We start from the raw sequence: 258,365 nt of genomic DNA, 5'->3' as shown, positions 1-258,365 counted from the left end.
ATGTAGCCAACAGAATAATTGCAGTGACATAAAAACTAATTACACAACTCCACAATTAGGCCTCCCTCCTAGTGCTGTGATTGTCTTTAAGTATACTGATGAAAAATTATTCCCAGTCCCAAATTACTCTCTCACACCCATCTTCTCCAATACCTTTGGAAAAAGCTCTCCATCCCATCAGATGAAACAGGGGAACTCAAGATGCAGAAGGTAATACATGCAGATTGTGTTTTCTTATGTCTTTGATGTGGGAGTGGTTTCAGATGTGGCATTAGGCTGGGATTGCCCAGGGATGCAGCAGTGCTCCTCTCTGGATGGACTGAGTGCCTCCGTGAGGCTTCCCAAACTGTCTGATGGCTGCTAGCACCCAAAACAACGAGGGAGAAAATGCTCTTCCCCATGCACTAGCTGACATTTGACTTCTGGGCTGTTAGCAGAGGCCAGTCCTGCCCAGCTGCCAACCTTGGTCTTGGTGTGTGGAGGGGTTTTATTGCTGTGCCTGAAAGAGGGGGATCACCAGGCTTCAGGAGATGGAGGATCATCCCCTTAGTGCTGTTCCGCCTGGCAGAAAGAAAGGGAGGAGCTGCCCTGCTCCTGCCCTGCTGGAGAGACAACAGCAGGGTTTGGGCAGAGACAGTGCCATGTCCTGAGCTGTGGCAATGCTGCCAGGAGCAGAGAGGACCCAGAGCCCAAAAACAGGAAAAGGAAGAGGCTGGAGTATGGCAACTTTTACCCATCCAAAGGCCAGGAGTTACACCCAGCCAGCAATCACGTAGCTGCCTAAGAAACCATAAACTCCAACAAAAATCATAAACATCAATCAAGCTGTGGTGCACTCCTGACGGGCTTTGAGGGATTTGAGTCTAGATTATGTTTTTGAGATGTTTACAACCAACCTGGAAAGACTGAAAATATTCAATTACTGGCAAGGAGAGCTGAGATTTGCTTACAGTCAGTCTCCTGCCTCCAGGATCTCTGTGGGTGCCAGCAGTGAAGCACAGAGCATGAGTGAGCAGAGCTGTGGGGACAGTGGCCTAGGGACAGGTCGCCCTGCTGTCACCGAGCATCTTTCACTGGATAATTAATCATTGCAGATTTAATTTAGGGGCTGGCAGGGTGGTTTTGGCTCCTGTGGGGTGGATCCCATGGCCTGTTTCTCAGTCACAGCCCAGCAGTTGCCAGGGAGGGTTGCACAGCTCATGGCTGTGGATTTTCCATCATTTCTGCAATGCCATCAGTCAGTCACAGCTGGGAGAGGGGTGGGAAATGCTTTGGCATGATTTTAATCAGCACAGTGCTTTGAGTGAACGAGGTGAAGGGCCAGTGGGCTCACACCTCTGGCAACCCGGCATTCCCTGGGCCTTCTCTGACTTTCTCACCTCATTCCAGCGTGAGCCAGGGGTGCCAAGGCTGTGAATTTACACCCTTCTATTTACCTGAAACCTCACTACCTTCCTCAAAACCTGTGAAAAATAAAGGGGGTGGTGAAGTAGCCTGCGGCAGAGACGATGCGATGTGTCAGGCCAACATCTCCTGATCCTCGTGAATATTCCCTCCTGACCCCCAGCACCCATCCCAAATATCCTCGCCTTGCTTCCCAGCACCCAACCCGAATATCCCTCCTGTCGTGCAGCACCGGGGCTGGGGTAGCTCGGGACTCCCTGGCACAGGGGGTTGAAGCCCCCCGGGCCCGGACATCCCTCCCGGGGCACTCCCGGCGCTGGGCTCCCGGGCTGCCCTGCCCTGCCGTTTCGCTGCTGGAGCCCATCGATCCGCGGTGCTCCGTGTCTGCCCCCGACACCCCTACGGCAGCAGGCGTACCCAGCCAAACCTCTTCTTTTTCCCTAACGCAGAATCCCAGAAACGTTTAGTTTGGAAGAGACCTCCAGTGCCATCCAGTCCAACCTGTGCCTGATGCGCACCTTGTCACCAGCCCGGAGCACCGAGTGCCACCTCCAGGCGTTTCCTGGACACCTGCAGAGATGGGGACTCCACACCTCCCTGAGCAGCCCCTTCCATTGTCTGACCCTCCCTTCCACGGAGAAATTCCCCCTGATGTCCAACCTAACACGGTGCAGAAAGGCGCTCCCAGCCAGCCAGTCCCGTCAGTCCCTTCCGGAGGGACAGATATCCTCACGGCGGGGCTGCTGCCGCTCCCACAGCCATGGAGGCTCCTGCCCGCCCAGCAGGTCAGGGGCTTCCGGGGCCCGACCCGGGACATGGCTCAGCCCGGCTCAGCCAGCCCCGGACACGGCTCAGCTCGGCTCAGCCCGGCCCGGCACACTGGACACGGCTCAGCCCGGCCCGAGACACTGCACACGGCTCAGTCCAACCCCGGACACGGCTCAGCTCAGCTCGGCCCGGCCCGGCCCGGCACACCGCGGCCCGGAGCAGCACCGCAGCCTCACGGGGCACGTGCGGAGCCACGGGGCGGCACTACGGCAGGAGGCGGGGCCAAGGGCAGCGGTGCCAGGCGGGAGGGGCCAGGGGGCGGGGCCAGGGGGCGGGGCCAAGGGCAGGGGCGGTGTTGATTGGGTGGGGCGGGATTAAGGGCGGGGTCAAGGGCAGGAGCAGGGCCAAGGACGGTTCTGATTGGGTGGGGCGGGCCCGGGGGCGGAGCGGGCGGGGCGGGGCGGAGCATGCGCAGTGCGGAGCGGTGAGTGGTGGGGGGGTCGGGGCGGGAGGCACTGCCGGGGCCGTGTGAGGGCTGTGGCTGCGGGTCGGGGAGCGGGGAGCTGGGATCTAGCCCTGATCCTGATCCCGGCCCCGCGGGCACGGGCCGCCGCCTCCCCTGCGCTGCCCTCGTTGGAGCGGGGCCGGCGGTGAGGCCTTGCCGGGGTGGTGGCTGCCCGCCGCCCCTCTTGCCCTCAGAGTGGCCGTGCCCGGGCCGTGAGGGACGGCGCCTGCGTGACTGCGGGGACTCGGACAGAGCTGGCAGGGCAGGCAGCTGCTGCGGCTGGAGTGTTACAGCAGTGACCTAAAAGGCGGGTCCCGTGACTGCACTTAGGCACGGAGTGAGGGCAGGAGAGGGATCCCTTACCCGGAGGGGTTTTAAACACAAATATTTACACAGAAGTTTCTCCCAGCGGGCACAGTTTGGATGCTGCCCGGAGCAGGAGGCCGGGCTGGGTCACCTCCGGGCCCCTGTGTGCCCAGGCAGGTGTGGAATAAAAACGTGCTGGAACCACTGGAGTAGCTCTGGGATATTAGAATGAAGGGTGTGTGCTCCGTAACACGAGGCCTGAATCTTAAGGCTCTTTTAATTATTTTGGTACAAAGCTGCATATGGCTGGAGAACTGGTAAAATGACACGTTGCACAAGGCCAGTGACCGAACGCTGAGCAAATGGGATTTTGTATATAAACACTATTTGGAATGTTGCCTCAAAATGTTTAAGTTCAGTGGTTGATTAACACTTGCATTAGGAGTATTAGGAGTGATCTTTGACAGAGCACTTACGCTGCTCGCCTTCAGGAGGGTCTGGGTTTACACCAACATGTTCTGTAGACACAATTTCTTAGGGCCAAGTTATTTATTCTGCAGTGTTTTTCTGCTAGAACTAGCCCAGTCCAAGTGTGGCGCAGAGGCAGAGCTGACTGCACTGGTACTGTTCAGTTTGCCTGCCAAAGGAGGATAATCTGCAGAGGCATTTCTGTGGTGGAGCTGTCTGCGGAAGAGGCTGCTCCGTGCTCAGCCCCGGCAGGAACCTTTTAAGTGCAGATAAGTCTCTGGAGGACGTTAGAAGACGATGGCACACCCTGTCATTTACTGAACGTGCTGCCGCAGTGTTCCTGCTCCCTGTGATCTTTTGAATTCATTTGTTCTCTGGGGGTAGCATTGTTGAGGGATGGACTTATATTTTCCTCTGTTCTCTTTCCCTCATCCCTGCCTTAAAATGACCCAGTTTGGTCCATGTTTTTCAGCAGCCTTTAGGGCATTTCTGTGGTGGAAGTATCCAAAATACTGTCCGAGAAACTTCAGGAGTGCAGCTAACAGGTGAGAGCAGTGCCACAAGTTCCTGGAGGCTGCTCTCTGTGTGACCACATGTTTACTCAATTTGAAGGGATACAGATATGATCCTTTGGAAGAAATCAGCTGGAAACAATTCCTAATGGGTTGTCAGAACAGCCCTTGAGCCTGCAGCACCGCCTCTGCCTCCTGAAGCAGCACAAGAGCAGTGCTGGTGCTACTGCCACCACCTCCTCTCTATTTACAGTGGAGAATTTCTTTCGCTTGAGCAACAAAACACCTGGAAAAGTCTCCAGCACTCCCAAACCTCTCTCTGTCTGCTCCTGCTCGGGAGCAGGTGTGGTTGAAAGGATGGCAGCCATACCTTGACAATTTGCAAGGCAGTGGATTATTGGGATAAATTTAGGGATAATAGTCAGCCTTTCTATGTGCTAATCCTCTCTGCTATTGACTCTCTCCGTGGCTTTTATAACCCACCTCAGCTCTTACCACTCAGCATTCTCCTCTGAGAAATAACGCTCAACTTGGGCTCGTGAGGGAGGTGAATCAGCTTTAATTAAGATTTGTCGAGTGCTTTGTTGATAAGTTCTCAATAGCTGGTTGCTATTTTCTATGCAGATATTCTTAGCACCTGAAGTGAGAAGTGACACAACACTGGGGATCTCTGGAAAGCAGCTCTGTGGAGGGAAACGGCGCCTGCTCACCAAAGCTTTGTCAAATCCATTCTGGCTGCGGTTCATGAGGCAGCTCAGCAAAAACCAAAATCCCTCTGAGTCTTTTGGATTCTGAAATGTTCCTGAGAGTTAAGCCCTGCTTTTGCGTGAGATTTGTAGCTCTTGCCCCCTTGCTGGATTTCTCTGGAGCTGCTCTGGTTGGGTTTGGTGCAGCTGTATACTTGTGGCATCAGCTGCCGTCACCTGCTTTGGAGCACCTTGTGGCAGTGACTTCCCCTCAAATTAAGGTGTCTGGGGTAGGGGCAGCTGGGTGATGGCCCTCATGGGCTCCAGGCAGTCACAGAGGTCAGTGAGGCTGTGTGAGGTGAGAAGGGAGGAGGGAGGCTGTGGCCTTCCTCAGGGCAGCATTCTGTTTCCTGCTGGCTTCTCCACTGCAGCAGCGAGGTGGCAAATGAAGCTTGAAGAGCTTCATTTGTGAAAGAGAACAAAGGCATGAATGGAAATGGTTGCAGTGGTGCTCAGTCTGTGCTGTGTGTGGGTGCCCCTCGGCAGGATGAGGAGCTCTATTGTATTTTGGGGAAGAGGAGGCTGCTCATTTGGCTCTGTCACTGCTGTAGGAGTAGCCAGATGGAGGATGCTAAAATGAACTAGAGGGCTGGAACATCTTGTCAATGGCGCTGTCCTGAAGCAGGTGAGAGATGCTCGGCACCAGCCTGGACAGTGGTGGATGGTAGTGCAGACCTGAAGAGGGTCCAGTTCCCTGTGAGCCTTGATGAAATCCCACTCTCAGAGAGCCTGGCAGCTCATCTAACTTGCCCTTGCAGCAAACTGAGCAGCCAGTTTGTCCCTTGCCTTCACAGAATGGGGAGCCCTGTGGCTGCCTGTCCTTGCAAATAAGCCCTGTTAAAAAGTGAGAGCTGGTACTGGCCCTGGAGGGAGCAGGGATAAAGAAGCCCCTCCACAACTGGTATGGGGCAGTGTGTTTTACACTGCTGACTGCTCTGCTGGTTGCCCAGACTCTCTGGTTTGTCTGTGACTCAGAGGTGATACCCAGCACGGAGCCCAGAACTGGGTATTTTATGTTCCTAGATCACAGAGTGATGTTTAGCTCTTTGGAGCTGTGGTGTTACAGCACTGGCATATTTAGTCTGGTCCCCAGTTTTCCTCAGTGTTCTGTCTGTCTGGAGAGCTTTCCCCTGGACTCTGTTTGTGTGCTTGATCTCTGTGCTGTTTCCAAGTGTGGTTCTTTGCATTGTTCTCCTTGCTTTTCTTTCTATTGATTTGTGGGTGTTTTGGGAACTTTTCTTCAGTTTATCAATTCCGATCATGACCTCCAGAGTGCTTCCAGCTCTTAACTCCTGGGCATCCTTTCAGGTTTTATAAAAGTGCTTTCTCTTTCGTTGTTCAGGTCATTAATGGAAAGGATGAACAGAAGCAGACCTGGGCTGAGCTCCCAGGGCCTATACACAAGGATTTCTCCTGTGGTGACAGGAAATTGCTGATAGCTACCCCTCAAGTGTGTGGGGTTGAGTTGCTTTGGTTGGTCTTTTTTTCTTGGTTAGTAATGAGCACCAGGCCTCATTAAGGTGAGCTCGCCCAGGCCCGGCTCCTCTGGCTTTTGAAAGCATCAGATGGATAGAGTGAAAAGCCTGCTTTGTGCTGGTCAGAGGTGTGATGGGCACGTCTCTGTAGTGGGGGATTTGTGCTCTCTTCCTGAAGGCTTAGGTGATTTTTAGGAGCTTTTATGAAATCCATTTACCTGGGGCTTCTTGCCAGCACTTGCTGGGACTGGCACGGTTCTGAGGCAAGCCTCAGCCTTGCTTTCCACTCAGAGCTCTGCGAGCAGTGCGGTGTGCATGGGGGAAGTTGTGTCCAGCATGTCCTGCTCCCCTTTGTTTCTCTGTAGGTCTCTGCTCAGTGAGGATTGGGCTTGTCTGTATGTGACTAAGGTAGCAAAAATACATCTTTCTCGTCAAGCAGTTCCAAGTTCTTTGTGTGGTTGCTCTTCTCTGGAAAAAATAAAATTACTTGCTCTGAAGAAATTAATGACACTCATTTTTATCCCTAAATAGTGTGTCACCGTGGGAGTGGTTGCAGGATACCTCATTGCACCAGGGCTCTGCTGTCACCTCAGTGCCAACTACCTTTCAGGAAGAAGAGTTACTTGAGCTGAAATAGATTTCACTGGAGCAAACATCACCGCCCAAGCAGGACCAGCTGTACCCACCCTGAGTTCTATGAGTACTGAGCTGCTGGGTTCAGCTGTCTCAATTTTAAGAATTGGTCCTTGTCATGGTTTGACACTGGTGAAATGCCAGGCACCCATGACAGCTGCTCACTTGCTCTCCCCTGCCCCAGCTGGGCAGAGGAGAAAAAGAATTTAACCAAGGGGTCATGAGTCAAGATAAGGTCTGGGAGATAACACTCCAAGGCCAAAACAGGCTCAGCTTAGGAATATAAAGTGAATTTATTGCCAAGAGAGTCAGAGGAGGATAAGAAGTTAACTAAGCTGTTAAAGACACATTTTTTTCCCCCCAACCCCTCCCTCCTTCCTGCTGGCAGTGCAGGGAGACAGGGTATGGGGGTTTTGGTCAGTTCATCACCCAAGATCTGCTGCTCAGGGAGAGAAGTCCTTCCCCTCCTGTGCCATGGGGTCCCTTCCCATGGCAGACAGTTCTCTGTGAACCTCTTTGATGTGGGTCCACTCTCACAAGCAGCAGTTGTCCTAAAATTGCTTCAACATGAGTTCCTCCCATGGGCAGACAGTCCTCCCCAAACTGCTGCAATGTGAATTCTCCCCATGGGCAGACAGTTCTCCCCGGACTGCTGTAGTGTGGGTCACTCTTCCACAGGGTGCAATCCTCCAAGGCCAGGCTGCTCCAGCCTGGCAGCAGGGCCCCCCCCCTCTCCACTGGGTCTCGCACTGGATCACAGCCTCCTCCAGGCATCCCCCTACTCCGGTGTGAGCACCTCCCCACAGGCTGTGAGTGGATCTCTGCATCCCCCATGGACCCCATGGGCTGCAGGGGGACAGCTGCCTCACCATGGTCCTCACCATGGCCTGCAGAGGAATCCTGCCTCTGGTGCCTGTGGTACCTCCTCCCCCTCCTTCCCCACTGACCTTGGTGTCTGCATGTTTCCCTCACATGTTCTCACCTACTCCTCTTCTCTGGCTAGAAAAAAACTGTGTCTCCTTTGTTTTGGTTTTCTTCATAAATATGTTATCACAGAGGCATTACCGGCATCTCTAATTGGCCCAGGCTTGGCCAGCAGCATGTCCATCTTCAGAGCCATCAGGGATTGGCTCTGTTGGACATGGTGGAAGCTTCCAGCAGCTTCTCACAGAAGCCACCTCTGTGCCCACCTGCTACCAAAAGCCAGGCCAAGCAAAACCAACACAGTCCTTTTCTGAAGTGCTCTTCCACTTGCCATTCCATCTTTCTTTGCACATTGGTGTAACTGTGGGTTGAAATTTGGGCCCCACTGAATTTAAGCGCAACACAGGATTCCTCTGTGGCATTCATCTCTTCCTCCCCTCCAGGATGGTAACTTGAAGTACCCAGCTGTTCACTCCAGCTGTGCTTCAGGGATACCATCAACAGGAGGGAGGTACTGTGCTCTCTTTGTTCTCCTGTATTGGTCCATGGCTGATGGCAGAGTCATAGAATCTTGGAATATTCTGAGTTGGAAGGCACCCATAAGCATCACTGAGTCCAATTTGGTGGGTGCCCTGACCAAATTTCAGTTCCAGGGAGAAAATTCAGTCTCCCTAAAACATTCCTGTGGCTTCTGTTGCATTCTTCCTTACTTTTCTCCAGGGGTCTGTGTGCTGTAGTTAAATATGGATAGAAAGGTTGTGTTCCACTCTGGATTACCACTGAATCTCAGTGGTGGATAAATTGCATCCCAGGTCTAGTTTGCAAAGCCCTTTGGGCTTCATGGGCTGCAAGAAGCTGTATTTTATTCTAGATGTGTGTTTGCAGATAATTCTATAGGATTTGCAGACAGCAGGTTGTAAGAGCCCTGATTATACTGGTTCCCTGTGCAGTCAGACTCTGCCCAAATAATTCAAATGCCTACTGCAGAGAGAGGGAGAGGAAGATGGAAGGATGATTTAGAAATCTCTGGAGTAGATGGGAAGAAGATGCATATGTTGATCTGAAGGAGATACAAAGCCACATATATGCCTTTAAACATCTAAATAAAAGCCAGGACTTTTTTAATGGTTGCCTGCTTTAAACCCAAATAATTCCTTTAACGAGAGGTTTTAAAGCTTTAACTTAATTTTAGAATTTTTATTTCAAGCGTACTTCCATAAAATTAACTTTTTTAATGCAGAATGCTTTAATGTCTTCCGTGTTGGTGCTCATTTGCAAGAAATCTGCACAGTTATTTCTTATGTACCAGTTAAATCTATCAGCCAACAGATGTCAAGTGTAGCAAAAATGCTATAATAATATTATGGTCTAATAATAGTTATAATGATTCTAATTACCTGGTGCAGCTTTAGAGAGAGGCAGATTCAGGAATTAGTGCAAAGGAGGTGTTTAACCTTGAACTGCAGAAGCAGGGCACTTCCAGAGGTGCTTGTGCTGCACCCCCTCCTCCCTATCGGACTATCCCAGCAAACTGGGAGCAGCAGTCTGGTCTGTTTAAATGGGCAGACCTCATTCTGGGTGTGTTTAGAAGAGCAGAGGAGTGCTGGTGAGCTGAGGATGAGCATGTTTCCTGGAATGCCTGGCAGTGTGAAGCCTGCTCGTTTTTAACCCCTGTCTGCCCTGGTTTTGGCACACTCCCACTGCCTGATGATCGTGGCACTCACGGGTTGCTCCCACCTCAGGAAGGCTGCGGAGCCTCAGCAATCTCCACCCTTTATGCAAGCTGGCTGTGCTGTTTTTAAGTGTCAGGGGAGGCTTTGCCACAGCCTGGGAAGCACAAAGCCAGGCTGAATCTCCTGATGGGAGAGCTTTTGGGGGTGTGCAGGTGAGTGGCTGTGAGTCATTGGTCCCGATGGAGGATTTGGTGTGGGGGTGAGGCAAGCACTGGGCTGGTGCATGACTGCTGTGCTTGACTTGCCTTTGAGAGTCTGGCCCCACAGAGCCCTGTCAGAGTCTCCTTCCCCAGCTGCTCCATGTGCCAGCTCTGTTGCATCACTCCCAATGCCCCTTTACCACCATGTTTTTCCTTTAGGAAGGATCCTGGACTGCATTTCTGTATTGCTGTGGATTTGCCTGATGCTGCTGTGTGTTGTTAGTGCCTTGGGGTCCCAGTGCTTGTTGATGCTGCAGGACCGATAGGGCAATGTGTAGTGGATCCCCTCTTGCCACAGCTGCTCGTTCTAATCTTGTGCCATGCAGGGGTGAGGAGTCCTGGTTCACAGAGCAGGAGCCTTTCCACAGAGGAAGCTCTGTGTAGGCTGGAAGTTGACAGCTTTCAATGATTGTATGCTGAACCTTCTTTCTCTGAATAATAGATTCACAGGCTAATGAGAACTACAGGAGCTTGTCTCTCAGTCGCTGGTCCCTGGCATGGGGAGCAGCTGGGAATCTTCTATTGCTTTCCTGTAAAATGGATCCAGAGGTGCCCTTGCAAGGTTTTCTTCATTTCCAGCCTGCTCACAGGCTGACATGCTCTACTTCTCTGGAAAGCCCTGCCTGCCAACACCTGCAGCACACCTTGTCCAAGGGCTTGTGCTGATGAGAGCTCTGCCACCTTCATTCTTTCCTTTGGGAAGGTTCAGCCTTTCCTTTGGGGAGATTCAGCCTTTCCTCTGGGGAGGTTTACCTTCTTGCTGGAGTCAGTGTGTGTTGGTGTGTCACCATGGAGATGAGGCCATAGAAGTTGCAGAGCACAGCCTTTTCCAGGCTCACGTGAAGAAATATGCGGTAATGGGCTCTGCTTATTTAGGGAAGATGATTTCTTGGAGTAAATAAATCGTCAAAGAACACTTGGCATCACCCCAGGTGCTATTAAGGAAAAGATCTCTTGAAGCCAGAGCTGTGAGGCTCATGCAATATTCACTTGCTTTGAACACGTTGCTTTGCTGTGTTCCACATCAGGCGTTGCTGCTGTGCCCAACGCTGACTCACTGACCCACTTGTGCTTTACTTACCCTGAGATAACAAAGCTCCCGTTGCTTTTCTCATCCCTGTGTATATACTTCTCATCCTGCTGCAAAAGGATCCTGCATCCCTTTCCTTGGCCATTGAGTGTCCAGGCTTTCACTGCTTTGAGTGGTTACAAGGCTTCACTTCCCATGACTGGTGCTGCTCTGGCCAGAATTCCAAAGGACATGGAGGGTGTGTGGCTGCTCTCCTCTGTGGGTTGGCAGCTTGTGCCAGCACATCCCAAAATCTTGTCTGTTCATGCTGACATTCTGGGGGGTTTGGGGACACCAACCTTTCCATGTGCCTGGCCCTAGCACACTCTGTCCTTACCTAGTTTCTGCTTCATGGAGAACCCTCCCAACAAGGTCTAGAAGAGCCCTGTGACACTTCTCTGCCTCATTGCCTCCACGTCTCATTCCAGACTTCATCTCTAAACATCTCTTTGCCCTTGCAAAAAACACTGTGTCTCTTAATTTCTCTCTGCAAGAGTATGATTTAATTTGTAACAGTTTTAGGACGTTATTTGAAAAATCCGATATGAAGCTGTATTTCATTTACTGTAATGATCCACTAATGCAGGCATATTTCAAAGGCAGACGATGCAGTACTGTGGGGTTTAATTAAATTTTGTTTTTCAAGTAAGCATCAATAGACAGACAATAACAAATGGTGGACAATATGCATACAGAACAAAGTCTCTCAATTCTCCTTTTCAAGACTGTGGAAGTGAAAATGTATAGCCCTTAAAATGGACTTGGCCTGCTCACAACTGCTGCTTTAGTGTAGTTAACTCACTTTAGGAGGAGTTTTTTCTTCTTACTCTGCTTTAATAAATTTTCTTGCTCTCTTCCTGCCCGCAAAATAAACTGTTACACTGTGGAAAATTTCCAGAAGGAGCCGTGGGTCATCTAAGTGCTTCTGCAAATTCTGGACTTAGTTTGGAATACTGTGTTGTTACCTAGTATGTGATGGCTCCTTCAGATGGGCCCTCCTCAGGGGGACAGAACCAAAGGGCTGGGTGTGAGGTTCCTGTCGCTGGGAACTGGACATGGCATGTGCCAGCCTTGGAAAGGGAGGGAAAAATGGTGTTTCTGCATGCAGCATTGTTCTACTCAAATCAGGAATCAGCAAGTGGCTCTGGAGTGCATTTTGTTCCTTTTCTCCCAGTGAGCATGGGGTAATCAAGTACACAGTGTATGTGGAGAGGCTTGGGAAGTGTGTTCCATGTCAGCAGGAGGCTTCTGGGAATCATCCCAGTACTCACAGCATGGCACTGGGACATGTGTTGTTGGGGTGAAGAAATTCATCACTGCTGCTGTAAATGGGCTCCTTTGTTCAGATTTGAGGAGCAGGGTGAGATGGGATGGCTGAGGTGGATTTGGTTCTCTCCAAGTGTCTGGAGAATTTGCTGTTGTTTAGGAAGAGAACTAGAATTTGCTGAGGAACTTGGAGTGGTTCACATAGCACTCCAACCCTTTGATTCTCTCTGAAATCTCTCAAAGTCAGAGAGCTGAAAAAAGCATGAATTTTTCAGAGGAAGAGTCTCCATTTAGACATGTGAGTTCAAGCCATGTCTTGGGTTGATGCCTAAAACTTTGCCTGCTTAATCTGCCTTCAAAGGCTGGGGGCAAGGGCTGTGCCTGGAGCTGACAGTGCTCTCTGCTGCTGAGCCCGGCTGGGTCACAGTCCAGAGAGGTGTTGGCTGGAAATTGGAGTATGTAAAGCCTGGGAATCTGTGGGAACCTGCCTCCTGATGTCTGTGCAGCTGTAAGTGCCTGAAAAGCGTTGCTGTAAATGACAGACTTGTGTCTGTAACCTCCTCCTCCTCCACGGGATCTCGGTGTAACACTTCCCGCGTTCCAGGAACAGCCTGTGTTTTGCTCCTTGCTGGAAGCAGTGCCGCGAGTCCTTTACAGCTCTCCTGGTGCCTGGGCCAGCTGAGTGTTGTGTTCTGAGCTGGGTGAGAGGCTTCTGGGAGCAATAATCCTGGCCAAGGCTGGCAGGATGGGGTCCTGTGTTCCATGCCAGTCCCTCTGGCAGGAGAGGAGTCCTGGTACAGATAAAAGGGTGTCTAAATATAACTTGTCACCAGGCATCGGATGCTCTTTAAATTAACTGGAAAAACCCCACACAGCTGAGGTTTGTACTGGCCCTGTTAATGCTACGGGGAATGTCCTGTGCTTGATTCCTTGTTCTTCCCTTGTTCCTTGCTTTAGGCTGCCAGATTTCCCATTTTCTCACTTCTTTTTGTTGAAATGCAGTGTCGAGGTTCTGTTGCTGGGGTTTGGGGCAGGCAGTTGCTTTTTGGTGACTTGAAGCAACATCTCTATCTTCTTTTGTCCTTCTTTTGGATACCTTTCTCTCTATGGCTGCTCTTGCTTTGCCATAAACTAACCTCCTTCCAGCCAGGAACTTCAGGCCTCTTGCAGACTCATTTTCATGGGCCATTATCCATCTCTAGAGAAGGAATGGCTTTCCTGGCTGTGGCATGGCTCAGGTGGCTGCTCCCAGATGGAGCCCACTGGAACATCTGGAGCCAGTGGCTGAGCCCTGGGCTGGGGGATGTGCCCTCTGTGCATACCAGGGAGTGCTTGAGCCTGGTCTTTGCAGGAGCAGGTGAGTGATTTGAGATCCTCACAGTACTGCTGGCTCAATTAATTCTTGCAGATGTGCCCAGAGCAGTTTTAGGGATTTGTTCTGCCCAGCAGGATCACAGAGAAGGACATGCCCAGGCCTTGTGCTTTAGTGGCTCTTGCAGCACTGTGCAGCAAACAGGACCTGTGAGGGGCCTCCACACAAGGTCTGGAAGGGCACAAGCCCAGAGCATGGGAAACTGCAATGGTGCTTGGGAATAAACAAAAAAAAAAAAAGGCTCTAGCACTATTTAAAAGGAAAACTAGTAGTCTGTAATTCAGATTTGAGGGAGAGCATGTGCTAGCTGGGAGGGGGGAAGTGCTGGTTCAGACAAGTGATAATCCATTGCAGCACATTACAGACACTTGACAGATATTAGCCTTCCTCAGGCATCCGTGGGATGAGCGAGGTGCTGTGCCACTGGATGAGCAATGTGGAGTTTCTGGGCTATGCAGCGCTTCAACCCAGAGTGATAATTTAAACCCCAAATCCTTGTTAATAATGGGTACTGCTGGCAGCTGCCTGGTGTGGGGGAGCTGCACGGGAGCCTGTGCTGATGTTTCACCATGAGAAGTGTGCTGGGCTCCACAAGCACTCGGGGCTGACACCGGCCAGCTCTCTTTCTTGGATTTCTCCTTTGGAGTTTGGCAGCCGTCTGCTTCAGGGAGCACAGTGGCCTCATAAGAGTTTATTTGATCTGACACATGACAAATTGTTTCTGCTGGCGGCTACCTGAGGCGCAGTCTGTTCGCTGGCAGCCGTGGCTCTGCGGGCACTGGGAAGTGGAGGAAGGCAGGTCTGCCTCCTCCTCTTAGGAAACATCAGCTCAGGGAGTGTTGCTTAACCCCCCTGCCATCCCACCCTCCCTTTTGCTGGTTGATAATTGTGCTGTTGGCATGGATTATTAATGATGTTTGTGTGCTGGGTGTGTCTGCAGGTGCTGGTTGTGGTTCCCGTGGTGTGTTGGCTGCGGAGCAGAGGAGAGCCTGTGTTCTGGAACCAGGCACACTTGCCATTAAAAACGCTTTGTTAAGTTGCCTTTTTTAGGACACCCTTTTAGCTCTGCAATGAGGAGCAGAATATTACATTCCTCAGCAGAATAAAAAGTACATGTCCCCTGTGAGATGGTGTAAATACATTTTATCTGTTCTATTACCTGCAGTTTTGAGAATATGTCCCCTAAGCATTTTAATCTTGTTTTCCAGAGTTGTCTCAGAGTGAGGAATCGCTCCTATTTGCAACTTTGGGAATGATTACTTGTTCATTAATTTCTTCCCTTTCCTGCTGTCCATCTATTATTGCTTCCAAGAGAAAAAACCTCTCCGTAAATCTCCCCCGAAACAGGGCTGAGTGCCTGATTAGACAGAGAGTTATGAGTGCTGGGATTGTGTTCCTGAGAGATCATCCTGGAGCTGTGGATTGAGCTCCGGGTGTGCGCTGGTTCCTCCGGTGCCGTTCCAGTGCCCTTGGGCACGCAGAGCCTGCCAGGGCTGGCTCCCTGCGCCTTGCCCTGGGATGAACGAGCCCAGCAGGCCCGGGGCACACCCGGAGCACAGTGCTGAGGCAGGAGGCTGGAGGTCAGGGCAGCTCCAGCATCTGAGCAGCGCTTTGCTCCTGACGTGCTTTGCCTGCAGTGCCAGGCTGCTGTTACGAAACGGGAACGAGACGGGACAATGCGGAGCAGTTCCTGCTGCCACGCTTTTGTCCAGCAGCTAAAAGCCAGTTCAGAGGGTTTTGTGGAAATGTTGTTTGCTTTGGTCTTTTTTTGCTCTTTCTTTAAGTACAGACTTAAAAGAGCTGGAGACTGGAGGCCACTGTAATTATTATTTCTTCCTGAATGGCACAATAAATGTGCCATTTGTTCTATAAATGACAAGGTCCTTGCCTCGGAAAACATATGCGTCCTGTTCCCACTGCTGTTCCCTTTGACATGTGAGTAACTGCCCCTGCCTGCCTCTGGGTGCATGGAGATTTCTCACTCCCTCATTGGGGTCAGTGCCAAAACTTGTCTTGACATGTCACATGTGTGGTCACTGGAAGTCACTGTGGAGGCTGTCACTGAAACAGCCTGGATTCACAGAGCAGCTTTATTTAGATGGCAGCTGATGGAGGAGCTCTGCAGAATAGTTTGGGATAAAAATCTGTGTGCAGGAGGGGACAGCTGAAGTCTGTGGTCATCGTGGGAGAAGCTCAGACATGTACAGACATGGTCTGGCAGTTCTGTGGTGGATGTGCCATGTCCCCATCTGCTGTGGCACCACCAGGATGCAGAGGCAGCTGCTCTGGATGTTCTGGGGTCTCACAGCAGAGAGGAAGGTGCTGCAGGTGCATCTTTGATCAGAGCTGAGGGTGTGCATGGTAACAGCCTGCTGCTTGCTCTGGCAGCGGGTTTGGAGCTCTTGGCTCTGCCAATCACCTTACAGCAAGCACCACAACATGGAAAGTGAAAATCCCTGTGTCCCTTGGCTGCTGCTTGGGTGTTTGCCGAGCCAGCAGATGCAGTGACAGCCAGGACTGCCAAGGGAAGAACCCTTTGTGGACTTGTGCTGCTCAACTACTGAGATATGCCAGTCCATGAAATGGACTCTTTATAGAGTGTCTCACCAAAAGGATGTTCCTTTTGAATGTCTGGATCTCTTACTGTTGGTCTGAGCTCCAGATGAGAAACAGTGCAGAGAAACTGACTGGAAGGTACTGAGGTTACAAACACAGTCATTGTCCCTTGGAAGAGAAAATTGTGGAGGAAACCCACTAAGTTCTGGTCACATCTCTGTTCTCCTCCTTCCTCAGTGCAGGTTTTGAACTGCTGTGGCTGCGAGACAACGAGATGGAGCTAAAGTACAGCTCCTGAGTGAACCCCACAGCTCTGAGGAGCAGGGAGCATGGTCATGGAGCCTCCCTCAGGAGGCACCTGTGGACTGGAAGCTTTACTACCTCTTTAGTTCTCTCTCTGTAACCCATCAGTTCAAATACCCATGGGGAAGCAGAGCCTTCCCTGCAGAGAGGAGCCCAGCATGGTGGCTGCTGTGATTCCAGCAGCACACATGGGGTCCCATGGCGGCACAAGCATTCCCAGGAATGCTGTTTCATAACCTCTGCTGGGATTCATGAGATGTTCAGAGGCAGGTTCTCCACTTAGTCAACGTTTTATAAGGATTTAAGGCTGAGGAGTTCTTTGAAGCACCGACACAGCTTGTTCTGCCATGACAAGGTGGAGATGAACGCTGGCGTGACTTCTATTCCCCAAGGAAAATGCTCTTTTGCACGCATCACAAGCTGTGGCTCTGCTGCTGTTTGAAGAGACCAGAGGAATCTCAGAGCCAGGCGCTCTGTGCCACATCAAAGCCTTCCGTCTGAAGCTGAGGTTCTGGGGAGCTCCAGTTCCATGTCCTTCATGTTTGGGTAGCAAAAGGAAAGAAGGTCCCTGAACCAGGAGTCACTTAAAGGTCTGCTTAGCAGAGGCTGATGGGGCAAAAAGCAGGATGGCAGCAGGAAGGACACAAACCTTGAGGAAGATCTGGGCCATCTGATAACAGACCTCCAGAGGGGCCTGTGAGACCTCCTCTGCTGGAGGAGTGGGGCCAGCATCTCCCCCCGAGGAGGCAGACCTGCAGTGTCCTGGGCTTGACTGGAGCCATTCTGTTGTGCCTGAGGGATTGTTTAATTAAAAAGAATGCTGCACTATCACATTTCAACTGTTTTTTCCATACATTGCTGCAAGTAACACCTAAAATAGCTCTAAAAGGCAACAAACCATTCCCCAAAGCAGGGGTGGCAGATGAAGAACAGGAGAGGGAAGGAATTATGTTCTCTTTCAGCTTTCTGTGTCTGTTCATTTGCTTCTGCATTTCCAACCCTTGGGGCTCTTTTAATTTTAAATTTCCTTAGGAAAAACCCTGCTGAAGGAATGCTGCCTGCTGTGGTTGGCTCTTCTGCTTTGGCTTTGGCCTGGGGAAGCTTTGATGGGGAGTAAGACTTGCTTTTCAGTCTTGGTGGGAAATGACTGGATAGAGGAATGGCAGCCACCACGAGAGTCACTTCTAGATGATGGGACTGGCAGTCTCTCAGCTCTCACTTCATGCTCATTCCTGTCCCAGGGCTTATTTAATTGCTTAACAAAGGCATCCTCTGAGACCACTGTGAAAGCACTAGTGCAGAGAGAAAAAAAGCAAACTTGGATAAAGCCTTTTATCCAAGCACAGGAAGATACTGCTGCCAGCCTCAGTGGAAGGAGCCTTGGTTATAATCATGGTGTCCGTCTTAGGAATGGAGCAGCTGAGCCCAGTGTGGGATTAACTTGTCTGGATTGATGCAGGGATTCAGGACAAAGCCAGGAGTGCTCCTGAGGAAACCTGCTTGGCAGTAGGTTATGTTCATCCCCAGGGATGTCCTTATTCCCCTTCAGGAGAGGGTTTGAGATTGGCTTGTTAGGGCTTATTCCAGGTTTTGGTGCCAGTCTGGCAGCTGCTGAGTGGGTTTGACCAACGAGGTGGATCCCAATGCCCTTTGCCTTTTCAGCTGGGAGCTTGCCACAAAACTGGAAGCATGTGGGACCCAAGCCAGGGCTGGACTTCCAACCAGGCATCCCATGCAATTAATCCACAGGCTGCTATGTCGTGTTATTCCTGGCCACATATGTGGAGCGTGCAGTGGGTGAGCCCCACATTTGCTGCCTGCATGCCATCCTGCTCCCTGCTGCTCCCCGTCCCTTGGGTTGTCACGGGGAGTCAGAGCTGTCACCACTGCCTGGCGCGCTGTGGAGAGGTGAGAAAATGCATTTTTCATAGACCTCACAGCTCACCGTTCGTGGCAGATCGATAGGGCAGCTGGAGGAGTCCTTTGCATGCCCGCTGTCAGGGCACCTCAGTGCTGGGTGCTCTGCAGGGAGCAGCACGGGGGTCCTTGGCTTGGCAATCCTGGTGGGAAACCACCAGGCTGAGCTGGGACTGGCAGGGAGGGTTTTGGCTGGGACAGGCTGAGCTCCACCATGGGGAGGGATGGTTGTACTGGGCAGGTGGTGTGGTGCTGGTGCTGCTGTGGGAGTTGTGTGCCTGATCCATCACTGCTGGGTTTCTATTACACTGAGCAGGAATTTTGCATGGTTTCTTAACCTCTTAATTGAGTCTCTTTATAGGGAAGCCGGCATCTGACAGGGGAAGGAGGTTGTTATTCCCTGTGAGAGCCACGAGTGAACAGCAGGAACTTGGAAAATACAAAAAGCTGTTTCCAGAGAGGCTGGGAATAAGCCAGTTAAATTTTTGGCAATTTGTGGGCCAGCTGCAGTGGGACATCAGGGTTCTCTGGGACATGGTTAGTGTAGCATGTGCTTGCTTTCCTGCTGGATCCTCCAAACTTGGGAAAGCAGAGGTGGTAAAAAAATATGCTGAATGCTGGCAGACTCTTGGGTTACTGTGAGCCAAGGTGTCACCTTGCACATAGGAGCTGATGGAAAAGGTAGATCTGAGTGGGAGAAAAAACATCACTTGTTGTATGTGCTGTGCATGGGAAATTGCAGCAAGGAGCAGGAGAAGGGAACAGGTATGGGCAGGAGGAGAGGTGTTTTCAGCTGGGGTTTGGGGTGATGGGGAGGTGAGGAGGAAGGGGAAGGCTGTTTCACATGGTTGAGATCAGGCAGCATGACAGCTTTTAGAAAGATGTTTGTCCTGAAGGTCCCTGTGCATCTCTCATCTCCAGGTAAGTCCTAAACTCCTAAATTGGTGCAAATCAGCACCAGTGCTCTGGTGTGGACTCAAGGGTCCCTGCCAACCCCAGAGCTCTGCAGAGTGAGTGTCATGTGGTGTGCAGGCAGTTGCAGAGCCCTGCGAGAGCAGCTGCCAGAAAGTCAGATAGATGCACAGCTTATAAATAATAAATGATAAATTCAGTCCTCTGATCTCCGAGGCTCCTGCTGCTGTACATTCCATGCTGGCAGAAATGATCCCCATCCTGGACTCAGCAGTCTCTCTCTGGCGTGGAGGGTCTGAGGGGTGCTGGGGATGCACCGGCTGCAGCTCCTGGCACTGGGGTTGTGCTGAGGCACACTGGACTGTGACCCCTTGTGCCACCAACACTAATGAGTGTAGCCTCTTCTGCCACGGTGGCTAACGAGGGGGTGGGGAGGGCGAGGGCAGCCTTGCTAAGGCTTCAAATCACCAGTTACAGAGCTGTGCTCCTGCCCTCTGGAGAGCAGTGTTTTGTGTGAATGCCGCATGCTGAACAAATTAATTAAGTCAATTTAAATGATAGACTAAGCGACGTTTAGTGTTAAACTGTGCCTGTTGTGTAAACAGCAGGGTCAGGGTTGCTGTGGTCGGGCAGAAGGGGTGATCCTGGCATTATCCAAGTGATGCACAACCCTCTCCCCTGCTCCCGGGGGGAGCTGTGGCAGTGATGGTGAAGCTGCCGGTGCCAAGAGCTGCCCCTGCTGTGCCCGGGCACTGCTGTGCTGTGTCCTGCTGCTGGATACATCCCTGTCCTGCTCCTGCTCCTGCTTGCACCAGCACCTGGCAGTGCTGGCGGAGCTGTGCTGGCTGGTGTTGTGGCCAAGCTGCTGCTTGAGGGGCTGATGTGAGCTGATGGCTGCACAGGTAGCCTGGAGGGGTTATTAATATTTATTGTTATTATTTGTTAGCAGCAGCTACAAAGGTTGCATGATTGCTCAGTAAATGCCAAGCTCTGTAAACATTTGTTTGTGCCATGGTTATCCTGCTCCTCCCATGTCACAGTTCCCTCCAGTGTGCTGCTCCCAGTTTGGAGTTGGGCTTCTGCTGCAGATGGGAGCAGGACCTGCTGCCTGTGCTCAGGCTGGGCCCAACCAGCACAGCTCGAGCCACAATTTATTCCTGTAAACCTCAAAGCGTGACCTCCTTGCTGTGTAGGTTCTCTGTAGGCAGCAAGGAGATGTTCCCACAACTTTTCCCTTGTGTAGGAGTGTTTTTAACATGCCAGAGCAGAGTCCTAGTAGGAGTAAATGATGAGGAGCAAGCAAGAAGAATAAATTTTTCTTTAAGCAATTTCATAAGCTACATGAATGGAATGGTCTGTATGGCACCTACACCATCTCCACTGAGATCGTGGAGGTGTGAGGGTGCTTGCAAACAAGTGCTGCTCCCTGGGTTCTTTTTGGTCTGTCTGGGGCTTCGTGCCCAGGTGGAACCTCTGGCAGGGCTCGGGGGCTCTCTCTGTACTGTGCTCCTTTGTGGGGCTGGGGACACTCGCTGGAGGCACAGAGGTGCTTTCCTGGGGATGCCTGGAGGAGCAGAGCAGAGCTTCACCAGGCATTGACCTCAGGTGAAGCTGTGTGGAGTCTGTGCCAGCCCAGAGCAGAGGGTCTGTACCCAGAGAATCTCAGAATCCGAGAAAGGGTTGGGTTAGAAGGGAACTGAAAGCTCATCTTGTTCCACCTCCCACCAGGGCAGGGACACCTTTCACGGTCCCAGGTTGCTCCATGCCCTGTCCAGCCTGGCCTTGGACACTGCCAGGGATCCAGGGGCAGCCACAGCTTCTCTGGGCACCCTGTGCCAGGGCCTGCCCACCCTCACAGGGAACAATTCCTTCCCAATATCCCATCTCTCCCTGCCCTCTGGCAGTGGGAAGCCATTCCCTGTGTCCTGTCCCTCCATCCCTTGTCCCGAGTCCCTCTCCAGCTCTCCTGGAGCTCCTTTAGGCACTGGAAGGGGCTCTGAGGTCTCCCTGGATCCTTCTCCTCTCCAAGTGAACATCCCCAGCTCTCCCAGCCTGGCTCCAGAGCAGAGGAGCTCCAGCCCTTGGAGCATTATTGTAGCCTTTCTGGACTCTCTCCAGCAGTTCCACATCCTTCTGATGTTGGGGTCCCCAGAGCTGCAGGTGGGGTCTCACCAGAGTGGAGTGGAGGGGACAAGAATAAAGTAGAGGGAAAGGACTCTATTTCTGCCTGGTTTGTTCTGGGAAAATTGAAAACGAATTGGGGCTCCATCAGGAATGTCCTTTGGGTCCCTGAAAGAAGCTCTATTTTGGGCTTTCCATTCAGGGCTCTTTTCTGGCTTTGCACAAGGTGATAAGTTCATTATTATTATTTTATTCTGTTTTTATTATCAATTTTTATTCAGATCCAGTACTGTGATCAGTCAAGTGTATTGAGGTCTCTTCCAGGATCTTTGTAGTTTTAATACTCGCTTTAATGAAGGGGAAAATTCCCTCTTGCCTCTTTTTGGAGATGTTGCTGACCAGAACCTGTCCGTGGCAGGAGGGAGCTCAGACAGATGCATGGAGCAGGAGGTCCCTGGAGCAGCCCCAGTGCCTGTCCCTCAGCCATGCAGGGCTGCAGCACCAAACCTGGGCACTGTACTGGGGCACGTGCAGGTAGTGACTAGGCCTTATCTCAGGGAAGAAAAAGCGTGAAAAAAAGATGAAGATGGATTTTAAGAGGAGGAGAAATATCAGGGACTCAGAAGTTCTGTTCTTAGTGAAGACAGATGTTCCTGTTGTGTGAGGTTGGTAGCTCATTGTGGTTCTTGCAGCATCTTGCATGTTGGTTTGGATCTTCTTCTGCATCCTCCATGTTAAAATGTGCTACAGCTAACCATGTTTGGATCAACATGCTTCCTTAAGAGATCTATTGGGGTTTTAACGTGGGCGAGTTGCCTTTTCATGGCTCCAGTTTCCAAAGGAAATCCAAGAAATCCTGTGTCTCATGGTGCAGTGTCCAGCTAGAGGAAGAACTGAGGCAGGTCTTCAGGGGTGAGACCTGCTAAGCAGGCACATGGGCATCTGGGCTTGTGCCTCTCAGTCCAAGAGTCTTTCCAGTCTGGCTGCTCATATCTTGGGTTGTGTATACCAGGAGCCTTTGTGTCTGTGCCCCTGGTGAGGAGGGGATGAGGGTGTGTGCAGGTTGGTCCTGCTTGAAAGCACAGGATTGTGCAGACCCAGCTAGTGACTGGGGAAGGGCATTAGTCTGTAGCCTCCCAATAATCCTCTCTTTGCCCAGCAACTGTTTCCTCTCTTAGGCACAGGCTGAATTTCAACTCCAAACCTCCTCTTCCTCCTGTCAGTTTAGCTGTACAGTCATTGAGCAGGAGGGACAGCTGGCCACAGGGTGCTCCCAAGGTGTCTGCAGCAAAAAAGAGTACTCCTCACAGACCTGGGGACCCTCTTGCTCAGAGGAGGAAAATTTCAGGTCAGGTCAGCTAAATTCTCTTCTCTTTCTCTGTGGGACTGCACATCACTTAACCTGTCACACTGGGCTTGACCGTGGATGCCACCCATTAAAAGGACACTGTGTGTGAAGGGGGTCTTGGCTTGCTGTGACTGCACTCTGTTCTGAGAGCCCCTCTCCAATCCCACAGCCTGCCTGGCCGGCTGGAGAACATTCCCTGAACTGCTGTTGCCCAGGCAACTTTGCCTTCAGCGGCAGAGGAGGTCATTGTGCCATGGTTCAGCTGGAGGGTGATTGGGCTGTGTTCCTCGAGGGCTTCCATCCTTGGGTGGCTCTGCCATGCACTCAGTGAGGAACCTCTGTCCATGATTTGTGCTCATAGTGCTCCTGTTACCACTGACCATCTTGGCAAGGGGTGGCTGGATGGAAACCTGGCCTGAACTGGTTAATCTGCAGACAGTTTGGCAAGACTGTAATACCCATCCTGCTCCCTCAATTGATCACTAGATGAGAACAAGGATTAGTTTATTGTTATTGCTTATTCTTAGAGATTATTGTTATTTTTGTATCAGCACTGGTGTGGCAGCAGGACCAGGGCAGTGCTTGTCCTCTGTGCTGGCACTGCTGGGGGATTTCCAGTCTTGTGTCCAGTCCTGAGCCCTCATTGCAGGAAAAACATTGAGGGGCTGGAGTGGGTCTGGGGAAGGGACTGGAGACTCAGTGCTATGAGAAGCAGCTCGGGGAGCTCAGCCTGGAGAAAAGGAGGCTCAGTGGGGACCTTCTCCAGGATGGTGGAGCCAGGTTGGAGTTGGGCTCTGCTGCCAGGGGACAAGGGACAGGATGAAAGGAAACGGCCTCAAGGTTTGCCAGGGGAGGCTCAGCTTGGACAGCAGCAGGAATTTCTCCATGGAAAGAGTGGTCAGGCCATGGCAGGAGCTGCCCAGGGAGGTTTAGAGTCACCATCCCTGGAGGTGTCCAAGGAAGGGCTGGAGGTGGCACTGAGTGCTCTGGGCTGGGGACAAGGTGGGGATTTGGCACAGGTTGAACTCGATGGTCTTGGAAGTCTCTTCCAGTGCAAATGATTCAGTCATTCTGCTTCCAGTTGGCTGGAAAGCCAGAGCCTGATGACAGGGCTGAGGAGCTCCGGGATGTCTGTGTGCTCTTCTGGAGCAGCAGATCAGAATTCAGATGAGGCTTCAGGCGGATTTGTTGGAGTGGCACAGGACAGGCAGCGTGGGCTCTGCGCCGGGACATGAAAGCACGGAGCGTTGCCAGCAGCAGGAGGCATTAATGAAATATGCTCCTCTCACTGCCTTCCTTTGAGCTGTCACCTGTGACGACAGGAGCTGAGTTCCCGGGGCTCTGCAGGCTCCCTGGTGCACAGCTCGTGCAATCAGTGGAAATGTCCCTGCTAATGGGGAGCACAACTCCAGGCTGTTGTTTCCACCGCTGCTGGTGCAGACAGGGATTTCTGGAGCTGTGGAGCAGAACCTCCCAGCCAACAACATCTCCTCCTCTGACAGGAGGATTACTGCCAGGAATGGAGACTTCTCTGAGTCTGACCCTTTGCTCTTTCACTAGTACCTGATTTTCTTTGAAAAAGAGGATTATTGGGAAAAAAACAGCCCACCCCACTCTGCACAAGGGGAATTTGTGGCCTTCCTGGTGCAGTTTTGGTGCTGCCCAGCTGCTGTACATGGATGCTGCTGGATCCCCAAATGATGCCCTCAAATCCAAGCAAACATTCCCTATGCAGGTGGGGTCAGCACAACCACCCTTTCTTGCTTTGCAGGCTGCAAGGGTTGTTTCTAAAAAGGCACTGTGTCCACAGAGCATGCCGTGTGGAAATTCTCTCATGCCCTCTGCATGTGTGTGTCTGTAATGAGATGTCAGCCTGTGCAGGCTTCTCTCCAGAAGCTTTCGAGCCCCGCGTTGCACATGTTGGCTCCTCCTGCCTACCTGGGACCGAAGCAAACTGCTAATTGTTGTGCAGATGTCATCTGCCAGGCAGGCAGGAGGCTGGAGGCTTGAAAGAGGCTGTGCTGTCGTTTGCTACCAGCCTTCTCGGTACACGTGAGCTCTATTTTTATTGGGAGTGTGCGTTTGCTTTCAGCCACTGCTTTGTTGAATTTCTTTTTCTTTTTTTCTTTTTATTTCCAGGCTTGCAGATAAAGTTTGAGGGATACATCTATTTTTCATTATTCCAGTTTTGCTGCTTGTTTTATAACAAAAAAAAAAACCAACCCAACCAAACCCAAGCCCCTGTTTCCTGTGTAAAAAGCAGCAGTTTGTTCTGAGTTGAGGGGGAGCTATGTGTTGTGGTCACCCTGAGACTGAGGTCATGACTGTGGCACTGTCCAGAAGGGCATGGAGATCAAGCTCTCCAGGGAGCAGAGGGAGTTGGAGCCTGTGCATTCTGCTCTGGCTGTTCCAGCTGAGGAGCCTGGGTGTTTGGCTTGGCCATGTCCAAGGAGAGTGGTGGAGGCTCTGGCCACAGAGGCTCTGGCCACAGGTTGTCTGTGCCTGTCTTATGAAAATACGGAGCTTTTCTTCTACTCCAGCTGCAGTTGAATAGGGGCTTGTGGGTCCTTGAGGTGTTTTCTTTGGCCCTTTAGAAAAGAGAAGACACTGAAGGAGGAAATGGGAAGTTAAGCTTTCCTGCATTGTGTGAATTAAGCAGGGGAGCTCATTGCTCAGGGGTGTTGTGGGTGTCAGAAATCCAGATCTGCTCCAAAACCAATTAATGGGAAAAATCCAGTTGATGTGGTAGAAGTGGCTCAAAGGCAGAGGCTGCTGCTCAGGAAGACCCTGGCTCAGGAGTTTTTGGAAGATGCAGAAGTACATCAGATGTACTGTTTTCTCTGCTCCCTGCTCTGTCCCTCTCCTGTCCACCACTGACCAGTGCGATGTGGTGGGTTGCCTTTCCTTTTCCTGGCAATACCAAGCAGGAAGAGGAAGAAGTACTATAATGGAGAGACAAGGTACCAATGAAGGGGTGGAAGGAGAGGAGCCTTCCCTCCATGACCCTGAAAGCTTCTGAAGGCAAAGGCTCTTTGGTAGCAGGAGCTGGTGTTGGGTGCTCCTGTGAGCTTTGTGGAACAGAAAGTGGTTGCTTCAAGGAGGCAAGAATCTGTGGTGTGGTGTGCCACCCTGATGGACAGCAGAGAGAAAGCAAGATATTTCGGACTGTGTGTATGGGAGGAACTTCTTTAAAACCTGGATAGGAGTAGGAGCAGACTTGATGGAGGGATGAGTAATGAAAGAGTGTTTGAACGGAACTAATCAGTCCCATCTTCTTTCAAAAGACCTCATTTAGTTTAATTTAGCAGCGTGTAAATTTAGAGCCAATCAAAGGAAATACTTGTGCAGCCTGTGTGCTGGCAGGCTGCTCCACTCCCTACCCCAGCAGCGAGCTGAAGGCTGTAGGTGGATCCAGAGCCTCGTGTGGTGAGGCAGTGGGGGCACACGTGTGCGTGGTTACACACGTAGGGTGGGCACACGAACTCCGTGCCCGAGGAGCTCCCACAATAGCAGAACCCTGCATTTTCCCCCCTCTCTTGTTCACCAGGAGCTCTGTGGTTGATCAGGGTGGCTCTGTGTCGTGGCACTGCTCCCTGGGCCCCTGTGAGTGGGGTCAGAGCCAGCTCCTGGGCCCATAGCTTGGGTGAGCCGGTGCTCTGAGCAGCAGGGAAAGCCTTGTGCTGTAGGAACCACCAAGTAAACCTTGTTGACCTCTGCAAAATGTTGTTTTCCTCAAGAAAAACCTACATATGGATTAGATAAACCCCTGATCCTTGGACAGCTGGTCGTTTTGTTTAATTTGAATTAACACAGCTACTTCTGTGCTTAAAATGAGGCACAGGCATAAAAAGCCTTCGCAGGATTGCACTGCTTTTTATTTTCCCCTGTAGTTGTCATCCATGGCACTAACACAATGATTTTAAACAAGTCTTGCAGGTCTCCTCATATTTTCCAGGAGAGATATTCTCCCCTGCGGGGTCAGTATAAGGTAGTTGGCATTACCTGTCACAAACCCCATTAGCAGTGAGACCAGCTGCCCCCCACAAGCCCCATGTGCTCACACCTCGAGGTGTTGTGCTTCCTGTGGTGTCACACCCCTGATCCATGCTGTGTTGCAAAGTGTTGTGTAAAGAGTCCTGAAACCTGTGAAAATGGAAAAAAATATTGTTTGGTTTGTTTTGCTTTGCATTTCAGGTTGGTGGCACGATGTCTTGCTGGGCCAGTCTCCTCTCCACTGCTGCCAGATTCAACCTGCTGCTGTTGCTGGTGTCTGTGCTGTTCTCCTGGTCAAGCTTGAGCGACAGAGTTCCTGTAAGTTTTGGCTGCTCCAGCTGTGAGCCCCTTTCACAAAGGGCTGTCCAGTCACTGGGGTCTCTGGTGGGGTGACAGCCTTTCCTCATCCCTCTCCAGAGCCAAGGAGGGTGCTGGGGAGTCACCTCTTCTCAACAGTAGCACTTGATAACAGCATTTCAGAAGGGCTTCTTAGGGCTGTTTGCCTCACCCCAAGAAATCAAAAATATGCACAATCCAGAGGGTTTCCAACAGGAACAGTGACACTGGGGCAGCTCTCTTGCTTAGATGTTTTATTTGGAGTTGTCACACATGCTGTCCCGGCAAGAGGCAAAGCTCAGTATGTGCTCTTGTGGCAAGCAGAGGGGAAGGGTGGCTGTGCATCTGTTGAGTCACCACAGGTGAGTCAGGCTTAGGAGAGCATCCTGTTGGATCCTTGGGTCATCCAAGTAGCATGGATTTTGCTACTTGCAGTGTTCTTTGGCAGCTGCAGTTGAGGTGAGTGGGGTCTCTCTGCCCCCCCACAGGTACAGGTGTGCAGAACTCCCCGGGTGGATCCTGCTGCTGAGTCCTCAGTGCCAGGCCCACGGGAAACTTCCTCGAGGAATGTTAAGCAGTAGAGAGTGGTGGTTTTTTGGTTTAATAAAGGGATCACAGCCACACCAGCATAGGGGGACAGCAGACTCCATGTCCCTGGACACTTGCTCCTGCCTTTGCACTGCAGCTTGCTGGGCTGTTTGTTTAGGATGCTATCAGGGGCCTGCCCTGTCACACAGAGCAAATCCAAGGGACAGATCACAGTACAAGCACTGTAAGGTCAGTGCCTTGGGGCCACCTGGAGTCATGTAATGACTTTTGGATCAGCACTGGTGTGGCAGCAGGAGCAGCCTGTCCCCTGTGCTGGCCCTGCTGAGGCACCTCGAGTGCTGTGTCCAGTTCTCTCATGGTCCGAGAGACACTGAGGGGCTGGAGTGTGTCCAGGGAAGGGAATGGAGCTGGGAAGGGTCTGGAGCACCAGGAGAGGCTGAGGGAGCTGGGAAAGGAGCTCAGCCTGGAGCAAAGGAGGCTCAGGGGGACCTTGTGGCTCTGCACAGCTCCTGACAGGAGGGGACAGCCAGGGGGTCAGGCTGTGCTCCAGGGAACAGGGACAGGAGGAGAGGGAACAGCCTCAGGCTGGGCCAGGGGAGGCTCAGCTTGGACAGCAGCAGGAATTTCTCCATGGAAAGGGTGCTCAGGCCTTGGCAGGAGCTGCCCAGGAAGGTTTGGAGTGCTCATCCCTGGAGGTGTCCAAGGAAGGGCTGGAGGTGGCACTGAGTGCTCTGGGCTGGGGACAAGGTGGGCATTGGGCACAGCTTGGATTTGACGGTCTTGGAGGGCTTTTCCAATCTCTGATTCTGTGAATGATGAGATAATACTTTATTTCAGAGAGGGAGGGGAGGAGGCTGGAGCTAGAGTCTAGTCATCCCAGCTGGAGGGTGGGCACTGGGACAGATGTGGGAATGGGCAGCAGCCTGATATAAGGTTCAGGCAGGATTCATGGGGTTACTCTCCCATCACCTTTTCCTTCAGTCCCTTCCAAAGGCTCCACAGCAGTCACATCCCTCCTTTAGGAAAAGCAGGCTGCAAAGTGTCCAGCCCCTCCCTGCTCAGGCTTTTCACCTTCCTGCCCTTGATTCCAGACTGACAAAACAAGGATGCTTTTTGTCTTTAAGGAAATGCCCATTGTTCTTTAGGATACATCTTTCTCCTACTTGAATTATGAGAACAACACAGAAAGTATTCTACTGATATCTGTGTAAATGAAGACTTGCTTGTGTGGTGCTGCCCATTTTTGCTAGAAATGCTAATGAAAATGGGGTATTGCAAAGCAACTGTGGCCAGGAAGTGACAGTAACGCTTAAATTAACCAAGTCACATCCTTTTATCCTTTCTGAGCATTTAAACCTCGGCACTTTTCCTAAGCAGAGCCAGTAAACATCAGCTGTCTCCATTATGTGTTTGAACAGATCCAGCACTGGGAGGCCTGTTGGTAAATTTACAATAGCCTGTATCACTAACTCCCTCTTGGATAATCACAGAGCCGTGGAAATAAGCTAAGTAATAACTGCTCCACTCACTCCTTTTTAGTCCCGTTGAGTCTTGGCTCAGAAAATGTTAACATTGATTTTCATCTGCAGAACCTGGGTTTTTATGGCTGTGATTGTTCCTGAGCTTTAACCATTTGTTATAATTTGAACAATTCCGAGCCCCTGATGCACTCAGCAAGAGCAGCAGTGAAGATCTGGTTTCTCATGCGTTTCTGAAATTGCAATCCCTTTCGACGGCTAAAAGAAAAACATTCTATGTGTTTGTCAGCCATCTTGTGTGTTACCACAATCATGGAATCATGGAATTGTTTAGGCTGGGAAGAGAGACCTTTGTGATCATTGAATATAACCATTAACCCAGCACTGCCAAGGCCACCACCACTAACCCATGTCTCCACGTGCCGCATCCACACTGTCATTGCTAATGTACATGTTCTGCTCAGGCTGACATTTCTCTTTCTCAGAAAAGACTCTTTTAGGCTGGAAATGGATATTTATATGCAGAGCATCCAAATTCTGACAGAAAATGTGCATGCATTTTTTCCTAAAGAGTGGAAGAACTGAAGGCAGAACGTGTCCCAGAATTTCCAGTTAACCTCTGAATTTACTTATATTTTTCCCTGTGAAAACATTCTAAGGATTAATATCCAAACACTTCATGAAGTGAGCTGTAACTCTGTTCTAATTGCCAACAATTAGGACTAATCTTTCCCTGTAGGGTGGTTATCTCAAATTCTTCAGTGGTGACTGAATTGGTGATCTCAGAAGCTGAAAATACTCCCTTCAGCAGACACAGCAGAGCTGTCGGGATGATGAGCCTGGACCAGTTCATCTGTTCCTGTTCCAACCAGAACAGCACAGACCCAGGAGTCAGTGCCTGGTGTGAGAGTACAGGTCGTTACTATGCACTCTCCGTGGTTTTTTGTGGTTCCCACCAGCTCCCTAGGGAGGCTTTCCATTGAACAGCAAGGTTTCCCTCACAGCAAGGGTTTTTTCCCTGCTGTTCATGCCTGTTCTTCCCTTGGTGTAACGTCGAACCACTCGTGCTGGCTGCTCTCCCACACCTCTGCCATCCTCGTGCTGCACTTGCCATGGAGGTGGTGATTAAATCCCTGCCTCATTGTTTTAAAAGACTGAGAACACTGGGAGCGGGTGGAGAAGAGGATCCTCACATTTGTATCATGTGGGCAACTCGGTGTGTTTTTTCCCGTGTCCTATTTTGGAAATAGCTGAACTATTTTAGCTGAAATCTTCTCCAAGCCTGAAATAAGTGCATTTAAGAAAAAAAAAAAAAAAAACCAAAAACACAAAAAAACCAAACCAACCAACAAGCCTTGAGGCGTTCCACTCGTGTGGAAAATTTCAGCTGAAAAAGTTAAAAGTTTGACATATTTTTAGGCAAGGGAAAATGGGGTCTTACAACGTTACACAACCCTAATAATAGCCAGGGCTCCTGCCTCCGACTGAAATACAGGTGAGGCTCTGTGAAAGCTGGTTTGAAACCTGCAACCTGCTCTGGAATAGGAAATAAGCTGCATTGCTTTGTTCAGCACAAATGTCATGCCAGTTATGCATGTTTAACCTTTAATATACTTTAAATCTAAATTTAACCATGTGGAAAGAATCTCGGATGTCAAAAAAAAAAATCTGCTGGCGAGGGAAAAAATTTTGTATTCTCAGCCAGCACTAAATTACCCAGATGCAATTGCTAATGAGCTGAATCTCTTCTCTCCAAAAGGAGTTTGCCCTTACAAAAATAGAAGAGAGCGACATAAAAGATGACAGTGGGAACGAGCCGGTGACAGAGGATGACGCTGATCCTGAAGACCTGGAAGTGTTTTACCCCACAGATCAGTGGCAAACCCTGCGTCCAGGTAACTGGTGCTGGCTAATTATAGCATCCCTCTGGAACCCCACCTGTCAGCACTGACAGCAACCTTGCAGACACTCCAATACCTGTTTGTTCCCATGACAATGAGTGCTTTTGCTGATGTTCAGATAAAGAGAGAAGGACTCGGTGACCCAGTGCAGGGACTGGTGGCCAAGGACAAAGCATCCAACAAGGGGAGTGGTTGCTCAAGTGCTTTCAGGTCACTGGAGCAGGAGGAGTGGGCTGCCAGCCCCCTTGTGGGTGGGGGGCTGTCTCTGTCACTGGCTCCACAGCCCTTTCTCTCCTCATTCGTCAAGGGACAGGTTTTATAACATTTGTTGGCACGTGGATTCCCAGGTCTGCTGTGCTCCAGTGTGGAGCTGCTCAGTGGCAAGCTGATTAGGAGCTGTCACTGGAGCACTGCACAGCTTTTTAACAATGGGTTTTCTGTTCCTTAGCTGTTTGAAATCCAGCTTTTATTCCTATCCGTGCAAACCACAAAAAAATCTCTTCCCTTTCTTTGGTTGGTGTCTTTCATTAGACATGCCTGGGACTCTATGGTGAGAGGAGCCCAGCGGAGCAGCTTGGCCTCTGTGTGCTGGGAAGGCTCTGGAGGGGCCAAACCCATTCAAACACACCAGGTGCAAGTGTGCATGCATATTTCAACAATTAGCCTGCCTCTGGGGGTCCTGGACGAGCTTTAGTTTAATCCACTTGTGCTTGGGTTGTCCTCATGTATATGCAGGTGTAATACCTTCCCACCACACAAGGGTGAACTAAGTAGTAATTAATTTTTATAAAGTGCTCTGAATTTAAGAGCTTTATCCTGTGCTCAGTATTATCACTGAATGAATAAGTATGGGTTCCATTTGTCTTGAAATTTCTGCCAGATATAGCAGAATGACTTTTCCAAATGTAAATCTTTGTATAACACAAGTGGCTACAAAAGCCCCTATGTTCCACAAAGCCGCAGTATATACTTATATTTCATTTCTATACCATTATGTATGGAAGGCGTGTGGTGTCCCTGCTCATTATTCAGCCTGGCAGATCCCCACCAGCTTTGTTGGAGCAGAACATGTACATACTTGCAATCATTATAAACCTCATTGCAGGGTTTGTTCACCAGCACCTTCTCCACTGCTGGGGTGCCTTATTTTGCTTCATTTTTGTAGTGATTCCATGTTGGGCACATGCAGTGAAGGGCTTGTGGAAGTGGGGAACTTGTCAGTATTCACAGGGGAGAGTCATTTTTATTGCTGTTGTAAAGACTTAAATAGTGTCCTACCTCGTGCTCTAGCTGCTATGGATCCCCACGTTGGGGACATGTCCCAGAGGAGTCTGCCTTGGTCTCCAGCTGCCAGCCGGGGTTTCTGTCCCCTGAGGGTTCCTCTCTGTGGACTGGCATGCACACCTTTAGCACGTGTGTTACCCGAGGCTGGGCACCCTGCTGCCAGCACCAGCCCCTCCCTGCAGCCTCTGGCCTCCAGGCTTTCCCAGGGTGAGCACAGCTCTGTGCTGGACAGCGAGCTGACCATGGCATGAGGGATGTGGCTGCACAAGGATGCACCTTTTGGTCTTCAGCACAGCTACACACCTTGGCAATGTGTCTAATCCACTGGTTCTGCATCTTCACATGTTTTCTGCAGTTCTACTCACTGGCAGCTGAGCAGAACCTGGCTGGGCTGGCTGGGCTGTGCTCAGGAGTTGCCCATCTCTCCAGGATACCCCCACTCCCTTTCCTCTTGTATCCCTGTGGCAAACTGGGCTAGTCTCTCTTGGGGAAGCAAATGTTTTAATTTAGAATCTGGATCTCCAGTTCTGAACACTGGGAGGGAGCTTGGAGTTGTGTTTGCCCCGTTTCACTCCTGTTTCAACTTGTTCCTGTTCTGAGCTCACGCACGATTTTTGTGCTTCTCTACACAATGGTGCAGCAGCTCATCTTTTATAGATGTATTCCCAGCTTTCCTCTGCTGAGTTTCTAGTTCCCTGTTGCTAATTGCATCAATCCACATTTCCACTGAGACTGCAGCAGTGTCATCAACCTGTAACCTGTCAATTCCCCCCCCCCAAATTCGATTGTTATTGTATCTGTAACGCTTTGGGCGCTTGTTCCTCGCTGTCTACAGTGTGAGCTGGATTTTGATCAAGTGCTTTCTTGCACTTTGAGCACACTTCAAGCTGCTGGAGGTAGCTGGATACAAACACAGAGAGACAGTTGCCCTAAGAGCTCTGCCGCCTGTAATCTGGAAGCAAGATCAGTTGTCTCTTCTGCCAGGCAGCCGGAGCTGACGGCTCTGGGAAGGTTGGTGAAACTTCACAAAGTCCTTTAACACTTTGTTAGGCTTTGCTCCTTTCTCACTTGGCACTAAATAATGCACCAGGTGCAGCGGGCTCAGACTGAGAGGAGACGTGCTTTCAGAACGTCATGTTTCTGGAAACCTCAGAAAGGCTTCCAGAATCTCTGGTATTATACTTTTTGGTATCAATTGTGGGACTTTTCCTTCTGTCCATGGTTGGAGTCCCCAGGAACCTGCAGGTTTTTGGGTTTTGGTGAGTGGGATTGCAGCATCCTCTGAATGAAGCTTCACACCCCTGCTCAGACTCCTCGTGGTCAAGTAACTGTTCCACCCCAGACACAGCATTTGTTTGAAGTTGGAAGAAAAGCTTCCTCTGCTTTTTCCTTTTACAATACACTTTCTCCAGGTGATAGGACCCTTGGGAGTTGGAACCTCTCTGGAGAAACCTGGGAGAGGTGACTTGTTTTTGTTGCTGTGTATATTAAAGCTCTGCCAGGCTTGTGGAGGTGAGTCTGAGCACACAGAAGCACCTGCTGCCTTTCCAGGTCATCCTGCCTGATGATTATGACAGCCAGAGGCTGATCCTGAGTCCTTGGGATGGCACAGATGAAGTGTTGAAAAGATGTGTAGATGTGGTGCTTAGGAACATGGTTTTGTGGTGGCCCTGGCAGTGCTGGGTTAATGGTTGGACCTGATCTAAGAGGTCTTTTCTAACCTTCGATGATTCTGTGATTTTTTTTCCATCAATTTTACAGTTTTCTTGGAGGTTCTGTATATAAAAGCATTTTCTTCACATTTCTGGTGACCTCAAATCTGCCAGGCAGCATCCCCGAGCACACAAATGCTTTGTTTCCTGGGAATTACCTACTTTTGTTATTTGGGCACCAGATTTCCCACTGTTTTGTTTAGCATTCCTGATGATGATTGAAAGTTGGAATGTTCTGACCATCTACTCACATCACTGAGCAACAGATTTTCCACCCAGCATTAGGGTCAGCGGTGGCTCCTCTGGGAAGGCTTTGCTGTGAAGATTGAGAAAAAGCATTTAAGAGGCAAGGGTTTAATTGAGAAAGGCAAAAGGAGTCAATCACTCCCACAGCAGTGATGGGTGGGGAGCTGGGGCTGCACAGAGCCTCTGCAGGTGGGCTCTGCTCACCCCCATGGCAGCAGCACTTTCCTCCTCTCTGATGCAGCAGAAACCCACTGGCAGGTTTTCCAGCTGACAGTTGGGAGTTAATGAGTCCAGTTTCCAATCCAGATGGACAAATGAGAACCTTCTCTGCCCAAAATACAAAAATATTTACAGTCTGCTCTGCAGAAAGCCAACAGTGGGGCACAGAGAGGCTGCCATTGCTCCAGAGCAGCTCCCTGCAGACCAGAGAGATGGAGCAAAGCCTGGCATTGGTGGTTGGAATGTTGCAGCATGGATCTCTCTGGGGTTTGGATGGAATGTCTCAGGGCAGAGCAGGGAGCTTGGCTTGCCTGAACTTCAGCCATGGTTAAAGCTCTGCCTTGCAGAGCTGAACCTGCAGTGACTCCCCACCGTTTGTGCTGCCCAGAGTCATTTTCTGAAGTGCCTGATTATATCACAGTTAAAAACCAAGGAGCCATAGCTGCTGCTGTTGATCAGGCTGCCAGAGTGAAGTTGATGTGAACATGCTGTTGTTGCTGCTTCTGCAAAGATGAAACCATCTTATGTTCAGTGGGGAGCTGATGATACATTGCTTGGTGTTTAAATATCCATGGCTGCAGCTTCCAAGGATCCTCAGGCTATCTTTGCTGTTCCTACTCTGCTGTTCCTACTGTCACAGGTCTTCTCCTGTCTCATTTGCTGCACAAACAAGGTTTTACACCCACAGAAAAACAGTTCTCAAGGCATCCACACTGGGGAGGTATTTTCAGAAGCTGCTTTGAAGGACATGCTCTGCTTTTGGAAAGAACAGGACTCAGGCTGGGGAATAACTTGGTCCAGTTTCATTGCCAGTCTCTGTCTTTCAGGATATTTTGGTGGCCAAATGAGCCAGCACTGCTTTAAGCTGAGAAAAGGTTTTTAAAGCTGAGAGAGGAAGGAGCCAGGAGGGATGCCTTTGGCTCAGGAGTTCTGTGCCAGCTCTGTCCCACAGCCTGTGGTGGTGACATGGTGGCTGCTGAGGGTCCCCTTTTACCTTGTCTGTGGCTGTCTTGCTCCTGCTGCTCACTGGGATGTCCTGAGCTGCAGCAGCTCTTGCTAATTGCTTTGCTGAATTAATGACTGTCCAAACCGATGGCTTCTTGGTGACTTGGACCTAACTCAGACAGTGGTGGGCAGGTCTCTGAAATATTTATGGCAGTACAGTCAGGAGAGGGCTGTGAAATACAGAGTGAAACCACCAGGGTATGCTCGTTTTTGCAAAGTTTGACATGTCTAATCCAGGAAATAGGAGCCTCATCAGATCACCACAGATTTGCGTGTAGAGGGAAGGCAAATGGAATTTTAAAAACCTCATCTATACTAGATGAAATGCTTCTTCTCTGGGTTTGTATTTTTTTTTTATTAAAATGCCTTGTTACTGATGTGCAGAGGGGGGAGATCTTGACTGTAGAGTTGCTAGAATCTAGCCAGCGACAGGAGAGCTGCAGGGTGATTCCAGCAGGTAGGACAGACCAGGCTGGCTTGACAGCAAATGTTCAGTGCTTGGAAGCTGAATTATGGCCACTGGTAGCTCTCCCTCTGCTTGTTTTCAACCTGACCTCTTGCATATGAGGCTTTTCATCTCTTAAATGTATCTTGTGCCGGTCCTTTTCACTGCCATCTGCCTTCATAGGCTCCTCTCTCAGCTTCCTCACCCCTGTGGGTTTTCCTTTGCCTCTTGCCTTCACATCACAGGATGCACAGTGTCCCTGACAGTGGCTTGTGCCTAATTCCAAGTCTGGCAGAAGTGCCAGGGGAGCTGCTCCTGCCTCAGGTGTGAGCAGATGTGTCACACCAAGCACATCCTCCAGGCCTTGGTCCTGGTCTGAGTAAGAAGGATAGCAGTGTTGTCCTGCCTGGTGTTAGTAAAAGGACAGGACTGGGGCTTGGGAGATGCCCAGAGAGTGAACAGGCAAGTGCTTCCCAGCCCTCTGCTCAAGCAGGGAGTGTTTGAAGGATGCTGTGGACATGGAGATACTGCATGAGTGTCCTTCCTTGTGGCTGGGATGAGAGCAGTGCTGTTCCCTGTCTCAGCCTTGCTCTGCATTAGCTGTTTGGATTTTCTCTACCTGCGGGTTCCCTGAGCTGGGAGGTCGGAGGGCTCCCACTGGGAATGCACACATGGTCCCTGTCAGGCTGTCCCTTCAGTGTGCTGGGGTGGGCAGACAGGGGCATGGGGAGCTGCCATGACTGCCATTCAGCCAGGGAAGTGTTGGGAGTGTTGTGGCCTCAGACCTGGGTAGGTGAACCACTCGGGAAACCTCCTGAGTGTCAATGAGCAGAGTCCTCAGGCACACAGCTGACCCCTTCAGGAGAGTTCATTGACATTCAGACTAGGACATGGGAACCACAGCAAATAACAGAATTTATAGGCCACTCACTGAATATGCACATTAAAATTAAAACAAAAAAGGCTCCCACTTTATAAAACCACCTCTGCTTCTCTAATTGAACAAGGCTGGTAATGGTCCTTTGAAGGCATATTTCGTAGCATAGTATAAATGCAATGTATTTTATATATGTATATATTAAATGCAGTATATTATATATATAATATATTTTTATATATGTATATAGAAAGGCTGAGAGAATTGGGATTGTTCAGCCTGGAGAAATGACCTAATTGCCCCTTTCAGTGCCTGAAGGAGCTGACAAGAAAGGTGGAGAGAGACTCTTTACAAGGGCCTGGAGTGGGAGGACAAGGGAAATGCTTCCCACTGCCAGAGAGCAGGGGTAGATGAGCTATTGGGAAGGAATTCTTCCCTATGAGGGTGGGCAGGCCCTGGCACAGGGTGCCCAGAGAAGCTGTGGCTGCCCCTGGATCCCTGGAAATGTCCAAGGCCAGGTTGGAGGGGGTTTGGAGCAGCCTGGGCTTGTGGAAGGTGTCCCTGCCCATGGCAGGGGTGGAATGGGATGGGCTTTGTGGTCCCTTCCAAGCCAGGCCCTTCTATGATTATATGATGCTGTGTTTAAATTTTAATGATGTGAGGCCTCAGAACTGCATAGCTCCTGGTCCCTAACTTTCTGGGAGCTGGGCAGCAATGTGCTGGTTTTTGTAAGTGCACTCAGCCTGCAGATGTTAATTAGCAGAACTGCAGGGCTTGGTGGTTGTGCCCAGTGCCGGGGCAGCACCACTCACTGCAGTGGGAGGGACACCAAGCTGCCATTCTCTGGGACACCTTCAGCATGGCCAGGTGCAGCCCCACACACAGGCTTGTTCCCTGTATTTTCTGTCTGCTTTTCCTTCACCTGGTGGGTTTCCCAGCACATCCATGAGGGTATTGGGTTCAGCATTTCTGTAATGAACTGGCAGCCAGTTTTTTCCCCCGAATGCAGGTAAAATTTGTCTTCTGTCATTTCCAGAAGTGACAGTGTCCTGACAGCACTGGTGTGGTGAGAAAAAGCCCTACATTTACTGCTTGGATTGCTCAGGTTAAAGAACAAAGTGGGGCTGGAGTGGGTTTTTGGTGTGTCAGGTCAGTCCTGTCCCTTACTGGCTGTGATGTTTCTGGTTTCATTAGACAAACTGGTTACAAAAGTCTTTAGTGATGCTCATTCTGCCAAAAACTAATTGTGCTTATGAGCAGCCAAAATAAAAGTCAGCAGCTTCTTCATCTATGGGCTAGGATGTGGGGCATTGCCAAAACAAGGGTGCAGTGCTGTGTTTTCATGAGCTGAGCCATGACTCCTATTAGTGAGTTGTGGAATTCTGAGCTCTGCAGGGTATTCCAGGTGATCTGGAGTGGTCATAAACCAGGGATGAGGTGCTGAGAGTCAAGCAGTGGTTTTACTGCAACAGGAGGGGGTTAAGCTGCAGCTTTCAGAATAATTTCAAACTTAGCTTTAATGATGCTCAGGCTGGTGGTGGTATAATAGCATTAGACATCAGCAGTGGGAATCATTCCCCTGGTTAAATTTACATTGTTTGGTGGGGGGAAAGTGCTTTGAAAGAAGAGAGACTGTTTCCCAGAGAAGACATCTCTCATTCCTCTCTTTTATCTCCTTCCTGCCAAGCTGAGGATGCTGTGAGTGTGTGAGCTGCTGAGAGGTGCTTAAATGTGTGCTGGGTGATGAGGAATATCTTGCTACGGTTTTTATGTGCAAGCAGGCTGTATTTTCTGCAATAACTCTAATAACCTTCGCGTGGCTGTTTAGAAGGATGAACCTCATTAAAGAAGAGGTATTTAATAACAGGCCTATTTTTATCTCTGTCTTTATCTAACAGTCTGCACATTTATTTCAAGCTTGTAACAGTGCTTTGGAAGAAAAATGTTTTTCCTCCTCTGAAATGTTTTGGCAGTGCCTCCAGCCTTGGTTATCTTGAATTTCCAATTTGGCTATCATCCCTCCTCCTCCCAGAGCCAGCAAGCCACACCAGGACCTTGGCTCCAACATCTTCCTTGAGTGTTACGGGAATGTGGTTTCAAAACATGGGACTTGGGTCCCAGGGTCACTGAAATGGTTCTGAAGGTTTGAAAAATAATCACAGCAACTACCTCGGGCTTCAAATGTGTGGTCTTGTGTGGGACAAGCATTCCAGGCATTGCAGTGTTTCCTGCAGGATTGGATTGACCACGCTCTCTGGGGGAGGCTGGCAGCTCTGGGGGTCAGGTATTCCTGCAGAAGTTATTTATTTTTTTTCCTAAATTTGCAATTTTATTCTGTGATTTCATAAATTAAACCCTGATCTATAAATATCTTGCAGACATTGTGTTTTCAGCCCTCTCTCCTGTATTTGCTCATTTGCTGGAGGTGATGGAGGCAGCTGCCCCAGCCTGAGGGTATGCATCATCCTTCCAGTTCCTTCCACATCCATCCCTTTGGCATTGCTGGCTCTGTATTCAGACTCCCTGCCCTGACTGAAGGTTTCCTGGAGCAGAAGTGCCATTTAGCACTGTGCAGCCTGTGGCCAGGATGACCATTTCTGCCCCTTTTCCCAGGATACATGTGGCCATATGCTCCAGGAGCTGCTGGATTTGGTCCTTGGGATGTGTGTGGCAGCTGTGACAAAAGCACCTGGCTCTAGAAGCTAATCCTTGTTTTTTCCTTGCTGTTCAGTCTGGATCATGTACATCCCTAAACCAGAGTTTTGCCATGTTATCTTTTTCCCTCATTAGGAAGTTAGTATTTTCCATAGTCTTACTCAGGCTGTTCCTCCCTTTGGTCTTCCCCACGGGTTAAGGCCTCGCCTACTGAAATTTCAGTGAAACTGTTCTAGGTGGGCAAGGACAAAGTGAGAGGGTTTTCAGGCAGTCAGCACAGTCAGATGGCTCCTGTGAGGAATATTTCACCTGGTCCTTCACAGTTCATGCCTGCAAATTGTGTTCTTACTCAGATGGGGCTCCATCTTTTTTTCCTTTTTCTTTCCTAAGTTACTTAGTTTTCAATACATTTATTTATAGGGTCACACAAGCAACAGGTCTGCTTTTTCCACAGAGCCTTTCGGAGCCATGTGCTGTGCCTGCTCCATTCTGGCATAAAAACACCTTGCTCCTCTGAGGAAAACTCAGAATATCCATCCAGCTGTCTTGATTGAGTGAGACATTTTTTCTGAACCCTGCCCTCTGTTCATTTTAGAATCTGCAGGGAATTTGGGACATAAATTAAAAAGCTATTTGATGTTCCTTGAGGTCTAGAAGCTGGTTTTGCATTTGTTCTTACTTGAATGCACACTGAGACAAATGGCTCTGCTTTACTGAAGCTGCTTCCTTTAGCATCCTGAGGAAGCTTCTGAGTTAAAAAATAAATATGGCTCTGTTTTTCCAGCCCTGCTTTACCAGCAAAAGCTTGGGGAAGAAATGTAATCTCCTTGGGTCTGTCCTGACGTTTGGTAGAAATAATTCCCATTTATTGGAAGACCTCCTAAATGCTAGATTCACGTTTAATTTTTTATTATGTGTTTGCATTTTGGAAGGAGTAAGGGTGGTGGTGTTGGAAATTCTAATGAGGGATAACATTTCCGATTCAAAATATCTTTCTTCAGTCCAGAGATTCTTTTTCCTCTCTCCTGAGTTTTCTGCCTGCTCCTTAAGACTGCAGGAAGTTTTGCTTGGGTCATTCACTTGCAACAGGATGTTATCTGAATGCAGAATTAATGTATGCAGCCTGTCACTTGGAATTGCTGCTGCTCTGCTGCTGGAGAGCTCCCAGGGTTGCAAAGTCCTTGCAAGCGGCAATAACAGGAATGTGCCTGTGATCCTGCAAAGGGAGAGAAGGAACATGGAGCTGCAAGTCTCTCCCAGCACTGCGGGGTGTGAATAAATAGATCTAATCAACAATTTACATGTTAGCCCCAGACCAGGTTTTATTTTTAGGATGTGTCATTCAGCCCAAGTGAAACCTCTGCATTTTGGGCTGGTGGTGTTTCTAAAAGCAGCTCTAAGTGATCACCAAGGCTGTATTTTAAGCTGCATTTACATTTTGATAGAATCTGCTGCTTTTCTTATCTGAAACAAAGCCCACCTGATCTTCATTAATTACACTATCATTTCACCTGCTAACCGGGGTGCTACTAATTACAGTTATCTCCCTGTTCTCCACCAGATAATACACAAAAAATTGTTATTCCTGGCTCTATCTGGGTTAGCTGGAGCTGTAAGGAGGTGGCACATGGTGATGGGTTTTACAGGTGTAGTGAAGGTATTTATAGACTGTCTGAGGTAAAGCTGGAGGAGTGGCTGCTGTCCCGTTGGCTGTGCTGCCCTTCTGAGGCAGCTCTCCAGCAAAACATACAGAAAACACTGTATAAACATGGAAAAATCTGGTTACTGCAGGGTGGCTGGAGCAGGCCAGCTCCAAAAGAGAGGTGGTGGAGTCGTGGGACATTCCAAACCCTGGTGGAGTCCTGGGACATTCCAAACCCTGGTGGAGTCCTGGGACATTCCAAGCCCTCCTGAACACAGACCTGGGGCTGGAGGTGACACAGCTTGGGCAGGGGCTGGAGCAGATGATCCCAGAGGTGTTTCCAGCCTCAGCTGCTCTGGCAGTGCCTCTTTTAAGACAGAAGGGATGGTGTCTTCACAGAGAGCTGCAAACCCTGGTGGTGGTGCTGACTGTTCCCCCTGCTAACATCAGCTACAGTCTGACTGGGGCAAGCACACAAGAGTCTTCTTTGAAAAGAGGCAGCAGGAAGAGATGTCTGAGCTGCTGGGGAGCTGTGGGTCCAGAGGGCTGGAGCCCTGAGCAAGGCTGCAGGGAGGGCACCCCATGGGAGCAGAGCCTTTGCTGGAAGAGAGGTCAAGAGGCTTTTCACTTGACTCCTGTTTTGTCATCTTTCCACACACTGATCTCTTCAGATGCTCTCTGAACCTTTGGGTTACCCTCTGAAGGCAGAAGGACTTGTCCTGGAGGAGGAGCAGAGCGAGGCTGCCGAGGAGAGCTTGTACCTGTCAGCTGGCAGGAGAGGAGGGAGAGCTGAGGCTCCTCCAGACCAGGCTGTGGTCAGAGGTGTGAACACTGTCTGAGGAGGAGATGTACATGCTCTCCTCCATCCACTGTGAGTGTCCTTGGGTCAAACCACCTGCACTGCCTGTTTGTACTGTTTTTTCTGTGCTATACTTGAAAAAGTGATATATTTATTGCCTTTTTTTTTTTCTGTGAAGAGGACTAGAGATTATTCACATTTCTTTTGTGTCCTCTGCAGTGCAGGTGGTGCAGACATGGATGGGACAATGGCACCTGTATACTTGTCAGGTCTCCATCCACACCCAAGGTGCTGCCCAGGCCCAGCCTGACCTCCAATGTGATTTTATTGCAGGCTTAGGACTAGTACACCAACAGGTAGAACAAGAAGCTCAATGAAAACCATGCTCCATAAAGATTGTATCCATAGTATCAAAACTAAATATGGAGCCATGAAAGGGCACATTGCAGGGGTAGTGGAGCTCTGAATGGTGAGGTTGCCTGCAGTTCTGGCATGAGGAACCAGAGGAACTCTGGTTCTCCGTGGTCGTCCTCCATGAGAACCTCTGGTTCTCTGTGTTCTTCACAAGGATGTCCTGATGGCTTGCACAGAGCCTGCTGTGACAAGAAGGTCTCTGTGCATGAAGATACCATCCTACCATCCTACAACAGCTGTTCCTCGTCTGCATCGCTTCCAGGGATAAAAGTCCTGTCCTGCTGCATCTCAGGGAGCCCTGCAGAAGCAGCACAGAGGGGACAGGCTGGGTAGCACCTGGGCAGCACTGTTTTAATCATGTATCCTGGTTCCTGCCACCAGAGCTGTGTGCAGGGTGGAGATGTGTGTGTTTGGGGGAGGGTTGGCCCGACCATTAGCTTGTCAGGGTTTGCAACACTGGCAGCTGGGGAGAAAACTGTTATTAAGTGTAACGTGGCACCTTGGATACAGAAGCATGGGGTGACAATAAATACAGCCTTCCATAATGCCATTTTATAGTGTCACTCTTCAGAATTTATTACGACTTAGTTGCAGCCATGCCTGCAGGTTCTTGTGCTTGAATCAGTAAATTGTGTTCATTATCTCCAGCATTTGCTTTGACCTACTGTGTTTTCCAAGGCAGGAGATACTGGAGGCGTGGGGACACCCTGGCTGCTTTCTTTGGCAGCCGTTTCCTTGGTGCAAATCCAGCTTTTCTGGGGTTTGCTGTGACACCCCAGGCAGTGCTCAGCTGCGTGGGTGGACCCCAAGCGTGATGTGGTGGTTGATGAGAGCACTGAGGGACTTGGGCACTGAGGACCTGCCAAAATCACCACAGTTCCACGGGGAACAAGGAAGGAGCTGGGCAAGGAGAGATGCCATTGGGATCTTGGAGCAAGTTGGCACATTTGTCATCCCACTGTGGGACCACTCCAACATCTGGGCAGTCTTGGATGTGCTGAGGATGCTGGAGGTGGCAAAGGGTTCACAAGAGCTTCCTAAACTGCTGGCAGGGAGTTGCTACACCCCTGTTTGGTGTCCCCTTGCTGTTGACTGTCCCCATGGGTTGGCTCTCAGGAGCTTGCTGCTGAGAATGGCACCAGTGTTTTCAAGGGATCCTCAGTCCACAAATGAAACTGTGCCACTTCCTCCCATTTTTTGTCAGGACAAATCCCAGCAGCAGCATGTTTGTGTACCCTTATCCCCATCTTCAGCATTTAGGTCTAGCATGGAGGGAAATGAGTTCAAGCCCAACCTTCTGGTAATTTATTATGTTCCTTGTGCTTAAGGGCAAAATTTAAGTTGCCAAAAGCAGATGTTTGCATGCTCTTTTTTTAGCTCTCAAAGTACTTTCTGTGTGCTTGATTGATGGACGTCCCTGTTACATTAATAGCTGGGCTTTGCAGAAAGCTGTTATTACCAGGAGAATCTGGTGTGGGTTTCAGTTTTTCTTCTTGCATTGAAAATCCATTATTAATGTCTTTTTGAGGAAAAAAAAGGCTTCAATTCAGGCTTTTTGCTTTGCTTTCTCAGGCTTCTTCTCAACTCTCTTCACTGAGGTGCTTTAAAAATCAATAGTACAAGTGTTCTTTATATTTTGCAGGGTGGTGGATGGTTTCTGCGTCTTGCCATTGATTTCTGATTGTGTTGCAGGACGTTTGGGTGCACACAGGTTGCTCTGTGATGGATAATTTCATGTGTGTCTTCCTAATCATACTGAGTTGGCTTTTTGCGTGTTCCCTCTATCTGGATGCTGCTGCTGAGCCTGGAAGGCACCTGGAGAGCTCTGAGTTCAATTCTGAGACACCAAACTTGTGACTATTCATTTAATTTGGATTTGATTTTCAATCAGACACAGGGGTCATGTGAGGCTTGTGAGGTCTCCTCTTTTGTGTGTCTTTGCAGAGTTTTTCTGCCCTGACTTCTCAAGCAGCTTCGTGTTGTGCATCGTAGGAGCATAACAGGTTGTCCTGGCTTTGTGTGCAAAGGTCATAATGCACCTTCAGCTTCAAGCACTGACCTTGCCCTTTGGGTCAGCTCTGCTGGCAGATCTCAGCATTTCAGAAGTGCAGAGTCATTGGATCCCAGAATGGTTTGTTTTGAAAGGGATGTCAAAACACATCCAATTCCAATCCTCTGCAATGAGCTGGGAAACTTCCCACTATCCCAGGGTGCTCCCAGCCCTCTCCAGCCTGGCCTTGGACACTGCCAGGGATCCAGGGCAGTGACAGCTTCTCTGGACAATGTGTGCCAGGGTCTCTTCAGCCTCATAGGGAAGAATTTCTTCCCAATATCTCATCTATCATTCCTTCTGACAGTGGGAAGCCATGCTTCCCACCTGCTGCTTCCCTTCCTGCTGCTCCATGCCCTTTTAAAAGTCCAGGTGTCAATGAAATAATACAGAGCACAGACTGCATTTGTAGCTGCTGTAAAGTTGGGTTTACAGACAGAGGCTCTTGGAGCACATCAGTATTGATGGCACATGAGCACACCTGTGTGAGAGCTTGTTGGCACCAAAGGATCCTGTGAGGAGTGACATGACTGTGGCCAGCACGGGTGTTGCAAAATGCTTCCATGGCTCCAGGTGGGCTGGAACAGGGGAACAGGGGAAGAGCTCTGTGTGTGTATGTGTGTGTGTGTGCACTCCTTCCCAGCCCTCCATGCACTGGCACAGGCTCCATGTCTGCCAGGGGCTTTGGCTGTACCAGCAGGCAATGTGGAGTGGCCTGGGTGTACACAAATCTCTGCTGGCTGGATTGGGCTGTTTGGTCATCAGGCTTATCCTGAACAGGGTCCTAGACCTTCAAACCTGGGTGCTGCACTTGGCTTCTCAGGAGTTTGTTGTTGCCGTTTATCCGTGCAGGGGACAAGAACACACAGCTGGCAGAGGAGCTGCTCCTGTGCCCCTGGGAGCAGGAGGGCTTGGCTGCATGGGAGCTGCTGGCAGGGGACACGGCAGCCCCAGCCCTCCCTGGCCCGGCAGTGCCGCTGTTTGCCGTGCCGGGGAAGGGACAGGGCTGGCATGCATAACAATGGGCAGGCTCTGACCTTGCCGCTGGAACTCACTTAGCAATTCTGTTGATGTTCTGGAAACGAAAATATAATTCAGGCCACCTTCTCCTCCAAGCTGACCCTGAGAATCTGGGAGAAGAGCTATTGAATAATTAGGGGCCTTTTTTTTTTTATCCTTTTTGCTAGAGTTACTGCTCAGTGTTGAACTGTGCTCTAAAGTGTCATTAGTTCCCTTGAACTTATTGGTCCTAGTGTACTTTGCATTAATACAATTACGTAAATTGCAGTCTCATTAATCACTGGGGGCTGTGGTGCATCCCTGTCGTGCTGGTTTTTGGGTGGCTTGGCTGGTGGGACCCCCGTGGTGAGGGGTGGAGGCTGTGGCTGGAGCACTCCCCCTCTGCTCCTGCACCTGGTTTAGTTGTGCTTTTTGTGTCTCACCCTGTAGGATGTGGAGCATTTGCCAGCACTGCCATGATTTCAGAGAGCAGCCTCACTGCTGCAGAGGAGAAAAGGGAAAGGTGGGTTTGTCCTGAGGGAGTTTTGCTGGACCACATCCATGCTGCTGTCACTCTGATTTGGGTCTGTGGAGGTCCCAAAATGCAGAGCCCAGACTCGTGGCTTTGCAGTGAATACCCAGAGCCCGAGCTCTTGCGCAGGGTCTGCTGCAGGGCTATTTGATGATGCTGTGACTCTGTCTCCGTGGCAGAACTCTCAGCCTTCCTGGCAATGTAAATTCTCCTGGCTGCATGCTAAAATTACACTGAGTTATTGATTTATCTTTGAGAGGATTTCCTTCCCGAGGGACATTTCTGGCTGTTGTAGTGATTTAGCTCTTCTGCAAGTGCAGAATCCGTGGCAGGGCAGAGCCACCCTCCTGCCCTCAAGTCTGCAGCTCAGGGTCGTGCTCCCTCAGGCTTCCTCTGCAAGCTGATTTCTGTTCCAAGGCTGGGACAAGGTGACACAGCTGTTATTTCCCTGTAACAACTGCAAATAAAAGGGCATTTTCAACTTTCCACTGCAGAAGCTGCAAGTCTGGGACAAGCTTTTGTGTCGTGGCACCAGTGTTATCTTGGGAATGCTGCAGACACAGCTCCAAGGCTGGCATGTGGGACGTGTGAAGCCATGCCAGCGTTAACGCACCCGAGCTCCTGGGAATGCTTTAGTTCCTTAAAGTGGGGCATGGTGGGAGCAGGATGAGGCTAACACTTCCTTCCTAAAGCTGCAGGGTACAGCCTCTCTTTTCTTTGCTTTCTACTGAGTCACCATGGACCATCTCTAAAAATCAGGCCAGGCAAGTTCCTGCTGGTAATCCTGAGAAGGCAAACCCAGTTCTCTTCTTCTACCACCAGTTTTCTCCCCTTGGCCCTAAAATCACAGCTTGCTAGTTGTGGCTCAGCTGGTGAGCACCATCTGTAGAAGAACCTGACCCTTCAGGACATGGCCAAATATTTCACCTATTCTGTGACTGGCAAACGCCCAGCTCTGTTTCCTTGGGTGCCCATTTGAAGCACATCTTGTGGGTTCCTGTGTCTAACCCCACAGTGGATTTGGCACCAATCTCAGCTGCACACTGATAAAATATGAGGCTGCTCATGCATGTGGTGTTATAAAACAGCATCCACCAATTAGGCCCAGGGAGAACGTCAATTTATTTTCCTGTGAACCAAGTGTGGCACAGCTCCTTCCTTTCTCAGTGATCTATCTGTGAGATAAAACACGTCCTTAGTGTCTATCTTAAATACTGCAGTGTTGACAAGTTCTCTTGACAGAAATTAGGCTAATGTCCCTTACGACTGCGTTAGCTGTAGAAACAAGGCTTTAAATTGAAGCTTCGCAAAGCACTATTCCAACGCGCTCTCCAAGGCATCTTCTTATTCCAGCTTTTATTATCCAAATTTGTTCTCACTCTTGCTTGGCAGCAGGGCTGGCAGGCAGCTCTTTCCGATACATTCTGCTCGTCTCGCAGCCAGGCGGGTCGGATCAGGCACCTCCCAGTGCTGAGCTAGGGAATGTTGGCCAAACGTCGGCAGACCTGGGTGCCCTTGGCTCTGGGGGATGCTCTGGGCTTGGGGAGATGTCGGTGCTGGGATGTGGCTGTGGCCATGGGGGAGAGGAGCCAGCTGACACACATCGAGCAGAGATGGGATCCAAGTCAATAAACTGCACGCCCTGCCAGCAGCAGTGTGTCCTGAAATGCTCCCAGTGGGAGCTGGAGCTGGGAGAAGGGAGTTTGTGTTATACGTGTCTTACCTTTCCAGTTTCAGCATCAACTGAGTTACAGACTCAGAAGCTGAGGACAGGAGCAGAGAATGCTGAGGCCTGGTCATGAACAGCTCTTGAGCTTCCCAGCTTTCCCCTGGAAAATGGTTTCCTTTTTTGCTCCTTTACCCTCCTCAAGTTGCACACTCTTAGCCTTCAGCTCCTTGTTTCCAACCACAGATTAACCATGCCAGTCTAGACCTCCTGATTCTCACACTGGTGCTGGTCCTGTAGGATTATCCCTCCCCAGAAAGCCGTTGTGTCCTTTCTGTGCCTCCACGTTGCCAGGCTCTTTTGTGGCCATCTCAGCAGCCCCTGAGAGAGGAGGAGAGGCTCTCTCTGAGAGTGACAGATGTGGGAGACACAATGGTTGATGATGTTCTGGAGCTGCTAATCTCCATCATAGTAAAGAAGCTGCTGGTGCCTCTCTCAAAAAGGCATTAGATGCCTAAAATTCCACAAAATTAATACCATCCTCAATTCCTTTTGTCTGGTTCTCAATTCTCCTGGTCACCTGCCTTGTTCTTCTCTGCCTACGTCCTGCATTGATCTTCTCTGAATGTAGCCAAGCCTTCAGATGGGCATTCTGGAGTAACAAACAGACCTGAGGGTTGACAAGTACTGAATGGGTTATGGCCTTGGACTGGGGATAAATAATGTAGTGAGTTGGAGAGGGATTAAAACTGGCTTTTGTAAATAAGCTTCTCATGGATGTTGACTTGGGGACATGGTGAGACAAAGGTCACTGCAGTGTCTGTGTATCCTGGTGTGTCATTTGAGAGATGAAATATCAGTGTGGCTGGATACCTTTGTGTCTGTTCCTTCTGCTCAGACCTTTGTGGGATTAAACTCTCTAAACTGCTGCAGTTCACAGACCAGTATCAGAAGAAAAAATAAATCAAGCGCCTCATATTGAATCCTGAGCTTATGGCTCCTGCTGTACCTGGGGCTGTGGTAACGCACTGCAATGCCTGGCTTGAGGATGGGGAGAAGGGTTTGCTGAGAAAGTGAAAGCATGTTGTGCCCACTTTACAAAAGGGCTACCCTTCCTCTTCCTTCCATTTGATTCTTTTTTTCATGGTGTGTTTTCTGCTGTTGTACTGCAAAGGAGAGCAGCCCTTTCAGGAGGGAGGTGGGAGGGCAGAGCACTTGTTACAATGAGCTCTTTGCCACAGAAAGCATTTCCCTATTGGAGCAGCAGCAGCAGCAGCTACATCCACGGATGCTGCAGCAGTGCCTCTGTCAGCAGCACTGTATTTCCCACTTGAGCCCTCCTGCCACCCCATCCTTCCCTGGGATCCTTCCTCCCCATCATCTCGCTGCCATCTGCCTTCACTTCCATCACTTTGGGACTTCCCAGGAGGCCACAGGCACCTCGTGGGAGGGACACACTCTGCCCTGTGTGTGCCAGCCTTCCCTCCTGTCCTCGTGGTTCCCCTGCCCATGGGAGGGGCGAGGTTTGGTGTGTGTTCAGCAGGCAGCTGGCCTGGCTGTGGGCACGAGGCTGGGCTACGTGTGCCACCATCATCGCCTTGGCCGCCGGTGAGGGTGGGCGGGAGTCACATGGACCCGCTCTGGCACTGCCAGCCAAGCTCCTGCCTGTCCCCATGGTCCTGCCTGTCACCAGGGACTCGCCTGCCTCTCCTTCCCTCCCTCCCGCTGTCCTGCTGCAGGAGCTGTAGGCGAAGCCAAGTGGATTTGGCAGGCGGTGTGAGGAGTGAGCCCAGCCCTGCCAGGGTGCCACTGGTTTGAATAACAGCGTTCACAGCACTCAGCACCAGCCGATCAGTTGGGAGAACATCAATCCCACTGCCACGGGAGAGCCCTGGCTCAGGGAAAAGTGACAGTTGTGAACACTGTCAAACCCAATGTCCAAATGGAAAGGTGCTTTCACATCTCTAATCAAGTGTTACTTAGTGGAGAGCCCCTTCCTTGTAAGGCTCTGCTCTCCGCTAGCTGTGGATTGAATCATGGGAGGAGGGATTAGAGTCTGGCATCGTTTTTAAAATGTATTCATTCTGTTTGCTGAGGGGAACAAATTACAGAGAAGACCTCTCAGCACTGGGACAAAAGAGTGGCTCTAAAAACCTTTTCAGCCAAACAAATGCTTGAGCTAGAGGCCTGATGGATGATGCTTAAAGACATGGTTATTGCAGCAAGGTTGGCATTAAAAATCACAGGGTGCAAGAAAGTTCTCCCCAGGGTTACTGTGGGTGTGTGTCTCCCTGTAATCCTGGTTGTGCAGAGTCCTTAACACCCTGAGTGCCCTCAGTGACCTCTGTGGCATCAGCCTTAGGAGAGCAGTAGCACAGCAAGCACCAGTAGGTCACTTCTCTCTTGCTAAATAAGAAACTGGAATGGAATCAGCCCTTTCAGAGTGGCATCACTGCTCGTGCCAGGGGGCTTGCAACTGGATGATCTTTAAGGTCTGTTCCAACCCAAACCATTCCATAACTCTTTCCCAGCTCAAGCGGGGTTCAAGTCCAGCAGAAAGCAGTGTTGCTGCCTTGGGACCTGTGAGGAGCCTGGGCAGGAGCACACTTGGTGTTGGGTTGTATCAGAACAGGGCAACTTTGGGGTTTTCCCAGGAATGGCTTTGCTGCCAGCAGCAGTGCTGGGTGTTGAACTGGGGACAGATTCACTCTTGGCAAGCTTGAAAGCATTTCAGATGACTTCTGTCCCTGCTCCACTGCAGCATGGAACAAAATCAGTGTTAGAGAAGATGTTGTACTTAGACATTACTGTTTTGACAGGTCAGTTTCTATGATATTTATTAACATAGCTTGGAATGTCACAGAAAGGTTTGTCAGATGAACTAACCAACTGAAGTGTCTTACATGAGACTTCCTCAAGCACCTTGTTGAGGTGCTTTTAACTTTCATTCAATGTCTCAAAAATTCATCCCATCCAGGCCTTTCTGGAACACCCTCTGTGAGCTGCTGACACAAAACGGAATGTCTGGCTTGGGGATCAAGCCTTGCCTGCTCCGTGTGTGTCTGGGTGCTCTGGGAGGCAGAAGGAAGCAGCAGTGTGTTATTTGCTCATTCTGTAAGGATAAAACAGTTTTCTTATGGTCCCCTCTGCAATCCCAGGAAGAGAAGGACATCTCTTTGTCCTTGTCAGCCCTCTGCACAGCAGGATCTTTGTCCTTATCGGGGGACAATGATCAGACAAAAGAGTGGCGATAAACCACGCTGACACTGCCAGGACTGTTCCCTTGCAGGCAGAGGCAGCACAGCTCCTTCAGCCTGAGCTGTGCAGCACCTGGGAGAGGTGGCACGATGGGACCAGGCATGGTGGGTCAGCCCAGGCGTTCATCCTGCATCCCATCCCCTGCAGCTCATGTTTAAGGGACAGTTTATGACCATGGACAGCATACAGTGATTTTATAAGAGTTTCCTCTATAATTAATTGCAGTAGGTAACCAGAGCCCCTGCTGTCACTGGTGACCTAAGAAATCAAGAGGCAGTGACCAGGCTGATGCTTCTCTGAGGAGGTGCTGGGCTCAGCAGGCAGCTGTGGCTTCCCAGCAGAAGTACAGTGGGAAGAAGAGCTGCACACACACTGGATTTGTAAAACATTTCTTCCAGCGTCACAGGAGTTTGTGCTTGGAATGTGGACACAGGTGTCTGAGCTTCCTCACTGCCTGAGGTGGAGAATGCTGGGGATGCTGAGACAACTGCTGGGGGAGCTTCCAGGCCTGGTGCTGTGAAACCTCTGCACCAGCTATCGGGAAGAGGTGACATAAAGCATATTAATGACATTTTCCAGTGGCACTTAATTGGGAGGAGCAGTGAGTGCCAGACAGTGAACTAATACAAAAGCTGTAGCTGAGTGAAAAAGGGACAGAAAGAAATAAAATGAGATTCAGGCTCTGGGCCTCTTCTTCCCATCAGTAATCCATCTCTTCCTTACCTGTGTCTGCTACGCATCTTCCTTTTGTGTGTAAAAATGTTCTGTTTTGAAGTAACAACCAATCCAGAGAGTGGTAGGACTTGCCTTTGTAGGAAAGAAAGGGAAAAAAAGGAGGCAGGCTTCGCTGCTTCCTTGCTCAGCAGCTCTACCAGAGTCTGGGGTCAGGGCATGAGCTGAGCCCCCAGACTAGGCTTGGTTCCTCTGTTTTCCTCGGAACACCCTGGTGCAGCCAGCATGCTCTGCTGTGGGACATCCCATCCGCCCAGGCAGAGCTGGAGTCAGCCACAGTGTCCCCTGTGTGCCACCTGCACGTGGTGCCCCAGCCTCAGCCTGTCCCCCACCCCTGGCACTGGTGGCTCCTGGAGCTGGTGGTGCAGCCCTGGGGAGCTCTGCTGCTCCCTGGGATTTGTCTCCTTGTAGTTTTTAATCATTATTTTATTAACGGAGAAGGTGCGGTGCCATCAGATAACTTATTGTGGATGCTCTGTCAGTGTGATTATTTCAATACTGCAGCACTGCCGTGTGTTTTGCTGGAACATTCACATATTGATTCCAGATTCCTTTGTTGCCTGTACTAGAAAGAAAGTCCCTTTCCTCTCACTCCCTATGCAGAGAGAAACAAAGAGTAAAGGAAAGTAGATTTTATCTGAGGCTTGCTCACATACCGAGGTAATTTCTGAGAGCTGCAGAGCCACTTACTGACTCATAACTGGGGCTTGTTTTCAAACCCTTAATAGGTTTTTGAATTCTCTTACAATGGCAAACAAGGATGCTCACTTGGGCACAAGCCAGGGATCTGTCACAGTGAGCTGGATCACCTTTGTTCTGCTTTCACCAGCCTTCCCAGGGGACATTCCTCTGCCACAGGGGACAGAGTGCTGCAGGGGGAGAGTCTTGTGTCCCTCTTGGGCTCCTCTTGCCGGGCAGTCAATGGCAGCCTGGGGGGCCCAAGGGGTGGGGATGATGGGATGGGATGGGATGGGATTGGGATGGGATTGGGAAGCCAGTGCCAGGAGGTCAGTGAGTTACTGCACAATCTTGCTGGGAGCTTTGCAGGTCAGTGTATGATGTACAACTTCCCTGGTTATGTTTCATGCCTGCCTGTTGCTGTGCAGTGAGTTGGGGCTCAGCCTTGTCCCCGTGCTGAAACACAAAACCACTTGTGGCCAGCACCACATGGAATGATGTGCTGGGAAGGAGCTGGGCAGGATGAGACCTTTCTCCTTAAGTGAGGAAACACAGTTGGTAATTTGGTTGGTCTAGAAAACGAGATGGGGTTCTTTGGCTATCACTACATGCTGGATATTCCACACAACACCCTCTGCTTTTAGTAATGTGGTGTACAACATGCCTGATCCTCCCTCAGTTGTGAGCCTGGTAGAAGCATATCCTGTTTTCCATTTGTTTATTTATTTATCATCTTGTTTTCAGCCTCTGCAAGGCTTGATATAGGTATAGAGCCTGGGAAACGTACACAGAGCAGAGTAACAGATAGTTGTGATTTGGTTACAAGGCAATAATTTAAGTGGACAGGTTTAGCTGATAACATAAAGCACATGAGAGAAATCGCTTCGGTTTATAAATGTCAGCAGAGCCCCTGCGAGTGAGCTGCTGCCTGGTGCTGCTGCTCCATCTAATATATTATGAGGAGATATAAACAGATGTCTGAAAAAATCTGGCTGACCAAGATTAAAAGAATGGGGCTATAAATTAAAGCCTTCCTCGGCGTCTCTTTAAGCAACTTTATGGACAGAGCACATCCAAATAAAACGAGTGCTAATGCACGGAGGGAGCTGCAGGCGGTTTGGGCTGCAGAGGCTCGGGGGTGTGGCAGCACCCAGGGGTGGGGATGGTTTGTGGGGACAGCAGTGTAAGCCAGAGCCAGCATGGGAGACCACAGCCTGTCCTGGTGCTTCTGCAGCTGATAAAGGGATTAAATCGAGAACAGGAATAACACCATCCCAGCAGCGTTGCCACAGGATCAGTGTCTCCTGCTTGGAAAAGAAATGCTGTCGCTCTGCTTTGACATTTATTCCCAATAAAGACCTTGTCATTTGTGCAGTGACAAGGGTTTTATCTTCTGGGAGTACTTTACCTTTTGGACACTGTCTTTTTGGCTGTGAGGCAGCTGAGTGATTGAGGGACAGAGGTGGGTGACAAGTCCCCATCAGGGGCACTGGGTGCTCTGCTCAAACCCTGTGGCTTTCTCTAAGATCCATCATCCCAAGGCTATGCAATAACACATATTTAAACTGAAGGAGAGCATGTGCAGGTTGGATATTGGGAAGGAATTCTTCCTTGTGAGGATGCCGAAGCCCTGGCACAGATTGTCCAGAGAAGCTGTGGCTGCCCCTGGATCCCTGGAAATGTCCAAAGCTGGACAGGGTTTGGAGCAGCCTGGGATAGTGGAAGGTACTTCAGCCTATGGCAGGCGATAGAAATGAATGGGCTTTAAGATCCTTTCCAACCTAAACCATTCTGGGATTCCATGATTCTGTGATTTTATTTTAAATTTATTTTAATTTATTTTAGTTGTGGTTAAAAAAATCCCAAGAGTGGGATATTTTTTAAGTGGTAGGGAGTACAAACCAGTTGTGGGGGCAGGAGTTTCCTGCTTCCCCCTTCACAGCTGTAGCCCTTCTGTCAGGTTTGTGAAGGGGCTTTCACAGCTATTTCTACTCACTGGGTAGTTGATTTAGAGGTGGGAAATTAATTAGAATGGAAATTCTTCTTTCCCTTTATGAGGAGCAAGGGATGAGGTCTAGCAGCTGCAGGATTTGCAGCTCTCAGGGAAGTGGAACCATTCCGTAACACATCTATGCAGTGCCTACCTGTGGATACACATTTTTTATTTGTCTAAGGTGTCAAGGAGAAAATATGTAACAAAATGGCTTAAATATAAATGTGTTTTTATATTTTTTAATTGAGTTTAATTTCCCAAATGCAACTTAATGCAAACAATGAGTAAAAAATTAATTTCTCTCGGGAAAAAGCTATTAACGGAATGATTCTGTTTTAGCAGCATGTGAAGCTCTGTAATTGCTTACATATGTATTGCTCCAGTGTGTGCTCCCAGTTGTTGAATAGTATCAAATTATAGGAATCAAAGAGAATCAACTATTTTTAAGGGAAATGTCTAGAAGCTACATATTGAAACATGATTAAAATTCAGGATTTCTAGCTTGCTCGTCTAAATCAGCAATTTTAATCACATTATTCAAGTCAACCCACCCTCAAACACACTTTCTACTTCAAAATACACCAAACTAAATAAGGCAGAAGAGCTTCCTTGAACAGCTGTAATATTTTTAAGTGACAATGTCAATCTTTTTGTTGAAAACAGAGATGTTTTTCATGGTTTATTTATTAAAGCAGCGTGTTTGTCCTGCTGTGCCATGAACCTGGGCTGCTGTGCAGGATGGCGAGGAGAAATCCCTGGAGCACCGAGAGCTGCTTAAATGCATCAAGGCTGGGATATTTGCTGTGGGGTTGGGATGCTCTTGGTCAAATCTCGTTTAGTGTGCAAAGCAGGAGCAGGAATGGTTTGTGTCTTCGCTGACGGCAGCCTCTTTGGCTGCGCTGGGTGTGCAGCTTGTGCACACCAGCTTTGGGTTTGGTTTTATTTACTGCTCACTGAGAGCAGAAGCAGGAGGGCTGGGCTCCCCAGCCACCCGGGCCTTGTGGAGCCTGCTCCCCTGCTTTGCCTTTGCATGATTCTTTCAAGCAAAGCCCATCCGCCTCCCTCCTCTCCCCTGGCAACCGGGAGGCTGCCGTGGCCGGATGCAGTGGGAGCACGGCAGCCGGACTGGGGCTGTTCCTGGCTGTGCCGACAGCCCAGAGCTGCTTCAGCCACTGCTGGGGCTGTCACCCGCTGGTGACACGGCCAGGGGAGCCACTGGCTTTGGGAGGGGAAGGACCCAGCTCGCCCCTCGCTTTGCCCCCTGAGCATGTTTGTGTCTGCGGAGGAGGAGATGTCCTCCTGTGTCTGTGTGCTCAGCACGCGATGACATTTGATCCTAGAATGGCTTGGGTTGGAAAGGACCTTAAAGCTCATCTCGTTCCACCTCCCTGCCCTGGGCAGGGACATCTCCCACTAGACCAGGCTATCATTTGCTGTGTTTTCCTTGCTGGCAGAGCCCTGTCTCAGTGTGTCCTGAACCAGGGACAGGAGATGTGGTGTTGCCCTTTTCATGGAGATCCTACTGACCCCTTTCTGACCAGCACATCCCAGCTCCTCCACCAGTGAGGGGCACAGCTCAGAGATGGCACTGGATTCCTGCAGAACTCAACTTCTCAGCGTGGGAGGATACTCCCATAGATGAAAGGTCCTGTGTTTCACAAGTTTAAGGAGCAGGAGGAGGTCGGTCCATGGAAAGTATTCCAAGTGTGGAGGAGGCATATCTAGCCTGTCCTCCCATGGTTTTAAGATGGGAAGATAATCACATCTGTCCTCTCACGTATCCAACCAATGCAACTTCTAATAGACAGGATGTGATGCAGAGAAGGAGGGTCTGTCAGAAATGCAAACTTTTTTTTTAATAGGAAATCCTCCAAGATGGATTTTCCTGGTTTTTCTAAATGCATTTATACCTTCTAGATGGCTCCAGGCTTTGAAATGTTTCCGTCTGAATTGTGACAAACATCCCAGTGTTATGTAGGAAGCACCAGGTCCTTTGATCAGGGAAATATCTTTTTGGTCTTGAACAGGGAGGGATCAATCTGGTTGTTCCTGAGACTAGAGCTTTTTGTCTTTGAGTACATGTATTTATTTTACAAAATAATTAGCCTTGTCTTCACTTCCCTTTGGTAGGAGATTCTGCCTGTCTCCTGCAAGCTGTTATTCTATCCTAGGTATCTTTTTAGGTAAAAGGAGAGTGAGGAAGGAAAGGCTGAATAGGGAATCCTCCTCAAGAGGGAGGAAGGTGAGCAGCTGTGTGTCTGTCTGTCCATCTGTGAGCAGTTCTGTAGCTGTTCAGCTATAGCCTGACTGTCCTAAGCAGCCAGATTTCCTGCATTAAGAGAAAAAGAAGTGTCATCAAGAAGTAGCAACCAAATATTGCCTCCTCTCCAACCCAGTGCTGGACTGGCCATATTGAGATGTGTTTGTGGTGAACTGTGACCAAGAAAAACACTCTGAATTTCCTATCTTTTCTGCATTTAAACCCAAAGCTTAATGTATTCTGTGTATTTTTGTTGTCAGATAGTAGTGATCATAAATTCCTTTTAATACAGTATTTCCACCCCAACACAGCCTTGATGTGCAGTGTACCTGGCTGTACTCTGCGGGATGCTTTGATTTCCCTTTGGCAGCTGCATTTTATTCTGTCTGCCCCAATCAGCAACCAGTTCCCCTTTCTCCATGCAGCCTCCAAATCCACTCCTGATGTGGAGTTTTAGTGCTCTCCTAGGACCTGGGCTGGAAGGGAGGAAGGAACCAGTGTCTGCTGGGCTCAGGGTTTCACCTCCACAGTGGGTCAGAGCCAGTCTGGCAGCAAACGATCAGGGTGACATTTCTGGGAGGGTAAAGCAGCACTTTAGGGGTGCTGCTGGAGGGGAGGGGAGTCAGTGGTGAATATCCCACTTCTCACTGTGTGGGATGAAGCTTTTCTCTCCTTCTCTCAGGGAGGAGCATGTGCCTTCAGCTCCCAGTTCCTCCCAGAGCTGGAGCAGTGTATGTGCTCTGCAATAATATAACCTTTGTTTGTAGGTCAGGCTGTTCCTGCAGGGTCACACGTGCGGCTGAACCTGCAGACAGGAGAGAGAGAAGCCAAGCTCCCAGACAGCAAAAATGGGGAAAGTGTCACGAGAGAAGAGAGAAGAAGGAAAAGGTACAGACATGCAAGGCATTGGGGTGGGTGGGCTGTGGGATTCATGTCTTTTATTAGAGGCCAGGTTCCCTGGTGCACTCAATTACTATCCCTTGCTGAGACTTAATTGCTGGGTAAGGAGCTCAGCAGTGCTGAAAGCAGAACCCTGTCCTTTGTGATCTCTTTGGGATGGCAGTGTAAGTGCCCTGAGTGCTCATTCAGAGACACCTTCGTAGCTTCTCATGCCACGACACCGAAACTAAATTGGCAGCGTGGCTTCTTTGAATGACATTTAGTCCTTTGAAATATCTGCAGCAACTGGTCTGACACTGCTTTCTGAGCCCAACCCCTGGGAACAGCTGTGAGGCCTGAGCCAAGAGCTGTGTTCCAGCTGGGAGAAGCCTTGCAGCCTCACCTGCACACCCAGCACTGCCACAGTCCCTGGAGATCACACCACCTTCCCTGCACCCACCTACTTAAATGTGATTTAAATGTCACCTGGTGCTGACTTTCCCCTTAGAACCCTCCTAACAAAGACTGGTTTAGTTACTACGGGGAATTTCTTTCTTGAAGCGTGTGGGATTTCCCACTGCCACGTGAGATGGGGATGCTCAGGGAGTGCAGGGCTTTGGGGGGCAGCTGCCTGGCAGGGCTGATCTTGGGCACCTGTAGGACCACAGGCTGGATGCAGAGTGGGCTTTTGTCTCTTGAATGGTGCAGGGCAATGCAATGCAAGGGGGAAACAACGCCTGGAGTGTTAGGAGGCTCCAAGCCTTAAACATCAGCCCCTGAAACACCCCAGTACAGGTCCCACAATTCCCCAGGCTGTCATGGCCTGCAGAACATGAATTGGGATTTTGCATGCCTGTGGCCTGATGCTGGCTCTGGGCCCAGGAGTCCTTTTGGCTCCAGCAGGAAGGGTGGCAGGAGGTTTCCTGGCTGCTTTGGTGGCTTCATGTAGGGGGCACTCATGTCCAACCCCTCTCTGCTAGTGACAGCTTTGCTCTTGGGGACCCTGCTCTGCCCCAGCCCAGTAACATGAGCAGTGCCCAGGGCTGGGAGAGGTGGCAGTGGGACCTCCTGTGCACAGGGACCCCCAGCCCCGGGGTGGCTGTGCCAGCAACCCAGGGAGCTCCAGTCCAGGAACCTGGAGCAAGTGGAAGCCACAGCAATTCTCAAAGGCTGCCAGTGCCCAAAAGAATTGCAAAGAGAAGTGGGTTTTTTAAAATAAGCAGTATTTATTTACAGAAGATCAGCAAAACATATGACTTACAGAATATCTTTCATTATAGGAATCTTAATAACAACAATCTACAGAACAAATTAACATGGGAGCCTATAGAGTAACAATCTTCAGAACATCTTTACAGAAGAGCCTATAGACTAACAATTTTCAAAACATACTCACAGAAAACCTGTAATGAGTTGAACATATATACATAGGGGTCATGCTCATGGCCAGTGTGTCTGTCAGTCCTGGCAGAGAAGGAAGTGGCACAGGCAGTCCAGTGCACCCCTAAGAGCTGTTCCTGAGCCCCCAGGCTGGCACAGGCTGGCACAGAGGGACTCTGCCACCAGCCCTGAGCCTGGCTGGGGCTGGGAGCTGTGCTGAGGCACTGGGACAGTTTGATCAGTTTGATCAGTTTGATCCCATTACTCCTTGTACTGTCCCTACAGTTCCTGAGGAAGAGTCACTCTCCTGCTTCTCTGGAGCTCCTTCACAGACTGGAAAGGTGCTCTGAGTTCTCCACAGAACCTTCCTTTCTCTTGGCTCATCAGCCCTAACTTTGTCAGCCTTTCCCTGTAGGGGAGGTGCCCCAGTGCCCTCAGCAACTTCATGGCCTCCTGTGGCACTCAGCAGCTTCCCTGGGAACACCAGGGGACATCAGCCATGGGGGTGTCCAACAAACATCCCATGGAAGGCACTGGCCTTGGGAATTGCCAAAGACCTGGGAGCTCTGCAGTTCCCAGAGTGATGGAGAGAGGAGGAAAAAAGGAACAGGAGCAGTGCAGAGAGCCTGAACTGTAGAGGGAAAGCTGATGATGCTGGGTGTGTGTGCAGTGTTTGTGGAGGGTTTAATTATGCCCCTGGAATGTCTTCCAGGGCTGTGGGGATATTTCTGGTGCTGCAAGTCCAGAGGAACATTTCTGATCAGCGATGTGTAGAAAGGATCTTTGGTAGAGGTAGAGGTTGAATTTTCTTGGAATGGCAAAGGAAGGAGATGGTTCAGTTTCTGGCAAGGGAAGGCGAGCTAAGTGCTGCCAGATCTTGGTGTTTCTGGGGTTGCTGGCACAGCCACCCCGGGGCTGGGGGTCCCTGTGCACAGAGGGATCCCACTGCCACCTCTCCCAGCCCTGGGCACTGCTCATGTTCCTGGGCTGGGGCAGAGCAGTGTCCCCAAGAGCAAAGCTGTCACCAGCAGAGAGGGGTTGGACATGAGTGACCCCCGCAGTGATGCCACCAAAGCCTGCTCAGTGACTCCTGCTCTGGGCATGGAATTGTTCTTTAGCTTCACAGTGCCTCAGAATATGGATTTCCTTTTTTTTCTTTGCAAGAGTGGTTGTTACCCAGATAAACTCTCCTTGAACCATCAAGAAAGGTATAAATACCAACACAACATGGGTTTTAGGATTTCTGTGTAATTTCTTTGTGGATTTACCCCTGCCCTGACTGTACGATGCTCATCAGAGTTTCAGCTGAAATCTCCAGGTTAAAGCTTGCAAGCCCTTATCAATGATTTAGTGGCACAGGGATGCTTTCTGTATTGCAACATGAAATTCCGAAGTTTAAACTTATCAGCTGTTTTTATTGCATTAGGACTTGTTATTTTGGGTCACCAGGCTGATTGCAGAGCCCTTGATTGTCAGGGTGAGGTGTCTGCAAGCCCCTCACAGAATATAGCACTCAGTAAATCTTTCCTTGAGCATGGTGGGTTTTTTCATTCCTTTCCTCCTGCCCTGAGCCATTGCTAGAGTGTCACAGTGAAAATAGAAAAAGGCAGTTGTTCACTCATAACATGTTCTGGTTTGTTTTGTTTCTTCTGCAAGGCTGGGCAAGGTTGATGTCGATGCAAATTCATTCACATCCCAGGAGCTCAAAAAGGCCTTGGCTAAAATGAAGGAAAATGAGAAGGCAGAAAGGAAGGTGAGTTTCCCGTTTCTAAAGCAATGCACAGTGCAGGGATTTGAACACACCCTGTTACACATTGCAGAAATACAATACTTAAAGTGATTGCTTGGAAAACACTGTGCAAACTAATCTTGTGGTGAATATGGACCTAAAATACCTTTTCTAACCTGTTAGTGATATTGTTCCCTGGCTCTTCTGTATGATTCTGTGATTCTGTGAATGGTTGGGGTTGGAAAGGACCTTAAAGCTCATCTCATTCCACTCCCTGCCATGGGCAGGGACACTTTCCACTATCCCAGGTTGCTCCAAGCCCTGTCCAGCCTGGCCTTGGACACTGCCAGGGATCCAGGGGCAGCCACAGCTTCTCTGGACAACACAATTTATCTGTTCCACTACTGCTTCATTCACAAAAATGTCTGCAGACCCCAAAGGGCCTGGATTGCAGCAGATGGTATTCACAAAGGGATTTATTCTCCCTTTCACCACCCTCCTTGCTTTCTGTTTCCAGCCTCATACCCTGGATAGCAAAACCCAGATGGCCATGGCAAAGCATGGGCTGAAGTTTCCCTACACAAGCTCCAAGTTGTCCATTTAGTTACAAACAATCCACAACCCAAAGTAAATAGGTAGGATGATGTGTGACTCATAGGTAGATCACAGCCTCTTTCCCCTCTCCCCCTCAACAACATTTCCTCACTTCTCCTGCTGCCTTGGTGTTGGCTCAGTCAAAGAAAAACTAAAAGAGGAGTCAAGGCTCTAAAGTCTTGGTGTCACAGAAAGGCTTTTCCTTCCCTTATGTGGCAGCAGAGCATGATTTAGTCTGCTGTGAGATTATTTCCATAGCAGCATTGCTGATTGATTGCAGGGCTGCTGGAAAGGGCTGCTGGAAATGAGGATCATTGAAATGCAAAAATTAGTGATACTCTATTAGGTGAAAATAAGCCATATTTTAAAATCCCCTGTTAGAATAGCTTTTGTCCCAGCAACTGGGCTAAAAGCAGCTACATCTAATGGACCTAAAGTATTCCATTTACAGTCACTCCTGTGGAGAGCAAATCCATCCTTGAAGGAGCTGTGTCAGAGGAAATTGAGTTACCCAGAGCGTGTGCCCCTCTGTGCTTGGCAAAGGCAGATGGGAGTGCTTGGGGTGGGGCTGGTGTTGGGTGTGCTACCTGGGGTAATTAATCATTAAACTGACAGAGCTTTCATTGCCATTGCTCACTTGGTTTTCCCCTGAAGCCCTTGGCTTCTGTTCCCCCACGGGGAGCAGGACACATGCAAACCCTCCAGGCAGGGGTCACTCTGAATACAAACATATGTATTTGTGTTTGTGACAAATCCCTTTCAAAAGGAGTGTTCTGCCTTCCTCCTGTCCTTGGGGCAGCCCAGCTCCAGCCTGGCCTCTCTGCTTCTTATGTCCCTGCAGCAGCAGACTCTGTCCCCAGTGCCACCAGTGCTGATGTTCCTGTGCCTCTGGGTCTCTCTCAGATCTCTGACAGATCCTTTCCTCCTCACCACATGTTTTTTGTCAGCTCTCTTGGTTCACGGCAGCCCTTGGGGTGCTGTTACTGCAAGGGAGATGAGCTGTGCTCAGGACAGGCTGTCTCCTGGCCAGGCCCCATGGCACAGCAGTTCAGCTGCCCCCAGCTAATCACTGCTCCTCCTGCTTCCCTTTCTGACAGCTTCTGTCCCCACACCTTTCCCTGGGAGACAGAGCCATCCTGGAATGTGTTCAGTGCTTGGGATTGTCAAGAAAATTAATCCACAATGCCAGAGGTTCATGTCCAAAAGGGAGACAGAGGAGTCTTGTAACTTTATTTGAATAAAGGGAAAGACCATGGGCATTTCCCATGGGGTCTCTCAAATTGTTGGGGGATGCAGCCCCCTTTTTATCCTACGTTCCTGGCCGCATCACCCTCTTCCTTTTCCCCACTGGCTGAGCTTCCCGAATCGCCTGCTCTACACCCCTCTCCAATGCACCCCCTTTTGTTGTATAAAAAAAGAAAAAGAAAACTGTTCATAATTGTATTAAGTCTCTGCTCTTTTTCTCTAGGTTCAGAAATTTAACACAGCCTTGACTGAGACCCAATCCATGTTGATTAGTAACATTTTCTAGAACTAAGAGTTTCTTCTGTTACTTCCCTGTCTCTAAGTTCCTGGCCCTATCTAGAAGCATATTCACACAGTCTGTAAAGTCACATTCATCTTACTCCTTTCAGGACTGCAAAAGCATCTTCATTCATGTCCAGCATCTCCTTGATGCCACTGGCATGGAGTCACTGGGCACTTTGGGCTGGATGGGACCTCTGGAGCTCTCCAGCCTCATGTCCAGTTCTGGAGAGGTTCAGCTGTGGGATCAGGAAGGTGGCTCAGGGCTTTTTGCAGTCAGGTTTTGAGAACATCTGCTTGAGGCAGAGAACAGCAGTGTTGCTGCCTCTGGGCTTGATGGATGGATGTGGAAGGTAGAAATGGTGCACAAATGGTGTACAGATGTAGAAGTGGTGTACAAAGCCCTACTGCTCACTCATACCATAGGTATCTCACAGATAACTGGGTTCCTGGGCTTCTCAGGGCCCTCCAGCTCTGCCCCTGCATCTCTGATGCACAAGCCAGCCAGGTTCCTCTGGTAAATTTGGGGCTGGCATTCCTTTCTGTGTCTGTCTCGTCTCTCTTCACCTCCTATCTTCATATCCTTCTCTTTTCAAGGCCCAAGAGGAAGAGGTGAGGAAGAAGTTCCGGCCCATAGAGCAGCTGAAGGAGGAGTTTGAAAAGATGAACATGAAGATGGAAACAGATTATGAAATTATGGTTAAATTAATCAGCAAATTCAACAGCTCTGCCTCCACGCTGGATGAAAAAGTAGCAGCACTTTATGATCTCGAATATTATGTTCACCAGGTAACAAGAATGCATCAGTAACTACCATGTAAAATCCAGGGGATACGGTGTCATAAACGGGGTTTTATTTTTCTTATCGGTATCAGGTAATACAAATTGCTTAATTACCATAATCCTGGGACAATAACAGACAGCAGAGGGCTAGTGCAGGCTTATTTTATATCCAGGCTTGAATTAATCATTACTCGTGCCAGGAGCCAGCAGTGTCCTAGGGGTTGCCTGATTTGTTGTCTGTTCTCAGGCTGGTTTTCTTATCCTCTCTTTTGCCTCTTTTATCTGCTTAATGTTACAAAATGGGGCTTTAGCTGCTGTTTTTGGGTAAGTAGAATGGTGGCTGCTAAGAAAATAATTATTTTCTCACTGCTTCCATGGAAAGCTGCTGTGGTTGAGGGTAGGTGCCCTTACATCAGTTCACAGAGAATGTCTTTGTGCCAGGGAAGGCGACAGCCACCCCAACCTCCCTGTTTTCTCTTGGTGTGAGTAAGCAGTGGCGTGTAGAGCCTCACCGTGCTAATTAGCTCTGTGTGAGGGTGAACATATTTCCTGGCATCTCGTTTCCCTGGGGTTGTGCTCACACTTTCCCCCCCTCCCTCTGATCTCTCTTGCTCTGCTTTCAGCTCACACATTCCTACCTCCCCTTGGATGCAGCTGCAGGCACAGAGCTCTCCTCCCCTGGGCTTGGTGCCTTCCTTGGTGCCACCCATGGGAGGGTGTTTGGGCATCGAGGCTCTGCTCTGCCTTGTGGGAAAGGACTCAGCTGCTCCCTCCCCAGTGACTGGGAGAGTCTGGAGTGCACTGGGAGATTTTCCAGTGTCACTTTGTCATTTCAGAGGGCGAATGGGTCAACTCTTGGGAGGTGCCAGTGCAAGCCCTTGCACTGGAATGGCACTTGTTAAACCAAATGGGCTATTTTGGGGGCAGGTAGCTGAAGTGTTCTGCTGAGAGGGAGTCCATGTGCCAGCTGATAAAGAGTTATTTCTAGGGCTCTTTGTCTTGGATTTCCACACTAAATCTCTGTCGTGGGCATGCAGAGGCTTCCTTGCTGCTTGTTCTCCCTGCTTTTGTGTCACTGACGACATCTGTGTGACTCAGTAAGTGTGAACAATGGGCGCCCAAAGAGCTTCATATTTATACTCAGGGCTAATCTTGCCTGATTAAGATGCCAGAGCATCAGGCCAGCTGCTAAAAAGCAACCCCCAAACACCCTGGGATGCTTTGGATTCCAGCATAACAGGGCTGGACTATTCCAGCAGAAAATCCTTGCAGCACAGGATGGGGCAAACAATTTCAGAATGGCAAGAGGAGCAGGGGCTGGAGCATCAAAGGGAAGCACATCCAGCATCAAAGGGGTCAGAGAGGGGGAATGGCAGGGAGGCTGGCGGGAGCACAGAGGCTCCTTTGTGCGCCGATCACAGCGCTGCTCTGTGCCCGCGCTGTCGGGGCAGATGGCTGGGCAGCACCTTCTCGTCAGGCAGGAAGCTGATAAGAAATATGACTTGTCTCTAAGCCAGCATGGCTTTTCCTCCTCTTTCTTCTTCCAGTCAGTTGAATGCGTCCAGAGCATTATCTCTGCTTGGGATTGACTTTAGCAGCACTGGCTTAATGTAATTACTGAACAGCAGCCAAAGGACGCTTGTGCCGCATAACCCTGGAAGGGCTGAACTGTCAGGGCTCCTCTGCAGCGAGTCCCAGCCGTGCTGTGGGAGCACGGGGATCCTTGCAGGTGTGGGTGGCCCAGGCCACGTGTGGGACCACTTTGCTGGTCCGGCCTTCCCCAGCCTCCATCAGAGTGGTACCACGCCGTGGCTTTTTGTTCAGCTCCCGGCCATCCTGCTGCTGCCTCCAGGGCACAGAATGCCCTGTCGAGTGGAAAATGCCATGCCCTGGAGGGTGTGCAAGGAAAGGCTGCTCCCTGCTCTGGGGTGGTCATGAGCACCCCGGAGCAGTGGGGTGTGAAGCAGCTCGTGCCTGGAGCGCGCTGCGGGGAGTGGAGCTGGAGCTGTGGCTGGTGCCGAGCCCGGGGAGAGAGGCTTTCTCCTGCTTTTGAAGAGTCAGCCCAAGGGCTCTGCGTTTGCTCAGCTTTTGGTTGCCAGCTCTGGTTTGCTTCTCCTCAGTCACGATTCAGCTTGGCATGTTTGGGAGCCCGTCTTGGAGAAGGAGCAGGAGGGTTTGGCTAGCTAGGTTATCTGTAACGCATAAAACCCAAATGCAAATGTGAAGAGGGCAGAGCGTAACTCATAAACAGCATTCACGGTGCTTGCACAGCAGTGTGTGGAGCCAAGACCCATTCTCAGGCATTGCAGGCTCTTTCTCTCAATTATTTACTCTCCTTATCTTCCTCTCTCCTCTCCTCTGACATGCTACACCATCTCTCACCCCTTCTCTTGTTTTCTAACGTTTTCCCTCTCACCTTCCCTCCCTATTTTCTTCCTCCTCCAATTCAAACTTGCTCCCTGAATAACTGCTGTCATATTTGCTCTTCTCCCAGCCCTCTCCTCTCCCGCTTTGCCTGTGTACTTTACTCAAGAGCTCTTTTGATCTTTGTTTTTTTTTCTGTGCCGATTTCAGTGGACTGAAGCGAGGTAGGAGCTGCTGCCTCACAGCATTCACTGCTCCCCAGAGAGGTTAATACCTTCAAGTTGTTAAATTTGGGGATTTTGCTGGTTTTAAAACGGTGAGTGAGGGAAGGAGCTCTCACAACAGACTCTGGTTAAAAAAGATAAACACATCTTCAGAATAAGCTTTACAGCACAATTTATATTCTGCAGTTGAGGTGCCTCACTGACGCTGGGGTGGCACCAAGGACTCTGGTGCTACTGAGGTCACAGCAATGGCTGGTTTTACCACACCAGGTGCTAGATGCAAATTCTTGCCTGCCCATACATTGACGTTTGTGCAGAAGTCAATGTCCAATTCCAGCACTAAAACAGTTTTTACAGAGGCTGAATAATAAAAGGACCCACTGGCAGCTGAAATTGAGTTGCATAGATTTCTTTGTAGACAAAGATGGGTCTGCAGAAAAGGGAGATATCTGGCAGGCCTGGTTTATAGGGACAGTTAAAAGAACAGCATCTGAAAGGATACAAAAGCTGCTGCAGATCCTGAATCAGCCCCGCAGACGTACAGAGAGCAGCTTTGCAGAGGGACAGCAAGTGGTGGGTATTGTCCCATTGGGGAGCAGAGATGAGCTGGAGCTCCCCAGGTCCTGCTTTGGTTGGTAACGACAAACCCGTAGGACACAAAGCTTCTTCCTTCTCTTGGGTACCTAAAATACCTGACTTAGTGCCAATTTTGATGAAGGTACATGGTTGAGATAAATATAACACTGAGCATGAAGTCATTGACTAGGGGAGTGTCTCACATACCCTGCATGGCTTGTGGTGTTTGTCCTGTCCCACTCCATCAGGGGGTCAGTTTGCCCTGCTGATAACTCATTTTTATATTCTGTTTCCATCTGCCAACGATTTCTGTTGTCTCCCTATCTTTCAGGGAGGAGAAATGTCGAATTTCTAAACCTGATTTTTCTGTGCAGGCAGCTCTGACTGTTCATCAGATCCCCTTTTAAACTGAAAAAAAAAAATCATTGAATACCAAAATGCATCGATTTGACTTTGGACTGAATTTTGTACTTGAAGTACTTTGTGCTGTTTCTCTAAATGTTGTCTGTGAGCACTCAGAGCCTTTTCTGATCTCTCCAAGAGCAGATGCCCGCTGGGACTGTGCCTGACTAGCCCCTGAGCCAGAGGCTGATGAATCCCCACCGATGTGTAAACTTTTCCCCAGTGGCTGTTAATCCATTATTGTTTGCTTAGAAAAGGCCTTGTGGGGCTGCTCCATGGGGAAGCTCCTGGCTGACCCCTCCAAGCAGAGACTGGCTTTTTCTTTCCTTGTCTGTGTGAAGTTGTTGATGGAACTCACGGAGAACTCCCAGAACTGCCCATACTCCTCACTCTGATGCCACCTGTGTGCCCTGTTGGTGTTGACAGGTTCCTAAACATCCCTGACTCCTGGTGCTACAATTACAGCATCAATTAATTAATTGCATTTGCAAAACATGCAATTCCCTTGGTCCCCAGCAAAGGCCTGCTCAGGTGAGAGCAAAGAGCTGGAGTTGTTTGACATCAGCAGATGTACCGAGTTTTTGACGCCACCTGAGTTACTGAAATACATGTCAAGAGCAGTTTTGATACCTGTAATCAAAGTATTTGAGTTCCCAGCGATGCCTTCTGTGTGTGACAATATCCTCCCACGAGGACACTGTGCCTGCTGGAGCCACGACATCGCTGCTCGTGGGCAGGACTGCGCGGAACTCAGCCACAGCCATTCCCCCTGAATTTTTAATTCCTTTTCAAACTCTGCTGGTGAAAGCAGGAGGGCAGGGATGCTGTGCTGTGTGAAGGGAGGTGCTGTCCAAGGCTGGGGGTTGGTGCTGACAGGAGCTGCTCTCTCCCAGGTGGACAATGCGAAGGATTTCCTGTCCATGGGTGGGCTGCGGCTGGTGATCGAGGGGCTGAACAGCAGCGAGGCTGTGCTGAAGGAACACGCTGCCTTCGTCCTGGGAGCTGCCCTGTCCAGGTGAGACCTGCTCTCAGCAAGGCTCTGTGCCTCTCTTCACCTCTCTTGGTTTATTTCTGATAGCAGAAGGCTTCTCTTGTCCTGTGACACACCACAAAGCCCTCTCCCCCAAAGTTGTCTTGTCCCCTGCCCAGCCCTTGGAATGCTCCTTACCCTGAACTTCTCCTCAGTCCATCCTCATCCTGCTCATTAGACTTAGCCAGAAGTAATTTGGTGTCAAACCTATGATTGTTTCTTTGATTTCCCTGGGCTTCTTGTTTGTACAAAGTCCAAGGGGGGAATAGTTCTGCCTCTCTCCCCTTGGCAGCCCTCTGGGGGAAGATTGGAGGAGAGTGCAGTTATGAGCACCCCAGGGTGCACCTTTGTCCCTCTTCCTTGCTCCTGGGCTGCTTTAGGATGGCCAGATGCTGATTTGAGCAGCTCCCATGGTCTTTGGAGTGGGGTTTGAGCCCCGTGGACATGTGCCTCTGACACCAAAGGGGTGTCAGTTAGACATAGGGTCAGGAATAGGGTCAGCAGCCAGAATCCAGAGGAGACTGGCCTGCAGGGTGTTGGAAGTTCACAGGAAGGAGCCCAGTCTGCCTCATGCTGGGGCATCATGTGTAGTGCTGCAGGAGGTACCCTGTGGGCTCCATGGGTTTTCTTGGTGCCTCCTTTTGATTTATGGGTTTTGGGGTTTTACACGGGGTGTGTTGCATATCCAGAGGTGCAGAGGCTTTAGAAATGCATTGGATGGACTCAGACTTCAGGATCAGGAGTACAGAGTGAAAATTGAAGGTCAGGACTGTTTTATCTGCATATTTTTACACCTAAAAATACAGTCACCGTCTCCAGCATCATAAATTATTTATGGCTTAGTCTAACACATGGTCCACAGACCTGCATTTATTTGGCAATCTTGTACACAATGGAGTTGGCCCTCAGCATGTGTGAAGTGATAGGGCCTGGTGGACAGGAGTACCCAGATTTACACCAGGAAAGGATCTAGTCTGAAACAGAGTCTGACAGGAAGGGCAGCAAGGTCATGACAGGAAGATACATCAGAAACATCTTCATATTCTGGTGTACCTTAATCTTTGAAACTATACTGGAATGGTTTCCTCAGGTTCTTCAGTACCATGTGGACTCTTAATTATATCTCTCATACAGAGAAGATCATGCAGAGGGTCTGGAAACATTTGCAGATAACTTGTGAAATTACAGGGGCTGTTAAAGACTTCTCCACATGTAGCTGACATCTCATGGTCAAGACTCCAAAAATTTATTGTCTCATGGTACATGACAGTGAAGCAGTGGCCACAAGAGTCGTGCTTTTGTGTAGTATTCCTCACTCAAGTGCAAAAGCCTTCTTTGGACAGAACCTCTCATCTGAAATGACAACATTAAACTGCTGCTTTGGGAACTTTTAGACCTTTTGTCTTTGAAGAACATTCTGGCAGATGGTAATTTGGAGTGGTTTGGATGATACATTGTCTGAGAGCTCTGTTCCAAAATACGAGGGATATTATGCCTGGGTTTGGGTTTGCTTTTTTTCCCCTTGCTGTGCTGAAGCTTTCTCAGTAGACACCTACATGCCAACTTGTCTGCTGTGTGCTCTCTGCCTGATTCGTTTGTTCATACATTTTCTCAGCTTACTCCATGCTCTAGTTAAACTGTTGGGGGCATTTCAGGTACTTCACGCAGCATTTTGTGTTTTTCTGAGGGCTTGTTGTTTATTTCCTTCACTCCTGGTTGTTCCTAGGAGCCTCGGCTAGGTGGTAGGACTTTCCAGTAAATTCCCAGAGGTGTCACAGCTCACTGGGCTGTAGGGACATGATCTGCTCTGTGCTTGTGTGCCTGGGGCTGGTGTCAGATCCTGTGCTGGATGCTGATCCTGGGAAGAGGCAATGCTCTGCTGCTCTCCAAATGGGTCTGTGGCCACCTCCCAGGTCCCTTCAGCCAGGCTGGCTCAGGCCAGTGGTTTCAAGCCAGGCAAACATTCCCAGAGGGAAAGCAGGGCATGATGATAGCAGCTCCAGAGCCTGGTGTGGGAGGTCAGTAAGTCCTGGCACAGCTCAGTCTGGAAGAGGGAGTTTGGCATTGTCTGTAGATGAGTGTTTAACACAGGAGGAAACCACTGGACACAGAGTGATTTCAGATGTGCTTGAGTCACATCCAGAACTTTTCAACTCTCAAAAATACCCAGATCTTCTCCAGATTTGCATTGTCCTTAACTCCCTTCAGGTAGTGAGGAGGTAAGGGATGGAGCAAGCAGCTGTGCAGCACCCAGGTCCTGCCTGCACGTGGTCCTGCCAGGACCTGGCTCAGAGCTCTGGCTGTGCTGAAAGCCCATTGGAATAAAAGGGTTTTCCAGGGGATCAGCAACTTGAGCCAACAGGCCAGGTGGCTGGCCAAGACTTGGATCAGCAAAGGCAGGAGGAGGAGAAGGCACAGCAGGGCCAGCTCAGGATTTCTCCTTCCTGATATTGCTCCTGTTTATTTGGCTCAAAGCAGACTTGAAAAGCAGCCACAGCACAGCAGGATTTGGACCTCAGGGCACAGGGTCCTGGGGTCCAGCTGCCAGGATCTGACCTCCTGGCATCCATCTGCTTCTGAGAGCCTCTGCCACAGGAGAGGCAGATTTCTTCACCTGACAGGGAGGAAATCAAGGTTTCATCTCATGTTTCTCTTGTATGTCCTTCACTTCAGGCATTTGGGTTTTAATCGCTGAGTCTGTGACCAAATCAAACATCGTTCCATCTGGTAGAGTTCTCTGAGCAGTGCCCTTATTGCAAGTCTAAAACCTCATCACAGTCTTACTGTTTTTAAGCCTTTAACAAAATGTTTTCCATTCAGCAGTTTGCAAAAGTAAACTTCATTTGAACAATCCTCAAGTGCTCTGATTGCAAATAAAAGTTAAATGCACTAACAAAAATAATTGCTAGGCATGTGGGGTTGTACATTTAGGTATCCATAATTCACTAACAGTATATGCCAATACACAGCATTATCTGGATTTCCAGTGATTGCATTAGCATAAAAGCATGTTAGCATTTATCCTGTGGTACTAACATTTAAATATATATAAGTATGAAATATTAAGATCCAGCATTTTGGAGGCAAGTGAAACTACTGTCTGTAAAATGTTCTTGCATATTTTGAAGGTACACTCCAGTATCTTCGGATGACAATCAGCATTCGCACCATTGGGTCCAAACATTACAAAAATGTTAATGTTTTATGCAAAGAGGAGCTATATTAAGCTAAAAAAGATTGCTGATGAGAGAAGTGTCTTCTGATGTCCTCTGAGCTATTTACAGGCAGCATCTCCCTTTGTTCATGGCACAGCCAGGCCTCTGTGCAATCTGTATCTCCATGTTTCACAAGACTGGAAATGTTAGCCAGAAAGGATTATGCTTGTGATTAAAACCTCCATTTTTGAAAACTTCACCTACAGAAAACATTTTTCCACACCAATAATTTGAACATTTTAGTATTTTGTAATAAAAGGATTTTTGTAATCCGTTTAGAAAGGGAATAATAATTTCTGTTGAATGCCTGCTTGAAGCTTTATCCCAAATGCTTCCCATGCACTTAGGGGTGAGTTGGAGGTGAGGATGGAGAGAAGTTAAGCTGTGGGACCTTCAAGGCAGTTTGTATTTCCTGGGGAGAAGGCAGAAGGCTCAGAAGGCGAGATTTTGGCTTGACCAAAGTGGGAAATTGGGAGGGCAGCCACTTGTGCAGCTGCAGGGAGAGACTTGTGGCATTTTGGCCAGACCTTTAAAAACCCATCCAATGGGGTGGCCAGGGACAAGCATGTTCCACTGATGGTCCAAGCTGACATTTGCTGTGTGTGCCAGAGGGGCATGGGACAATCCCAGCACAGCCTCTGTCCACAAGCCCAGCACTGCTGGGATCTCACTGTTCCCTTTTGGCCCTGAGTGCTAAAATCAATGTCAGAGGACTTGGTGAAGGCTTGGGAGTAAACTCATCACAGGTGATAACTGAAGTATCATCCTGTAGCAGCTCACAAGAGATTTTTATGGATTGTCTTAAACATTTCCCAGAGATGAAACCCTGTAAAGAATGACCATGTGCATCTGAACATCCCATTCACCATTATTTGTGTCACCCAGCTCTGAGGCTCATTCAGAGCTTGCCCCACCTTGGTAAAGCCAAGAAAGGCATAAAATATGCGTTGGCTTCTCAAGAGAAGCCTCAAAAAGCTCCCTGAGCAATAGCTCTGTTCCCTCCTGGGCTGCTGGGGTGTCCAGCAGAGCTCAGCATCGTGGAGTCCACCTGGTCTTGGTTCTGCTTTCCCATCATCTTTTCTGAGGGAAGGGGGATGTGGGAATGCTGTCTCCTTGCTCTGTCCATCAGTACCTTAGTGGTGTCCATCCTCTCAAGGTGCACAACTTCCCTGCTCTGTTGGAGAAGCAGCAGCTCCTTCAGGATGCTTCTGTCAAGAGGAAAGAGCTTCCACCAGATTTAAGGGGTTTGAGTCAGGTCCAGCTGTGCACTGATACTGCTTGGTGCTCACTGGTGTTAAATGACACTAAGGCCCAAGCAATAAACCCAGAAAAAGTAAAATTAAAGACCTTGCTTCGATGCTGTCTTGTAAGGACATAAGAATTTCTGTGCAGAGAAATAAATCTGGTTAGCTTAACAAGCACTGTCCCTACCCATTTATTTCCAATCCATCTTCATCCCTTCCTTCTCCAGCTTCTACTTTTACATCCTGCAGTATTTGCCCATCTCTTTATCCACTTTTCCTGAGTTTTTCAGTGCCCCTGTTTGCCCACACCATGTGTTTGCCCACACCATGTGTTTGCCATCTCCCAGTTGCAATATTTCCAGCTCCACTGCTTATAAATTTCTTGCTTTGTAGATTGTCTCCTCTATTTTTATTTTCGAACTCCTGACTTGTGTGGAGTTATCAGCCTCACTGCACTTAATTTCAAATTAATTTGATTGGGTCACCTCAATTTTTTTCCTGTAATGATAATGAACTCAACCTATTTAGCCTTTCCCTATTATGAATAACCTTAACAAAAACTGCAGTGCAGTATAAATGGGTGTTTCATCATTGTGGTTAATTACACAGAAGAATAAATCCCTAAACATTTTTCAGCCTCTGAAATCTAACAAGGAAGTGTAATTAACAATTAAAGAGTAAACTGCCATCCTTGTACCCTCAGGAAGTCAGGGAAAGAAAAGTCTAGAATCCAAGGTTTCCTCCTGGGTTTTTTGGGAGAAATTTTTGGGGAAATGCTGATGGCTGGAAGTGGCAGAGGGTGGGGTCAAGTCCTTGTCTTTTGCCAGGTATGTTTTCCCCAGGTACCAGCAACTGCTGGAGAGTGGAAAAGGTGGGATTGACATCTTGGCCTCACCAAAGAACTGGCTTTAGGCTGAGGATGTTGTAGTTTTTCTACAACATGGGAATGCTGGAGTGAGTTCTCTGGGTTGGGCCGGTGGTGTGAGAGAGAAGCACACAGAGGTCACACAGGGAGCTTGCAGGGCTGAAGTGGGTGTGTTTGGCCTCCCATCACCCCTGGGCAGTGAGCAGACCCAGACAGCTCCTCCAGCACTGGGATCCACAGGGTTCTCCCAGTCCTCCTGGGGCTCAGGCAGGTGGTCTTGTCCTCCTGTGTCCTTCACACAGCCATGGGTGTCCCCAGAGCCTGCAGGGTCTCATCACTGCACAGCTGCTGTTGTTCACAAGACCTATGGGAAGTGGCTGCCCTGCAGGCACAGCCCCACAGAACAGCCAGTGCTGCTCAGGGCCATGACAGGGGTGGGGAGCATCAGGGAGCTGCTCCAGCAGAGCTTTAGTAGGGAGGGACAGACTCATCACAGCCAGGTCATGTATTATATAAAACATGTTGTTTCTGTCTCATCGTGTTTAGTAAATGCTCTCTGCTAAAGCCTTTGAGTTATTGCAGTGGTTTCCATTTAAAATACATGTTCAGGCTGGTTACCTAATCACTTTCTGCCAAAAAAACCAGCCCAAATTTGCTGTTTCTCAGTGCAGACCTGATTCTGTAGCTGGACACAACATGTATTCCTCTGTCTCTTCACCCACTATTTATTCATCTTTCTTGCTCTCTACAACTGCCTGGTAGGAGGGTGGAGCCAGGCAGGGGTTTTTCTCTTCTCTCAAGTAACAAGCAGTAGGATGGGAGGAAACAGCCTCTAGTTGTGCCAGGGGAGGTTTAGATTAGGGAAAATTTTTTCACTGAAAGGGTTGTGAAACACTGGAGCAACCCTGGAGGGCTGAGAAGTTGTGCAGATGTGGCACTTAGGGACATGGTTTAGCTGTGAACATGGTGGTGTGAGATTAATGGTTGGACTTGAAGATCTTGAATGTCTTTTCCAACCAAAATGATTCTGTGATTCTATGTTTTCTGTTTTTCCTTTTAACTACAGCCTGTGCACTCAGCTAATGGCTTCACAACCTTCAAAGATTTTCCTCCCTAACCACCTACGTTATTTTCCTGACCTGCTGTGGCTTTCCCACGTCTTGGCGTGTTCTCTGCATTCCTTCCAAGCAATAGGTGCAAAACACTCACAAAGAGGAGGCATCTGCATCTGCTTCTTCATCAGGATATGCAGGAGGCTGTGGCAGCCCATTTGCTGTGTGTTTCAGATGTAGGTTGACAAAGTGCATTGAATAGAACAAAGAAAGGAAGATTGGGAGATTGGGAGATGAACAATGGAAGTGGGAAATGCAGGATCCAGCCTCAGCGAGGAGCTGCTCCCAGCAGGGTTTGGGGTGGGCAGCACTGACCCATTACAATTACAGCCATTGTCTGAGCCCCATGGGAGGATGCAGATCCATCTCTTCCTCCGTAGGTCCTGCTGTGTGCAGCCTCTGCCCCTTCCTGATTGCGGCGTTTGTTGGATTTAATTGCCAGCAGGCTCTACACAGCGAGCATGCAAAGCCAGCTTTGGGAGCTGCAGGGCAGAGCTGGGCTGTCAGAGGGGTGTTGGGGGGCTGCCCTTGCCTCTGGTGGGTTCTCTTCTGGATTTAGCTATATTTGTTTCCTCACTCTTCCCCTTGTACCAAGGAGAGGCCGACAGCTTTCATAGGAGGCAAAATAACAAGCCAGGAACCACAGGCTTCCATGGCATCCAGGAATGGCCCCTGGCTGTCCTGACTGAAGAGGGATCAAGCCCCAGCAGGGACCTTGTTTCCAGGCTGGCATCTTGCAGCCTACCTGTTCTCTTGATACAGTGCTTTGATAAGTTTTCTCTCATCTGTCTATTCATGTGCTTAAAGATTCATTGAAACAGGTGATTATTCATCCATGAAGACAGTTCCTCAGGCCTTCCACCAGATTGCTGCCAACCTCAGCTGCTTCGAGGCTCTCCAGGTGTTTGAACGGGATGATGAGAGAAAACAACAGCTTACTGGAAATTATCTCTTTCTGAAGAAACTCATCATCACTGTTAACTACTTGCTCTTCCCTCCGGTGCTGACATTCTGTGTCTTCTTGTGCTCTGGGTTTTGATGTCCCTTTATTTCAGAGAATCTTTTTTCTGCTTGAAAGGAGATGTCCATCAGAGGCCCTGGGAAAGGCCTGGCATGTTTGGGAAGGGGATGACTCACAGGCTTGGCTGCCTGAGCAGCTGTGCAGCCCTCTGAGCCCTGATGCTTGGGACAACTGTCTGTGACCACCTGACATCCCCAGGGAGCTGGGCTGGTGGCAGCCCCTCTCGAGGGGCAGCTCAGAGTCCCCACACGAGCAGGAGAAACGCTGTTGCAGCCACTTCCCACCGAGCCTTGGCCCCTTGATGCCACTGCGGGAGCCCTGAATAGATTTGAAAACTAATTTGCTGCTCAGAGCATCAATAGATGTACGTCACTTGTCCTTTCTGCTGCATTTAATGAGTTTCCAAGGTACTGCAGCCAGTTCCAGAAGGCTGCCATCAAAGGATCTTCGCTTCCATCAGAAGCCTCGTGCCCCTCAGCGCTCTGCTCTTCTCATGTCTCGCATGTCTCTTATGAATTCAACGTGGAGCGCATCGTATAATTTCTTGCCACCATCCTTTCCAGACAGCCTCTCCTATCTTTTTATGAATGCCTTGAAAACAGAGGATGGGGGAGAGGAAGGGCTCTTCCTGCAGTGAGGTGGTGTTAGCTGGAGCCCAGCTGAATGTGGGTCATGCTAAATGTCCTGTCGCTGCTGCTCTCCACAGTCATGACTCCCTCAGTTTTCCCTCACGGTGCTCAGCTGTACCTGTTCCCTTCTGTTAATCATCCTGGAGCTGGCTCTGGGCATCTCTGCTGTGTCAGCCTTGGCTGTCACAGTGTGGGACAGCATGTCCATATGGGTGAGGAGGGAGGGGACGCACTGGTGCTGCTAGACTGACAACCAGGGGATGATGGGCACAGCCCTGCAGTGGCAGTTCTAAGGGACAGGTCATTAATCCTCAGCTAACTCTGCTGAGATCAATAATTAGGGCTGTTGCTTTGTATAAACCACCAGATCAACACAGGAATTGCCTTATTGAAGTGGACGTGCAGGCCTGGCTGGCTGGAAAGGCCCCTGGCTGGATTGCAGAGGGAGGAACACAAAACCCAGGTGCTAACAGTGCAGGGATATGTAAATGAGGTTTCCCTAGGCCTTGAGCAGCTCAAACCTGCCATACACGATGAACCACAAGGGTTTTTGGGTTTTATCTATTTCTGTCAGTGCAACAGGGAGGGCTGAAGAGGGTTTCTGGATTCTGGTCCATGCCTGGTGCAGCAGGGTGGCTGCTGCCAGCATCCCTCTGCTCTGTGGCTGCACATGGAGCCTGTGTGAGCTCCTCTGCCTGTTCCTCCTCTCCTTGTGGAAGCAGGTTGTGTTGCATTTCTCTACACACTGTGTCATAAAATGCCCTAAATATGATTTTAGTTTGTTTGCATGTCTTGAAACAAGGAGGAACTCACCAGAGCTGTTTTCCAAATTAATACCCCCCTGCTTTTACTTAACAAGGTCTTTTTCCAAGATGAGAACAGTAATGACTCTGAGATCTTCTTTTAAAAAACGCATTTTCTTCTCAGGTACTTCATATTGAAATCTGTCTTAATTTCAGTTCAGCTAGTGTGTGAAAACACACGGTGAGGCATTATTAGTCCCTGAAGGAATAAAGACAGATGGAGCCCAAAATGGAATTGGCTTTATGATTAATTGAAACCTTCAAGAGTGCAGTAGAGTCAGGGCTTGGTCCTACCCTGGCAGCACCTGGGGATCAATTCAGCTGGCATGAAGAGCTCAGGGGAGACATGCAGATGTCACCTGGCAGAGCCAGCCCCGGGCTGTCCCCTCCCGGTGGGACCTGTGGCTGGAGGAGGGTGGGGTGAGGGTGGTGAGGGTCAGGGTGACAGGAGGGGACAGTGGCATGTCGGGGTCCTTGTGTGGGATGACGTGCTTGGGTAATGAGCTGCTATTTCTGCCTCGAGCCTCCCGCAGCTGTGCACGATGGCTCTCGTGTCACTGCACAGGGAGCTGAGCTGGGAGGGAGGAGAGGAACGTTTTGAGGTGTGCTCCAAAAAACTTGGGAATGGGAATGTGGAGGTGTGGAAGTGGCATGGGGTTTGGGCACTGCTCTGGGTTCCTGTTCCACGTGGGATCTGCACAATTTCCTCAGGCTTCCCATCCTTGCCTGTGAGAGGGAAGGGAGTAGAGGAGAAATACCAGGTGGTGGTATGTGTGGTGGCTTCAGCATTAGTGGATGTTTCTGGGGTCTGTAGCCACAGACGTTTACAGCATTTTCTGCTGGAAAGGAGGAAGAAAAGGTGTTGCAGAAAGGAGAGTTCTCCATCAAATTTTGGGAGCAAGTCTGGCTTTAGAGCTCATGGCAATGCATTCATAGACAACAAGTTCTGAGCAGCTCTGGAGCTGGGGAGATGCAGCAAGCAAAGGTAAATTTGCTTTGCAAAGTCAAATTGAGCTCAGTTATGGAGCTATGTGAGCACATCTGTTTGGAGAGGGCATGAAGGGGATGGCTAAGGGCAGTGCTGGCAGCCCCAGGAGATGCCCAGTTTCCCACCCATTGCTCACCTCTGTGCACAGGTTGTGCTGCCATGGGGCACTTGCAAAAAAGAGGGCCTCCCCTGAGGCAGCTGAATGAGGCTGAGTGGTCGAGAATAATTTAAGGAAGGATTTGGTGTGGAAACTTGAATTTGCCTGTGGACATCATGGTTTGAGGTATGGATGTGGATGGGGCCCATGACTATGTGTGCTCAGCAGGCTTGTGTACACTGAACTGGTCTTGCTGGGCCAAACTGGATAGCAAGAGGCATCCATGGGTCCCTCAGCTGGGAAGAAGGTACAGGAGACACATCTCCCAGTGCAGCCAGACAGTCTTTTCACAGACACAGACAGTCTTTTCACAGAAACCCCTTCCTGTGGTGCAGTAGCAGCACTCCCTGTTAAGAATGAGACTGGGGCCTTGCTAGTTGTCCTGATGAGTGGGAGCACTGCTGGAAATGAGCTGATCCTGCAGATCTGTGGGGAGCTGAGCAAACTCCTGAAATGTCATGCCCAGCACCTCACCAAACATCCAGTGTTCATTCTGACTAGTGCAGTTTGAGTTTTGTTATCCCTGAGCTGCCCTAGGATGGCAGCAAGTTTGCTGAGGTGTGTTTTGTACAGGGAGAAAGGCACTGTATCTGAGCTCTTTCTGCAGGACCTGGCCAGGAAGTCATGGAGAGATACTAAAAGGCTGCTGTGGATTTTCTTTTCTTTCCCTAGGGACTCTGGGGATTGCAGATCAGGGGATTGTGGATTAGTGGATCAGGAATTAGAAATGCATTTTTCATTCTTATGTTACACACTAATGAACTGACAAATTTAATTTCTTTAAATCCAGCTATTTCAGCTGGAAGTGGTGAAGTTGTCTTCTGTCTCTTCAGGTACCTTGAGAACAGCTAAATCCTGATCTCTCTGGGGTCACATCATCCACATTCACTTCTTTGTCTTTAGCCTGTGCCTGTTCCAGAAGTGCAGTGTGCTCTCAAGAAAGAGCCCATCTCCCGCGGGTGGATGCCAGGAGGAGCAGGGTGTGTGTTCTGAGTGCTGCCAGGGGTTTGCTGCAGCCACATCTGCCTGTGCCAGTGCAAGGAGGTGACCTCAGCCCTGGGGAGCAGGGCTGGCACCAGCCTGGGGGCTCTAGTTTGGGTGTCTGAGTCCACTAATAGCAACTCAGGTGTCTCCACCCGGGCAGACATCCTGTTAAACCCAGTGCTGTGGCTCTGCCAAGTGTCTCCATGGCACAGCACAGAGTGTTTGCCCAGCTCTAGGTGTAAGATATGCTTGGCTTACATCTAGAATCAGAATATGCTGAGTTTAAGGGACTCAGCAGGATCTTCCAGTCCAACCCCTGGCCCTGCACAGACATCCCAACAATCCCACCCTGTGCATCCCTGGCAGTGCTGTCCAAGTGCTCCTGGAGCTCTGGCAGCCTCAGGCTGTGCCCATTCCCTGGGCAGCCTGGGCAGTGCCAGCACCCTCTGGGGGAAGAACCTTTCCTGCTCTCCAGCCTGAGCTGCCCTGGCCCAGCTCCAGCCGTTCCCTGGTGCTGTCCCTGTGGCAGGAGCAGAGCTGGGAGCTGTCCCTGTGCTGCCCCTCGGCAGGAGCTGCAGCCCCGGGGAGCTCTGCCCTCTGCTCTGTGCTGTGCTGAACCAGCCCAGGGCCCTCAGCCGCTCCTCGGGTGGCCCCTTCACCATCCTCTGGGCACTGTCAAACTGCTTTAGATCTTTCTGAAGTTGTGTCCCAAAACTGTCTAAGAACTCGAGATGAGGCTGCTCCAGTGCAGAACGATCCCCTCCCTTGTCTGGCTGGTGATGCTGGGCCTGATTATTTTTTTGCCCTTGTGCTCATTCCTGTGAATGAAGCTGAGATCTTTCTCTGCTCTTTTGGATCCCTCTGTGGGGAGGTCCTGGTGCCTTGGGCAGCCCCCTTGGCTGTCACAGGCTGGGATTTGGGTGACGCTGGTGCTGATGGCTGCACAGGCTGCAGTGGGCTCCATGTGCCTCTCCTCCAGCTGCACTGTTCTCCAGGTCTGAGACAGCACCTCCCTACCCAACACCTGTGCCAGGGACAGCAGAGAGCAGAAAAAGGCATTTCTGTCGTTGAAAGCCTAACGGCCTGCGCTGTGGGACCCCATTGGTGGGGGGAAAGCAGCTCCATCATTACCCAGTCACTCTTCAGAGCTTTCAATGAGAGCTAAACAAACGGCCCTGGCTTTCCAAAGCAGGCTTTATTCCTGCACTCTGTGATGCTGAAAGTGGGTCTGAAAGGCAGCCTCCTCTCGCCACGAGCCCCAGCAGAGCTGTGGGTTGGCCCCTGCCGGCAGAGCTGCTCCTGCTGCCGGGGCAGGAGCACAGCCCAGGACATCCGTCACTCCCCGTGACTGATGAACGCCTTTGGGGCTGTGCCTGTAATACCTTGATTAACAATTAACGTGATGGAACTGGGAAATACATCTCACTGCTCGCCCCAAGCCGACAGGTGAGGATGGATATATGTTGCCCGGTTGATTGCTGTGCCTTATTAGAGCCTATTTAGGGTTGATTGAAAAGCAGAGGCTTTGTGTGAGGAGAGACCTTTAATCTCCTGGCAGAGCCAAGTGCGTTTCCCATCAGGAAGCGTTCCTTCTCTGCTGCTTATCTCTAACCCTGCTTTAAACCTGAGCCTGATGGAGACCAAAAGAAAGGCAGGATCAAAACAAAAATAATTGGGATCGCTGGCTTCCGTGGGCAGGCTGAACCCGTTATTCCTACTTATCAGCTAGTTATTCCTACATAACTCTTGCAAGAGACAATTCAGCAGTTGCAGCATCTCCTTGATGAAAAGCACTCCAATGTAATAACCATGGCAACAGTTGCTGAGGGCCGGCGTGGTGAGGGACGGAGATGTGCTCTCCAAAGGACCCAGCTTCCCTAACAAATGGCACTGCTGAGCACCAAGGAGGTGCTGTGCAGAGAGCTCCATGTGCTGGCTCTTGTCCTCGTGGGGTCCCATGCACACATGCTGTGCCCCAGTGGAGCCAGGTACAGGTCATACTTCATTAGTGGTGGGCATCTTCCCCTCTAGATGGAAGGGGAACTTCTGATCTGAAGGCTGATGGGGGTGTCAGGAAAATGAATCCACAAACACCAGAGGTTTATGTCCAAAAAGGAGACGGAGGAGTCCTGTAACTTTATTCACGAATAAAGGGAGAGGTCACTGGCACTTCCTATGGGGTCTCTCTCAAATTGATAGAGGACACAGCCTCTTTTTATCCTAATTTCCCAGCTGCAGGTTCCCTCTCTCTTTCCCCATTGGCTGAGGTACTCGAGAGGTACAGATTTCCCTGAATGCTTAATTAATATACATCCCCCCTAATACAGACACACCCAATACACATTACCCTTCTTCTTCTTGTGTCTCTGTTCTTGTAGTTTATTAACACAGTCTTGAGTAAGTCAAATTAGGGAAATTCCTATGGAAATCCTACCCATTGTTTCTTTTATCTCTCAGTATCAAAGTTATCTTACCAGCAGACTCAGGTCTTATCTTCATCAGTCATTTATTTGTAAAGACACCCCCTTTCAGGGGGAAAAGCCAATAGGGGAACATCGGGTGGGACACCACCTCTGATCCCAAAGTCATAGAGGATTTCCCAGGGTTTGGATGCTCTGGGAAAGGCTGTGTCTCTCTGCTGTTGACCTTCACCCAGCCTGGATGGTGCCAGAGACTGGTATGGATAAGAAACACCTGACATGTCTAATTTCAGAGTTGCTTCTTTTTAAACAACTCTAAGGCTGTGTTTGAAGCTCTACAGGAGGGGTGACAGAGGCCATGTGGTGTTGCAGGTGGAAGAGTTTGGGCATTTGCCACTCAGAGTTGGCCCTCTGTGCGTGGCAGGAGCCAGCAGAGCCTGGACTGAGCCTGGACTGAGCCTGGAGAGGTTGTGGCGAGGGTCCTTCATCCTGCTTCATGCTCTCCCCTTGCCCAAGGGTCTTTTAAGTGCTCACACTTAGGACTACCCATGTCATAATGCTCTCCAAATTATGGCTGGGGAGAAGCTTAGTTTATGGGATGAAGGACTCTCAAGTAGCTTTGTGGGCATGGTGGTATTTCTGCTAGGTACTAATGTCTCACTGTTGTCTTATTTAATTGGACGTTTATAAGCCTGAAAAGTGAAAGAAGGAAACTCTAACGTTCACCAGAAGAAAAGAGGAGCCTGCTGAAAAGCAGCATTTGTACAGATTTCTGAGAAAAAGGCAGTAAATACTCCACCTCTGCTTAATAATAATAATAGGCAAGCTAAGTATCTCTAAAAATATAAAATAACGTGGGCCTATTTGGAATCGTCAACATCCTTATCAGCCTGCTGCCATCTCTGCAAACAAGTTTCGCTAGAGATTCTGGGCATGATTTTCAATGGCTCAGAGCAGCTGTAGCTTCTTTGACTTCAGTGAAAAGTCTGAGTGCTTGGCACGGCGGCAAACCAAGCCTCTTCCTTTCTGCTTCAAATTGGGGCTTGATTCTAAGTGAGATGAATTTTCTCCTCCTGATAATTCTGTGCATCTGAAGTGATTACAGCTCCGCGTGAGTGCTCTTTTAGGAGATTTGAATGCAGCGTTTTCTTCCGTCTTAAAAAGGTTCCTTCAAGCCTTATGATGCTGGAGAAAGGGGGGGAAAAATGAATCCTGGTGGAAGCCGCTACATCTTCCTATGCAGATGAGAGATTAAAACTTGTATTTTTATAAAACACACACGGGGGCTAAATCGGAAAACTTCTGTTGAGGCGAACGGGTTTTGGCTGGTGGGAACGTGCTGCTAAATTCTTATCTGGCGGTGGGGAGGCAGAGCAGGGAGTGGTATTATTTGGAGTTCTTAGAGAGTGAGCTTTAATGTTTGCTTAACTCCACTAAAAATAGACGCCACCCTCTTTTCCTAATAGGCGGCATTTGTCACACTTGATTCATTTCCTCTCCCAAACTGAGTTCCTTCATGAATATTCATCTCCACTCCCCAGGAATCTGCCTGTCCTCAGAAGTTGTACTCGCGGCGACCGTGCCGTAACAATGGGAGTCAACCTTGCGGGGCTCCGCAATACCTGGCCCGATCCAGCCAAATGCGCTGCTATCAACAGCTCTCATTGATTCCTGCCTTCTCTCTGAGCCCTGATTGCTCGTTATCCCTCTCGATGAGACCCTTAACGAGTCTCCCGTTCCTGTTGTCATAGCAGCACCGCATCGCCCGGTGCAGCACAGTCTCTGTCGCTGCTAATTGTGTGATGGGAGGATCAGTTTGGCAGTTTTTCTAGTGGGGATTAGGCCAAAAGGTCCCTTCTGAACTGTGATGAATGCGCCTTCCTTCAGAAGACACTCAGACTTGGTAGTTAGAGATTTCCAAAGAGGGAAGCTTCCCATAGCAGAGGGAGAGCAGTCCTTACAGAACTCTGCCATTCATGCTCTGCCGCTGCTTAAAGCAGGAGGAAGGAAGCCAACCAGAAATGCCAAAGGAGAATGTAAAATGGTTGATTCGCAGTTAAGGAAGTCTCTCAGCGCCTCAGACCTTCTAAACTCGGAGGTCCAGAGGATGTGGAAGCTCCCTGTTACTGTCATTTGCTGCTGGAATGGGAGGAATCTGCTGCCTGGTGAGTAGTGAGGAAGCAGAGGTGACGGTGCTGAAGGAGTGTGAGGCCAGCAGAGCTGCTGAACCGCTGGCTCTGAAGCCCTTGGCCAAAGGTGCACGAGAAGGTGTGTGTGTGGAAGGGCTTCTGTAGGATCTGTGATAAGTGTGTTTCACTCAAGGACCAAGGAGAAGACTTGAGGTGTTGGTTTTCAGGGCACTGGTGTGGGTGACAGGGCAGTTTGCTGTGTGAAGGGTGCTGGCAGTCACCCATCCTGCATGGTGGGGCTGCAGGTTTGCTCCCTGCCAGTCACTCTGTCCTCACTGCTTTGCTCACTGTGTCAGCATCTTTCAAACTTGCTAATTACTAAATCAGGGACTAAAACTGATGGAATCTCAGCAGGGTGCTGTCTGCCAGGCCTCTGAGGACCACTGTGCAGGCAGACTTCTATTGCCAGGGGGATCTTAGCCATCAAAGAATCCCAGAATCCCAGACTGGGTCAGGCTGGAAGGGACCATAGAGGTCATCTGGTGCCACCTCCCTGCTCCAGCAGGGCCATCCCAGAGCACAGGGCACAGCAGGGTGACCACACAGCTCTGCAATATCCCCAGCAGGGACACTGCACAGCCTCTCTGCACAATCTCTGCAGGGCTGGCACTGCCCAGGGAAGAAGTTGTGCCTCCTGTGCAGGGGAACTCCCTGGGCTCAGTCCCTGCCCTTCCTCTGGTGCCACTGCTCAACACCACCAAGGAGATTTTCAGCCATGTGCTGGAAGAGTTTTATAGGTGCTGGTGTTGTGGGTGAGAAATGTGCACAGCAGAAGGAATGATCTCTTCACGCCTTTCACACTGCAAGCCCAGGAGTGGCTAAAGAGGGCAGAGGGATGTTTGGTGCTCGACCCTGAGGAGTGATTTATCAGCCAGGATGCTGTTGTTGACTGGTAGGAGCTGTGCAAGGCTCAGCATCCCTTTCCTGCATGGAGCAGCAGCAGGGGGTTTGCCCAGAGCAGGAGGGCCAGTGGCTGTGCCATCCCCAGGGGAGGTGGCTCATCTGCAGGCTCATTGCTGGCTCAGCACAGAGGCAGGAAGGGCTGGCTGCAAACAGTTGACTGTTGCCACATGCCAAGGGATGGGGATCAGCTGTGCCTGTTCCCAGAGCCCTACTCTTGGAGTACACAGGGCAGATTTGTCCCCCGTGCCTCTCACTGGGTTTATTCCACAGTGCCGAAATGTAGTCGGAACAATCCGTGACCTAAAGGTAGGCATGAGTGGTGTTTTTAGAGAATGAAAAGAGAAAAAATAAATCCTCACCCACCTCAATCTCTCCCCCAAAATTAAAAACTCCCCTGGCCAAGCCCTGCAAATGAGTTTTTGTTGTTTGTGCAGTGAGGAGCCAGATTTTTAAAGGCTGGCTTTCAATTTTACAGCCGTTTATTATAGGCATGAATAATTGCTGGCACGGTGCTACCACTGCTGTTGTTTGCTCTTAAGGTTGGGCCAATTACATATGTAAGCCCTTGATTTACAAGCAAAAGCAGAACTAAAGTAGCTTTGTGGCCTACATTTCAAGAATGACTGATGTGTCCACAGTCAGCTGTAGGTTCCCCAATTTCTGCTTTGAAGCACAGAGGTCCATTGCCATAAATGTATGGGCCCAGATTGTCCAAGGCATTGTGTGACACGCACTGTCCCAGCACAGCGTGAAGGACATAAACAGGGAGCAGCGTTTGAGGCCTGGGAACCTGCCCAGATTCATCCCATGGCAGGAATGCTGAAAGACTGGGCTGCATTTTGAGAATTCACAGTGAACACACACAAAAGAGAGAGAATTTGAACGGAACATAACGGTTCTGCAAGATGAACTTAAACAAAGCCTGTCCAAGTCCTATTTTCCAACATTGGTCTGTCTCCAGCTCCTGCTGTCCAGTCAGCCCTCCTGGGAGAGGGGAATCACAGACTCCCAGAATGGCTTGGGTTGGAAGGGACCTTAAAGCTCATCCAGTTCCACCCCCTGCCATGGGCAGGGACACCTTCCACTATCCCAGGTTGCTCCATCCAGCCTGGCCTTGGACACTTCCAGGGCTGAGGCAGCCACAGGTTCTCTGGGCACCCTGTGCGAGGGTCCCATGTTCTTCCCAGTATCCCATCTAACCCTGCCTTCTGTCAGTGTGGAGCTATTTCCCCTTGTCCTGTCACTCCAGGTCATTATTCACAGTCCCTTTCCTGTTCTTCTGAAGCCCTTTTAGGCACTGGAAGGGGCTGTAAGGTCTCAGAGCATTCCATTCTCCACCCCACCTCTTTCAGCCTGTCTCCAGAGCAGAGGTGAATCCATGGAATAGCTGCTATCCATTGCTGAATTTCAAAATGATCAGTTGAGATCAAACTGAGGATTTTTTTCTTGCTTTTTCACAATAGGCAGAGGAGGGGAAGGAGATAGGTCAGTGTGATGTCTGTTCTCTGTGGGGTGGTAGTTTCCAGACAGGTTGTCGGTGGGTCACCTCACCCACAGTTGCTGTGACCTGGACTCTGCATTGCCCAGCGTGGGGAAGGTGTCACCCTGCTGTGCTGGTGCCACTCCTTGCCATCAGCTGTGGGGTGAGGTGGGAGGCAGCCCAGTGTGAGGGAGGATGAGGAGCTGTGCTCGTCCTCCCTGGACTGGTGGCAGGCTGGTGTCCTTGCTGCTGGGGCAGCAGGAAGGGAAGGATGTGAGTAAGGGCAGGAGCAGGCAGGATGTTTGTGGACACTGATGTCATTGTCACAAATCAGCGGTGGATGTTGTCAGCGGGAGGCAGCGGCAGCTCTGCTTGGGAAGAGGCCAGCGTGTCACACCCTGGCCAGGGGAGAATGATGCACTCCTGTCCTTCGTCATCAGCACAGCGGGTGGCTTCTCATCCCCCCTCCTGCAGGGTCTGTGTGCTCAGCTAGAGGCCATGGACACCTCCCTGGTGTGAATCAGGAATCCCTGGGATCAGTCTGATTCCAGCTGATGGAGCTTGGCATGGAGATGCTCTGCACCAGCCCAGCCCAGGCTGCTCCCACGTGGATTCACAGATCCATCTGGGCAGGAGGCATTGGTGTAGGACCACTGGTTTCTGAGGTGATTTCCTTAAGCTTCTGAAGGCAGAGGCAGCACCCCATGTCCCTGGGGCTGGCAGACCCAGTGGTGTGCCCTGTGCCTGCAGCAGAGCCAGTGGGCAGCAGAGCCATGGGGAGGCAGAGCCAGGTTTGTGTATGAGGCTGCAGTCGGCCAGGCTTTTACATCCCAGCAATTCCTGGCAAGCCTCGTCTCCTCCTGCGCCTTCGCAGCACATGTGTGAACTCCTGGTTGTGTCACCTTCCCGTCCTCTCCTAGCGGAGTCTAGCAGTGGGAAGTGATCATCACAACTCACATTTGCCTGGCGTATGTCTTTCCACAGTTGCAGAGCGTGGAATAAATTGAACCCGCTTCCTCCTTCACCTTCACATCCAAGCTGTTCCTGAATCCAGGCAGCTCAGCTTCCACAACCACGCTCAGCTCTCGGAGCTTTCTTCTGCCCTGCCAATGAAGCCCTCCTCTCCTGCCTCACAGAACCTGCCTGCATGCTCCCCTTGCAGAGATGTTGTTCATCTCATGACCTTTTGGGCTTCTGCCAACCCTTTCATTGCCAGGCTGAAGCTCTCTGTCCACTCTCTCCTCCACTGTGGCTGAGGAGGGCTTTTTCTCTTTGCCTTCCAGGTCATTAAATCTTAATTAGCACGGTAGCTTTCTTTGTCAAGGTATCTGCTCTCTCCATCCATCAGTGATGTAGGGCACACTGCTGACATTCTCTTCTTCCTGCATAATTATCTTATTCCACTGCATCTTTTATGCAGAATCTTCTCTTCTGAAAGTGTTCCTCTGCCTGCTCCCATTCTTCCTGAGCACCCAGTTCAGCTCTGGTACCTGCCATGGTGTTGCTTCTTATACCTGCATATGAATTCTTTGCATTATTCCCATATTTTATTGACTACCTTGATCATTTTGGCTCTTTGAGAGATTGATCCAGGCATTTGTAGGTGTTTCCTTCACCCTCTCTCTGAAAATGGGATCCGTGTCACCCAACTTCAGTCTTCCTACATGAGTGTCCACCCGAGCTGGCTATCCAAGGCTCCCTCTCCAGCCAGGGAGAGGGAATTCTCCAACTGGCAAATCATTCCAGCTAAGGCAGGAGTCAGAGGCAGCCAATCTCCCATGAGACAAATCATTGTTTCTCCTCGCTGGTACTGACCTTGAATTCTTCAGATGCTTTTCAGAACAAATGCAGCCTCCTTTAGAGTGACCCTAAATCTCTGGGCAGTGGACTTACCTTTCTGGGTCAGCCAGGGCAAGTCCCATGGAAAAACAGAAACAGGGATTGGGGTCTCCAGGGATGTGCAGAGCACAGGTCAGAATGTGTTACTGAGGGAGCCCAGGCAGTTTTATGGGCTGGATGTCTTAATTGTAGCTGTCTAATGTTAACAGAGATGAATCTGACACTTGGAAAGGTTTGGGGAAATGTTTTCGTCTTAATTTGTATTTGGAAAATGTAAAGGTATATAGTGAATGTTTTAAAACCAACAGTAACAGTAATAACTGTAATTATAGGTGGGCACAATTTTCTTTTATCTTTTAACTGAAGTTGCTAGAAAAATTACTGCTGTGCTGATACTTGGCAGGGACACTGATGTGAGTACCCACTTGTTTCTGAAAAACGCTGTGGGATTTTTAATGACCATCAGCAGCACAACCTTGATTTTTAAATGTCATCCTAAATGTAGCAGTTACAGCCTCCTCTGCCGTGGCATGTGGGTGGGTGAGTAGGGATGAATCAGAAAGCAGAAAGAATTGCTGGTGCTTTCTGTGACTCCCAAGTTTTCCTCGAGGGCTTCCCACCCAGGAACTGGCTGGAATTGTCCGTGGGTTGTGTTGCAGTCCCTGGTCCTGTGGCATCTCCTGCTGTTGCTCTCCCCTCTATTAATGCATGATTAAGTCGCTTGATGCAGAATGAGTTCATCAGGTTTCTTCAGGAACTGGTATTCCACAGGTCATCCTGTTTGTTTATCAAAGCCAGATAAATAAAAAAAGGTTTCCCAGCTTTTGCAGATGCAGCTTTTCCATTCCCTGGCTGGAAACACTCCCCAGGCCTCGCTTTTAGAGCTGAAATCTGTGCTTGGCATTTGCAAGATGGTGATTTGCTTTTGTAAATGGAGCAAAGTCTTGGTTTTGAGTCATGACTCAGTGAAACAAACCTACTTTTATCGACTAAAACGTTTCTAATAGCACCATTAAACCCGGTGGGACTGCGCAGAGCCAGAGTGACACCGCAGCGGAGGGGAGTCTCCCTGTGATCCAGCATTTCCCTGGCCTGCCGAGGAGTGGGATGGGCTGGGATGAGGCTCGGTGTTTGAGGAGCAGCAGCTCCCGCCGTGGCAGCGGGGCTGCTCGGGGCAGCAGGCGGGTGGGAGCTGATGGAGGCTGTGCTCCGAGCAGCGCTCTGCCTCGCCGGCTGCGGGAGGAGCGCGGAGCTGCGAGCAGATGGCAGGGTTAAAATAGGACAGCGCTGCGCCGAGCTGCTGCTGCAAGGGAGAGGAGTGAAATGCCTGTTCTCACACTTCGCTTTGTGTCTCGGCGAAGAGCTGCACGGTGCCTGCGCTCTGCTGGCATTCCCAACAGGAACGCGCCAGGCAAAGGCTTCCTTGGGGTTTTGATATTATTAGCACTTGTCTTAAAGGAAAATCAGCTCAAATGAGCAAGCAAACAAATAAAGCGAATAACAATGGAAGGGGCTCAGCCTCGGGCCCGCTTTAGCATCTCTCAGGATGATTAGTGGGATGTGTCACATCGGCACCGGAGAGGCTGAGCTGGAGCGTTCCGAGCCGAGGCTCTCTTCTTGTGGTGCTTTCAGACAGCTTTTTGCAGTGTTTTCATCTCACCTAAGGCGTGTGAATGGGTTTTGTTGAAATAGCTGAGTGACTTTGCATGCCTGGACTGATGCCCAGAGCAGTTCAGCAGACTCGTGGGGAGGATTCTGGGCAAAGCTGCCCCACTGCTGCACAGGGGGCTTGTTGGGGTCCTGCAGCAGCAGCAGCACAGAGCTGGGAAGGACCTTGGCTGTTCTGCCACCATCCTGGACCACCTCAGATCTGGAGGCAGGAAGTTGGAGGCGTGCAGGGAACAGGAATGTGAAGAAGAGGAGGAGCAGGGAGGCAGGAGGCAGCGCTCACACTCACACCCTGACGCTGCTGCCGACGCTCCTGGGAGCACTTCAGTCTCCCTGTCTATAAATCAGGGGGTGCTTTGAAGGCTCTGTGATGAACAACACGGGATGAGCTCAAGGCTGTGGCATTAATCCTGCACTATTGTTCTTGTTTCTTGCTGTGTTGGGATTTTTTTTAAAAGAAATCAACACAATTTTTGAGGGCTCTGGCTAAAATGGCACAGAAATAAATGTGTTCTGCTCACAGTCAGAGAGCATCTCCTCATTTTTATTAATGTAGCCTCTGATGAAACACAGCCCATCCCTCGGCACCAATCCACGTCTGGCCTACAGTAAATACCAGGCTTTCAGGAATCCATGGGGAGTGTTTTGTAAGTGTGGCACATCGAGCCATAAGGTTGATTTACCCTCCAAAACAAAGCATCAGTTTGGGTGATGGAGCACTGGGGGGATTTCCTAGGATGCCGTTCTGCATGTGCTGTGGAGCACTTGTCTGTACCTACCTGGAAGGATCAGTCATTCACCACACTGTGCTGGAAGAGAGCTCACACTGTTCCCATGAGCACTGCAGGTGGGACACGAGTCACCCAGTCCAGCCCTTCTGTCACAGAGGGGTGACAAACCCTCAGAGTGGCCTGCATGGCTCATCCTTCACCACCAGAATGGAGAAATTAGGCTGACCTTGATGGTGCTGACAGGGGAGTGGCAATCGCCCCAAAAATCCCAAACCCATTGCTTTTTAATAATAAAATAGTTTGTGGGTTGTTCATTAAGCCCACAGAAGCTGAGCTGTCAGCTGAGGCTCTTGGAGCTGCATCCCCCTCTTGCCCTGGTGTCTGTGGGAGCTCCAGGTGCAAAGCCCCTCCAGAGCAGCCCAGTGAGGGCTCAGTGACAGTGCTGGCATTCATGGAGCCAGGGGCTCCTGCTGGCACTGAAATACAGCTCAGAGCTGGCCAAGCCAAGGCTCAGGAGAAGAGAGGGGCTCTGGGGATGTCCTCAGGGGCCTCACTCATGCTAGGGCAGTGGGATTCCTGCCTGGGCTCACTCTGGGACTGTGTGTGATCTCCTGCCTGTTTTTGTGGGACCATTTTTTCCTCTGGCTATAAATAGAGCCAGTCAGTTTGTTGTTTGTGTGTTCCACAGAACAATCTGGTGTGGTTGGGTTTGTTCTGGCACCTGAGATTTTACTGCCAGAGTTGGTATTCACTCTACTCTGCTCTTTAGAGAGCTGAGGAAGAGGAGGGGACTCAACTCAGTCCCTGTGTTCCCACAGCTCCTCTCTGAGTTGCTTTGGGCAACTCCTTGATTTTGTTGCCTCACACAAGTGCCCCAGCTCCTGCTCCTTGCCATCCCACACCTGGAATGCTGGATCCCAGCTGCAGGGGCTTTCTGCAGCCCTGCGAGGTGTCTTGCTGCAGCAGATTTGTTATTCTGTATTTTTATTTAATTACTTGCTTTTACAGCTCTTTGTATAAATTTAATTATCCATCTGTTATGCTGCATTAGGGGCACCACTGCTGTTCAGATTTTTCCTGTTCCTAAACACCACCCTTGCCCTGCTGGGCTCAGGTGAGCTGTGTCTCCTCCCTGCAGGGCTCCCAGTGGCTCCTGACCACACCACACTCTGCACTTCCAGCTCAGTGTTGTGACTGCAGAGAGCCAGGAGCTTGCACGAGGTAATTCCTCCTTCCATGGTGTGGCTGAGAGCAGAGTTTTCCCAGTTAAATCCAATGTCACTGTGTTCCCAGGGAGCCTGGGGCTTGTCTGTAATGGGATGTTACAGCCCTCCTGCTTTCAGAGGGGATGCTGGAGGGCTCATAAGAAGCTCAACTCTCTCTTGCCTGGGACACAGAGACATGGTTGAAAGCCAAGCCAAGGTTCCCCCAGCTTTTCCCAGGTGCCCTTCCATGCTATTCCTGCATCTCTGGGATGATTCATGCTCCCTCGGTTTGAGTATCACATCAGCCCATCAAAATCACACAGTCACGTACTCAGCTCCAATTTATTCTCTGCAGTTCTATTCTCCTCTTAGCAACAAATACTCCATAACCTAATTGCTCATTAAAGGCCGTGCTGTGTCCCTGTAATCCAGGATGTCACAGGCAGACGTGTTGCTCTCCCAGGGACGCTGCTGCTCCCCTGCTATGGTGCCGAGCGCCTGGCTTGGTAGAAAGTGAGAAGGCAGCATTGCATTGAAGTGGAGATTTTCATCTTCTTGGGGATTTTTTTATATCTCTCCTATATTCTGGGCTTTTGAACATCTAACATCTCTTTTATGCTTCACATCTTTCATATGAAATTGTTGTATTGTGTTGCCTATTGAAACCTAGTTTTCCTTTTGTCAGGTTTTCCCCCCTCACCCCTGCTTTCTTCTCCACTGTATTTTGATCGGTGTAACTACTTAGGGCTCCATTTTTCTGGGTGGTGTTTAATCTCCTTAAGTCGTAGCTCTGAAGGCCTTTGTATGTGATAAACTCAGGTCTGAGCTGGTGCTTGGAGAAGAGGATTTTTAGGCCAGTTCTGCTGCATGCAGCCCTTGGGGGGGGCTTTGGGGGTGACTGTGCCTCATCCCTCCTCCTTCTCACTTCAGATAGTCACAGGCAGCCTTGCTGGGTTTGGGGTTATTTTATTATTATCCTGTACATATCACAATGTCCTTTTCCAAAGCTTGGGACTGTGCAGTGTGGAAAGTCTGTTAAATATGTATTTTATAAGGGACTCACTTTTGCTGGCAGGGCCAGGGAGTCATTTCAGAGGGTGAGGGGGCTGCAGGGCTGTTGACATTGAGTTGTCCCAGTTATCCTCCTCTTAAAAAGGAAGACAGGAAGTTTGGAAGGAGATGTAGATACCTGGGAAGTCATGGATTCGGAGCCATCTGGCTCACTGCAGCTGCTCCATGGTCATTTCCCACAGGGATAGTTTGTAGCCAGAGTTTGGAGTGCAGGAGGAAAGTGTGCTTTCCTTATGTGTCGCTTCTCACTTGAACTGTTTTAATGCTTTTATTTTTTTTTATTCTTAAACCTGCAATCTGAAATTCAGTCGTGCAACTATTAATAAGCTGCTGATCCCCCTGCCTCTCTTTTCTGCCCTTGTTCAGAGTCTCAGATTTACAGCTCTAGTTCAGGCTGGAATTACTGACATTGTAATGATCTGTTTTATCTCTCTGTCTATTATTTGTCAAATAATTTTAACATGACTGTGCTTACAAGAGCTGTCAGAAATCCTCCAAACACAGAGAAGGATGAAGAAGTCATTGGCCTTTTCAAGTGTGACCCTGGTTGTGTTGCTTTGCTTCCAGGACTCACAAAAATGACCTTTTCCATTGCCTGTCAAATTGTGACCCAGGTGTGAGGGTTTGAGAGCCCCAGGAGCCAAACAAGGCACATTTCAGTCCCGTTGGTTTGCTCTTGTTTTCTTCATTTACAGATTTTGGACTGAAAACTGGGGAGGGGAAGGGAAAGAGGGGGAGGGCAAGGTAAGCAATGCTGCCTCGCTGCCTGTTTCTGATCCTCAGGTTATAGCACAAGCTAAATAGACTACACTAAATTTTTTAGGCTGTTTCACTGACTTACAGACTTTGATCCCTGGCTTTGATTTCCCATGAGGCACCGCAGAGCACAGGTTCTGAGCAGAGAAGAGACCCATTAAGCCTCGTCTAGCCCGGTGATTATCATGCCTTTGCACCATCAGCCGGGCTTTCATCAAAGCACAGCTCTGCAGCCTCCCTGGTGCCTGGGGAGGTGCCAGGGCAGGAGGGCTGTGCCAGCCCGGGCAGGGGCAGCTCCTCCATCCCACTGCCCTGCCACACCTCTGCTCGGTCTTTCCCCACCTGGCTCCAGCAGGATGCCCAGGAGAGCAGGTGACCCTTTCTTTCCTAAGGTCTCTTGCCGTTTCTGCAGCAAGCAGGCCATGAAATAAATATTCTCTGTGTGTCCTTGTCAGAGCAGTAGAGACGAGGGCATTTGCCTGCCTGCCCTGCTCTGTGCTTCCAAGTCCCTGGGTCCCTCCACACCACTTGGCTTGCTTTCTTTTTTTTTTTTTTTTAATTTAAATCTAATTTTGCTGCCTTATTGTAAGTTCCCACCTAACTCCAGAGCTGCTGTCGCCTCAGGGCTGTGTTGCTGCTTTTCAGTCTTCCCACACCCATCGCGTGTGCAGTCTGCAAAAACTTTGAAAAGTCTCTCCTAAATTTGTGCACTTGGGGTCGTCCTAGGAGGAGTAGAATAAGGGTATCTCTCAACAGAGAAAAAAATTCCCTTCATCTGCAAAGTGGGAGCTGCTTCCATGCCATGAGTTTGCCGATGAAAATGGCAGAGAAGCCCATGCTGGATTTTCAGGAGCAGCAGCTGCTGTACCAGTTCTGCTCCTCAGCATTCCCAAACCAACATCCAGGGATGAAGGGCAGCCATCCCATGAGCAGATCCCTACCAGCCAGGTGTTGGGGCAGCGTGGGGCATGCAGAGGCTGTTTGGAGGGCTCTGATCCCAGCTTGGGAGACCAGCTCTCCTCCAGGACACCTCCATCGTGCTGGGGGTTCTCTGGCTGGTCATCCACATCCCGAGGCCCTGCTGTTTCTACAAAGAGCTATAATGGAAGAAAAAAAGGGAGAAGGGCACAAACATCCCGACCTGGCAGCTTGGGGAAGGTGTTGGGTCCCATCTTTGCCTTTGCCCCCTGCCCAAGGCAGGAGCTGCTGCTGACCAGACTCTGCATCAGCTTCATTTTGGTTTCACTCCAAAAGCTGATCACAGTTTCATTTCCTCTGCTCCCCTCTCCCTGAGCTGTTGGGGCTCAGGTTGCTCTGGCAAAGCAGCTGTGACTGTCAGGATGTCCAGCCCCTCGTGGGAAGGTGTGATTCCAGCACAGGGAGATGTGAAGGGCAGACAAGGTTCCCTCCAGCCCCTGTGCACAGGCAGGTTTGGGAGGAGGTTTGCTGGTGGCTTTGCCTCCTCTGTTTTTGTTTTCCCCTCTCCAGCGAAGGTCACCCTCCCCAGCCACCGAGAGGGAAGTGCTGGGCTGATGAAAGGGCACAGTAAATTTGTGCTTGCAAAGTCACAGCCCCAGGAGCCAGGGAATGGGAGTCAGGGAAAGGGAGTCTCCATCTCCAGAATCCATACTGAGAGGGGCTGGTGGCCTGTGCCTGAAGCTGCCCAGAGGGTCTCTCCCACTCTGGGACGGGTGGCACATGTCTCAGGAAGTTCAGGAACTCCCACCACAGGACAGATCCCACCTCTCAGGGGACAGAGCTTCCTCAGGAGCTGCTCAGATTGGTGGCACCTGTGGGCAGTGGTGAATCCTGCTGGTCTTCCCAAGCTCCTCAGCCTTGCTCCACACCTCTTGGCCAGCCTGAGCACAGTGTGTGCCCCTTAACCCAGCCTGTCCCAGTGCCTGGGCAGTTTCTTGCATGGATCAGTCCCAGTGAGCCTCTACCCATCCTTGTTTGCTACTCTTCAGCCACAGAGAGAGGTGGATGTGATGGATGTGGGCAGCATGGCTGGGAGGCACAAGGACCTCGGATGTGCAATGAGGGCCACATCTGGAGGGGATGTGCTGTGATCCCACAGCCAGGCTGGGTCCTCCCAGGGCAATCTGGGGCTGTTTAGCACATGGGGTCTCTTTTGGGGAATGGCTTGAACCCAAGCTGGTGCCTGTGTTGAGTCTCTGTAGCCTGTGGCTGTTCCTCACCTGGGATAGGGGCTGGTTCATCCCATCAGTTGAGCTCACCCAAATCTGTGCCATCACTGCAGCAGTGTGGGATGTCATCACAGGCTGGCCCAGCCCTGGCCCAGCCTCACACTCCCATTTCAGTGAATTTTGTTGCAGGTGCCCCCATCCTGTCTCCATTAGCAGATTAGCACAGTTGAATTTCCCATGCGAGCACTCCACAGTCTGTCTCATTGTGTTTATTTTGTTCAGGCTGCTTTTCCCTGGGCTTGACAGTGTAATTTGTACAGATCTGTGCTGAGTTTTCCAAACCTTCAAACGAGCTTTTTTGTTAGCTTGAAGCCAGGACTATTGATAGCAGAGACAGGAGCAACAGGAGCACTGAGAAGCGAGCGGCACACCTACCAGCCAGGAAGGCTCCCTCACCTCCAGAGCTGCTCCTTGGCAAAAGCTCCATGGTTCAGAGATTTTAATTAGATCAAATCCTCCAGGTGACCAGCCAAGCATTAAAGGCATACCAATTTCTCGGTTGTGTCTCTTGCTGTGTAAGAGTTTTTATTATTTATTTTAGAGACATGTGACAAAAGAGCTTGGATATCCCACCTGTACTGTTTTCCTTGAGTGGCACTAAGAGGTCTCTAGCCCAGGGGATTGTCCTTTCAGTGCACTTCTACTCAGCAAAGTGCCTTCCTGCAAGCTGCTTCTGCACTTGCTCTGGTCTGCATTGCCCAGAGGCAATCTGATCAGATTTTTGGACCATGTGCTGTCGGGGCCATGGCTGTGTCTGTGTCTGCAGGTGTGGCTGGAGGTGAATGAGAGCCCCAGTTGAGAACTGGAGGAAATGGCCTTGGGCCCAGGATGGCCTGGGGAGAGCTGAAGTTTCAGGGCTGGTGCTGTTTGCCTTTGTTGACTCCTGACTCCCCAAATCAGTGGCCAGCCCAGGCCATTCGGAGATGCCATGGATGGGTCGTGGCACAACATACTGGGGTGGAAGATCACATCTTGTTTTTGCAGAGGAGACTCTCCTGCACCTCCTGGCATGGGGAGGTTTGGCATGGACACATCATGGTAGGTGTGTCAGGTGCCACCTGGACCCAGGCACTGCAGAAGCTGGTTTGCTCCCAGGGATGCTGCAGGGCTGGCACATGGGGGTCTGAGAATTGTGCTGTGAAAATCTCTTCTGCAGGAGGATCCTGGAGCTCTGGGGTTTGTTCTTTCTCCCTCCTGCCCTGTCTGGGCAGGTCACAGATGCCCCACCTTGGCAGGGTGTCTGTGCCATGGCTCTGCCTGGATGTTGCTGCAGCAAGTGGGCAAGGAAGGAGAAATCAAAGGTGGCTTTCAACAACCCCCTTTTCCTGTCCTGAGGTCAGCCTGGTAATGCCAGTTGGGAAGTCCCAAACCAGATCTGCCCCCTCTGAGCCACGGATGGCTCCTTGTGCAAGAAGCAGAGTCTGGATGGAGCAGGGAGGGCACGTTGGCTGACAGAGATGAGTGTGGTGCTTTGCTGTGTCTCTGGGAGCCATGGGTTTAACTCCAAGCTGCTCCCTGCCCAGCTCCATTTGTCTCTGGTTTTGTTTCTTTCTGACCCTGTCTGCCTCTGTCTCTCTCCCTTCACAGAGGGGGTTTAGCAATGGCTGCAGCAGCTCCCTGGAGCAGTGAGAGCTGTGGCTGTTGTGCTGCAGCAGGGGCAGAGACCTTGGTCTGGCACAGTGCAGTTGCTGCTTCACAGTGGAGCAAAGCTGAAGTGCTGGAGCTGTTCTGGAGTGTGAAAGACCTGGGATCAGGGCTGTAGACAGCTGGTGCACTGTGCTCTGACTCTGAAAGCCCTGCCAAGGAGGGAGCCTGGAGCAGCTGACATCTCCACCACCTTCCAAGATGCATTAGAAGTGGGTTTGCAGTGTGTCAGCATGGATGGTAGGAATGGTCTGTCTGCCTGTCTGTCTGCCTGTCTGTCTGTCCCTGGGCAGATGCTGACATCTGAACCTGAGGTTTCAGCCTGGCCTTGCAGGCAGAAGGATGGATTTAGCCTCTGAAGTCCTTGGAGAGGAGCTCTCGCTGTGAGAGGTGTGTGGGTGATCAGCACGTTCACAGCAAGCGAGGAGAGGGGGAAGCAGGAACTGAAATATAAAGGCTGTTCAGGAGTAGATGTGATGTGAAGTGAGAGGATTCAGGGAGCGAGGGAGCCACAGGGGAAGCCAGGTGGGATGGGGGGTTTGATGGGGAGGCCCAGGTGACCCAGTGTGCCCTTTCATTTCAGGTGTGTTTGTGGTGGCTGCAGAGGTGTGGACCTTCTCCACAACCTTGAGCCAGGGTTGGTGGGAGCTGGAGGATTTTGTTTTGGGATCAGGCTGGATTGGCCCTTGTTCATGTGCACTGTGGGGTGGAAATAGAATAGAATAGAATAGAATAGAACAGAATAGAATAGAATCATTGAAGTTGGAAAAGACCTCCAGGACCATCAAATCCAAGCTGTGCCCAATCCCCACCTTGTCCCCAGCCCAGAGCACTCAGTGCCACCTCCAGCCCTTCCTTGGACACCTCCAGGGATGAGCACTCCAAACCTCCCTGGGCAGCTCCTGCCATGGCCTGAGCACCCTTTCCATGGAGAAATTCCTGCTGCTGTCCAAGCTGAGCCTCCCCTGGCCCAGCCTGAGGCTGTTCCCTCTCCTCCTGTCCCTCTTCCCTGCAGCACAGCCTGACCCCCTGGCTGTCCCCTCCTGTCAGGAGCTGTGCAGAGCCACAAGGTCCCCCTGAGCCTCCTTTGCTCCAGGCTGAGCTCCTTTCTCAGCTCCCTCAGCTGCTCCTGGTGCTCCAGCCCCTTCCCAGCTCCATTCCCTTCCCTGGACATGCTTGCCAGGAGGGCCCAGAACTGGACACAGCCCTCAAGGTCCCTCAGCAGTGCCCAGCAGAGGAGACAGTCCCTGCCCTGGTCCTGGTGTCACATCAGTGCTGGTTCAAGCCAGACCAGGGTCCCTCCCATGCTGCCATGCCCCACTCTGTTGGTGACCTGCCTTTTGCTTTTGTCCCTGCAGCAACCCCAAAGTGCAGATCGAAGCCATCGAAGGAGGTGCCCTGCAGAAGCTCCTGGTTATTCTAGCCACAGAACAGCCCCTGGCTGTCAGGAAGAAGGTGAGGAGTGGGGCTGCACCTCTGGGCAAAGCTGGTTTTGTGCTGAGCTCCATGTAAACACCCCTCAGAACATCTCTGACATCCGGAAAGTGTGGGATTCTTGCTGCTCCCCATGCTGGGTGGGCTTCACTCCCAGGGGTGCAGGAAGGTGGCCCTGGGTGCCAGTCCCTGCCAGCAGCACAGGCTGGTGCCTGCAGTCCCTGGCTCTGTAGGTCTCCCCCAGTGCCAGCAGTGGCTCTGCCAGCCCGCGGGGACAGGGCACGGTGCCACAGCTCCTCGGGCACAGCTGAGGGTCCCCATGGCAGCACAGCCATCACCGGCTGACAGACACGGGAGCTGACGTTTGGAGGGAGCTAATTGCTGCAGCCAGCCCTGTGTCCTGCCTTTGGCAGAGTCTTTGGAGCAAGGAGCAGCACCAGAGCCCCCAGCCAAATGTGCAGCACTGTCCATCGGGCTGGGGGCTTCCTCGCCCCCTCCTCCCTCTCCCCCTCCCTCCCTCCCTGCTGTATTCCCTGGAGCATGAGATCCCATTACTCTTGCTTTAGCTTGTGATGCCACCTCTGTAACACCACCTGGCTGCTCCCAAACCCCCAGCCCTGTTTACCACAGGGGCCTCCTGCATGAGGGGCTCCAGCAGGGCAGGGAACCACTGGCTCTTCCACTCACCTGTAACGAGCTCCCTAAAATGTGTTCCCCTTTAGTCCCTGGTAGGAGTCCTCCAGTGAGTGAAAGGCACAGGACAGGCTGTGGAACCCCATTGCATTTGGTCATGGATGTGAGGAGATCCCATCTAGAGCACACCATGGGATGCTCCATGCTCAGAAACTTCTCCCAGGAGTGCCTGTGGCTCAACCCAGAGCTCCTTTTGGGGTGGGGAGGGATGGCTGGGCATGCAGGGGCTCTCACCAGCATTGCTGTGACCCCCTGTGTGCTGGGCCCAGAATAATTCTTTCCAGTGAGCCTGAGTGCATCCCCCTGGCAGTCCCTGGAGAAGTGAGAGGGTGTCCCGGGTTAATGATAAGACTCTCTCTCCTCCGAGAGCGAAGGGCCCCGACACCCCCTCCCCCACCCACAACAGAACCTCTTAGATGAAAGTGAAGAAAAAACTATTTATTTAACAAAACCACGCAGAGTGCCCTACAAGGCACAGGGGAAGGGGAAAAACAAGGTGAAAGGCAGTTATTCAACCTGATTAAAAAGTCCTTTTCTCAGACGCAGTCCCTCTCCTCCTTGCCCCCCACCCGGGGCCGGGTGGAGCTCCCTGGAGAGCTCTGCTGTCCTCTGGCCCTCCTGGGTCTCCGGGTGGCAAAGCAGATCGAAGAGAAGGGGTCCAAACGAGGAAAAAGAAGAAGAATGGAAAAAACGGGAACAGAGCTCACTCCGACCCCCGTCCAGCACGCAGTCTCTGCCGGGCGACGAATCCTCTCCCCAGAGCGAGGCTTGGGGAAAATGTTTTCAAAACAACCCGCGTTTCTCTCTGCGGCTGGGTGCAGTTAAAGAGACAGGACCACACATTTTTTTCTTTCTTGGGCATATAAGCCAACAATAGGGGATAAAGGATTATCATATCATCAATCCAAGACAGAGGGATGGGCTCAGTATTGTCCACATTCACATGTAACCCTCCGAGAGTTAAACCCCCTTTTCCAGGAGGACAGAGGCTTTTAATTTTCAGTTCCCATGCTGTGTAGAGTGTCCTGTGTGTCCAGCCTGGATCCCAAGGACAGGCTGGTGCCCCAGCCCTTCCTGCACAGGGCAGCAGCCCTGGGCTCCCGCTCCGCTGGTTTTTCCGCCCTGCTGCTCACAGCCGTGCACAGCAGCGAGGCCAAAAGTGCATTTCTTCCCTCTGCCGTCCTCTGGCCCGGGATTAAAAGGGAGACAGCAGCATCTCAAATGCACCAGCGGCAACTCGGAAAATGGAAAATAGAAGCAAATGGGAGCGGGGAAGACATGGCTGTCAGCTCGGATCTGTCGGCGCAGAGCGGGACGCAGGTCCAGCCCCGTGTGCGCCCAGCCTCGGCTCTGGCAGGAGCCCAGATGAGCAGTGTGCCCTGCCCCGGGCGGGCACAGCCATCCCCGTGCCACCTCGGCTGTCAGAGCCAGACAGCGGGGCTGGGGTGGCCCCTAATTGCCTCCTCGGCTCCGAGCCAAGGCCTGGGGGCACAGGTGGGTGCTGGGCTCTGGCTGTTGCTGTGTGGTGCTTCACCTGGACGGGCTCTGGGCCAGGGAGCATTGTGGCCTTGTCCTCCAAGTGTAGGGACATCAGCCCAGGCATCCAAACCACCTGGCAGGGATTGGGCTGTGCTGAGCAATGCTCGACCCCCTCACCCCATCCCATGGCCAGGCTCTGTGCCCGTGTGGGGGTGAGCAGTGAGCAGTGAGAAGTGCTGGCTTTGGGTCTGTCAGGGGCTGGCCATGGGCCTCTCAGTGACAGCATGGGTTGGGGTTTGGATGGAAATAGCCAACTTTGGGCAGCCTCACAGTGTTGGAGAGGAGTGGGATCAGGAGCAAGGGGGACTGTTGGAGATGCTCCTCACAAAGAGAGGGTGGGATGCATTTTCCAGAGAGCTCAACACAGATGGGCTGGAGCGTGTTTCTCCTGCCGCCGTGGGGTGCCATGAAGAGGGGCTGTGCCACATGTGGTGACCATGGCCATTGTGCTGATGGCCCTCTCTCTCTCCACCAGGCTCTCTTTGCCCTGTCCTCCATGCTGAGGCACTTTCCCTATGCCCAGCAGCAGTTCCTCAAGCTGGGAGGCCTCCAGGTGCTCAGGAGCCTCTTCCGGCAGAAGGGGATGGAGACTCTCCATGTCCGTGTGGTGACACTGCTCTACGACCTCATCATGGAGAAGGTGAGCAGCTGGGGTGGGACCTGGCCGGGCACTCCCCACCTTCATTCCCAAACACAGGCAGGGCTGAATATCCTCACAGGACAGGGATGAGGAGGAGCCAACCCAGCATCACAGGGGAAGAGTCTCCTCCAGCCCCTTGGCCATCACCACATGGGTGCCTGGGGGAGCCCAGAGGAGCTGGAAGCTTTGTTTGCCTTCAAGCCACCATTTCCTCCCGAGGGTGTTTAAACAGCAGAACACCAAGGACATGAGCAGGGAATGCAGGCCTGGGCTGTGGTGTCCAGCCAAGTGCCAGGGGACAGGCCAGCACCTCGTGTCCCTGCCTGCCAGAGAGCCTCTGCCTGCTGCACGTCCCTCGCTGGAGCCCAGCCCGCCACGTTCCATGTTTTATTTTCAAATACCCTGGATTACTGCTGTAAATGTCAGTTTAAAGCCTGTCTTTCCTCGCCATGGCTTGTTGTTCAGTCTGTGCGTTTCCCTGACTCCAGAGAATGGGAATTAAATCCACTCTGGCTCAGTTTATGGCCAATTTGCCCTGCGGATTATGGCTGCTCTAATACCTGGGTTGCAGGCACGGCAGAGCAGCACCTCTCTGTTAAATCACTTATTTTCCAGGAGACTTTGTAAAGGTGCAAATTATTTTAGCAGGCCTGAAATCATATCAGGTGCTGACTCTAACATGATCCTGTCAGCTCCATGGGGAAGGAGCAGATATGGGCATTTTGACTCAAACCATTGCCATTTGATCCTGCTGCCCATTTTCCAGCTGCCCCCTCTGGCAGCCAGCTCTGTTTCCAGCTCTGAGGGTCTGGGGCAGGCACAGCCTAGCAGATTCTGGGCTTTATGGTAAAAAAGTGATTTTTAGCAGTTCTTTGGATTGGAAATGCTGTACCCTGGGTGCTGGGGGGCTGCTCTGAGCTGGGGTGGCAGGTTTGGAATGGGCTGGGTGACTGTCAGATGGGTTAGTTTGGAATCACAAACCACCTTGGCAGCTCTCAGTGCAAAACACGAGTCCATGGGGCTCTGAATGGCTGCTCTTGAACATTCCTTCCTTTTCACCCCAAATCCTAGCTGCAGTCCAGCAGGAGAGGGGATGTCTCCTTGGTGTTGTCCTTCCATGTCCCCACTGTGTCATTCCTGTCAATCCTTGTGACCAGGCTCTCACAGGGCCTGGCAGAGCCCATTGTCACTGGTGACCAGGGAACATGATACTGACCACCTCAGGACTGTCCCAAGGCTTCTCCTGGCAGCTCCTGTGCCTGCTGGCTGCCCCAGGGCTGGATTTCTGCCCAGCAGTCCCACAGAACCCTCACCTTCCCCTGGCAGCCCATGGCACAGAGCCCTGCCTTACAGACACTGGAATTATCACAGGGGTCAGCACCAAGGCAGGAGGAGCCCTCAGGGAATGCAGCCCGTTTGGGAATTTCATTCTATCAACAACCTCTCCACCACCTGAGCCCCAAAGGGTGTGGGGGTGATGTGTTTTGGGGGTTCCCTTCCTCCCCCTGGCCCAGGTGCTGCTCTGGGTTGGTCTCTCTTGCTGTAAGGAATGCAGCTCCTGCAGAATTTCAGCACTGGGGTTTTCTGGACCAGGCTGGGAGGGGAAGGTCTGGCTGTGGCTGGAGGAGACTGAGATCTCCATCTCTGGTATGATGTTCAGTAGGTGCTGCAGGCACCTGTCCAGCAGCAAAAAGCACCAGACCAGAGACTTTACAAGTCCTGCTGAGCTTCCTGCCCCTTGAATCCCCTCCCAGGCTGTGTGACACAGAATCCCCAATCACTGGGAATTTTCCAGGGTGGACAACTAGCCCCTGTGGCCAGGGAGCCAGGACACAACCACAGTCTGGTCTTCCATGGCAAGTCCCCATCCAAGACAGGTGGCAGGGGATGTGCATCCTCCTCTAGTGTGTCACCTCCTGGGAGTTCCTCTCTGACAGGGGTATTCATCTGTGTTCCACCACTTCCCACAGATGCTGCTTGAGGGCTCACAGCATGGAGAGCAGATGGAGGAGAAAATCCAGCAGTACCAGCAGGTCAGGCTGGTGCCAGCAGTGGTGGAGCAGGACTGGTGTGCTGTGGTGCCCAATCTGCTGGCCATGCCCGAGCACGACACCCGTGAGAAGGTCCTCAAGCTGGTGGGGGTGCTGATGGCCTTCTGCAGGGAGCACTACCGGGGGGACCCTGCCCTGGGCAGCACCCTCAGCCTCCTGCGCAGCGAGTACGAGGAGCTGGCGGCCGAGGAGCAGAGGGAAGGGGACAAGGATGGCTACTTCAGGGAGCTCCTGGGCTCTATAAACACCATCATCCAGGAACTGAGGTGAAACTGCAGGTTCAGACCAGTTCCAGGGAATTCAGGGTGACAGTGTGAGTTTGGATGGCACCAGTGTAGGTGCATTTTGGAATAAACTGCTGGACTAAACGAGATCCCAGCACTGTGTGCCAGCAACTTCGTTATTAGAATACCTTGGGGCAGGGGACATGTCTTGTTTGCATGGATACTGCTGGAGAAATGGAGGTGTGCACTGTGGGGGGAACAAGGCCTCCACTGACACTGCCCCAGCCATGGCACCTGCTGTGTCCTCCGTTGGTTCCAGGATGGTTTGGGTGGCAAGGGCTCCAGATGTCCCCATGAGAGGTGGCTGTGCTGGTTGGAGGAACTCTCTGGAGGGCTCTGACCCAGCCTTGGCTCGCAGCAGGACCATCCCCTGGCCATGACCACCCCAAAAGTGAGCCCTTCATGCTCAAAGATTTGTGGCTCCCATGTACAGCATGTCACTTGTCACTGTTAAGTAGCAGGACTAATTATAACTATTGATTCTTTTTTTATCTTTCTCTTTTTGGGGTTTGTTCAGGCTGTTTTGCTGGCATTCAATTTTTTTTTCTATTTTTATGTGTAATGCATTTCCCACCCAGCCCTGCCAGAGCTTTGCTTTGAAGGTTTAAAAAAAAAATACATATATCTGATGGCAACAGCCAGGACAAGCACAGGAAGGGGCCTTTCTGCTGGAAAGCTGAGCCTCTGGAGTGATGCCAGGCAGAGCAGGGATCCAGCAGAAGTGGAGGGGATCAGCACAGGGGCCCTGCCTGGCCTTGTCACTGTCTCACAGGTGGATTTAATGAGGTGGGGATTGTCTAACACCTCTTCAAGGGCTGAGCTAGGGAGAAAACCACCAGCAGCCCCCCCTGTCCAACCCTCAAAGCCAAAACTCCACTCACTCTTCCTAAAAGTCTTAAACCTGACAAGTTTTTGAGCAGGGGCTTGCTGGGGATGCCTGTGCTGGCCCTGGGGATGGAGAGGTGCCCGTGGGCCTCCAGGGCAGCTCAGGAGGGAGCAGGTGGTGGCTGCTGGTCAGTGACACTGTGCCCAGCCCTGGGATGGATGGCCCCTGTGGCCTGGGATGGCAGCAGGAAGTGCCTGTGCCCTCAGGAGGGTCCTGGTGACACCCCTGGAGCAGCTGATGTGCCTTAATGGATTTTTCCTTTTCTCACCCATTTGTTGGGGTTTGGAACACACTCGCCCCTCCCCACCCTCTCTGCTCTCTCCTCGAATTGTCTATTTGAGGTTTGGCTGCCGTGGAGTGTTTTGGACCCAGCAGGTGTGTTGGAAAACACAGCCTGGGGTGCCCCCTGCCCCTCTCCTGTCCCACCCCCGTGCCCCCCATGTCCCCCGTGTCCCCCGTGTCCCCCGTGCCCCCCATGTCCCCCGTGTCCCCGTGTCCCCCATATCCCCCGTGTCCCCCGTGTCCCCCTGCCCGCCGCTGCTCTCTGACACATCCCAAAGGCGCTGGGAGCGCGGGGAGAGCTCGGAGTGGGAAAGGCATTCATTAATGGGCATTAAATCGTGGCATGGAAACTTCACACACAATTAAAGTGGCATAAATTCAACGTGGCTCCATTCACCGCGGAATTGAATTAAGAGCACTTGAAATGTGGAATAAGGCTATCTCCTGAGGATTTAATGTGGTTTCACTAATACACTTTAGAAGATAATGTGGGTTCATCTTCCGGAGATCCCTGCACAGCCAGGTCTGCTGGGCTTTGGCACAGCCAGGTCTGCCGGGCTTTGGCACAGCCTCAGCAGAGCTGCTGTCCCAACGCACTGCAAAAAACCCCCAAATCTCTTAAAATCACTGCCAAAACCCACCCCCCCAACCTCTCCAGCAAGTACTCTGCTGTGTTTCAGGCAGTGCCTGGGGAGCTGGCGGGCAGGGAAATCCTACAGCCCTTCCCGGCCCAAAGCCACGGTGGGTCCCCCATGCCCTGTCCACGGAGGGTTGGGAATTGGGAACTGGGGTTTGGCTCACGATCGGGGGCAGGCGGCTGAAGCTCCCCGCGTTCACTCCCTCCCGAGCCGAACATCGTCCTCCAGCAGCCGCAGCGGGAGCGACTGCACGAGCCCTTCCCCAGCGCTTAATTACATGGAGCAGTAATTACTGTAATTCTCTTCAATTGGCTCCCTAATAAAGTCACAGCTTCGCTGGCGGCCGGACCCCCTCGCTGAGCCGCTGCCCCAGCGCCGCTGCCGCTGTCACACGCAGGGCTGGAATTCCCTGGCGCAGCGGGATAGGTGCTCTTGGGTTTTGGGACTCCTGACCCACCTGGGGCTTGGGGTGGTGCTGAGCAACCCTCAGGCGCCGCTTGGCCACCGCGAGCAAGGGCTGGAGCGGCGCTGCTCCGCGGAGCTCCGGGGCTGGGTTAGCTTTGGGATGAGGAGCTGCCCTTCCTTCCCTGCCCTGCTCCAGCCCCGTTTCAGAGCTCCCCAGCCCTGCTCCAGCCCCGGCTCGGAGCTCCCCTGCCCGGTTCCAGCCCAAGGACCCGCCGCTCCCAGCCCCGCTCCCAGAGCATTGCCCATCCCGCAGTTCCCGGCGGTGTCTCCGCAGCCGCTCCCCGTCCGCGGCCCTTCGGCACCGAGGGGCTGCAGAGTGTGCTTGTGTCACCACCGCGTCCCCAGCTACTCAAACTGGGGGTTAATGACACTAATCCCCCTCTGCTGTGGGGAGAGGCGTTTGCTCCCCGCCAGCCGCTGCTGCTGCACTCCTAACAGAGCAATTAAGTGACACCAATAATGATTCACCTCGATGCCCTTCTCCTCTCCAAACCCAAGCACAATTCCCGGAGGAGCAGTTCTTGGGTACAAAAGAAATGTGAGTTGAGGTTTTTTGGCCTCCTGTCCCCATCCTGTTCCTGCTGCTCCTGCACCCCCTGGGCTTGTACCTCTCACCAGGGGAAATACATTGTAATGTCTTGCAGACTTGATGCTCAGTGTTTGTAGTATAAATTAAATTAACGTATTTAAAAGCTAAATACATTTAAATTTGTCTGTACATCATTAATAGATTGTATGGGGGGGGGATGGACAGATGCACTGGATGTACTCCCTGAACAGCCCAGGGAAAGTCACCTTTAAGACTTTCACGTTTAAGACTTTCACACCAGGAGAACAAAACCCCATATTGTATAAAATCAGTTAATAATTATATGTAAACGAAGATCTACAGCCTCTCTGTTCTGTTAACCCCCAAATGTCAATGGAGGAGCAGAGCTCCCCCTCCCAGCCTGTTTACATGTTAAGGGTGTATGAAAATAGCCTATAATTCCACTGTTTAATAGCTATACTCAAGAGGCTAAAATGCTTGAAAACATAATACATTTGGCAAAAATATCCCAAAAACTATTTAGCTTAATTCCAATCAACATTACAGTAACATGACAGCAATAACCTTAATATATTAGAAGCTGATTGAGATAAATAAAATTATAACATTTCAGTGCCAAGGCTGAGCTCTAAAATGGAGCTGCAGTTTAGGCACTGAGCACAGCCCAGGCTTTCCCAGTTCAGGGGAGCTCTACAGGAACAGGCACCCTGTGCAGGCCCTGCTTCCCCAGCACCCGACTCGACTGGGATGTGTGGAACACACAGAAATTCACTAAATTTAAATAAGACAGCGAAATTATACCTTGTAGCTATAGTTATCACAAATAATGTACAGTCTAAATTGCAGCCTGAGCAAACACGATTTCCTGGGTACCTCTGGAAGCCCAAGGCGGGATGCAGAGCAATTATGAGGAATGAGCACAAAGCTGATTTGCATCTGAATGGCGAGGGGGGGCCGAGGGGCGGGCTGGGCTCGCTCCATTCACAGCACCACAATGCACCATCTGGGAAAAGCAACTTTATTAGTGTCCCGCAGCAAAATACATTAGTAATTTGTAACCAGGCATTAAAATTCCCGTCCGTGTCACACAGGAGAGCTCGGCCGCCCACACCAGGGGATGTTTCCGCAGGGATTGGCCCGGGAGCTCCCCTGGCAGAGAAACCCCTCGGGAAGGAGAAGTGCCCCAGTGCCAGGAGCACATGGCAACCACCCAGAGGGCTCCGGGCAGCCCAGGGAAAGCAGCATCACAGCCCCAAGGCACCACAAGCCCAGCTCCACACAGGATCCTTAGCACAGCTCAGCCCAGGCACAGGTGTATCGATTTTCCAGCTGTTTTCCAGCTGTGGTCACACAGCCACTGCCTGCTGCATTTTCAAACTCCTCTGAGCTTGCTCCCTCTCCACCCCCACAGCAGAGATACACTAACACATACAGTAATTCCATTAATTACTTTTTTTGAGTAAAAAATCTAATTTTTCTCTCTTGGTCACCATGATAAACTTGAGTCTCTGAGTAGCATGATTAGTGTTAACCGTTAGTGTTACTGTAAAATCCTCTTTGGTTATAGAATATTTCATTTAAAGCAAGATTATAAAAAACAGTTTCCAGCTAGAAATCCACCCCTGTAATCTAAAAGCCATCTAAATTACCACACTTCTGCAGGCTGAAGATATACTGATAGGACTTAGAAATTTGAGTATCTCCCCATGTAATCTAAACAAAGTTATCAAAATTATATTAAGTAAATACATTTGGAGGAATAGTAATTTTTTGAAAAATCCTCAGGATATTAAAAGTAGAGTTCTGGAAGTAGCAGTAGTGGTCTAGAGAAGAACACCCCGAGCCAAAGCCCTCCTCTAGATACTCTCCATGGCCTTGAACTCGCTGAGAGCCTGCACAGGGTTCACGTGCTTCTTCTGGGATGCCCTCTTGATTTTAGTCTGGGTCTCGTCCTGTTTCTCCCTCTTGACCAGGGGTTTCTTCTCTGGAGCCTTCATCTTCCAGGAGACAGCTGGCAGGTTGAGGGAAGCCATGCCCTGGGACTTCTGGTACTTGGTGGAGGCAACGTAGGACGCCTTGACCGTCTGCACCACGGCGTTCATCAGGTTCTTGGCTGCCTGGATCAGGGACATGGCACTGTCCACCTGCCAGAGGGACACACAGTTACACACCTTGGAACCTCCAAACACACCATTCCACTGCAAACACCACAGCCCTGGGGGGCAAAACCACTTGAAAATTGGTTTATGGAACTGATTTTTGTTTTTCCTTTGAAACCTGAGGCTCCCGGTTTGAGGCAGGATTTTCCTCTGGACACTCAGTGGTTACAAACCTGACTTGTGCCACCAACACAAAAGCAGAGTTTGCCCCCCTGTCTGCATTTTCCATATTAATGGCAATGGGAATAATTTGTATTCTGCCTTTTGCTTTTGTGATTAAACTTTTAACAGTAGATTATTCTCTAATGAAATTAATAAAGCTGTAGTAATATCTTAATCGCTGATAATAAATATTTAAATTGCCCTAGAATACTAAGTTGTATTGGGAAGGAAGAAACACAACTGCATCACCAGCCAGGCCTGGAGCCCTTTCCCAGCTGGTTCCTGATTTACAAGAGCATCAAAACAAGGAAAAACATGAATTTGTCAAAGCTGTAGGGAACAGATGGGACAAAGAGCTTAGGCTAGGGCTGGGTGGAAGAGAGAGGGGAGGAGCACTGTGGTGACCTCAGCTGGGACCTCATTCTTCAGGGGCCAGAGTCCTGCTCTGGGTGGGACCTCTCACTTGTGAAGGCCTAATGGTCTGGGGCAGGGCTTGGCCTGGGGGAGGGTTTGGTCTGGGGCAGGGTTTGGCCTGGGGCAGGGTTTGGCCCGGAACAGGGTTTGGCCCAGGGCAGGGGTTCAGCACCTCTGCTGAGCTTCCACAAGAACTCAGCTGCCTCTACAAACTTACACCCTGCTGTAGAGACCTCTGAGGAAGGCTCTGGGGGAAAAGCTTGCAGCCATGGCTTGTCCAGCAGCAAACCCAGCCAGGCAGGGCCTGGTGGCTTTTCTGGGACACTGTCCCCTCCTTTCCCCCCCTGCTGTGCCCCGAGTGCCACCACAGCACCTCAGATCCTCTGTCAAACCCTGTGCTCTGCCCTCCTCTCCAGTCAGCAGCCTGGAAACCACTGCCACTGCCCTGGGCCGTTTCCATGAATGCTCACAGCAGGAAAAACCATTAATGCCAGGAGAGCAGGGAGATGCTTTTCTGAATGAAGTCAGGCTGAAGGTGCCAGCTCTGCCTGCCCAGGCTGTGGCTCTGCTCTCACAGCACTCTGCTCCACAGGCAGGGTGTTAGCACTGGACAGAATCTTCCTTTCAGGCAGGTGATGTCTCTGGACTGGCTGAGGTCTTCATCTGATTATCCCATGGAGCTCAACACTGCTGCTGGCAACACTCAGCCCCAGTGGCCAGGCTCGAGGAGAAGGGATAAAACCAGGAGATCAGACTACAGATGCCAGGCTGTTCTCTAACTAATTTATGGCAGGGGGGATGTAAATGCTGGAGACACTGAGTAACTGCAGTGAAACCCTGGAGTATGTATTGCTACATAATAACACATCTCCTGCTTTGACAGCACGATGCCTTCAGCCTCCCAGCTCCCAGGACATGGAGCAGCAGCACACAGCAGCATATTCCACCACAGCCCCTGGAGCAGCTCTGGGGGGCTGGAAATGGAGCAGGAGGGGCTGGAAAGGCAGCAGGGGGGGGTGGAAAGGCAGAAGGGGGGCTGGCAGCAGCAGGAAGGGCAGCACAGCCCCATCAGCCCCAGATGGGCTCAGCTTGTGCAGGGTGTCTATTGCTGACCTGCTGCTGATGACCCAAAGCTCTCCTTCCACAGCTCTCCCTGGTTTTTGGGAGGGAATCTGTGCTAGTAAGTTTAAGCAATTGAAATATCAAACAGGACAGCACTGGAAAATATCACTGGCACAGAGTGCCCAGAGAAGCTGTGGCTGCCCCTGGATCCCTGGCAGTGTCCAAGGTCAGGCTGACAGGGCTTAGAGCAGCCTGGGACAGTGGAAGATGTTCCTGCCCATGGCTGGGGGTGGCACTGGATGGGCTTTAAGGTCCCTTCCAACCCAAACTGTTCCATGATTCTCTGATATCCAAATGGCAGAATGTGTTAAGTTTTTTCCATTTGCTGTTAAGGATTCAGGGAGCAATACTGCAATATCAGCCAATACTGTCCCTTCTTCAAACCTCCTGCCTCAGTCCTGACATGGCTGGACAAAAGCACCAGTGCCCAAACATGCCTGTGCAGGGCAAAGAGGAGTGTGCCAGAAGAAATTAAGAATTTAGCTCCACTTCCCTCCCCACAAATATCTGTCATACACAATCGTCTTAGGAGGAAGCATTTCATGAACTACAGTGAAAAAATTATTTGCAAAGTAATGGCTGGAATAAGGAAGCAGGCTGGCCTGGGGCAGCTTCCAGCTGTCAGAAACCAGAGCAGCCACTAAAAATCCCTGCACTCTTCAGGGCACAGCTATCCTGAAATATTAACATCTCTGGAGCATTGCAGGACCCCAGCATGTTCCAAGGCTGTGCAGAGACCTGGGGTAGGCTTAGCTGTGCTGATAAAAGTGATTTAACCTCACTAAGAGTGAAAAGCAGTCTGGAAAACAGATTACACAGAGGTGAAGTGAATCTGTCTGCAAACACTGTTGAGTAAGGAAATGTGAAGTCTGTATTTTCACAGCAAGTGTTCCTTCCCAGAACAACGAGGCAGCAACACAAACTCTGCATACATTAAAACCCTGAACGCTCCAGCATCTCTGCTCTATATTCTGTGGCGTTGAACAGAAAAGCTCAGCTTGGAAGAGCTGTTCGTGTGGAAGCAAAGCTGCCTGAGGCAGAGGTGTGCCATACGTACCCCGGAGACGACGAGCTCCCCGCCCAGGTTCTGCACCTCGGCCTTGACCTTGCTGCAGATGTTGAGCTGGTGGCAGTAGAGAGCGATGCGCTGCAGGTAGGCCAGCAGGTCCTGCTTGCACGCCGAGTCTGGGCACTGCGGGACAACACAGGGCACGTTGGGCTCTGCAGCAGCACAGCTGGGACAGCACCAGAGGGACACACCACACACCTCCCCCTGGAGCAGGGAAGGGGCTGGGAGAGCACTGCCCTCCCTGCAGAGTGGGGCTTTGGGACAACTGAGTGGCATGAAATGCACCTAAAACCCAGCAGGCATAACCAGAGGTGGCACTGGACAGGCTGCTGGGCTCCTTTCAGCTGCCCTTCAGCAGCCCTCCCAGGGAGGAAGAGAAGGCAAAGGGGGAGGAGGAGAAGGAGGAGGGCTATTTACCCTCCCCAGAGCAGGTCTGTCAGCTGTAAAAGGTCCTTCCTGCTCTGTGCAGGACACAGCAGCAATGGTTTGACACCCAAGATCTCAAGCTGCAACAAGCAGATGTTACCAATTCCTCCCTCAATCCTCAATCTTAAGTGTTCCAAGCTCAGAAATGATGAACCCGACAGCTACTCCATTACATGCAGCAGAGATTTTCCTGACTGCTGCTCCCATTTGTAGCAGTGGGGAAACCAGGCACAAAATGACATTTTTGAAGTGCTTGCTGCAGCACTCATCCATAAGATAAAGGAACTTTTCCAGCTTGGAACGGAAGATTGCAGGAGTCCCTCTGTGGGGCTGCTGTGCAGTTTGGTGTCATTTTCTGGTACAGAACCAAAGGGCCATCCCTGGCTTTGCCCAGAGGTGAGATGATGGATGAGCATGGATGAGCCAGGTCTGCATTTCCAGACCAGAGGGGAGCCCTGCTGAGGGGCAGCCACAGTCCAGAAGAGGCTCTGTAAGAGCAAAGGGCTGTGGGAAGGGTTTTGCTGCCCACACCAGCCCTGCAGCCCCTTTAGGAGCAGCAGCAATGTGGTGCCAGCAGCATGTCCCCCACAGGCCACCTCAGCCCCAGGGGCACCCCAAGGCTGCCTGGGGACGAGTGACTAAAGCAGCTGGGACACACTCACCTCCACAGCCCCTCTGCCCACCAGACTCTGCTGCTGCATGACCCCAGTGGCACCTGTGCCACACTCCTGTCCCTGCACCCAGTGCCACTGGTGCACCTGTGGCTGCCACACCCAGCATGGGCACCAAACAGCTCCTGGCTGGGCTACACCAGGGCAAGCTCTGACCTCCAGACAATGCTGGTGGTGCTGCAAGCAGTGTCCAAGAGACCCTGGTTGGGATGTATTCCTGAGGGCAGGACTGCAGCAGGAGCATTTCTGGCCAGAGCAGGGAGCTGAGAGCTGGGTGATCACACACACAACACCTGCAGCTTCACAGTGGGATTTACATCACATTGTGTCACAGCCCCTGTTGCTTAAGCCCTGCTCTGAACCCCAGAGAAGCATGCTTATTGTACCCCACAAAGAGCTCCTGCTCTTTCTTCCACTCAAATGGCTGCTCATCATCTCATCTTCCCATCCAGCATCCACAAGCCTCCTGGACAAAACCACCATCAGGCTCACACTGATCCTTACTTTCTGCTCTAAGGCAGAGGCTGCCCTGTACCCAGCCTGATTTCAGCTGTAGCAGTGGAATTCACCTGGCAGTACCCAGCGACAGGATTATAGGCACACCCTGCAGTGATCTCCAGCCTTCCAGACAGCTGCACCCCATCCAGAGAGATTTAAGAGCTCTTTTTCACACACCCCTGTTCACAGCAAAATCCCATTTCACCTAAGACCCTGATGCTGTGCAATGGACCAGCTGATGAAGACTCCTAATGGACATGGCATGACTGGATGATTAATCTTAAATGTGGCACCACTTCATTTCTTAATGCTTCACTCAAGCTGAGGTTTGTTGCTTTGACCATGCAGCTTCTCCTCCCCTTTCAGAGAAAGGTCAAAATGTCCCCCTGGCTGTCAGCAGTGGGGTCTGAGCCTTAATTCTCCCTTCTCTCCTTAGCTATGAGATGGAAGCAGGAACTGCCTTTTCCCTGTATAAAAGAGGCACCAGAGCAGATTGTGGTGCACACACAGGCATGTGCAAACAGGGGTCCTGTTCACATGCTCACATGTGCTTCCCAGAGCAGCTCCTGATCTGCCAGAACAGGCATTTCCCTCTGCAGTGAAAGTTAGTGTAGCTAATACATACATTTGTTTTTTTCCAGGGCCATAACAAGTGGTTTTTCTAAGCCCCAGTGGTCTCTGTGCTCAGCAGAGGTAACTCAGGTGCTGCAGGGATGTGCTCACACAGCTCTCACACACAGGGGCACTGCAGGGGGACTGCTGGCATGCTGGGATTAGCACATCAGGCTGTGGAGATCTGCATGGCTTTGTGGGCATCTGACCCCAGCAACTGACAGAAACCACCTTCTTAGTCCCAAGGAAAATGATGGAACACCCAAAGTAATTGCAACTCTCAACGTGGGCCCATGGCTTCCATCAGTGCAGTGAAACCCTGCCTAACGAAGCAGCAAAGCCTGCAGGTTAATTTTTTAAGCTAATCAATATTAGTCAGTGGTACAAGATGTTTTAGAGCAAGTCCACGAATAGCCCTGGCCAAAGAGTTAATGAAAAGCTCAAATTACCATTTTGGAAACTGCTCTCCATCTCCCAAAGAGCTCATCTAACACAGTGAGTGAGCAGCGCAGCAGTGGAGGGGCTTGAGGGCTGAAAAATGCCCAGTGCAGCATGTCAGAGGGATGGCTCAACATTTCCAGCTACTCTGTGGGGCTGTGGAAGCAGTTTAAGGAAAGACTCAAGGCAGGAGGATGCTGCATGTTCACCAATGGCTGAGGAAGGCAGCAAAACCTTCGTGGAACAGGAATCATCACTGGGTTGTGCTCATCAATGTGATGTGAGTTAGAAACCCACAGCCTCTCCTGTGTGAGCTATTTCTGCGGGCAGAATCGAGGACTCAGCTCAAAGACAGATGAGGTTTAAATGGAGATGTAACACAAGATAAAAAAGAGCATCAACAAAAGGCACTGTGGGTGCCTGCAGGAGCCCTGTTCTCTGCTAGGCAGGAGCATTCGGATAAAAATCAAAAACCCCGAAAGGCAACAATTTCAACACTGATCAAGAATGATGACATTATTGTATTAATCCACAGCCACAACCCCCACCTGCAGAGCTGCCATGGGAGGATTCCCACAGCCCAGCCCAGCAGGGAGTACAGTGCAGATGGAAATGAACATGCTGGGGGACAATTCACCCTCCCAAAGCCCCCAAGCTGCCACAGACTCGATGGAGGCTCTTGGCAAAAGCTAAGCTGGCTGCTCCAGGCCAAATCCAGGCTCCATCCTGGACAGAGCAAACACCCCCCACGTTTGCTTCCTGCCATCCCAGCCCAGCCTGCAGAGAAGCAGGATCACCTTTTTCCCTCTTTTTGCACAGAAAAAGGGGAGAGGAAGACAGCAGAGCCCTGGGGTTGTGTGCTGATGGAGACAAGCAGATACCACACCCCCAGTGGCTGTAGGACAGAGCCAGCAACTGCTGAGTTTCTTTCTCCCTCCATTTCCTGTTTGGGGAATGGACCCTGCTGCTCCAGCAATTCCCAATAAATGCCCCTCAGCCCTGGGTGCCAGCTGGGCCCAGCAGGAGCTGCCAGCAGCTGTTTTGGGGAGGCATCTCCCTGGCAGGACAGGTAATGGCCATGGGTGCCAGCAGCTGCCACCAGCACAGCCACCAGCCTGTGCCCAAGGTCCTCACAGCCAGGGACCAGTGTCCCCAGCAAGAGGCTGCTGGAACCTTTTACTGGGAAGTGGGGCAACCCCTACCCTCACCCCCAGCCACTTTTCACTGAAGGATCAGAACTGAGGTAACCTCAGCTTCCCACTGCTACGAAATGAGAAAACCAACAGAAATTTGGCTTTGTAGTTGTTTCGACACTGGAAAAATAAATAATAGAGAGAACCCTTGTCTTGCTGCAAATCATTGTCATTTGTGCTCTGCTCATAGCTGCTTTGTATTCCCCTATTCCCAGCAAGCAGCAGCTGCTTGGAGTGAGGGATGGAAACCTTGGGGAGAACCTGCAGCTCAGGGCAGGACTCCTCCCAACAGACATGGAATTCCTGGGATAGCAGCTCTTGGAATTGCAAAGGAATGTGCTGCAGAAGTGCCTGATGGCAGAGCTGGGAGCTCCTGACACAAAGACACGAGGGGTCACAGCTCTGTGGTGTCACCCAGCACAGCTCCCAGCCAGGATCAGGCTCAGGAGGAATTGCTGCTCGGAGCTGCTCTCCTCTGCAGCTCTCACACTGCTCCACATTAACACGTTTCTAAAGAGTATGTAAGCACATCTAATGAAATATGCAGGCTCAAAGTATTAGCATAGTATGGAGTCAGGAAAAAGCTATATTCTTGTCAAAATGACTAACTGTACAGTGCTACTCATATTTATCTTCAAACATGTGCTTAATCTGTTACATTTTTAAGGACCTTACTGCTGCTAAAAGGAGTCATTTAGTTTTCTTTTATATTTTGAAATGGCTTGGTACAGAAAACCATATACCAACTTTGCATAAAACATTCTAATTAAAAAATTTAAAAATAAGCATTGTAAACCTTCAGCCCAAGATCCCCTGAGACCTCAAACTGCTCCTTGCTTCATTTACCCACATCAGCAGCACACCTGGTTCTTGCAGAAACAAGGCTGTCTCAGTGCTAGAGGAAGGAGAGCCATTTGAAAAAACACTTTTCAAATTTATCTCCCCATTGAACATTTCTCACTGCATCATTAATAAAGGAGGGTGTAGACAAGCACCCCTGGATGCAACATTAAGAGAGCAATCTGCATTGCAATGATTTACTTCCAAAGTGACACAGGTTCAGTTAAAACCTTGCATTACAAATTTCCATCCTGGAAAGGCCTGGCAGGCAACTAACAACTGGAGAAAACAAAAGTTTAGTCCATGAGCTCACACTTAACCTCCCTGCATTTCAGAGTCTCTCTTGAAGGTGGAATATTATTACCAATGTTGATGTTTCTCTGCTGTCTGGGTGTGGGCTGAGGCCAAAGGTGCTCTTGCTTGGCCCAGTTTCTAGGTGGTTCAGGACAGACATTGCATAAATAGAGCCCTGAGCTGGCCATGCTCATTCAGTCCTGTAAGAATTCCTTCCAAATCCTGGGACAGCACAGCCACACTCAGCTCACTGCAGGCCTTGCTCCAAGCCTTCATCAGCTCTGACTAGACAGTGAAGAAAACACCAGAGAGCTTTGACAAACTCACCACTCAGTCCGTGGGGCATGTGGAAATTGTTAATATTAAAAAGCTGCCTCAAAAACAATATGAAAGGTTGTGCAATTGTGCAGGTGCAATAGTGCAGGTGCTGTCCCTGCAACCTGTGCTTTGGGAAGCACCAGGAGTGTCCTGGGTGTGACAAGAGCCCAGCCTGGGCTCTGCTCAGCACAGGCACTGCCCTGGCTCTGTGTGACCTGGAGCAGGGCTGGCACCAAGTGCCTGTTTCAGCCAAGGAGCTGCTGTGTCACTGCTGGCCACACTCAGCTGCCTACACTGCTCAGGGAGGCAGGAGAGCAGCTGGAAAGAACAGGCTAGAATTTTCCAGCAGCAAATCTGGAAAAGCAGTTAGAACACCCCAAAACCAAACACATTTTCATCTATTTATCATGCCTGCAGTACTAAAAGATCTGCTATTGCTCACTGCTGCTGGAGGCTTATGGGACTGTGACTTACATGGTCAGCAATGGTCCGGCCCAGCTTGTCCATCCTTGACCCAGCCTCTGCGATCTTCTTGGCGGCACTAATCACATCTGACGTGTTCTTCAGTGGACCTTTGCCCCTGAAAAACAGAGCAGAGGCTCCCTCCTAGCACCAGAAAACCACAGCAGTGAACTCTGTATCCTTTTCTCATTCTGCTGCACACAGTGCTGGCAGTGACTCCTCACCCAAAGGGCAGGACTAGGCAGGAGCAGCCATTACAGCACCTTCATTTTCAAGAGTTACCCCCTTCCAGCCCCTCCCCACATTTAGCTTAAATCTAGGAGTAAAAACATCTTAAATTTTACTGCTTTGAGCAACCTAATGATGATAAGAGATAACATTTTAGAAGACGGATTTGCAATTTTCATGGAATGGAACATGAAGTTTAAAAAATAGCATTATATAAAATCTGGTAAATTAATTTCAAAAGGCATCAAAACCCCTCTCTTTCCTCTGCAAATAACTGTACTAGGAACTGTTTCTGCAGTGTGGCAATATCGAGAAGCCCATAGAATTTAATGTTGTAAAGAACTGAGCAAATATATATATATTCCTGGGGACAAGAATCACCCTTAAGAAAGAAAGAAAGAAAGACAGGCAATAACTGCTGTGTATCTGTAGATCAATTTAAACAGTTATTACCACCCAGCCACTGCACAATAATGCATCTCCCCAGTTAATATGCAGGCTTTAACAGGGCACCATTTAAAGGAAATTATAAGAAGTAAGACTCTTAGGAGAACTTGCACTGTGTCTCACTGAAAGCCCAGCAGCCCAGCCAGCTCAGAGTGCACAAATTAAAAAGCCTCACCTGGTGAAGTCTGTCATTTCCATCATAATCATACACATCTGTTTGGCCAGGACAATGATGTCATTGCCACTGTCATCCCATTTTGACACTTCAGCATCCAATTTACTCTTTTCCTCCTGGAAGCTGGCGACCTGCTCAGCAATCTTGGCTTTCTGCTCTTGAGGGAGCTGAGCCATGATAGCCTGGAAGAGAAGAGTTTTCTCACATGGCCTCTTGCTGCCTAGCAGAGGCTTTTTGGAACATTTCACTAATAACCAATTTCAGTCATGTAGATGGGGGATAAAACTTTAATAGCAATCCTCTACCTAGAGGCTTTGCAGAGCCATTTGCTTCCATTTTGAATCAAAGTTTATACTCTTTTTTAAGAAAAAGTGCCCAGAAAGACAAGTTGACACTTAAAATATGAGCCTTTGCATGATAAAGCTGTTAAAACTCCAAACAAATTTGCCACATATTACCATCCCTCAAAATAAAACTGCATGAAGAAGGAGGACTTGTCTTTTATAGAAAATTTCAACGTTTTAGAATTAAGTTCCACTTGGGTATTGGGGATAATAAGAAATATTACCAGTCTCTTCCCTGCAAAAAGCTAGCTGTTCTCTTTTGAAACATGTCTGCTGAGGAAAGAGTAAGTGAAAATAAAGAGTATGTGCTTACTCCCAAATAAAATCTCTCAGGCTGGGTTTACAGCCTGTGTAAGACTCCATGCCCTTGCCTTCATAAATACTGGGAGCACAGATGCCTCCAGGAGCAGGCAAAAAGGAGCCTTTGGTACTAAAAATCCTGTGGCAGCAGCTGTATTAAAAGGTAAATGAGCAATGTCTGCATTTAAATAGAAGGGGCAGAGGGTCCAAGCATAGAAAGTGCTTGTACAAGGGAGGGGAGCATAAAAATGCTCTCAGTTAGTGTAATTCCCAAGCCAACATGGCAGAAGTTTGATAAATAAGGTCTGGCTACTTCTTGCCTGGCAGGAAGAGCCTCCACAAGAAATGTGCCATGGCACTTGCCCAAGAGTGTAAATTGTTATCGATCCAGAGGGGCTGTGTCAAGTAAAAGTGATAGGGAAGGCCTGGTTTTCCTTCAATGTACTGATTTTAGGGTTTCACCTCTTAATGATTATATATTGCCTATCAATGCTTTCATTTTTAAGTCATAGGAAATGCAGTTAGTTGAAATGATTTCATTTCTGAGCTCCTCTCAACGTTGTCTTGATAAATGCTCAGTGACCAAACACACACCAGCACGTGTGTGAGGAGACATTTTGTGAAGATTTTTTGCTCATAAAGTTAGTATTTGTCTGCTGAAAATAACATTAATCCAATGGAATGATCTGCCCTGAACCTCCCTGGAGAAGCTCACCCGACTACAATGTCTGTGATATCAAAATGTGAAGTAGTTTGTTGGTATTAAAAGGATTTTGATCTTTCAGAACACCCAAAATAAAACACAAATGTTTCTCACATCCATCAGACCAACTGCATTTCACTCAAATCCCTTTTCAGAAGAATACTGGAAACAGAGAATGCCATGTTGGATAAAAATGATCCAACATTTTTATCACCACCCTCCCCCAAAATTTAACCTGGGTTTTCAAAGCAAGCTGAGCTGTTTCTTGAAGGCAGAACAACCTCACAAACTCCATCACACTAATATAATGCTCAGGTCTCTGCCTTACCCTTGCACTCTGTCCAGCAATGAGCTGATCATCCTCAGTCTGGATACTGGTTCTGCTTCGGACATCGAAATCCTCCGTCTCAAAGTCAGAATCATCCAGCTCTTCAGGAGTCTGAGGAAAAAGCATTCAGTCAGAGTCAAACTACAGATTTCATGGCTCTGAAAATCAACAAGAATATTGTTTTTCAAGCAGAGAGAATGGAAGTCAGTGGAGGTAAAAATTATTCCATGTTTTCAACAAAAAGGTAAATACAGGGACTGTATCCAGCTTTGAACACGTGTGATTTTATGTGCTTGACTGCTCCTGGTGAACACCATAGGGATCCCCAGAATCACACAGCAGTAACTAAACAGCTGAGATTTGTCAGGACATTAATGCACTCAGCATCTGAAAGACAGAAAAAAGTTCTTGCAAAATGAACAGCGTTTTTGCAACTTGATTAAATGTAAAAGCTTCACTCGAGATTCTGAAGCTGGAATTACACACAGCTCTAAGGGCTGGTTCAGAAGCACAGACAGTGTCTTCAGCACAATTATGAATCAAAGCATTGACTAAATTAACAACAGATAAAATATCTCAAAATTTATCCTTATCCCTCAGGAAAAGCTGAAAAATTTTAGCTAGTAAGGGCCAGCTTTTATGCTGTAGGCTAAACACATCTGACCTAGTTCCTGCTTGCCTAGGATTTATTTTTGCTACTGCCAGTCTGTAGCTGGCAAACTTTTTATAAGGCTTATCAAGTTTAAACAGCATGTTTGTCAAAATACTACATCTTTGCTAAAGTGGCACTTCACGACAATTCTCCAGAGCTGGATCAACAAAGAACTTCACTGATAAATGCAATAAATTGTGATTAACAGATAAGATGCAAATAAAGACCCGTTCTTTAGATTTCTTTGCTATGACTTGAATTTTCACAGACTTGTCTTCCAATACAGACACTTTGTGACACAGTGAAAACAGGGATGGACATGCAAAATAGTTGCCAAAAAACAAGGGTGAGTAGGGTGACAATCAAGGCTTTGGGTTTTCCAGCCTCCTCTCCAGCCTCTGGAGAACAGGGTATATCCACAACATCAGCAGAGGGACACACTAAGAATTAGCTCAGTGTATCAGTATTTTAAAAAATGAAAAAACATAAAGAAAGCAGTTCTGCTGTCTGTTTACAAACTGCCTGTGATTCTCCTCTGCCCATCCCTCCCAAAGCCCAGGAACACACAAAGTGTAACTCTGCCTTTCAAGTGCCACCAAGGGCAGAAACTCCTCTGGGGTGATGAGCCTGGGCAGCAGAGAGGGGGGGAAAGAGCTTCTCTTCAATAAATACTGATATAGTGAGGTTGTAGTTTTGAAAATACCCTGCAAAAACACACAAATGAGGTGTTGCAGTGGCTTCTCCTGCTGGTCCCTGTAAAGAACAGGAGCCACTGGACAAAGCTGGAGTGAATGAGCCCCTGTGAACGGGTTACACCAAGCCCTGGAGAAGCGGTGCCCTGGAATCCCCATTTGGATGGCTCTTTTATTCCAAAATAAACCCTCTGGACGACAAATGCTAACATTTTGACTTCTTTCTAGGTGGCTGCTGTGTCACCAGGGAGCTGCTGCTGGCTGCTGGCAGTGAAGCTGTGGCTCCCTGACACTGGAGCGTGGCACAGGGGAACCATCAGCGTTCCTGGCACTGCCAGCCCACATAATTACTGCTGACATGGGATTGGCAGCCGTGCTCCCTGTCCTGAATAACAAGGACTGCAGCAGGGGGGAATCACATCCATTTGTCTGCAGAGCAGGAAAGCATTGATATCTTCATTTAACATTGGCTGTCTATAAATCCTGAGCTTGTCTGAAAAAAATTCCATGGGGAGCACAGATGTGGTTGTCAGCTTTTCTCCTGGTTTTTCAGCTGATCCTTTGCTTTAAGCAGCAAATATGGAAGATGCTACTGCAATGGTTACAGTAATCATGTATCTTCTGAGGCTGTACATCCCTATTTACTGATCACCACACTGCATCTGCCATGATCACCACTCTGAAACAGGAGGGCAGTTTCTCAGAGTCAAAGGAATACAAGGAAAAGAAGAAAAAATCGAATAAACCTCCTATATCTGTCGATGCTGTGTCTGGCTCCTGCCCATTATTGACCCACTAAGATCCAAGAAATAGGTCCATGGATCAACTTCAACCAGAACTTTCTTTTCTGCATCCCTTCAACCAACTGCTGAGCCCTTCTGTGTCTGACCTACGTGAAATTAGGGCTTCCAAGTCACACCCACAGCACCTGAAACACGTAAGCACACAGGAGACAAGGCCTCTGTGAGCTGCCCCTGTTTACTCAGGTTAGCCAATTAACAAATTACACGCTCTAGGAACTACAGACCAAACGCATCTCAGCTTCCTTTTGACTAACTAACATTAATTCTCAAAATTTACTTAATGAAGAGCCATTAGGTTTTATTTCTAAGCTCTCAAACCATCAACAAGCATCTATAGTTCTGAATTAATTTGCTGTTGTTAACTCAAAGGTCACTGATTTTAGCACATTAACGAGCCAGACATTACCATGAGATTACAAAAGATGCGTGAAGGGTATTTAGCATCACAACTCGGGCCATCATCGATGCTCAGATCTGTTTAATGAATCTGAATCCAAACGTCCTGCTCAAGTGCTCCACAGTGATTAGCACATTTTAAGACTCTGAATGTTAATAGGAGCTAAATGAGAATCTTCTGCTGTCTGCTCTCAGTGATGCTGACGGCTGTCAGTTCACCAGCGGCAGGGAAAGCGAGAGGCAAAGCGGAGCTGCGGAGGGAAGTTCTGCTCACCCGGATCATGAGCACGGCTTTCCTGATGTCCCGGATCCCGTCGTACACCAGCCGCGAGGCGTCGATGAACTCGTTCTCATCCATGGGCTGGGCAGGGTCGGAGCTCAGCGCTTCCACTGCAGCTTCCACTTGCTCCGTGAAGCGCGGCATGACTGAACTCAGAGCACAGAGTCATCAGTCCCACCACCCCACAGCCACTCTGCTTCCCACTCCTGAACAGCCACCAGTGTCTTGCTCTTAACTGTCCTGGAGGCTGTGCGCTCCTTCCATTGAAATTCACAACTTTTGGTACACGAGCTCAAGTCTTAATCCACTTCCATTTCTGCTTATGCTGCTGCTATTTGGTGTTTTCCCCTTAGAAAGTGAAAAGTTTATCGTGCCCTTCTAGTGGACAAGGAGAAAACACCTGGGAAAGCCCTTAGAAACTACGGGATAAACTATTAATTGTTTGTTTGATGTTGCCTGCAGATGTACATCATTTTTTGGGGGTGAAAAAAGTAACACTACCATCAGGAAGCTCAAGTTTGAGACTCACTGGAGAGGGGCAGGTTGCACTGCTGCATTTCAGTGACTCACGGTGCCCCAGGAAGAACATGCCAGAACCAGTTACAGTCTGCTGTTTCTTCAGTGTCACCCGTGATTCTTCATCAAAGTAATTAAAGCAATACCAACAACTAGTGGATGACACTGAAGCAGCCAGAATCATCCTTCAACCTGTATGGATGTCACCAGGTAGTTCACAGGGAACAAACACTCTGATTTAGTGTGTATGAGGCACTACAACCTACAATGCTCTTTCAACAGTTGTAAAGATACTTTACAAAATTTACCCTAATTATTACCCCAACTTTATTCTGCTGGGGGAATGGGATCTTTCTTCTGCATCCTGAGCAGCTGCAGAGCCTGGTGCAATACTGCACGATGAGCACAGCACAACTTTCAAGCCTTCACTCATGTCTGGGACTCATTCCCAGAGTTTTTGCTTCCCACAGCCCAGTATAGGACAGTGAGCTCACTCAGGGACACCTTGAGCACCGCTGAGCTTTAAGCCAGTCAACACAGCAAACTCACACTTCTCACTTTGAAACAGCTTTGCAAACAACTCCCACTAATGTGCATTACAGCAAATTGAGTCTGTAACAGATTTCACAGGTACACTGGTACCCAGCTGCCCACGTGCTTTCAAACGACAGGAATTCAGCGCTCCTGCGAGTAAGTGACCCTTACCTGTGTTGGACAGTAACTTGGTGGCTTCCAGCACCTTCTCGGTGTAGACTCCAGGTTCGTAGTTGTCCATCTCAGAGGTGACCACATGAATGACCCGAGCGGCACGGCCCCGGATGGCACCGGCTGTGCGATCTAAGCCATCCACATCCTTTTCTTGCAGAGCAATGACACATTTGTTTACATCTTCTAAAATGTGATTCTCTGGCGGTAAAAGAAGGAAGATTTAGATGGTAATGTCTTCTTTTCTGCTGCAGTCATCAGCACTGCAATTGCTCAGGGTGGGATCTGCTCTAGAAAAGCTCCATGGAGATGCTGTCAAGCATTAATTTTGAAGGTCACTACAACCAGCAAAGAGCTGCCTTTCCACAGGAGGTGTCAAAAAGCCATCAGTCCATCCACTGACTGGCTTCCCCTCGTCCTGCCCCTGCTCGTACTCGATTTTACCAACAGGAAAGCTGAGTTCTGCTAAGTTCTACCCTGATGTGTTTCTTTCTATATTCCTCCCCTGGGCCACCCCAGCACTTATTCCACAAATACCTGCAAACCACTCCCCTGTCATTGTACGTGGGGCGATGGGCACCTCCCCAGCACCACACCTACTCCACTCAACACTCCAACAGACACTTGCTGCATGTTTCCAGCTTCCTCCAGAGTGTTTTCCTACAGCCACACACATTCCAGCAGAGCACATTACACTGTCAGTCGCCCGTTCCCATCTGAGACACATAATGTATGCAGTGAATAATGTGGAAAGCATTCCAGTCAGGCAATACTCACTGCCTCTTCAGAAAACAAACAGAAAAATAAAGGCAAGACCTCTGTTTGCAATTTGATTTTTTTTTTTTGCATTTTCTGGTATTGTACAGAGATATTCTCCCCATTTATCAAGTCCAAGAAGCCTAAAATGGGTAATACCCTCCAAGAGATTTCTGAAGATGCCTAAAGAAGTTGGGATCCTTATTTGGGGAAACCTACCCTAAAGATCTCCCAAACTGTTATTAGAGACTTCCAAATTCTGTTAGAGATCTCTGTAATGCATCAGTACCAATGCTTCCTTATCATCATCCAACACCAGCATTTGGGTTGCTTGGTGAGAAACCAACTTGGAAACATTTCTGCTCTGTCACTTAAAATAGTTTCCAGTGTTAATTACCATTGACTTAATCATTCTGCTTTGCCAAGCCGTGCAAGTGGCTTTTATTCCCTCTGCAGGTAGTAAAAGAGCCATTTTGCAAGAGTTTGTAGAGACAAGAAGCTCACAGAGTTGGCTGGGAGAGGATCTGGAAGAACTGCCTGAAAGGATAGCTGTGGGAAGTTACGCCTGATTTACATAAAATTAACAGGGCCAGGTGCAATATTGCGAGACTTCTGTAAGTAACCTGGACAAAAATTACACTTGTGAAATCCCTCTGAAGCAACTCAGCCTGAACAGGTTCAGCTGAGGGCAGAATATGGCCCTGAGAGAGGGAAGAGCAGGTTCATTAGTGATTTGACAAGTCAGTGAGCAGGCACAGGAGCCACAGCAAGCACAGAGGAGATTTGAAGAAGAGACAGCCCTGGGAGCTGCAAGAGCCCAAAGAAAAAGCTTCGGCACCAGGCCAAAACACAGACTGTTTATTGCTTCAATTCCTAAATGAATAAATTAAGCTACAGACCATTTAAAAGCCTCTTTGGATTATGCAAACTTTAATAAAAGGCATGGACAGAATGAAGGTGGATATTTAAATTTCTGCTGATCATCTGATGCCTTTTGCAGATGAGAAGTGGCCAGCAAGACCCTTCTAGAGGAAGATAACCCAGAGGGCAGCTTGCAAAGGGCCCAGGGAAGTGCAGGACTGTCAAGTCTATCTGCTCTGGTGATACTCTCCAGCTGGATAACAGGTAAGATCTGACCCTGTGCTGGGCTCTTGTAAATACACCCAGTGCTGCCCATGCTCCTGGTACAGGCAGCACAGGCTCCCCACCAGCATCTCTGGGGTGGGAGAATGTTGTCCCACATCAAAACCCACAACTGTTCTCCTGCTGAGCAGGAGGAACATCCTACAGCAACAGAACACAGCGCAGGCAACAGCAAAGGCATCCTGTCCCACCAAAATAGCTCTAGGGAAACTGGTGGGGTTGGGCAACAAGGTAAGACGAAAGGTATTTATTCCATAGAAATGATTTTTAGACCAAACAAGGAAATACATTAAGCTGTGAAAAGCTACAGAATAAAAAGTCACCCACGACTGTCAATTCTCAATCCACCCCCACCGAACACCTTCCACCTCCACCCACCTCCACATTAAAGGGATTAAGCAATACTTTTCCAAACAACCCCAGCAGTCTGTGAAGGAGTCTGAGGGCTCCAGGAGATCAAAAGCAAAGATCAACAGTCGGGAGATGAAGCCCCAGCTGCATAAACACAACTGTGCTTTTCTGCTGCATCTCTTGTGGAAGGTCTCAGAACCATTTCCATGCTGAGCCTCTGCTGCCAAGGGGCACTGGAGGAGTCAGGTCAAGCAGCAGTGTTGGCACACAGAGCAAACTCTGGAGTGCTCACACACTTGTAAATACAGTGTTCATCCCGGCAATATTCATCGGGAGCCTCTTCAGAAAAAATAGTTCCACTGAGATGGGCAATCTCTGGAATAAACCTCTGTCAGCAGCAGAGGAACAGAAGGCAGCAAATGGAATGGTTTTTTAAGCGGGTTTCAAAGGAGATTCAGGTAATTTCAGAACATTGAATTTGACAATTACACGGTGCTATCAGCAACTGCTCTAAAGAACAGAGATATGGGCACACCAACACACCCAGAGTGCTCTGGGAAGGCACTGATAAAAGGGATAGGAATTACAGAAGGTACAGGAGAGCTTTGAAATGAGGAATAATGAAACAGGCAAAGAGTCTGCAGTCAGGAAAGCGATGACTGACAAAGTGTATGGCAGAACTGTGTATGTTTGCAAATAGCATGAAGAAAGAGAGGGGGGAATAAACCTCTTCACCATCCTCTAGTACAAGTAGGGGCATCAAATGAAGCAAATAGGCAACAGTGCAGAAACAAGGAGGTTCTTCACACAGGGAACACTTCAGCTGTGAATTTTGCCCAGGATGATGGAGGTGCCAGAAGTTTATAATGGTCGAAAGAACAACTAACACCAGCTTAAATGAGAAAAATCTGTCAAGAACTGTTCAGGAGATAGCACCTCTGACGGGGGAGCTCCCTGAGCTGCACATCACTCATGGCTGGGAGCACACAGAAAACATCTCTAGGCTACAGGGCTCCTGTGCCATCCATCCTGTGCTGACATCTATCCATCTCCTGTCCTGGCAGTGAGCCTCCCCCAGACCCTGCCCTAACACAGCAGGGTCCTGCTGCTGCTTTACCTATCAAAATGCTGGAACCTGCAAGCTCACCTGCAACACTGGTGGATCCTTCTTCACTGAAAGATCCTTGTTCTATGATGTTCTGCTAAACCTAAACCCAGCATCTCTTTCATCAAGCCTTTACTTGCGGGTAATTGATACAATGCTGTAGTGTAAGCTGAATGGGGAAGCCTTTACTTCATGAAGGACAGCACACCACAATGTGGGATGGCTTACATACACATTTATATACACACACACTCATGCACTCACAAGAACTCCTTTAAATTCTGCTTACATCCCCTTTAGTAACTGATACAAACATCCTAATAACCCCAAACAACACTCGATATAAATCATATCTGCCACAACTTTATCCAAAGAGAAGTTTAGACTTTTAGCAGATGAATTGGAGTTGTGGCATTTATATGGAAAACATTTATCAGTGTTCAAACAAATAATATTTAGAAGAGTATTTATTGCTTTAATATTTTTCTACCATCTCTTCAATAACACACACATATAAATAATTACTGAATGCACTTGAATGTCTGGAGTTGTCTCAAACTACATTTCCTTAGCTCCATTTTGAGTGGTAAGCACTCCTGAGTCAACCTGCCACCACCCCAGGAAAGAAACCTCTGCTTGCTGCCAAGCTCTTGAGAGTACAGCCACACAGTAGATTTGGTGATTTAACCAAAACACCCAGTTCTGTTCTAACTTGTATCCCTGCAGAAGATGGGGCTGTCCTGTCCTCACTTGAGTCTTGTGGTGCTAAACCTGGACTACAAGGGGAAGGAAAGTGATTTTACTGAGTGATACAACTTCCTGCTTGTGGTGACTTCAGTGTTAAAAAACAGCTTGGAGCTCTTCAGAGCAGCCCAGCACTGAGCTGAGGAGCAGAGCTCCCACAGCACAGCTCCCATTCCTCAAATGCCCTGCATGAATTCAGAGCCCTCAGGTCAGTGGTTGACCCCTCTGGGGGCACAGCTGCCAGGGAGATGCCCCATGGCAGCTCCACACAGGCTGTGTTTGCATGGACTCACAGCTTGTCCTCTCTCAAATGCTTGGGCACTTGTGGGCAAGCTCCAAGTGGTGCCTCAGACTTCAGCACACAATTCCCTCTGAACAGACTTCCCCAAAACCAGGCTCCTCCCAGCTGTGCAATTCCAGCTGCTGCTACCCCAGTGAGCACTGATGGACACAAAGAGCTTGGATGTTCAATTACCCAACAAGTTTATGCTCTCTCCTTGCAAAGATGATTTTTATTCAGAACCCAGGGAACCACAATACAACAAGTATGATAATGCAGGTGACTCATCACAGAAACACCACTTAGGCTTTTGTTCGCTTGTTTTGTTTGATTTTTTTAATAATTAAAAAAAAATACAGTCTCCTAATTCAGGAATTAATCTTTTATCTACATTTTCTAACTGTGTTCACCTGGTACTTCTGACTCCACACATCCTCCTGTGAAATCTCTCTTTACAACTGGAGGTTTTAGGTCACTTGAGATGCCCAAAGCTGCTTTCACCAGGAAATTAGAATCTCAGCTTGCAGCAGTGATTTGTGAACACTATTGCAGACACAATTCACGTGGTTACATCTCCATGTCCTCTGACTAGAGCACAATTAAAGGATGTGGAAATAAAAATGCCCCCATTATTTTTAGGTCACTGCAGCTGATAGCGAGTCTTTATCAAGATGCTGATAAAACGGATTATCTTGGCAAACACTTTGCCAAATGTAATTATTAATCTATTATAACAATCCAATCTCTTTTAAAAACTCTTAAAACTTTACTAAAGCTGACATAGTATGAACAGTTTTATTTTAATTAACTTGTACAACCATAGTTTAATATTCAGTTTTGTTTACATGGCAGAGTCTAAAGTGAACTGAGGGATCATTTTTTCTGCTAGCTCCTACCTTGGACACAAACACATTCTATTTCCCCCAGAGTTATTGGTGAGGCTTGTCTATAGCAGCTAACTGGTAATTAAGTCATCCTTAGTTCGGCCAGCAATTCCAAATCTTGAGACATAAAGTGTCTTCTCCTTGAGCCCAGACCTCCTGCTGCACTTTCACACCTCGCTGGGCAGAAGGTGACACCAGGTGAGGTGTAACACCATCCCTTCCAAAAACCTCACAAACTCCAGAACACATGTCCTAACCACCCATTTCCAGAACTAAGCTCTTAGGAGGAGGATTATTTCAGAGATTGTACCCCTGATTACCTGATACAGCCAGGAAGTCATCAATGGAAGTGATATCATCCACAGCATCTGTCAGCACACGGACTTGCCTTTCCCACTGCTCCTTGAAGAGATCCATGTTTTCTTGTGCCAGTTTGCTTTGGGGTTTAGCAGCCAGAGCCAGTGCAGCATTAATGACCTGTAAAACACCTCTGGATTTTTAAAACATATCCCAACAAAACAATTACCTTCTGTGTGTTTATCCAATGAACTCAGCAGCAAAGCAAGCTTAATAAGTTTTGATGAACTTGATACTTCAACACAGAAGTGTTTAATTTTGTTGCTCTCACATCCAGCTCATACCTGCTTCCACATTTATTATGGATAGTTATTAGGAGCAAAATCACTTGGCAAGTTTTCACAAGAGCTGGTTTCACCTGTCTTTAGCAGCTCATGGTAACAAGGTGTTGCTTTCCGAGTGCAGGCTGTGTTAAGTATTTTGGACAGGATGACATTTAGTACACTGGAGGCTGCATTTGCTACTTGCCAAAACCTCAGTAAAAAGGTCAAAAAAAGGATTTAATCCTATACAGACTGAAGTAGAAACAATATACAAATATAAAATTAAAGACAAATTTTGATTTATTGCTTTTCCATAAAGCTTTCCTCTGGATCTTGCCAGTAGTTGTTATAATGACTTCAGATTTCTCCTGTGGCTGTGGACAAGCCAGATTAGCTACAGAACAGGAGGAGATGCTCCTTCTGAATACCCCTTACTAATTTTCTTCAAACCCAAAGACCACAATTTACACCAGATCCTAGTTTTTCTTAGCTGAACAAATGCTACACATACTGCTGGGTAACAAAGCTTAGGCTGTGTCATTTAAACAACCACAAAAACCTTTTTAGGTGTGACAAGAAACCAATCTCAACAGCCTGGTCCTGCTCCTGCTGCAGCACAATGAAATGGAAACGAGCCAGGTGTGAGAAACCATCCACAGTCACAGCGACGTGACAATCCCAGCCTTGTTCCCAAGCCCCTGAGAGTCAGAGCTAATTAACTCACAACTTCAAGGTGTAATTTTTCTTCTCTACTTTAGGCCTGTATTAATTTCACAAAGTTGTCGACCAAAACATGCAAGCACCAGATGTTCCCGCTTTTCCAAAATCTACTTTCTCTACCCGCTTCATTTACAAGTGTCACAAAGCATTTAAAAATATATATATAACTCACTAAACATGGAAATAATGGTGATGTCAAATGTACTGGGATGGCACTGAATGGATCAGACAGGAGAAGGAGGCTGTTCACCTGAGGGATGCCAGGAATTAGCAGTGACTGAGGAAAATGCACAGAAAAGCTGGACTCTCCCCACGCTGCCATCCTGCCTCTGGAGCTGGAGGCTGCAGGTCTGGGTCACAAATCAAGCCCAGCTCGGTGGCTTTGGTGACAGTGACAAACACAAGAAGCAGCACCTGAGCCTGAGCAGCATCTGCCCAGGGCCTGTGGGGATGAACACACCTCTGACCCCCGGCAGGAACAGCACTGTCCCTGTCCCCCCTGACACCAAGGGCTCCTCTGCTGCTCCCCTTCTTCCAGCCAGCCCGAGGTCACACCTTCTGTGAGGCACCTGCAGGAGCCAGAATGTCCCTTTGGAAAAGACCTGCTGCCAGCCACGGCCCCTGCTGCTCTGCCACCCTCACTCTTGGGTCTCAAGTCCTGAAAGCCCCCAAAAAGCCTTGCAACACCCAAGAAAATTATGTTTGAAATTTTAAAAACAAACAGAAATAGAGTTTTTAGAAACTCTATTTCTGCTTGAGAGCCCTGATTTGTAGTCCAGTCACTGCCACCTCCTACCCCAGACTGATAGATGTAATGAATTAACCACCTATCAATCAAAATCTAGATATCCAAGGTTTCATGAAGATGAATCTAAACAAGTGTCCTGGAAACAGAAGAGATAAACCAGACAATGCTTTAGAAATCTTCCCTCGGCTTTGATCCTGCTAGAAACTGTCACTACAGAGACAGAGATGGTGGCGATACCAAGGGTCAGGACATTGTGTCTGCTTTTCTCAACCTGCCTTGGCCCATATCAGATATAAAATATCCTCTAAGCACTGAGACAGGGCAGCATTAATGCTGAAGGAACATATGGCCTGGGTACCTGCGAGATGTTTGTCTGGACAGCAGCATCTGTCTGGACAATTAATCTTTGCCAACAGCGCATGTCAAGCCCAGATGCCCACGTTAAGCACCTCGTCACAGGTAATGGCAGAGCTGTCACAGATACAGGGCTCTGCAACTGCTCCACAAATTCAAACTGTGTGTCCTCACCAAATCCAAACACAGGAGGCACAGGCTGCATCATCCTCCTCTTGACAGACAGCTTGTTCATATGGGAAAAGTGTATTTTTTTAAGACATTACAGCAAAAATGTATGGCCAAGGTGAATGCATTGTATAAAAATGCCCAGCAAAACCACTGTGTATGATCTCCCTTACAGACAGACATTCCTGCATTAGGGAATGCAGCCAGCAGTGCTGGAAATGAGGAAAGCTGGTGGGGATATCAAAGGTTATCCATGGTCACCATGGAGCTAAAGACTCCTTTAAAAAACCTACAGCTCAGGAAAGCCATACAGGTGTGTGTGCTCAGGGGGAAATTTGGGGCAGCAGACACAGCTCAGCAGTCCCTTTTTATAGCACATACTCCCTATCTCCATGTGCAAAGTGGCCACAACACCCAGCTTCAGCAAGGGTGATAAAAGCCTTCACTGTGCAGAGTTTAGCATTCAAGTGGGATAATCATCCTGGACTTGTCTCACACCTTTGCTTGAGGAAATGTTCCAGGGATCACTGACAACATCCTGCATGTGATCTGTTCCAGGGAATATACTCTGGTATCCAGCACAGAGTGATTGATTTATTTTCCAACAGATGCTTAGAGAGACATGGGGAAATGACAGGGATGCTGGATCTTAAATAGTCTGTGTATGCAGCAGGACTATGATCCCTTTATTATCTAAAAATGAACACTTTCAGGCGGAGGAGGAAACACTTTTTTGGAGGAAGAGACAGACCACAGTACACTATTTCTTCTCCAAAAAACATAAAGCATTGGGCAATTACTTTAAAATATCAGTAACTCTTACAGGAAGGAGGTATACAAAAAAAACCCCCAGGAAGATCATGACCAGACTATCTGAAATGTAGCCACTTCCATGTAAAACATTTGGCAATTTCAGGGAATATTTTGTATCTCAGAGCTTTTCAAGATGCTGCCAGAGCACTGTGATCACAATGACTCACTGAAGTTGTACAAAGAAAAGAATCAAACAGGGACATTTTGAGCCTATCCAGAAGGAAATGAAGCATGGCAAGAAAACACACTATTTTTATCGGTGCTTTGTTTCATGTAGCAATTGCAATGTTCAAGTCAGACAGCTCCACGCTCCATAACGCGCTTCCAGCGAGTTCCTTGGAGTCTCTCCTGCACCTCACAGCTTCCCGTGGCAGCAGCCAGGGCTTGGCAACACCCTGGCACTGGGGAGGTGCAGCTTTCCAAAGACTCGCGACGGATGTCTCAATCTGCACCTCAAGTCCTCTTCTCATCCGTTCCATGGGAAGAAGCTGCTGCTTTGTTCCCGTTTTTATCTTCCCTGTTGAAACTGGAGATGGCAGGCAGTGGTTGTGTCCTTACCCCTCTGCAGGGCAGGACTCTCCAAGGCTCCCTGAGCAGTGATTCCTGCCTGGGATACAACACTGCAGCTGCTTTGCCCAGAAGCTCTCTCAAAAAGCTCAGCTGTTCTGCCCACAAAACACCTGAACCTCGATAAATGGGTGGATAAATCAGAGCCACTGGGTCAGCCAGAAGTCATTCTTTTAGGCTAAATTTAGGATGGCTTCCAGCCTCAGCTTTATAGCACCCCATCTGGAAGTCAGAGAGGCCAGAAGAAAGCTCTTACACGTGGTGGTGGTGTTCTTACAAAGGACAATTTTGAGTATTTGACTGGAATGGCCAAAGGAAGAAACATCACTTGGGGGAGGAAAACTATCACCATCTATTTGCACTGCAATCCCAACCTGTTGTATCTTTTTACTCCAGGCTCAGTGCAAACCATTTCTGACCCACACCCACTTCAGTGGCTTTAAGCACTTTTTGATTTTTGCCTCAGTCCTTTTGATAGGGACCTTTTGCTCCTTCCAGGAGACTGTTCTTTCTGCAGTTGGTTTAGCTTTGCCCTGATTCCTGTAAGATTGGGTTTAGGATGTTACTGTGCCTCAGTTTCAGAAGCTCTAGAGTGAACCTCCAGTCCTCTTCCCTCACTACACACCATTTCTTTACAACCAAAACACCTGAGGTTTCTAAAGAACTCACTTGGGTTTGGGGTTTACATCTTGACTCACCAGATTACTTGTGGCATTTGGAAAATGAGCTGGAAAGTAGCTCCATGGCCTACAAATCTGGAATACTTTGCATTTGTGAAAAAGAAAAAGCTATAAAAGAAGTCCACTCCTATCAGCTCTCACCTCAGGGGCAGAGGAACAAGTGACACACACAGACAGTGCCCCAGTGGGGATGTGAAATCACTTTTACTCCAGAGTACTTCAAAAGGAGCCCACCAAGCCTCTCTGCCCTTGCCCAGGTAGATTTTAATCCCATATTTTTCTGCAATAAGGAAAGCATAGCTTGCTTACCGGCAGTTCATAAGAATCTCCTCAAAACTTAACTTCACATACACAAGATGCCAGAGTTACTTTCAGTGCTCACCCTCCTCATGTCCCTTCCCTGCTCCTCACTGCATTTTGCTCCGAATGTTAAAAATGGTTTATAAGCAGGACATTTAAGTCGCTTCCAGTTACATCCAACGCCAGGTTTGCATGCCCACATCTGTGTGTGCCAACCCTCCATGTACTCAAATACAGCAAAAAGCACTCTGCAGGCTCTGATGAGCTGAAATGCCTGGGAGCAAAACACACAGCAGATTGTTTTACACTCTCAGAAGCTCTAATGGCAGTGACCAGCGATGAGCAGAGGCTGATGCACCAAAAGAGGAAGGAAAAGTTTCCTTTGATTTCCAATACTTTGTTCCCATGTATAAAAGGCACTTTGAGCACTTTCCCTTCCTGCAAGTTATGTACAGAGTGACTGCAGGGATCTCTGCAGAGATATTTACATGTCTTGTGGCTGTGCTAAAACAACCCACAGATGCACACTTTTACTGGAGTAACTTAGAATCCCAGAATGGTTTGGAATGGAAAGTACCTTAAAGCTCATCTCATTCCAATGGCAGGGACACCTTCCACTGTCCCAGGCTGCTCCAAGCCCTGTCCAGCCTGTGCCAGGGCCTCACCACCCTCACAGGGAAGGATTCCTTCCCAATATCCCATCTAACCCTGCCCTCTGGCAGTGGAGGTCCACTGTTTCATCCACTGATGAATTGTCCCTCTCCAGATTCCTTGCAGCCCCTTCAGACACTGAAAGGAGCTCTGAGGTTTCCACACAACCTTCCCTTCTCCAGGCTGAATAAACCCAGTTCTCCCAGCCTGGCTCCACAGGGAAGGTGCTCCAGTCCCCTCAGCAAAAAGCCTTTCTCCAGTTCAGCATGTACTGTCACAGCAGTACTTGCTAATTGCTATAAAGACTATTTACATACTGTGCATAGATAATTATCCTATCAACTTCCCCATCCGTGGAAAAAGCATTTTCCTTTGGAGCTGAGGACTGATTTTGCAGTACCAGTCCATGTAGAAGCTGCAAGAATTTTAGTGTCTGTTTATCTTGCTCCATTTTGCATTTTACTGACTTCAAGTGCTGAAGCTTTGGGGGTCTCAGGGACTCTGTGTCTTTTCTGGAAGCTGTTCCACCACTGCACCCCCCAGATCTTGTGCCTGTGATGAAACACAGGGCCCTCACTCACTAACACACCTCCTTCTACAGAACTGAATCCTTTTCCCATGTTCTGCTTATTTTTATGCACCAGTGTGTGTTTGAATTTCTAAAATTGTTGCTTTTATGGTCAGCCTTGGCCTGTGCTGGCAGTTCTTCTCAGCGAGCCTGGGTGATACAAATTTGCAACCCAAGTGTTAAGTTTTTAATAGAAGCATTTCTACTCAATGCCAATAAAATGTTTCAAGCACCTGTAATTAAACAGTCTGGAGACAGATCTGCTTGTTAGAACATTCAAAAAATCTGACAGTCTTTCAAAGTGATGAAAAAAGGGACAATTGTTTGATGTTAAGTCTTCACTGCAAGAAAAATGAAGTTCTCTCCTTCTCCAGCAGCCACCAGGGAGCTGGCAGTGACTGGGGACTCAAGGAGAACAAAGTCTGATGGTCACATTTGGGTTTGGTTCATTTGAGAGGTGATCTGGAGGGGCTTTTTTGTTTCTCTAAGATACTCCAACTTTTAAACAAAAGTTTCTGGAACTCTCCATGAGATTCCTTATGCTTTGATATTTTGTCTCTGTGTCAGTAGGTGTGATCACATATGAGCCATCTGCCTCATCAGAAATCTATAAGCAGCAAATGGCTTTTCAAGCAGTTCAAAATTGGAATAGAAGGATGTGAACAAGCAGTTATTAAAACAAGATGTTAATACGAGAAGAGCCAATTTATTTTTATTAAAAATGTAATTTAATCCAAGAATTCTCTGGAGTCAGTTTGATGGGTGATGCTCACTCGCGTGTGCGTGGTGAGCAATTCCAAGCACACTCCAGCACGTTTGGAGGGGGTTGGGAAGGACCTGTGCTTCCAGGTGCTGCCTGGTGGCCTCCCAAAGTTTCTTTGGAGGATAAGCTCTTTGGGCTGTGGAGGGAAAGGCAACCAGCCCTGCCTTAGATGGGAGAACAGGTCCTGCATGTCCTGGGGCAGGTCTGTGCTGCAGCCACTGCCCAGGAGATACCCACTCTCCAGGGCAATGGGCTCCAGCTTTTGCTGGCACAAGCAAACACCCAACCTGATGGAAACTCTACTCCACAGTTATTTTTGACAACTCTCAGCGTGACTGCAGTTTGGGTAGGAGTCTATAGATGAACTGCATGCAGGGTGTAAAAACGGAGAAAGTCAACGTGGAGCTGGTGAAAGGAGCTCAAGTGACAGCAGACTGTCACATAAAGGGCTGGAGCAATTCTCCTTCCTCTCAAGAGCTGTGCTGGGGCATTCTCGCTGTTGGTTTCTAACACCTGCAGCTTGTATGATCAGAAACACTCCGATGGTTTAAGCTCTCTTCCCAGGCATCTCTAATGCAAAATGCTGTTACAAAACAACCTTTGCAGGCTCCCAAAGCAAGAACTTCTTGGAAACAGAGCGCAGAAGCCAGAGCTGTGAGCAAGGATCCAGGTTTCTGAGTTGAGATAAACAAAATCTTTCCCTAATTCACCATTGGCAAGCAGTGTGTTTAGCAGGAAGGCAAGGAAAACTTCCCCCCGCGCTCTGCGAGGCAAAGGCAGGCACAGGCAGCTATTGCAAGCATTTCACAGCAGTCATTTTCCATTTCCATTGAGAAAGACAGCTTAAACATTTTCTTTTAAATTTACCTGTAATGATGGAGAGCTTTGCTCCTTCATCTTAGCCCCCTGCAGCCTGGCCTGCTTCCCCAGCCCAGCGAGGCAGGGCTGAACTCCTGTCAGTGCTGGACAAAGCTGTTTCCCTGCCACACACACACTTCCAGCAATGCATGCTCTCAAAAGAGAGAATTCAGGCAGTCTGGTAAGTCAGGCTTGAGGCAGAAAACACCAGTGACCCCAAGAAGCTGCCTTATTTCTCTGCTGTAGGCCCAGACTAACAGAAATCACCCAGCTGGCTACTCCAGAGCATGCACAGCTCTTCCCATCAGAGCACCCTCAAAAGGGAGCTCTAAATATCCCATTAAGTCTTCAACTTCACATTCATTTCTGTGCTAATTGGCTGGGGACCCACAAACAGGAAGGATGATGTTACTCCTGAGGAAGAGCTGATTTCCAGTAACGAAACCATGCTAAATAAATTGACTGCTTGTTTCTGTAGAGACCTTTTGATGAAAAATTTTCTGCATTTTCTTTTTCCTCCAAGAAAATTTCAAACCTGAGAACATCTGAACCCAAGGGTGACACTGGCAAGGACTGACTGCTTGTCAATACCAAGAAAATGTCCAAGTTTTCCCAAGACAGCTAGAAGAGTTGCATGTTCCTTCCTCCTGCTGCCAGTTCAATGGCTCCTGATGGCAAGGGAGCAAATTACGGCTCTACTTGAGATACACCTTTTACAATTAACTCCACAGATTGATTTCTGCAGAAATCATTCTTTAACCAGGAATTCCCTACTCCCAGAATGGCCTCCACTCAGATAAACTACTTAATAGGTTACCTGGGACTCAAGTGCGTTTAATTTCAGTTTCATCTTTCAAGCACAGCAATACTTTGAATTATATTTCCTATGTTGTATTTCTGTGTGATATTGATATCTTGACATTTCTGAGACTATTGTAATTACTGATTGACTTGACTCATACTGAATACCATCTGAGCCATAAAAAAAAAAAAGGAAAAAAAAGGGAAAAAAAAAGTTGTGTTTAACCTGTATCTTTTGCCTAATTCACAGCACAGCCACCTAAGAGGATTCAACAAGCAGCTGCAAATCTCAGCAGGAATAAACTGCAAAATAAATAGGCAATTGTCTAAAAAAGGAAATAAAACCCTACTTTGCTCTTCTTGAAACTGAAAATCTTTTAGAGATTATAGAGAATACCCAAGGTTTGGGGACAAGTTGGGGAAGGCAGCTGAGGAGGAGGAGGATGATGGAGAGCTGTGCTGCTTGCACTGGCATAAGACAAGCTATTGTTACCAGAAAACACAGATGCCATTTGTAAAACAGCTTAGACAAGTGCCCCTAATTATCTCTCAGGATTCACAACATGTTTAAATACTCTTAGAGCATTAAAGAATCAACCCGAGAGCATGTAATGTAATATAAAAGCACTCTTTCAACTGCTATGAACATCTATAGTGTCATTTACTAATCTCTTGGTGACGACCCTGAAATTAAGGCAAGACTGTGAAGTGGAGCATCTACACTGTAGGCTATGAAGTTCAGAGATGTGACCTTTGTAAAGCCAAAATCCATCAGTTAAAGCCCTTGTGCGTTTATAGATACTCAGAGCTTCCAATGTGTGTTAAATATATTGTCCATAATCCCCAAAGTCAAAGGTTAACAGCTGCACTTCAGGAGATGTGGCTACACTGGTGACTACAGCTGGGTCATTATTTCATGCTGACTATCATGGTGCTTATTTTATACAGGAGTAGATTTATTTACATAGGGAGTTGTTGGAAAAGCAAAGATAGAAGAGTCACACAAGATAGAAATACACACAATTTCAGCAGTGGGGAGAGGAAAACACCCCCACAGACTTGGACAACCACCAGAAACATTTAGATTCAAAGAGAACCTAACTTTCTTCAGATGATTATTTTCAAAAGCAGCAGCATTTGTTTGGAACACTCTGCGTTAGACACCCCTATTCTGGGAGATAACTAAAAAAAACTTACATCAGCCTGGCTGGCTCCTTCAGGAAAGAGCAAGCCCTTGTATCAGCGAAGATGGATTTCTAAAAGCTTTTTCTTCCACATGCTTTGTTCCAAGTGTAAAACTTGACCTTTGGTTTTGAGGGCAGCCACACTCACAGCCCTCAGCCCCGAGTGAGGCACACAACTGCTCAGCCACGTGCAGCAGTGGGGAGCACAGAGAGCCACCTGGGAGGCCAAAAGGCCTCCTGGGCAGGACTGGATGCTTTATGCTCAGGGGTCTATCTTCACCTGTCTAACAGCTCTGTTACCTGGAGGTAATACAAAAGGTGAAACTGTCCTGCTCTTCATGCTGCCTTCACCTATTCCCTCAAAATTCCCCTCCTGCTGAGGTGGGTACAGGTGAGCATCTCTCTTCCCTTCGACTGGTTTTTTAAAAGACCAATATATATGGGAAAACCTGGAGAAATTCCAGGTAGTCCTGAGACAATACACTTTATTTTCATAAAATGCCATTTTGCCTGAGTACGTATTTTTCTGAGAACATATTTCTGAGTACATTTTTCTGAGTACATATTTTCTATTAGTTCCTCCTTACCAACAACAGCTTATTGGGGATGCTTTAGATCTGAATTTCCTGTTGCTTTAAAAAATGTAAATTATAAAAATTAACAGCACACTGTAGTCTTCAGGGGTTCATCCAAGTATCTAGTTGTTGACATTTAAAATATCAGGCTGTCAAAAAGGGAGAGGATGGTCTAGTGCTTATATAAACTTAATTTCCTTGTTTCCATTAAAAAGTTATTAATTAAAAGGTAGTCTCAGCCAGGTTCACACTCTTCACTCAGCCAACTTCCTCTCATCCTACTCCATCGGGAAGACTTTTCAGCATATTTATATTCTACTCAGGCAAAAATAGTATTTTATAATTCATCTTACAGCATGCCCAGGAGCACTGGTAGCACCTTCACAAGGCACCTTCCTGCAGCACGGATGTGCACAGTAAACCACTGAAGCTTCCCACATTTACTAACTGCAGGTTACTGGAATATCCTGGCCAAATGAAATTAGAGCTATGACATAAAAATGACCCTTTCACATCAGTGATTCCTTTGCCATGGATTTTAAAGTTCCTTAGTCTTGATGCCTATACTGCATTTCATTCCCTACATGTACTAATGGAAAAAACAAGTTCTGCAGCAAGTCACAGACAGCCACTAAGAGACCAGAGCATGTCCTAAGCAGCACCAGTTGCCCAGCTTGTGAGGGTTTGTGTTCTGTTGTGATGTCCTTCCTTACCTGGGGACACAGGGCCTCCAGCTGGCTGGCTGACATGCGAACCAATTTCACACCTTCCTCGTTGTTTGAGATGGAACAGGCCAAGTTGGCAACCTGTGTCAGAGGTGGGAGAAAACAAAACACAGCTGTTAGAATTGGGGGTAATTTCCTTCTATAGAAAAACTTTTGCCTAATCCCAACAGTGATCAGTAACCCATCATGGGACATAAAGCATCTGCATTTACTCCGTTCTAACCAGTTTTGCAACCACTAATGGCACCTGTTCCTTCTGTAGACATAAAATCCTAACAGATCAGATCATGGAATCCCAGAATAGTTTGGGTGGGAAGAGAGTTTAAATCCCATCCAGTGCCACCCCCTGCCATGGCAGGGACACCTTCCACTATCCCAGGTTGCTCCAAGCCCCAGTGTCCAACGTGGCCTTGGACACTGCCAGGGATCCAGGGGCAGCCACAGCTTCTCTGGGCACCCTGTGCCAGGGCCTGCCCACCCTCACAGGGAGGAATTCTTTCCCAATATCCTATCTATCCCTGCCCTCTTGCAGTGCAAAGCCATTCCTTCTGTGCCCTTGTAAATCGTCTCTCTCCATCTTTCCTGTAGCTCCTCCAGGCTCTGCAAGGCCACACTGAGGTCACCCCAAAGCTTCTCCTCTCCAGGCTGAACAATCCCAACTCTCCCAGCCTTTCCTCCCAGCAGAGCTGCTTCATCCCTCTGCTCATCCTGCTGCCTCCTCTGGACTCTCTCCAGCAGCTCCAGGTCCCTCCTGTGCTGGGCCAGGGCTGGGGCAGCTCTGCAGGTCTCTGGGGTCTCACCAGAGGGGCAGAGGAGCAGAATCCATCCCTCCCCTGCTGCCCACACTGGGGGCTCAGCCCAGGGCTCAGGGGCATCTGAGATGGGACATGTCCAACTCTCAGCCCCAGCCAGTCAAACAGGACAGACATCACTGCTAGCACTGATCAGGGTAAGCTCTTTCCAGTAAAATGCACAAGAGCAGCACTGGCAGCACCTGCAGTTGCAGTTTAACAGCCCATTCCACTGAGGTGAGACACAGCAAACACACAGAGCTCAAGCTGGTTTGCTGCTGTTCCACGAGGGCCCCTCTGTGACAGGACAGAGGTATGATGCAGCTAAAGCCTGGCAGGTGTCCCTCCAGCCCTCCATCTGTGCTGCAATTCATCAAATAAAACCAGTAGTGGAGATCTCAAGACACATCCACAGGCCTCCACATTTGAATAGGATCTCTTGTGATGCTACAAACTTTACTCCACAACCTTGACCTGCTGCACAGCATCACCCTTAACTAGGTCAGCCTGAAACAAGACCTCTGTAAACACCTGCCTTTTTAGAGCATGGATGGGGACAGCACAGAATTTTTTGGTAATTGAAGATATTCCTCATACTGGAGCTACTCTCAGGGGAAGGAAGTCTGAAATAAGTTACATTTCTCAGCTGACAGGTGAATGACAAGCATGTTATTCTGAGCCATTTGAACACAGAAAGCTGTAAAAATAGCAGCAAGTGAACTGAGATGAACACGGAGTACTGTCCTTCCAGAGGCAGAGCAACCTGCAAAGCCCCCTGCAAATGTGCCATAAAAGCATCACCAGGAGCCAGCAGATGCTCAGTAACACCACTGAACCAGATTTCTCCAGATACTTTTCTCCATAAGCTGGGAATTTCCATTCTGCCTTTAATTAAACTACTCTTTGAATTCATATAAGTAATTTTGAAGTAGTATCTGCAGCTCTACCACATGCCTTTCCCCCTCCCCAAGCCCTTCCCTCACGACAGATGTTCCCACACAGAATACATTACTGTCCTGCAAATCATCAATCATGTACCATTACACTTGAACAGCATTTTTCATCAATCCCATGATCAATCTGGGGAGCAAAATGCAAGTTCCCACTGCAAAGCACACAGACTCTTCCTCCCTCCAGCTCCAAACCAAGCTGCAGAAGATGGAAAGCAAGGGTGTCAAGAGGAGAGGTGTTTCCAGCACAGAACAAGCAAGCAAACAGATGTGACAGTACATATTTGGAGGAAAACAAACTGAGGTTGAGAGAAAGACTGTGCAGCATCAACAACACAGGGAAAGCTCGGCCAGCTCTCAGCAGTATTTGTGTCCTGCTCCTGAAGTTTCTGTTCCACTCGTGTTTCTATTCTAGCCCTACACACGTAGGGGTGAATTACAGAACTCTCCAGTTCTTGGCAGGGTTCCTCAGGCAGGGCCCAGCTGAGCCAAGGCTCTGCTGCTCCTCTCTGCCTCCCCACATCAGGAGGCTCCAGCCCAGTCTCTCTGCACAGCACCCCAGCAAAAGCTGGCCCTGGAACAGCCTCTCACCCAGGGATTGTGTTTGAACATCAGGGACTTTTCCTCTACATTTGCCATGCCTTAAATCCCTCGTTCCCAGAGAGCTGCAGTACATCATGCTTTTGTTTAGAGGCTCACAAGAATCAAAAGACAATCAGATGCCATGATTTAAAAGTCAAATAAAGATTTTGCTGTTGGTTTAAGCACAGGTCATATTTTTGAGAAACACCGGTTTGCCAATATTTTTTATGGTCCATATTTCCCCATCATTCCTGCCTCCACAGCAGCAGTTACAATCTCTAGGAGCGAGGAGAACACAAAGCTCTATTGAGTAGGGGCAGAATAAAAGCGACATTGAAGCACCACAAAATCAGCCTCTCCGATATCTGGAGATGTTGTGCTGTCTCTCAAGCCAAGTGTGATGAATCAAGCACACAGAAACCCTGCTCTGTCTGAACACAGAGAGGCAAAGAAGTTCATAATGGAGTGTCCCCACCGTGGTATAATGAAAATTTGCTTTTTTGCACAGTCATTTTTGAACAGTCATTTTTCTTCTGAATACCCAACTGATGGCAATTCTTCTTTAGAAAGCACCCGACTGGCACTGCCAACCCTCATGAAAGGAGCGTGTGTGCTTCCCTGACTGAGGGTCTTTGGCAGTTTAAGACAATCCAACTGTTGGCTGCCACATCCCATCCCAGTGCTGCGATTCCAAAGCTCAACACTTCATTTCAGCACGCTCAGCCAAAAGCCAGCTCTTTGCTCTGGCGGCTTGGCTTCTCTGCCAGATCAGCACACAAACTTCCCAGCAAACTCTGCTGAACATCAGAGCGAAGCAGACGTGGCAGCAACTGAGATGACTTCAGAGTGCTGCAGACAGGGCTGTAAATCCACAGCAGTGCAACGTTTACTGCACCCAGGGGAATTCTCCATCAAACTACTGGAAAACACAAGTATCTTAAAAGTTGGAATTTGGGAAGAGCTATGTCAACTAATTAATCAAGTAGTAAATGACATTACAATGAGGTATTGTAAACTGTCAGTAATTATCAGGGTTATAACATGATTGCATGTACCAGCTGAGGTACATGCCTGCGGGATTAAGAAATTTAATTTTAGAAGTACCTGAGGGGACTCATCTTCAATAATTCTTGGGTGATCTGACAAATAACTTCCAACTCCCTCTCTCTTCAGAGGATAGGCTACTGCTGGCCAGTTATTTGGCATGTACACATAATACATTGGGTTTTGTAGCTGAGATGAAGATCAACTCTTTAAAGCCCACAGAGCACCTGGAAATCATACATTTCCAAAACTTCTAAATTAAATAGTGCACCTCAAGCGAACAAAAATTTCCTTTAAATCAAATGTAAATTAAATAGTTTCTCCATGTCTCCAACAAAGCAGCTGACTGACATAGTAAGTGGTCAGACTTGATTTAGAAAGAAGAACACTTGTGCTTGAGAGCAAAATAGCAATTGAATTCCCGCTGCATTTGTTCATTCTTACCATTCAATATCATCAAGTCCCTTTACATAAGCACTACTGGCACAGGCATCAAAGGAGACAAAACCATCGCAAATAATGTAATCAGCATAACGAGCAGTCTCTTGAAAACAGTTAAAAATACATTGGGAATGAAGACAGCCACAGACCGCAGCCCGGCGCGGTTCAGACACCTCTTGCTGCTGACAGACCAATTTAAAAGCAGCTTCCTGCTGCAGCATCAAGGCTCTGTCAGTTCAGAGTCTCCAGCCACAGCCCAGAGACAGCTTCTCAGACCCCCAAAGGCATGACAGACCCCAAGCAGCTGCTGGTATTTAGAGGCATGAGCTTAAATATCCCTCCGGTGACAAATGCAGTGCACAGCCAGCCATTCCTGCCACGGAACTCACAGTGCCAAGTGGAACAGCTGGACAGGCTCATCTGGAAAGGGGCTTTTCAGGCACTGATCAGTTTTTGAAACTCAGATCTCATTGTTTTTAACGATGACATCAGCACACTGCGAGATTATTTGATGTGAGTGGCTCTGGAGGCAGCACAACTTGGGAGGGCAGGAAACAGCACTGAATGACCCTAACTCCAGGCTGGTCACAGGGTGGTTCCTGGGCTCAGCACTGGGGATGTCCTGTTTGATGTCTTTACTGGTGACCTGCACGAGGGGATCCAGGGTACCCTCAGTAAGTTCACAGGCAGCACCAAGTTGGGTGGCAGTGTGGGTCTGCTGCAGGGCAGAAGGCTCTGCAGAGGGATCTGCACAGGCTGGATCCATGGGCTGAGGCCAATTCCATGGGGTTCAGCCAGGCCCTGTGCTGGGTGCTGCCCTTGGATCAGAACAGCCCCGGGAATGCTCCAGGCTGGGGCAGTGACTGGGAAGTGCCCAGTGGGAAAGGCTCTGGGGGTGCTGGTGCCAGCAGCTGGACATGAGCCCAGGGGTGCCCAGGGGACACGAGGCCAATGGCCCTGGGCTGTGGCAGCAGGACCAGGGCAGTGCCTGTCCCCTGTGCTGGCCCTGCTGAGGCACCTCAAGGGCTGTGTCCAGTTCTGGGCACAGAGAGACCTGGAGGGGCTGGAGTGTGTCCAGGGAAGGGAATGGAGCTGGGAAGGGGCTGGAGCACCAGGAGCAGCTGAGAGAGCTGGGAAAGGAGCTCAGCCTGGAGCAAAGGAGGCTCAGGGGGACCTTGTGGCTCTGCACAGCTCCTGCCAGGAGGGGACAGCCAGGGGGTCAGGCTGTGCTCCAGGGAACAGGGACAGGAGGAGAGGGAACAGCCTCAGGCTGGGCCAGGGGAGGCTCAGGTTGGATACTGGAGGAAGTTTCTTCACTGAAAGTGTCAAACCGGCATAGCTGCTCAGGGCAGTGGTGGAGTCACCATCCCTGGAGATGTGGCACTTGGTGACAGGGTTTAGTGGTGGCCTTGGCAGTGCTGGGGGAACAGCTGGACTCAAGGATCTCAGAGGGCTTTTCCAACTTAAATGGTTCTATGGTTTTGTGCCTTTGGAGGAGGCACAGCTTAACTGGTTCCTTTTGAGAGAGGCAGATGCTATCTCAGGGCAAAGGGTCAGTTGAGAATATGTTATTAATAAGAAGGTGTAACTCAAATATAAAAAAAAAAATACTGTACCATCTGTCACAGAGTGATTCCATCTCAAATTCTAGTTAACTTTGACTCTTCAGAATTTACTACTCTTTAAATCAGGAAAAACCTGACATTTCTAAAGCTGTTCTTTCTACCATTAGTAACAATTTGTGGCAGAGAACCACCTTCCCTGACAAGACACAGGTTATACCTTTTCCACATGAAACACACTTTTTGGGTTTATTTTTTTTTTTAAACTTAAAATTTGTTCAGATCGTGACTAAGAAGTTAAGTCTTCCAGCAATTAAAAAATGGCAGCAGTCTCAACTACACAAGTTTGGGGTCATTTAACATATAAATTACACTACTGAACACAACCCAGCAATGCTAATAATAACACCAAGGCTGTGGGTTTGACCCCCATTCACTTAAAAGCTGGACTTGATGATCATTGTGGGTCCTTCCAACTCAGAACATTCTGTGATTCTGTGTGACAATGCTCCAGCTCTGAACTTGCTCCACCTTCTCTCTGCATAGACTCTCTGGCTTAAACACAGGGGTTACTTTACTGGGACCTCTTTCTTGAAGCAAATTCCTTTTTCAATGAGAGACAAGAAATGCAATAGAAAAAAAGGAACTATCATCTCTAACACTTTAAATCTCCCTTTTCAATGATTTCAAAGGCTGACAATAAAATTATGTATTAACGCCTCTGAGTTGTGCAACTTGATTGACTTCAGAGAAGCAGCACCCAGGTTTTCCTCCTTGTTTACAGGTCAGGTTTTGAGGACAGCTCCTTCAGGCAGTCAAGAAGGCAAAGTCTCCTAAGTGGGTGCTGCTGCAACCATCCCGTGCTGGTGCAGCCCAAAGAAGGCTCTGTAATGTGTTTATTGTTGCATAATTGAACGTTGTCAGAGCTGGCCCTGCCACCCAGCATTGCCACAACCCAGCATTACACATCGCTGTGCAGGAGCCAAACACACCCTAATTGAATTCTGAGAGTCTGAGCACTCTCATCTGAACCTGCAGTTGTAAAAATAGCGTTGCAGAAAGAAGTTTTATGACTGTCTTACACTGAAAAACTTTTCAGTTTAACATTAAGCAGAATCCTCTCGTAACCAGTGCTCAAAAACTCTTACACAAAAATAACAAACCCACATCCATGTGTACACAGACACCTTGGGAATTTCAACACCACAGAAACCAAGCTTTTCAAAGGTGTTCCTGGCATTTTCATTTCTGATTAAACTTCAAAACTTCAGCTGCTTGTTCTATTTTTTTTGCTTTATATTTTACAATTTCTCTGGGAATGCAAATTCCGACTTTTAAGCAGCTTAAAAAATCACCCATTTTAAAAGCAAAACCAGAAAGAATGGACAGACAGTCATTGAACATTTTCCTCCGAGGGATTTGCTGAAGAAAAGTATACCTGATATTCTCACAAAATTCAAATACAGCACAGCTAATTTCTTCCCCCTCCATATTACAAAACCTTTCCCGATTCCCTTCACGCTGGTCAAAGCTCAGGAAATTAATTTATCTGCAGAAACAACTGTTCTGGCAAAACTAATAGCAACTGAGGACTCTCAGAAAAGATGTGTCGATTATGTAATCTCCATCCCTCTCCAGAAAGGCTTTCATTATTCACTACGTCCATACATTTATTTATTCACCTGTACACTGCACTCAATATTCAAGACAAATCTGAGCATTTTAACATCCAGCCTTAACAGGTGCTGCATGAGGGAGAAGTGTTACAGCTATAGACATGTTCCAGCTCCAAAACCCCTCATTTTGCAGAGGCATAGCTAACTAGGAATTACACAAAACACTTCTTTAATGCAGGAGGACTTGGGACCAAATCCACTGGGAGTGTGCAGAGAGTTACTGGAGTCATGCTGTCAACTGCTTTGTGATTTTATACGACTCAACTAGCTGCATGTGGCTGCAGCTCCACAAGAAGGTACCTTGCAAGAGCTTGTTGTGGGCAACAGAATCCCAGTGTATTAACTGAAAATAGTAAAAGTGTTTAAATAAAACAAGGCACACACAGACATAAAGCACTGGGGGGAACGAAGGACTAACATGAGGAAACTGCTATTTCCAGAGCTCTGCAGCCTCACGCGAAGATGAGAACAGTTTTAATTCCAAGCCTGGTTGTAAACACCAGGAGGGGATATTTCAGCTGGGTGGAACAAAACTGGAAAGCAAAGGGTTGGCATTTCTAATTCCGAAGTTTTGGACAATATGAAATGGATGTTACAATGTTTTTACTTCAACAGGCAAGATAAAAGGGATCAGAGACAGTATCCCAGAATCACACAATGGTTTGGGCTGGAAGGAACCTTAAAGCTCATCCAGTCCATCCAGTGCCACCCCCTGCCATGGGCAGGGACACCTTCTACTATCCCAGGGTCCAAATGGCCTTGGACACTGCCAGGGATCCAGGGGCAGCCACAGCTTCTCTGGGCATCCTGTGCCAGGGCCTGCCCACCCTCACAGGGAGGAATTCCTTCCCAGTATCCCATCTAACCCTGCCCTCTGGCAGAGGGAAGCCATTCCCCCTTGTTCTGTCTCTCCATGCTCTTGTAAGCAATAAAATAGTATAAAAATAAATATATTGTGTACCTTCTGCTCCCTGTTATGTGGAGGCAATCATTTAATATTTTCATAAATAACCACCTTTTGTTTGGGATTAAATCTTAATACTTCCACATTTCTAGCTGTATCCGTGTGTCTAAAATTCTAGTTAAGGAATACAGCTTTGCTCTTGCCTCTCATCCTGTCCAGAGCTGTTTCCAATACTGTGGCTAGCACAGGTTTTTCCCATGAGAAATTTTCTTGTGTTTTATAAATAAAGATAAAGTTTGGATGTTGTTGGAACAGTGTCCCAGAACTTGGACAGTGCAGGCCTGGCCAATCAGGCCTGGGGGAAGGCTTCTGACTGACCAATCTGGGTGACTTTTGAGAACTCTATATATGTGATGAAATCAAAACAATAAAGGTCATTCCTTCTTGCCACTGAGAACTGGTGCTTTCATTACTCTGCTAGCTGCTCAACAGCGACACAATACCTCTCCAGTTCCCTGGTGTCATTCCTGGTACAGCTGTCCTGCCAAAGCTCTGCTCCACACTGGTGAACTCCTTCCATGCCCTGAGGAAATGTTCTTCCCCAACAGAGAGCAACCCATGTGTTGCCAAGGTTGCACAGAGAAGGGAAATTTTTCACACAGCTGGGCAATCCCAGAATCTGTGCACCAGGACAAACCAAACCAGGCTCCATTTGCTGTGCAGCAAGGGCAGCAGAGAGAGAACTTCTCTCGTGCCATCAGGATAGCTTTTCAATTAAAGAGAGAGAAGAGCTGTTTGAAGGGAATTAATACATCTATAGCATAAACCATACCCACAGCAGGAAAGTGCAGCAATATCTTTATTTTCAGACTGGTGGATTATCCTCTCTCCAGACCTGAGGGAAAGCAGGGCTGCTACAGGAACACCAGTGTGCGACGTGGGCACTGTGCCCCTCGTCCATGCAGCTGTGGCAGCAGATGTAACTGTTGGCACAGGAACTGTTCCTCCCTCAGACAAACAAGCTAAAGTGTTAAAATGTTGTTATAATCACAAACCACATTAGTTACACAAGTCTATCTGAGCCACCACGACAGCAATGACACCACTGGTGTGTGATGGAGAGCTCAGCTTCAGCTGAAATGTTCAAAGCAAACCCTCATCTGAGATGCTTCTTAGCAACACAAATACCTTTCCTTAAAATAAAAGTGTTTCTAGTAGTGATACTTGGACAGTACCCAAATAATTATCCTTATCCAAAAATGTCTCTGTGTTTATCAAAGTGGAAATGAAGACAGGCTGGGCGAGCTGGGGGTGTTCAGCCTGGAGATGAGAAGGCTTTGGAGAGACCTCAGAGCTCCTGCCAGTGCCTAAAGAGACTCCAGGAGAGGTGGAGAGGGACTGGGGACAAGGGATGGAGGGACAGGACAAGGGGAATGGCTTCCCACTGCCAGAGGGCAGGTTAGTGGGATCCTGTCCCATCTGTGGGGGGCTGTGAGGGTGGGCAGGCCCTGGCACAGGATGCCCAGAGAAGCTGTGGCTGCCCCTGGATCCCTGGAATTGTCCAAGGCCAGGCTGGACAGGGTTTGGAGCAGCCTGGGATGGTGGAGGGTGTCCCTGCCCTGGCAGGGGTGGGATGGGATGAGCTTTGAGGTTCCTCCCAGCCCAAACCAGTCTGAAATTCTGTGAAATTGTACTTCTTTCCCATCTCAGTTTGCTCATCACTCAGAACATGCTGCCTTTTGATCTGACTACAGGCTTCCAACTTGGTGCCTATTATTAGCTGCTTAAACCAGTTTTTGGTGATTCAGACAACTGTTCATGGCAGTGTAACTGTAATTGTCAGTACACTGTGCTCTTGAAGAAGACGACAAAACAGTGTCAGTAATGAGCTCCACACAGATTTCAGGCAACTCCTTGATGACATGACATGACTAATAATCCAATATTGCTAATGACTAAGATGATAAAAATTCAGACATGCATCAAGGCTTAGTTAAATATCAAGAATTAAAACGTTTATGCCACATCTATAAAAACTTTACCCAAAAAGCTACTTTAAAATGCTGTTGGAATTAAGACTCAAATATCTGAAAATAAAAGGACTCTATTGTTTTTCAGCTGCCTCTGAAGACATCGTGTCAACACCACCTCAACCCAACTGTTCTCACACTTCCTGACCTCTTTTACACATTTCCCTTTCCACAAAAGCTTCTGTTTCCAAAGGAAAAAGGAACAGAGTAAACACAGGGCTGTTTCTAGTGGAATAAAAGCACATTAATATTTTCCAAAGCCTAAACTCATTCACCTCCTGATTCTACACTCTGTACATCTCCCTTGGCCCAGATGTGTACAGAGCAAGCCCTTCCCTCTCAGCAGTCCCACAGCAAGGTGACTGTCCCTGTGGCTGAGGTGTGGCAGAAATGCCTCTCCTCCATGTAGCAGCAGCAAACCAAGAGGATTTCCAAGGAGAGAAATTGTCTTCAAACAGCTCAATTGCTGCCCAGATTTGTGAGGATTCAACGATCCCTTCATCTTTCCCATCGGTTTCACTGTCATGGCCCTGCTTCCCCATGTGCACTTACAATGAAATCTGGACAGAAAGATTATCCTGAAGTGTCTTATTCCTCTTCCAACATGATTTTTAAACTCTGCCAGCATTCAACAGACCCTTTCATACATTATTTGGTGTAGCATTAGAGGATTGGCCTCAGAAAATAACCTTACAAGAACAGAAGTTATCCTATTAAAAGGTCACTTGCCTTTACTTATGTATGATATATTAAATTTGTATATCCAGTTTTGTTGAAAAATGTAGGAACATTTTTCTGCTGAGGCTTTCCTGCTTTCCTGATTATGAATGTAAGGAAAGCATGTTCTATGAGTAGAATTTAATTTATTTATGAATTAGTTGACTAATAAAATGAACTTACAAGGAAAGTGCATCGGCTGTTGAAGAGTGTCAGACTTTAGAGGGCACATTAGAGTTACACTGGTCATTTATTGAAGACATTAGTTTTAAATTGCTGCCAAGGCTATCTATAGACAAATTACAGAAAACGTGCTTCTGCTTTGGAAATGACATTTTCCTCATTTTGGTCTCCATTTTAAATGGGAAATAACTCTGTCTCTCTTCTCCAGACCACAGTGCAAGGACATTTCCCTTGTAATACAAAATTGCATTAAAAATAAAAGCAGTAAAAGACAAACCTGAGTTGGCAGGTTTTTTTCCTCTGTAAATGAGAATACTGGAAAAATAGGTGCTGAGGTACCCTGGTAATAACCCTAGTCAGGAAAATGCTGGGTTTTGAGATATTAATACAATTCAGAAAAACAATCCAAGTCAATATCTGAGCTGGATGCCAAGAGCTTGTCTGCACTGCTCCCCAAGAAGTTCATCCCTGCCTGGCAACACTGACTGACCCTCAGCATCCCTGTGCTGGCAGGCAGGAGGGAGAGCATCTAAAGCAGCAGCAAAGCCAGTCCACTCCCACCTCCTAAGATGGTTTGAAAAATTCTGTAGAAACTCTGGAAATCAGGTGGCTGATAGACACAAAGGATAATCTTGTCAGAGCAGATTAGCTTCTGGATCTGCTGGATTCTTCCATTCCATGCTTTGTTTGCAATTAATGGTAACAGGCCATGCCCAGGTAAGTTACACCTCATCAACAGGGGACAGCTAAACCTCAGCTTTCCAAAACCTTCACCATGCCTCCAGTCCAAAAGCCAGTTTTTATTTTAAATCCAAGCTATGTTTTACCCACTTTGTATTTTTTAAAAGCCTTTCACATGTAAAAAACCTGCAGCTGTTAAGACTCTCCGAAGAACATACAGGCTGCAAGTCTGAGCAAATCAGGATAATTGCAAGAAAAATGTAGCAAGTGTGCAAGGCTTCAGGCTTTGGGAGAGGGGTATTTTTAGACTGAGATCTGAAGAATGACTCCAGGACTTCAGGCTAGACAGTGAGGGCAACAGAAGGGGGAAATGTCAGAGCAAGAGGCTACAGAAAGCTTATGGAGCTGCAAGTGCCCAAATGTGATTCTTTCCAAGCAAATAAATTTGCCGTCTGCATCTGTTCATGGGTTTCACTGAAAACGAGAAAATCATCACTCCATATGCAAGATGCAACCCAGTGCATTAAAAAAAGGCACAGAGCAGCCTTTTCAGATAAATTAAAGCAATTAGAAAAAAAAATCAATGCTTATGAAACACCATTGAGAGCTTTTGCCTCCTTGGTCTTACCAATATTTCTCTAAGAAAAGGACTTATAAATAAAATTTAAGTTGAGAAAAATATTTGACAGGGGGTAGTGGGTTCCAGAGAAAGAGGAGCTTATTTGTTCTTTTTAAGGAATTACAAACTCCAAAAATATTCTTCAAAATATTCTTCAGCAAGCGAACTGGAGGATTTTAACCTGGACTCTGTCCTTATTTACCTTTTACTTCCTAATTCCTTAACGTCTGAAAAACTTTTCCATTAAAACTACACAGTGTTACATTGTGTCACAGTGTAAACAGTGACAAATTGACACGCTAATTTTTATTTTTCAAAAGCATTCAACAGCATAGCAAAGGTTTCTTCTTAACAAGTCTGGTTTTTCCCTTTGCAAGAGCAGCCCGGAGCATCCCCGGGGAGCAGCATAAAGGCAGCTCAGCACAAACATCTTCAAAGCCTTCGAGGGACAAAGAGCCAGCGTGGTGCTCAGTGACATCACTGGGTTGGAGCACCAAGCTGCAGGACAGCCCTGTCTCTGCTGGGAGCAACAGTCCTTCCAAGGATTCCAGTGCCAAACTGTCCTTCCTCAAGAGCTAAGCCACAGGCTGGAGAGCCAAGGCTACCTCACCTAGTGGGAAAAGCCATTGGAATGGAGAAAGCAGCTCACAATCTGCAAATTGGGAAGACTTTCACAGTTTACAAGTGAATTTAACTTTTTGTTATGCTGCTTCCCAAAATGCTGTCTTTTCTGTTATTCTTGTGTGTTACATTTAAATTGGCTTCTCAATTCCTGAATTAAACTCCTTTAACCAAATCCAGACAGAGTTAATGGTCTGTTAGCACAGAGCAATTTTGAAAGCTATCTTTGAAACGTATTATTCAACTGAGACAAGGCTCATTCAACTTTTACCGTTGCTCAGTTTTCAAAAGGCAGGATAAAAGGGTTAGGACTTTACTATGTGGGAAACAAATTAGGTGGGAGCCCTTTGGGATGCTATTGGTATGGGCTCTCTAGAAGACACAGACCCAGCAGGCAGATCAGATTTTTGTGGTTATTGCACCTTTTGGTCAAATTTGGCTGCCTGGACGTTAGGAACCACAAAAGCAGGCTGAGCTCTGCTGCCAAGAAGGGAACATTTCAAAACGAAATTACCCAAATCATGTGCTTGCATCTCTTTATGGGCACTTGGAGGGCCCATAAACAGCTCTGCACTGCAGGAGCAAGAACTCCCTGTTCTAACCCAGGGCAGAACCAGCACTGCCACTCCTCCTGTCTGGGCAACACCTGCAACAGTTTAGTATAAAAAAATAAAATAAAATAAATCTATTTTGTTATATATCTCTCAGGGACTGGTTCACTGACTCTTCCAGCTCACAGACAAGGGGGTACTAAACCCAAAGTGCAAACCCTCTGACCAATCCAGTGGGGATGTGCTGAGCTCCCCAGGGCAGAGCAGAATCTCCTGCATGTTTCCTGCTCTTGCTCAGCATCAAAGGGAGGACATGCTCCCCTCTACACCACACCCCAGGAGCCTGTCAGTCAGGGCATGATACACCACAGCTCCATTCCTTGCTGCAGCTGTTTTGGCACATTTGATGGCTTGAGTCGCTCAGCAGCACTTGTGAGGGTAGTCCTGATAAGCTCCCTGCACACTTATCTCCCCTGAAAGCAGGTGGAAGCAATCACTTCCCATCTCAACAGGCAAAACATCTCCTGCTCTGCTCTTACACAGCCTTTTATTGTTTCTCCTGAGTTTCCTGCCCAAGAGCAGAATCATACGGGAGCTTGCAAACATCATTCTGGCACAGACACACCAAGACATTTTAAGTGCAACCCACCCCAACCCATCTTCCTGCACAGTGAATCTGACAGCTCATACCACTCCAATGGCTCTGATGCCCCTTGGGACAAGGGCTCTGCAGGAGCACTACTCCCTTCTGTCAAAACTAAGTGTATCTATTAATCCATCTCCATTCAGGGAAGAGGTTCATAAACCATCTAGATCATGCTACTCTACAACTACAGTTACATTTCAGACAGCAAAAGCAATAACCAAGCCTTCAAAAGGCTGTTGCAGTAGCATATCATTTTAGCAGAACCTTTTGATGTCAGTCAAAAATACTGCTGAATGTCTACTTTCAGGGGAATAGTCCTTGGAAGACAAGAGTGTCTGGCTGTAGAGAGGCTCTGGGAAAGTCCTTTGCAGCTTGGCATTTTCACACCAGGTAGGGCCAGTGTCAGAGAGGATGGAACTGTGGCTGCTCCAGTGGGACACGGCTCTTGAGGGGATAGGGAGAAAGGGCTCACCTGGCAAGGGCTGGGGAGAAGCTCAGGGACAGAGCAGCACAATTATGCCTCTGTAATTGTGGCAATAAACTCTGTGTGGACACCACACATCTGCTGAGGAGGTAGCAGAACTCTGTCAGAACAAGCACTGCTATTGTTACACCATTCAACATCTCCTGTAAACAAGCCCTAAAAATAATTTTCTAGATAAATCAGGCTTGCAACATGAAGAAGGGAGGCTTTAGACCAAACCCACTTCAAAGTGTTCCCAAGACTGTATCCTGCTGCCAAGGCAGGGCACAGCAGCACTGCCTTCCTTCCACATGCTGCTTTGCAGAACAACGTCAGTTACTTAAAATTTAGATTAGAATAACTTTGCAACTCTAGGAGGATGGGGATTGATGCTGAAGCATGACAAGCCAGAAGTGAAAAACGGATGCCTTCAAAGAATTAAGTATTTTCATTGGTTAGACAGCAGCTCTGAAGAGCTGGACAAGCTTCATGCATCCCAGACTATGGGGCAGTTGCAAAGCACACTCAGAACCCAATGAAAAATATATTATGCAAGTCAGAAACTACTTTTATTGATGTCTGGTAAGTCTTACATTTGAGCAGTTTAAATCTGCCCAGCTGTGTGAGAGTATTCCCCATGAGCCTTGGGGACACATGGGCTCCATTATCAAACACAGAGACCCCGAGAGAGCAAAACCACACGAAGCGGCCTGGGACTGTTCCCGGGGAGCTGCTGAGGTGAAGCACAACCAGCCAGTGCCTCAAAAAGCACGGAAGAGCACAGGAGGAGCTTTTGAAGCTTATTCCTAGTGGCATGTTTCCTCAACAATACCTATAGCTGTTTGTTCCTTGCCATTTAGCATCAGCTGGCACAGAACTCTCACGCGAAGGCGGTGGCAAGAGGCCGAGGATGCCGAGGTGTATCCATGAACTCAGGGCATGGACTGCTGCTGCTCTCTGCAAACACCCCCTTTGGAAATCTGCTCCCTTCAACAGTGCACTGATCACCCTTAAAGCGACTCCCTGACAGGAGGGGCAGCCAGGTGAGGGGCAGTCTCTTCTCTCAGGTACTGAGAGAGAGGACAGGAGGAAACAACCTCAAGCTGTGTCTGGGGAGATTCAGGACATCAGGAGGAATTTTTCCATGGAAAGGATGGTCAGGCATTGGCAGGGGACTCCCACCATCCCAGGAGGTGTCCAAGGAAGGCCTGGAGGTGGCACTCAGCGCTCTGGGCCCCACAAGGAGGGGATTGGGCACAGCTTGGACTTGATGATCCTGGAGGGCTTTTCCAACCCCAGCTATTCTGGGATTCCAGTTAAGACAGGTTGGTCCCATTTAACCTGGTCTTCCCCCCAGTAAGAGCTCTGGTCTGCAGTTCCACCAGCTTGAGAGCCTTTGGCATTTCATTGCAAAGGGGTGACAGGGATCAGCTGTGCTGTCATTCCAAGTGTTTTGTTTGCTCTTTGCACACACACAAGCAGGTTTTCATTCTAAAAGCCTTCACATAAAAGGCCTGTTTATGTTCAGTGGGATTTTACTGGAAAGAAAAAACCTCCATGCTTCAAAGCACTGGGTCAAACTGTCCAGCAGGACAATCTTGCCCTGGTCTCCCTTACTCCAAATGACCCCTTCCAAGTAACAAAACCTTTATCATATACTCAGATTGTAGTATCCACAAGTACATGGATTATTTAACAGCTCCTTTTGATAAGCTTACTTTTTAAATTATTTAAATATTAAATTGTGTTTAAATTCATTCAAATAAAATTTTAAAAGGAAATTTATTACAGAATTTGCTGTGTGCTTCAACAGAATTGAAAAACCTGTTTTGCCTAGTCCTGCCTTAATTTAACTAGCAATAATTAAATTTTAATTTGTACCATCTTACCTCAATCAATTTGTTGGCATGTTCACGGAAAACCTGGGCATATTCTTTAACTTCTTTTTCATTCCCATTCTTGGCAGCTTCAATCAATACTAAAAGAGGAACATTTGTTTCCAGAAAAGAGTCTGAAACATGGTCCATAACAGCTTTGCGGAGCTAAAATAAAATAAAAGAATGAGTTATTCTTCAGTAGTGTTCCATTGCTGTTTCCCTCCTACTGTATTAATACGTAAAGCTTAAACTACTTTTGTCATTGATCCTTTTTCCTTTGTGTGACCAAGGCTTTCTCTGCACTAAGTCTTGTCTACACACTTTTTGCTTCAATTTAAATTAAATCTCCTTTAAAAATGGATTCGTTATAGAAGTGCAAGTCACCAGTTTGGCCACAAATATTGATTTAGCAGCTCATATTGGTTTTGTCTGAGTAAATTTGCTGCTTTCCCTCAGCTGATTAAACAACACACTGATTTAACTTTTTTATTTTTCTGCTAGAATAAAAACATTTTTCAACAAACCTGATCCATATTCTCGCTTACTTGAAAATGGGAATATATTGCTTTACAACCAAACAGACAAAAGGGTGATACTACATAAATATAGTTCTGAAATAAAAAAACTGATGAACACAACCAGCATTATAAAGCATCACAGATTATCTTCAAAATCCATAACGTGAAAGTTGGTTTTTTTTGGGTTTTGGTTGGGCTTTTTTATCTCTCTTGGCATGAAGATGATCAAGAATCCAACATCCTTATCACACAGTTAACAGGGAATTACATTCCCACCCCACGCTTTCCTCTGAGCTACACACTGGAAGCTTACAGCTTTTAATTCACTGCAAACAGGCCAGCAAACCCACTGCCCATGAGAAACAAATCCCCAGACAACATTTCCAAGAGGGCAACCATGCAGCAATGCACTCATTTGTGCCAGCCAGTCCCACCTGTGACACATTCATTACCTGTCTGCGCAAGTCTCTGGTCTTTTTGGTCATTTTGTCAATGGCAGAGTTCAGGGCATCGCTCCTCTCCTTGCGTCCAGCCTGAAAAACAGCAGACAGAGAGGTAAACACGTATTCAGGGTCTCAAAGTACAACCAGTATTATTTATTTCAAGTATTTTGTCAGCTTCTTTTGCTATTTTTTAGGTCTGCAAAGTGATTATGCACACTGGCAGCGGAGTCTCCACCTCCCTGATAAGGCAGTCAGTGCTCCCTCCACACCACATCCCCAGGAATCACACACCACTGCCTGTGAGCAGGCAGCCGAAAGACAAAATCAAAAGTCAAATCCTTACAAACCATTTGTTGGGTAAGAAATTCAACATTTCAAGTGAGTCTCCAGGCCAACCCATGGGGAGCTGCCAAGGTTTGATCCAGCACATTTGTGTGAGCCCTGTTGTTAGAGAGAGCAAAGGGCCAGGCAGCAGGGGCAGCTTCTCTTTTCCACTGGGTCAAAAATAGCCTCATTTGTATCAAATTAAGAGTTAGATAAGACAATGGTGGTGGTCTGGTTTTGCTGGGAGTTTTTTCTGTACAACACAGTTTATATTAAGGTTTCAAAACACACTTTATGCAACCACAATCCAATTTCTGATGTCCTAAGCCACAATCAATATAATTATCCAGTTGAGAAGAAAAAGCATTTAGCAGTGCTGCAGTGAGGGTATGCCAGGTATCAATTCTCCAGGTGACAGGCTGCTGTGAAATATCTGAATGAACAGCCTTGTATCTAAAACATCAAGTCCACTCTACAGCAGAAATAAAAAATGGGGTGGAGGGAATTAGGATGTTGTAGTGTCATTATAGAGTAATGAATTATTGAAGATTTGTCACCGCCATGATCAAGTTATTTGATTCTCATCACAAAAGGTAACTGAAAAGCAACTGAGGCTAAACCCAGGAGCTCACTGTGACGCCACCACTGCCTTTGGCAGCCCCGGCGCTGCACCGTTCTTTGTTCTACATTCAAAAATCAAAGCTGAAGGCTCTAAATAAAGTGAAGATTAATGCACTGATTTACCCAACACTGTGCTGATCCCCTGCTCAGGGGATACGACAGACAAGACTCCCCGATCGATGGCTTTGTCCCTGGCATGCTGGTGGCTGTGGGCAGTGCTGGCACCCTGGGGGGACAGGGGAACACTGACCCCAGAAGCTGCCACCAGGCAGTGCCCCAGCTCCAAGCTGCTCCGAGACACCAACCTGCAGCAGCAGCTGCTTCTCCTGCTGATGTTCCACACCCATTTACCCACGGCAACGTGACCATTTCACTGACCCCACAGCACCCCTACTCCCACACACGGGGTTTTTTCCCAGGAATATGTTTGGATCTAAGATATATGCTCATCTATTATGCAGAAAGCCAAACATTCAGCTGTTCCAAGAAGTGCCATTTTACTTCTCCCTGGGTGCTCCCACATTACCATTTTAACAAGAAGCAGGAGCAGGCATTTGAGGTGATGCCACCCATCAATTCCATTTTGCTGTCCCTGGCTTCACAGCCCACAACAGCCCCGGTGCACAGCACCAGATGCTTTCTGGATGAGAGGAAAACCAAGAGATAGCTTCCACTAATGGACATTCAGTTCATGAGACCACTATGTAAAACACCCCACAGCACATTACAGCCTGAGCAGCACTGATTTCTCACTGCTGATCTGTTCCTCTGAAACTACACCATGTATTAGCACAGAAAGAGCTGCACAATCCAACCCCACTAGATTTTAGGAAGGCAGCTCCAGTTTATTTCCACACTCTTGGCATTCAGAAGTTTTAGTACAGAAGTTTGTCAAAAGCATGACCAGAATTTCCTTTGGAAGGTTGCAGGATAAAGCACCCTGCTAATCTAGCTGTGGTGAATTAGCACATGGAGCTACTAATTGGGTTCCTTCGTTAGCACTGAGAGGGGGAAGAACAGGACAGACCCAGGACACCTCAGTGGCTACAGACACCCTGCTGCCATGGACATCTAAAACCATCACAGCCAATTCTAACCAAAGTCCTGGAGACAAAAATGTTGAGTTTTGCCCAGCTGAAGTTTCTTGACCTTTTTCCCCTGCATAAAATGAAACAAAAACAAAATCAAACCCCATTAGGAGCTGGTGGAACACATGAAGACCTGCATAGCCTGTGGCAGCAGGAACCCTCCCAGGAACAGAAACACACTGAAGATCATCCCTGACTACAACACTGTCACTTCGTCCAGGCTCCCACACACCTCAGGAATTTTACCCATTGGTTCCACCCTACAGCTCAAAAGTCCTGTTTGAGCTGGTCTCCCTCTCTCAAGTAATAAATCATGTTTTAAAAGCTCCAAGTGCCAGTTTAGCACTTCTGGGTAATTTGTTCCACTAACCAATTAGCCTTACCATTAAAAACTGGTCCTCATGTCTAGTGTGAACCTTCATTGAGGAGCCAGCTAATGACCCAGCAGCACAAGGCAGCCCAGCCATCAGCTCCTGCTATCCACAGAATTAGGAGGACTCACAAGAGTGAAGCCCAAATATTCAGATTTCTAATAGGAATTTTAGATATTCAGCACAAAACTCTGCTGAGGGAATCACAAGCCCTGCAGTCAGTGAGCAGCTAATAGATTCAGTAGATTTAATAGGGTCATGATGACCATGTCAATCATTCTGTAGTATGATATCCCAACTCTGTCCAGTCTCATGGATAATGAATTTAGCCACGGTGCAAATTTACTTTAAATTAAATCAGATCTTTATCAAAGAGGATAGAATTGATGTTAAAAATTGCTCGTTTCCCCCACCACTGCTGCCCTGCTTGGAGAGCAACACAAACATTCCCTGTTGCATCCCTGCAGTCCCAGATCACACCACCATCCCCAGCAGGGCTTGTTTTAATGCTCAAAGCAAAGAAAGGGGATTTGTATAAAGGGAGGGGAGTAAATCACCATTTCTGTCACAAAGCATTCCTGCTGTGGGTGTGCCATCTGAATCCTGACAGCCAAAAGACAGACCCAAGCTCTTCCTATAGCTATGGAGGTTGAAATCTAATCCCAACTGATTTACAGAGGTACAGGAGCACGGTGGTGGTGGTGCATTCCACAGGAGCAGCAGAGCATGTGCTCTAACCAGCTAGTCCAAGGTATGTTTTTGTAGTTAAATCACAGATACCTGTTGTTAATCTTAAAGGTGCATCTCAGTTTGGGTTAAGCTGAGCCCACAGAGCTATTGAGGGAGATAGTGCCTCCTGCTCAGCACCACCTCACACCATCCCTGCAGAGCCCACCACCCCTCCTCCCCAAATCAGCATCCAGATGTGAGCCAGATGTGCCACTGCTGGGTCACCACTGCCCCACCTGCCACCCACCACACAACTACCCAAAAAGGATGGTTGGCAGAGAGGTTTCTGCTTCAGGTAATCTGAGAATTGTCTTCTGGGCAGCATCCTGGTTAATGACGGGAATTGAATAAGTGACAAATGAGTGCTTGGCACACCTTCCTGTGGGCAGGCAGTGAGTGGTGTGTCACTGTGCCACCTCTGAGCTCTGCTTCCAGGGCAAACAGGACTCAGTGCTCAGGTGCATTTTGTGCCAGGCTTCATTTTGCCTTGCCACCCAGCCTAATTCCACAGGGATAACCATCCACAGCCCTCCATCACTGTGACAGCAGGGCTGCCAACAAATTCCAGATAGAACAGTGCTGATTCAAGGCCAGGCAGTGTGAGCAGTGAAGTGTGACCCACATGAACTCCACTCCTGTTTTCACATCCCAGGCCTGTCGGTGGAGGAAGCAGGACGGTGCCCTGGTTTGCTGCAGGAAGGAGTCTCCCACAGCCAGCCCACAGCTCAGCAAAGCACAAGGGACTGCACAGCATTGTCCAGGGGTCAGCAAGAACCTCAATGACAATAAAGCTGCCTGCACTGTCCCTCCTGCCCAGCTGGCAATGCCGCTGCAGTCCCACGCCGACATCCCTCCCCACGGCCAGGCTGCACCATGGAGAGGGGAAGGGTGGCTCCTGCATTCACCCTGGTACCAGGAAGAATTAGAATGTGCAACCAGGTGCAGAGAGCTGCCAGACAGGGAGGTGACAGCCACCACACCATGCCACCACACATGCCCTTTGCTCCCAGAAAGACAAGGACACCCGACCTACAGAGCCTTGTCCCATCCCTCCCACTGCCCTCCCCCAAAGGACTCTCCAGCTGGCCTGAAGCACTGGGCACATCTGCTGCTGCTACATCACCTCAGACATGACTTGGTCTCATGTGTCCCCTTCCCAGGGGCTCATGGCAGTGCATTTGAGTGACAGAGCGCACGGTGACGCTCCAGCCACACGTCCCTGCTCACCTCCTGCCTCACCGCCCCGTGACACAGCACAAAGACAACCTTCTGGCCAAAAAGCAGCAAATACTCCCGTGGTCCCTGAGGCGCTTACACCCAGCAATAACTCCCACAGCCATTCCTGCAGGCAAAGGGGTGAGCTGGCTGCCTGTGCAGTGCCACACACGTGTCCCAGGTGTGTGTCCCAGGTGCTGCAGTCTCACCTGCAGTTTCAGGGCTTGCACCCTCCAGGCCCCCAGCACAGCAAAGTCACGCAGCCCCCATATCTGCATCAAGTAAAATTAGCTTGTATGTTGTTCTTAATATACTAGGAAGGCTTCCACAAGATGTCAGCCTAACTAAATGACAACGCTCGCCTCAGGGTGCAATTCTACTTCCCCAGCACATGGGTTAAGCAGGAAAACCAGTTGTGGTGCTGCTCCAGGAGTGGGGTAAGTGAGAAGCCCCACTTCTGGCCCTAGCAAGCTTTCTCCTGCCAATTTCCCTGTCCACATTACACGTGAGAGTCCAGGCTGCCATAAAGCTCCACTGTGGCAGAAGTGCCCAGATGGCATCAGACATGGTTTCATTGCCAGGCAGTGAGTTTTCACTCTTAGAAGAAATACATCTGCATGAGTTTTCTGGGGGTTTATTCCCAGCCTGTTACACCTTGACACCCCAGGCAGCTCCCAAGGAACAATGTGAATGTTACTGCAGTGTTCTAGACTTAGGAGACTCAGATGCACACTTGTGGCAATAACTGTTATTTCACAGCAAGTGCACATAAAAACATGTTTTGCTAAGAAAAGCTCCCATAAAGTTCGCGTTAACAGTTTCCTAAACAGGAAACTCGCTGGCAAGGTGCTAAATAGCCCTTGTTTGGTTAAGGGCCAAAGAATGGAGAGCTTCAGAAAAGGAGCAACTCACCGTGTTTGAACATTAACTCTTAACTCTGTGCCAAATTACACAATCTTAACGTGGGAGGTACCTACCAGCAGATATTGATGCAAAAAAGCAAAATGTTTCCAACGACACCTAATTTCAGTCTCCTGGGAGGAGCAGAAGAGGCAGCACTGGGGAGGGCTAACAGCTGACCTCAAATTATTCTCTTTGGAATGTTGTTGTTAAATGTTATGGTAACATATTGAAATGTTATTAGAATTCAAAACAACACTTCAGATCAGGGTGTTGCACAGAGCAGCTCCAAGAACTGTCCACAGGTGCTGCAGAGCTGCGGTTCTGTCCAACAGCTGGCAGCTGAGCCTGAGCTCTTTGTATACTGAGCATTAAAGAAGAAGAAACTCTTTAAATAGGCTTATGTAATTTCTTTGCATGTATTTCTTTCACCCTGGAGCAAATGTGAAAACATTTACAATGGCAGAGCAATTTAAGAAATTTATCTAACATTTCCTAATTTGCTTAATCATTAAAGACAGTTACTCTGATTGGTTTAGGGTAGGGTTTATTTGTTTTGCTTTAGCTTTCTTTGGGGTTTTTGAGGTTTTATTCTTGTGTGGTTTTAAAGAGTTCACTTTTTCCTTCCCTTTACTTTCCCCTTAAGTCTGCCCATCCCGGAAAAGGAGCACCAGAGGCAGTGTTACCATTCCACCACAGGACAGCCAAGGGAGATGCAGGCAGAAAGCAGCAGGTCTTAGTTTAAGCAAGTACCTCCACGGACCCAAAGCAAGGAACCAACACTTAATAACAAAGGTAAACGCCCATTTTATTTTAAAACCTTTTGGCACAATTCATCTTGTTCCATCTGCATGAAGTTTGTTATTCTCGGCTCATTTCAGATCTTGAAGGTTGGAGGTGATACCTCGCTGCTACACAGCAAACATTTTCAAGTGCCTCCTACTACATTATTGCTTTATATCTCAAGGTGAAAATTTAAAAAAGCTTATCCAAGTTGCCCAGAGTGGGAAACCAACATTCCCCTGCCGCACCCACACTGAGCCACGACTAGAGCAGTGGCTGCGAAGGCTGCACCTGCACATGCATCCTAAAAACCTATAAAAATGGCAATCAAGCCTGGTCATTTACCTTTCAGGACCAGCTGTCCCGGAGGAGAGGTTGCTCTGAAAAACGGGGTAGTGAACCTTTCAAGCAAATAACCATCCCTAAGAGCCCACTGTCCTTGCTGTGTGTGCACACTCTGGCCAGAGCCCGGCAGGGCTGGAGCAGCACACGCAGCTCTGCAGGGGCACAGCTCTGCAGCCCCACAGGATAACTGCTACAGCCAGGGGCTCAGGGAGGCCGTGTCCCCCTTTCTGAGGGGACACTCAGCAGCAGGACACAGCGAGTGACATCGCACCGCTCTGAGCCCTGACTGTGAATGTCAACCTCACCGTTTCCTCCCTGCACTCCAGTGCCCAGGAAAAAGCAAGTACAAAAGCCACCATTTGGGAGGAGAAAATAGATTTTCTAGTTTCATAACTGCACACTGTCAAGCCGGATTCCAATTAAATTTTTCCTGTGCCCTAACGCAAGCTTGGCTTTTTCCAGAAATTTCTCCTGGCTTGAAGTGCTCGCTCCTGTGCCCTGCTCTCGGGTTGTACTTCTGACACACCAGCTCCAGCTCCACCACTGCTCTGCACTTCTGCAAGGACCACAGTCGCACAGTTGTCACACGGAGCTCTGAGCTGCCCAATCCCTCTCACCTTCATGAAAGCTGGTGCTGACCAGCATTCTCTGTTCAAACTCTGTGCATTTTGCATCTAAAAGTTCCTTTCATGCAGGGAGATTTAGCAGAGAAGTGGGAGCAGGCAGCACTCAGGCACTTCCACCCGCGGCTCTGCGCTGCTTTTAACCCCGGCTGAGCAGAGCCGGCGCAGATGTGGGGGGAGCAGGGTGCTGCAAGTCTCTCCTGCTCCTTCTTCCGCGGGGACGAAGGACTCCTGCCGTTGGATTTTCCCCCCTCTATCAGTGGTCTTTAACAGGATCACAGTATGCAGCACAATGCTTTAAAACAGCAAAGCTTCTGGAAAACCCAAACAAAAGGAACGTCACCAGGTGACGTCAGCCTATATAGAGCCCTGTGTGGTCGCAGCGCATAAGCAAATCCATTCTTGTACCGCTTCCCTGAAAAGCTTTTCAGTAAATGCACTCATGCTACTACAGGAGCTTCTCTCAGCAATAAGCCACCCATCTGCCATCAACAAGTTAGGACTAAAGGAAGCCACAGCTGCGGAAAAGGAAAACGTGAGCTTCAATTAACCAGCTGAGCAGCCACGGAGGACGAAAACTTGTATTAAGATTTAAAAATTGCAGACCTGTCAGAGGAGATCAAGGCAGCAATTTCAAAAGGAATATTCCAAGAGAGCATCGTGGATTTTGCACTAATATCAAAGGACACTAAACCCAGTCAATTATTCAAGGCTGTCTTACATTAGAGCCTTTCACAGACTCACGGCGTTGAGTCTCAAACTACGACTGAATGCACCCTCCAATGTACTCAAAAGAATGGGTAAGTTCCTGCGTTTCTCTGTTCCTTGTATAATGAATGACAGCTCTGCTTTAAAGGAGCAGTTAAGATGCTAAAGCTGATTGCTCTGCACTGAACCTTTTGAAAAAAATGTTTTCTGATAGTGCCACTGTAACCCTCCGTAATCGAGATAAAGCCTCCTCCTAAGTGTAATGTCCAAGTATTCGGTTTGTCGTAGTAAGTTGTTTCTTGCATTTAGAATTAGCTTGTTGGAAATGCATGGCAATGTTATCTGCAGTGAAATCTTCCACTGTGATGTTCCAAGTGTACTGATAAGGCTATCCTATCTTGTTGTTTTCCTAAATTATATTCTGCAGGCTTACATTTCAAGTGGCCATTAGGGGCTCGTATGCTGGCAGCACTATATGCAATGAGTATGGTTTTAAAAATGCTGCCTGCCTTGGGCATGGCTTGTCCACCAAAATGTCGCTGTGAGAAGCTGCTCTTTTACTGTGACTCTCAGGGGTATCACTCAGTGCCAAACACCACTGAAAAGGGCTCGCTAGGTTTGTCACTGAGGCACAATTATATTACTGAACTTGAAAGGGATCAATTTGCAAGCTTCAGTCAACTTACTTGGCTTCACTTAGATCATAATCAAATTGCAACAGTCAGAGAAGATTCTTTTCAAGGACTGTATAAACTTAAGGAATTAGTCTTAAGTTCCAACAAAATCTTTCATTTGCCAAACACAACTTTTAGCCAGCTGCTTAACCTGCAGAATTTGGACCTCTCTTTTAATCAGTTATCCTCTCTGCACCCCGAGCTCTTCTACGGCCTTCGCAAGCTACAGACCTTGCACTTGCGATCCAACTCCCTGCGGACCATCCCGGTCCGCCTGTTCTGGGACTGTCGTAGCCTGGAATTCCTGGATTTGAGCACAAACCGCTTGCGAAGTTTGGCTCGCAATGGATTTGCGGGATTAATCAAGCTGAGGGAGCTTCACCTAGAGCACAACCAGCTGACAAAGATTAATTTTGCTCACTTCCTCCGGCTGAGCAGCCTGCACACACTCTTCTTGCAGTGGAACAAAATTAGCAACTTGACATGTGGGATGGAGTGGACCTGGGGCACCTTAGCAAAGCTCGATTTGACTGGAAACGAAATCAAAGCCATCGACCTCACCGTCTTTGAAACTATGCCTAACCTTAAAACCCTCCTCATGGATAACAACAAGCTCACCACTCTGGATTCCAAGATCCTGAGCTCCTTGAGATCCCTCACCACCGTGGGCCTCTCCGGCAATCTGTGGGAATGCAGCCCAAAGATCTGCGCCTTGGCCACATGGCTGAGTGGCTTCCAAGGTCGGTGGGAGCACGCCATCGTCTGCCACAGCCCCGACCACACCCAGGGAGAGGATATTCTGGATGCAGTGTATGGTTTTCAGCTTTGCTGGAATTTATCGACTGTTGTTACCCCCGTGGCTACGACGTCGTACACAGCTCCAACTACCGAGTACACGAAAAGAATAAGCTCTTCTTATTTCCATGTGGGAGACAAAGAGATTCCAACTACGGCAGGCATGGTCGTTACCACCGAAGAACAGTTCCCCGAGCCAAACAATGCCATCTTCACTCAGAGGGTAATTACAGGAACAATGGCTTTATTGTTTTCTTTCTTTTTTATCATTTTTATAGTGTTCATCTCCAGGAAGTGCTGCCCTCCCACACTAAGAAGAATTAGGCAGTGCTCAATGATTCAAAACCACAGGCAGCTCCGATCCCAAACGCGGCTGCATATGGCCAATATGTCAGACCAAGGACCCTATAACGAGTACGAACCCACCCACGAAGGACCCTTCATCATCATCAATGGCTACGGACAGTGCAAGTGCCAGCAGCTGCCCTATAAAGAATGTGAAGTATAATACCTACAGCCCATCACAAAGTAAATCAGATAAGTAACCTATTTTAAAATTGTAGGGACCTACATCAGATTCTAATTTTTACAAATGTTGACATAAAGCCTAATTTTCCAAGCTACTTAATGGAAACATTGTTTATGGAGTGGTGCAGTATTTTTAAGTTTTTTAAAAAATAAATCCATAATATTTTCAGTGTTAAAGAAGCAATGACTACATTAAACTTGCACTCCTAATGTTTAAAAGTCTAAAGAGATGCTCACCTCAAACTATGTAAAATGTTTCATGTTATGTAATTATATGACTGTGTGTAAACATTTATACCCGAGTCTCCATATTCTACTTTTTCTACTGAAAACAGTCCAAGGGGAAGGATACTGGATCTCTGTACAGGGATCTGTGGGGGACGTGCGTTCTGTTTGTTCCACTGCAGCTGGAGGATCCCAAACACTGCAGCTGGCTCTGGGCACTTTAAGGGCAGCACGGAGGAAGATTTTCCTCCTCTGATCCTTTCACTCCAGTAAAGGAAGAGAGGGAAAACAAAACAAAAAAATAGAGCAACAAAGGTCCAGGTGGGAATTTCTGTGCATTGGGATGAAATTTATTTGAAACACAGTTTGGCTCTGTGCATATTCATAGCCTGGCTTGCTGAAAGGGACAGCAGGCACAGAAAGGAGCAGTTCACACGGGCACACACACATGGGCACAGAGCCCCAGGCAGGATGGGCACACACACATGGGCACAGAGCCCCAGGCAGGATGGGCACACATACAGAGAGCTCCAGGCAGGATGGGCACACACAGGAGCAGGATGGGCACGCACACACACACAGCCCCAGGCAGGATGGGCACACATACAGAGAGCCCCAAGCAGGATGGGCACACACACACACACAGAGCCCCAGGCAGGATGGGCACACACACAGGAGCCACAGCCCCAGGCAGGATGGGCACACACAGGAGCAGGATGGGCACACACACACACACAGAGCCCCAGGCAGGATGGGCACACATACAGAGAGCTCCAGGCAGGATGGGCACACACAGGAGCAGGATGGGCACAGACACACACACAGCCCCAGGCAGGATGGGCACACACAGGAGCAGGATGGGCACACACACACACACACACACAGAGCCCCAGGCAGGATGGGCACACATACAGAGAGCCCCAGGCAGGATGGGCATACATACACATGCACACACACATGCACACACACACACAGGAGCAGGACAGCCCTCCCTCCGTGTGTCCCCAAACTGGCAGCGTAGCTTCTTTAGGGAGGCTCAGAACACTGGGATCGATTGGAAATATTAAGTACATTCAGTACCGGCTCCCTGGTTTCACTTGATGATGCTTTTCATGAATTCAGGCTAATTACTTAATGATGATGAACAAACAGCATTTCAACACCTTTTCATGTGTAAATACCCTTAATGTAAGGTTCTCTTAATTAAAAGCAAATATCAACAGCGAGGTTAAGGAGAAGAGGGAAGGAAGAAAGGAAGGAAGGAAGAAGCCTCTCTTTGTCCCCCTGCTGCCCCCCCCAGCTGAGGCTTCCTCTCGCTGGGAAGCTATTTTCATGCACTAACTCCACTGGTTTCTCTGGAGACAGAATTAGCCCCTGTAATATAAGCTCTCACTTGTCCTCCTCTTCCAAAATTCAAGATAAAAAAAGACCCCTTCTGATAAGTTAGGATAATATAATTAGTTTATAGAATAGTTCACTGAAAAATGTTTTTGTTTTTTACTTGATATGGGACAGAATCTAAACTAGTATGACTTAAAAAAAAACATATATAAATATATATACACACATACACCCCCCCTCATTCTAAGGGGTAATTTGGTTTCTTTAGCCAAAAGTACCATATTGCTATTTATACTCTATTATGAAATTATATGTAAATATTTGCAGATCTATGCAGTGATGGTGGTACTCAGATGCCACGAGGGTGGGGGGGTGGGGGGTCTGCAAAGGATTACATTATTTTTAAGTCAATTACTCAAATATTGTGAACATTCTAACCAAAGCTAAAAGATTCAGAGGGATGGAAAACTATTTTATATATATATACGTGTATGTATAACTAAAAAATGTGTTGTGTCCAATGCTGCAGTGTTAAACAATTACCAGCACACCCCGATGAAGAAACAAAATTCCTCACAGTGTTGCCATACCTTGACCAAATCCATAATTACAGTATGCTAATTGTGATGCACTAAACTATCCTGCAAACTTTTTAAACAGAAAAACCACTGCATAAAAATCTCTTTGCTATTTCACTCTGCTTTTCTCTCTGTATTACCACTTAGTGAGGTATTTAGGGTGCAATTATACAACAGTTTGATGTTTTCTTGTGAGATGAATTCGTCCAAGGCAATTACGGCAAGATAAGTAACTTCTGTTAAGATTTTACGTAAAGGTCTTTCAATTGCTGGCTTTGAAGATATTAATTTGCATCATTTTACTTTTACATACAGTGTCCTTATTATAAAACCAATATTTTGTTTACTTCCCTTGACTCTGTACTTTAATGGAAGAGATCCAGTGAAGCCTAATGGATTTCCATAGAGATACCTTTGAACTCTTGTTACTGTTAATACTAAGATGAATCCATTTACACCTGTTCTGCAAAATTAATTACTGCTTTTAACTGACTACAAAAAAATCCTGTGGGGTAGGTGGACAAAGAGCAAATATTCTGTATGATTAAATCCCATGTGAGGCAGAAGGCGAGAGCTAAACTGAGAAATACAAACCCACACTGGTCCCCAGGGGTATTTAGCTGACTGCAGGAAGACTTGTCTTGCTCCTTCTCATACCTAAGTGCTCCCAGCTCTCCCCAGGCCCAGGAGGATGCTCCAGGGGCACGTGAGTGAGCAGTGAGTGGGCACTGAGTGGGCATCACTGTCCCTCCCTCACCTGGCACTGGCTGGCACAGGTTGGCTCTGGGAGCCTGGGGAGGAGGCACTTAGGGATGACTTCCACCTACAGCTGCAGGGTACCAGCACAGACAAAGCTATCACTGAGCTCATTAATTATCCTGGCAGCCAAATGATCTGGCTACACTGCCATCCCCCATCAGATGTCAACACTGAACTCTGATGGCCTCAGCTGCATGTGCAGGAAGCAATCCCACCTCTTCCCTGCAGGCCTTGCAGAAACCCTTGCTGTAAGACAGGTCAAGGGGTACCACATCAGTCTTCCACATGGGAACAAGAAGTGGCTGCTTGATGAAGAGCTGAGGTTCCTCCATAGGAGGTGCTTTCCCAACGCCCCAGCTCTTGGAGAAGGACATGGTCACACTCCATCTTTATTAGCTTTTAATTACACCCAAGAAGAGCAAAGACAGATGTTCCAGCAAATGCTGGATTTAACCCTCTTCTCCACCCCTGCCACTCATGGCAATTTTCCAAGCATTAAAGCACTGTTCAGTGCCTCTCCACGCAAACCCATCCAGGCACCTAACTTTTCCTTCCCACCAGCACTCCCAGTTTCCACTGGTCCTGCAGTGCCTGGCTTGCAGAAGGCCCAGCACGGCACCAACTCCCTCTCTGTACTCCACACTGATGTACAGCCAATCTCCCAAATGCCGTGGTTTATGTCTGCTATTTCCAAACCCATTTGTTGCCAGGTTCCAGGCATAAGCAAAGCAATTCTGCAAACATTACATTTAGGGTAACAGGTATCATAAAACTCGCAGAATGTCAAACAGTAGCAGTGAAGTCAACTTGAATTCCCTGCGGAGGGACAGCGAGCGCCAGGCAGAGCCATCGCTCTGCACAAGGACACGGCCAGAGGCTGTTAATATTTTTTAATTTAAAGTTACTGTCTTCCATTCGCAATTGCTTGCGACTCTTCCAGGCAATGAGGGGATTGGAATAATTGTGCTACTCAGCAGCCTCTGATTTATTTTGTTGACGGAACAAGAACCATGATGATTTGGTTTAAATTAATCATATTTCAGTACGAGCACTGGCTGATGACAAGAGCTTGTTAACTTGCCCTCCCCAAATACCATCTCTGCTGCACAGCCTTGGTTTTTACAGATACTACATTGCTTACAGGTACTTCAACACCTCCAGGCACAGCCTCAGGTGTTTGGGTCCTTTAGAAACTAAATTTCTTGTACTGCTCTCGAGGTCCTTGTCCCATCCAAAGACCTCCTCCAGCCCTGCTGATCTCCAGCCAGCTTCCCCTGCTCCCCACTCTCATGTCACTGAAATGGAAACCCAGCAGCACAAGTTCAGGTTTTGAGTCATCCTCCTGGAACAGGCTGAATTAATGCTCCCAGTTAGTCGCTCTGCATTAGATCAGTGTTTAAATGCACACAAGTAAGAATTATTCGATGAAGGGTAAAATGGGTGTTCAGACTCCAGCTGAAGTGCTCCTCTGCACTGAGCTCCCATTCCCTATCAGATGGAAACATACTGAATGCTGCTTGATCAGTGTTTGGTTTTGTTTGCTTCTCCCCCAAGCAGAAATGATCCGATTTTTCAGCAATCAGCCACATGCAAATCTGAGCATCTGAGCTTCTGTCCCATTACCCCCTTAAAAGACAGGGGCCAATTGCTAACACGTAAAATCAGGAACATCCCGTGGCTTTAAACCAGAAATCTGCACTACACACTTATTTTTAATGTGTCTAAGATAATTTCTGTACTACTTTAATGGAAATAAAGTTGATTTAATTTTGTGATCTGTGTAGCTATCAAAATCCATCTGTTCAGACCTATGAAACTTACCCAGAAGCTGAATTTCATCTTTCTTATGAAGTTTTCCATAAAAATTAAACAAGTTCAGAGGGGGATACAGTACTTCTCCTCCCCCTGAAAAAGGAACAAGCAAGGAAACAACAGTAACCAAAGGCAGCAGCTCCTCCCTCCCCACACCTTCCTCCACTGCAAATGTCCCAGATGCTAAAATTGGTGCTGGGCTTTGCTTTTTAAGGCACCACGTTAGCAGGATGCTTAGAGATAATTTCAGAATCAGCTGGAAATTCAGCATTTCACATCTTGTGTAAAAATCTTTTGAGAGGCATCTAGGGAAAGGTACCAGAAGCTCTGAGGGGTATAATCAAGCCTTAGATGGGGGTGAAACACTGTTGTACACCACTGCGTAAGCAGGTTGTACACCACTGTGCAAGCATGGAGAAACTACACCTGCCATCCCCCAACCACTCCTTTGTAAAAAGCCAAACAAAACCCACCTCATTTTTCTTTTTACTAATGAAAACACTAGTAAGTGAACTATTCTACCAGTTTAGCAACCCGAGATTACAGAGAGTCCTAGATGCGTTGTGTTTAAATTATGTTTCAAGAGCCAACTTCTGGTGGGAGGGGGTGTGAGTAATGGAGTAAAACAAGTGCAGTGTACAGAAGCATTTTGTTATTAAAATTGTGTATACTGTAAAACTGAATTTGCCTCTTTCTTCCTCGCTTTTCAAGCAGAGGTGTCAAAAGCTCACTCTTTCACGATATGTTAAAACCAGTCTGCACCCACTGTCCCAAGCAGATGAGTCATGATTGGGCCATTTACTGGAGTCACACCAAATCCAGCACCTTCTGTTGAACTATAGGGAGCTGGGCTGCATGGGCTCTTCCCAAACAAGGTGACTCCTGATGAGCAAAAGCTGTCTGAATGAGCAGGATGAGGGTGAAAACCAACTCAAGCTCTTGGCTCTTGAGCAGCTGGATCAGGATCAGCACAGGCACAGCCCAGCCGAGCTGCCTGGCTCTATCCCTGGGTGCTCCCTGAGTCCCAGGCTCACCACCATGAGCACTGGAGGGTCACTGTGCCAGCCAGCAGCGTGGCATTCCCTACGGGACCACCCTGCCAACAGTTTAGCAAGGATCAACAGTCTGTAGGGTTTAGAGATGTCACAGAGGGAGACATCCCATCAGCTCTGAGTCACAACCTCCAGGATGTGTCACCAAAACAGTCCTGGTACAAAAAGTGTTCTTTCCATGAGCCACCACAGTGAACACAGCGTTCAGAGCCACTGTGCCTCAATATCATACGAAGGATTTCTGGGTTTGAGAAGTGACAAGTTCACAGGCACAACCCAAAAAGCTTGATACAGGGCTGAACAAAGGAACAAGTTTCAGGATGTACCAAAATGATTACATGCACCAAACTGCCAGCTAAAAACATTTTAGTAACTAAGTCTTAGCTGCATTTACTTTTTTATCAAAAGGTTTGGCTGGAACAAGTTCTCAAGGGTTTCAAATGTCAGTTGGCAAACTGCCTCTCAAATCCTTCTAATACTTCAAAGCAGCACATGATATATCTATTTTCTTAAACTCTCAGAGACTAATTTTACAAGCAAAAGCATGTCTCAACTACAAACCCAGTTGTTCTCACAAGCAAAAGTACCACACCTAAGAGAAAACCCAGTATTCTGAATACATTATGCAAAACCTTTAAATCCAATTAGTAACAAGGAAATGTCAACATCACTAGCAACTTACTTTTAAATGTAGGCTCTGGTAAGACAACTGCAAAATAATTGAGATTCAAGAATTTGACTGGAGAGGACTGTACAAATGAACTGAAAACTGCAGCACTGGGAAACCCTGACTCCCTCCTCCAGTGAATGTTCAGGCCAAGGGACAGGATTCAGTGACAGTGTTCACCCACCACAAAACCCTGATGCCAATATTTTCTGTAATCTGGTCTTAAGGAAAAGCTTTACAAAATCATTGTTACCTAATCAACAATCTCATTACCTTGAAGATTTTAGGAAATGTTACTATAATGAGTTAAAGCTCTGTTTGTCTTATTTGACATGAGATTCACATGCTTTGGGTCTTCTTTTGGAAGAAATGTTTTTTCAGAAAGGGTGGTAAGGCCCGGGGATAGGTTACCCAGAGAGGTGGTGGATGTTTCCTTCCCTGAAAACATTCAAGGCCAAGTTGGACAGGCTTTGGGTGACCTGATCTAGTTGAAGCTGCTCCTGTTCATTGCAGAAGGACTGGACTAAGGTGGTTTTTAAAGGTCCCCTCCCACCCAAACCATTCTGCGATTCTGTGAAACAAAAAAATTACAAGTGTCTCATTAACAGAATTCCATGTTTATTTTTGTGATGCACAGCTCCAGAGGTTTGGCTGCCAAGGGCACTGAGCAAACCTTCCTGGGCTGACAGGTAACCAAATCCTGATCTCAGCTCTTCAGCTGGTTTAATCCACAAGGTCTATAATTTGAATTTTTCTTCTAAGCCTGCAAAAAGGCCAAAAGTTAAACACACAAAAAATCGTTTGAGACCTTGTGAACAAGCAGCTAAGAACCAGGAGCACAAAGCTGAACCATGGCCAGAGGGGAACATCCCTTGGGTTACACCCAAGCTCTTCTCCCCAGTATGTAACACAAACACCTGTATGCACACACAAGCAAAACTAAAGGGTATTCTCTACCACCTGGATGCTTAAATGAAGGAATAAATCTTTCTTTTATAAACCCGAAGTATTCACTTTAAATGCCATAGAAGTTACTTCCCTATTTTCTCCTGGCTGACTCTACTACTTGGATACTAAAGGAAACTGGATCCAGAGGAGTTGCTGATTTTCCTTTCCACCCCTCCCTACCCCAAAGGGTGGGCACTGCATGTTTGATATAGGTGCATCATGCTTTATACCAGTTAAAAAAACCAGCTATATTTCATGAGAAGTCTTGGAGTAAGTGGAAAAGGTTCATCCATCAAGAAGGTTCTTAAATAATGAATGAGTCATAATTCTTTACAGTCAAAAGCAATTAATTTTCTGTATTGTAATCAGGAGAATAAATCTGAAAAATCCATTCTAATGGCTCTGAATCTGAAGGTAGTGTTGCAGCTGAATTTTTAATCTTAAAATACAGGAGCAGTGAGGACTTCTGCTGTTTAAACATACAATCTTCTACCAAACAGAACAGCTTTACTGCATATTTAATAGGTAGAACGGGTTTTGTGAGACCGCATGAGATTAAAGACAGCACTAGATACAGGAAACGCATTTTAAGTAGAAAGGTCCTTCCAAGATATGTCTTAACTGTATAGCCACTAAAATACTTGAAATATCCTTTATGAAATGTACAAAATACTCCGAAAAGCTTACTGCAAGAAGTAGTTTTACTTATACGTTTGCAAAGAGCTAAAAATATTGAGAAGCGTGTTAATGTGGAATCCAGCTCAACCCTACAGCAACTATGCCTATTAGGATGCATTTGCTCTCTTTCCCACTAACTCCTAAATAATCCATCACGTATATCCAGAATCTCTGCCTCAAAAGCCATGTGCTGTTAGCTAGGACTACCAATTTCTACCCTCAGATGGATTGCTCCAACCCTGACACCACTTTAAGTTTTAATTCTTTTAGAGAAAAAACCTGTAAAATTAATAGAGCTCTTAGTAAAGCTAATACTGACAGAGTCTGCTAGGAGGGAGAACATGGGAAAGGGGACAGGGACCTAAGACTACAAGGGAGTTTCCATCTCTGAAGGCACTACATAGCACTTAACAGGGGAAAAAACATATTCTCCTGCACTGCAGCCACTCTCAGCAGTTTTGTTAACAACCTCTGTTTTGAGGGAGGCAAATTTTAACTACCCAGGCAGCCCAGCTGCTTCAGAAGGGAGCTGTGAGTCGTGCACTGAACATCCTCAGCATACACCTATCAAAGGATGCCAGCCAGGAACAAACCACTAAGTTGGGAAAACCACACAGCAGGGCCATTCTGCAAACCCCCAGGTCTAACCACACACCTCTGATTTAAAGAGCAGGAGATATTAAAGCACCATCTCTGTTGTCCTCGGGAGAAGACAACACGCTCCAGTAAAGACGTGGAACTACTTATTGATCCTGTCTCGCCCTGAAGCACGACATACCCAAACAAGCAGCAACGTCTGCTTGAAATTCTGGCTGAATAATTTAAAGGTTAAAGAACTCCTCCTCAAGCTTTCCAGATAGTCCTGCAGATGGAAATAGCTGGAAATAGATGGAATTGCTTGCAGGTAGGACAAACACCGAGCTCAGCATGCACAGGAGCAGCAGGCTGACCTGAGCACAGGCAGCCGAGCTGGGAAACTCCTAATGACAGCTGGAAGCTCTCTCGGTATCAAGTGTGTATCTTCAGGGTTCAGGCCTTCAAGAATTTCACAGCCACAGGCCAGGCAGGCAGAGAAAGCAATCTCCAGTTTATATTCTTCTCTATGGACGACCAGTTTAGCTCTGGGACATCCATTAGCACCACGGCAGCTGTGGAGCTTGGAAATAAGAGAGCCAATGACTACAAGACAGATGCTTTTTGCCTGCAATTAACATCCAGAAACTTCCAAAAAGGCTAAGGTTAGAAAGGTTTTTGCACCAAAAAACTGCAAAACAGAGAAACAAAAACCCAAAAATACAGCGAGCTTTGGCAGGTACTGCATCTCTAATGCGACATTACACTCCTGAACACAACAAAAATCAGGTACTTCTGACAAATTCCCAGAGTCTATGGTGACAAGGAACTTCTAGGAGATGTCTGTTCACCCTTTGCTGAAAGTACAAAATACCTTAAGGTCTCAGGTGTAAGGAGCTCTTGCCAGGTATTACTCCCTGCCAGTGAGTGCAGAGCAAGTCTCTGGACCAGCTAAAATACCACCCATAGTTAAAGTCACCAAACACCCACAGAGCCCACTTTGTAACAACACAATGGCATCAGGACTAAGGAATTTCAGTTATTTACAGACCACTCAAAATACCCTCAGTGCTGAAACTGCTGAACAAGCTGCAGTGCCTCTTCCACTCCAAGTTTTGGATTTGTCAGCAGTGTAAATATTTATTGACAAATCTGAAACTTGGATAAAACCACCACTTTGTTCCACATCCGAGAGGTGTTTCTAGAATGAATTCAAGGCTCGTGCCCCCATGCTGCAGAGCTGTCCCTTCCCAGCAGGGCCCAGGACAGCAGCAGGAGGTCACTGGCACAGCAGTGGGATAGCTGTGGGATGTGAGTGCTCCACAACATCCTCAGCCCCTCCCTGTCTGACAGCACACCCTAAAACACAGGACAGATGGAAACATGGACAAGGTGGAGGCAGACTCCAGTGCACCCAGCAGATAAATCCCAGGGATATTGTCCCTTCATACCTACAGCTGTCTAGGGACAACAATTAACTTGACAAAGGGTGCCAGGGAGGTTGTCCAGAGACACATGAAAAAGGTTTATGCCACATTCAAATGAGCTGATGCCACCAGTCTGCAGACTGCTTCTTTCTTCTTAGTGGGCACTCCATCATTTGAATAAGGCCCAATAAAGCTGCACCATCAAGAGAGGAACTTTCTGACGCCTACTTTTATACTGTCCATTTATTCAAAAACTGTAGTCTTCATCAGGCAAATTAATAAGTGATCATCAGCTTTAGAAACCAATTTCAATTATTCATCCCTAGATCCACTGTGGAACACAGCCCACTCAGCCTGTGCTGGGACAGACACCAACAAAACCCAGTCCATCCTGCCTGGCCATCAGACACCCATGGGAAGCAGGAAAATACCAGGAAACCACTCCAAAAATATGAGGTTATGCAAAAAACAAAACAACCCAGCCACCCCATGTCTCTGAAACATTCATTATGCACACACAAGCAATTAATTTTATATATCTATTTATAATAGAGACATTTCAGGTAGATTTATTGTGTCACAACATGAAATATATGCAATCAGTGATCCCAAGGAACTAACTGAAATCAATCAAAAATATTTAAAAATCAAAAGTAAATCTCAAAAAAACTACTGTTGGGAAGTTTACTTATGGAAGGAGTTCTAAAAAGATTTTTTTTATAATTACTCTATCCTGTTTGCTACATTGCTTATGCAAGAGAAGTGTTTTTAACTACTGACAGGACTAGGATTAAATGACAAGTCCACATACTTGATGCAGATTGTTCACAGGCACTAGGTGAAAAATATGTTAAAGAACATGAACAGGTTTTAGCGAGCTGAGCCAGGAAAAAAAAAAAATCAAACCTACACCCATTCTGAGCAGAAAATAGGACTTTTTTGGTGATTATTAAAACAGTTTCTATCAAGGCAAGTACACAGCCTGATTTCTACTCTGACAAGTGGTTTGGTCACTTCTTTTTATGTAATGCAGTTATAATCAAGAGAAGTCTGTTTTACCTCTGTTATCAAAATCATTCCACTGCCTTCAAACCAAATATTTCAAGTTAGTAACATATTTCCAGTCACTAATATTAAAAAAAAAACCCTCCAAAAATCTTGTTTCCTTGTAAGAGAGCTGTAAATTGCAACTTCAGTCTTGCAGTCTGTTCCCTAATGAAAAAGAAAAAGCAGGAGAGCACACAAGTCTTCCTCCACATTTCATAGCATCTTTTAACTTTAATGGCAGCTGACCAAAAGCTTCAGCTCTGCTCCAGGCTAAAACCAATACCTAATCCCTGTAACTCAGTCTGGAATTTGCAGTCTAGGGCAATGCTGGGAGCAACAGAAAACACTGGGACTGGTTTGTAAGAATTCACATTTTAAGAACAAGCAAATGGAGCTGCCCCTGGATCCCTGGCAGTGTCCAAGGCCAGGCTGGATGGGGCTTGGAGCACCCTGGGACAGTGGAAGGTGTCTCTGCCCATGACAGTGGGTATAATGAGATGAGCTTTGAGGTTCCTTCCAGCCCAACCCAAACCAGTTTGTGATTCCCTCGATCTCCACCACATGAAGTTACATATTTCACCCCCAGCCCCTACAGGAATCCAGTTACCAACCTGTATATCCACCTATCCACCCACCCTCCCCTCCCTGTGCTCCTGCTGCAGGAGTAACAGTAATTTAATCCCAGCATCTTCACAGGTCACAGTAACTGGGCAAGTCAGTGCCAGTCCACAAGGCAGCCCCAGCAGCGGCAGCAGTGACTGAGGTAAGTCCAGGGTGGGGCTTGGATGGAGCTGCTCAGGGAGTTCCTGAGCCCAGAGCAGCAGCCCTGAGCCCCCACCAGACTCAGGAGCCCTTGGCAGCCAACCGGGGCACTGCCAGGAGCAGCGCTGGAGATTTAAACAGCTCTGAGGAGTGTGAGCAAGCTGAGTGTGAAAACAGGGGTGTGTCACGGTGCTGAGGGTGTGGCAGGGCAGCTTGCAGGGCATGGCACAGCAGTTTGCCCTCCCACTCCTGGAGGCAGGGCTCCTCTCCAGCCGTCCGGGAGAGCCAACAGAGACAGACAAACGTGCTCGGGATCTGGCAAAGAGCACAGCCAGCCCTTCCAGCCCCAGCATGCACTGTTAAAGCCTCTCCAGCTCCGGTGTTGACACATCCAGGGGCTGCTGGAGTCACTGACCCAGCCGTGCCACAGCCAGCCAGACCTGCTGATGGCAGAGGGAGCTCTCCAGGTTGCCAGGAGTGCCTGATGCCTCCCCTGAGGCTGGGGAGGACAAACCGTTCTTCTGCAAAGCTGCGGGCCAGGTGAAGGAGCTACAGGAAGAAGGGAATAGGCTGTGCAGTATTTGAGCTAATGAGCAGGAGATTGATTATTGATTGGTCAACAGAGAGGCTCTTGTGTGTGAAGTGGAGATTGGGGCTGTCTTGGCCCGTGAGAAAGTGGTTTTTGTAGGTGCTGGGGTCCATCAGTGCTGGTCACTTTTTAAACATCCCCTCCTAAGGGTACAGGAGCAGCAATTCCCAAATGTTGGAATTCAAGCAGGAGAGGCAGAAAGATGGCTTGGCTAAACAGGGATCTCCTCTCGGATATAAGGAAAAAAAGGAGGGTGTGTGCCTAGTGAAAGCAAGGTCAGGTGACAGGGGAAGAACACAGAGAGGCTGCTCCCTGCTGCAGGCAGAAAATCCATGCAGCCAAAGGTCAGTTGGAGCTGCCAGAACTGTGGGGGATAGTAAGCATTTTCAAATATATCAATGGTAAAAGGCAGTGTATAAACAACATAAACGTGTTCCAGAATGAGGACGATCACCTCACAAACAGGGATAGGGACAAGGCAGAGGTGTGTAATGCATTCTTTGCCTCTGTCTTCAACATGTATGACAGACCAAGGGAGTCTCAGTGCCCTGAGCTGGAGAACCATGACTGTGACAATGATCAGCTCCCAGCTGACCCAGAAATTGTGCAGGATCTGCTGCTCCAGCTGGAACCCTACAAACCTATGGGGCCTGATGGGATTCATCCAAGAATCCTCAAAGAGCTGCTGATATCATCACAAAGCCTCTCTCGATGATTTTTGAGTGGTGTTGGGAATCTGGAGAGGTCCCAGCTGACTGGAAGCTGGGGAACATTGTCCTGATTTTCAAGAAGGGCAAGAAGGAGGACCCCGGAAACCACAGGCCTGTTAAGTCTCACTTCAGTGCCTGGTAAAGTTATAGAGAAGATTATTCTGGGAGGTGTTGAAAAACACCTGGAGGACAACACAGGCACCAGTCTCAACCAGCACAGCTTCAGGAGGGCAAAGTCCTGCTTGTCAAACCTGATTTCCTTCCACAAGAGGGTAACCCACCTGGCTGATCAAGGGAAGCCAGTTGATGTGATCTTTTCAGACTTCAGCAAAGCTTTTGATACTGTCTCTTACAACCTGTCCAACCCACAGCTGGGTAACTGAATTATGTGATGAGTGAGCAACTGGCTCATGGGTCAGGCACAAAGGGTGACAGGGACTGGGTGACATGAGGCTGGTACCAGTCATTAGTGGGGTGCCACAAGGCTCCATCCTCGGCCCTGTGCTCTTCAACACCTTCATTAATGAGCTGGACAAGGGACTCAAAGGAAGACTAAGGCAGTTTGCCAACAACTGGGACTCCCCTGAGGGCAGGGAGGCCCTGCAGAAAGACCTCAATTAGAGGGCTGGGCAATCACCATCCACATGGAGTTTAACAAGGGCAAGTGCTGGATTCTACACCTGGCTGGGGCAACCGTGGCTGTGTGTATGGACTCAGGAATGAGAGGCTGGAGAGCAGCTGCAGAAGGGGATCATGGGTCCTGGTTGATGGCCAGATAAACGTGAGTCAGCAGTGCCCTGCAGCCAGGAGGGACATCTCTGCCTGAGGGACTGGGCCCAGGGAGGGATTGTCCCTCTCTGCCCTGCACTGGGGTGGCTTCACCTCCAGTCCTGGGGCAGTTTGGGTGCCACAATATCAGAGATCCAAAGCTGTTCCAGAGTGTCCAGAGGGACCCGGGGCTGGGAAGGTCTGCAGGGCCACCGAGGAGCAGCTGAGGGCCTGGGCTGGTTCAGCACAGCACAGCAGCCTGAGGGCAGAGCTCAGGGAAGGAGGGAATGGCTGGAGGGGAAGGTTTAGGTTGGAGAGCAGGGAAAGGTTCTTCCCCCAGAGGCTGCTGGCACTGCCCAGGCTGCCCAGGGAATGGACACAGCCTGAGGCTGCCAGAGCTCCAGGAGTGTTTGGACAGCTCTGCCAGGGATGCACAGGATGGCATTGTTGGGGGGTCTGTGCAGGGACAGGGGTTGGACTGGATGATCCTTGCAGATTTTTCCAACTCAGAATATTCTATAAGTCCTCTTTTTAAGTGATGGTAAAATCAAACCTTTAAAATTACTGTCTAGTGCTATCAATGTATTCTTTCTTGAGGGGAAAAAAGCATTATTGCAACAGCAGAAAGTAATTTTTTCTTACTATTATTTGCACCTGTAGTGTGGAGGAGGAAGGGAAGGGATGAAGAGAGGTGTTTGTCAGGTCTGAAAAACAACAGATTCTCACACATTTTACACTACTTTTGTACCACTACCAGGTAACAGAACTACCTACCAGTGTTCTCTCAAGGCTTATTCTCATATCTAAAAGAATTTAATAGCATAGGTTTTATGATATATGGCACAAAGGTTCTATACCTCTGCAACACATTTCTACCACTGAAGCAAAAATATCTATTCATACAGATAAGTAATGGTAGGAAAGTGCCAAGGTGCCAAGAAAGTCATCCTGTAACAACATACATCTTTCCCTAAAAGCTCCAAAGAAAACCCAAACTGGCAATAATACATCACATGCTAAACCTGACTGTTCACGGAACTGAGTTCTCCCATTTCCATTAAATCATAATGCTGCAGCTCTACAAGCCAGACCAGACCCAGCACTAACCAAATATACCTGGAACCTTCTGCAAAATGGCACAGGTTTCTATTTCTTGTTACCCTGATGTTTGTTAGCTGAGCCCAGAGCCAGCTGAAGGGCTCTGATGTGCTCAGTGTGCCAGGCCCCCCCTCCAGCAGCACACTCACATCACAGAGTACTCTGAGCTGGAAGGACCCACCAGGATCAGAGCCCAGCTCCCAAGTGAATGGCCCACACAGGGATGGAACCAAAAACCTTGGTATTGTTAACACCACGCTCTGAGCCCCTGAACCTACCTCAGGGTCACCCCCTTCATGCCAGGGCATTCCTGCCTCCCCAACAGACAGAGGCAGAGCAGTGTTATGGCTCTATCCCACACAACTCCAGATGCACAGAGGTTATTTTGCAGCAGGTCTGGCATCCTACTGCTTCTGCAGTTTGCAATGCCATGCTCTTACTCCTGCCTGCTGTGAGGTGCCAGGGCTCAGGACTCCAGCACACCCTGCCAGGCTGCTCCAGGCTGTGCCTCCCCCTGCACCAAAGGCCCCAGCTGCCACCCAGCCCAGACAGCAGCAGAAAACCTGTGCTGGAAGAGCAGCAGGACAGCACCATGTCACAGCAGCCCCCACAGACCCTAGAAAGGATCAGAACTGCTGATAAAAGCTCTGTTTTAAGCCTACAGTGGCTCTTCACACAGCACCCAGATCAAAATGATGCAGGATCCCCCAAGTGCTGTGCAGCCAGGTGAGATCTGATCCAGGCTGCTGTGACTGACAACCAGCACCTCAAGGGGGGCTGCCCAATATTTTGTCAACACTTCCAGCTGTTTCCTCCCAAGTGATTTTGCTGAGTGACGACTAGTTAAGCTTGGCTACAGGTCAATTCATCTCACTTTCAGCATGCCTGGTTAGATGGGAGAAGAGGGATGGATGGGAGAATGTCTGAGAATACCAAATCAGGGGACAAACCACTTCTGCAAGAGCCCCCACAGAGCTGCTGGGACTGGCGAGTCATCTACTACTGGAGTTGCTTTTTTACAGGCCTGGTTTTTCTTTTTTATGTTGATTAGCAACCACATCTAAGGAATATCTCAAGTTTTTCCTCTGCAGATTACATGAACTAATAGGTATATCCAGAAGCACGAAGTTTACACCTGCAGTAATTGTAAAAGGCTTGAGATATTGTAGTTTTTATCAAATTTTACAAGTGTGCAAAAGGCTTTAGAAATAGAACTAAAATTGGAACAACACAGACCCCTGCAAAACTCAAATTAAAAGGAGTGAGCCAAGGCAGCATATGCCCTTTCCAAGAGGAAGAGAATGCATTATAAATCTGGGAATAAAGCCACCTAACTCCTGGCAAGACAGCTTGGAGAAACAGATAATAAAGCAATCCTACCAATATGGTCACAAGACATTCAAACTTAGAATTAATGTATCCTTTTTTCATTATTAGAAATATAAATAGGTTTAATTTGCAACAGATTTTAAAGTCTTTCCTGTAGGAAAGGATTCAGCCTTAACCTGCAATATAGTGACAGAAAAAGTGGGTATGAAGTTGCCTTTGACAGGAAGCAATGGGCATTAAAAACCAGGAACAGCAGGAAAAGGTGATTAATTGTAAAGAACCTCAAAGCCTCACCAGCACCACAACCAGCAGAATCTCCTCTCCATCACATAATCCCAGAATGGTTTGGGTGGGAAGGGACCTCAAAGCTCATCCCATTCATGGCAGGGACACCTTCCACTGTCCCAGGCTGCTCCAAGCCCCGATGTCCAGCCTGGCCTTGGACACTGCCAGGGATCCAGGGGCAGCCACAGCTTCTCTGGGCACCCTGTGCCAGGGCCTGCCCACCCTCACAGGGAGGAATTTCTTCCCAATATCTGATCTGAACCTACTCTGTCAGTTTGAAGCCATTCCCTGTGTCCTGTCCCTCCATCCCTTGTCCCCAGTCTCTCTCCATCTTTCTTGTAGCTCCTCCAGGCTCTGCAAGGCCACAATGAGGTCACCCCAAAGCTTCTCCTCTCCAGGCTGAACAATCCCAACTCTCCCAGCCTTTCCTCTCAGCAGAGCTGCTCCATCCCTCTGCTCATCCTGCTGCCTCCTCTGGACTCTCTGCAGCAGCTCCAGCTCCTTCCTGTGCTGAGCCCCAGCCCTGGCTGCCCAGGAGGGAAATCCCACTGAGTGCACTCAGAGCAAGTCAACCTCATCCACATCCACTCCATTTACCCAGAGCCAGTGACTCACCAGGGCACTGTGTGGGATTGAAAAGCACTAAAACGTGGTGTGCATACCTTCATTTCTCACAGAGGCACCACCAAGCCATTATTTACTAAGCTAACTAATTAGCCAGCCACCCTTGCAGATAATAAGAATGCATTAAAGTATTTAAAATTCCAGCACAAGCTTGACACATACGAAGTGGCTGCCCTTCTTCAAAAGCAAATGAATGTCAAAGGAAATAAACCATTTACAAACAGTCAGCACATCTGAGGTGCAGGGGAAAGGTGGCATCACCTCAGCATCCAGGAAAAGAAAGGAAAACAAAGCAGAGTGCTATGGGGATGCTGAGGCATTTCACATTTTTATTTTATCAGCCTCTACTTCTAAAGAGATCATTAGATACATGATTTAAATTAGCATTAGATAGATGACAAAGTAACAGCTATTCAAAACAAACAGAATTAATATACAGGACTGCAAAAACTGGCACAGAAAAACAGGGAGATTGAAGGTACTTAAGTTGACAGTAATCTGAAAAACCCAGCTGGTAAATTCAGTTTTACACCAAGAAATAAGTTGTAACTGAATATACACTTCACTGCAGTCTAGCACTGAAAGCACCCTTCCCTTCACACAGGCACTGCTCCAGGAGTAGGTAATATAATCAAAGTCACAGAGCAAGTTTACAAAAGGCATAAAATAATAAGTCCACTGGAAATGACACCAGGAATACTCCCAGGGGATTCAAGTGCCCTGTGTACTTGATGTAGTCGTGCTCTTTCAAAAAGAGTTCCTCAAGTCCAGCTGAGGATACCCATAATTTGGGGGGTAGAGGGGAATTGGTTTCCACAGCATTAAAAACTGATTTGGGATAAAAATTTAGAGGAAGTTGGGAGAACTCAGTACCTGTCACCAAAAAGCCAGTTTTACACACTCTGTGAATAAGCCTTCATGAGAGCATATGGGGGAGGACCAAGACTGGAAGATTTGCATTATTGCCATCTTTTTCTCTACACACACACACACTGCTGACAGGATCTCCTCACTCCTCAGCTCCCACAGTGGATCCCTGAGCAGGTGCACAATGGCAGGAGCCCCTCAGGATGAGCAAAGCTGGGAATGACAGCAGAGGAGAGGAGCAGAAGCCCAGCCCACCTCACCCAGGCGAGCCTGGGCAGCAAATTTAGCGTGGCTAGCAGAGAGCCAAACCTGCAAGCCACCCTCCCAACCCGAGAACTTCAGCTTCCCTATTGACTGGTGAAGACCCTGCCTTCCTCAGTGAAAAGGTCCTGCAGGAAGGAACACACCCATCTTGTAGGCCATTAGCCCCAAAGGGATCAGGGGCTCAGGTACTAGGCAGAAGGGCTTTCAAGTTCTTTCTCTTCAGTTATTTCTGCATTAACTTCTCGTTTTCTTGGCTTTTTTCAGTCCAGTGACCTCTAGAATTGGGATTCTTTGACTCCTGGAGAGATGCCCAAAAAACTCATTCTGCCTCTAAGGAAATTCACAATTTGGCATTTAAGGGGAACAGTATCAAGTGATATGGCTGCAGCCTTATTTTGTACTTGATATCAGAGCCATCAAGTCACCTTCTTCCCCCAAAATGACTCAATAAAGAGTCCTCAAAGGAGAGGTTCAAAGGCACGGTAGGGAAAAGGAAGCCAGCCCTACATCCCACATTTCTCCCTAACACAATCCAGGAGACTGAGGGGGTGATACACACACAAACCCTTTGTAAACAGGAAAATGAGTCTGAAGGCACAGATGCAGAAGCCACCTGGGCAATATAATGTTGCTCAACCTCTACACAAGCAGAATTAATTGCATTCATTCTGGGATTTAGTCAAGAGGATTTGAATAAAAATAATGCATACTTAAAAGCAGAGCACAGTATTGGGTTAAAACACATGGGGACAGCATGTAAATGGAGGGATCTGACTTGGGCACCACTGACATTCACAGCTGCAATTCATCTGCTGGGAAGCCTGAAAGGAAAAACATCCATCAACTTCCAACACCAGATACAGGACAAAGTATGTGTGCTACAAACAACTCCCAGGGTTATCTTCCTACCCAGCAAACAGGGCCTTTTAAAAGCATCATATACCAATGTTGCAGATCATAAGTTAGTAGCAGAAAAGAAAATAAACAAGTGAAGTCTCAAGCACATAATGAGATTTGTGTCTCAAATTGCTGAAGATACTGCAGTATCTCCAGAATTCCTTAATATCTCTGTACGAATTTTAATTTTGGGAGAAATGATGCAACTACATTTATATATCAAGACAACATGAAAAGAAATTTAACAGTATCAGAATTATTTGAAGTCTTGAATTAAGGATAGTCAGTGTTCCCACTCTCCCAAACTGCTCATCATGGCCAAATCTTCATCTGTCATCATATAAAAAAAAGCTGCCTGCCACATTTATAGGTAGGAACCTTACTCCAATATTCCATCAAAGGCAACAAAAAGTACTTTTTTTGTTTTTTAAGGAATTCATCCTTTAAATACAAGGTCAAAGTAAGTTCCCTAAAACCCAGCAGATGAAAGGCAAGCTAGAAGGATGTTCTGGAGCAGCCATGGCACCCCGACTGAGCCACCTGCACCCCCAAGAACTCCTCCTCATCTCTGCCCAGTCACTCCACCACACACTCCTTGTCACCCACATTTCCCGTGTCCCACAGATACTTCACTCTCAAGATACCACACCTACAAAGCTGAACCAATTCTAAACCACGAACCTTCTGTTTTCAGAGCCTTTTCCCCCCAGAGAAGGAGCAGGCTTCATTTCCCCACATCATTCCGCAGGTTTCATAAAGTAACTGATAACGTCAATTCACGTTATCATATTCAGCAAGCCACAGCTGACAGCACCTCAGGCATATCAAAGAGATTCTGAGCTGAGAAGCAATTTTTTTTTTCTGGCCACATATGGCAGCAGTAGAGCCCCCAATGAATGGCAAAAGCCTTGTTTAGTGACAGGCAGAGGTTAACAGGAATGCAGTGGAGTCGATACTCCACGAGTGGCTGCACATCCCACAATATTTTTGTTCTCTCTGACACACACAATAAAGAAAAACACCCTCCATTTGTGGAAGGCACAGGTATATGTGAAAGACAGTTCAGAACCATCTGGGTTTGTTTCTTCACTGCCTACTGCTAATTTTGCACATGCCCTGGTTTTCCCCCTGTGGCCTGATGCCAAGAGAAAACTTTTTTTTAATTGGTGCTGAGAAAAATGCACCTTTCAGCCCACCTTTGCAAGGCAGCTCCTGGCCTGACAGCCTCTGCCTTTGCTGCTGCTATTGTAAGGAAACCACTCTTCTAGAATGCCTGTTCAGCAAGAATAATTTTGGAGTCTCCAGTCTCCTAAGTCATGAAGTGAGTGTTTTCAGAGAGCCTGAGAGGGTTTTTAACCCTGCCATACACAAGCTGGCTCTGCTGTTTCCCTTCTAACTCCCAGCCCTTCTGCTAAAGGAACGTGTCCCTGTGCAGGCCAGAAAGAAGCCAAAGTTCTCTCCTCTATTTCAACAGCTTTCCAAGATACAGCTTAAGCCTCATCCTTTTCTCAGACATGAGAAGGATTAAGTCACTCTTCTGCCTCTATTTAAATTCCAGAGAGCTGCCACTATTTGGATAAGCCACAAATGCTAATTATTCTGTATTGATTCCGTTGACTTTCTGGGACAAAGGAGGTCTAAAGCTCCAGGACACATTAAGAGCATTACAGAACACCAGCTTTCTTACACAGGATAAAACAGGTTAAGCAAGAGCAGAGTCTGGATAATAAACATCCAGAAGAGAATATCCAGGTTTCCATCAAGACCTCTAATGCTTGCAGCAGGAGCTGTAAAAAAGATGAAGAGGTAACGGAAAGGAAAAAAATGAAAGAGCACAAAAGATTTTGTATGTCATGGGAGCACTGGAGAGAAGACAATTGGTACTAGACAGCCACAGGGACATGTGTGTACATGGACAGGGGCTGCTCCCATTCCCTTCATTATCTTCTGAACCCCATCCTGCAGACAAAACTTAATCCACAGTTTCTTTTAGATCAAGGCAAAATAAAAAGGAGAAGTCAAGGACCTGAGATGCAAGTATTTTGTTGCAATACAAGAACTGTGGTATTCCAGCTTTGTAACAATTCCATCATCCCTTTCCTCCAACAAGAGGAATTGGAAAGCCCAGTTGTGTGTGTAATACTTCTGCACACTGAGAGCATGATCCTGCTGGAGGCTAAAAGACTGTTTATCCACAGATCAGCAGTCACTGTGCAAACTTACATGCTCCATTCCATCCATACTCCTCGATTTTGACTTTGAGAGATTACTCAAGTATCACCAAATGGAGCTTCATTAGGGGTGACTACATATTTGATCTTATGCAGGCAGATAAAGTTCAAACATTTTCCTACAAAAAACAGTAAATTCGAAGAAATTAAGTCCTAAACCACAATGTTAAAGCAGAATCCAGGCACAGCATTAGAGTATATTTATGTAAAACCCCTTACAGCTCAACAAAAGTAAACCACAATGCCAACCCCCCTATCACAAAGAAGGGTGTACATGTTATTACTGCAGGTCTCCTTGCACTACTCTTAAATGTTATTTGATCAACATGAGATTATGAAATACCTACATTTATAATGTGTTATTGAAATATTAGAATGTGTTAACATTGGAGATGGACATATGCCTGAGAAGAAAGGAAAAACCAAGTGTTTCACCAATACAAAACCAAAGGGTGAGGGAGGAAAGGAGGGACCAGGTAGGATGGGAGCCTTCACTGCCACTCAGGGTATCCACAGGACTGAACTCCTGCTTAGAGACAGCACCAGAGCTCAGCTCTGCTGCACAGCTGGCTGCAGTGAGCACTGGCAGTGAGGGCAGCCACCTTCCTTCTTTTACATACATTAAGAGTCTGTAACAGAAGTGCTGCAAAGCGTGGAAAGGCTGCAAGGGTGAGTTCTGCTGTACAAGGCAGTTCAGAACAAGTCCCAGCTGCTGTCAAATCTATTCAATTTAAGGGTTCTTGTTGGCAGCTCTGCACCAAACAAGCAGCAAAGGCTGAAGGCAGTGGATGGAGAGCAGCAGTGATTTAAGATTGCAATAGACTTCTAGGCTGGTCCTGGAACCAGACCTGAGGTGTGAGTGCTGGGCTTTGCTGCAATTCTCTCAGGAGGCACTAAGCCAGCCATATGCTTCTTGAAGCAATGCATCTGCACAGCACAAAAACTGTCTTGGGTCTGGAAAAGCATCCAGGACTTTCAAGTTGTGCCACTGGCATCAGTGGCCTCAGCAGAGTCTGGCTGCACTGGCATGTGTCCCCATCCAGAGCACACAGCTGGAGCCCAGATGTGCTGCCCTCTCTCCCCTCTGGGGCTGGGCACCCCGAGCTGTTTGGGATCTCTAAACCAGCAACTCCACATCAACACTGGGACAAGCTCAGGGAAAACACTGGTGTGACAGAGAAGACTCTGAAGAGCTTCCAAAAGCAAAGATCACAAGGCTTACAAAACTTTGCATGAGCTGGCTTCTCTTAAATTCTGTAATTCCTTGCATTACTCCCTAAGACATAGAAGGTGCCAGAACAATCTCCTGAAAACGCCATGCTAAGTTCCAAACCAGGGTGGTGTTGGGTGAACACCTGGAAGCTTGATTCTGCAGCCCAAAAATGCCTGACTGAGTGTGAAGTTCTCATCATCTGCATCTGGCTTCACTCCAATGATGCTGAAATATTTACTCTATGCCAGCCTGTAAGCATTAAACTCAAAACTCTTATCACTTCAGAAATGTTCTGTTTTTAAAAGCAGCATCTTTGTCAAACCAATAATGTTTATGGAAATTAGGGCCCAGCATAAAAGCACAGCTCTCTACTGAGCAGCAAAGTCCATGACAGGAAAACCCATCCAGGCTTTCAAACCACATCCATCACGTCAGCATTCAGGCATCTTAAACTGACAAACAATATTAAAAAAGAAAGTATAGATTATATCAAGGCAGAATTTTTATCAGCATCTTTATCATCAACACAGATCAATGTGCCATTTTAATTCACATCTATTTCCACAGAAACAGATGCTTTCATTAAAAGGGCCATGCAAGAGCCCTTTCAGTATATAGATACTTGCTATAAATGAATTTTACAGTCATGTGAAAATTCACGTGTTCCATTCCAAGCTTGGATCCTTGATGGGAATACAAAGCTGTGGATCAACATTATTAATAGGCAAATTCATCATGAAAACACATCTCCATTCTGCAAATTGCAACTGTGTCAGGAGTAGAAATATCCTTTGCTGGTAGTTCTGAAGACAAATGATTTCTCCCAGCAGATATTGAATAGATAAGCCAGGCACTTTCCTGCCCAATCACATCCAAGCATCAGAGATGCTCAAAGAAGCTTAGGAAAGAAAAGCAAAATAGTGCAATTAAGGTTGAGGAAAGAGCACTTGTTTGGAGTAGTACATTCCCCTAACTTCACTGAACACAGACACAGGAGTGCAAACCAAGCATTTAGCAAGTGATGGGTCCAACAGGTCCAAATCCAGAACTACTGTGGCCTTCTCTGGATACCCCAAGATCCAAACCATGGAGGCCTGCAGGAGTTCCCTGAGGCAGTGCAGAGCCACAGCCTGGGCTCAGCCACCTCCCTCTCCTTCAAGCTGTGCCACACCAGTGTAAGTTAGGTTAAAATCTAACACAAAAAGAAACACAGCCCCCATCCCCAAACAGACCCTGCTGTGGTACTCAAGCACTTGAGGCCAAAGAGAAGATGGAAACCAGGGAAAGTAAAAAGCCATCCTGAAGTGCTGTGTGCCTGGAATGCTTGCTCTGAACCAGCTCCCAATGGCTTTTCTCCATTTGCTGCCAAGCACCTCTAATGCAATCCAGACAGTCAAGGACACAGTCAGAATGTTAATATGAAAGCATTAAAATTCCCATTGAAATGGGACCTGTCAAGCTACTTTATGTAACATGATTTATCGTTTCCAAATGTAGTAACAAGGGATTTTATTGTACAAGAGCATGTGGTACACAATGGGGCTCCAGGTCCGCATTCCGCACTCGCCAAACTACAATTCCTGACAATGTTTCTGCTGGTACATGGCTGAGTTACTGGTGTGTGCATGAAAGGGGAGCTGCATGCATTAGAAATTGATGGGGTACAGAATAGACTGAAGACGAGAGCTCTCTGCACTTCCCTGGCATACCAAGTAGAGCCTCTGACCACTGCTGGCTCATGGAAAGGAGCCCAACTGTCCCCATCCGTCAGGGCTCCTGCACCAGGCAATAAAAAATTGACTGTCAAAAGCTTAAGGAAGCCTTTCTTTCCAGTCTTACACGTCAGTCAGATAAGTGATGTCTTCTGCAAGTTCAAGGCACGCTAAGAACACGCTGGAAAGTGCTGGTTACATTTCCAGGGCGCAGCCTGCACTTTCTCCCCTGCTAAACCCCAAACCCCAGCTTCAAAGCCCAGCCTCACACCCACCATCGCCAGGGTTTGCCATGTGTAACACAGAGCTGACAGCAAGGCAATCTGCCCAAGGCCTGTGCTAACAACACCCAGAGGGTTACAGCACAGAGCACGTACCTGTCATCACCAAGTTTGTGGATTCCTGTGTCAGTGACACATTTTCTTACTTCTCCATTCTACATACCAGCGTCTCAAACACAGAAATATTTCAGCTGTCAGCCCACTAGGGATTTTTTAATGCATTTGCTTTCAGTAGTTTAGATATCCGTGTAGTTTTCATTGCAGTTATGTTAACTGTGAGGCAGAGCTAAGTAGCACAGTACAGAAAAGCAGAGATGTTGGCTGTACCCACAGTGGGAGAGGAATCTCACCAGCTGCCAGTGCAAAGGCAAGGCCAGGATAAATCGGTAGCAGTGTCAAAAAATATACAGCTTCATCCTTTTTATTGGAGCAAACTGCAACAGGTCGACGTGCACCCACACAAGATCATGCAGTTAGACCCAAAAGACTGTTTCCATTGTATTTTCTTATATTTCTTACTAACTTCTTCATTGATTGCACTATTAATCTTGGCATAATTCAGTTCAATGCTTTGCTCTGCCCTCTTGCCCTGCCTAAGTCTGGCATTGACGTTCAACTAAACTCAAATATGCTTTGAAATTTCTTCATTTAAATAATAAAATACACACCAAGAATGCCTGACTGCCACAGATCACACAAAGATCTGGGTCTTGCTATCTGTGGGTTATTTTACAAACTTAGCTACAACTGATGTGGTCAATTTACTGCATTCCAGACAGTTGATCCCAGAACCAAGACCTTGGACTACTCTGCTTTTACAAAGCTACTCAGAATCAATAATGAATTTAGCCTTCCTCTTCTAGCTCTGCCATTCCGCACTAGCAGCAAGATTCAAGCTAACTCCACGTAATAAAACCCAGATGCAAATAGGCATCCGTGCCATTTCAATCCAGGAGGGATCTGCAATGCAAGTTTTAAAAGGAAAACTATTTTCTGCTGGAATTGTGAGAAGTGAGCAAAAGGCATAATGGAAAACAGCTCTCCCCAGGCAAAGTAGAAGAGGAGGGGGAAAAGCTAGAGAATCAGATGCTACAATTAATGGACGAACAGCTGGGATTTCAAAGAATGTAGCTTATGAACCAAGAGGCTAGGTCATAAAGTGGTTAATGAAGTTCAGTGGACACAGGTAATGAAAGCCCATATCACTTAACATCCACAGAAACAGACTCCTGCCACTGTGGCTCAGAAGCCAAATCCTGAGGGTAGCTGTTCCTGAAGCCCCCTTCGTGCTCAGCAGATGTCAGAGAGCACATCAAGTGTAAGGTGTTGGCAGCAAAACAAAAGCAGAAGATATGGTGACACTGCCTGAATCCTGACCAGCCAGTGCAGCTGTGGTCTCCAAAGCTCAGTGGGAATGTGAGGATCCAGGCAGGATGCAGGAGGGGATGGGGGAACATGACCACACCTGCATTTGGGCTCACATGAACTGCACTTTTGAAACTGCTCTGTTAGCACTGTCACTTCACACACTGCAAGCTCATCTCAAAGCCTTCCTGGGCCACCTGAGCTGGATTCTCCAAGTGGATCTACACAAGGAGACAGCCACTACCACACCAAATGCTCCCTAGTCCTCAGGACTAGGCTAAAATCAGCTGAGACAAACTGCTGTGAGATGCAGGCACACAGGCACTGAGACATTCCCTCTACAAACCCCATCCAAAGCTGCCATGCTGCTCAATAATGAGGGCAGAGCCAAAGCTGAGAGGAGGTGGTGAGTAACTCATTTATGGCAAGACCTAATAAAACTAGGACACTTCACTCTGGGGAAGCCTAAACCAAAGTCTCCTATGAGATGGCTCTGAAACAACAGTAGCATAGGAAAGGATGGGTAGGGAATTGCTACTCAGGGGCTTTTCGTATATGAGGTGAAGGAAACATCCAACAGAACAAGCATGAGATTGTTCTGCTTCAGAACAGGAGATGTTTCTTTACACAGCACCCATTTAAGCAGAACTCCCTGTTAAGGAAGACTATGAAAGCTGTAAGTTTATAAAGAAACTCCACAGATTAACTGGGGAAAAGTCCATCAAGAGCCATTACATGCAGTCAGCAATGCCAGCTCTGGAAGTACCTGAGTTGCAGACTGCCAGCACTGGGGGGATACTTGGGGTAAGATAAATTACAGAGCTCCCTTGTTCCTGTCTTTCCACTTGCAGGATCCACTGCTGGCTACCATCTGACAGGATGCTGGCCTTGATGTACAAGATTTTGTCTGACCAAGCTGGACTGCTCTTGAAAATGACAAGAGAAGTTATGCTAGATGAAAAAGGAAATAATACACACACCAATCTAAGAAAAAGGGGATTAAAACTTCTGTAACAAACTACTGAACAAGCAAATCTTGCCCTTCTTTTGAGGGCATAATCACAGGACTCATCACCATGCCAGCAGATGTACTGGGGGTCAAGAGATACTACAATTCAGTTTATTGCCAAAAACTGTTATTTAGCTTAAAACTTCTGCGACACTCCCAACACAGCTACCAATGTTTGCAGACTTACAGACCCTCAAGGAAAGGCACAGAGAAGCAGTTCAACCCTCAGTCCAAAGCATTAAACTCTGAGTTATAACTACCTAGGAAACAGTCTTGTTATTGCCAGGGTTCAGAAAGAAAGCCCAAAAGCTGGAGGAAGTCACTGAAGAGAAGGCACTTAAAGCTAAAAGGGAATCTGCCCCAAGACAGTCCTGTGCTTCAGCCTTTCCAGTGTATTCCTCATCCAATCTTCCCTGAATTTTTATACTTGGCCAATAAATACCTTTTACTCTAGCACTTGGATAGGATTTATGATGCACTGCAAGTGCTGTGCAATTAACAGATTTAATGCCCAATTCACTTCCTCCTTCAAAGGGAGACTGGAGGAAAGCATCCCAGGAGCTGTGGCTGTGGGTATATCATACATATACATGAAATGACATTTCCTCTGCCACTACTCTAAGTCAGCACATCCCTACTCTTCCTGCAGATGTATCAAACCATTTTCACTGTTTAGATTCCCAACTATTAGTCATTCTTCAGCTTAATCACAGAGGGGTTTACAGTATGGATTTTTACACACCATCCCACATTTTCACCATAATTTATCAATTGCTTTTTCCACTCCATTTCACTGAATTTCTAATCTCATTTCCCCAACTACACTGTCTACAATCATAACATAGCAGTGACTTTAAAAAATTCAGTATGCTCCACTAATTTCACAATGTGTTAAAGGAGATAACAGAGGGAATACATTCTTTCCATCTCAGCATGATTACTTTAACTTGCCTATCAGAGACAAAAGCACATGGCTGAGGAGGAGGACAGGCACTTCTGTGAGTGGAAGCCAAAGCTCTGCACTCTCACAGTGGTATTGACCAACTTTCAATGAGACAAATGCCACCAACCCTACATGCAAGACCGAGCATTTACCTCTTGCACATGTGTAATTACCCTTTGGTGGCTGCTCCATTCAGAATCGTGCTGACACTGCTCCATCCAATCCAGCAGCACATTTGAGGGATTATTGCTGATGCTTCATAGACTTATAGAACACCCTGCTCAAAGGAGTTTTGAGTGGCACAACTCTGTGCTTTGCTTCCCAGCTGCAGTCTGAAGTTCTACAAAATGTCAATGCTGAGCACAAGTTACTTTCACAAGCAATTAAGACAGACTACATGAATACCTAGCTCAGCCTGCAGGCTACATCAGACTCATTTTTCAGTTTTGTTCAAGTACGTTGCCCTCCTCTTTGGTAAACAGAAATCTTTGTTTTCCTTTCTCTCTATCACACACTGCATCTGTTCTCCAAATTCCACCACCCCAACCTACACGTGGCAGTCTTTGGACCAGTTTTACTCTATGGTGAAGTCACTTTGGCTGAAAGATTTGAAGGTAATGTACCTAATGCAGCAAGGTTCCTAAATAAATGTTACTGTCTAAAAAAGGTATCTCTGAACCCAGCTGCACCTCAAACAAGTTCAAAAGCATAAAAAAGACTTCACCTTCTCCCATTAAGACTTCTTCAGATGATTTTACTTGCCACAGGGCTACAAACCATAGTTTGCTGAAGTTGTTGCTATTTCTGCAACTTTATTATCAAAATCAGCTTTAACAGTATTGAAGTTTAACAATTATATATAGTCTAGTCTATAATCTTACGATATCCTGATCTCACCTCTCAACACAGCAAGTTCCTCAGATTAAAACCCACTGAAACAAGAGCAAAGGGGCAATGGAGGGGAAGGAAGTCCAATATTGCATCATGATGGCCTCAAATGCAGAAGCTCATCCGCATGACATGACACTTATTCCAACTGCAGAAACACTCTCAGGCTTCAAATACTGTGTGCACATTCAGTGCCTAAACACTGGAAAAGAACTGCTCAGAGCCCAATATTTAGACCAAACTGCTCTCAGGATATTTTACTCCATATTTAACTTCAGACATCATGTCTACTCAAACTGACTAGCAACAATAATCAACTTGATTCTGACAATTTATGCTTTCAGCTACAAAGATGACACAGTTAAAGTTTCCACGAGTCAACAGAAGTGAAGCAGAACTTTTTGCATAAACCCAGTTACCTTATGTAAACTGAGATTTGAACTTCTATGCAAACCAATATTAACAGTCATAAAACAAAAGCAGTGCCAAAGGGTTAATACTATAACACTTTTTTGGAAGACCGCAGATCAATTTTAAGGTAAGTATCATTGATGATTTAAGTATGACATGATAAACCTTTTAGGACCTCTTGTTACTGTTCAGATTCTGTTTGGAACAGAACCAACCAGCTTTCAGGAAGAGTTTCAGTTCTGTATTTTAGATGATCAGTGGAGCTAAACCCCCCCAAAGTGAGCAGGCAGAGCAGGGGTACTCACGTTGCCCATGTACTCGGAGAGCAGGTCCTGCAGCGCCTGTCGCACTGCGTTACACTCGGCCACGATGCGCTCGCGGCGGTCGTCGCGCGTGCAGGACGAGTCTGCCATCAGGGCTGCTCCGCTAATGATGCTCTCCAGCCGCTCCTCCAGGGATGGCCGGAATCGCTCCTCGCTGAACGTCGAGGGATCCACGATAATTTGTTTCTAGCAAAAGAAAAAGTTCTGCAAATCAGTCACCGGCCCAAGCAGCGCGTTACCGTTAAGTCATTTGCACAACCAGCACCTGGAGCAATCCCCTGATCAGGCATTAAGAGGCAAATGACACCATTTTGGCACTGAGGAGGATTTTCACGAGTAGTTTTGTAAAATTACTAAGAGGCTTCCCAGCAGATTATATTGCTACTCATTTCTTGTGCTGCTTTGACAGCTAAACCAAACTTGGCCACAGGAAGCCTCGTTACGTGAATGGCAAAAATCAAATGTGCCACCAAAAATAAGGTTCAAAGTACAGAACTCTTCCTAACTACACGTCAATCTGGACATGCCTTCACTAGTTAACTTGTCAGATGTAATTATCCCATCATGAACAAGAAAACAAACATCCAAAATTAGCTCTATGTATTGTGCTCTGTTGCCCTACTTTGTACAGTCTTTTTTCTCTTTAATGTTAGGCAGGTAAATACAACTGCACTCTCAAAAATCCTCCAAGTGAAAAATCAACACAAAGGTTTCAAACAGCACAGAAATCAATTTCTTCATGGCAGAAAATTATCACAGGTTTCTCTTGCCAGAGCATTAGTAAGCACAGCTCATACCAAGAGACTCAAGGCTGAAACAGCAGCACTGATCTGTCTGCTCTCAAGGGGCCAACACCACCACCCGTGGAAGCTCCCCAGGAAAAAGCTGCACAGTATTTATTACCTTTGAGTACTTTCAGATGATTTGTCTAAACAGGTCTGTAATTTATTAAAGAAAAATTACTTTGCCATTTCAAGGTCTGGTGGCTTGCTTATGGTTTGGTTGGATTATTTCAGGGGCAGAATTTGTTCATTCTAAAATAAGCCCCAAAGCTTTTTGAAATGGGAATTTTCTGAGTTAGTTTGCACTCGAGCTAACCTCAGCAGCCAGGGCACCACCACCTCCTCCTGCCAGCCAGCACATTCCATATCCCTACAGAGTAACCATGCAGCCATCACAGCAGGGTGGGAACATGGCATGTGCTCTCCAAGACATTCTCTCCTCATTTTTCTTGAAACTTTTAGCCATTGGCTAATACAATGGCAGGGTGCTACCACTCCAGAACTGCACCATCAGAAAAGAGAGATAACAATCAGCTTGTTATCTTCTGGTAGCCATTTAATATTTTACCATCACTGGAGTATCTGGGGGCATGTGTGCTCAAAGCCTCTATTACAGGAGCGTAATAACACTCAAGCAGCAGCAGGAAATGAAGTGCAGGGATAACATCTGCCAAGAACCTCAACACATTTGTTTTGTCAGCCTCTTTTGGCAGGGATGAGACGACAAAGCTATCGTGAAGCTGGCCTGCTGATCAGGCACTGCTGCTATTAGAGAGCCTCACCAAGTGGAATTAAAAGCTTAAATAGCTTCATGTGAACTGCAACACTCAAAAAGCAGTCTGCAGCCATATATTGAAGAGTATGTACAGTAAGATAGGGTGATATATTGGAAATCCCATTAGCTGGTTTGAGCCATACAAGCCAATTGACAAACCTGAACTGAATTGTTTCAGTTTCCAGCCCCTGACACAGTGCTGTTGCTGCAGGGCTGCCTTCCCCTCCCACAGACACCTGTGAGAAGCTGCAGCCCCTCGGGGCTAACCTGAGGCACACTCCTAAGGCTTACTGAGCGTCTGATGAAATTTCAGAAAGGCAAACTCAAAACTGAAATCAGTCACAAAGATCAAGACAGCCGTGACATCCTCTTGTTACCCAAGAGATCACAGGGAAAGGCTTTTCACCAGGCACAGGGAGAACTTTATCCTGGTAAAAGAATCATGGCAGAAAGGGAGGAACAAGAGTGGTAAGAGCTAAAGGAGAGGGTGAGCAAAATCTGGCAAAACCACAACTATTAAATGCCTTTTGAGTGATGGCTTTGTATTATGAAATAAAGTTCTAGAGTAAGTTAGTGCTACAGTGTTTAAAATTCAGAGGCTGAATCAGGTAGACACCGAATCGTGGCTTCAAAAGGAAAGCGATCTCAGTAAAAATGCATGGCTGTCCTCAGCAACGTGCTGAATGCAAGATAAAGAACATGACAGATCAGTACAACATATCAGTGTGAAATGACTTCATTTCCAACCAAAGATCATATTAAAACTTCCCACTTCATGTTCCTCTCAATAGGTAGTTTCAGCAATTCCAAATACATTATTCACTTTTAATAAATCACTTCTGTCACCTCCAAGAATACATTACATAAATATATTATGAAATAATCAATTTCAAACAAACCATCTAATGTAGCAGTAGGCTAACTGCTATTTCAGAGCTAGTTTAACTTGACAGCCTTCCATCACCAAGAACCACATATATAACTTTCTATATTCCATCAATCCTAGTTTGGAAAACGACTTTTTTAAAAAAAGTCTACTTAGCCTACAACTTGCTGTACTTCAATAGAGAATGATCTTCCAGGCAATATCAATAAAAGCAAGCCGTGGCTAACAAACCAGGTGAACAAACAGCAGGGCTAGAGGGGAGGTTTTTTGCAGAAAGGTTCAAACTCACATCGAAGTTGTTGAGGGCATAGGCCAGCTCTCCACCCCCGCCCTGCTGCTGGGCAGCATCATCCGAGGCAGTGGCCTGGGCGGCGTTGGAGATGCCACTGACCGCCTGCTGCAGCTGTTTGTAGATCAGGTCCCTGTTGGCTTTGTAGGCAGCAACGTCAGGGTGCTGCAGGCAGGCCTGAGATGCTGTGTACAGGATGGGCACGTTCTTCTGCAGGATTCCTCTGGCTGCTGCCATCTGATCGCGGTGACCCACATCTTTCAATTCCTGTCAGGAAAATTAAAGGGGGAAAGAAGCATTTGAGAGCGTTCCCCACATTCAACATCCACACATTGTCTCTCTGCATCTTCAAAGGACAGGCAGGTTCTTTGCCTCAAATCTGCTCAAATTTGTCTGCTGACTGAGTGTTCCTATCCTTAAGGGCTCAACTAATTGCAAAACACGACAGCTTCATAAAGTCGAAAAACAACAACACTGCAGGGCAATTCTCAACACCACAATTCAAAATCTGACGTTGGATTTTCGTTCCTCTGCAGCAGAGGACCCACATTTTGAAAGCTATCCTGTCTTGCACTTGCAGATAAGAAGCAAGATCATCTTTAATTTAAACTCCCAGACTCACAACCAGAATGTTTTCTTTAATCACACCGAGAAGATGGCATTTACTTTCCTCAAGAGACTCAGGTACTTAATTTCAGAAGAACAAATATATCATCTCATTCAACTTCTTGTTCACTTCCAATGAGACAAAATTAATCCAATGACTGTAATTACCACTAATTCAAGATTAGTGAGCAAGTCCATCAGTCTTTTCCCAAACACTCCGTGCTGTAATTCTCTAAAGCACCATCACCTCTGTTTTGGAACAGAAGCACCATGATCAGATAAAGCTTCTGAGTCCAGCACAAGCAGTAAGTTTATAAAAGGAGGAACAACTACAGTTATTAGCAGCATCATAATTTTAAAGCTACCTCTTAAATCTAACAAAGAGGCAGTGAAAATGAAGACAAGGACTGCCTTGCTGAGAAAAGTGAAAAAAATCTGTCACTCTCCAAAATGAATAGGCAATATGTGACCTCTGTAAGGTACACACCAAGCAAGGAGGGCACTCCAGGCAGGCATAGAGATTTACAGATTTTGTACAACCACTTCCCATAGTGTGGAACAATCCATCACAAAGCAGTTTAAGAGCATTTATTGCATTGCCATCACAACCCTACTCCCATTTACTGCAATCAGATTTGAGATACATAACCAACTGGCAATCAGTTTTTGACTGTACCCAGCTTATTTTCCAAGACAAATCTGTGCAAAAAAACCCAAGCAGTGTCAGAGGTGCATAAGCAGTTTTAGTTTGTACATATCAGCAGAACAAAGAGGCAAAAAATGCTCTAAAAGAATTATGCTATTCCTGATAAGTTAAACTGCCCACACCTCTGCTTTCTTTTGAAAACTCAACTACACAAGAATGAGTCACACCAGTGCTGTTGAACAAAACAAATTTCACACGCAATTTAAGGTTAAGCACAAGCTATCCAAACACAGAACATACCCATAACAAACAGGAATTTAAACCCCTTCTCCAATGGACATTTCAGTGCAAGACCAGTGAGCATCACCACTAACTTCCTTAGGAAGCTGCAGCTGTGCCCAGCCACGACTTTTGCTCACTGTGGACACGGATATGTTCAATCCATCTGTGAACCACAACAGCAACATGGTCTAGTGGAGAGTGCCCCAGGACTGGGACACATCTCAGCTCCCTGCCCTTACCCACACCTGCACTGCTTCAAAATGGGAAGTGCAGCTCTTGGGGAGCAGCATTTCATTAAGGCACTAAAACATTGACATTAACAATGCCACTAAGAACAAACTCCATCAGAAGCAGCACCCTCACAGCCAAGCAGACTTTTCTTGCTTACCAGGCAAGCTCAGAGTTCCTAAACATGGCAGAGCAAACCACAAAGTACTCAGCAATAATGTAAAAAACTGAGTAAAAAGTATTAACAGAATAGGCACTGTCCAACAGCTAGGTTGCCTTATTTTGAAAAAGAAGAAATAATATGCAGAAGAAAGAATTGCCACACTATACCTGTTGTCTTTTGGCTGCCATTATGTTAAGCTTGTCCACTTCTGGTTTGAGGGCTTTGTACTGGATACCCAAGTCCTGCTCTGTGCCAGCATTTCTTAGTTTCAAGATACCATCTTCCACCTAAAAGAATATATATTCACATATTTTCCAAGCAATACAGTCCACAGGTCAGGAAGCAATTCAGAATGTATTTCAGAGGAGACAGAGAAAGCAATCTTCCTCTACCCCCTGTTATTTTTTGGAGAGAGACACTTTAAAGGCTAACAGTATACAGTGCTTAGGTACTATTTCACAGTCACCAGCTACCAGAGACAGCCAAGTACACACATCTGAAAGAGCAAGAAGGAGTCTAGGGCCATGGCAGTGGCCAAAGGGCACAAGGAGAGTCCTCAAACCTTGTTTGCAAAGGAAGACACAGTATCCAATGTCATTTCACTTCAAATTCTGCACAAACCACTCAACCACCCTGTTACTCATGGGACGAAAAGGCTTCCTCAAATATTCCACTTCCATTTTACTCAGCCTGTCAAAGCTGCTCATGCCTAGTAGCTGCAAGGGAGTACTGGTTATAAGAAAGCCAAATTACTTCTGTAAGATGAAAGCGCTGGCTATCACCTGCAGCTGCCAGCGCTCAGTTAGTTTCCGTACTAAAAGTTCAGAGCAGAGTGCAACTCAATGTCAAAAGCTACTGACAGTGAGTTTAGAAGTGAGTGACACACACCCACTGCACGCGTTCTGCTGAGAGGAAAAACCCCAACACCCTCGCCACTGCAGAAGGGAGCTGCTGCCAGCGCAGACCCTACGGGGTCACACGCACAGCAGGCACCTGGCAGAGCACCCCCGGTGTGCCAGGCACAGCACAGAGCCACACTTACGACTTTGAGCTGAACAAGCAGCTTGTAGACATCTGCCATGTCAGCCAGGATGAGCAGGCGGGTGACGGCGGAGAGCAGGGCGCGCGCAGCCCGCACCATGTTCCCTCGCTTCACCGACGAGCAGGGGTCATCTGCAAACTCCCCCGACGCGCTCTTCATCAGGTCACCTGCACAGGGGACAGCAGGGGCTGCCTTTAGCATCGCACAGCACTGCTTCAGCCACTAGAAAGACTCCTAAGCCAACCTAAACAAAACAGTTGTGAAATACAGCCAACCTTTAATACTATAATGTGGCTCTAAGTGGCTCTAAGTACAGTTACCACATGGCATAGGGGCAGAGGGGCTTATGCAGGGAGGAAGGGCTGGGAAATCACACTCTGGTCCTTATTTCCATTTGTACAGGTGTTTTAGCATGCCAGAATTCTCTAGAGAGGTGAATTCAGCACGCCTTTGCAGGGCTGCAGTTCTTTCCCGAGCTCCAATGCTTTCAAAGCCAGAGCAAAAGCTTTGATTTGTGTGCGTGTAGGAGTTAAGCAGAAAGCAGCAGAAAGCCCTGTAAACACACAGAGAGCTGCCACAGCTCCTGGGACCGTAAACAACTCGGAGCGATGACCTGGCTGGATATGCCCTGGTTGGAATTCAAAGCCAGGCAGCGCTTCGTAAAACGTTTCAACATTTCATAGCCTGTGGGGCTGCATCTGGTGCAGGAGCAAAGAATTTGGGTTTCAGATGGTAACAATGCCATTGGTTAACTATGAAAAGCAAAGGCCACTCTGCACAGCTAGTGCAATTCCTCCAGAAGGCATTCACAAAGCATAAAAGTAATGCCTGCATATAGTCAGAGGAGTAAATTTTGGATTTCTCCCTCGCTTTTTGGGGCAGCTTCCAGGACCACAATTCATACACAGCAGCAAGTTTTGGAATCCACATTGTTATCCTTGGATCTCTCTGCATCTCAGAAACACTGAAAGAACAGCTAGGACTTAGTTTAGAAAACGGTAGGTCCTCAAGGTCAGGGATTTGCAGGCAGCAAGAGATGACCAGAAAGCAGATTGTTATAGCTGCTGTTGCAGAGGCTTCACAAAAACCTGTATGAAAAAGTGTCCACATGGCCAAATGCTGAAATAAAAATAGCCTGTCTCAGATGAGACTAAAAAACCTCCACCAGCGCTTGACAAGTGACAGCTGACAGTGAGTCCCATGGAGCTCCCCACACCAAACAGGGCCAGGGCTGCACCCAAATCTCTGCATCATGCACTCCCAGGAGGCTTCCACTTAACAACTTATTTTTAACTGCTCAAAAATGCTAACAGCTGGAGAGCCTGGGGTTAACCATCCTCATCCGTATCTTGCCCAGGAAGAGTTTCTCCCACCCAGGCACTCTACACCTTCACAGCTAAATTCATCCCAAGCACAGCTGCCAGCCTGCCCAAGCAACCACATCAAGATACTCAATTTTGTTCAAATGCTCCCTCCTATGTAACACCCTTCCATCATGTTAAATAATACAACCAAGAGTGGCATATAACATTTTAAGATAAAAATATGCTAGTTCTGTACTGGGACACAGCAAAAACGCTTCTGTCCAAGCACAGGCCAGCTCTGAGTATCAACCCAAAGCTATCCCCTACCTAGCTTTGGGGAAAACAACTCATTACCTTAAAAAGGGTTAAGAACCTCAGATTTCCAGATGGGTGAGATGATGTACCACCAATGCTGAAAACTTCAAACAGCCAGGAGATTACAAACCCCTGACATAGCTGACAAGACTTTTATTCCTTCTGGAACAGGCTAATAATGTGATCAACCACTAGTATGAAATCTGTTAACAATCTCAGGATTTCAGGATATATATTTACAACAGCATAAAGTAACAGGACAAAGGGGCACAGCTTCAATAGAGTAGGTTTAGGTGGGATGTTGGGAAGAATTTCCTCCCTGTGAGGGTGGGCAGACCCTGGCACAGGGTGTCCAGAGAAGCTGTGGCTGCCCCTGGATCCTTGGCAGTGTCCAAGGCCAGGTTGGACACTGGGGCTTGGAGCAACCTGGGCTAGTTGAAGGTGTCCCTGCCATGGCAGGGGGTGGGACTGATGAGCTTTAAGGTCCCTTCCAATCCAGGCCATTCTGTGATATGCCAGAACCAAAATTCAGCACAAATATTTCCTTCCTTATTTATTAATATGCAAAATTCCCATATTTCAAACTCCCAAAATGTTGGTTTCATTTATTTTCTGTTTAGAAGAACTTATAGAGGTAGCTGCTTTTTCATGTGAATTTCAGAAATTGCTAACGAATTTAAAAACCAAAATTATCCTCTACCCATCTCTTAAATTGCAACCTTTCAAGCCAGTCCTAAAATAAAATGCTATTCCCTTTTATTTTAACAAGAGGTTTTAAAAGATTTAGTGAGTTTCAAACAGCTTGTCAGGGTGTCAAAAGATAACCAGCTTCCCAAAATTAAAAGCAGATTATATTTAAAGTTGTTGCATATATATACATTTCTGCCAATTAAAGAAAGCTGGCCTTCAGGCTTCTTTTATAAAAGGCAAGCACCATGGGGTAGTTATTTTAGCTGGATTCAAAGGGTAAGAGGGCACTCTGCCCTGGCTGAAATGTGCAGGTTCTGCATTGTGTGTGCACATCAGCAGTTCCAATGGGTTCCAGCACAATATTCCCATTTTCAACACTGAACCACAGGTAACACAACCACTCTGTAAGGAGGATTTTAGGCGTTAAATTATACAGAGGAGAAATGTCTAACTACGAGACTCAGATTATAAAGCTGGTACAAATTTTTACATGAGTAGTCTGTTTTTCCAATATAACCTTAGATCTTCATTAGATATTAGAAGGGAAAGAAAATAAAACAGTTGAGAAAAGAAGAGGCAACAGTAGCCAGGCTATGATCTTGTCAATAAAGCACTAAGAATTCAATTAAATCTAATGGAACAAAGCCCATTTTAGAAAGGGTAAGATTTCAGTCCATCAAAACAAAATTCCCATTTTCTAGTCTCTCTCCCACATGCCCCCAGGGTGTGACAGCACTCTCAGGCAGCACTATTAACCCTGCTCCCAGCATGGAACATGATGACCATGATGGACAGCGCTTGCTCCACACCAGCACCAATGGGAGGGCACAGCAGCAGGCAGGATGGGCAAGGCAGGAACACCCAGGGCACACAGGCACTGCTGTGCCTCTTCCCAGCTGGAAATTCATGCCCACACACCACTTCATACCCTTCAGCTTTCCAGTTCAAAGCTGTTCCCAGGCTGCTTTGCCAGCAGTGCCAGGCACACCACGAGTGCCAGCAGGCCATTCCCTCCCTGCTCACAGCACCCCACCTCACTTCCCTAGAGGTTGCCATTCCCCACCAAATGATGGCAAGCAGGAAATCAGAGTTTCAAGTCTCTGCTAGTCTGGATACTGAAGTCCCATCTCACCAATAATGCTACCTTCAACACCCACCAGGGATGTCACAACAGGCTGTCCTGGCTTTCTGCTGTAAAGGATGAGGCCCCACATCACCTTTTGCCATATCAATACAGGAGTTGATACTTACGGGAACAAAAGCTTCTGTTAATTCCTTAGTCTTGTCTTCAATTAAATCCATGAACTGCCTACAACAGTCCTACAGTTTGCCAAGAGCCATCTCAGAGCTCCTTCAGGTTACAACTTTTCAAATGGCACACTCCTAAAGCATTGTTGCAGGAAAGCAACTGAACTCTTACCTTTTCAAGAAATTAAGCTCACTAGTCACAACAGAATTGTGAGGTTGAGTTTTCCCAGAAGAATTTAGCATTTAAGTTCAAGATGTTCCACAACTGGCCTCCTCCTGCTCCTTGGAAATCCTTAAGCCAAACATCTTCTGTGATATGCAGTTGAAAAAAAATGGTTTTTTCCCCTTTCATAATTCACCTCGCTGCTCAGTTTTGAAGAACCCTTCATTTAGAAATGTGAAGCAGAAGGACACTGAGCTGAATCAGTCAGCTTGACCCCCTGCATTTGCAACCTGAGACAAAGCATTCATCCCTTCTCTTACCTCAAACCCTATATACATGCTCAGGCCTTTTATTTAATTTTAAGCTTTAATTTTTGGTCTGTTATGTAAAGTTGCCATAGAAGACACACAACAGCATGAGCACAGTTAATACCCTGGATCCCCATGCTCACATACAGATACAGAGAGACAGTGAGCTATGGCCATCAATATTCCAGGGAATCAGGAGCAGCCTCATCAGTCTGACCCAAAAGAAATTTCCTTCTTGACCCCAGTTTGGAAGCTGTCTCAGTGCCAAGCACCTGGGTAAGATACTGCTTCAAGTTCCAAAACACCTCTCCAACAGCACCAGAAGAGCTGAGCACTCAAACACACAAGGAGACTTCATGAGAAGGCAGAACCCCACAGAACCCTACAGTGGGGAAGTAGGGCTGGGCAGAACCAGTATTGCCCCTTTGTTACCCAGCAAAGCTCTGACGGCAGAAAAGATTGTAACACTACAAGGATGCTGAGATTCAAAATATTCACATCTAATGCTTTCCCAATACCAAGTCTCTTCTATAACCACAGCAGGATCTATTCTGAAAAACACTTTGATTCCTTATCTCCACTCTTCTGCTCAAAATCTTAAAAAGTTTCATTACTTTATATAAGGAATCAAAAGTCCAAAGCTTTAAAGGGCCAGAAATCTTACTGTAGGATATTTCATTAACTTGCTTAATATTTAAAGCAAGTTGTAATTTATTCTTCCATTGTAAAAAACAAGAAGTCTTTGAAGATGCACTTACATTGATTTAGTAGGTAGCCATGCTATTATTCATTCAAAATAGCTCTTTTCACTTCTTTGTTTTTACCCCCAACAAATGGGATTTTATGAACAAGCGTGCTCACTAAAATCATGTACTCTCTCAATCTTCTTCTCGCTAGGCTAAAAAAAAAATTTTAATTTTCTCTGATGAGACAAGTTATCTATTGTCCTAATCATCTTCATAATCCCTGTCTACATTCATTCATCTTTTTTTATTATGGTAACTAAACCGCTCCCTACTCTAAATAGAGGCGTTATTAATGCTATTTTCCTGTCCTCTGCTGAAGATTAATTGTGCTCTATATCTATAATCCCACTGCTGCTGTCAGATGCTGCCACAGCTCATGATCACCCTGCTGCTGACCAACACCCAGACTCTCCTCTCCACTCTTGCCCCTGTTGCAAAAGGCAGATAAAGGCACCGACACCAGGAAGATTTGCTAAGCCCATGCACAGGTTTTGTGTCACACTTGCCTTGTTTGTCCAGTTCATTAATTCAACTGGTCTACCACAATACTGGGAGGCTTCTGAGGTGCACAGAGTGTACATACCACGTACATTGGGAGCTTGTATCCTCCTGCTGTTATTAGCACTGCTGAGAGCTGCAATCCTCCCGGGCACTGGCAGCAATAACCCTTCCCTCTGTTCTATCTCATTTTTCACCACTTGCTTCTCATTTCCTCAAAGGCTGGTTTGATGTTTAATTTCCTCACCAAGAGCTGCTCTGCTAAACCTGCCCTAACACCTGCCCCACGATGGGGCACAGCTTTGACCCCCTTTTGCAACTGTGTCCCCCAAAGGTACAATCACCACTTGTGTCCAGGAGATTCACTCCAGCCTGACCACCCAGCCAGCCTCAGGGAACAGGCACAGCCATCCCTTTTACACATCAGAATTCACAGAAGCTGCAAACAGCAAAAAGGGAGGAAGAAGTGAAGCAACATTAAGGTGGAAAGTTATTTCACTCCAGCACCTCTCAGTTATGAGCTTCACCTCCTCTGTCAAAGCCAACAGAGCAGGGAGGTTTTGGCATCAAGCCTATGTGTAGTCTCAGAACCAAGGAGCCAAGAAACATGGGAAAGGGTCATCTGGAAGGCTTTTTATCAATCTCTCCTTCCCACCAGCTTCTCACTGCAATATTCAGCTACAATTCCAGCTCAAAAAACTTCTCAATCCTGAGGGCTGAGCACAGCTCCCTCTCACCAACACCACTGAGCCATTTGGAGGCACCCACAGACGAGCTCTGACTCTCGACTGTGCAGCAAACATCAAGAATTAAAGCTTGGAGTCAAAGGGGTTTCTCTTGCTGTTTGTTGTTGGTAAATTAAGCCAACTCAATTAGCTCCTTATATTGCAGCCTTCTTACCTTGATCTTTCTTTGGTCTGTCAACCAGGCTCATCCAGAACTTAGAACCATTTTCAAATACTATTTCACCGCTCTGCAACTTCAACTACAAACAAGTAATTAATGCTAATGAGTTTTCCCCTTTTTGCAGCAGCAGCCGTCACCATTCATACCAGTTGACTGGGTTTCACTGAAGCATAGAAAAGACTCATGACTGGAAGAATGATAAATGATTTATGAGCAACAATATTTACTAGTGCATATTTTAGAGTAAGTCAGCTCCATAGGCTTTTCTTGCAGGTCTTCTCCAAGAAAGTAAGAAATAAAATGATAAAAATCAACATTAGATGTGAGGAAGGAAGGCTGGAATATTTAATCAAGGTCTTCACATTCTGTTTGGTGCTGTTTACATTTTATATATTCAAGAAACATGTCTCTGTCAAGTCAACACTTGGCTCTTCCTCTTACAGTGCTGGTCTGTAAACAGTCAAATATTAAAGAAGTTATTGTCATATTTGAGATGTAGTCCCATGAAATTTATAGCTGGGGGAGCACATTTACTTTTGAATCTCAACTGAGTTTTAAATGCTCTTCAAAGAATCAGCTCTTCTGCTTCTCTTCTTAATCTCTACTTGGGACATCCAATTTCCAGGCCTATCCAGTTATATTACTACTCAGGGATGCCAGCCAGGCAAGTCAGAATCCTCAAGCTGAGAGGTGCAGAGTCATTAGAAACAGCAGGAAAGGGAAATTGAATGGTTCTATTTGCTCTGAAGAGCCAAGGTTTGAGAAGCCACCAGATCCAGAACTCCTACCTTGCTTGCGAACATCTTCCACAGCTGCCACCAGCTCCTCCTTCAGGAACTGGCTCTCCTTCGCAATTTTGTCTCCTTTCTCCAGGAAATTCTCTGTTGCTTGTTCAACTGAAGCAGCCAAAACATGAGCCTTTTTAGAACGCCCTCGCTTTTTATTGGAGGGGCCCTTGTTGCTGGTGTTAACCAGTGTTGTTACCTAAAGGCAGAGACGGAAGGGAAAAAACCCAAACAAATGAGATGTTTATCCATCTGATAGTAAGGCCATATGTATTTTTTTTTTCTAGACAGCATATTACTAATACCTGCACTTTTGCCAGATCCTAAAGTTAACCTAATGAGTGTTTTTCACATTTAAACACTACCACACTTCTTGATTCTTTAGATGAGCAAAATAAATGCACATAAACAGTTTAAAGATTTCTCTTATCAGCAGCAGACCTCAAAAGTTGATTTTAAGAATGGAGATCTATTTGTACTTTTGATAAACTGCAGTCTCAGTAACAGGCCAGAGCTCTTTGGCATCACATAAAAGAAACCAAGGTGGGGATAATTACTTTGGGATAACTCTCCAGTCATAAGACACCCCAGACAAGGTTGAAGTCTACATTTCTATTGGCACAGAGACACAGTATCTTGGCAGTCCGAAACAGCCAATCGGCTGAATGCAGAGCAAAGGACTTGGTAGAGTTCATTATTTCCTTAAAAGAAGCCCAACTGAACTCTCACAATCCTCCCACAATCAACACACGTTTCCAGGCTCTGTGTCTTAGACTGAAGCCCTGCTGGGAGCAGGGTCATCACCAGAGGCCAGATAACCCCCAGGTACTCCCTTAGCCCAGGATCAGGATCCATCCCTTTCTATCCAACACAGACATGACACAAAATCCACATACACTTCTCCATTTGCCTTTTTCTTTCCTCTCCTTTTTGGAAAGCCCAGGAAAACGCACACAAAGCTACTTCAGAGGGACATTAAATTACAACACTAAAAAAATTACTACTCTGGAAAGCCCGAGGACTGCTGACATAAAGGTCCTCAGAGCTGAATCCATCTTCCCAGCTGGCTGATTCAGAGAGGGAAAGCCATCAGTTGGGAATATCATGGTTGGTTAATGGGGAGCATTTGTACTGGGTACTCTCAGTTCATCGTGTTCCACAAATAAAGAACAAGTTACAACAAGGCAATTTGCTCCAGTTCCCTCTCTGTATTTTGCCAGTCACACCATTCAGAGTATTTGGGATTGCCAATACAGCCTGCTGTGCTTATTCCTTGAGGAATAAGTTACACTGCACTCGGTGAAAAAGCTCCTGTGAACAAGTTTGATCAGTAAGGTTTGTCTAATTAGGACAATTTCTCTTAAGCAAAGACTCCATCGGTAACTTCAGCTAAAAATCCTTATCATCCAGCTGCCCACCTGAGGATCCAGAGGGAACAAGTAGCAAGTACAGACAGCAGTTTGGTGACTAAAGGGAATAATACTGGAAACAAAACTTGATTATTCCAGTCTGTACTTAGTTGGAATTGTGTCCAGCTCATTTTGTCATTTTAGACATATCATATTCCAGGAAAATAATGCTAAAGACAATGAGTGAACTGTCTCCAGTGTACCTTCTTTTCCAGACCTCCTAGAAAGTCTCTTCCAAGAATTTTCAAATCACCCAATACACAGAACTCACATTTACAAGACTTACTCCAGCCTTCCTGTGCTCGTCAGTGCTTCTCACTGGGGCATATACACCACACAGAAATAAGCTTTTATTCACAAATCCAGCACAAAGCGTAGGCATGGAACATTATTTCAATTAGAAGTGCAGAAATGCATGTTAGTAACTACTGTATCTTATCAAGTGCTGAAGCAGCACAGTCTCCCTGGACTCACAGCCAGTGACTGTTCCAATAAAACTGAACAAAGAAACTGCTTGTAGACTCTATCTTTAGTTTGTAGTGTTTTACACCCAGAATTTAAGCTTTATGGCTTAATTAAAACACGAAAACAGGCAATCATCTTTAGGAATGTTGATTTTGCCCCGTCTCTTTCCTACCTGTGTAACAAGAGGCTCGAGCAGCCTTTCAACCGCCAGTGTTCTGATCTCCAGGCTTTTGGGGTCCCATTTGAAGTTCACGTTGGCTGCAGTGACAGCAGTCATTTCTGCAAGAAAAAAAGAGCTACATCAATACAATATTTAATTACTAAAGCATCTTCAAAATAAATTAAAATGCTGATTGTTTTGTTAAAGACAAAACATCCACTTAGTGCAAGTGAAGGTTACAGCACCTCCAGAAACATCAGTTTTGATTCAAATAGTGAGAGTTTAACAAATTGCTCGTCGTGACAATAAATATACAGACATTACCTGCACATTTTGGTTAGAAAAAACCCACGGGAAAATTTCCTGCAAAGCCACGTTGTTTTATCAGAGCAATGACAAGATCAGCATGGCCTGGATTACTCACTGGTGGTCCCCGAGCACTGAAGAAGGACCACAGCTAGTGAGTGGGGCACTTCACCCATGAAGCTGGGTGCCCCCTGCCCAATTTCCACTGCCTCCCTTGCAGGGCCAGCTGTCCTGTGCTCCCAGACCAGCCCTGAGACCCAGCCCAAGGCGTGGGGGAGCAGAAGGGAACACCTTGACTTCAGCAGCTGCAGAAGCTGCCCATGTTTTCAGCTCCACCGCGAGTCACAACCCCAAAGGCTCTGCCAAACCAGTAGCCAGGTTTAACCCAAGCCATGCACCCTCCCCCTTCACTCAGTTCACCTTTGGGGAGTACAAAGGTAAAGTAGTGAATATAAGCCTTACAAAGCCAGAAAATCCAGCTGGTTCATACTTAACAGCTTACATATCTATTACACTTCTCCTTAACATTTGCATAGGAGGGAAAAGCAGATTTGCATGAAGAGATCTGTTCAAAGCTGTCACTGAGCCGTTTCTTCCCATTACAGTTTTATATCAACATCCCAACGGAACAGCAAACATACTTATGGGAAAAGTTGAGTGAAACTACTAAAATAGCTCTGCTGTTGAGACCAGCAGTCTAGAAAAATAGAACTAAAAATAAGGAACTACAACAAATCACTGGATTAACACCATGATGCTGCACAGCACAACAAAAGAATAAACTGAACAATAATTTCAGTAAAAAATGGATTTGAAGTATTATAAATCCATAAAACCAATTCATATCACTTCAGACTTAATAGATTCTAGCTCTTCCTGCTTTGGGCTGACCTCAAAATTCAAGATTAGACTAAACCTACACTTGTAACCTTTTATTTTTAAAAAAGTCAGGAAGAGAAATATATTTCCTAAATCTCCTTCCATCCATCCTCCTAAACACCTACTGTTGAGGTCATTTTAAAGCTTATTAGCTGATATTTTTAATCTTTCTCTGGACAGGGCATTGCCTGCACAGCATCTCAGCAGTCACGTTGCTCTGACAGCACCAGATGTCCCCAAGCTGCCAGACGAGCACAACATCCCGTTATTTTTAAAAAGCAGGAGGCAAGGCACTAATTTCGGAAAGCAACAATGTTTACAACACGTACCAACAACCAACTGCTCTCTCCCGACCCTGACAGCTCATTGTGCACAGGAGAGGCTGCTTGTTTCCCAAGCAAGAATAAAAGTTCTGGGGCATGGGAGGAGCTCAGGCAGGGCTCAGCATCACCTGGTTCCAGGCTGGTCCCCAGCCACCCCACAAGCACGACAGGAGAGATTAAGAGCTCACTCCAGCACTGCTCACCAAAGCTGACACACTGAAGCACAACTTCACAAGGTGCAAGGCAGGAATATTCACCCAACTGCATTCAGCTCTCCACTACGCCCACACTCCAAGTGCCCACACTGCTGTGAGAAACAAAACTTTAAAAGCTGAAAGCTTAAAAAGAGAGACTAGAAAGAGCCTGATCAATGCTGGCATACATCTAACCTTACCAATGGCTTTTACTGAAAAAGCTGGTGAAGGCTCCCAGCTCCCATAGCACAAGCCAGGCCACAGCTCCAGAGCCCCCAAGGAGCCACAGGAGGGTGGAAGGGGTGACATCCTGTCTTCCCCTACAGTGACAGTGACCACTAAGCACTGAGAACTCACTAATTAATCTTCTCTCTCTCAATCACCTCCTTTTTACTTCACTCACCCACTGGCTTGTGCCACAGCCCTGATGCTGGCACAGGGCACAATGTGAAATGCCCTCCACCCCCAGGTACCTCCCCACCTTCCACAAGGAATTTCAGTGGTTTATTCCCTCCCCATTAGCTCGGCATGAGTGCTTCCTACGTAAGAAGCCAAGAAAAATACATTGAAAACCTTTGTGGTTTCTGAGAAACATAGCCAGGGCTCTGGAAAGCCCAGCAGGTTTCTCAAGAAAGGCTTTTTCTGTGTAGTTAATGCTGTTACACCTCTCACAGAAACAACCTGCAGGACGAAGTAACCATGAGAAGATACATTAATTGTATTAGTAGGATAATAAAGGCAATTCATCTGAAAATACGTTAGCATGATAGCTCATGAATTGGCCAAAAGTAATGGTCTATAAAACCACTTAGTAGCAGCGCTATTGAAATTTATCTAAAAAGCATAGCTTGATATCAAATAGCCTGTTTGGCAGCAATGGCTTGGATATCATTTGTACATTGCAATAAATACGTTTATTCAATTAAATACTTGTGGAGAATACAGGAACATGCTATAGGTTACAAACACGTGGGTGAGATGGGTTTAGGGGATAAAAGGACAACTGCCAGGGCCATGTTATGGCATGGCTGTGGTCCTGCCACAAGGACCCCTAGTTCTCTGGAACATGCTTTTTCCCTGTGACTGCTCAGCCTCTCCCTCAGTGAATTCAAATACGATAACAGGTAGCAAACCACGTCACAGGATATTGTAGCAGAGTGCTTAATCCTTGGCTCCGGGAGAGCACATCACAACCCCACAGCCACTGCAGTCACTGCAACATCTAGAGGGAAACAGGACATCCTCTGGAAGAAGAACCCACTTGCAGTACAGCACTGGTTTGACAGCTGGGACAGCCCAACTGACATGGAAACAGGTTCTCCATGCCCCAGCCCCACCACGAATTTCAAGGACAAAGCAGCACAGACCACATGGTGGAAGAGTGAGCGGCGCTGAATCTCAAGTGTGGGAATATATAGAACGACGCCACTGCACAAGGAGTTGTGGCTGCCCAGCCTGTGGTTTCATAAGCAGCAGAAAAGCTGCTTAAAGACCAATGTTCATCCTCCCACACCCCTCCAGGAACTCATTCCCGTTTGCACATCACACCCCCTCCGTACTGGCACAGCTTTCCCCACGCCTGAGCGATTAACCAGATGGGGAAGGACTGATTTGGCTGGAGGGAAAGAAATCCATTTTTGCAAGGTGGGCTGAGATTCCCATCTGGCTCACCGTGCCACTACAGACACGGCTATGGCAAGGGAAGATGGCACCATCAGCTGGCACCCTTGGCAAAGCCAGTGGGAATACAGGGCAGAGCTGAACCAGGAGCCACTGAAAACTGAGCATCCAAGCAGAGCTTCTGCAGAGAGCAGGAATGTCCTCCCCACACACCTGATGCTCAGACATGTGAAGCCACAACCCTCAACCATGCTCACAAGCCCAGCACATTAACTGCAAACCCTTCGGGTTACTTTACTATATGATGGCATCATCATTGAAATGGAGGGTTCAACAGTAATGCAGTATCTTACTGGGGTTTAGTGCCCTTGCAAGGACATGAGGGCAGGGGAAGCACAGGAGTTTAAAGAAGCCACTTTCAGAGCTCTGTTCCAGCCAAAAATCTGCGAGCATAGCCATCCCTGGACAACTCTCTCCAGCTTTTTACAAACATGAAAGATCTCATCTACAGCTAAAAATGAAGGACAGGTCTCCATTCTGCTTCAACCAACCACCGTTGCCACCCTACTGCTCATCTCCCTGCCCTAAACAGACCCATGCTGGCACAGGCCTGACAAGTGAGCCACTGCATGGAGCTCAGTCTCAGTAAGCTGGTAACTAAAAATTCCCTTCCCAGGTTACTGTTCTGATGGAGGAGGTGGGACTGCACAGGGAGAGAGCAGCACTGAGATGAACTCTGCTTCTGAAATGCCCCCCAGGCCAGACCCCAGGCCTGCTTGGAGAGAAGGATGAGCAGAGGGATGTCTGAGCTGCTGGGGCTGCACTTCCACACCCCAGTACAGGGGCTGCCCTGCCAGGAACACAGCAAAAGGGTGGTATGTCCACAGTGCTCTTGCCAAAAGCCACAACTGAAGGCCTGAGTGTTTTCAATAACTGGTAATTCAAGGTTTTAAGAACAATTTCAGATATCTACTTCCATAATATTGCCATGCAAATAATTTCTAGATGTTGGCAAGCAGAGGAATGCAGCTCTGCAGCTGCTTTGCAGAAGTGCCCTGAAGGCACCCAAGGTTTTTCCAAAAGCCCCTGAAAGAGCACAATTTTAACAGTGAGCTCTGCACCCTGATGAATCACAAAACAGCCTAAGTGCTTGTGGTCCTGGTTTTCCAGGCTGCACTCCCACATACACCTGAAGGCACTGCTGGCTCTATCTCAGGATGCAGCCTTTCCACCTGCCCTCTACCAAATCATCCTGCAGCCACCCCACCTCTGGGCAACAGGAAATCTCTTTGGGTTACACAGCAAAAAACAGAAAAAACAAACAGCCCTGTGCTTCAGTCCCACCACCTTGTGCTGCCTGAAGAGTCGTTAACCTGACATCTGCTGTCACTCTTCACATTTTAACTCTCCTGCCAGGCTGCTTTCTAAAAGCTGCACTCACTGATTGTGGTTTTTCCCAGGGAAGCTAGTATTCAAGGAACAGTCTGACTGGCACAGAGAGGAGCTGACCTGGCCAGGTACAATAGACCACATGCTGAATTCCAGCATTGTGCTGTCCAAAATACCTAACACAGAACATGGGACAAGAACATTTTATACCTGGGAGGTTCCATTGGAACAAACTTCCTGCTGCTCCTCAGCTGCTCCCCATTCTGTGGGGCTGAGATACCCAGGTGCAGTAAGAGGTACTTCACTGCAGGTTTTTTCAGCTTCTTTCTCTCATATTTCTTTAAGTAGTCTCACTCATTTTGAATTATAATCTGGTCTCCTACCATGCTTCCAGACTGACTTTAGATATTCTGTACCACAAAATGAGAATAGTCATTACTCTACCACCCAGTTCATGAGGAGGGAACATGGTAGGATTCATAACACAACGACCCAGCTTCATCTTCCAGACAGAAAATGAACCAGACCCCCTGTTCCCAAGGGAATGCTTTTGTTTGGCTTGTTACCCAACACCCAACCCACCTGACAACCACCAGGGATCCTTTACCCCTGCTGAAGGTGGCAGACGAGAGCAGACAAAGATCTTCAGGAACTAGGTGTCTAACACACACCACTAATGCAAACCTTCTGAACAGTTCTGTTTCAAAAAGATTAAGGCACACTTCAATAAAACTCAGCTCACATGCTGGGGCTTCATCATGCCCCACTGACAATTCAAAACTGGTTTTCATATAACTAGAAGCATCCATAAAATAAAAAGTTTCATTCTTTCCTTTTACAGCCTCCAAATTAATTTGTCTGCCCTGTTCCACAAATAAAGCAACACTCGGCAGCCAAATAGCTGCGAGTCAAGGATGTTTGGTATATGTGATGCTTTTCAAGGAGGATTTAAGCAGGTTTTATTTAAGCTGTTTTTATTTAACATCAAGTATACATAACTAAAAACAGTCATCCTCTTCTAACATAGCCTTCAACTTTACATTTTGTCTGCTCAGCTACCAAATCCTCTCCCCCTTCCCCCCCATAAATGCCATGCAGGTACTACCTCATTGGAAATCCTTACTGTTAGAATTTCACAGGCTGAAATATTAATACAAACTCAGATGTCACACATTGTGCCAAAGCTCCTGTTTGTATGTACAAGATGAGTTTGATTTGAAGCTGTATTATGAGACTCAGGTCTTGGTGGTAAAGGTAGGATGTATTGGCTGTGTCTATATTATTAAACTCTGGAATGCCTCCAAGTTCTGAGGTGTGAGTAGATACATTGGCCATGTCCAGCTTGGTGTCAAGGCAAGACCATCTCTGCCACATCCCAAACTCTTGGTTTTCATTGAATACAGTTTTACAAAACTTTCAAGTGTGATATCTATACAAAACATGGAAACACATATGGGAAATAACTTCACAAAATCAAACAAACTTCTGTAGAAATCAATGACCATGTTTTCCTTGATGGAATTTCCTGCCACTCAAGTATCCTCAACTTTACTACATGTTTTAGCTTGTTTTTTTCCCCACAAACTGCAGTAACCACCCAAGAAAAATATGACATTCAGGTTCAGATAAGCCTGTTTCTCACCAGTGCCATTCCAGTTCCAGGTCTCTTCATCTCCTTTCGTAAGTTTTTCTCTGCTGCTCTTGTGAAGAAGACCCACAGAGAGGCATCTGAAACAGCTCATTAGACAGCCTTACACAGCCAGTAACAAACATGCTTCTCGACTTCTCCACTCATTTAGACCTTGCTACTGAGTTGAGAGATGAAACCTAATTTAATGTCCCTACAAAAATCCATGAAACTCCTAACTCTGTTTTCTCTCCTGCGTGGGTGTTGTCTCCCAGCAGAGCCAGCAGCCACAGGGAGCCCCTCACCTGTCCCCCGTGGCAGCACAGCCCAGCCCACACACCATCACACGGGAGTGGGCACAGGGCACATCACCAGATTAAGACGCCTCACTCTCCCCCAAGCAGTCTGTGCTATCTCCTAGCAGCTTCCAAATTGTCACCATGCTGTGGATTCGAGCGACTCATTTGCAGTCAAAATCAGGAAGGTGCTCTGTCACAACAGGTTTGCACTCCCTCACTCAGGTCTAGCTGTCACCGAGGGGATGAAGGCACGCTCTGCACAAGCAGCTTCACTGTGCTGGTCCTGGGACCTCAGCAGAGATTTCACAATGGCAAATATGATGTTTTCTTGGGAGATGCTGGTGCCAACGGCAGCTTCTTGCCTCCAGTTATGTAAGTGTTCAGCTCTGATCATTTCCTTTTTGACAGAATTATTTTACCTCAAAGGAGCTAGAAAGGAGGTGCATGGAAGACAAATCACAGCCAGCACAAGCAATTAGTGACTTATTTATGTCACACTAAGGCTCCAGTTCATGGATGATACCATGAAAGAACACAGGAACCAAACTCAGGCTTATACCCACTTAACTGCTCAGATGGATAATCTGATATGTCCCAACAAACTTCCAATTTATTTCTGCAGTTTTCAGTTTCCAGAGCTCATGCACGATTCCAGCTCCATAAGGAAAACTGACAGGTTATCAAGAGTGCCTTAGAAGACACACATTCTTCTTCTAAAAGCATCTCCTCTAAAACTAAGATTAATTTTTATATTCTAGCAAGGCTTTGTATTTGGCAAAAAGAAAAAATGTATCTCGAACAGCAAGCTATTACTGTTATTAATAATAACCACTAACTCTGCCTTCACATGGATGTTTGTGCATTTTATGCTGAAGATCTGCACCAACACGATGAAAGACAACTTCCCATATCAGAACAAGAAACCACCAGATTGGTAACTGCTGTATTTTGCTGTTCTGTGGGTCAGCACTGCGAGGCTCTAGCTGTGCACAAGGACATCACACCTGCATCTTAAGCAAACAGCAACATCTCTCATGAGCTTATCCCTGCAGTGATGGCAACTACAACCTGCCAAACCCAGCCCCTGCTCAGCCACATCTCTCACACTGAAGCTGGAGGCTCAAACTGTAGGTTCACACTCTGAAACACAAGGGGACTCAGCCTGGAGACAGGATGTTAGAGCTCAGGCATCTGCTGGACCACTTGAATTCAACTACCAAGAGCCCTTCCAACCTCAAGGTCTCTTTCCACTCTCAAGGCAGAAAACTCTGTGAAGCTTCCCTAAAATCATAGAGAAAGCATTAGAGAACAGCTTTCTGGCACTCTCTGAACCACAGAACACATTTCAGACCCTAGGGACACAGTCAGTGCAGATATAATAACTAGGCTGTGGCTTCAGAGCATGGCTCTTCAAACCCCAAACTATGCCAGCACAGGTTCCAATTACCAAACTTAAGTTAACAATGAATGCAAGAAGGGGCAACCTTTTAACAAGTTGATTTTTGCCACAACTGTATGTTAAGTAAGAAAAAGGTTGCTATAAATTAGTCCACTTTATCAGTTGGCAGAAGAATTTGCCAGGGCTGCAAAACTGATTCTTGCTTAGCTTGCAAAAATTCACTGATGGCTGGCAATAAAAGGAAAAGAAAACCTGGGAATTTTTGTTCTGATCTTCTTCAGCACTCAACCTGCAATAAAAAGTGCTGTTTATGCTAAAGAGTCAGAAATAACCAGAATCTGACCCCACTCAAACTGCATTTTCATCCCTAAATTGATATGTTGTTATGCAATACCCTTCAGTGCTTTTAGCTGACCACATCTTTGAAATCTAGACCTTCATTAGCAATTTAAAACAGTCAGAAGTACACAACCACTGGAGCTGTTGGAGCCGACACGTGTTTTGAAAAAAGAGACTCCCTATAATTAGGGGGTTGATGAAAATTTGCTTAAACTTGGAGCAAATGGACAACCTTGTATTAACAGAGACTAAATATCATATCTTTCTCAGCAGTATGCTCAACAGAGCAGCAGCTAAGGACTATGCAACAAAAACTTTTATGTTTTAAGAATGGAGTAAGTTTTCTAGTTTTCTCCTTTTACAACACCTACTAGAAGCACCCACTGAAGCAAAGGAGAACGTGAGTGTGAAGACTCTTCAAAGTAAAATGTTTTCTAAGTTTCCTACAAAAACTCCTTCAGAAGTCTTTTTTCAGTCCTCCTCTTTGATTCAGGAATGCTCTTGTCAGTCTTAGCTAAAAATTACAAAGCAGTTATTTTTTAAAGAAAAAAGTAACAAACCCCACAGGTGATGAGGCCGAGATTTCCACTTTATGCTCAGGGCAACCTTCAGCAACATCTCCCAGCTATAAACAATGAGTTACTCTCACAGGAAGAATTGCACCATCACCACACGCCCTCAGACAACTCTCAACTTGCAGCTCCACCAACACACACCGTGAGCTTGGAAGGGGGAAGGGGGGAATTCACAAAAACAAAGCCCAGAAGAAAGAGAACATGAATGGGATGCACAAGTGTGGTTTGGAGGAGTTAGGCATCTTTCAGTGACTGCACTAAGGTAGGATGCTCTGGCACTCCATCTCCTCAAGGCTGCACATCCTGGGAACACAGAGCCACTGAATGATGAGAACTTTGCAGCTTCTTCACAAGAGCAAAGCAAGTAATAATAAAAACACAGTGGTGTGATGAATTTTGGGACGCTTCCCAGAGCTCCTGCACAGCCATAACCACCTTCTGTCAAGCACCAACTCGCTAAGGGTGCACCACAGTGCAGGAGAGTCAGAGCTAACTATGATCTGCCTGGACAGGAATCCTTTGGAGTCACTGCCTTCACATATAGATGACCAATTAAAGCAACTTCTGTTTAAAAAAGAATGTCACTGTCCCACCCACATTCCATAAAAGCAACAGGAAGGAACCAGGTTTGAGCAAAAGGAGTCACTGCTTGGATGGTCTTGCTGGAAAGAAAAAAGAGATTTTAATGTACTAACATAGCCATTTACTAAGTGGAAACTAACTTACATCTGATTAAAGACATATTTTTCTCTCTCCACCCCTTCTTTTCACCCCCAGGAACAGGAAACATGACAAACATACAGAACAAAAACCAGATGAGCTAAAAAATCCTGTTCCATTGGCTTTGCACCAGCGTTTTGCCTCTGGTTCTGCTGAACACTGCATCTTTCACCGACAGCCATTGACTTTTCCCTAAGCCCACAGTAATATTCTGTTAATCAAATACTCATATTCAAATTGTCTTAACCAATTCTGTAAACTAAGTAAACCAGTTTAGAACACCTGACACTAAACTACTGATGCATAAAGACCAGAAATTAACTTTTTTCCTTGAGGTTATAAGCTTTGAACCCTGCACAACTAATCTGCATTATTCTGTTTTGTTACAAATCAACCCTCTAGCATTTTTTACTTTTTGTGCTACTCTTATTGGATTTTATGTAATTCTTTTTTCTCCCTAACCCCCAGCTAGGAGAGAGGAGAAAAAACTCCCAAAACAGTCTCATAATCCTACTGCAGTCCTCTCTGTACCCATACAAAGTAGAAGGATTGTGATTGAGGACTCCACCAGCAATGGAAGTGTCATGGAGTAACAAACACAGGCTATGCCCACTGTCCAAAAAGCTTTCCCCACATCTCCACTTTCAGAATGCACTGTTTAATATTACTCAGGAAATGTGTTTCCAGCCGCAACGGCAGTCATTTCTAATTAAACACATCTTCCAAAGAGTGGAAGTGGCAGGAACTACAAAGCCATACTTTGTACCAAAATTTAAACTACTCCAGAGCTTCTCATAGAGCCAAACCAGATTCCTGCTTTTCACTCAGAAAATATTCCATATCTTTCATTTTACTTGTAGCTTGTATGAAGTCGTTTGCCTCACATGGTTTCTAATTTAAAAGACATGAAGTCATCAGCTGGATGCTGTGATGGGAGAGCTGCTCTGCACCTGCAGCCAGGACTGTCACAGCCAGCAGCCACGTGGGCTCCTGCCAGCACTGGGCACTGGCCACCGTGGCCACTGGGCATATCTGCAGAACAGAGTCAGTCCAGGCTCCAACTCCTGCCTCAGGAAGCTCCTACACTGCTGGACCTCGGCAGAGAACCCCAGGGAAGCAATGCTACTTGTTTGCTCTTCTCTCATGGTTTTTATTGCTTGTTTTACTGCCTGCCTTTTGCTTTCCCTTTTAGGGATGACTTTACACACTGCCACCACCCAGGAAGAAGGTGGGGGAGAGTATGAGGAAGGGAAGATAAATGATGACAAATGATTGTAGGGATTAGTAAAAAGAAAAGTGATAACTACGACCAGAGAAGCAGAAGGAGATACCAAACACCATCCTAGAGCATCCATCACTCCACAAAGGCATCAAAGGAGACAGAGGATACTAGTCAGTGCAACAAGCAGAGCTCCTGCTTTATTTCCTCCTTCAGTTGTTGACAACAGTCAGCTCAGCCAAGACCAGGTGAAGGGCTTGTAATTCAGGGCCTCAGAAAAGGGCTAGACTAAAAAAGTTGATGGGACCAGTATAACCAAAACCTCATGATCACGGTCACAACAGGACAGACCTCTCAGCTATAGCAATCAGAACACATCAAACCCTCTGTCCACCGCTTACAGTTCATTGTTCAACTTCTCATCTTTTAAATGAATAAATAATTTAAGTTTCAGGATGCTTAAACTCCAAAACACCTGGACATCATCCGTTGGAATAAACTGCATGGTTTGCAAGTGAAGTAATTACAAGCTGTGTCATTTGCACACATGTCCAGAGCCCATCATGAATTATCCAAGACCAGGAATAACTCTTCAACACTGAACAGCAAGACTCTAGGTCTTTAAGTCATGCTAAAAGAGATTAGCTTTACAAGTACACATTACAAGGACATACTTGCAAGAAAGAGGGCAAAAACTGGCAGCTTGTACATCTTGATTAGTTGCACTCACACCCACTTTCACCTTCTTGCTTCTGAGCATACCACAGCTCTGTCCTCTGCTGTTCAACAACGCTGCCTCTGAATTCAATATTCCAGTCAATTAAAAAAAACATTTACCCACCTACAGCTTCAGCTGGAGATCTCAAGAGCACTTTGCTAAGATGAATACTGACCTGCTCAGTGTTACGCAGGTTAAACACCGTTTTATAGGCACACAGCTCAGTCCTGTTTACATGAAAAATTCAACTGACCTTTGTGGCTCTGTAAAGCTACATTGCTAGTGCAGCCCTTGTGCAGCCCATTTATTTAAGTGGATCTTCTGTGTTCAGGTTATATCAACCAGAGAAAGATATAGAAAGGAGAATCTCCCCCTTAGAGCCTTAGATCTGCATAGATATCACCTCCACAGGTGCCCAGAATAAAGTGAATGAAAATTCTGAGCCCTTGGGAAGTGGGAACAGCAGTGGAAGGGGAAGCATGAAAAATCACACATTCTATCAAGGCCACACGTTCCTGATAGCATTGACTCTTACTGACTTTAATGAAAAGCCACCAATTTAGTATTTACCTAAATGTCCTCTTGACCTTCAACTGAACAACAGCAATGACAGAACTGCGTGGCCTACACTTTCCCCTTAATTCCTTCAGTTAACCTCCAGGTAAAAAAAAGAAGGTAATTTTTTCCTCTCCTGCTCCTTCAGCACCTACTCACACGCTCATTAGTTTCAGCCTCTTCCTTAAAGTAGCTGTTGAAGGCTACTCCAGAACAGGGTGCACCAGTGGGTTTACAACCTCTTCTACCCTACTTGCACCAATATCTCATTTGCTTCCTAACATCAGCTCCACACAGAAATTCTCCTTAAGGGTATAGTAATATGCAGATCTATTCCAAAACAGGGCACTGATTGCTTAGAGACTGAGTGTTCTTTGGGAAAAAGAGAACACTTAGGATCTCATATTATGCCCAGGACAATCCTACCTGCCACACTAGTGCCAGCTCCCTGCCTACTTGGCTCTCAAGCCCCTCACTGCCAGCAGTTTCACTCACTCTTGGGCTGTAACAAACTAAAACACAGCTGCCAGAGAACCAACTGGCATCCAGCTTGGTTTCATGGGCACTGTTCCCCTCTCTGCCTTGGTAATGAATGGTTATTCCTTTAGCTACAGCTGTCCTCCGGTTTGCTTTTTCCATCCCTGAGTTTATCAGACTGGTTAGGGTCAGGAGGGACCTTAAAGCTCATCTAATTCCACCCTCTGCCATGGGCAGGGACACCTTCCACTATCCCAGGGTACTCCAACCTGGCCTTGGACACTGCCAGGGATCCAGGGGCAGCCAGAGCTTCTCTGGGCACCCTGTGCCACACTCACAGTGAAAAATTTTTCTCAATATCCCACCTAACCCTGCCCTCTGGCAGTGGGAAGCCATTCTCCCTTGTCCTGCTTCTACAGGACATTGTCCCACGTCCCTCTCCAGCTCTCTTGGAGTCCCTTTAGGCACTGGAAGGGGCTCTAAGATCTCCACAGAGCCTCCCCTTCTCCAGGCTGAACAATCCAAATTCTCCCAGCCTTTCCTCCCTCCTGCACAGCTGCTCCATCCCTCTGCTCATCCTGGTGCCTCCTCTGGACTCTTTCCAGCAGCTCCAGGTCCCTCCTGTGCTGGCCCAGGGCTGGGGCAGCTCTGCAGGTCTCTGGGGTCTCACCTGAGTGGAGGGAGAGAATCCCTGCCCTCAACCTGCTGCCCACACTGCTTTGTATGAGCCCAAGATACAGGCATAGGGCCCTGAATTGAAAGCCTTTCAGAAGAGGCTCTTGGGAGTCTAACTGATTAATAAGTAGCTGTCTTGTAAATTAGAGAAATTATAACAAGAAGGGAATGTCAATAGAGTGGGGGAGACTTTCCCTTTACAAACTACATTAGTTTAGATCTCTGTATTTAATAATTTCTATCACTTCACAAAGCATGGGGAAAAGAGGTTACTACTCCTCTGATTTCACCAGAGATATTTATAAACACATATCAAAGGACTAACAGATGTTTTCTGTGGTACATCTGGGATTAACAAGGAAAAATATGTAATAATATTGAGAGAAAAGGTAGCTGGCTCTTTAAATCCATCAGTCACGAGGAATTATGAATCATGTTTAAGTATCAGATTTGCCAATAGAAAAGTCTGGACTAACCTTCTGCACACCAGAAATCAGTTACACCCATTCTCACCCTGACTGGCAGATAAGGAGTCTCAGTCATTCAAAAAGAACCATCCCACTTCCAGTTGCAGTGACTGCATTCCTGCTGCAACTCCTCAGCCTCAATAAATCCATTTGCACCCAGTTCTGCTTCATGACACAGCAGGCCACTCTCAGTGCTTGGCTTTCCAGAGGAACTCATCCAGTGAGGCTGCTGGCATACAATTTTGTGGTAGCTCTATTTTAAATCTCATTTGCTGGATTAAAATAGTATGGAGTTAAAAGTAGTAATTATCAAACATCTGCACTTTCTCTAAAGCTGCAACACTGTTTAACCAACGCACGAGCTATAAACTCACTGAATGGAGCTGTTCCAGATTAGCTGTGAAACAGTTCGGGTGAATTCCCAGAGCAATAACGGATCGTTCCTCAAGGTCATATACACTGAAGTTCTGCAGCACAAGATTTTGAGTGATGGCCAGTTACGGCACAATAGCAGGAAGCCCCATCCCTGGAAGCATTCAAGGCCAGGCTGGACAGGGTTTAGAGCAGGTGCAGGGCTTGGGCAGGAAGGTGTCCCTGCCATGGCAGGGGAGTGGAACCAGACGAGCTTTAAGGTCCCTTTCAACCCAAACCAGTCTGTGATTCATCATTATGTTGAGTGCCTGTCTCATACGGCACTGTCCTAACAAAATGATACTCAGTCCTCGTTTATTCATGTTTCCTTTGGTGTCCAGCAAAGCTGAGAGACGCCAGTAGAACAGAACCCAGCAAGTCCTTGAACAGAAATACCACGGCCCTCGCTCCCAGCCAGCCCCACTGTCCACCTATGATGAGCAAGCTGGTTTGGCTGCTACATATTTTTTTCGATCTTAACTAATTCCCTGCATAAAAAAGGTCATTTAGAAATCAAATAGTAACAGCAGATTTAAATTCAGCAGGGCTGAAGTCCCACTAAAGTGTATTTCCAGCTCATGAACATTTCTACTAATGTGGACTCCTTTGCAAGATCAGTTTCTCGATCTTACAGCTGCAGAAGGAAGATATTCATGCTACTGAAAAAACACAAATTACTTTTCTATTACATCTCCCAGTTAACTTTATCAGACCAACAGAAGCCCTATGAAGAAGCTGCACATTAATGCCTGTCCTTACACATGTCAGCACAGAAATGCTGATGTTTCAAAGCTTAAAAATCCATTGTGAGGAAAGTATTTACATTTGTATTTTAAAGCATCGATTTGAGCACGGGATTTCTAATCTCTGCCCACTGCTCTCCCCCCGGCCACCTTGTGTAAACTTTTAATCTCCAATGCAGAGGCCTATTATTAGAGCTGGCTGAAAAAACCCTCAAGACTGAAGGCACATTGTTTGTTATGGAAAAGGTTAGGGCAAAGCCTTTCTAAAAACAAAGCCTAATAAACCTTTGTCTGTTTCTGCTGAGAAAAGGCAAAAAATCATTTCTGCGATGTTTTAGAAACTGTTTCTCTGTAAATGAAAAACAGTGACTCAACATCAAAGTATGCCCTTTTAAACAAAACGTTTCGATTGAGAAGGGTGAAATAAGTACAAGAAAACACTTAATGTGGCCTTGGTGCCCCAAGACAGAGCAAAGACTGCACCTAGCGTAAAATGAGCTGTGCTTTCACCTTCATCAACACAATCCTGCCTACAAAGCAACCAGCAGCTGAAATAAACAACCCCAGAGCCTTTAGCTGGTTTGAAAGCACTGAGAGCCTGGTGCAGCCAGCAGGACTGAGGAGTGCAGCCTCTCCCCCCACCTCCCTTATCCCAGTGCAGGAAAACCACAGGAAACCAGGAACTCAAGCACAAGTAACTGAAGCACCCAGAAAACACCTTGTGCACGACTCCCATCCCAAAATAACAATAGACAAAGACAAACGAAGGGGGAAGGGCAGCAAAGAGCTCCCAGACTAGTTCAATACAGATAACCCAGACACGCCTGGAGTCATAATTCCAAAAGCTGGGATGAGGACACGGTCATGGGGCTCACAGCCCAGCTGGGCGAGGGAGCGATCAATGACCCTCGCCAGACAACACCGCCTGGGCAGGGCCGGCGGGCTAAGGGCAGACGGGCAGGGAGGCGTGCCTTGATCACATCCAATTCCTCACTCAATATAGCCGAAACACACACTTTCCTGCAAACTTTCGGCATGGAAGACTTCACGTGTTTCGAACTGGCAAGAACAATGAATACAAGCCGGGTGACCCTGGCTGCCCAGAGAGCCCACGGGCACCGGCAGCAGACACATGGTCGCACACAACCCGGCAGCTGACACGCTCTCCCTACTTTTTGTCCGTGAAAAGTAGCACGAAACTTTCTGTCAGCGAAGGAGAGGCTCTCGCCTTCCGGCCCGGCAGTGGACATGGGGTGGGTGTCCCAAAACGTGGCGGAGCCAGGCGGAGGCGCGGGGTGTGCCCGGCTGTCCGTGTGCGGATCGGCACCGCGACCGGGGCGGCACGAGAGCTCGCTGCGGCCCCGGCAGCGCCGCCCGGACACACCGAGGCTCCGAAAGGCACGGGGCTCTCCCGGGGGCTGCCGGCGGTGCCCGGCCCTGCCCGCAGCCGGGGAGCGGCGCCGGGGCGGCCCCGGCAGCGCGGGGAGGGGCCTGACACCGCCCCGCCGCACCGAAACTTCGCCGGGAGCCGGCCCGGCCGCGCTTCTCCCCGCCGAAACGCGCTCGGCGGCCCCAAACACCGCCCCCGCCCCGCTCCCAACACGGGCCCCGCCGCCCCGGCCCAGCGCGGCCTCCCCAGGCCGGGCCCGGCTCCCGCCCCGGCGCGGCCCGCTCCGCTCCGCTCCCGTCCTCCGCTCCCCGCCCCAGCCCCGCGTCCCTCCCGAGCGCCGCGGCCGCAGGGCCCGGCCCGGCCCGCCGCCCAAAAGTTTCTAAGTGTGAGACCCGCAACTTTACCGGGGGCAGAGGCTGGGCTGGGTGGTGGTGCCGCCCTGGCTGCGCTCCGGCCCCGCGCTTTGTCCCGTCCCGCGGAGGAAATGGGCTCTTCCGGCGCCTCCCGCCCGGCCCGGCCGCTCTTCCCGGCACCGCCCGCCGCGCCGCCCCCGCGCCCTTCCCGGCACCGCCCGCCCGCAGGTGAGGCACGGCCGGGGACGGCAGGGCAGGGCAGGGCAGGGCGGGGCGGGGCGGGACCCCCTCAGCCCGGGCAGGGAACCCCTCACCCCGGCAGGGATCCCCCCTCACCCCGGCAGGGATCCCCCTCAGCCCGGGCAGGGATCCCCCCTCACCCCGGCAGGGATCCCCCCTCACCCCGGGCTGGGGAACCCTCACCCCGGGCTAGAGACCCCCTCACCCTGGCAGGGACCCTAAAAGCCCCCTGCCCCCCGGAGCCTCGCCTCGCAAAGCTCCCCGGCTCTCGGCTCGCTCCGCAGGCCGAGGGGCTGCCTCTCCTCACAGCCCTGTCCCGGCCGCCCCCTGCCCAGGTTCTCAGGACGCCACTTTTGAGGTACAATCAACAAATTCGAGGTCAAAATCTGGCCTTGTTCTCCTGAGGAAGTAAGTGCAGGACACCAAGAGTCTTTGGAGAGAGAGGAGGTGATGTTTGGTGGGATTTGAAGGAGACAGAGGAAAAGTTATAGCTGGATTCCCCTTGGCTTTGTGAATTGGCGTTTTGTTTTGAAAACCCAGATAGTTTCACTTTCCTGAGAGCTGCTGCTTTTAGGAAAAGCCTTGTTTTCATCCAAATGTCTACAATAACAAGACTACAGGTGAGAGGAAAGCCCAGGGGTACAAGGGGGGCCACCAGAGCCCCTCTAAGAAGAGAGGGAGGTTTTGGGAACCTGACCTTGATCTGCAGAGGTAGTTCTGCGGCTGGAGAAACTTGTCTGCATGCAGTAATTTGTTTCAAAGTTTTCTTTGAAAAGTCTCAGTGAGCCTCTTGTGGGAGAGCGATTGTTTTTACCCTGTAACAAATTACTCTGGGACTTTCCGTGGTGTGTTTTGAGATGGGTTTTAATACAAATCTCTCCACAGAACTTACACTTGTACTGGGTTGTAAAGACAACTGAATAAATTTAATACATTTCATGACTCATTTGCCAGCACTTCTGAGATACCTGAATCTACACACTCCATCCTTTGTTATTAAGCAAAAAAATAGAGAGACTGAATAACCTACAAGGAAGATTCATTCAGGGTGCCACATTAATTCAAGGTATGTAATAGAGCAGAGGGAGTTGGCCCCAGGTCAGTGTCACAGCACAGGTCACCATTCCATGATGAGGACCATCACTTTCCTCCAGGTCCTGGTTCGATGAGATTTGCAGAGCTGTGTTTCCCATCTTTGCCATATTCCTACAAGCCTTTCCTGCAGCAACACAGTGTCCTGCAGCGAATTAGATTGCATTTTTCCTTCCTGCAGGTTTAATCCAAGAAAAGGATCCAAGACAAGGAAGTAAGCAGAGTACTTGTAATATGTTTTATAATCCAGAAAAAAATAGGGATCAAGAGCCTAGCCTTGGCAGTGAGTGAAATTAATCTAAAGAACGTGAGATCTGTAATTAAGATTCTGACCGAGATACAGGTTATTAAAAATATATATGGTCTCCAGTGCCTTAACAAACAGACTCCTATGGAAACACAGGGAAAACAGATTTTTAAAAATTCTTTGTATTTCCTGCTTATACCAAACCATTAATATTTGGTGTCAGTTGCGCCAGGGATTCAAACTACTCATTTCTCATCTGTAGCATACTCTCAGTAAAAATTGAGTTTACACTTCAATAGCTTGCTTTCTTTCATTACTCCTTTTAATATCATGTCTTGGCCTCCTGTGGAGGCTTCCACATTTGGCAGTTCTGTGTGCCTCACATCCTTTCAGGACAAAATGTCAGATTAAAAAAAAAAATTCCTTTTTAAACCTACAGACTCAAAAGTGGAAGGCCTGGAGTTGTGGCGAATCACACATTCTGCACTGCACCACTGAAAAGCAAAAGGAGAAGTAGGAGATCAGCTGGCAGCTCTGTTGGTTCATGGAGTGAGTTAAAAGGCTCAGCAAACAAAAAATAAAATTATGTAAAAATAGAGCCAGCTAGCTTGAGATTGGACTTTGTCTCTTAATTAACAGCTCTCTCTGAATCACAGCACTGGGCTCTGTCAACAAGACTAAAATGCAGGGGGTTGTTCAGACAGGCACCCAGCAACAGTAGCTCACGGCTCCCATCCAGTCCATGGCATTGGCAGCTAGAAATCTAATGCATTTTCTGAAATGAATTACAAGTCTGCTGCTTGACCTCAAATCTTCCTGCAACAGTGTTTGTGGTTTTATAATCCCATTTTCCTGGTGGTTTTTTAATGTTTTTCTTGCCCTTTTTGGCTGGGTGAAAACCCAAGGTAGGACAGGGAGAGGGAGGTGTGGCAGCCACACTGATGCTGTGGAGAGGTTCTGTGTATGAAACCAACAAAAGCTTTCAGTCTCACGCCATGAGGTGCAGCAGAGCAGAGCAGGGCTGGTGGCTGCGTGCTCCTGGCAGCCTGTCCCTGTTCCTCAGGTGTGTGCACAAGGCAATCCCTGGCCAGGGCCACCTGAAGACACCGTGTGGCTGTAGCCACATCAGGGAAGCTGCACTGTCTGTTAAATCCTGGGGTGGGTCTGTGTAGGAAGGGGCTTGTTTACTGTAGCTACACTGTCTGCCAGTCTCCGTGTACACAGGGTCTAAATTATGTGCTTCAGTTGGAACTGAATTTTCTATTTCTGTAACAACATTGTTGAAGTGAAGTAGTTGCTCCATGTATCCATTTGTGCCCATTTCAAAATGTTTGATCTCTGTGGTTTTGGGTTTTGTTTGGTGTTTTTTAAGCGGTTTAGTTTTGTTACTTGTGAGAAGTAAGCATTGCACCTCTCACTTCAGTTTCAGAAACGGGACTACTGGGTCAGGAGATGGTAGTGAGGGGATTGAGAGGAATGAGAGAAGGAAGGAAATAAAAAGAATGAGGAAAATGTATAGAATGTTGTAATGACAAGCTGAAGTTCCTACCAGAGACGCACTGAATGGGAAGCAGGAACCAATAGAGAGAGGAAAACCTAAAAATCCTCTAAAGGAATCTTCGGGTTCAAATACCAGCGAGTCGAGGCTATGTGCAGGCTGATGTCATGCTGGGCGGTGGGGACAGCCCCGGGGCAGCCGTGCTGTGCCACCAGCTGTGCTGACTGCAGAGCAGCAGCCACCGGGCACAGCCCTGTCACCTCGCTGTCCCTGGGCTGCCAGCGAGGGGCCAGGAGCAGGGCAGGGACCTCGCAGCCAGTGAGCTTCACTATGAGGTCACCCCAAAATGCAGCCTCCCTTGAGGACTGGGGGCTCTTATGAAGTCAGCAATGTAGCAAAGTGACAATATGAGGGTCTGGCACAAATATTGCATGTGTGCTATGGCATCCACTCCTGGGGGTTCCTCAGTGTTCATCTCAGCATTCCATGCAGCTGGGGGCATCACCATTCCTTTTCAGGGCTCAGATACATAACGAACTAAGATTGTCTCACAATATCCAGTTAGGAATGACATCTGCACAGCCAGAAGTCAAATTCTAGTGTTCTGGGGCGATGCATGCCTGGGGACTCTGGAAATGCTAGTAGGTGGTGCTTTTGAGGGGACTGCAGCTACACAACCTGAGGTGTGACTACAACACCCACTTTGGTGAAATGAGCCTCAGCCAGGAGGAGAAGGGATTTACCAGCACACCTGCAGCGACACTGGGGTTATTGGCACTGCTTGCAGCCCAGGCATCAGACCCAATTGATGCTTCAGTGCCTCTGGGAGCTGCAGCCGCTGTGCTCCCTGTGCCAGGGCTGTGCTCAGTCACTGCCACCCTCTCCAAGGAAAACCATCTACTGGAACCATATCCCAGCTCATAATCAAGAAGCCACTGGCTCCTAACTGAAACACTCTCTTCCTGCTATCAAATGCTCCTGGGGCCTCCAGAAAAAGAAGCAATCCATAATGCCAGCATGGCCAGGAGCAGAGGGGCTGCTGCACAGAGCAGCATCCCTGCACACACTGCAGCACATGTCTGTTCTGCCTGAAAAAACAGGCAGAAACTGTAATGAGAAGAAATTATGCCATCCCAAAAGACTCAGCATGAATTGGGTTCACTGGTTGGTGTTCCTAGCCCGAGTAGTTTGCATTCACCTCCAGGTTCACACAGCCTTTGTGTAATAAACTGTCATAGCCCCGGAGAAGGGAACATTCAAAAAAGCGCCCTGAGGCAACGCATAGCAGAAGCCTGAGAATCCTCCTGCATGAGTCACTGACCTCCACACACTGCATCTATTTCAGCCTTTAATTAATAAGGTTTTACATTTCTATGGCACTTTCCATCTGGAAAGATCCGAAAATGCTGTAAAGACTAAGGGCTGTACAGCACCATTGAAATGTGGTTCCTGTAGAGGTGGGACTGTGCAAGCTTAGCCAAGGGCACAGGGGAAAAAGGTTCTTAATTTTAAATGCAGCCTCTGTTACGTCACTGAGTATTTCATGTCTGTGGAGAACAGACAAAAAGATTTTAGTTTATAAGGCACTGCTTGAGTAAATAACATTGTAGATTGCTTTTGTTATCCGGGAGGATGCAGTGCAAGACAAGTACTGGGTGATTTTAATTTGGGGTGTTAAAGGGTCTTCACTTAAACTACAAATCTAAACCATCAAGGCTTTCCTGCCTCCTGATAAGTAAGTTATTCCCAAATGTCAGACACAAAACAGAAGCCAGCGGGGGAAACAAATCCTCCACTTACAGCACCTGACCCTGCATCCGGAGCACCAAATTCCCTTGCACATTGCCTGAAAGCTCAGCAGGATGGTGTGAAGCTTCAGCAAGGTGAAAACCAGCCCCAAGCAGCAAGCGGGGCAATGGAGAAAACCAGGAGGAAAGAGTCGTCCTGTCCCAAGGCTGACACAGCCCCCGAGGGGAGCCAGGGCTTTGCTGAACCAGCACAGATCCCTTCATTTCTACTTCAAAAGATTAAACAAGTCCAATCACTCTGCTCAGCAGATGAGCAGAGCCTGGCTTGCATGAGGGCAACTGAAAGGACTGTCAGCCACAGCTGGCATCCCTCTTACTAAGTACTTGGCCAAAGTGGGCTGGGAACACTTGACCACAAAGAGTTTTCAAAGGAATGTCAAATTTCTCTTTTTCTCAGTGTGATTCTGAACTATTTTTATCTACCTCTTTCTGGAAGAGAGACACGGGCATTGCCACGACTAGTCGTAAACTTTCATTACTTCCCGAGGAGAAATTGCAGGGAAATTACAGGCTAGTGCACTCTTTTTATGTCTCTCCTGCTCCGGGCATGTCAGCACTGCTGCATTCCAGTCTACCCCCAACACATTCCTCCCTTCGAGTCCTGTCCTCTCCGCGCCTGCTGATGGACATTAATGACCTCCCTCCGTAATTACCACATTGAGCACCGCAGTCAGCACGAGGGGAGTGCTCAGTGCTGTGTCAATGCTGGAGAAGCACACATTCCCCGTGTGCAGGGTGGGATCAGCCCCCACTCCGCCCTCCAGCCCAGCGTGTCTTTGGCCATACTGCACTTGGGCTGCACCTGCCCCCCTATCCCAGGGCGGGGACAGGGCTTGCGCCGGGCTGTGGGGACACATGGTGCCTGTGGCTGCACCATTCCTGGTGTTCCCTTCCCTGTGTGCTCCTGTTGTTATAATTAAGGAGACCACGCCAATCGGTCTGAGTTCAATTACAAAATTTATTGATTACAGCAAGCAAAAGGATAGGATAAAGCAGCGCTGGGGTCGACAGGGGAAGCACAGTTCCGCCTATTGTCGCCCGCCCAGTCGGACGTCTCGTGGCCTTTTAAGTTGTCTAACTTCCCGTTTTGAGCTGTACTCTGCGCATGTCTTGGCTGTTGTCAGGCAGATGTGGCAAGTTTCGTTGCAGAAGAAAGGTTGCTGTTTTGCAATCTTGCAGTTCAGATCTTCCTGTGGAAAATAACTAGTATATAATTGTTAGCAGGGCCCACACCCCACTCCGGCTTAAAATCCTTTTTAGGGAATTAGTGGTTCCAATGAACAATCAACTCTTTATCACAACTCCCCCCTTCAGGTCTTGGCACTGTTGTTGATTTGTTCATTGAACCTTTTTAATTCTTGCTCACACCATTGTAAGCCATTTATTTCAGGGTTATCATCTAATTTCTCATACTTTGTTTGTAGAAGCATTAAATGAGCGGCTTCCAAGCGATTTTTCACAATAGCGATTAAGCGGTTAAAGATGCATGGCCCAAAGGTCAGTACTAGGATAAATAGTATTAAGGGTCCAGCAATAGTGGATAATAAGGTGGTGAACCAGGGAGATTGATTGAACCATGTTTCATACCAACTACTGTTCTGTTTATAATCCTTTCTTCGCCTTTCTATTTGTTTCTTTAATTCTGCCAAGGTGTCTATTGCGACTCCAGTGTGGTCCACATATGTGCAACATTCTTCTTTTAGGGCTACGCATAGCCCTCCTTGTTGCATAAACAGAATATCAAGCCCCTTTCGATTTTGTAGCACGACTTCTGACAATGATCTTACTGATTTTGCTAAAGCGTTTATTGACTTTTCCAATTTTAAGATGTCCTCATCTACTGCTAACCTAAGTTCCTGTAAATGTTTGCTCTGTGACGTGAGAGCTGTTATACCTGTGCCTGCTCCCACGCTTCCCACAGTAAGGAGGACAGCTATTGTCAAAGCCGTGAAAGGTTCTCTCTGCATTATATGATGTTTAGTAGTCTCGTACCGGTTCAACACAAAGTCTATAGGGTGATATAGGATTTTTGGTACTATCAGCACTTGTATGCAGTAATCATTAGTAAAGTTAAATAGTCGAACTGATATACAAGGGGTAACTCCCAGGGTGTTGCACACCCATTTGGCATTGGGTGCTGGTATTAGCCATCTTGAGTGCTGACTTGGACTTACCAAGGTAGCATTGCATATGTTTCTCTTATTTACTGGTACATGTCCCACACAGGTGCCCTGTCCCGTTATGCTGGTTAGGGTTATCCCTGGACTTTGCTCTTCCATATTTTCCCAGTTACATTCAGATGGTTTTAAATCTTGTTTTATTGTATGATTCCCTGTGACAGCTATAGCCTCATAATACGGAGGTTTCACACTATAACATAACTAGCATTCGTTAACGAGTTTTGGATGGGTTCAGTTAAGGAGGTTGAAGCTAGCATTGAGCATTTTCCACAGGGTATTAACCGACATAGGTGTAGGGGGTATATCGATGTTATCAACACTGTTCGTGGGCCTCATACTGTCAGCTGGACTGTTAGTAGTGGGGGTTACCAGGACGACAGGGCGCTCTGTATCACCCTGAGATAGGGCTGGATTTGGTCCTACCTTAATAGGTGCTTGGAGAATTGGCTCTTTTCTAATCATTATCAAATTTCCTGGGTCTGGTCCAGCCACATAGTATCGTATTCCCCATAATTTTCCTACGACCCATCCCAAGTCTTCGGGCTCCTTGATTGTCATTTGAATGCCAGTGCATTCCCCTACTCCATTCCAATTGACTACTTGGATGCAGCCCGCCCCACATTTTCTTTGTTTACATCCAATTGGGTACCATTGGGTTTCCAGATATCGGTCTGGCTTTGGGGGTGTCCATTCAGAAGCTATAGTCTCGCAGCCCCAATAACTACAATAAAAATGACTAGGACTGTTACAATACCCGAGGCCTGGATTGTTACTAGGACACAGATAATATCCGATCATCTGCTGAGGGTAGTAGTATTCGGCCCGCTGTTTATCTCTCCAGGGTCCTAGTTGACCTACTTTAACCACAAAGGTGGGGTTTCCTGGTGTAATATTGACGGCAACTAGTTCTGGTCCATAGGCTAAATTGTACAGAGTCCAATTGAAGGGTTGATGCGTGGTGATCGTACCGTTGACCAAAGGTAATTCAATATACAAAAGGGCTAAAAGAGATAACCAGCTTTGCCATTTACCATGAGGGCCGCCTAGGTTATTCCCACTCTTGGGGCATTTCCCTTGCCATAACCCCTTGGTCCCACCTCTGTCGTTTCGGGTCTTGGGCTTCTTTGTCTGCCCGTCTACATATTTCTGCCAGGTCAGGGCGCCATGGGCTGGCCAGTCCTCCTCTTTTCTTACCCCTCTGCCTCGCCCGTCGGCTTGGTTGCGGCAAGTCACGGGGATAACCATCTTCTCGGCAGCAGGAGTGATATTTAAGGCAGGACTCATCGCACAGCCTTTCGGGATGCCCAAGTGTTCTGGCCAAAAGCGTTTGCCACTTATGGGCTTTGACCTCATAGGGTGAGAGACCACAACAGATTGCTGGGACCTTTCTTCGACAGAGATCCTCGACAATGTTTGCCACAAATGGGCGGGGCTCGTTTGGGTGGTAGCAATAATATGAAGGATTTATGCCATAGACATAAATCTTCCACCACTCGGGGCTATCGAACACCAGATCTCCTCTAGCCACCAGAAATTTGAGCAACCCTTCTGTCTGATCGCGTTGGGATCTCCAACACGATTTACAAATCCCTGTTGGAGGGCGGCCCTCACAGCAATGGGTCCACCATTTTTCTTTGCACACTAAGCAACGATAGCAAACAATGGGGAAACAAATGCGACAAAATTCACTAGTACATTCAATGCGAACGTCTGACCAAAATATGTGTCTTGTTCTGTCTTTAGGTAAGCGTGCGGGGTGATCCTTAAGCCTTAGGGTAAGCGCTGGGGGTAGGGTGAGTCCTGTTCCAGGAACCACATGAGTTCTATAAGAACTTTCCCAGCCCTTACGACGATTTTTCGAGTACTGGCAACCCGGACATACACAACCTACAGTGAAGGTACAATACTGCCACACTTCCATTCACTGTCTGGTGATCTTAAAGCGCAAATCTCCAGGCGTTCCAGTCACTTTCCACTCTTTTGGTGGATTAACGGGTCCTTTTACATGACTTGCGTGGGTCCATCCACGTTCTGCTGTTCGAATCGCAGTATGGGTGGTTAACAGGACTTGGAAGGGTCCGTCCCACCGTGGCTGCAGGGGAATCTCTTTCCAGGTTTTTATGAGTACCCAATCGCCAGGCTCGATCTGATGTAAAGAGATATTTAGTGGGGGTCGTTGTGTTAGTACCCCTTTTTTCCATAGATCCTTTTTATATTTTGCCAATTGACAAATATAATTTTTCGTCTGGGTATCTACAATACTTGGATGATCTTTAGGTAATCCCACATCATAGGGCATCCCATATAACATTTCAAAGGGGGAGATGCCCATATCTGCCCTGGGTTGGGTTCTGATATGTAAAAGGGCTAAGGGTAAGCATTTGATCCATGAGAGTCCAGTTTCTATAGTTAGCTTAGCTAAATGTTTCTTTATTTCAGCATTCATTCTTTCTACTCTGCTAGAGCTCTGTGGGTGCCAGGGAGTATGTTGTTCCCATCGGAGTCCCAGGGCCTCTGATAAATGTCTAATGATTCGAGATGTAAAGTGCGGCCTTTGATCTGAATCTACTGCTTCTGGAACTCCATATCGGGGTACTACATGTTCGAGCAATATCTTTACTACTGCTTGGGCAGTGGTTCGAGTGGTAGGGAAGGCTTCCGTATAGTGTGTGAGATGATCTACCAAGACTAGGACGTATCTATACCTTCCTATCTTGGGTAGTTCCATAAAATCAATTTGTATGCATGCAAATGGTCGAAGGGCTGATGGTCTACCCCCTAATGGCAATGATCTATGTACGGATCTATTCACTTTCAAACATGTCAGGCACCTTTGGGTTATATGTTTAGCTAGGTCATGGAGGCCAATGGCCATAAATTTAGTAGCGAAGTGATCAATCAGGGCCTGACTTCCCCAGTGGGTTTTCTGATGGATCTGGGACAAAACTCTGTAGGCTACTGCCTTTGGTAATACTTCTCTACCATCCGGTAGCTTCCATCTGTCTCCGGCATCTTTTGTAATACCCATGGCTTGTAATTTTTGAACCTCTTGGGCTGTGAAGCTAAGGGGGTCAGGGTCGGTAGGGTGTAGTGTAAAGATGCGTAAGGCTGCCTGTTTTGCTTCTGAATCTGCTGCATTATTCCCTCGAACTGTAAGTCCCAGCTCTTTTTGGTGTCCCCTAGTATGGACGACCGCTATACGTGAAGGTTTTCTCAATGCTTTCAATACTTCTTGGATTAATTGGTGATGTATTAAATCTTTCCCATGTGAGTTCCTCAGCCCCCTTTCTTCTCAAATCTTCCCAAAGGTATGTACCACCCCATAACTGTATTTTGAATCAGTATAAATGGTCCCTTCTTTATCAGTCAGTAGAGTTAGGGCCCTCAAGAGGGCGTATAGCTCACACGCTTGGGCCGACCAGGAGGGGTCCAGGGGTCCTGATTCGATGACGCGTAGATCGCTACCCCCTACTATAGCATACCCTGATCTCCTTTTCCCATCTACCATTCGGGAGGATCCGTCTATAAACAGCCTCTCCCCCAATTCTAGTGCTTCTTCACTTAGGTCTGGTCTTATTTTTGTCTGTTCTTCTATAGTCTGTAAGCAATCATGTACCAAGCCTCCTATTTGTGAATGTCCATATAAGAACTGCGCAGGATTTTGCAGCGCAGTGGTTTCCAAGACCAGATTCGGAGCTTCTAATAGGATACCCTCGTATTTCAGTAAACGAGAATCGGATATCCATTTGTCTGCTTTTTGTTGTAAAACTGTTCTAATATTATGAGGGGTAAATACATGGAGATTTCCATTAAAGGTGATTTTTCGGGCTTCTTCTACTAATAGGGCGCACGCCACTATAGCTTGTAAACATGTGGGCCAGCCCTGGCTCACTGGGTCTAGGAGTTTGGATAAGTATCCAACTGGTTTCTTTTTCCCTGCTCATTCTTGGGTCAGTATCCCGTAGGCTGTCTCATTATCAATGTTGACAAACAGGAAGAATGGCCTGTTTAAATCTGGTAAACTAAGTACAGGAGCATTAGCAAGGTCTTTTAGTAGCTTTTCGAATTGGGTTTGATCCTGAGGGGTCCATTTCAGTAAGGGTCCCAAGGTTAGCTTAGTATACAGGAACTTCACTTTGGATGTGTAATTTTCAATCTATTGTCTGCAATATCCCAATAGCCCTAAGATTTGTCGTACCTGCTTCTTACTCGTAGGCGGTGGCATAGAGAGGATCCCCTGTACCCGGTCGGGGTCTATCTTCTTTTCGCCTTTTGAAATATAGTGCCCTAAATACTTCACTTCCTCTTCTACAAATTGCAATTTGGATTTTGACACTTTAAGCCCTTTCAGCCCTAAGAAGTTCAACAATTTAATGCTTTCTTTTCGGACAGGCTCTTCCTCCTGTCCAGCTATCAACAGATCATCCACATACTGTATCAGAGTAATACCGTTCGCCGGTTTGTACTCCTGAAGGAGTTGCTCTAGCGCCTGCCCAAAAAGGTTCGGACTCTCGGTAAATCCTTGAGGGAGTACCGTCCACCTTAATTGTTGTTTACGATTGGTTTCAGGGTCCTCCCATTCAAATGCAAAGAAATCTCTACTGTCCTCAGCCAGCGGGCAAGCCCAAAAGGCATCTTTCAGGTCTATAACACTATACCATAAGTTATTAGGGCTTAATTTGGTTAATAATGTATACGGATTAGCCACCACTGGGAATCGAGAGATAGTTCGTTTGTTAATTTCCCTCAGATCATGCACCAATCGATAGGTTCCATTGGGTTTCTTCACAGGTAAAATAGGTGTATTAAAAGGGGACATACAGGGCTCCAATAGTCCCTGTGCGATTAATCGATCAATTTCTGGCTTAAGTCCTCGCCGTCCCTCTAAGGACAGAGGATACTGTTTAACCCTTATCGGTACTTCTGGATTCTTAATGTTGACAGAAAAAGGGGGTATTTGTAAGCGCCCTACGGTCTCAGGATTGTACCACACCTCGGGATTGATCATCTGCTCATCCTCAACCCGTAAGGGGCAAAGCTTAATTTGAATTTCCCTATTTTTAACCTCTAAATTGATTCCCAATTCTATTATCATGTCCCTTCCTAACAAGTTATAATCTGCCTTCGGGACTATTAAAAAATCTCCCACTCTTAATTTGGTATGTGATTCAATCATGACCTGCTTTACGACGCTCACTTTGAATGGTTCCCCTTTTGCTCCGATCACCGAGACTGTATCTTTAGACACTTTACAACCAGAGGGGGGTTTCTGCAGCGTAGACCTTTCTGCTCTAGAGTCAACTAGAAATTCTATTTCTTCACCTAAGGGACTAACTCGCAATTTTACCAAGGGCTCCTGATGTTTACGGGTCCCCAAAAGGAAGAGCCCCTGACTCCCCTATTCGGTCTTAAATATTTCTTCGTCTCTCTGTCTCTGTCTACATTCCCTTTTAATATGTCCCTTCTTGCCACAGTAGTGGCAAACCAAGTCCCTCTTCGACTTGCTATTGCCTGCCTCCATATATTCCCCGGGGGAGTTCCGCCGGGGGAACCTTCTATCTTGCTTATCTAATTTTCGACTTTCGCGGACAGCCGCGACCATCATTCTTATTTGTCTCTGGTGTGTCTCGTCTTCCCTTCTCACGTATACCTTCTGGGCCTCCCGCAGTAATTCATCCAATCCCCTGTCTTGCCAATTTTCTATCTTTTCAATTTTCTTCCGGATATCCTCCCATGACTTTGCCACAAACTGCATTTTCAATAGAGCTTGCCCTAGGGGAGTCTCGGGATCTAAACCTGAGTACAATTGCAAATTCTTTCGGAGTCGCTCCAACCATTCAGTGGGAGACTCATCTTTCTTCTGCCTTTCGTTAAGAGCTTTGTTGATGTTTTGTCCCTTGGGGACTGCCTCTCTGATCCCCTGGATTATTATGGTTCTCAAATCTTGCATATGGGTCCTATGCTGTTCATTCTGGTGGTCCCATAGGGGCCGCTGCATAGGCCACTTAAGGTCGGCGGCCGGCCCTTGTACGTGCTGCTCATCCCATATACGCATGCCAGCACGGCGAATCATGTTCTTTTCCTCTGCAGTAAAGAGGATGTTCAAAATTGCCTGTATTTCATCCCAGGTATAAATATTGGGCCCCAAAAATTGGTCGACCCTCTCAGCCACTCCAAGAGGGTCATCTAACAAATTTCCTATCTTCTCTTTGAAGTGTCTTACACTCTCAGAGTTCAGGGGAACCGACACAAACCCCATCTGAGGGTTTGGTCCCCCCATCGGCATTTCCCTCAAGGGGAACAAATTGTGTTGTTCTTGATCCCGTGCTCTCTGACGGGTAATAGGACCTTGATAAGGGGTACCTCCCTGGTTGTGGTCTCCAACCTGGTCGGGAGGTGCGTTGGGTGGTGGTGGAGTATAAGGAGGGGGTCTTATTAATACTTCCTCCTCCTGTCTTTGTGGTGGATCTTGTCTACTGGAAGGCGCCTCTGTAAGTTTTAACACTCGCACTTCCACTTGTCCAGGTCTGGTAATCCAGACCGCTGCATAATCACTCTCCTCTTGGCTAAAGTATGATTTTGAGTTAACCCATATGTTTAATGTTTGTTGTATCCAGTCTTCAGCAGACCCAAATTTGGGCCACCATACCGCTGGGGCAATCCTTTTACCCCCCCACTTATCTACACAGTAGTATATCATTTTGCCTTATCCTTGTCACTCGTGTCAGGATAATATTCCCAATTTTCTAACATAAATCCTAATGGTGAATCCCGTGGCACTTTGGGACGTTTCATGGGTTGTGGGGGCTTGCTCTTCCCCTGTCCCATCCTCCGGAGTGCCTTCAGCCGTGGGGTCTTCACTCACTTCCCCTGGTTCGTGGCCCACGCCCTCGCGGGCAATGGGAACCGCACTACTGAGGGTCCACACTCACTTGGGGAATCCGGCTGCCGGTTCCCCTCTCACACACACGTCCCACTCGCCGCACTCCGGGATACCCACCCCCGACCGAGACGGATACCCCTGCACAAAACGGCAGTTACTTACGCGTCCTGCGTCTTCGTCCGGACTTTTGTGCACAAAATTTACGGGAGTGACCGGTCTTCCTATCCTATCCCTTTGAATTTCGGATCGTCGGATCGAGGGGAGCACCGGACGGGATCCGAGGCCGCCTATAGGGCGGGGCGCCCCCTCAGGACCCTCGCCTCCGTGCTGGAATCTCGATCCGAGTCACGGCACCAGATTGTTATAATTAAGGAGACCACGCCAATCGGTCTGAGTTCAATTACAAAATTTATTGATTACAGCAAGCAAAAGGATAGGATAAAGCAGCGCTGGGGTCGACAGGGGAAGCACAGTTCCGCCTATTGTCGCCCGCCCAGTCGGACGTCTCGTGGCCTTTTAAGTTGTCTAACTTCCCGTTTTGAGCTGTACTCTGCGCATGTCTTGGCTGTTGTCAGGCAGATGTGGCAAGTTTCGTTGCAGAAGAAAGGTTGCTGTTTTGCAATCTTGCAGTTCAGATCTTCCTGTGGAAAATAACTAGTATATAATTGTTAGCAGGGCCCACACCCCACTCCGGCTTAAAATCCTTTTTAGGGAATTAGTGGTTCCAATGAACAATCAACTCTTTATCACACTGTGAACTCGCACATGCCATGTGGAGTTCCGTGCTGCTCCTCCAGGTACACAAAGGTGCTGTGGAGAAACACCCTTAATCCTTCACGTTTCAGCATTTCCGAGGAGGTGTCAGTAGCAGATATTTGTTATCCCTCTCCCATAAAGACAGGTGCCTACGAGCAGTTTCTGTGCTGTTGTAGGATCAGGGAAACTGAGGTAGAGCAGGTGAGTGCTCCAATCTCTGCAGGTCCTGCCCCACGCTCACATCCCTGCCATTTGAGCCCAAATCCAGGATCATGCCTTCTGCAGTGCACCAGAGCTCCCTGAGCCTGGAAATCCCACACACACGTGGCTTTTTAGGCATGGAAACTTCATCCAAAGGGAGAAATTCTGTCGTCAAGGTGAAAAGCATTGCTACTGAAATGTGATCAAAGAGAGAGTTATCAACTTAAGTGTACTCAGGAGTTTCTGTTCCAGACAGAATTATCAACGAGAAACCAATCTTATAAGGTAGCTGCTATTGACAGGGAAATAAAAGGAATACAGTTCTTACCAGACAGACCTAAGTTGCTCCAAATTGCTGCCAGCTTGAAATATCTTGCTGGTAATTTGTTTCCAAATTCTTTCCCCCTAAATTTGATTTGTTGCTGTACAGTGGATGATCTATTCTGCACAGCACCTCAAAGAGCATTCCCGTTGTCCTCTCCCTGATTGTTTGCGAGCTATCACTTCTGGAAGTTGGCAGCATTTATTATAAAAAGGGACATAGTTGCTGGAAAAGCAGACTTTTGTCTGAGGCTGTGGTATCTGCTGCCCTTACAAATAGCAGCTGAGATTACTGGGAGCAAAGTCATCAAGGAAAAAACACTTTTCCTCCCCATCTTTGAGCTTGTCCACATGGGCAGGTGGCCACTCTGTGTGTCTGCACCCTGGAGCAGGGGAAGGATGGGACAGCATTTCCTAACAAAACAAGAATAAATCCCTTCACCAGGATCTCTTTTAACCAGGATAAAATCCCACCTCCTGTGGTATTGTAGCGAGAGCATGAACATCACACCCAGCAACGTTTTTCTGCTGATCTCTGCTCTTTCCTATGTGAAGGAGGAAGGGAGAACTCTCACTTGGAAGCATCCTGCTGGGTTCAGTGATGTCTCCTACATGGCATGTCTGGGACTTTCCCAAGGCTCTGAGCAATCACCCTCAGCTCTCCAGAGGATTTATTTCTTCACACTTGACACAGAGGTAGAAATGTGAAACTCCACCTCACCTCTCTGTCAGGATCCATCCAGCCTGCATGTGGATGACAATGAGAGGAGCAGGAGCCTTGCCCTGACTTTCCTTTTTGAGAACATACATGTGTCTTCTCCTGTCCTTTCTTTGCTTAACCCACTCTGTCCAGTGGTTTAAGAAAATTCAAGGAAATTCTAGTTTGGGGACGATGAGCTGTCTCAGCTTATTTACATGGCTTCAAGGCGTGGGCAGAACAGAGAGACTTGGCTTCCCAAAGAAAGGCTTTCCCTCATCTTGTGTGCATAGCCATATTAGATAAAAAGAAGGAAGATATTTCTGGATCTTTCTGGGAATCTCTTGGCAATTTTAGCATATTTCTGCTCTCCGGCTTTTTGGTGGTACCCACAGGTGGCTTTGCTGGGGGTAGGGCACAATGTCAGGCACTTCAGGTCACCCCAAGAGCCAGTGCTGCACTTTGGACAGGTCTGGGTGCCATCCAGAGCGTGGAGAGAACTGGAGAATTGGGAGCTGGTGGAAGGATTTCACTCCACCCACGCAGGCGCTAGAAAATTAATAATTGTTGCAAATGCTCGAGAACAGCACAAAACACAGTGCTAATTCAGCTGGCTGTAATTTTGCCACACAGTTTACTCTGACATAGCATCAGGCAAAGCTCCACTTAAGCAATTGTAACATCACTGAAAGGATGGAATTAAGAAAAAAGGAGAAGGAACATAAACCTCCCACTATTGTTATTTTCAGAAAGCAACAACAGGAAGAGCCAGTTAAAAGGCCTTGAGGCTCTGAGCTGTTATTCCTCCCTGGAAACCAGCCACGTAATACACGGAAAAACCCTGAACAGTGTGTGGGGCCTGCTCGGTGCCCACCGTGGGGGATGTGGGTCCATTCCTGGGGGATGTGGGTCCATTCCCATGGGCAGGTCCCCGCAGAGGGCTCCCTCCCCACTCCAGCTTTGGCCACCCTCATTATTTGCTCTGCTCTGGGGTGCCCTGGGCAGACAATCCTGCAGCTGCTCTGGGGCAGCATCTCCCAAGTGCCACGGGCAGGGCTGGAACACCTCTGTCTCCCCACGCACAGGTAGTGCAGCAGGGCTGCTCAGGAACCAGCAATTTTTCCTCTTTGCAGGAGCAGGCTGAGCCTTTCCGAGGTGACCGAATGCAGGTGTCAGCCGGGCAGGAGCAGCACAAATCAATCTCTCACTGCTTAAAAATATATCTGTATACCAGATCTGAACCCTTTCCTCTAGAGTCTTGTGGCAGAAATGGAGTTTTAAAATGCTCAATTATTTATAGCTGAAATGCTGGGGAAAAAAATAACCTCATTTGTCGTGCTGGAGCAGAACGTGCTGATCCCCATCACCCACTGCTTGCACAATGCCCAAGAGTCGTGAGATCTGGACAGGGGCACAAGGAACAAGGAGGAAGAAGCAGTGCCTGAAAGCAGGGTGCCAGCATCCCAAAGCAGGGCCAGTTCACCCGGGGACATGGTCAAACGCAAACCATCACAACCCTGAGGTGTGCCAACTTTGCTGTCATGCCTGGGTGTTAATTATTGACAATTAGGTGGGGTGGGTGGCTTCTTAAGTACAGCCTTCTCCTGGCAGACCAGGGGCAAAGGACGGGTTTTGTAGACCCATAGATGTTGTGTCAAAGGGATGCTTTGGAGAATTAACAGCTTTTAGGAACCTGTGGGAGTTCCTCCAGAGAAGGACTATCTGCTTTTATTTTTGTTTTTCTCTCCCTATGTTTTGGAAGAGCTGCTGCTTGCCAAGGGCCGGGCATGGGGAGCAGGCACTGGGGGTCTCTGCCTGGTGAAGGAAGACACCACAGCCTGCAGTCACACATGACAGGAGGAGCAGCAAGAGGAGATGAAAGGGAAAGCAAAAATGAGAGACCAGAGGATGTAAAGATGAGTGTCACATGGCTGCTGGATGGAGACTGGAAGAATTTTGCATGGCTTCAGGACAAAACTGGATAATTATAGCTGTGTAGAGTCTCTCTCCCTGAGTTCCCCACTGGTGCCTAGTGCTCATGGACAGGCAGGAGCATGGGGACAATGATGTGGAGCGATGCTTTGGAGCCCAATTAAGTACCTTCACTTGCTTAATTTTGTCTAGAAGAAGAGAACCACCAGCTGGGGTGGTCTTCTCCCTCCTCCCTCCTGGGGAACAGACTTCATTCTCCCCATCCTGAGGAGCACAGGCATCAGGAAGGGTCTGAAATCCCAGTGCCTTGCACTCAGCTGCTTTGTGGTGTGTTGCACTGAGCAGTGGTTGAAAACCTCAAGGATGATGAGGAAAGTGCCTGTAACCATGGAAATCCTCTGCAGCCACATCCTTCCCCCTGCAGCCCTGGCCAGAGCACCTCTTGCCCTGTAGCAAGCAGGAACTGCTCCTGACACCTGTATTGTTCAGGGATAAAGGACACTTCCAATCAGAAGGAAGCAGCCAGCCCTGATATCTTGCAGGTGGTGACCATTGCCTGCATTATAGCCAGGTGCCAACATCTCCCAGGGGTTAAGGACAAAGGTGTCATAAGAGCACCTGTATAAAAGGCCCTTCTGCTCAAGCTCTGAGTCAAGACTTGCCCGTGGGAGCATCACCTGTCTCCACAGCCTCTGTCCTTTTTTCAAGCATTCAGGAGACTTTGGGCCACATCATCCAGTGAAACCAGCAAAAGTTACAGCATTTGGCTGCTAAGGAACTGGTGGTTTGGTCTTCAATTAGGATAAAGCTGTTTAATGTCTTCTCACCTCAGCACTACCTTCCTGCACAGCCCTGTTGGTGAGGCCAGCACACAGAATGTTAGGGATTAATGAGACAGGTGATTAAATACAGTTCTGATTGCATCCAATCCCGGGAGGATGGATGTGGAACTGCCCTGCTGTGAATTAAGTAATAAAGTGGGAAAAAGTAGAAAACATAGCAGGGAAATGGTTCTGTTTCATTAACCCTCATGCCTGATGGTGCCAGCACCTCTGCCCAGTGCAGGTGTGATTGCAATGTGGTTTTGGGACCCTGGGCAGACCTGGCCCTCAGCCAGAGCCAGGGACAGGTGCTTGTGCAAGGACCACCAACACCATCAGGCGGGGAGAAACAGGGAAAAACACAGCTTTGCATTGAACTACTGCCACTTCCTTGTGCTGATATTCTGAATAAAAATCTCATCTGTGCCACACTTTCATCCCCAGCACCTCCTCTGACCACTGTAGCTGACTCCTGGGGGATGGTGCAACAGGTACATTGTGGTGCAGAGCAGCAGCACCTATTTTTAGCACAGGCAGATCCCCACAGTATCTCCATACCTTTGCAGAAGTTATCCAAAATCCTGTGGAAGTCTGAAAGTAGGGAAGCTGGGAAGAGCGATAGTAAACCCCTTCCAGTGAGAGCACTTCAAATCCATGGCTCTCAAAGGGCAGTGGCAGCCAGCACTGTTATCCCCTCCTTACAGAGGAGAAAACCAAGGAAATTATTTGTTTTATGTAACCCAGAAGTCCTGGAATGCAGCAAGATCCCAGACTAGGGAAATCTCATCCCCTGGACCATAAATGAGTGCTCAGATGTCGGCACCAAAGGCCATAAAACCTGAGCCGTGCTGCCCGGCTGGCTGGTGCAGCTGGGGATGTCTCACAGTTGGCAGGTCTGACGATCAGTGGAGCCTGCCCAGCCCCACGCCCTCTGCTTCACTTCCCTTGCAAGGATAAAAGCTTCCCGTGAGCACCGCTGAGATCGTTCGGAGCAGATAACTCTGAGCCATCTATCTGCCTGCAGGCAAGCACCGAGCACAGGCGGAGCTCCCGCGGCTCAGGGACACTGAAACACCTGCCTTCGTGTTCTCCAAAACCTCCTGGCTGGAGGAAGCTGCCCATTGTGCTGACCACAGAAAGGCTGACTCTCAATTGCACAGTCCCTGAGGTTCAAATTCTCATTTTCTCCCCAATGGCTGGCGCCAGGGCACTTCATCCACGCTCTCCTCTTACTGCCAGCTCAAACACAGGTGTAGGGGAGCACTCAGCCCAATCAGGAGCAGAGCAGCCTGCTTGTAAACTTAATATTACTTGAGGTTTGCTCAGAGTTCATGCCCCAGGTTGCAGTTAGATGGAGTGAGGCAGTCCCAAGTGCTTCTGATAGATATAAAAAGGGTATGCAATCAGACGTGCACTTAAGCAAGTACATTACCAAGTTAAATGACTACATTTTTACTAAGCTAATTAAAAATGGAACAAAGCGATGATCAGATTAAGGTCATAATTAATAACTCTATAGGTTCAAATTATCCAGTCACCCAATAAATTCTCCATGTAATCAGAGGGAGCCACAGCTGATAACTTGAGGGGATTCGTGTCCTGCTCAGAGGTCTTCAGGAGGCAAGAGCTGCCTTTAGAGCAGTGACCTCAGCTCACCAAGGTGATGTGCTAACCCTGCTGCCCAGGAGACCTTCTCCTGAGGCTTCAGTGTCTATTCCAGGTTGCCTCCTTCAAGTGGACTCAGGATGGGTGAGAGGCCCTTGATCCCCACCATCCGAGTAATCAGGGCAAGAGCTGCCACCACCCACCAGCAGAGTGGTGTCTTGCCATGGTTTATCTCTGGTTTGTAGCAGGGATGAAGCTTTTAAAGGAGCCCAGCATTTGGTTTGTGCTAGATTTACACTCGGTGGTTTAAGACCCTCTTTTTGGGTGTTCTCCAAGTGGTGGGGCTCTGACATCTAGCTGATGCCAAGCCCTTGGGTACCCAGCTGATGGGGACGGAGAGGACTGCCCAGCACCTACCTTAACCTGCCTCAGCTCCCCATTAGCTCTTGGAAATATCCAGTGTGCTGCTCTCCATGCTGGGATTTGGACTCTTTCCATCCTCAATGCCCAGGATTTGGCCAAGTTAATGTTTTAAGAGGGTTGTTTGTCTTCTTGTTGCTCAGAGCCTGGAACAGCTGTAAGAGCAGGAGAGTTTGCCAATTACATGATCCTATTGTTAATTATCTTAATTATGAGTACACTGCTAGGTGACATCTCCACTGGAGGCTTGTGCTGCAGCATTCAGCTCCCAAATCCTGGGGTCTGCACATGGAGACTCCTCCAGACCCTTTCTGGGGCTCACAAGTGGTGGGGAACAAGCCCTGAGAGGTGCAGGGAGGATTCCATCACCCAAAGCAGGAGGGAAAGAGGTGGGAGATGACGATGCTCAGGTTGCTGGGGATACCATTGTGCCAGGACTCCCTGGAGCTTAGCCTGGGGGATGCACCCAACACCCCAGGGATTTCTGGTGGATACAGGGGGAAATTGGAAAGGTCCCCTCTGGTTCTCCTCCACCCACAGCCCCAGGGCAGCTCCGGCTGGTTCCCTCCCCTCCCAGACTGTTTCATACCCTGAAGCTGCTGTTTACAAAAAGCAAATGTTTTACCGTTGGCTAATCCGCCTTGTTTGCTAAAGCCCTGAAGGCTCATTTTAATTGCAAGTAAATGATTCTTAACGATATAAATCAGAGCCAGGGAGTGTTTGTGATATCTTGCACTGTAACCAGGAGTCAAGAAATGAATTAGTCTCAAATTGAAAAGGGGAAGGTTTCCATCTGAAATTGGGCAAATATGAGACTTCATCAAGGAAAGATAATCACTTGGCGGGATAATAATGAGGCTTCAGCTTATCAGTTTTGCATGGAGAATCCTTAATATGCCTGTAGCGTGTTTCGCTGCCGTGAGTGGTGTGAGACAACTCAATAAGAAAGGTAATGGAGAGAGAAGAGCTGCAGCAGCCCCCAGCTATTCCCTGGCCCAGAGCCTCAGACCCATCTGGCTTTGGAGAAAAGTCAGGAAAATGGAAACAAATCGTACAGATGGCAAAGTGTGTGGCTGGGGAGCAAGGCTGTGCTGTGGTGGATCTCCCTGTCGCTCTGCCAGCATGTCCTGTCTCATCCCCACACAGGACACCCAGCATGCCCTCCACCAGGACCCTGCCCAAGCTGCCAGCCTGCCCAGCTGGGATCAGCAGGAGTTTCTCTTGGTGTCAGCTGGATTAGCCCCAGACCATGGATGTACAAAAGTGTGGGGACATGAAACAGCCAAGCTCTGGCATGTTTGGGATGCTGTTCCCTGTCCCATTCTTCTCCGGGATGTTCCCCAAGTGCATCCCCACATGAAGTGGATTCAGACTTGCAGACACTCAGCATCCCCTTCCCTCCCTTTGCTAGTGAGGAGTCTCAGACAGGACAGCACAAGGCTGTTTGGGAAGCAGCTGGCACAGCTGGGATGTTCCCAAGGGGAGTGGGGATCCCCCAAAGGGGGCAGTGATCCCCAAACTCATCCTGGCCCAGAGGCTGGGCAGGAAGCAGGGGCCAGTGGGATCTAGGGCTTCCTGTGCCTGTACAGCTCCAAACAAGGCCCTGTTCTCAGCCTGGGAGCTCAGTCCTAATTACCTCATAGTCCCACTGATTTCCAATGAAATGAGGCAAAACCTGGGGATTGAGTTGGGGACTTGGTTTTCTCAGGAGAAAAATTAAGGAGAAAAAGGGGAATCTGGAACATTTGATTTGATTTAGCATTGAGGGAAACCTCCTTTTCCCAAACTCAGGCTGAAATAGCTCCATATTTTCCTCCCCAGACTGCTCCCATTGTTTGCATTATTCCCATTGCCTGAAGCCCAAAGCCTTGCTCACATCTTGGCATGGCTGTGAGTGGCCCCTTGGAGCAGCAGGTGCCACCTGTCACCAAGCCAGCCCCAGCCAGCTCCTCCTGTCCCAGTGGGGACACAGCCACCCCACAGCTGGTGCCAGCACCTGGGGCTGCAGGAGGAGAACCAGGGGGAACATCTCCAACTTCCCCCTAAGTCAGAAAATAAGAGTACACATCTCTGAGTGCTGGGGTGCTGCTGGAACCCTCCCAGCAGGGTGCTGGGTGCATCCCTGAGCTCAGCCCTGGGCACTCTGGCACAGAAATGTCCCCAACATCCCCACATCCCATCTCTCTCCCCTGCTTTGTGGAACCCTTTGGGCAATGGAGGTCTCCCTGCACTGCTCAAAGCTTGTCTCCCATTGCCTGGGAGCCCTGAAATGATCTGGATGAATCTCCATGCACAACCACAGGGATTTGGGATCTGGGACAGCTGGCAGCATGTCTGGAGGAGCAAGAGGGAAAGGGCAATGCTGGCATTCTCAGTGCCAGGCTCAGGGAGAGGCAGGGACCCTGTGTGTCCACTGCAGGGTGTCCTGGGTGAGGGACACGTGGGCACAGCTGGGGCACAAATGGGCACTGGTGAAGCTCTCAGCAGCACAGTGGCTCAGCTCTACATGGAGAGAGGGCTGAGGGGCTGAGCTGAGTGTCTGTCCCAGCAGAAAAGGGGCCCAGACTGAGCACGGCATCTGTGTCCATTGCCCTCTGTCTGAAGGCTCAGAATGAGCTGCCTGAACAGGGCATGCTGCTGGGATTGGGGCTCAGCTGGGACCATGTGCAGCCCTTGCATGGTGAGAGCCCCATGCACCACCCAGGGACCTGAGGCCAGGCGAGCTTGTCCTGTCTGTGTCAGCTCCAATGTCACCAGCATACTCTGGGCCCCCATTTCATCCCATCATATCCCATCCCATCCCATCCCATCCCATCCCATCCCATCCCATCCCATCCCATCCCATCCCAGCCATGCATGAGGACATGAGCAGGTTGGTGGGACCAGCTGGACACCCAGGGCTGCTGCAGTGGCAGAGTTTTCACAGAAGAGCTGCTGGACCTTCTAGCCAAGGGGCTCATGTGTCCTGCTTGCTGTGCCCAAATGGCACCCGATAACTTGTGTACAATTAGCAGTGGGCTGTAATTGCTGACTGTAACATCTGGGGCTGTTGGGAGGATAAAGCCAGGCTGGCCAGCTTGGACAGCCTGGCAATGGGCCAGGCTTTGGGTTTGCAGCCACCAGGGCTGTGCCAGCTCCATGCTGCACCCTGACCTCCCTGCTCAGAGGCCAGCACAAACACACCTCCCACAGAGCATCACCCCAGGCAGGGATAGGCATCCTGACCCCCCTGGGAAGGCACAGAGGCCAGGGCAGTGGCTGGGGAGTGGGTGCAGCTGTTGCTGAGTAAAGCTGTGGGTTCATTACCAACCTTTTCAAAACCAGTGCTTAAAAATATCCGCCGCTCGCAGGGCTGGCTCAGCTGCACGGCTGGTCCTCAGCTCCCTCTCGGGATATAAATAGGCAGCACTGAATAGCAACGCTGGCCCAGCGCTTTTCTCGCTCCTGCACAGGAGGGGATGGCGGCAAGAGCCCTGTGGGTGGCTGGGGATGTTGGCTGAGCAGCCTGGCCATGTCCCACCAAGCTGGGCTGTGGCTTCGAGTGTCACAACAGGAGCTGCTTCCAGCCAAGAGCCCGAAGAGGAATGCAACCAGGAGAGCAGCCAGGAAAAGAGTGGTGCAGTTTTGGGATGAGGGTGAAGGAGGAGAGTCATCTCTGCTGACTTGGGTCAGCAAACCCCTCCTGGCCCCCTGGGATGTGCCCTGGGGACAGTGCTGGTAATGGGAGCTGCTTCTGAACAAGCTTGGCTTTTCTTTCACAAGGTTTCACAGTCTTTTAGGGGGAATTAGTGATTTTATGATGAATTTTGTGGCAAAATTAGAAATTTGCTGTTTGCAAAAATGGAGTCTCTGGCATTATGGTCCTTTGGTGGCACTGGATGAAGATGTTCCCACACCATGTGTCCCTAGCAAACCCTGATATCAGAGCAGTCGGAGTACCCAGGAGAGAAGGAAATAGATGCTAAAATAAAGGAAAGAAACATTTTTCATTTTTTGGCTTCTAATAAGAACCTGGTATTTAATAATGAAGGAGAGTCAGATGCCCAGATATGCTGTTATTAAATGAAAGGTGAAAATGTCTTTGCTTAATCCACAGTGCAGCTCTAGGACTAAACGCAGGGCAAAAGATCTTAACACCTCTTCTAAACAAGTGGATGCTCTCGTTATTCTCCAGTGCAGCTGCAGCTTCTCTGTTCAGGAAGCTCCTCAACTGCTTCATCACAGTCTCCCCTAGACTAATCCCTCTGTCCTGCCAGGAATTCATCATTGCTCTCCACATTTCTAGATGTTCCATTACGCAAAGGGAAGTGGAGGAAAAGCCCACATGAAGCCTGTCCTGTCTCGCCCTTGGAAGCAAATTAGTCACAATGCCACCATGAGAGGCTATGAAATAACCCTGGGTACTCAGTGGGCTCAGCTAAGCAGGAGGAAAAATTCATGCCCAAAGGCAAGGTGAAGAGTTTCTTGGCTGTAAATGGTATTTTTAAATTGGCAATGAATTCTCTTCTGGGAAAGGGTTGGGAAAATCTGCTGCAAAGTGAGAAACCCCTGACAACTCCACCACTGGGAGCTTGGCTGCAGAGAGCCACCAGTGATGGCTGTGATGGCACAGGCAGGGGCTGCACTGGAGGGTGGTGCTGCAGCTGGGTGTCCCTTTCACCTGCTGTCCCTCTGCTGGCTGTGTCACCACACAGAGGCTGGGGACAGCCTCCATGGGGATGGAGCTGATCTCTGCAGCCCTCAGAACTCCCACCGCTGTGGGGTCTGGAGGTTTGATCTTGTTCTGTCTCTATTCCTTTCCACCAGCAGCAGAAATCTGCTTTGTGTCCTCCTAGGTTTAATCCAGAGGAGAGGGGCATTTAATTGCCTGTCTCTCCTCCACTGAAATGGTATCTTCTTCCAGCCTCTCTGCTAGACAAAGGGGGATGCTCTGAGCCAGCTGCCTGCTTCAATGGCCAAGGAGATGTCATGAACATTTGCAATCACCTCTGTGATGTTTGCCCGTTACTTACACCCTTTAAAAATATTTTTCCATGGAAAATGGTCATCTCATAACCATGACAATAAGGGAAAGCTCAGTTTCAGGCATCCCTCCTAGAGAAGGCAAAATCAGTGCTCAGACTGGGAAAGGCTCTCCCAAGGTACTACACTGGGAAGGGCCATGAGCCCCTTCAAGGGCAGAGATGGCCTTTGCCTCTGTCCCCAAGCCAAAAAAAGCTGTGGCTCAGTGTGATTTCATGAGTCATCCCCAGCATGAGTCACTGCTGCTCCCTGGGCTATCATTTTGTTGGGAAGGGGCTCTTGCTGATCCCTCTGCAGCAGACATGGCAGGGTGGGAGCCAGGGCAGAGCAGGAGGGGACACTGCGGCCACCCCTCTGGAGAAGATACCTCTCTCAGAAGAGACACCTCTCTTCCCAGCTAATGCACCAGGCCAAAATCAGCCCTGCCAGAGTGACTCTGCTTTGAATCTCCGGCTGCTCTTGGGGAACTTGAAATGGTGGTGACACTCCCGTCATAAGCAGATTATTTCTGTTCCGTGCTGGGCTCTTTGCCTGCACACAATCGCTTCCTAATCGCATCTTTTTCGCCAGTTAACTTGGGGGTTTATCAGTCTGAGCCCTCGCCTTTATCAGATCTCAGCCTTGCTGGGCCGATGAGCATCTCTTACGCTTCTGAGGCTCCCTGGAAGATCTCTGCCACTTATTTGAAATGTGCTGAAATGATTCCAGGCTTGGTTAAACTGCCTCTCCCGGAATTCCCCGCAGCTCTGCGAGATGCTCCCAGCTCAGTGCACAAACTGGAGCGAGCGGCACCGAGAAGCCTCATACCCACTGTGCCACAGCCCCAGGGGGATCCATCCCAGCAAAACCAGCTCCTGGAGGATGCAGGGTCCTCAGGGACTGATAAATCTGTTGCAGGGGGCAGAGAGAGAGGACAAAGCTGCTCCTGCAGCCCAGGCTGCTCTGTGCGTGGTCCCCATGTGCAAACACACACATCACACTCTCTGTGTGTCAGACTCAGAGCCATCATTTGTCTTGCTGTGCCCCAAGCAATGCTCTCAGTGCCCTGGGTGACAAGGTGATGCCCTGGGTCCCCAGCAGGGTGAGGTGAATGGCCCTGTTTCATGGATGACCAGAGCAGGAGTCATCAGGGAGAAGGAGGAGCTACACCTCAGCCCTGGCTGTAAACCTCCTCCAGCTCAATGTCACAGTGAAGCCACCAGCCTGGGGCCACAGTGAAGCCACCAGCCTCACACCATCCCCAGGAGAGCCTGGTCCATTCCAGCCATTCCAGAGCCAATCAGGAGCTGCAATTTATTTTGCTGGCTCAGCAAGATACCACTGGCTCTCAGCACTGCATTTTCCCCCAGGGGGTGAAAATGACCCTGGAGCCCAACAAGCAGGTCCAGCCCGAGCTGGAGCTCTGCTTTGCACCCCTGGAGCTCTGGAAGTGCCACATCCTCGGGTGGCTCCAATGGGTTGTGCAGAATGAGCAGCTGTTCCTCAACATCTCATGTGTGAAATAGAGATGAAAAGACCTTGGAATGCAGCCAGGGGGCTGAGAAAATAGATGGGCTGCTTGAGAAGCACCTCAGAGAGTAATGCTGAGTGCCATGGGGCAGCCCGGGTGGGAATCAATACCTTTGGCTCTGCTGAGCAGTGCAAAACTGGGTATGGAGTGATGCTCACTGCCCTGCTTCCTTCGCTTAGGCATTCCTGTGGCATTCAGGCAGAGCAGCGTGCAGGAAAGGCTGGGTGCCACCTCACCTGGGCATTTTTCAGCTTGGCTGTGTTTGTCTCTGCCACCTGAAGAAATGCTTTCAGGTAGGAGAGCACAGGGCTCCCATGGTCTCTCTGGGGACATCCAGGACTGGATACAGACAGGATGTTTCCTCAGCTGCTGGTGCCACAGCCACACTGTGTAATGCAAGGGTTAAGCAAACTCTGTTCAGTTTATTATCTTAACTCAAAATAAGCTTTTTCACAGAAAGCAGCTGGGTGTGTGGAGTGAAACTCATCACTCCAGGGATGCTCAGTGCTGCTGAAGACAATTTCAGGAGTAAATACGTATTTTTAATGTCTTTCTTTTTATGAAGCAGAAAAGTGACATGGCTGGATGGTGGAAAACTTACCTGAGCTAATGGCCCAGCTGGAGCTCTTCCAACCAGCCTGTTTAAGGAAATGGATAGTTTGGGGCTTAGCTCAGGCTTTAAATGCTTTTAAATAGATCTGTGCTATTTCCCTGCTTTCTCTGTCCCTGCCACAGTGAAGGAGATGGGTTCTGCTGGGCTGGTTCATGCCTGGGTGGGAGAAGCCCAGAAGATGCTGAAGTGGACATGGCAGAGGGCTTGCTCCTCTGAGCCATGTGTGATGTACAGTGCTGGAAAAGCCTGGTCTGTGGCAGCTCCTGCTCTGTTTGCCCCCAGGGAAATCACTGTCCCTGCCAGGCAGAGACTGACCAAATTGTTACCCTCCGTGGGGGCCACCTCTGCACAGGCTGCTTAGAGTGGGACTTGGGGCTCTACAGGAGGTTTTGAGACTCCAACGTGGCTTCCTACCAGCTCTGTGCCTCCACCAGAGGGAGGGAGCAGCACTGCCAGTGACCCAGAGTGGTAATTAGCCTTTTCATTTGGGTACTGCCACAGCCAGGTCAGCCCATGAATTGTGTGATACTCTGCCAGGTCTGACACACACTGGGAGGTTATTCAAAAGCCAGCAGCTCCTGCTGGAGCTGGAGAAGTGCCTTCACTCTCAGCTGGAGAAAAGCCTCTCACCCGCCCGATGCCTGATCCCAGTCTCCAGGCTGCCATTCCCTCTCCTCTGATCTTGCCCAGACCTCTTGCCTCCTGCAATGTCTCCTTGTTCCCTGAGCAGCTCAGGGCAGCTCCTTCCTTGATCACTAGAGTGGAGCTGACAGCTCTGAGTCAGCAGAGCTTTGCCCCAACACTGGCCTTGGGGGGAACTGAGGCACAGAGCATTGGCCAGCAACATGCCTGAGCTTTTCAGGAGACTGTTGGGCATTTGCTTGGAGAAATCATCTCTCCAAACATCATGGAAAGGCTGAATTTCAGGGCTGTGCTTACACATGTTAACATGGGGCCAAAATCTGGGCAGACTCTGAACTTAGACCCATATGACTGAGAGCAAAGTTTAGTTTGATGGGGAGACTCTGCCTCAGCAGTGCCCAGGGGATTCCTGGATGGAGCTGGTGGGAACAGCCACCCATCCCACCCGTGCAGGAGAGCCCTGTGCAGGCAGCAGAGTCAGCAGTGCTCAGTTTGTCCTGTGAGGTGGCTTTTGGTGACGTGACAATGAACTTTGAGCCCCAGTGCTGATCTGATCACAGAGATGCAAGATGAAGGTGCTGCCTTAGAGAAAGCAGCTCCTCGGCTAAATCCTCCTGCAGGGCAGTGTCCAAACAGCTTCGCAACCTTTTCAGCCCCATGACAGGCTTGAAAATAAAATTCCAGTAATGGATGTAGGGGAGCATGCCTGTGTCAGGCGGGATGATGAAGCAGTGGTGTGCTGTGATCAGCTCCCTGACTCATACTCTGATGTGGCTTCCAATTAGCTCCGGCTCAAGATCAGCTTCTCCTGCTGTGCTGGGAATGAAAGAACCAGGATGAAAGGCACTGGCCACGTGCCAGGTGGGCTGGGGACACAGGGGGTGCTCCCTGGGACCCTTGGGGAGCCCGGGCCAGTGGCTGGGCTCCCCTTTTCCCATAGTGTGAGCTGTGCATGTTCTCCACTAGTCCACAGACCAGCTAAGACATTCACTGAAAATTAAGGCATTTGGTGTATATTTCTAGATGAAAGAAGTATTCTTGCATAGAATCACAGTCTGGTTTGGATTGGGAGGAACCTTAAAGCTCATCTCATTCCATCCCTGCCATGGGCAGGGACACCTTCCACTGTCCCAGGCTGCTCCAAGCCCTGTCCAACCTGGCCTTGGACACTTCCAGGAATCCAGGGGCAGCCACAGCTTCTCTGGACAACCCGTGCCAGGGCCTCCCCACCAGAACAGGGAAGAACTAGAGACAGAAACATATTTCTATATAATCTATATATTTCTATATAAATATGTAATGATAGGCATATCTACCTACATATTTCTATATAAAAATGAAATATTATATTTCTATATAACCTATATATAGACAAAACCCCTGTTGCTCACCATGATGTAACTTCAGGCCTCATCACCCTTCCAGCAGCAGCTGCAGCTCCAGGGACACACAGACTGCTCCTGCTGCCCACCCTGGGCTTCCCACAGGCCCAGAACCATTCCCAGGTTTCTTGGTGTGCCCTTGGGATCAGGGGGTCTGGGGGGGCTGAAATCAGCCCATCCTCATCATCCCCATCATCCATCCATCCATCCCTACTGCTGGGAGCATGAGGTCCTTCTGGGAGCAGGGACATTGTGGGCTGCCTCACCTGCCCTTGGTGACCACAAGGCAGATGCTGGCCATGCCCAGTGCAGTAGCCCCATTTTAGCTGCCTGGCCACCGGAACAGCAGCAATGCCAAAGGGCCTTTTTCCAGCTCGGAAAAGGATGCTGGGTGTCCCACGGGGTGTTGTGGGGCTCTGGGGAGCAGCAGAGCAGTGATGCTGTTTCCCAAGCCTGCCCTGGGACAGCACTTGGTCACAGCACCCCTGTCCCTGCTGG

The 258,365-nt window shown here is 48.1% G+C and overlaps 3 protein-coding genes and 1 long non-coding RNA gene across 6 annotated transcripts; 3 read left to right on the top strand and 1 right to left on the bottom strand.

Annotated features, from left to right (window-relative positions):
• The first annotated feature begins 26,731 nt into the window (after window positions 1–26,731).
• SIL1 (SIL1 nucleotide exchange factor) lies at window positions 26,732–103,658 on the top strand. The gene is made up of 9 exons (XM_085073243.1): window positions 26,732–26,849; window positions 30,654–30,789; window positions 57,029–57,149; window positions 60,177–60,273; window positions 62,965–63,156; window positions 67,610–67,731; window positions 98,236–98,332; window positions 101,019–101,183; window positions 103,154–103,658. The coding sequence occupies exons 1-9, from the start codon at window positions 26,745–26,747 to the stop codon at window positions 103,502–103,504; spliced, it is 1,386 nt and encodes a 461-aa protein (XP_084929369.1). The 5' UTR covers window positions 26,732–26,744; the 3' UTR covers window positions 103,505–103,658.
• Window positions 103,659–107,341: 3,683 nt separating this feature from the next.
• Window positions 107,342–228,191, bottom strand: CTNNA1 (catenin alpha 1). Its single transcript, XM_085073242.1, has 18 exons — window positions 228,049–228,191; window positions 211,332–211,438; window positions 209,289–209,484; window positions 202,323–202,489; window positions 201,448–201,567; window positions 199,356–199,622; window positions 196,606–196,809; window positions 157,253–157,333; window positions 156,295–156,447; window positions 139,933–140,025; window positions 129,170–129,326; window positions 123,587–123,787; window positions 122,360–122,511; window positions 119,543–119,653; window positions 117,868–118,049; window positions 117,030–117,135; window positions 111,254–111,388; window positions 107,342–108,483 (listed from the first exon to the last, which is right to left on the bottom strand). Exons 2-18 carry the CDS (start codon window positions 211,434–211,436, stop codon window positions 108,196–108,198), a joined length of 2,718 nt encoding a protein of 905 aa, XP_084929368.1. The 5' UTR covers window positions 211,437–211,438; window positions 228,049–228,191; the 3' UTR covers window positions 107,342–108,195.
• LRRTM2 (leucine rich repeat transmembrane neuronal 2) lies at window positions 164,416–167,474 on the top strand. 3 transcript variants are annotated; one of them, XM_085073238.1, is made up of 2 exons: window positions 164,416–165,042; window positions 165,378–167,474. In XM_085073238.1, exons 1-2 carry the CDS (start codon window positions 165,039–165,041, stop codon window positions 166,925–166,927), a joined length of 1,554 nt encoding a protein of 517 aa, XP_084929364.1. In that variant the 5' UTR covers window positions 164,416–165,038; the 3' UTR covers window positions 166,928–167,474. The 3 variants fall into 3 exon arrangements, with proteins under 3 accessions (XP_084929364.1, XP_084929367.1, XP_084929365.1); XM_085073241.1 differs by having other exon boundaries at window positions 164,421–165,042; window positions 165,827–167,474; XM_085073239.1 differs by having other exon boundaries at window positions 164,421–165,042; window positions 165,806–167,474.
• On the top strand, window positions 228,104–230,170 carry LOC146431025 (uncharacterized). Its single transcript, XR_014854843.1, has 2 exons — window positions 228,104–228,225; window positions 230,016–230,170. It is a non-coding gene; the product is annotated as an uncharacterized LOC146431025 (long non-coding RNA).
• Window positions 230,171–258,365: the final 28,195 nt, after the last annotated feature.

Source organism: Lichenostomus cassidix, chromosome 13 (assembly GCF_008360975.1).
Source record: "Lichenostomus cassidix isolate B80296 chromosome 13, HeHo_3.0, whole genome shotgun sequence".
Classification (NCBI taxonomy): Eukaryota; Metazoa; Chordata; class Aves; order Passeriformes; family Meliphagidae; genus Lichenostomus; species Lichenostomus cassidix.
This window is presented reverse-complemented; position numbering and strand designations above follow the sequence as displayed.

Bases quoted from the DNA above. Each gene is read 5' to 3' on its own strand.
- SIL1 (XM_085073243.1), top strand. From the start codon at position 26,745: ATGTCTTGCTGGGCCAGTCTCCTCTCCACTGCTGCCAGATTCAACCTG. The intron at 30,790-57,028 runs GTAACTGGTGCT...CTTTGTTTGTAG, and splicing joins GTGGCAAACCCTGCGTCCAG to GTCAGGCTGTTCCTGCAGGG. The intron at 101,184-103,153 runs GTGAGCAGCTGG...CACTTCCCACAG, and splicing joins ACGACCTCATCATGGAGAAG to ATGCTGCTTGAGGGCTCACA.
- CTNNA1 (XM_085073242.1), bottom strand. From the start codon at position 211,436: ATGACTGCTGTCACTGCAGCCAACGTGAACTTCAAATGGGACCCCAAA. The intron at 209,485-211,331 runs GTAGGAAAGAGA...CTCTGCCTTTAG, and splicing joins TCGAGCCTCTTGTTACACAG to GTAACAACACTGGTTAACAC. The intron at 199,623-201,447 runs GTATAGTGTGGC...TTTTCCTGACAG, and splicing joins TGGCAGCCAAAAGACAACAG to GAATTGAAAGATGTGGGTCA.